At 49.3% G+C, this 272735-nt stretch overlaps 6 protein-coding genes and 2 non-coding genes across 20 annotated transcripts; 3 read left to right on the top strand and 5 right to left on the bottom strand.

The window, feature by feature from the left end:
• The first annotated feature begins 475 nt into the window (after positions 1–475).
• On the top strand, positions 476–666 carry LOC133354010 (U2 spliceosomal RNA). Its single transcript, XR_009756517.1, has one exon. It is a non-coding gene; the product is annotated as a U2 spliceosomal RNA (small nuclear RNA).
• Positions 667–10899: 10233 nt separating this feature from the next.
• Positions 10900–11090, top strand: LOC133354009 (U2 spliceosomal RNA). The gene has a single exon (XR_009756516.1). It is a non-coding gene; the product is annotated as a U2 spliceosomal RNA (small nuclear RNA).
• Positions 11091–39101: 28011 nt separating this feature from the next.
• Positions 39102–52766, bottom strand: LOC133353976 (profilin-2-like). Its single transcript, XM_061570530.1, has 3 exons — positions 52173–52766; positions 44559–44751; positions 39102–42695 (listed from the first exon to the last, which is right to left on the bottom strand). The coding sequence occupies exons 1-3, from the start codon at positions 52296–52298 to the stop codon at positions 42598–42600; spliced, it is 417 nt and encodes a 138-aa protein (XP_061426514.1). The 5' UTR covers positions 52299–52766; the 3' UTR covers positions 39102–42597.
• Positions 52767–59175: 6409 nt separating this feature from the next.
• LOC133353788 (mitogen-activated protein kinase kinase kinase kinase 4-like) lies at positions 59176–186954 on the bottom strand. 8 transcript variants are annotated; one of them, XM_061570193.1, is made up of 34 exons: positions 186684–186954; positions 184886–184951; positions 139416–139472; positions 127415–127540; positions 125421–125531; positions 123075–123165; positions 121150–121280; positions 119487–119541; positions 116667–116745; positions 115662–115837; positions 112962–113034; positions 112468–112687; positions 111446–111622; positions 110685–110771; positions 107114–107386; positions 106667–106702; positions 103098–103250; positions 102238–102498; positions 101690–101787; positions 100498–100697; positions 99844–99938; positions 95983–96155; positions 77535–77634; positions 76773–76940; positions 75972–76094; positions 74202–74328; positions 72470–72628; positions 71698–71841; positions 69909–70043; positions 68714–68814; positions 67567–67716; positions 66765–66924; positions 65739–65878; positions 59176–64918 (listed from the first exon to the last, which is right to left on the bottom strand). In XM_061570193.1, exons 1-34 carry the CDS (start codon positions 186738–186740, stop codon positions 64835–64837), a joined length of 4386 nt encoding a protein of 1461 aa, XP_061426177.1. In that variant the 5' UTR covers positions 186741–186954; the 3' UTR covers positions 59176–64834. The 8 variants fall into 8 exon arrangements, with proteins under 8 accessions (XP_061426177.1, XP_061426180.1, XP_061426181.1 ...); XM_061570196.1 differs by having other exon boundaries at positions 107114–107269; XM_061570197.1 differs by lacking the exon at positions 75972–76094.
• A 3840-nt stretch (positions 186955–190794) lies between these two features.
• LOC133353783 (pseudouridine-5'-phosphatase-like) lies at positions 190795–202998 on the bottom strand. 2 transcript variants are annotated; one of them, XM_061570182.1, is made up of 4 exons: positions 202856–202998; positions 199949–200167; positions 193529–193758; positions 190795–191379 (listed from the first exon to the last, which is right to left on the bottom strand). In XM_061570182.1, the coding sequence occupies exons 1-4, from the start codon at positions 202902–202904 to the stop codon at positions 191200–191202; spliced, it is 678 nt and encodes a 225-aa protein (XP_061426166.1). In that variant the 5' UTR covers positions 202905–202998; the 3' UTR covers positions 190795–191199. The 2 variants fall into 2 exon arrangements, with proteins under 2 accessions (XP_061426166.1, XP_061426167.1); XM_061570183.1 differs by lacking the exon at positions 202856–202998 and adding an exon at positions 202577–202822.
• Positions 202999–206522: 3524 nt separating this feature from the next.
• LOC133353793 (pseudouridine-5'-phosphatase-like) lies at positions 206523–216952 on the bottom strand. 2 transcript variants are annotated; one of them, XM_061570204.1, is made up of 4 exons: positions 216774–216952; positions 210389–210607; positions 208703–208932; positions 206523–207761 (listed from the first exon to the last, which is right to left on the bottom strand). In XM_061570204.1, the coding sequence occupies exons 1-4, from the start codon at positions 216832–216834 to the stop codon at positions 207573–207575; spliced, it is 699 nt and encodes a 232-aa protein (XP_061426188.1). In that variant the 5' UTR covers positions 216835–216952; the 3' UTR covers positions 206523–207572. The 2 variants fall into 2 exon arrangements, with proteins under 2 accessions (XP_061426188.1, XP_061426189.1); XM_061570205.1 differs by lacking the exon at positions 216774–216952 and adding an exon at positions 211218–212350 and having other exon boundaries at positions 210389–210564.
• A 2287-nt stretch (positions 216953–219239) lies between these two features.
• CEP295 (centrosomal protein 295) lies at positions 219240–250202 on the bottom strand. The gene is made up of 30 exons (XM_061570228.1): positions 250095–250202; positions 249674–249904; positions 248010–248107; positions 246842–246935; positions 245210–245323; positions 244426–244566; positions 243978–244065; positions 242567–242662; positions 241652–241725; positions 240086–240248; positions 239039–239205; positions 238603–238762; positions 237925–238052; positions 237319–237419; positions 235845–236898; positions 234505–234703; positions 233377–233592; positions 232615–232884; positions 231551–231648; positions 229678–229879; positions 228257–228526; positions 227228–227397; positions 226679–226832; positions 225548–226341; positions 224893–225012; positions 223690–223801; positions 222982–223203; positions 222318–222426; positions 221048–221147; positions 219240–220127 (listed from the first exon to the last, which is right to left on the bottom strand). Exons 1-30 carry the CDS (start codon positions 250200–250202, stop codon positions 220092–220094), a joined length of 5889 nt encoding a protein of 1962 aa, XP_061426212.1. The 3' UTR covers positions 219240–220091.
• Positions 250203–253779: 3577 nt separating this feature from the next.
• On the top strand, positions 253780–266931 carry CCDC152 (coiled-coil domain containing 152). 4 transcript variants are annotated; one of them, XM_061570222.1, is made up of 8 exons: positions 253780–253878; positions 256230–256335; positions 257633–257701; positions 258053–258117; positions 259910–260012; positions 261623–261750; positions 262431–262520; positions 263825–266931. In XM_061570222.1, exons 1-8 carry the CDS (start codon positions 253840–253842, stop codon positions 263945–263947), a joined length of 723 nt encoding a protein of 240 aa, XP_061426206.1. In that variant the 5' UTR covers positions 253780–253839; the 3' UTR covers positions 263948–266931. The 4 variants fall into 4 exon arrangements, with proteins under 4 accessions (XP_061426206.1, XP_061426208.1, XP_061426207.1 ...); XM_061570223.1 differs by lacking the exon at positions 253780–253878 and adding an exon at positions 254122–255127; XM_061570221.1 differs by lacking the exon at positions 253780–253878 and adding an exon at positions 255152–256079.
• The last annotated feature ends 5804 nt before the right edge of the window (positions 266932–272735 follow it).

Below are 272735 nucleotides of genomic sequence, written 5' to 3'. Positions count from 1 at the left end.
CACGTCGGGACGTTTAGTGACAATATCTATTTAGTAATTTCGCGTGATTCTAACAATATGATATACTCGCTATAAAACACGAGTGGAGTAAATAGGCTATCTCATGAAAATATAGGACGCTTTGATGAATTATCCTGAACATGAGAATCGATATCAAACATTACACACAGTCCATTCACGCACGCAACGCGGACAGCGCGCCGCCACGTGGCGCAAGGCGACATGGCCGGAATAACATCATTCCCATAAGCCATTGCGCGGGATTGTCATCATATGCTATGCGTCTACTTTTTGGATTATAACATCATATTTTCAACTCTAAAATAAGTGTTAAGCTATTTATAATGTTTCCATGTTCTGCGTATAGCTGTGTTGCATGTGTTTATAATCTGTTTTGTGATATTCATGGTTTGACCCCATAGCGTAGAGAGAGACTCTGTGGGTATGTGTACCCCAGCGTCGGCAGTGGTTAGGCATCGCTTCTCGGCCTTTTGGCTAAGATCAAGTGTAGTATCTGTTCTTATCAGTTTAATATCTGATACGTACCACATTGTGGTACCTTATATTAAATTGATTTTTGGGACAGGGAGATGGAATAGGGGCTTGCTCCGTCCACTCCGCGCATCAACCCGGTATTGCAGTACCTCCGGGAATGGTGCACCTCCCCGCTTGGGGAGGAAAATGTTAAACAAAGAGAGAGTGGAGCTGAGCATGTGATGCGCCACGTCAGGCGGTTGGCAAACTTGGTCAGGTTGAACCGACAGCAGGATATTTTGACCCCAAAGTTCACGGAATTTTGTCAGCGTTTGCGTGACGCATCCTTTTCTAGGCCTTTTGCGTGAAATCGTTCACTGTGGGGCCGATCCATCAACACAGCAGTGGTTCCACCCTGCCTGCTTGGGGAAAGCCACTTGGTTTGTGAAGTTGTGTTTTTCGTTTGGTTGTGTGCTCACAACAATACACCGTCTAGGATGAGTTCGTATTGCGTCTGAATGAGGCGTCTCATCTGTACCGCCGGTTTGGTCTCCTCCCTCACCCAACGAATTGTCCTCGTGTGTACTGTCTGGCTCCACTGACCTTTCGGATGTCGTGTTCGCCTGTGGAATGTGCATCGGCGATTCACATCCCAGAGTGTCCGTCAGTATACGCCTCGAGTTTCATGTAGAAATCGCGATGCGCTTACACAGCGGACAGCGAAACTTTTAAATGTGACCGCATCTCAAGATGTTTTACTTGACCGAGGGAGATGTGTCGTGTAAATCGGATAATTTATAAAAAGGTAAAATATCGATTCAATCCATAGTGCAGCACTTTACATCGTATCATCACGCAGACGTGGTGCAAGGCGGTACGAATGCTGTTTGCTAATACTCTACTTTATTTACATATTTTCGGTATAAAAGTAAACTGTCAGAATTTCAATATAAAGTATAATTTAAAGCTGTATGCAATGTTTTCAAACCACGATTAAGATTGTGTTACATGGAATATATCCGTTTTGTATTCCTCGGGGTACAATTGTAGTGGGCTGAATAACGAGAAGAGAGTTTCTATGAGGCAACGGTGGGGGGGGGGGGGGGGTAGCGGCCCCTCACACCCAACACCCTGAGGAGGGAGCCCCTCCGGACTAATACTCCTCTCACTGGCTAAGCTACAAGTCCTCCTCGCTTGGGTCTTCACTGGTTATAGCTGGAGCCAGGTCTAGCCAGGAGGCTTCTTGTCTTCAGCTGGACGACGACTGCCGGGACCCTTCAGAGGCGCGGCTTCTACTACCCAGGGCCGTGGCTCGCTCCGCCCGGCCCCGCCTTCCTTCCAGAAGCTTCTGGCAGGACCTGGAGGGGATGTCATTCCCCAGCCCCCTCCTGGGCTCTGGGCTCTGTGTCCCGTTCCATCGGGGTTACCGTTGAGCCCCGTGGGCCATCGTCCTTCAGAACTGGGGCTCAGCCCCTCTTCTGCCCCCTACTGGCACATGAGCAGTACTACTGGCACATCAGCGGTACTACTGGCACATCAGCAGTACTACTGGCACATCAGCGGTACTACTGGCACATGAGCAGTACTACTGGCACATCAGCAGTACTACTGGCACATCAGCAGTACTACTGGCACATGAGCGGTACTACTGGCACATGAGCGGTACTGCTGGCACATCAGCAGTACTACTGGCACATCAGCGGTACTACTGGCACATCAGCAGTACTACTGGCACATCAGCGGTACTACTGGCACATGAGCAGTACTACTGGCACATCAGCAGTACTACTGGCACATGAGCGGTACTACTGGCACATGAGCAGTACTACTGGCACATGAGCGGTACTACTGGCACATGAGCAGTACTACTGGCACATCAGCGGTACTACTGGCACATCAGCGGTACTACTGGCACATCAGCAGTACTACTGGCACATCAGTGGTACTACTGGCACATCAGCGGTAGTACTGGCACATGAGCAGTACTACTGGCACATCAGTGGTACTACTGGCACATCAGCAGTACTACTGGCACATCAGCGGTACTACTGGCACATCAGCAGTACTACTGGCACATCAGCAGTACTACTGGCACATCAGCAGTACTACTGGCACATGAGCGGTACTACTGGCACATGAGCAGTACTACTGGCACATGAGCAGTACTACTGGCACATGAGCAGTACTACTGGCACATCAGCGGTACTACTGGCACATCAGCGGTACTACTGGCACATCAGCGGTACTACTGGCACATGAGCAGTACTACTGGCACATCAGCAGTACTACTGGCACATCAGCAGTACTACTGGCACATGAGCGGTACTACTGGCACATGAGCGGTACTGCTGGCACATCAGCAGTACTACTGGCACATCAGCGGTACTACTGGCACATCAGCAGTACTACTGGCACATCAGCGGTACTACTGGCACATGAGCAGTACTACTGGCACATCAGCAGTACTACTGGCACATGAGCGGTACTACTGGCACATGAGCAGTACTACTGGCACATGAGCGGTACTACTGGCACATGAGCAGTACTACTGGCACATCAGCGGTACTACTGGCACATCAGCGGTACTACTGGCACATCAGCAGTACTACTGGCACATCAGTGGTACTACTGGCACATCAGCGGTAGTACTGGCACATGAGCAGTACTACTGGCACATCAGTGGTACTACTGGCACATCAGCAGTACTACTGGCACATCAGCGGTACTACTGGCACATGAGCGGTACTACTGGCACATCAGCAGTACTACTGGCACATCAGCAGTACTACTGGCACATCAGCAGTACTACTGCACTGAGCGACTACTGGCACATGAGCGTACTACTGGCACATTCGCGTACTACTGGCACATGAGCAGTACTACTGGCACATGAGCAGTACTACTGGCACATGAGCGGTACTACTGGCACATCAGCGGTACTACTGGCACATGAGCAGTACTACTGGCACATCAGCAGTACTACTGGCACATGAGCAGTACTACTGGCACAATCAGCAGTACTACTGGCACATCAGCAGTACTACTGGCACATGAGCGGTACTACTGGCACATGAGCGGTACTACGGCACATGAGCAGTACTACTGGCACATCAGCAGTACTACTGGCACATGAGCAGTACTACTGGCACATCAGCAGTACTACTGGAACATCAGCGGTACTACTGGCACATGAGCGGTACTACTGGCACATGAGCAGTACTACTGGCACATGAGCGGTACTACTGGCACATGAGCAGTACTACTGGCACATCAGCGGTACTACTGGCACATGAGCAGTACTACTGGCACATCAGCGGTACTACTGGCCACATGAGCAGTACTACTGGCCAATCAGCGTACTACTGGCACATCAGCGGTACTACTGGCACATCAGCAGTACTACTGGCACATCAGCAGTACTACTGGCACATCAGCGGTACTACTGGCACATGAGCAGTACTACTGGCACATGAGCGGTACTACTGGCACATCAGCAGTACTACTGGCACATCAGCGGTACTACTGGCACTGAGCGGTACTACTGGCACATGAGCAGTACTACTGGCACATCAGCGGTACTACTGGCACATGAGCAGTACTACTGGCACATCAGCGGTACTACTGGCACATCAGCGGTACTACTGGCACATCAGCAGTACTACTGGCACATGAGCGGTACTACTGGCACATGAGCAGTACTACTGGCACATCAGCGGTACTACTGGCACATCAGCGGTACTACTGGCACATCAGCGGTACTACTGGCACATCAGCATACTACTGGCACATCAGCAGTACTACTGGCACATCAGCAGTACTACTGGCACATGAGCGGTACTACTGGCACATGAGCGGTACTACCTGGCACATCAGCAGTACTACTGGCACATCAGCAGTACTACTGGCACATCAGCAGTACTACGGCACATCAGCGGTACTACTGGCACATGAGCAGTACTACTGGCACATCAGCAGTACTACTGGCACATGAGCGGTACTACTGGCACATGAGCAGTACTACTGGCACATGAGCGGTACTACTGGCACATGAGCAGTACTACTGGCACATCAGCGGTACTACTGGCACATCAGCGGTACTACTGGCACATCAGCAGTACTACTGGCACATCAGTGGTACTACTGGCACATCAGCGGTAGTACTGGCACATGAGCAGTACTACTGGCACATCAGTGGTACTACTGGCACATCAGCAGTACTTCTGGCACATCAGCGGTACTACTGGCACATGAGCGGTACTACTGGCACATCAGCAGTACTACTGGCACATCAGCAGTACTATTGGCACATCAGCAGTACTACTGGCACATGAGCGGTACTACTGGCACATCAGCAGTGCTATTGGCACATGAGCGGTACTACTGGCACATCAGCAGTACTACTGGCACATCAGCGGTACTACTGGCACATCAGCAGTACTACTGGCACATCAGTGGTACTACTGGCACATCAGCGGTAGTACTGGCACATGAGCAGTACTACTGGCACATCAGTGGTACTACTGGCACATCAGCAGTACTACTGGCACATCAGCGGTACTACTGGCACATGAGCGGTACTACTGGCACATCAGCAGTACTACTGGCACATCAGCAGTACTATTGGCACATGAGCGGTACTACTGGCACATCAGCAGTACTACTGGCACATCAGCGGTACTACTGGCACATCAGCAGTACTACTGACACATCAGCAGTACTACTGGCACATGAGCGGTACTACTGGCACATGAGCGGTACTACTGGCACATCAGCAGTACTACTGGCACATGAGCAGTACTACTGGCACATGAGCGGTACTACTGGCACATCAGCAGTACTACTGGCACATGAGCAGTACTACTGGCACATGAGCGGTACTACTGGCACATGAGCAGTACTACTGGCACATGAGCAGTACTACTGGCACATGAGCGGTACTACTGGCACATCAGCAGTACTACTGGCACATCAGCGGTACTACTGGCACATCAGCAGTACTACTGGCACATGAGCAGTACTATTGGCACATGAGCGGTACTACTGGCACATCAGCAGTACTACTGGCACATCAGCGGTACTACTGGCACATCAGCAGTACTACTGGCACATCAGCAGTACTACTGGCACATGAGCGGTACTACTGGCACATGAGCGGTACTACTGGCACATGAGCGGTACTACTGGCACATGAGCGGTACTACTGGCACATGAGCAGTACTACTGGCACATGAGCAGTACTACTGGCACATGAGCAGTACTACTGGCACATGAGCGGTACTACTGGCACATCAGCAGTACTACTGGCACATGAGCAGTACTACTGGCACATGAGCAGTACTACTGGCACATGAGCGGTACTACTGGCACATGAGCGGTACTATGAGCGGTACTACTGGCACATGACAGTACTACTGGCACATGAGCAGTACTACTGGCACATCAGCGGTACTACTGGCACATGAGCAGTACTACTGGCACATCAGCAGTACTACTGGCACATCAGGGTACTACTGGCACATGAGCAGTACTACTGGCACATGAGCGGTACTACTGGCACATGAGCAGTACTACTGGCACATGCGCGGTACTACTGGCACATGAGCAGTACTACTGGCACTCAGCGGTACTACTGGCACATGAGCAGTACTACTGGCACATGAGCAGTACTACTGGCACATCAGCGTACTACTGGCACATGAGCATACTACTGGCACATGAGCAGTACTACTGGCACATGAGCGGTACTACTGGCACATGAGCAGTACTACTGGCACATGAGCGGTACTACTGGCACATGAGCGGTACTACTGGCACATAGCATACTACTGGCACATCAGCGGTACTACTGGCACATGAGCAGTACTACTGGCACATCAGCGGTACTACTGGCACTGAGCGGTACTACTGGCACATGAGCAGTACTACTGGCACATCAGCGGTACTACTGGCACATGAGGCAGTACTACTGGCACATGAGCAGACTACTGGCACATGAGCGGATACTACTGGCACATGAGCAGTACTACTGGCACATGAGCGGTACTACTGGCACATGAGCGGTACTACTGGCACATGAGCGGTACTACTGGCACATGAGCAGTACTACTGGCACATCAGCAGTACTACTGGCACATGAGCGGTACTACTGCACATGAGCGGTACTACTGGCACATGAGCGGTACTACTGGCACATCAGCGGTACTACTGGCACATGAGCGGTACTACTGGCACATCAGCAGTACTACTGGCACATGAGCGGTACTACTGGCACATCAGCGGTACTACTGGCACATCAGCGGTACTACTGGCACATCAGCAGTACTACTGGCACATGAGCGTACTACTGGCACATCAGCGAGTACTACGGCACATGAGCGGTACTACTGGCACATGAGCGGTACTACTGGCACATCAGCGGTACTACTGGTACATCAGCAGTACTACTGGCACATGAGCGGTACTACTGGCACATGAGCGGTACTACTGGCACATCAGCGGTACTACTGGCACATCAGCGGTACTACTGGCACATGAGCGGTACTACTGGCACATCAGCGGTACTACTGGCACATGAGCAGTACTACTGGCACATCAGCGGTACTACTGGCATATCAGCAGTACTACTGGCACATGAGCGGTACTACTGGCACATGAGCGGTACTACTGGCACATGAGCGGTACTACTGGCACATCAGCGGTACTACTGGCACATGAGCGGTACTACTGGCACATCAGCGGTACTACTGGCACATGAGCGGTACTACTGGCACATGAGCAGTACTACTGGCACATGAGCGGTACTACTGGCACATGAGCAGTACTACTGGCACATGAGCGGTACTACTGGCACATGAGCGGTGCTACTGGCACATGAGCGGTACTACTGGCACATGAGCAGTACTACTGGCACATGAGCAGTACTACTGGCACATGAGCGGTACTACTGGCACATGAGCGGTACTACTGGCACATGAGCAGTACTACTGGCACATGAGCGGTACTACTGGCACATCAGCAGTACTACTGGCACATGAGCAGTACTACTGGCACATGAGCAGTACTACTGGCACATGAGCGGTACTACTGGCACATGAGCAGTACTACTGGCACATGAGCAGTACTACTGGCACATGAGCGGTACTACTGGCACATGAGCGGTACTACTGGCACATCAGCGGTACTACTGGCACATCAGCGGTACTACTGGCACATCAGCAGTACTACTGGCACATCAGCAGTACTACTGGCACATCAGCAGTACTACTGGCACATGAGCGGTACTACTGGCACATGAGCGGTACTATTGGCACATCAGCAGTACTATTGGCTAACTGCATGAAGATCGCGCGTCTACGTCTTGTAACAATGCCTCTACACAACCATGCCGTAGAGAAGTTGATATCTTCGCGGAAGTAATTGCGCGGTATGCGAACAATATGCTGTACTATACTCGCTATAAAACACGAGTCGTGTAAATAGGACAACTCGTGAAAATATAGGGCGCTTGGATTCATTATTTCGAACATAATAGAGAGATATGAGAATCAAATTGAAACATCACAATGTATTCACGCACGTGCGTAAACACGCCACTACGTCATTACGTGGCCGTAATTACATCATTCACATAAGCCATTGCACGGGATTACCATTATGTGCTTTGCTTATACTTTTTAATACTAGACTATCAGATTTACAACTTCAAAATGAGTGCCAAGCTATTTGCAATGTTTCCATGTTCCGTGTATAGCTGTGTTACGTGTAATTATTGCTATTTTGTGATAATCATGGTATGACCGCATAGCGTAGAGAAAGGATCTCTGGGTACAACCCCGCGGAGGACTTGTTTCCTGGCCAAATTAGAAACAGTGAAAAGGCACCGCGGGTGGCAACGTAAAATGTTTCAACGCTCACTGCAGGAACTGGGCCGCGACCACCTGGATTTCTGTGGTATTTAGAAGGTCTGGTGGACTGGCTCCGGAAGTGGCAGGAGACTGAATAAAGTAATGAAGAGGCGTGTGGAAGCGTGACGGTGGGGCCCCAGGCTACTGTGGCATCGCCTTCCCATCAACCAGAGGTGAGGAGTGGTGGGATCCAGGCAAGGCTGATGTTGGCCCTCTAGGATCGACTCATCTTGTTGGGTGACTTTAATGCCCGAGTTGGTTATGATGCTGGCACCTGGTCTGGAGTGATTGGGAGGCATTGGCCAGGTCAGCTCAATAACAACGGTAGGAAGCTGCTATATTTTTGAGCAGCCCATGGGCTTGCAATTACCAACACGCTGTCGCCCTCCAACAACAACGCTCACAACAACGAGTGGAGCGCAGGGCGGCAATAACACAGCAAGTTGGCACAGTAGGGGGCACAGGTGGTGCATCGGCCAGGCATCTCAGGCAGTCGACCCGTGGCACCTGGGTCTGCCCCGTGACCTCCTGCACATGGCCTGGCACAAGCGCCGTGGTCACGTCACCGCCACTTAGTGGTGAATGGCGGTGGTTGTTGTTGTACCCCACCACCGACAGTGTTCAGGTTATCGCTTTCGGTAAAGTCACGTGTGTAGAAGTAAAAGTAAAATTATATAATTCCTGCAGTCACGAAAGCTTCAATCCTAGATTAATCCACCTCTACGGGGAGGGTGTCCTTACAATTCTGTCCAAAACATCTTGCCTCTATTCTTGGTTCTTTCGGTAAAGTCACGTAGAAGGGAAACAATAAAATAATACAAATATAAAACAATAACAATGGTTTATAATTGAGGGAAACAATAAAATAATAAAAATATAAAACAATAACAATTTTTATATTTTTATTATTTTATTGTTTCCCTTCTACGTGGCTTTACCGAAATAACCAAGAATATGAATCTCTGCAGTCACGAAAGCGTTAAATCAAAATCTTTCCCTGTGTTGTCTTCTTGGTGTATGTATCTCTATTTGTTGTATTTTGCTCCGTTTTCGTTTGTTTCCCATGTGCTTTCTCCGTTTTCGTTTTCCCATGTGTTCCCCCCCGATGTGTTGCCTGCATTGGTATTTGCATGTCCATGCACGGCTACCCTTCCCTTCCCCCACCTCTACAGCCTATATAAGTCCTTGTGCGTTGTTCCCTCCGGGCGTCGTTATGTGTGTGCCCCTCCATGTGTCTGTCTCTTGCTGTGGTGTTGCTCGTTGTATCCCTCTGTACTGTCCAAAACACCTTTCCCTGTGTGTCTTCTCTGTGTATGTATCTCTGCTACCTTGTACCCCGTGTCTGTACACGAGTCCTTATCCTCTGTTCACGTCGGTGTGTTCAACCTGGAAGATGAACACAAAATTTATCAGTTTTTTTTTTAATACATGGTCAACCAGGTTGAGTGTCTAACTGTGTTGTTGGGCGACTGGGTTCCATCGCATGATGTTTCTCAGGATTGCTGAGTTCGCATCTCCCATCTTCTTGCTGTATTTGCCTCCGTGCAGTTTTGCCGTTCTCGGTGTGCTCTGTGTGTGATGTCCCTCTGTGTGTTCCCTCGCTCTGTGGTTGTGTACCTCCCCGCAACCATCACACACAACACACCCCGGTAGTTTATGTATTTCGAACTTCTTTCGCACCGTACGGAGGCAACCGTGCTATTCGGAGGTGCGGGGATTGTACTGCCGCCACTGAAATGCTTGGTTCAAGTCTCTAATTGCTGTTGTTTGCCTCCTCTGTTCCATAATCTGTGTTATTTGTATCAAGAACTCCGCGACAAGTTGACACGAGTTTAAGACTCGAGGTTGAATAGACAAATCGCTGCACGTCTACACAGAGTACAGCGACTATTACAAACAAAAACAAAGATCCCCCGTATAGCCTTAACAGCCTGCTGAGGCAAGTGCTGTTCGCGAGCACCTATGAAAGCCGGCACGGCACACGAGGGGGTGAGTGGTCAGCACCACGCCGAGCCGCCTTTGTCTCCCTCGTGACGATGTTGGGGAGGCCCAGGACCGCGAAGCGGGAATCGAACTCGGGTGGCCGGGTTCGTAGCGCAGCGCGCTAACCGATACACCACCGCTCCCCATGCCGAGATGCTGTGCAGTGTAAATGGGACAATTCATGAACAAATGTCGTGATGAGATGTTTCATGTTGAACATGCGAATCGCGTTGTCTATTCACGAGCACGAGTGAACAGCAGCACGCCACCACGTGGCGCAGGGCGTGATGACCGTAATAACATCATTCCCATAAGCCATTGCGCGGGATTCTAATAATGTGCTAAGCTGATACTTTATAATTCAAACATCAGATTTCCCATTCTAAAATGAGTTTCACGCTATTTACAAAGTTTCCATGTTTCGCGTATATCTGTGTAACATGTGATTATAGCTGTTTCGTGATATTCATGGTATGACCCCATAACGTAAAGAGTAGTTCTGTGAGTATGTGTACCCCAGCGCTGGCAGTGTATAGGTATCGCTTCTCGGCCTTTTGGCTAAGATCAAGTGTAGTATCTGTTCTTATCAGTTTAATATCTGATACGTACCACATTGTGGTACCTTATATTAAATTGATTTTTGGGACAGGGAGATGGAATAGGGGCTTGCTCCGTCCACTCCGCGCATCAACCCGGTATTGCAGTACCTCCGGGAATGGTGCACCTCCCCGCTTGGGGAGGGAAAATGTGAAACAAAGAGAGAGTTGTTGGGTAGAGAATCTCCACTGCCATGCCGCCATGTCAATGAAAGGATTGGCGAGCCGACATTTAACAAAATTCGTTTATGGGCATCTTCTCTTCTTTTTGGCTAAAATCAGCTGTGGGGCCGATCCATCTTTTCAGAATATAACTTCTTCATATGTATTAAAATATTTAATACATATCAATCATAATATAAATTGCAATCGTGACCGCCGAAAAAACCTAAGAGTATGAATCAGTGCAGTCACGAAAGCTTAAAATCTAGAAAAGATAATTATGTATTTATCCGTCGGCTGAACGAACCGAATTCAATGCGGTAGGCATGACTCGTCTTAGAGCAAACACACCGCAGCGATGTGCTGAACCGTTCTTAACCAGAGGTCACACAACGTGGCACGGGAGAGGATTCTCTGTTTGTGGGATGTTTGTGACGGAAGTGACAGGAACGAAACAAGGAGAGAGTTTATTGGCGACTAAGGAGGCCGCTGTTGGGGGGTTCAGGGGGAGGGGGAGATATGCGGAACGGGAAACATCACAACCACAATATTCATCCGACAGAAATCCGATGAGCGATGCCGCTCTCTGCCACAGATGTCCTCAGAGTTAAGTGGCGATATTCAATGACGAGAACCGAAGTCAATAGTCGATCGGTGCCGCATTGGCGGTGATCCATACTGAACTGGGGCTTGCTGCGTCCACTCCCCGCATCAATGGGAACGGGGGGCACCCTGCCACACTTTTGCGAGGGAACCTCTCAAACAGAATGACGGAATGAAGGCGTTACTTGGTTTCACGTGCAGTGTTTTTGAACGGCATTGCAAATCCGCACGGTCTGCTGTAATATTTGGAGTTTGCGTGTCTCTCTCCCCGTGGTCGCGTGGATTTTTCTCCGGGTCCTCCGTTTTTTTCCTCCACATTCGAAGCATGCCTTTAGAGTATTTGGCTGCTATGCATTTCGACACGATTAGGCTATAATTTGTGGTCAAGGCGCTTATGAAAAAGCGCTGTATAGCTCAGTGGGCCTTACCTGGCAAAATAAGAAAAAAAAAACGTGTCGTTTATCACATCTCACGATGGGAGCGTTTCCTTCCTGCTGCTGTTGAGCGTCTCTCCTCGAATCCATCCATTGCTCTACTGCCACCTCCAGGTGAAGCCACAAACAGCATTCGCGTCTAGCAAGCCACTTGATGATAATGATCACACGGCCTCGCAATGCCGGCGTTGGTCATTTTTTTTGTAACGAGAACTCACTCGCCATAACGATCGATTTGAATGTAACCCACTCTCTTCGCAAAACGAGCAAATGTTTGCGTCACGAGCGGAGACGTTTCGATGGAAGCGCGTCACGTGGCGGCAGGGGGCGCACCACGGCCCCGCAGCGCTCTGTGAGCCGCTGGGCCGTGAACCGCGTGAACCACGTGGTGTGGGTGGGGGCGGGGGTCTGGTGGTGGGGGCGAGGGAGGGGGAGTCTGGTGGTGGGGGCGGGGCCTGGTGGGGGGGGCGGGGGGAGGGGTGGTCTGGTGGTGGGGGCGAGGGAGGGGGAGTCTGGTGGTGGGGGCGGGGCCTGGTGGGGGGGGCGGGGGGAGGGGTGGTCTAGTGGTGGGGGCGAGGGAGGGGGGGTCTGGTGGTGGGGGCGGGGCCTGGTGGGGGGGGCGGGGGGAGGGGTGGTCTGGTGGTGGGGGCGAGGGAGGGGGGGTCTGGTGGTGGGGGCGGGGGGAGGGGGGGTCTGGTGGGGGGGCGGGGGGAGGGGGGGTCTGGTGGGGGGGCGGGGGGGTCTGGTGGGGGGAGCGGGGGGGTCTGGTGGGGGGAGCGGGGGTCTGGTGGTGGGGGCGGGGGGAGGGGGTCTGGTGGTGGGGGCGGGGGGAGGGGGGGTCTGGTGGTGGGGGCGGGGGGAGGGGGGGTCTGGTGGTGGGGGCGGGGGGAGGGGGGGTCTGGTGGTGGGGGCGGGGGGAGGGGGGGTCTGGTGGGGGGGCGGGGGGAGGGGGGGGCTGGTGGTGGCCGGTGGCCCTTGGACCACGTGGATGGGTGTGGGGAGTCGAGGCGCAAAGGTTGACACGCGCGGTGACTAAGAACCGGCGACCCGCGTTCGATTCCAGCTCACGGGCAACACCGTCACGATCATCTCCACCGGCGCTGGGCCTCCCAGAGGAGGCTCAGACTCACTCGACTCCCTTGCTGAGGTGTTTATTGAGCGTTCACTTGCCGTGCACTTTTCGCGGAACGTATCTCGCTCGTTAAGCGAGGCATGCCTCTGTGTAGTACTGTTCACAAATATCAAGACATCACAAAACAATAAGTAGCGTCATTGTGGAGCATTTAAGTTCCAAAATAGGTAATCCCAAAATACATCTCCAAATATATGTCCCCTTCACAAAGCACGGGGTCGTCCAGATAGCTTGTGACGCCCATTTAAGTCTCTAAAACCGAATATTGTTTGAGGTAAGGTTTATTTAAAACAGAAATAAATATGCAAAGGGCGAAAAATGTTAGGGGTCAATTAATTCGGGCGGGGGGGGGGGTCACAAAACATGTGGACCACCCTGTACATGAAAGCGCCTGTAATAATAATTTTTCGCATCCCATCAGCAACACGGCCCTCTGGGAGTGCATCAATTCTAGCAAACAAAACTCGTGATCAGTGACTTTAACTGTTTCCATTTGCTGCTCAGATGGATAAAATTAACTGGATTGGGTGGGCGAGCAGGAAAGTATACAACCACATAAACACGCACTGTCCTGCACACATTAACAACTCGCCAGATACTTAGACAATAGCCTCACACTGAAACATAACCAAAGCGAAATTGACGTACATCGTGATTCCAGCAGTTGTAAATAATAGCAATTTACATATTCGTGTTTATTAAAATAAATGTAATAACTTAATAAACCACCAAACATCAACATAAACACTAATTAACATGTAATTGGCCAAACATCCCAACATAAAGAATGTTGAGTGAGACTTTTCTGGCATTACGATCGTTCTTGGGCAGAGCAGGGCGCTATGGTGGCGAGGAGATGTTAACTACCTCGCCTGGTGTACAGGAGGTCGTGGGAGATGTTAACTACCTCGCCTGGTGTACAGGAGGTCGTGGGTTCGATCCCGACACAACCCAAACTCGCAACAATGACACCGTGCCCCTTAGCTAAGAGATTGGGAAGGGAAAGCGTTGGACGGAAGTTTTCAACTTTTGCACCACGTGCTTGGTCTCCGGTGGTCCTATGGGTGGCAGTGGCAAGATGTTAACTCCCTCGCCTGCTATGAATCGGTGCAACAGAGGACCATGAAATGAAGTGCGCCCGCCGGGAATGGTAGCCACATCCAAACCTGTCAGATGTTTAAAACAAAAATCATCACGGACCTCACAATTGCACCCTTGGCACGGCGAGTCCAAGGGACGACCAATTGAGTTGATGTTCCATTCTCCCTCCACTCATGTCTCCTTTTCCCATCGGCACGTCTGAGGACAGCCGCTGGCTACTTGGCATGCTGCGCTGGAACCAAACGGTGCTCATTCCTGCCCCTCTCAAGGCATCGCGCGTGACGTCAGTGCAGGTCACCGCGTCTCGTCCCCGCGTCTCGACTTTGGCCACTGCGTGCGAGCCGACCCACTTCGCCCTCCGGCTTCGCTTCCCCAACCAACCAGCCCAACGCGGGCCCTCCTGAGCCGTGCCGGGGCTGGCTCGGCACGGCCCCAAAGCACAGCGGCTCACAAAATGTTCGACAGAAAAGGGGATGTACATCCGGAGCCACACCACCGATGTAATCGGCCTTCCGGCTAAGCCCTTGGCCACGCCGGTCTACAACTTGCAGGAAACGAAGGGAGGGAATTAAAAGTATTTGTTTGTGATGATTTGGCTTTCCTGGAAGCACAGCTTCCTGATGCGCGGCTCCGATTAGCGGCCGCTCGGGGCCTCCGGGGCTGACGGTGGAAGAGGCTCCGCGCGCCCTGCGGCTGCACGCGCCGGGCGCGAGGTCACCGGCGCGAGGTCACCGGCGCGAGGTCACTGGCGCGAGGTCACCGGCGCGAGGCGCTGCGGGGAATCGACCGCCGTGACAAACGCGAACACGGAGTGAGAGCGGTAGCGGCGGGTCAGGGGTCACAGACACAGCGACCCGGCACCACTGAGCTTACGGGTGGGCATCCAGGCGTCGCAGAATGCAGAGCGTTGATGGGCTGAGCCCCTCGGAGAGGGGTCGTGCTGATTGGCCAAGGTTCGGTTTGCGAGCTGGTTTTTATGAATATGTTCAATGCGAGTTGCTGGTCTGCGAGCTGGTCAGGGTCAATGCGAGCTTGGTCAGGGCTCGGGGTCAGGTTTCCTCCGTTTACAAAGACCAACTCTGGACTTATTCCTCAGTCAGCCGATGTCACGGGGTCGGAGCCGCATGCGGTGGCTGCTCCAGGGCTGCTCCGTGACGTGGTGTGCGTGTGTCGTCACACGCATTGCGGCTCTTGAAAGTTTTGAATTTTGTACGGAATTCGCAAAAAAAGTCCCTTCTTGTTATTTTGGCTGCCGACCATGGTCCCTAGGTCGATCAACAACTCTATGGTGCAGCGTACTGTCACAAGGTTCAACACAAAACCAGCAGATCTTGGGTCAAATAAATTCCTGCCACCCCAGCGCGCAGAGATGCCGCTTCTCGGCCTGTGAGGGGCGACAGGCGAGTTGGGGATGAGGCTCTCAACTCGGGCGAGTGCGGCTTGGCTGGTTGGCTCGTTAGCCTCGGGTTGTTAGACGTGAGAGGTCGTGTTCGGTGTTGAGTCCCCGGGCTCTGAACAGGGGAAGCGGCAGGAGGGGAGTTTCACGCAGTGAGGGCAGCAGCAGCAGCGGAGAAGGAGCAATGGTCGACTGCGGGGTGATTTGACCGAAGGCCTTCAACAGTTTGTGAAGGGCAGTGGAGCGAGATGAGAGGGGAGATGAATACCTAATAGCGAATAAACAAACCCTTACATAGATAAGCGACATCCAACTTTTTTGTGAGCTGATTAATTTTTTTAAAACGGTCACGGTACCGTGATTAATCCCAACTGACCAGCTGCAGATTTCCTTCCAAAACCCGAGCACATTTTATATTTTTTATTTTTGGGAAGGCAGCCGAGATCGGTGATTATTTTTAAGAGGGGCGCGCGGGGGGGGGGGGGGGAGGAGGTCTTCAAACACACACGGGAAGATTTCTCCCTTAGAAGGCGCTCTCGCCAGCTCTTCGGAGGTGGGGTGGGTGGGTGGAAATCCTCGCGCAAATCGAGACACACGTGAGAAACGCGCGGTTCGCCGCAGCGGACAAAGTTCTCCAAACACTGCTGCGCTTGGCAGAAGCCACACCGATAAAAGGGCACGAAGCGACGCGCAGCGTCATCGTCGTCATCGTCAGTTCGGAGTCGATTCTCGAGCTCGTGATGCAAGCGTGGAAGCGTTGGGCGTCCGTCACTGGGCAGCCCCCCCCCCCCCAGTTTCATCATTAGCACCGAGCGGCGGCTTGCTTACTCTACGTGGCTCCACTTAGCTGGGTCGACATCAATACTGAATGTAATATAATAATAATAATGATGATGTTGCTGCTGCTGCTGCATTGTGGTTAGGTCTGGCGAGTATCACGTTTCGAGTTGGGCCGACGAAGGGAACTCAAGCGACTAAACATTGTCACTGGTCACTTTTGCCGCGGTTGATTGCTCGAGCAGCCCCGAAGGCAGGCAACCCCCGAAGGCAGGCAACCCCCGCAGACGCCACGCCCCAGTCGGACGCGGCTGACGATGCCGACGACGCCACTAAAGCCCCCGCCCATCACCTCCCGTCCAGCGGCACACGCGGGAACGTTGAGGTGAGCCTTTCTTTCCCCTCCACTTTTTTCCCCCCAATGCTCTCCAATTCGTCATATAATCTAACCGAATGATCGATAGAGTAACAATTATAAAGAATATAATCGGATATCGCAGCCTGTAGGTAGTCGAGGCGCACAACCTTGACCAGCGCCGAACCTGCCGGCGGTGCGTTGCCGGCAGGACGAGGGGACCCCGCGCAGCGCGGTTCTCCCCTTGCTCCGGGCTCAGGGGAGCTCTGGGCCGGTGTCGGAGGAAAATGGGAACGTCGCTCAAACGAGCCGTGCCGATTTTACACTGTGAGCTTTTACATCGAGACATCTACTTGGGGGGGGAGGGGGGAGAAAGACCACACTAACACAAATGCAGTTTTGGGATTATTATTTTTTTCTGTTGCACATTGGAGACAACTCTGGGCTAGCAGCGACGCGCCACGCATTTGACAATGGATCGAACACTGGACCAAAGTGGTGCCGACTTTATCTCAAAGATCAACGGAGAACGGAACTTCCTCGAATCCGCGTGGCCCACGCCGCCGCCGGTGGCTCTGGCCACCCAGCACCCTCGTGAGTGAGCGCCGCAGATGAACCACGGCACCTCGCTGATCTCGTCTATTTCTCCCCTGCACGTCGAGACTCAACACCGCCGCCTTTGCAGAATGTGGGTGCTGTGAACGCACACGCGATACGCTCAATGGGTCTCACCTAGTAAAATAAAAAGTTAAACTATTTTAGTTGAAGTTTTACAATACGGAAATGGATTTTGCTGCGCTGGCCACCAAACAGCCTCTCATCTGATAAGAACAGTCCGCTGTGCGAGGCGGTTGCCCATCCAAGTGTAGCAGGTTCAACACCTCTACACAAGCACTCTCCGGGCTCACGCACTGCTCAGCTTTCGAGATGGGGGGGGGGGGGCGCATTCCGGTTGGATTGGCATCGGGCTATCCGGTAAACAAGGCGGGTAGTAGACGACTGTCACCACTGGCTGGTAAGTCCTGTTATCCGCATTGAAACGTGGGTGACGGCAGGAATGGATTCGCGGATAATGGAATCGATTGGGGGGTGTGAGTGGTGTTCGTAAGATCTGTGACAAGGAGGCGTTCCACTGCATACACAATTAGCCCCACGTGGTATAGTCTCAAACTACACACAGATCGCCTTTGGCAGATGTTGGGGGAAGTGCTGTAAACGGGCCAGATCATCGCCCTGGCCGCCAAAGCACTAGTTTAAAGCTAAGTCGATCTAGGGGAGGCCCAGCACCGGCTGAAATATTCGTCACCACTTGCGGACTGCGAGCTGGAGCCGAACTCGGGCCGCCACTCCCCACCATAGCCCCCACCATCACCCACTCCCCACCACTCCCCACCATCACCATCACCTACTTCCCACCATCACCTACTCCCCACCACTCCCCACCATCACCCACTCCCCACCATCACCATCACCTACTCCCCACCATCACCCACTCCGCACCATCACCCACTCCGCACCATCACCCACTCCCCACCATCACCCACTCCCCACTCTCCACCATCACCCACTCCCCACTCCCCACCATCACCCACTCCCCACTCTTCACCATCACCCACTCCCCACCATCACCCACTCCCCACCATTCCCACTCACTCCCCACCATCACCCACTCCGCACCATCACCTACTCCCCACCACTCCCCACCACTCCCCACCATCACCCACTCCCCACGCCGCACCATCACCCACTCCCCACCATCACCCACTCCCCACTCCCCACCATCACCCACTCCGCACCATCACCCACTCCCCACCATCACCCACTCCGCACCATCACCCACTCCCCACTCCCCACCATCACCCACTCCGCATCATCACCCACTCCCCACCATCACCCACTCCCCACTCCCCACCATCACCCACTCCGCACCATCACCCACTCACTCCCCACCATCACCCACTCCGCACCATCACCCACTCACTCTCCACCATCACCCACTCCCCACCATCACCCACTCCCCACTCCCCACCATCACCCACTCCGCACCATCACCCACTCACTCCCCACCATCACCCACTCCGCACCATCACCCACTCACTCTCCACCATCACCCACTCCCCACTCCCACCATCACCCACTCCGCACCATCACCCACTCCGCACCATCACCCACTCTCCACCATCACCCACTCCCCACTCCGCACCATCACCCACTCCCCACCATCACCCACTCCCCATTCCCCACCATCACCCACTCCGCACCATCACCCACTCACTCCGCACCATCACCCACTCCCCACCATCACCCACTCCCCACCATCACCCACTCCCCACTCCGCACCATCACCCACTCCCCACCATCACCCACTCCTCACCATCACCCACTCCGCACCATTACCCACTCACTCCCCACCATCACCCACTCCGCACCATCACCCACTTACTCTCCACCATCACCAACTCCGCACCATCACCCACTCACTCCCCACCATCACCTACTTCCCACCATCACCCACTCCCCACCATCACCCACCCCCCACTCCCCACCATCACCCACTCCGCACCATCACCCACTCACTCCCCACCATCACCCACTCCGCACCATCACCCACTCACTCTCCACCATCACCCACTCCCCACTCCCCACCATCACCCACTCCGCACCATCACCCACTCTCCACCATCACCCACTCCCCACTCCGCACCATCACCCACTCCCCACCATCACCCACTCCCCACTCCCCACCATTCCCTACCATCACCCACTCCCCACCATCACCCACTCTCCACCATCACCCACTCCCCACCATCACCCACTCCCCACTCCGCACCATCACCCACTCCCCACCATCACCCACTCCCCACTCCCCACCATTCCCTACCATCACCCACTCCCCACCATCACCCACTCTCCACCATCACCCACTCCCCACCATCACCCACTCCCCACTCCGCACCATCACCCACTCCGCACCATCACTCACGCCCGAGTCGTCGTCCAACAATCGAGGGGATGAGCCACGGCCACATTCTTCACTTTCCCGTTTTTTCATAAAGTGTCGACGTAACCCGCCCCCCCCCCCCCGTTTCTGGATATTTTTCTCCCAAAGCAGCGCCTTATATAGAGAGGCCACACGACCGTCTGCCGGCGAGTAGAAACCTCTGGAATGAGAAAATCCCGGTGCCGGGTCTCATCGTGCCCAGCAGTAGCCTGCGTTTTTTCACTCTTTTCCGTTTTCTCTCTCTCTCTCTGGCAACGGGTGATTTAGTGGCGGTGGGGGGCGGGGTGATTTGTTTTTTGGGGTCCGCGCAGCCAAGAGCCGCGGCGTTTCACGCTGGGCCTGCAGATGAATGTCCACATTTGGGGAGCTTGCAGTACACGCCACGAGATCTCGTTTTGTTCACAAACTTTTCACGGTCCCTGTTTATGGGGAAAAAAAACGCTGCGGAGTTGTTGCTGTTGTTGTCCCGGCCGTAGAAATGTCCCAGCTGACCGCCTAAAATATTCCACATGAGGCTTTCAAACCCAAAATGCAACTTTCTTCGTCTCTCGTTTAAAAAGAAAAATCTACGCGTCGGATAACAACAGCAACAACAACGTGCGGCACAACCCAAACACGCAAGGGCAGTAGAGCGACACGGCACAGCCCCGGGCAGTAGCAGCTGCTGCCCTGGGCTGTGCCGTGCCGCTCTGTAGCCCTGGGCTGTGCCGTGCCGCTCTGTAGCCCTGGGCTGTGCCGTGCCGCTGGGCTGTGCCGTGCCGCTCTGTAGCCCTGGGCTGTGCCGTGCCGCTCTGCTCACATCGGCGAAGTGTCGTGACGGGCCTCGTGTGCCCCACGTCTCCTTCTTCTTCCTCTTCTTCAGGGGTGCTTTCAAGGCTCCGCCGTGTCGACAGAGGGTCTCTACCTTCGGGTTCGTCAATCTCTCCGCGCTGGCGAAGGGCCCTTGCCCGCAACATGGACCACACACACGTGTGTGCCATAAGCCACTTTGGTGACGACCATCACAATGTGCAGCAATCTCTGCTTCTCCCGCTTGATGCCAACAGGCGGCGGCCCTGGTAGGGGCGGGGCTGTGGAGGCGCCCCGCTCCGGGTGCGTGGGGGTGGGGGCCGCGAGAGGGGGGTGGGGGGAGGGCGAGGAGGCTCCCTTGGGAGGCCCGAACTGCTTACAACTCATCAGCCATTCGGAAATTGCTGTTTTGTACTCCCCCAACCCACCCCCACAAAGTGCTCAGTTTGTTTTTGGTACTTTGGGCGCCATTGTTGTACGATCACGTGCCCTCTGGAACTCGTGCATGCCGGGTCAGTGGGAGTAGATATCACAGAGCTACTTCGGAGAGAGCCCTTCAAGTTCACGTTTCCATCCACACGCTCGAAGGGCACATTTCCCACATGCCCTGATATCGATGAATGTTTGTTGCATGACGAGTCAACCTGATATGTATTTTTTTAAGTCCTTTATATTAAGTTCACTTGCTTGCGCGCTTACGACCGTGCAAATCTTTCGGTCGTTTTTTAACCCACTTCCCGTGATCCAATCGAGCTGACATTTTGCACACAGACTCGTTGTGCGTAACAATTTATTTTCGTGAAAATTTTTTTCCTAAATTTTACACTTTTTAGGAATTTTTTAAAATATTTAATTACCAATTGCTTAATGGTGGCAGGCAATCATCTGACCCATAGGTGGCAGCCATCTCAAGCCAGAGGACGAGAGGACTCTAGCCGCCCGTTTCAAAGACCAATGTGGGCTGGGTTATGGCCCATTGAACACGCATATAAAGGATATATAGTGAAAAACTTTGTTTTTACGGGTTAATGTTTTAATCTCAGAGCTGGAATTTAACCAACGTAGGTGAAAAAAACTAGTTGAAACTATTAGTTATTTTGTCCAGTCATTGGTGACTTAGCTTGAACCATCAGCTTGCTACACTTGAGCACGCCGTTTAAGCGTGCCTCTGGAGGCTGACACTTGGATTTGAACCCAGAATCTCAGCGCTCCCCCCGGCCACCTCTATCCGTTGTGATCCTCAGCTTCCGATAGGGATATGTGCTGACAGCACAGAGCGAAGAATCCACCAAGCCAGAGTGCAGGTTTGTGAAGCCGACGAGCGGAGTGGCGTGGGGACATTCCGCGGTGCATCGGAACGATGTCGACGTGAGGCGGTTGGGCCCAGCAGCAGTCAATGGGGGGGGGGGGGCAACTACCCCCACCCCCTCTGCTTCCTGCGAACACTGCCACCAAGCACGCGTGCAGTATTCCTTTATTTCATGGAACATCATCATGAGCCATGATCAGTCCGCCACTGGATGAAGGAATCCCCAAGCCGTCGCTGTTACCAATCTATAACCATCTCCACGCTGCCCCCCCCCCCCCCCCCCCCTTGTGTCGTGCCCACTCCGCCTCTCGTGACCACCACCCCGTCTCGCTGTTCCAGTGGACGCGATGTCTCTAAACTGGCTACGATCTCGGCGCATTCCTCTCCCGTCATCGCCCTTCCTTGAGGCGACATCATCGGCGTCGTCGTCAGTAGCAGCGGCCATCATCAAGCCACTGCTGGATGCTCGCCGAAAAGCGACGTCTACAGGGTGGTCCACATGTCTCGTGACCCCCCCCCCCCCCCATTTAATTCTCTGGCCTGACCACCTGAACGTGAGTTGCTGCTGTGCATCGACGTGAGACATGTGAAAGAAGAATTCTCTAAAACGCAATATTTTTTTCAAGTGACGTTTATTTTAAACAAAAATGTATATGCAAAGTAAAACAATGTTCAGGGTCACTAATTATAATTGAGGGGGGGGGGTCACAAGACATCTGGACCACCCCGTGGCGTGTACAACAACCCGAGACTCGGCTGCGCGCGCCAGGAGGAGGCGACTCTTCAACTTGCCGATTCGTTCTCAGCTGTTTCGTTTTGGAGAGAAGCTGCGAGTTGGGAATTTCCGGATTCCTTGTTGGGAGAGATTAAGCCGGATAAAGAATGAAAAAAAACTCCCACCAACCTCTCTCTGGGACCTGAAATGGCCGACCGCCGTCGAGAATCGGAATTCTCCGGGTCACAAGGCGGTCACGAAACAAGAAAAAACCCTAAAAGGCACCCAATAAACATGTGCCGGGGGGTCAGTAAAGTTGTACAAAGCTGTCCACCGCGTACACGTGCACAGCTGGGCGGTTACACAATGCACCACTAACTTTTGCTTAACAAAAAAAAGAGACAGCGTCTTATAAGCCTGAGATGATGGTCAAGGCTCAACGTTAGAGGCATCTGTTGACCCCACTGGAGTCAGTGAAGGCAGCACCACTTGGTACAGCCGGGGGGGCGGGGCGGTTCATTGTGTTCGCCTTAGGGGCCGTCCATAAATGACGTCACGCGATTTAGGACGATTTTTGACCCCCCCCCCCCCCCCATCGTCACACGGCGTCACAAAAAGTCAGACCCCCTCTCAAATATGACGTCACAAAGCTCTGCCCCCCTCCCCCCAAAAAATGAAACATGCTTCAAATCGCTTTAAACTATTGTCATTGTAGTGCGTATTTAATGTGCCGCTGCACTCTGATGTTGTAGGAGAAAACATTTATTAAAACGTCTATTTAATTAAGTAGAACGTTTTGTCTATATTTAAAGTTGCGCATTTTGATGTGACGTCACAGTTCTCACCCCCCCCCCCCCTCGTCACACATCGTCACAAATGTCTGACCCCCCCCCCCAATAGGTGCGTGACGTCATTTATGGACGGCCCCTTACCAGTGTACTACTGTATACGATTCCTGACATAGGAATGTGGAATTTCTGCCACTCTCTGAACCGCCAGAGATGTGAGAACAATAATGGCGACTCTCTTCACTTTCAGGAAGAGCCAATCTTGTGTCACGCTGTGGTTAATTCCCAAACTAATAAACTATAGTTTATTACTTTGTTGCCATAATTTTTTTAAGTAACAATGTGTCACATTTTTTACAGTGTACGCTATGTTTTTTTACCAGGATGGGCCCACTGAGCTGTATTTCTCTTTTTGAGACGCGACTTGGCCGGAGAGAACAGCTCAACGAAGTGGCTTCTAACGTGGGAATTTATAGCAGCCAAACACTCGAAACGCGTGTTTCTCAATGTGCAGGGAAAAACCGGAGTACATTTCTTAATCGGCCCTTCTGTCAAATCACTGCAACACGAAAATCCAAAAGCATCGGTCAGCAACAAACAGCACTATCAACATTATAACTATATAATATATAAGTGTAAAACAAGTATCTTTATTGAAGCAAAGTTATTTATGATACGAGCTTTGGGAAAAGAGATGATGATGATGATGGCAGGGAATCCCAAAATGTGAGCGGTGCGAGGGGAGCGAGTGTCTGAGTGTTGTTGTGCGACCTGCGGCCTGCAGGGCAATCACAGTGGGGATGAGACGAAGCAGTCGACTTGCTAGACCAAGTTCTCAACGTGGGTTTTATTTTGTTGATGTTGTCGTTATACAATGAAGTTTAACAGAATGCGCTCCGGTAAATCTTTGTGCCGAGTATCTCCGTCACTTAAGAAGAATCCAGCAAGTGGCCACAGCTGTCGTCAAGGCCGTGGCACAAGTCCAGAGCTCGCATCGCCAGTGCGGGGCACGAGGGAGACTTGAGAAAGGAGTACAAAGGGGCCTCCCTCTTAACCCCGAGGAGGTGCTGGGGCGAGTGCTGTTAGCGAGCACCTATAGCTGAGTGAGTTTCAGGCCGCGATAGGAGCGTGGGTGGTTGTGGCGGGCGGGGGGGGGGGCTCCTCCCATTGTGTGGTCCGCTCGCTTCTCAAGGAGGTGGGCTTTGTCTGGTCAAATAAAATAGAATTGGATTTATTTTAGTGATTTGCCTACCGATCCTATATTTTGCCCCCCAATCATGTTTCTTGTGTAGTTTGTTGTTGTGGTATTCTTCACCCGCCACCACCGGACATTCTAGATTTGAAGCTTTCGTGACTGCAAGGATTCATATTCTTAGGTTTTTTCGGTGACTTTACCGAAAAAACCTAAGAATACCACTGGACATCCTTATTAAAGAGCTTTATAGCTCATCGGATTCCCCCAGTATAAATGACGACTCAGATAGGCACGCGTCTCACTCAGCCCGTTGTGTTAGAATTCGTGCTAACCAGTCCACTGCTGGTTTAAGGCCTCCCCGAGCCGAGAAAACCCATCTCATTGACCTCCAGTGCAATAATGACCAAGACCCCCCGTTGAGCCTGAACAGACTGCGCATGGCACACACGAGGAAGGGGTGGGTGGCCAGCATCATGTCGGGGCGTCTTCTGTGTCCCTCGTTAGAGGCTGAGACCGCACGAGAGGAGGGGGCCCAGGACCGGTTGGGATATTCGTCACTGGTGTTGGTGGCCGTGAGCTGGAATCGAACTCGGGCGGCTGCACTACCGCTCCTCGCCCGTCTAGTTTTACACGTATTAGCAGTCGGCTTCCGCGACCAATGTTATCCATAATAGAGGTGTTTGGATTAGCGTCAATATATAAATGTGTCGTTAAACCCGCCACCACCCGACATAGCCAATTAGGTTTGTCACGGAAACAGAACGTGTCAATTAGTTACTAGTACAGCACACCCGTGTGTCGGAGAGTAAACCCATAACATTTACAATTCGAGTACGACGTTTCACTAGGAATTACAACCAGCCTCATTAGGCGACAGCCATAACTCTACGTGACGAACCTTATTAGTTGGCTGTGTCGGGTGGTGGCGGGTTTAACGACACATTTACATATTTACGCGATCTAACCCAAAAAAAACATCGATTGAGTGACCCATCTCGCTCTTGCACAGCAGCTGATTGCATTGCTCTGTTGACCAAGTTGGGAGTGGAGCCTTCATCGCAAAGCCCGCGGGCCACTGGCGGTCCCTGGTGGCCTTTAGTGCGGCCCCGACAATACACACCACGTGACAACACCCCCCGCCATCACCATCATTGTGCTGCTGTCAAACACCCAATGGTTTCAAATGTGCGGCGGCCCTCACACTGATGATGTCTTGTTGGCGAAAGTGGCCCTCGCCCCTCTGGAGATTCGTGAAGAACACCGCTCTCGAGTAAAATACACAACACGTGTCGAGTATATCGATGTCTGTACTGTCGTCACTCTACACGCCCGCCCGCCCGCCCTGGTAGCCCCCTGAAACCACGAGGTTTCAGGAGGCTGACCCTCAAGGAAGCTGCGAGAGAGAAGCAGGGGGTGGTGCATCTTTGTGTCCAGCAGCGCCGCGCGGCCGCGTTGAGACGCATCTTCCGAGCGCGCTCAGCGCCGTGCCCAGCCCGTGCCCAGCCCGTGCCCAGCCCGGGCTGCGGGGTTGGCAGCCTCCTCGGAGCGCATCGCTCGCTCAGCGCCAGGGCGGTCGTCAAATCTGTGCGGGGGGGGTGAGCCACCTGCGGCTGGCGAGCCGAGTGCGTCTCTCCGGAGGGACTGCTTCGTGACCTTCCTCTATTCAGGACCGGCACCGGCTCGTATTTTACAGACGCATTGCTGCTCTTGACATATTGAGACTTTTGTTTGACCGAATTCGTGTACGACGACTCCCGTGCTGCCTGCTGTGGGTTCGTCGACACAAGCACAAGGCTGGACCGGGCGCGCGGGTCGGTCATGAAACGTGTAAAAACACAGTTAAATAGAGTCCAGTAATTAACTATGGATTGTTCTACCGTGTTTGAATTGCCAAATATCAATAAAATACCAATTGTCGGGGTCTCCCGTGCTCAAGGGGGGGCTATCGTCCCCCTCAAGGGGGTAGGAGGGCTAGCGCCCCCACCGCCACAGCGCTCTCCCTGACCCGCCACTTGCTGCCACATGCCAACCACATGCCAACCACATGCCAACCACATGCCAACCACATGCCAACCAACTCCCCCGACTATTCGGCGTTGGGCCCCGACAGGTGGCAAGGGGCCGTCTATAAATGACGTCACGCACCTAGGGGGGGGGGGGGGGTCAGACATTTGTGACGATGTGTGACGAGGGGGGGGGGAGAAATGTGACGTCGCATAACAATGCGCAACTTTAAATAAATATAGAATTGTCATAACAAACTATTTTTTTTTATTTTCATTATTAACTATTTGATTATTAAAATTGACTAAGGTCACCGTTTATTTATTCCACGAACGAGCATTTTGCTTCTCCATGCAGCGTGGCTCTGGGGGTGTCGCCTGAGTTCTTGACTTTGCTCCCGCACGAAGCCAAAGGCTCAATGATGCCATTCGGACCAATCGCTCGAAGGAATGGCAGGACCCTCCTGGAGAAAAGCCTCGCGACTCCGATGAGCCTTCGCGGTAGAAATAACGGGCATAGCAGAACGCTCGACTACATTGTTTGGCGATGCTGCTGCATTGACAGTTGCGCACAAGCACGATTAACACAAAAATAACGAGCGCGTTCGATACCACCGTGACCTTGAAATAAACTGGCAGATAATAGGTGACATAAATTTCGAGCGAAGGCCATTCTTCATAGCACTTTATTCATTTACGTGGCGTATATTCCCCCCCCCCCCCCCCGTCTTCTTTCAAGGCAGCCTGATTGACGAATGTGTTGCGTTTCGTCCGACGAGCGGTGGCGCGTGCGCTTTGTCGCGAGCATTCGCAACGATGTTAAACCCGGACCGCGAATTCTTTGAAAAATAATAATCCGGTGGACCATCGAAACGAGGGTGCATTTTTGTGGCAATAATTCGGCTGGGGGGAGCGAGCAACCGGGCTGATGAGCCAGACTGCCCACGCCCAGACAGGGGCCTCACAGGACTTGTCTGCTCGGGACACATCCACGACTTGCCAAGGGAGAGTGAAACGGCGATGCTAAACTATTAAACTACAAACTTTGTTTTAGTAAACAATTTTTTGTATTTTAGCAAGTAAGGCCCACTGAGATGTACAGCTGTTTTACAGAAGCGACTGGCCAAACATGACAGCTTAACGAAGTGGCTTATGATCATTACGTGGAAATGTATAGCAGCAAAATTCTCTAAACGCGTGACGTTGATTCTGAATGTGGAGGGAAAACCGGAGGATCTTGAGAAAAATCCACGCGGCCACGGAGAGAGAGAGACACCACAAACTCCAATTATACAGCAACAGGCGTCAGGGTCGGGATCGAACCCACGACCTCCTGCATACCAGGCGAGATAGTCAACATCTCACCACAGGGAGAGAGAGAGAGAGACACGCAAACTCCAAATATACAGCAGCAGGCATCAGGGTCGGGATCGAACCCACGACCTCCTGCATACCAGGCGAGGTAGTCAACATCTCCTAGCCACCGTGATACCTCCTGGCTAGGGTGGTAGAGTCTACTACGGGGTTGGTTATTCCCAAGATGTGAAGTACTCGTCGAGTGTCTGTGGCCATCTCGGACCACAGGGCAAGGCCAGCCTTGTTCAACTCAACGGGGCAAGAAGCGCTTAGGGGGAATGAAAATTGAAATGGCAAAATATTCGCACAACAAAACAAAATTGAATGTTGGGCCCAGACACTAAGAGGATGGCGTGGCGGTGCGGTGGATGAGCGAGGGTCAAAGCGAGACGAGGGAGAGAGGCGATTGCGCGCCGCTCCAAATGCTGCGCGCGTTCTAACATCGTCCGCAGGGCCTCGGAGAATATCAAGTGGCGCCGATAATGACCCCCCCCCCCCCCAGGCCCAAACCGCGCGCGTCACACTCGAGACAACCGCGCGCCCACCCCGAGTGGCATCGCGTAATGTCCGCGCCTGGTGACAATGCAGCGTTTGGATAGCACCGCTTCACGAGGGGTGGGCTGTTCAGGTTCGAGACGTGGCCAAGAGGAAATGCCAAGGAGGGGTGCGGAGCGCACCAAGTGGGAGCTGCTCGGTGACACGAGCCACCAGCTCGCCCCGCGCCTCCGGGGCGAGCATTGGGACGGCATCAAGCCAGGGGACTCTTGTGCACGACCTTGGCACGACCTTGGCGCGACCTTGGCGCGGCTGTGTCCGCAGGGCGGAGGAAGATGTCGCTCTGCTCTGCCAGTCGTGGATTCGTCTTCGTCTTCTTCTTCTGCTGCTGCTGCTGCAGGGGGAAAGAGGTTTGCTCACAGCGGTGGTTGTCAAACTTTTGTCGGCGACGACTGCGCCCACCTTCTTGAGTTTAGTTTCAACCCAGTTACCCCCTTGCCCGACTCAACACGCCTCTCGGGAGTAGAAGCATGAATCATGAACGTCAACATTTGAACCGATTGCCTATTTTGTGAGGTATCCAGACTAGCTGCTAGAAACTGCAAGCGAATGAAAACGACGTTCAAGGGACGGCACTGCGCATGCGTGACGTTCTCTTGTTTGTGCTCGCTGGTTACTCCTGGCTACATTGTTTAAGATCATTGTTTAAAATCAGCTGCTGTATATTTAGAGTTTGCGTGTCTCTCTCCCCATGGTCGCTTGGATTTTTCTCCGGGTCCTCCGGTTTTTCCCTCCACGTGATCAGCCACTTTGTTGGGCTATCATTTGTGGCCAGGTCGCTTTTGAAAAAAGCTGTATATCTCAATAAGCCTTAACTGGTAGAAATAAAAATGTGTGGACATCGCCACTAGGGAGACAAAAGCAGCCGGGCGTGGTGCTTGGCCACCCACCACCTCGTGTGCCGTGCCGGCCTTCATCTGTGCTCGCTAACGGCGCTTGCCCCACAAGTCTGTTAAGACAACACGGGGCATCTTTGTCGTTCTATGTGGAAATTCGTGATCGCAACGCTTCGAGATTTCCTGCCCATCTCATGGCCTTGCGCCGCAGAGCAGATGTTATGTTTTGCAACCCAGGGTGGCTTTGTTGGTCACGGTCGTCGTCGTCCTCATCGATGGCTTGTATCCGACTTGTGAAGCGGCTATCGCACCGCGCCAGCGCGCTAATGGATGATGAATGGATTGCAATCTCCACTCTCTCTCTCTCTTCGCCTTGTCCAAATGCGCCACTTGCACACACTGCCCGGTGTTCGCTCCGACATCTGCTCTTCTGCGTCTCGCGGATGGCAATGAGGCAGTGGCTTAATTATTTAAAAGTAAAAACGTGAATGCATTCCGACGCAACGCCACGTGGACAGACGCAGTCCGCCGTCTGTTTCCGTCTCATTTGCACCTCGACGGAGCCGTGACGAGACAGAGTCAAACCAACCAACCACAAACACCCAGAGGCACACAAGTCAGAGTATTTGGCGGGCTGCTATAAATATCCACATGACAAACCACTTCGTTGAGCAATCGTTTGTGGCCAGGTCGCTTCTGCAAAATAGCTTTACAGCTTAGTGAGCCTTGCCTGGTAAAATAAAAGTTTAGTTTCGTTAGATACATGTTCATTCATTTCAAGGGTCGATTGGCTAATGGCAGTGGCGGATGATCCTCATAGCAAAAGTAGCTTCACATGTAGTAGCTACGAGGCCTACACATGTAGTAGCTACACAAGTAGTAGCTACACAAGTAGTAGCTACACAAGTAGTAGCTACACATGTAGTAGCTACACATGTAGTAGCTACACATGCAGTAGCTACACAAGTAGTAGCTACACATGTAGTAGCTACACATGCAGTAGCTACACATGTAGTAGCTACACATGTAGTAGCTACACATGCAGTAACTACACATGCAGTAGCTACACATGTAGTAGCTACACATGCAGTAGCTACACAAGTAGTAGCTACACAAGTAGTAGCTACACATGCAGTAACTACACATGTAGCAGCTACACAAGTAGTAGCTACACAAGTAGTAGCTACGGGCCCCGTACTTTCAAGGGCCCGCGCTAAATGCTTTCAAGCTATCAATTCCGGTTCAGTGATTCTGCACTTGCTCTATTACTATAGTACTATACCACCTTCAACTTTTATGAACGACTGAGTGTTTAAGTCTTCTTGGTTCTTTCGGTAAAGTCACGTAGAAGGGAAGTAATAAAATAATAAAAATAAAACATAATAAAACAATTCTCACGACGTTTCGGCCACAACGCAAGCAGCCGTCCTCAGGTGAAAACCAGGTCCGTCGAGGCGACAGAGTCTGAATGAACATTCAACATTCATTCAGACTCTGTCGCCTCGACGGACCTGGTTTTCACCTGAGGACGGCTGCTTGCGTTGTGGCCGAAACGTCGTGAGAATTGTTTTATTATGTTTTATTTTATTATTTTATTACTTCCCTTCTACGTGACTTTACCGAAAGAACCAAGAAGATGAATCCCTGCAGTCACGAAAGCTTTAAATTGAGTGTTTAAGGTTAACAATTTGTCGTATTATCTGGCTGTATAACAAATTTAAAAATACTATTAATTTACAATGCAAGTTAAACATTTGTGTTTTAATATTTATGTTTTTTTTTTATTTAAGGCCCCTTTATAACAAATGTTACAGACCCCGCACTAGTTTAATCTGGCACTGGCTAATGGCCACGCACAAATGAAACGTGCATTACCTTAGAACATTCACACATCTCGATCAAGTGGACAAGTCACTGCCGCCGTCTGTGTGGATATTAAGGCATCTATCGGTAGACTTGCTTAGTAAAATAATGATGGGCAATAAACGACGGCATTGAACGCGAAGTTGCTTTCCGTGGTGATGTGGCGGTGGAGGGCGGTGGAAGTTGCCCCTGGCTGCTTCACCTGGATTTGAGACGAGGGCAGATGTCTGAGGCCCACGCTGTCAAGCTCGGGGAGTCCGGGGTTGGCGGGCTTGGCCGCAGTCCAGTCGCGACGTTTCTGCTGCGGCTTGGCGTGACGACACTTCTCCCAAAGCGGGTTAAACGATGATTGCTCTGCACCGCGAGGCGGCCCCTTTAAAGGCAATAAACAGCCGCACGGCACCGAGAGCCTGTGGTGCTCAGAGCAGCAGCAGCAGGGCTTGGGGCGCTTCCAGGTGTCCCTTGCAAGTGGAGTTGTCATCTCCGAGGCACAACAAGGACCCATGACATGATAGACTGCGTTTGGAACATCCCACAGACTCACAATACCGGAGGTAGGGTCAACTCCATGTGAATGCATTGCCTTGAGCCGTTAATTGCTACGCAACTGACAATAATCCTATTCCTATTTAAATGACAGTTGGGCCCAGGAAAGTATCATTAAGTGGATGATGATAATTATATTTTGGTTTATCTCATGGAAACAGTCTACCCATAATGCCATGTGTCAGCAACCTTTAATACCAATTACTGCATTTGGTATTGTATTGACTATTGGAATGTATTATCTGTTTCTCAGTAGCCACTAATTGGAAAACTATTTATATGCCCATTATAAAACTGTTCACCGGGAAACATTGATAAAACATAATTTTTAACAAACCCCACGACTGTAAAGTGTGGTGTGCGACTCTTCTCTCGGTGGCCTCGCTAGTTTATTGTCGTGCTATTTGTGCTCGTTGCGGGAGGTTTGTTATCTCATTGACACCTCATCTGGTCATAAACAACTGCAACCAGAATAATCAAACGACTTATAAACATGATCTTAGCCTCCTCCTGGCTGGCTGCTGGCTGGGTTCCTCTGCATCCCAACAATAACTTTGGGGGTGCCACGGTGCCTCGGAGATGTTAACTACCTCACCTGGTATGGAGAAGGTCGTGGGTTCGAACCCGAACCTGACGCCTGCTGTGTATCTGGAGTTTGCATGTCTCTCTCTCATCATCATCACCACGGTGGCTAGGAGATGTTAACTCTCTCGCCTGGTATACAGGAGGTCGTCGGTTTGAGCCCGACCCTGACGCCTTCTGCTGTATATCTGGAGTTTGTGTGCTTCTCTCTTCCCGCGGTCACGTGGATTTTCTCCGGGTCTCCAGTTTCCCCCTCCCCATTTAGAATCAACATCACGTGTTTAGTATTTGGCTACTTTATATTTACACGTGATAAGCCCACATCGTTGAGCTATCATTTGTGGCCAAGTCCCTTCTGAAAAAGAGCTATATAGCTCAGTGGGCCTTAGCTGGTAAAATAAAGTAGCAACGATGTTGTTAGTGGCTGTGGGTCGTTGCCAAGGACACTAGCTGGGGCACTGGCTAAATTGTAATTTCCGTGCGACAAATAAGCATTGTTTTCCACGAGGCTGAAACGACGGAAAGAAGTTCGGTAGACGCATAATAAGATAGCGACGCTTAAAAGGTGGGAGTTGTGAAAAGAGAAGACAGACATGACTAATTTAAAATTGGTCTAACTTTTCACGATTATTTTTGCGACTATTCTTTCAATCCTAAGGAATATTTTTTTAACTTCACAACACATATCATCTCGGCATGTTCTTACGTAAAATCAGAGTGTGCTCCGAGTAGAGGAGGGTTGTGAGAAAAGCATGAAACAGACAGCGGTCTCATTTTCCGCTGCAGAGCTACGCATTGTCTACTTGTACTAAAATAATCATACTCAAACCCATTATCTTCAAAATCAGTTGTATATCTTGTACAATTCATCCTGATCAAAGCGTGTGGAATTTTTGAATTCGTTCTTTACAAAGGTTGCTTTGTGAAAGATGTTCTGCCCTGGACCGGTCTTTTTAATTCCAGCTAAAACAATGACAACGATGCTTTCTTGGGTCGAGAATCAGATATGACAATTTTTTCAGTTTTCAACAGAATGCAATTAAGCATAGGAAATGTTAAGCGTGAGAATTCAACAGTTTGTCTGTATCATAGTCCACCTTTGTTCGGCTGCGAGCGTTCATAGTCGCCCACTTTCCACCCACGCGGCCTCCGTCGACCACGAAGGCAATCCCACAGGATGCGATGAGTAACTGTACGCACAGCATGGTGAACTTCTTTCGCACCCTACATAGCCAACCGTGCTATTCGGAGGTGCGGGAGGGAGGGAGGGAGGGAGGGAGGGGAGACAACAACTACATCTGCTGGGAACATTCACGGCCATCCTGTTATCATTATATTCGTGGTTCTTTCGGTAAAGTCCACCACCTACACATTCCACAAGTCGTGACTAATCCCATATCTGCATTTGTCATCAATATGCTAAATTCCTCTGATTGTAAACTCCTTTGTCGAGGCGCTCTCCTCCTCCGACCCAGCATAAAAATACGCTGCCAAGCTTAGCAGTGTTCATTAGGACGCTGTCTTCCCGACAGCCCTGTTCTTCACCTGAAGACGGCTGCTTGCGTTGTGGCCGAAACGTCGTGAGAATTGTATCTGATTATGTTTTATTTTTATTATTTCTCTTCTACGTGACTTTACCGAAAGAACCAAGAATATGAATCCATGCAGTCACGAAAGCTTTAAATCGAAATGTACCATTCTGTTAACATTCACACTCCAAAGCCGCGTGCGTTTGCCCTGTAGAGGTCTGGAGGCAGAGCGGCTGCCAATGAGTGCGACGCGGGGCGAATGAGTCCCGCACCGAGTCGGTGTCGCGCTCTGCGAGGCCGCTCTCCCCGGGGGTAGCCGCGGCGAGCGCTGCTGATGCTGCTGCTGCTGCTGCTCCCTTGGCTCCGTCGCGACGTTTCGCCTCCCACGTTGGAGGCATCTCCAGGCAAGTGTGGGGTGCAGCCAATGCCTGTGACAGTCCTGGTGACTCGCAAGATTGTGTGATGTAGTGAGAATAACTATCATTTACACACAGCTCAAACTCGGAACAACCGCACTGTGCCACCACATTCCTGAGCTAAGAGATCGCGAGAGGGAAGCGACTCGTTTACAACGTTAGCACCGCCTGCTTCGCCTCTGCTGGTGCCAGGGCTCGATGTTAACTACCTCGCCAGGTATACAGGAGGTCGTGGTAGATGTTAACTCCTTCGCCTGGTATACAGGAGGTCGTGGTAGATGTTGACTACCTCGCCTGGTATACAGGAGGTCGTGCTAGATGTTGACTACCTCGCCTGGTATACAGGAGGTAGTGGTAGATGTTAACTCCCTCGCCTGGTATACAGGAGGTCGTGGTAGATGTTGACTACCTCGCCTGGTATACAGGAGGTAGTGGTAGATGTTAACTCCCTCGCCTGGTATACAGGAGGTCGTGGTAGATGTTGACTACCTCGCCTGGTATATCGGAGGTCGTGGATTCGATTCCGAACCTGACGATGCCTGCTGCTGTATATTTGGAGTTTGCGTGTCTCTCTCTCTCCCCGTGGCCGCGTGGGTTTGTGTCGGGGTCCTCCGGGTTTCCCCCTCCCCGTTTAGAGTATTTATTTGGCTACTATAAATGTCCACATGATGATAAGGCACTTCGTTAAGCTATAATATGTGGCCAGGTCGCTTCTGAAAAATAGCTGTACAGGTCAGTGGGCCTTACCCAAACGAGTTTATAGTTTAGTTGTAGCAGAGTGGCGACCACGCTCGCCATGAAACACGCCGAGCAAGAAGCTTCAGCCCCCAAGTACAGTACAGTACACTATACAGAACACACGAATCCACCACGCCGTCTCAAAATTAAATCCTAATTAGCATAACACCCCAATTACAGAAATAGAAAGTGTATCTTCCATCTTCTGTTGTTTTTATCTCGCACAGGCGGGGTACTGTGGCCCAGCGGGAGGGCGTTCGCCGGCCTCACAATTCGAATCCAACGGGCCGCGCTGGTTACTACTGCGGTGGTGCAGTGGCCACGGTAAACACGAGGTGCCGTCTGCTGCACGGTAGATGTTAGAGAGGCCCTGGCGTCATTCGCAAGAGCTCGGCCAGGGTCCAAAATTGGCAACTTTGAAACTGAAACTCAGTTGACTCCATTGGGATTATACACAAAGCGCCCCAGGTCACTCCTGCAAACGAGGCCATCCTGGTCTCTTGAGATCTCACCTAGTTAAATGAAATAAACTCCAATATCTCGCGACGTGATTCCTCTTGTCTACATCGCTGTCATTTCACAACATTTGTGTCTCAAGTTTCCCTCATTTCTCATCTTACTTCCTCTCTATCCTTGATCTCAACTTCCACCTCATCTCCAAAAAAAACTTATTTTATTGGCACTGAACTGCGAAGACATCATAGGGAGGCACATTTTACGTGCATAAATTGTTACTTATATTCGCCACAATGACGATGATTTCGTGCCATGTATTGCAGTTTATAGTTTTACAATTAGCAACCGCATACCACAGAGAAGGTCCTTGCCTAGCAACGACTCTGACAGTTCGCCATTGCTTGTTCGAGGCAGCTCACGAGACCGTGAACGTCAACTCCGACACAGGCTGCTTGTGTTGAACCAATGCAGCCGGCGTAGACATCAGTCACTCCCGGAGGGCCGTGCAGTCAATGGGACGCGCGGAACACACGCGGACACAGGTATGGGGAGTGTCGTGCGTCTTGCGCGTTGCTTATTATTCCCCTGGCTGAAGTACGGGGACCTCATCATCATCATCACCGCCGCCGAGTCGTCGTCGCCTGTGGCCACGTGTGTGGCCACGCTCGTCACAGCCACTGTGACGAGTCACAGCCACTGTGACGAGCGTGGGGGTCCCGTGGCTCCTCGCCGGGGACCCCCCCCCCCGTGTCACCACCACCCCGCAGAGCTCTCGCGAGACGCGTCAAGCGGCAGCTGTGGATGGCAGAGCAGCTGGGCGGCAACCCAAATCTCCCTCGGCCTGGCGACAAGGCGCATTGTCTGCGTGTGTCTGTGTGTGTGCGTGTGCGTCTGTCTGTGTCTGTGTGTGTATGTGTGTGTGCGTGTCTGTGTGTGTGTGCGTGTGTCTGTGTGTCTGCGTGTGTCTGTGTTTGTGCGTGTGTGTGCGTGTGTGTGTGTGTCTGTGTGTGTCTGTGTGTGTGCGTGTGTGCTTGTGTCTGCGTGTGTCTGTGTGTGTGCGTGTCTGTGTGTGTGCGTGTGTCTGTGCACATCGCAACGGAGCGGGCGACCTGAGTTCGCGATTCCCGCTCACGGCCACCGACACCGGTGACGATTGTCTGAACCGGTCCTGGGCCTCCCCTAGGTCGACTCCGCCTCAAATGAGCACCTGGTGGGGTGTATCTCTACTGGGGAGACAAAGGGCAGCCTTTGTCTCAGTTCTCTTCACAACCCCCCTCTCCTCTTCCCCACCAATGTGCGTGCTGCTGTTGGGGTTCCTTCTCCCCCCGCCCCGACCCCCCCTACCGCTCTCTCCACGCCAGCGGCCCCCTTCTTGGACGCTTCCTCTGGGCGTCGCCTCTCGTCCTCTGTGTGACCCACACACCCAGCCCTGACCGTGTCCCCGCACGAACTCGAGACACTTGCAAGGCATCGTTATTACGTCACCTCATCTCTGCATGCACCACCTTTTGTTGACATACTGTGTGGAAAAATAAATCATTGAATCCAATCGCGTCTCCCAAAAACAAGACAATTCACGAAATCGCCACGGAGGGTGGCAATTGTGAAAGAGTGCTAACATTGGCAATGTTCAGCATTTTCACTTTGAATGTCCACCACTGAGTGTGCGGGGGGGGGGGGGGCACGCTAGCATGTTCCTTGTGCGACCGCCGTACGCGCCGTGTTTGAGCGCAACGCGTCAAGGTGACGTCACACGCCATCGGTCTCTCTTTCAGCGACGTGAAATCATAAGCGGCCAGAACGATGATGATGGTGGTGGTGGCGATGCCGCGTTCACACATTCAGCACGAAATGCCGCGCACTTCATTCCTCGTGGGCACGCTACCACCGCAGCCAGCCCATAAACAATGGACTCATGAGACCGTGCATCAACGCTTCTGCCAATTGAATGATTCCGCTGCCTTGCAATGGTGGTGGTGCTGCGATCACGTCTGGCCGTGCAACTTTACATTTTTTTTAGCGAATTACTTTTTGTGCAGAGTTTCTTTTTGAAATCATCATTATTTTGCAATAGGCACGTGCGGTAACGAATCTGTCGACGCGTCGGGGCAACCTGGCAAGGGCTTCAGCATGAAAGATCGACTGCGGACAAAGGCAGACGAGGTCAGGGCACTGCGCTCGCACTGCCGAGATCGCGGCTTGGAAAGCGGCCTGCGATGAGCATCCAACTCAAGCGCAACATCGATCGCACGCGCACAAAAGCATCGTCACGATTCGAGACAAGTTTTTTCTTCTTCTAATTTCTGTTTTCCTCGTTTGTAGTCTCGTTCGTCACTTTTTCTGCCTTCTACTCCAGTAGCCTGATGGGTATTCTAGTAATTTAGTCGATTGTTGCATTTTATATATACACAAAAAACAAAGCTCCACCGTATAGCCTGGACAGACTGGTGGGGCAAGTGCTGTTAGCGAGCCTCTATCAAGGCCGGCACGGTATACGAGGGGGTGGGCGGCCAGAACCATGCCCGGCCGCCTTTGTCTCCCCAGTGGTAATGTTTTTACATACCACACCAGGTACTCATTTGAGGCAAGTCGACCTAGGGGAGGCCCAGGACCGGTTCAGATAATCGTCACCGGCGTCGGCTGTGAGCGGAAATCGAACCCGGATCGCCGGGTTTGTAGCGCAGCGCTCACCGCGACACGACCGCTCCCCACACGCACGCACCACCCACACAACCCACACACACCACCCACACAGGTATACCATAGGCCGGTTGGAGCAGGGGCAATTCAGACAGCCAAGAAACCACGAATGTCCCACACCAGCATCACAGGGAGCCATCTTTGACGTAGCTGCAGGCAAGAGGCTATGGGGGTGGAGGGGGGTGGTGGTGCAGTGAATAGTGCAATGCACTTTAACGCTCCAAAGTCCGCAAACAGTGCGACTATCGACCATCGGAAACGTTTGTAGCGAATGGTATCTGGGCGTTGCCCATTCACCATCCTGCACTGACCAAGTCGGTGAAGTATGGTCAAAGCCCCTCCCCCCTCCATCACCGAAATGTCACAGGGCTTCAACCAGCAAAGGGTCTGAAAAGTGTCCATGAAAGGTGCCGTCCAATAGAAAATGATTAAGTCGACAGCAGTTTGAACTGGGATTTAAAATTCGGCACCATTTTGATTATAGACTCTTTTGTAAACCGAAAAAGTAACCTTGAGCAGCACGGAAGAAAATAATTCTAAACTCGCACACACGAGAAGTTGGAGAAAATCTAGAATTCTCCGAAATCTCAGTGCCACCATGTGTCGCCAAAGCCACGGTGGGCATGCGAAGGAGATTAGAGAGGAACGTCAGATAAAATCTTCATCCTCCCAAGTGTCTAGTTTGAGCTGACTCAAACTGTTATGTTTAATAATGGAATACATCTTCATGGACACACTGTATTAGAGATTGTAGCCGTAATACGCGAGCGCAAATTCCTACAAGCGATCACGAGTCTGCACAGCGCGTGAGATAACAGCGTTTATTTTCTTCCTTGTCTGTCTTCATATCGGTACAACAAGTATGACAAATATGGCAACCACTACAGCTGTATGGCTTGTTGGTACAGAACACATGAAGCACATTTTGGGAATACAAAAACGTCCTTCATTACACGTTTCGGTAAGTGCCGCAAAGAGAACAGAAACAAAACTTCACGGAAAAAACCCAAGTCAAAGGTCGACTAGAGCGAGCATGCTACTTCAAAGCACTGCCGTAGATTAGTGTCTTACCAAAAATGTAGTGGCTTTGAAAAAAAGATAAAGAGTCCAAGTACCATTCTTGCGGTGTACTGAGCAACATACAGCTGACTGGTTTCAGGTTTGAGCAATTATCCGAATGTCAGAAATGTTAAGAGCCTGTTTCACACTTGGGTGACGTGCGATGCGCCGTGCCGCCATAAACCGTGAACCGGACGTCGGTGCATGTTCTTTTAATCACTCGTCACGTCGTAAGAACGGATCGCGAGCACGGGTAAAACCCAAGGAAGCGGACGCGATCAGAAACGTATTGCCGTGGCGATTTGCGACATGCGCTATGGGCCAGCATTAGCTGTTCATTAAGGGAGCAGCAGTTCCATCCTTTGGCCAACGGACTACGACGTTCGGTTTCACGCGAGCATTCGGCCGCGTTCACAGGTGGCGATGACCAAGCGACTGCCAGGCATTCCTAAAATGTCATCGTCAAGGGCCATCTCCGTCACGTTTTACCCAAGTGTGAGCCAGGCGTAACAAGATCATCGCAGCGTTACAATGCCAGTCACAGAAGCGTCACACCGAGGGGATTTCTTGCCAAGCGACCGTTGACGGACGGCAGCGTTTCAAACCACAACCAGGATGACGTCCTTTTATTCCAAGCCAGAGTTTGAGTTTTTGTTTAGATTCCAGTAAACTAACAAGGAAGCGAGGTTCTGCTGGCCGTCTTTAACTTGATGGGGGTGGGGGATTCTAAACAAATCCTTCACGTCAAAAGCCCTTGCAAGTCCCTGCACTACATCACCTGCGCGGAGGAGCAACGTTGAAAGGTAAAATCTGACCATCTAGCACCGTCAAAGGGTTATAAATGTGTACAGATAGTGTTTTGTTTCGTTCAAGCTCAAAGAGAAAACTTTCCAAATCCTAGCAGCGTTCGGACAAAATTTCAAACCAAAAGAAAATCAATCACGTGGCCAAACACAACAGCCGTCCAATTGCATCGCCCTGGATGCGAGCTTTCCTCCGCGCTTGGAATGTCAACTCTGGCTTAGGCAAAAGTGGCTTCTCCCCTGCTCCCCTAAAACTAAAAAGTCAATTGTACTTACTGCTCTGTGCACGATTACTGCAAGAAAATACAACGGTGTGCATGCAAACTAAAAAAGGAAAATACTCGTAGTGTACTCAATGTTTACGTTCGTGACGCTAAGTGTTGCTTCCTTCATTTGCGGGTACGTAACTCTCCGACAGTGTAATCATTTCGCTATGTAGTCTGCACCAAGAATTCATGTCATTCACATTTCTGCGGCATTGATGCGCGGGGAGAAAAGCCTTTTAGAGTAATGGGGGGTGGGGGGGGGGGCATGGCGATACCTCAACTGTTGCCTGCATTATTTATGAGGACTTTTTTTTAAGTACATCAGAAGCAAACGGGGACTTACAAGGAGGGGCAGGGCAGTGTAGGGCTTAAGTTGTACGTCAAGGATACTGCACCAAAGACAGACTTGGCTGGATGGGAATTACAATTTAAAAGTCCTCCTGCAACGAAGTTGCCACCTGGGTGAAGCTACGCATGTGGGGGGGGGGCAGGGGTTTGTTTGGGAGAAGGGGATTGTGGGTCGGATGGGGGTAGGCGATGGGGGGGGGCGCTGTGAAAATGCCTTAAGGGCTGTGCCCACGAAGAACAAAACCGCGTGAATGCATGGCACACGCCAACACACCCCGACAGATTATTCTAGCAAAGGTTTCTGAGCAACGCTGCATTGCGCGACGCACGCGTTTCTTTCCTCCCTCCCTCTCTCTCTCCATGAACTGAAAAGCTAAGGGTTCAACCACACAAGCCAATCTGTGTAACACCAACAACTGTTGCCATAGCAGCAACTGTTAAGTCATTTTAAATCTATGTTATAAAACACTGCCCTAAATCAGCATTTGCAATCAGTATGATAAGTGTGGTGGGCGTGATAGCTTATGCTCGACTGTCGCTACAAATCATGTTAGATATGCTGTTCTTTGGAGGGTGATCGTTTCAACTACAGAATCAATAACACTAAGTAGGGTGTTGCAGGGAAGGGGGGGGGGGGGTAGATGAGTTGGGAGGGATGAATTAGGTTAGCAGTTTGTAGGCAAAAAGAGAAATCTATGAAAAACAAGATGTCCCATCTCTAAAGCTATCACTGATCGGAACAAAAAACCTTATTAGCCATGCAAGTAAATTATTAACTACAGTACAGAGTTTCTGAAACCCACAATAGCTTATCAGGGGTCTTACCCACTGGACTTGCCTTTAGAAAGGAGTCGGCTTAGTTTAAAAAAGGATGGAGAGGCAAAACAAATGCCAAATTGTGTGCATAGTTGTACAACTATTCATGCTTTTTTTTTAATTGGACTGCTTTAGAATCTGTGCGGACTATGACCCAGGTGGTTATGAACGGGGCACGAGATGCGAGACACGAGCTGGGGCGCACCTCCTCCTCGCGCCGCCAAGTCATCGCCAAAGTCGACCCATGAAAACGCACTCATCTCTACGCCGGCGAGCGACGCAAGCCAACAGCGCACGGCCTCCCACGAAGGCACCAAGGGATCAAGGCCTGCCTCCTAGGCCACCGCAGACGTCGCTCAGCACGTCGACGCGTCCCCCAAGCTGGGGCGGGGGGGCTGGTGTGCAGCCGTGGGCAACAGGTGGTGACTTGGCTCAACTCGGATCGAGCGTCGCGTTTTAAACCAGTAAATGGAGCGAGGATGGGCGCAGAGGAGAAAACAAATAAAATCACTGTTATGCATCAACTCTGGAGACCAAGTTTCTGAATTTATATCCGAAACCGGATCCGGCAGGAAACTACGGGGGCCCTAAAGCGATCGCGGCACCACGAGGGTGCGCTAGGGGGATAGGCGGAGGGTGGGGGGGGGGGACGCGGTTGATGCAAACTGCCCGCCAGTGTGTGGAGCAGCAGCTGCTCGGGAACCAAACACGCCGCTACCTGCGACCGCTCGCAAGGGCGTTTTCGTTTCCGAGGGAACGTGATGACGGTTACCACGACGACCAGAAGAGATGAGCAAGGAGGTCCACGTGGCGGGGGTGGAGGAGGGGAGGAAGCGAGCGGAGTGCGGAGGGAGGGAGCGGAGTGCGGGGTCGGCAGAGAGAAAGAACGGTGCCGTGAGGGGGGGGAAGGCAGCGGGGAAAAAGCAGGAATGACGTGCGCGCTTGCGTTATTGTGGTGGTGCTGGTTTGGGGGTCGTGGGCGTCGGGCAGGAGGGCTGGGGTCTCTAGCAATCAGTAGCCGCTTTTTCTCAGGTAATCCCCCATCTCGAACACCTTCTTGTTGATGACGCCGCCGTGGACGCCCTCTTTGGCCTCCACGATCACCAACGCTGCGGGCGATACACAAACGGTGGCGGGGGTTCAGAGGACACCGAGGAGGAGGAATATGGCTCGCCGCTTTAAAACGAGCTGGGCAAGCGGTTCTCGAGACCGCGACAACGTCCCAAAGGCAACGTTTTATGCGGTGGCTGGACGGCTCCGAACGCCGATTTCGGAGACTCTCAGAGCGGGGTTTTAAGCGTCATGAACACAGGTTCTCAATCGTAGTTAGTCAAGAGTCTCGGCCATAGTCACCAATGATTTCTATAAAATCCATAATTCAGGTTTTCACTCACAATGGAAACATTCCAGATCGAAAGAATTCAAACTTTTGGTTTGACTGTCATGTAATAAACATCTCTCCATCGCAGACCGTTTAAGGAGAGTGCAGCGCACCCAGCGTGGACAAGGAGGTCAACGGGAGGTCATCTCAGAAGTAGTTCTGGGGTATATCATGCCGCAGGCAACATGCATGGTGGTATGGGCTGGTCTGCAAGTGGTCAAAATTAACGAGTTGTCTCATGACAAGACACTGAAGGCACAGTTGGAATAAAACTGAGAAAAATAACAAAAGCAAAAATAATTCTTGCAAAATATCACTTAGCCAAAAGTTATAAACTATAAAATACCATTTTTTATTTTACCAGCTAAGAACCACCGAACTGCGTAGCTCTTTTTTAGCAGCGTCATGGCCACAGTATAGCGCGACAAAGTGGCTTACCACGTGGAAACTTATATTCGTGAAATAATCTAAAACGCACGTCGATTCTAAATGTGGAGGGAAAAAACGGAGGACCCGGGAGAAAAACCCATGCGACCATGGGGAAAACACGCAAACTCCAAATATACAGGCGTCGGGATCGGGATCAAACCCACGTCCTCCTGTATACCTGGCAGTGAACGTCTCGACACCGCGCCACCCCTTGTACAAAGGCGCGCAAGCCCCTTATCTTGCTTTCAAAGGTCACCTGTGGACGCTAATGTAACCGTGCATGCATCTGGTGAATTGGTTCTCACAGGAGGCGTTGTTGGCATGCGTTAGGATTAACGGCTAGGATTCTTTTTTAGATGCCTTCAGAAATCAATAGCCACTGCCCATGGAGCGTCGGCAGACCCGTTCCTTAAAATGTTCTGATAGTTTTAGCGCACGAGTGTGTGGTTCTTTTTATGGGTTTGGCAGCAAGGCAAGTCAAACATGCCACTTCTAAAAACGACGATTTATTTCAGAGGTTGTAGCACTGTACTGCAAATACATTGATTAAAAGCATGCAGAAAAAAATGTACACTTGCTATGCAAGACCCTATGAAACATGACTCCTAGTGGTGGGCAGCAGAGGGCAGTCCAACAAAATACATTGTTGTACAGTACTTCCATGCGCACATTATTTACCACCACTTTTATCAACCCACACTTAAGCATTGTGATGTAGGGTCAAATAACAGCCTACAACCCACAGGGGCATGGGGGAGGCCCACATCCAGCAGTGGGTTGACAAGCTCGCCGTACGTGTTACACAATATTAAAAACTAAACCCGCTCAATAAAACTTACACAGGCCAATTAGGCGAGCGGCACGTTATACAAACATACTAGCCAATTATACCCTCAGACTCAAGACTCGCGGGGTCTGGTGGACCTGTGGGGAGGGGGGTGTCAAGGCAGCAGCAGCAGTCAACTTCTCTGCAAACCAAAAAAAACAAAAGAGTCTCTTTTTTTTCCTGCAAAAAAAAAAATCCAATTTAAAGCGGATTCTGCCACACAAACCACCCCCCCCCCCACCTGCCACACAGCAGCCTTCAGGAAACCGATCGCGCCCATCCCACGGGAGGCGTGATGGACGGTGCGGCGGAGAGAAACCTGCTGTGGGCACTCACTTTGGTTGGACTTTGAGACGGCGATGTTGTAAGTGGGACCACCGGACTGGTTCTTGGTCCGGATGTCCATCGTCCACTCGGTTTCCACAAAGAGGTTATCTCGAATCACCGAGCACTTCTGTCCCGCCAGCGTGATGCCGTTGGTGAAGAGCGAGGAACGGTCCTTGGTCAGCAACATGTCAATTTCGGCCGGCTGCAAGCGACACCACCCCACCAGTGTCAGGATTTAAATGGAACAGGATGAAAACACATGTCATCATTTCCAATTACATTTGGAAGGGAATTCGATCGGAAAGTAAGCGATCATCTCTCACTTGCCATGGTAAACTAAGACTTTTCTGAAGTTCACATTGAAAGGCTTTACGCCGAATTGTATCCCGATTGTTCATCTCGTGGTGTAACCTGCGATAGCACAATCAACGTTGTTCTTTCACAGAGCAAGGCACTGCTCTGTGTGCGAGCAGCCCATCCACGGAAGAGATATCAGAGCAGCTTCGGAGACACTCACGCGGCAATCTTGATACGTGCGCTAGGGGCGCACTTTCCCACACGTGCTGTTGCAGGCATGGCGGTCAATGGTTTTTTTCATTTTTAAAAGCTGGAATTAACCAAATTCAGTCAAGGAAACAAATTAAGTGAGGTTTTTTGCGCAGTCACTGACGACCGGGCTGAGATGATCAACCTTGCCAAGACCGATTGGAACCCAGCATTGTCGTAGCGCTGGCTCAGTGGTGACCCCTCCCCCTCCAAGCCATTGAGCCACCGCTACAACATAAAGCCTTCACAAGGGGCAGGGGGCCACTCTAAAGAGTGAACATGAGAGACAGCAAAAATATCCCCCCCCCCCCCCCCCCAACTACAAATAAATTAATTGTTACAAATGAGGGTTAAGATTATATCTTTTCCTGTCCTTATTGTGCAACACGAGGCACACACAACGGTAAATTATCTACAGAATCTTGATTTGATTCAAGTATATTTTGTGCAAGTCTATTTTAATTGAGGAAATAATGACATCCTCGTAAGCACGCAACCAATCACAAAGCAGGTCGTCCTTACTGAACACGTCTTCTCTCTCTCTCGTGATGCACGAAACACATTTCAGGGCCCGGTGGTGGAGGTCTATCATCCACCAACTTGGATGGAAGCGAAGGTGGTGGGGATCACACAGAAGTTAAGCAATCATTCTCAACCAACTAATTAGAGCATGGCAAATGAGGTGCCTGGAGGAGGAAGTCTATCGAGGAGGTTGTTTTAAAATGTGCAGTGTTTAGTTTGCGTGGTTTTTGATGGTTGACATTGGTTACTTCACACACACAAAATGCTCACTAAAAGATGTTCTGCAGGAAGACATCATTACCACCGTTCCACTATATACCTGCAAAAAGAAATATCACGGACTAACAGGGTAAGCGGCTTCAAAGTGTAGAATTAGTCGTGGTAGGACAGCATTGTAGATGTTATCAGGAAGAGGCAGTTGGGAAGGGTGGGGACTGTGTGCAGGGTAGAGGGCAGGTTACAGAGACAGGCATCCGAGTGGCACCCAGAGGTTGGTGACCAAAAGGAAGAACCCAAAGGTCTCCTCTTACAATCTTATCACGATAACGACTAAGTGCAGACCTTGGGGGGTCAGGTATCAAGCTTGTAACTGCTGTGGAATCTAGCAGAAAGAATCCATTTGCGAGGTGTGGTAACAAGAACATCGGCCACAATCACCTCTCGATTCGACGCGACTATAAAACACAGTCGGGTTTCTGCGGTGGCGCATTTCACGAGGCGCGTGACGGACGACAATGTCAGGCGTCAGCTGTCGAGGTCAGGCGGCAGGTCAGGTTTGTCGCAGGGCTGACAAAATCATTCTACGTGGGGAGGCCACCGGTACGATGAGTGCGCACCTGCTAAATCGCCGTAGCCGCTGCACGAGAAGCCGGCGGTCGCTCCCTTACGTGGACACCTATAAGAGCATGCCGCGCTACGCTGCGGGCCACGTGGGGTTGACAGCTGTGGGTCCCTGGCCAGGAGGGCTTGCCGAGGTATCGTGTCACGGGAGGATATCGATTTTCAACGAAAGACGATTAGTGCGATATCAGTTTTGCATAACTTCGTAACGGTATCAGTTTATCATATCATATTCATGCTTCGGCTGTACTACCAGGAGATGAAGATTACCAAAAAGTTATTGGATTGAAATTCACCCAACATAGCCCAAAGTCTTTTAATCATTCTAACTGTACAAGCTTGGTGCACATTGCCAGTTACATGATATAAAATAATCTAATAAATTATGAAAATGATGGTTAATAAATTTCAGGCATTAATTACTCAAGGAAACATTTTGCAAAGCACCGATTTAATAGATAATAGCTACATAGAGCTATCATTATCTAAAAACTATTGTCAGATATTTTTTATATGGGAGTCATGATATACATAACAGCAATATTTAGCAAAGCAGTTAATATGATCGTGGACTTCAAATCTCAGATATACATCTCTGTGTGGCCGTATTCGCAGCACATCGACTGCCCAGTGAATACAATTAATCTGAGGCACGTTTGACGATGCATTGATTAAATTAAGATTTTTACAGCAACGTAACAAGCATAATTATAATTTTAAACGTATGCAAATCACAAGCAAAATGGTAGGCCAATGTTCTATTTACATTAAGGCTCAAAACTCTACAAATTAACCAGAAAAAAATACTATACAAAAATAATGTAATCTTGAATAGAACCACAACTGCCTACCATAATCATGCTGTTGTTCAAGTTATTTTACTACAGTCCGTTTTCACATCCAGACTCCAGTGGACATCTCGTGCAGAAAATTCTGTGGAAGCGGTGGGAGCGTCGCATTCTCGTCGTAGTCCTCAGTTGACCCACGCAACGGACAGGTACGGCCCAACTTCAGGATGAGGGTCTCCCCACGCAGTGCGGATCATGGTGGGGGGGCTCATTGACGAGTGTGGGTTGGTCAAAGTGGAGAGGCGGGGACGCGAGTCCGTAGTACAGCACAAAAGACTTCACTGCATCACTGCAATCTCGTAGCCTACTATAGCAACCTGTTGTGCATTGTGGTCACCCAGAACAAGCACGAGCCAGGCTCGAGTGTGCTCAACATGCAACATCTTAAATGGGATTTGGTGCATTTCTGGTGATTTGGTCATAGGCTATCCACAAATAATGTGACTAAGATGAATTTGTCCCCACTTTAGAGTGAATCATCTTGTTATCCGTGTTAAAATGCACACTTTTTTCAGTCATACCCAGAGCAGTTATGCATAAATAATATAACCAACAATCGCCAGGAAAAACGTCTGACTCATCGTTAGTAACTCGCTCGTCAGGATTAAAAAAAACCTCCCCCCTCTTTCTCTCCCTCGCTCGCTTTCCCCACTCTCCCTCCCCAGCCCAAGGGCATCCTTACACGTGGGCCGCGTCGCTCTTTACCCAGCGATGACCCCTCGGCTCCCAGGCACCAGGAGCACGCGTGGCAGGCGCGGCCATGGCACGGAGGACGAGTGGGTTGGGGTAGGCGACGGGAGAAAGGGATGGAGGTTGGGAGGGCCGGGAGATGAAGCCACAACGCGATGTCGCGCACACACCTCGAGCGTTCAAACTCGCTCCCAGCCCCCCCCCACCCCAATCTCAGTACACTCGGCACATCTCCACAACCACAGCATTACAAAAGACAAGGAACCCCTCCTAATGGCGATGTTTACACATCGCCCCAGGTATCCATGAGGCCAAGTCGACCTAGGAGAGGCACAGGACCAGTTCAGATAATCGTCACTGGTGTTGGCGCTACAACTACCGCTCCCCACTATAAATAACCAACGCCACCTCCAACAAAGACATCACTACCACGAAGACATCCTCCCCACCACCCCCCATCAGCATCACGAGTTTTCTATATACTACACGTGGACGATAGTGCAAACGCCTCGCACATACAAATCGGTGTCGCTGTGTACTGTACAGTGAAAGGTACGACCAGTCGACTAGTGAATGGGGCGGTGTTCAAGATTTCTTTCATTAATGAAATGCACGTGTCGAGAGCCCGTTGTCAAGCCTCAGCTGTGTCATCATACTTCACCCCGCCGGTCAATGCGGGTTGACGGCTCAGGGTGCATGTCAGTACAGTACAACTATGGACACTTTCTTTGGAGTGCCCATACTTAACCCTCGCAGCGATTAAAATGCATCATAGTACTGTTATACAGCACTCAACCTTGAATGGTTATGGGTGGTAAAATACAAGTGTACGTTTTACCATGTAAAGATACAGCAGTTAAGGGTCATCAGCCTTTTGGCCTTTGGCCCAATGTTTTCAGCAGATAAACTGGATGGCTTTCGACTTGAGTGAGCCTCAGCAGTCGTGTGGCCTGCTGTGTACTCATTTAGACAGTGGTGACAGCTATTTGGCCCATGGCTATGGCTCAGATGCTAAGCAGCGTCACGCCTGGACAGTGCTTCAATGGGTGACCACCATGTCCCACAACACGCTTGCTACTGGCCATGAGAACACGAGTTGAGCAGCAGAGCAGTACTGAAAGATCCCTCGCTGCAGTCTACCCCTATGATGCCGTCTGCCACAACCACGGTGGCGAGGATGTTAACTCCCTCCACTGTGGGTTCGACCCCGACCCCGACGCCTGCTGCTCTATGTTTGGAGTTTGCGTGTCGCTCTCCCCGTGGTCGGGAGGATTTTTCTTCGGGTCCTCCTCCGGGTTTTCCCTCCACATTTAGAATGAACGTCACGCGTTTAGCCGCGATACATTTCCACAAGACACTACACGTCGAGCTATCATGTGTGGCCAGGTCGCTTCTGAACGAGCGACATAGCCAAGTCAAATAAAAAATAATTTAAAGTTGAAAAAATAGCTGAGAGTTTTAGTTTACAACCAACCCGTACTGACCAGCGCGGTAGAGCACGGCTAAAACCCCCAGGGCACAGGACGGCCTGGCAACATGGGCTATCCCATGCACATAGATACACCATTCTAAGACATCGTATACAATGACATGAATAATAATGCAAGTACAGTGCACGCCTTGTCATCAACCCGCCACAAGTCGTCGCGCATTGTCACAGCGGTGGCAGCAGCACGCCGAGACCGACTGCACCACTGCATTCATGGAGGGTGGCGTGGAGGGGGGTTCACGACGGGCATTGCTACATTCAGCCACGTGTCTTGGTTACATACTGTATATACACTGTATGTACTCTATACATACTGTATATATACTGTATACACGCAGCGTCGAGACGGGTACGGCCGATGTAAACCCCCCGCGTCGGATGACTTGACCATACTTCACCGCGCTGGTCAGAGCGAGTTGAAGCTGGTCAGAGCGAGTTGAAGCTGGGCAACACAGGGCGCTGGACCGTAGCGGTACGGTACAACAACGTACGATTGTGCTTCACGGCTCTCTGCCGACAACGTAGCCCAGCAGTCGGCTAAAAGGCATCTTTTATGCATGGGGGGGGGGGGGTCGCCTGCCTATTGAAGCGCCTTCCAGGCCAAGCCACGCTTTGCATCACAGGATTGGCGCGAGCCGGGCGACTTTAGTCACAGGAATTAGTCGAGTGTCTTTAAGAGTTTTCTTGCAAAATCATCCCCGTGCATTGTTACATTGTTTAAAAACACGTCGTTTTAAAAATAACCCTATCACTAGCAAATTAAAAAAAATAACGACAAACGTCTCGTGCGATTAGAAGCTCACAAACCCTACTTACTTAAACACCTCGTGTGTACTGTGCGCGAAGAAGTGTATGGCCATGCGGTTCAGGATACGCTATGTAACCGTACAGTGCATTCCAATCAATCCTGCCATTGTGGCTCTCTTTCAAACGGGGTTTAAAGAAAACCGGGCTCCCCTGGTCAATTCTGCACACTCACGCAGTTCCGTTACAGGCCACACTATCATCATCATCAGCAGCAGCATCATCAGCATCATCATGAGCAACAGCGGACACAGAATAAGCGAGCAAGGCATGTTAAAGTAAAATGTGAATGTGTCATCGACTCGATGGATTAAACGTCTTTGTTGCAATGCACAAGGCGGACAAGCAAGCGGATGCCTGGGCCCCATCCCGGTGGGCTAAATTAAAGACCCTTGCTCGCTCGCTCTTACGATTTAACTATCGATTATGACCAAGTATTACCGATGTAGTAACATGAAGAATACGTTTCAATAAAATAAAAACCACTTTACGTTGTATTATCCTTGAAATGCAAGCGTTGTCAAATGTCCAATGCAGTGTTGTGTAGCCGTACACATCGTATGAATGCATGACATTGTAAAACCACGAGGTGGAAATTAAGAAAACGGAGAGATTAGTGTCGATGAAATATGATATTCAAATATTGGACCAGAGCGAGGCAATTGCAGGTGATAGAGTGAATGGGACGCATGACCAAAATAAAATGTACTGTAAAATTGATAAAATTATAGATAACTCAATGGAATTTACAATTGGAAACACACTTCAAAGTCTAAATGCTGTATGGACAAGTAACCATTTCTAGCCATTACAGCATTTAAAATGCGCAGATGGACAACGGAGCTCAAGTAATAAGAGTGCCTAGAAGCACACACACACTTGTTAAAATGAAACGAAGTGAAATAAGCCAAGGATATTATAAAAAGCCAACATCATATCAGAAGGTGAAGCTGTTAAACGCCACTACGAGTCTGCACGCCCCGTGCAGTGATCGGCGATGGGAGGTGAAGGATTGGGGGGTGGAGGATGGGAGGGTGGAGGATGGGGGGGGAGGTGGAGGATGGGGGGAGGTGGAGGATGAGGGAGGGGGGGTCGCAACGTCTTGGACACCCGAGATGGAGGGGAAGAATGAGGCCGAATCGGAGGGAACCAGAGCAAAGGTCCAAGATTGACGTTCGAGATGAGGTGGAAGGGGAATAGTTGATGTGGAAAGTCGAAGAGACGCACATAGGGCGACCCCCCCCTCCCAACACACGAACGCAGCTCATTCCTTGCACCGATTGTAATGAGGCGAGGGGGAAGATTCCAAATCGGAAACTGAAAAGGTGGAGCCGAGATGGAAGATGGGATGACGAAAAGAGAAAAAGTTGAACATACAGGACAAATGTGGTAGAGAGGAGATACATAATCAAGGTAAGAATGGATGATTGAGAAGAATCAAAGACTCTTGCTGATGATGCTGGCGAAGTAGGAGATGCCCCTGATGATGATGATGAAGACGAATGGATTAAGATGCTGGTACTGACGACGAGAGGCCGTGACGGTGATGAGATGGAGACGTAGATGATCGATGTTTCTACTGCCACTGCCGACGATCATCACGCTCCAGGCCGTGGTCTCCCCCTCGCACCGTGATCAGGGTGGAGAGGAGGGCGATTTTTCCCGGCTGCCGATGGCGTTAGTGAAGCTACGTTTGCTGATGATTCTACTCCGAATGCTGATCGTCATTAACATAACCACACGACCCCCCCCCCACCACCGTCATCGCACCGAGATGCATGACGAGTAAAAAGAAAGACTTCACTACGGCTAACATCGAGCATCAATCATCATCACGACGCCCACAATCATGGACCCCCCAGTCTCCCCCCGCGTTGTCCGCACCGAGATGCTGGCGAAGGGTCCCGGCGTGGAGGCCCAGACGCTCCGGGTCTGACACCCCACGATGGTCGCGTTCTGGCACGTCTTGTCGGCCATCAGGTTGTCGATGTAGGGCTGCCACGCCGACATTCTTGTGCCGCCTCGCCCGCCGCCGCCTTCTCGCTCGCTCTGCGGGGCTCAAGGAGCTCGCTACACCAAAATCCCCGATCCGCCGACCTGCCCGATACCCTCAGCGTTACAATGTATCTCTCGCTCTCCCCCCGCCACACGCACCTCGCTCGCTCTCTCGCTCAAACAAGACAATTATTTTCACGAATGAAGCTCTCGCTTTGCCCGCCACCACCACCACCAGCAGCCGCAGCAGCAGCAGCAGCGCGCTCGACTCCGCCGCCGTCAAAGCGAGCAGGGCAAGTCGCCAACACCGGCGGGCGCAGCTTCCCTTAGCGCGTTAACGAGCGGGCGGCTGCGAGTTAAAGGAAGCGAAGCGGCGTCACGAACAGAGTCGCGAACAGAGTCGCTGACGAAGGCGGCGCCGTCCGCAGCGAACACAAAAACCGCGATGGTGCCGCTGGGCCCGAGTCCGCGGCTTTTATGATGACCGGAAGCGGCGCCAGCAAGACGCGCGCCCGTTGGTGGAGAGCGCGCGAAGCGGCTCGGCCAATCGGTGGCGGCCTTACTGCCCCCCCCCCCACCACCGCCTATTTCCGGTCTCTTGTGTCGGCCACGGAAGCCAAGCGGGTCCCAGCCTGGCCAAGCGGGTCCCAGCCTGGCCAAGCGGGTCCCAGCCTGGCCAAGCGGAACCCAGCCTGGCCAAGCGGGACCCAGCCTGGCCAAGCGGGTCTCAGCCTGGCCAAGCGGGTCCCAGCCTGGCCAAGCGGGTCTCAGCCTGGCCAAGCGGGTCTCAGCCTGGCCAAGCGGGTCCCAGCCTGGCCAAGCGGGTCCCAGCCTGGCCAAGCGGGTCCCAGCCTGGCCAAGCGGGTCTCAGCCTGGCCAAGCGGGTCTCAGCCTGGCCAAGCGGGTCCCAGCCTGGCCAAGCGGGTCCCAGCCTGGCCAAGCGGGTCCCAGCCTGGCCAAGCGGGACCCAGCCTGGCCAAGCGGGTCTCAGCCTGGCCAAGCGGGTCCCAGCCTGGCCAAGCGGGTCTCAGCCTGGCCACGCGGGTCCCAGCCTGGCCAAGCGGGTCCCAGCCTGGCCAAGCGGGTCCCAGCCTGGCCACGCGGGTCCCAGCCTGGCCAAGCGGGTCTCAGCCTGGCCAAGCGGGTCCCAGCCTGGCCAAGCGGGTCTCAGCCTGGCCAAGCGGGTCCCAGCCTGGCCAAGCGGGACCCAGCCTGGCCACGCGGGTCCCAGCCTGGCCAAGCGGGTCCCAGCCTGGCCAAGCGGGTCTCAGCCTGGCCACGCGGGTCCCAGCCTGGCCAAGCGGGTCCCAGCCTGGCCAAGCGGGTCCCAGCCTGGCCAAGCGGGTCCCAGCCTGGCCAAGCGGGTCCCAGCCTGGCCAAGCGGGTCCCAGCCTGGCCACGCGGGTCTCAGCCTGGCCAAGCGGGTCCCAGCCTGGCCACGCGGGTCCCAGCCTGGCCAAGCGGGTCCCAGCCTGGCCAAGCGGGTCCCAGCCTGGCCAAGCGGGTCCCAGCCTGGCCAAGCGGGTCCCAGCCTGGCCACGCGGGTCCCAGCCTGGCCAAGCGGGTCCCAGCCTGGCCACGCGGGTCCCAGCCTGGCCAAGCGGGTCCCAGCCTGGCCAAGCGGGTCCCAGCCTGGCCAAGCGGGTCTCAGCCTGGCCACGCGGGTCCCAGCCTGGCCAAGCGGGTCCCAGCCTGGCCAAGCGGGTCCCAGCCTGGCCAAGCGGGTCCCAGCCTGGCCACGCGTGTCTCAGCCTGGCCACGCGTGTCTCTCTGTGTGTGGGCCCGGCCCCGACGGCGCACGTGGAACTTCTTTCGCGCCCTACGTAGGCAGCCGTGCTGCTAATTGTAGGAGGAGGAAGAACAAACTAAAACGGCAGTTCTAAAGAGATGAATTTTCAATGTAGTATAGTGGTGTAGTGTATAGTGTAGTGTATGTGCATCGTAGTGCGTGTATATCGTGTATATCGTGTATAGTAGTATGTTGAACTTCCTTCGCACCGTATGTGCTAATCGGAGGATGTGCGGGGGAAGGATAAACTAAAACAGCAGTTCTAAAGAGACGAGTTTTCAATCTTATATTTAAAAGTGCACAGTTCCCAGTAGCTTCCTAATATCTGTACTGTGCTGTGAAAGTGAGAGAAACAGCATCGAGGTTTCGAGACTGCTGTCATGTCCGCTCGTCCAGTGATCACAAGCGATAAACTAAATTAGTTTGTATTATACCAGGTAAGACCCACTGAGCCATGTAGCTCTTTTTCAGAAGCGACCTTTCCTATCACAAATGATAGCTCAACAAAGTGGCTTATGTGGAAATGTATAGCAGCCATATACTCTTTAATGTAGGAACCCGGGTATAAGTCTAAGCAACAGGTGACTACTTTGTGCTATAGAGTCGATAAATACTGCTATAGAGACAGCATGTACTACTGTAGTGATAGCAGGTACCACCACAGTCGGTATGCACTGCTGTAATCATAGCAGGTACCACCACAGTCGGTATGCACTGCTGTAATCATAGCAGGTACCACCACAGTCGGTATGCACTGCTGTTAGATTTTTCAGAGTAGGTTTGAAATATTATTTTGACCCGGGCAACGCCGGGTACTTCCCGCTAGTGTGTTATATAATTATTCGGTCGGATAGAAACCTGCATGGCTGAATTGCTATTTAATTTATTATTGCAGAAGCTTGGCCGTTTTAGACCTGGTTATTTTATCTGGATGAGGCACTTTTGAATTAATATTTTAAATAAGCGAAGTTCAGTCTGGTCACTACATGAAATGTATACGGCACCGAGTGTTGAAGGCATTAATTAAGCAGGGTTCCGTATAATTCATCATCAGCCATGGTTACTCTACTGCTGGATGACTGCTTCCCCACGCCGCCATCTCACGAGTCTGACTCACAAAGGGCCCATCACGAGCCGATTTAACCGCTCCATCTCAACGAACCTCTTACATTTCATTACATTCTCTGGCTGCCACTTCCATCATCATTATTCTTCTTCAGCACGATTAGTGCCTCAACTCGTGTAGTTTTGTAAAAGTTAAGCAAAATCCACCCTGCTCAGTACTTGGGATGGTTAAAAGTGCAATTGCAGAACAGTTGAGGATTCAGTCCGGCTAGTACTTGCTGAGATTGCTGCTTTAAGACTGGGCCCATGTAATAGTGCACACACAGCGTGTAGCATCCACCCGGCCATCGGTGTAGCAATCAGCGATGGCCACACACAGCCACCATGCATATGAAGCCTCCTTCCAGCGAGACGATGGAGAGAGAGAGAGACTGTGTGTGTGTAAGCCGAGGCGAGTGTGGCCGGAAGCAATAAAACAAGATGGGCGGGGGGGGGGTTAGGAAGAAGGTCGTCCTTCATGTGGAGTCGGGCTGGACCCACAGACACCGACAAGGCCCCCCCCCCCCCGTGTCAACACACGCGGGGGGACACGGCAGAGGTCTCGCGTTTACTCGGACGCTGCACTCACCGATGGCGAGTTGTGGATAAAACAAGAATTAGCCCCGGAACGACCGGGCAAGCCGTCGTTTTAACGTCTTCTGCCCACCGACACCAGGGCGTGCTGAGATGGCCCCTTCCGCAGACCATCTGCTCAGCACGGGGAATGTACCGAGTCGATTCTGGGACCGGAGTGGTCATGATGATAATAAGCAGGGAATACCCCCCCCCCCCCCCCCCCCCAGATTGTGGTCTCTCTGTGAAGAACAATATATTGACAAATGTTGCGAATCCCATTGAAATGGCGTTCAGCAATGGTGCTCAGCTAAGCAAATATATGAGCCCGGAAAATGTATTTGTATTGGCGGTCGCTATGCATAACATGTACTATAGGCTGCAGAGCCATCGTGTAGGCAGCAATTAAAGGCAGTGCAGCAAAAGATATCGCATTGCAATTCGAATCGCACCACCTCCAATCTGCAATGACCAACGTGGTTCAGTATGGGTGGTGAGCCCATCACCACCCAGCAACTTTGGGGCTCACATTCAATTACGATCTTAAGCTGTGTAGGAGATTGTTGGGTGCTCGTTGTTGAAGCCTGCGGCGATGCAAACCGCAGGATTGCTTGCACAGCTACGATACAAAACAAAGACGGAAGATTGATCTCGCAACGTTCGCAATGAACTTATTTTTAAGGCGCGAAATTAGAGGCGGACATGAAACTGCCACGCGTGTAAAATGGTCATCAAGAGGCGTCGGCGGGAAATGATTATCGAGAGCGCGGACAAAGTTCAAGCTCCGATCTTGTTTATGGTCTCAACGGTGGCTCGAGTCTTGCTGCCTCTGCCGCCTCCTTCCATCGGGGCCTTTCAGCTGAAGCCACGCCACGTGTGTGGAGCCGTACAGTGCTGCCCCCCGTATCGCCACCACCATCACTCCCGACTGAGTCACTGCCGCGTGTGTTTATAGCTCACGGGGGGGGGGGGGAGACACGCAGGGCAGGGGCGCCGTGGTGGCGAGGAGATGTCAACGCCCTCGCCTGGTACGCAGGAGGTCGTGGGTTCCATCCCGACCCTGAAGCCTGCTGCTGTATATTTGGAGTTTGCGTCTCTCTCTCTGTGGTGAGATGTTAACTCCCTCGCCTGGTGTACAGGAGGTGGTCGTGGGTTTCATCCCGACCCTGAAGCCTGCTGCTGTATATTTTGAGTTTGCGTGTCTCTCCTCCCGTGGTCGCGTGGATTATTTTTCTCCGGACCCTTCGGGTTTTCCTCCACATTTAGAAACGCGCGTGTAGAGTATTTGGCTGCTATAAATGTCCACACGATGATCAGCCACTTCGTTGAGCTATCATTTGTGGCCAGGTCACTTCTGAAAAAGAGCTGTACAGCTCATTGGCCCTCACCTGGTAAAATAAAGTAAAGTTTATAGTTTGTCATCACTGGACGAGTGAACTTGACGGGAAAGACAGCAGGTCTCCGCATGCCCCGAAGCCTCGATACGACCTCTCTACTCAAGTCTCGGCCACGGACGCTCAAGACACGCTGCAATTACAATCTCAGAGTGCGGGAGGGAACGCGAAGCTGTCGAGGGTGCAGGCGGTGGAACTGCACCAGGGACCCACGTTCATGGGGCCCTGGTCCGAGTTACATCGGGATGGGGAGATGCATTGGACATTCGTCACATTCCGTGTGTTGCATTCAGGGCCCATGCGGACCGCGTGCCACGCGAACTGGCCAGGATGGTGCTGGGATCAGGTGACCCCCATGACCCCCAGAGGTCGCCAGGTCGGGTGCGACTCTGCCCCCGTGGTGGACAGGAGCACTGAGCTTGTGCCGACTTTGCTGCCCCACCTTCACCCCACGCACGACCACGCGGTGATGGTCAAATCACTCGCACGTGCCACATTCATCCCGCAGTGAATTAAGACGCACAGGAAATTGAATAGTTTCTAGTACCTGTGCAATATAGCATATGGATGTAACCGTATCCCTACACCAAAAACATTACAGGTTAAGCCCGTAATTGTTGCAAAGCGTAGCCAGAGCATTAGTTCGCTTATTTCACCCTTGCGTGAGTGAGCAAGGTTCATCAATCTGCCTTCCCCGTTTGGTTGAGGACTCGGCGTGTCATCCTGCCTGGGCTTGACCGGGAAAGTCCAGGAATTGGCACGTGTGCTCAGGAGGTAGGAATTGATTTGTACCGATATCTGGTGGTATTGTATTGAACTTGATTACAGTACACAGTATTGATAACAGACCGAGACCGACTTCCAAATGTCCGGGTTTGGTCTGCAGTGGAAACAATAGCAACACCACTCACCGCTTTCGTGCAAAAGTGGTGAGGCCTGGCCTAATGGACGAGAAAAATCACGTGGACCAAAGAGAAGAACTACATCACAACACGGATTCAGGCGCAAAGAGAAGGGATTTCTACCCCTCCCCAAATAAGTCCCCAATCCCGATGTAAAAGTCACTCTGCATTAATAGGGAGGGAGGTTATCGTCGAAAACAGCTCCCACAACGAAATGGCGGTGCAAGCGAAGTTGCCAAAGAACTCTGGTAACGGATTTTTCTTTTTTCAAATTTCAGTTTGCTTTCGTCCCTATGTGAGCAAATCCAATGTCAGACATGTTGAGGTGTATATACATTTAAAAAGAGACTGGTAAGGTTTAATAACCACTGCTAGGTTGTGTACTCAATCTCAAAAGAGAAACCGCCTGGCATGGACGATGCTTTTGTCGGCGTCAGCACACGGACTGCACATTGCAGTGGCCATTCAAAACTTACCACTTTACCCGTTCGTATAAAAATCCAAAAGCCTTCACCTTTTCACAATTTTTTTTAATTATCGTCATTTTTTCTTACTGCAGCCTGCCGGTTTGCGACGTTCACCAGTTTTACTCGAACATGAAAACAAATCCCGTGGCGAGAAACCCAAAGGGCGACAAACAACACGGAGCAGTCTCTGGGACGGTGCAGCAAGCAGAGGGCATTCCGTGCTTGGCCGTGGGAAATAATAACTCGATGGCCAAAATGAGAAGTCTGGGACTGTTTTTGCTGCCTTGCCCAAGCTGATGCAATTTGAATCTAAATACTTTATTTTATTTATGATCTGCCTACCTTTCCTACACTTTGCACTCGAATCGTCTTTCGTAGTTGTTGCGACTTTGACCCACCCCCCACTGGACGTCTGTGAACAGAGCTTCATAGCTTATTGGATTTCTCCAGGATGCGAATCGCGACAGCCTGCGATTCGAAGCGTGGAAAACAGCCAAGTGCAGCACCAACCGCGGGGTGAAAGCTTGTGGTGTTATCAAGTTATCCAGTCGTGGATAACGATAAAGTTATAGGAACCTCTGGATTATGACGTTAAGATTTGAGAACCAGATAGCAACTAGAGGCACACGCACACATACACGTCACGAAATCAGCACAATGCACTAATGAGCGAACCATCTTAAATTTACTGATAACCAATTATGAACAGAATGAAGCATCGACTATGTCAAGTGTTGTGAAAAGCAATCATACGCTTGTAAAAAAGTACCGATTAATCTAGTAGTACTTTAAAGTCCTCAGCAAGATCCTGGACAGTGTTTTAAATGTCTGCAATTTGGATACCATGTTAACTACCTCGCCTGGTATACAGGAGGTTGTGGGTTTGATCCGACCCTCACCATACCTGCTGTATATTTGGAGCTTGCGCGTCTCTCTACTCGTGGTCGCGGGGATTTTTCTCCGGGTCCTCCGGTTTTCCCCTCATTTAGAAACGTGCGTTCAGAGTTTTTGGCTGCTATATATTTCCACGTGATAAGCCACTTCTCGTTGGGCTATCATTCGTGGCCAGGTCGCTTCTGAAAAACTGTGCTTTAGCTCAGTGGGCCTTACTTGGTAAAATATTTAAAAAATAGTTTAACATAGTTAGATTTGAGATATATATACAGTATATATAAAAAGAACGCGGGTGAGATATTGCAAGGTTTTTTTTTACTTCCAAGACAACGTGTGGAACTTTGTGGCATTTTACAGGTTTTAATGCAGGACTTTATTACACAAGTTTCAATGTTTATTCTTAATTCGACTTTTTGAAAGGGATAAAAGTTCCTTATCAAGTTCTGAAATATAGGGATATCTTATGGTACGTTAGTAGTATCAACTTAAAAGTAATGCATGATTATTAAAATTATATATGCTTTACAACATAAATACCAACATTTAAACTATTACAACAAAACAAACCTACACAGCTGTAAACACATTCCTACAATTTGTTTTGATAAATTGTATGCATAAAAAATAACTTAACTTGATTACAGCCACCTACCTACTCTTGAAACTCAGTCGAAATGGAAAGGTGTAAAACAAAAAAATGAAGCATCGCAAATTAACTTAACCTTATTCTATAGGTCTTTCGGTAAAGCCACGTAGATAGAAAAATAATACAAATATCACGACCGCAACACGTCTTCAAGACGATTGCTTGTGTTGCGATTGAAACGTCGTGATATTTGTATTATTTTTCTATCTACGTGGCTTTACCGAAAGACACATAGAATGTATTCCTGCAGTCACGAAAGCTTTAAGTCAGAATTTAACTTAACTTTAACTGAATTCATAAATACCTCAAGAATGAAAATATGTGCAGAAATATGCTTAAACACGTTACGCCAAGGTAGACGAGACGGCGAGAGTCGGGGTGGGAGAGACCACACGTAGGCAGTGCGACGGCTCGGGTGCAACGACTCGAGTCCGGTACAGGACTGGCAGCTGTGCAAGGCACCCGTGTGGAGGAGTGGCGGTGAACGCAGCTGTTCGGTGCAGCTTGCGGCCGGTGGACATTGACATCGAGGTCCAGCACCGGCTGTAGCCCGAAAGAGAAATCAATGGCAGGATATCGCTATCACCAAGGGCAGCTCACCATCTACAGTCGGGGAGTGGGTGGGGAGGTGATAAGGGCTAGAATTGACAACTACATTTTGCCCTCGGAAACAATGAAGTGCCGCTTCGCTTGTATGCATGTTTAAAACACATTTTTCTCTCTTTATTCATATGGTCTGCAGCCAGTGGAGCTGTCGTGGGAACCTGTCGTACGGCAATAATGGCTTGGCGCAGCCGTGTGAGGAGAGCGCGAGTGACGCCGCTCCGTCGTACCGGGTGGCAAAAGTGCAACCTTTGAGGGGGGCATTTTAAAAACGTTCCTCCCTTCCGTGCCGTTCCCGTCGCCGCGACCCGATCCGTGTGTCGTTTGGCGGTGGAGCCGGTGCCAAAAGCAGCAGCAGCAATGTGGTGTAGCGAGCAACTGTGCAGCAACCTTCCGCCTTGGGCTTCGCGACACATGCACACGCGAGCCAAAGAGGACAGCTGCAAAAACGAAGTTTATACGCAAACGCTGCCCCCCCTGCCACCGCCCCCACTCGAGTTCACATGCTGGAGGAAGCCCACACTCTCTTATGGCATTATCTACAACTCGTCAAAACATTATTTAATCTGGGGAGGAGAGCGGGGAAAAAATGCATTTGCACAACGGGAAATGAATTACAAGAGCCATCATTTCGAGGATGCTGCACAGGTTAAGCCAACGTTGGCTTTTTGCAGCTCGTTGACGGCTCTCCCAAGCGGCCGCGAGTTTTCAGTTTGTTTTCAGTGCCGCAGTGCCGAGCTCATTGGCCAGGTTTCACCGGGAACATGCACAACAGACACCACGATGAGTTGCGCGAAGCACACGCAAGCAGGTAAAAGCATCACGTACAAGCACACACCTGGGATTTTAAATGAACTCTTAACATGAGCCCCACCTCATGTGGGTTTGAACTGTTTTATTCTATATTTTTAATGAATGCACATTAGTGCTGCAATGTAAAATAAGTAACAAAATCATTGTTATGAGTGCTTCACTTTGCATTGTAGAGACACACTAAAAGCATGTTATGTTATGGCTTCTGACGGTGCGAAATACTTCTCTACCAAATCAACGGCTTTTGGACTTGACAAGGAGCGTGATCTCAAACAGTAGCAAGGCCCTGATCCCTCGACTACCGACAATGACGAGGAACAATGCAGCCACGTGGACATCTCCAATGGATTACACTAAGGCCATAAAAAACATAAGTCGAGGTCCTCAGGCACTGGTGATTTTCATCTCCTAATTTTAGATGTATATATAGTGTGCGTTTTATTTTAATTGACAATAAAAAATATTGATATTCATTATGGGACCTCCTTTGCCAGTACCAAAATATGAGAATAGGGTTTTCCCATTTTTTCTGGCAACAAAACAGGTGTTAAGATGTTAAAACACCAAACTGAAACCTTGTGGACCAATCAGCTTCAAGGACAATGCATATATTATCAGAGTATGTTTTTTGGTTTGCATTCTGACCACAATAATTAATGCAGACATGATTCCTTGTTAAAACACCAAACTGAAACCTTTTACATCTTAACACCTGTTTTGTAGCCAGAAAAAAAGGGGAAAACCCTATTATCAATTTGATATTCCTGTCCCTTTCACTTATAATTTGTTACAGTTTATATAAAAATGTGCTCCATGATTTATTAGAACCAAAAATGCAAGTATATTTTTTATGGCCCTAATCTATCTGTGTGTGTGAACCACTTACAATGTTGCTATGAGGGTTGGCAAGAACAGTAAAGCAGACAAGCAAACGCCTCTCACGTTTCCTCAGCTTTCGTATGTCCGAAATAAGTTTTAAATAATTGCAAAATACATCCGCTAATATAGGCACAGCCTATACACAAATAAGATTGCTTTCAAGTTAAACCTAGCGTCACTTAACTTAAGCGTTAAGTGCAAGAGACAGTGTGATTGATATAATGGGGACTTAATATTGTCCTTATAGGTAAAGCAAAACTAAGCTACAAACCAGGCAATGTTTTGGCCGACAGCTCTGCGTAAAGTCAATGAAAAACTTATGATTTAAATCGGTCGCGCAAAATACATCGCTACTCTACTTGGGGATGGCTACAAAATCTGCAGGAAAAAAGGCACGTACTTAACATCTCCATTACAACAGTCGATACGTTATTTAACGTATTCAGTTTTTGCATTAACGTGATTGTTAATGGCCGATCAAAGTAGGGTGTAAAACTTACTTCAATGCTATTATTTTTAAACGTTAACAGAATGGTACACTACATTATCCAACCAAATGTAAAATGAAGCCCTCCCCACTAAATTGTTTACCCAGAAGAGAGGAAGCCATTAAGCTCAGTGTTGTTGTTATAAAGGGGCTAACTGGGGTCTGCAAAGCAGCAGAGCAATATGTTTCACAGTAGGAAGTGCATGTTCCAGTTTGTAAAATAAGGTAACAAACCGGAGCCAGGCAATGGTTCTTTAAGCACAGAAATCATCGGTCCATTAAGTAGGCGGAGTGAAACGTTACCACTTGCGCTCATGGGGTTTTGCCGAGTACACTAGGATTACTGAGCGCTCGTAATAAAATCGCAACTGTAACAATCGTAAATATCCCTCGTGTGCCAAGCCCGTCACAATAGCCAGTAAACCGTCGCGGCAAGAAGGCAATGGAATTGTCGCCATTGCGAGCGAATATCAGTCTGTCTCCCTGCCCTGGACGGGCAATGCAGCGGTGTGCACTGGCGGCGGACCTGAGCAAAGGATGGAAATTCTACATTCCCATGGCAGAGGCCAGTCTGAAGCATTATTACAGTCTAGGGATATTCATTTCATCCTCACAATGACAAGATCCTACAATCGCTTACGACCAGCTTTTGCTTTGCAATCGATCCGTAGACACCTTCGGTGAAGTCCTGCTCGTGCGCTGCGATCAATCGTGGCTGGATAAGAGCGTGCGGTGGGGGGTGCGTATCAAACGAGTGTCCTCCAGAAGGGATGTCCAGCCGCAGAAGGTACGTTCATCCAATTGGCGCAGTCACTCAACAAAGACTTGGTCTGAGAATTCGCCGATTCTTTCCCTTCACTTGTCCCAGCAAAGAGGGCGTTGAGACTTTGTGAATGAGGTCAAGGATATGCGATTTGATTTTCAAAAATATTATTGGAAATGTCCGATGCCTCGGCTGCTTTCTAGACTATTTTGCTGCAATACATTTTTCTATGATCGAAAAACCTTTATATCAATGTCCAATAAATGCAACTATTACTGGCTGAGATTGTGTCTTTTATAAATGTGTTAATATTTATATACTAGGGCCAGGGCTTTTTGAATGCAAGGTGTGGATTTGAAATATAATTAATGGATTGAGTTCCAACAACATTGTTGCATTAGCCACTCCCAGTCCACACCATTGTTAGTCATTACCATTTCACACAAATATAACATCTCTTATTGCCACATGTGCAAAAAATAAGCAAAATATTACTTCTGTTGAATACAAAACATCCCTAATTATAGCTACACTTGCAAAACCCTATGGCAGAAGCACGAAGCTTCAGCCTTCTAAAACCTGTCATGGACCAATTCCTTCGTTTTATCAGGAAGTGAGCGCATACATTAAAAATAAAGTAATCTGCTACGGTGTTAACGGCGCTTCTACAATCACACTGTGACGGCCGAAATTCCCACTCGCTCCGAAGACAAGATTTAGAGGGATGGGGGGGGGAGGGGAAAAAGAATCCATAAAATAAATGGCGTAGGCTATATGATTAGAAAACAATTACTTTAAAAAAAAAACCCCTGCTAAGACATCTGGGCGCATCAGAGCCATTGGGGTTCGTGTGCAAAGCGTGGCCGAGCACATCGATTCGTAAAAACTCACAATCCCGACTCTTAAAAGTTACCGCAGCCGCGGGTTTGTCGCGCTCCGTGCACGCATGCACACAGGTTAATTCCCGCATTCTATCGCGGGGAGATAAGCGCGATAGCGGCGACGCCACGCCACCGAAGTGTCTTTACCGCCTGCGTCCAACCGTCGTTGATTAAACCGTTCTCACTCCCCTCTTCGTGACCGGATGATCATAAGAGGGATTGGTTTGGGGGGGGGGGGGTGCATGGATCAAAAGTGCCGCTGCACTTTTTATCTAATTCTCGGAGAGAAAAAAAAAATCCTCGCTGATATATCACCCCCTCGACACATCCAGCAAAACCTGGCGAGTGTCCCAGGGCTACCAATTCATTACGGAGCTCCGGTTGAGGGTCATGAAGTAGACCTGGCTGGACCCGCCAGATCGCACCGACGCGAAGAACACCTGCAAGACGAGAAGATGCCACACATCAATACGTTCCCTTGCACACCGACAAAGATCCCTCCTCCAATAGCCTTAGCGGCTGTTCAGCAGGTGCTGTTAGCACACACCTCTTGAGGCCGGCGACAGCACACGAAGGGGTGGTATGGCCAGCACCACGCTCGGCCACCTTCGTCTCCCCAGTGCTGATGTTCACACACCATACTCGGACCACATTTAAAGCCGAGTTGACTTGGAGAAGGTCCAGTAGCAATTCAGATATTCGTCACCAATGTTGGCCGTCAGCGGGAATCGAAGTTGGGTTTCTGGGTTAATAGTGCAAGGTGATAACCACTGCATTACCGTTCCCCACACACACACATACAAACAAAGACCCCCCCCCCCCGTATAGCCTTAACAGACTGTACGAGCAAGTACTGTTTTGCAAGCAACAATGAAGGCCGGCACGGCACATGAGGTGGTGGGGTGGCCAGCACCACGCCTTCACGGCGATGTTTACACACTGCACCAGGTACTCATTTGAAGCGAAGTCGACCTAGGAGAGGCCCAGGAGCAGTTAAGGCATAACGCCTGCACGGGACCGTGGGATTACAAAGCCAATCGCGGGCTTCTGTAGGCACGTGGCTGCACAAGGTCAAGCGGCTTACGGCAGCTGGGATCGCGGCCAGGTATTTTTGACGCGGCAGCAAGGTGACAATTGTTTGGATCGTTCGACCTGTGCACGCCATCGCGATGCCGCGGCGCGAGCTCGCCATGGCGTGGGGGGGTAGCGGGGGGTGGTGGTTGGGCGCGGGAGAACTGGCCGCGAGATCGCACGACGAACCTTGTCGTTCCTCTCGCACAGGAACTTGAGTCTCTGCGCACGCTTGTGCATGAAGACGCCGTCAAGGTGGCCCGTCTCCACCGCGCGGATCTCGATGGCCTTCTCGCCCCAGCCCATGATCTGGTTCGACCGAATGTAGGCTACGGGGGAGGGATCGTGGGGGGGAGAAGAGGGGCAAAACTTTTTAAATGCCCAACGAACAAATAAACGACAGCAACTTTCACTTACGATGCGATAAATCGTGCCGGCACGGCTGGACGAGTACGCGAGTAAGGTACGGGCAAGACTTGGGGAGGGTGCAAAGCAGACGTCGTGCTAATTAAGTTAATTTACTTTCATTTATTTTACCACATTAAACCTGCGCATATGCGTGTCCACAGCCCTTTTGTTAATCCCCTGCTGGGCGAGGGCCACCACATGCCTGTGCGGGTCGTGGGGGTTATTTGACCATAGCTGTTATGTACACATCACACGTATGCAGAGTCCGATATCCACAAACAAAGATCCGCTGTATAGCCCTAACAGACTGATGGTGCAAGTGCTGTTAGCGAGCACCTACGAAAGCCGCCACGACACACGAGAGGGGTGGGTGGCGAACGCCACGCCTGGCACCCCTTTGTATCCCCAGTGCTGATGTACACACACCGCACCAGGCTTAGTCGACCTGGGGAAGGCCTAGGACCGGTTCACAATCGTCACCGGCGTTGGCCATGAGCGGGAATCGAACTCGGGCCGCCGGGTTCGTAGGGCAGCGCGCTAACAGCTACACCACAGCTCCACACGATCATTACCACCTCCATCACAAACATAATCTCCACCATCACACCCATCAAATCCACTTCATCACCTCATTACTTCCTGTGGCATACAACAAGACAAAGATCCGCCCCGTAACCTTAACAGACTCTTGGAGCAAGTGCTGTTAGCGGATAGCACCACACCCCAGCTGCCTTTGTCTCCCTCGAGGCAATGTTGACACACTGCACCAGGTACTCTCATTTGAGACCTAGTCAAATACACACGCACCGACGGAGGTGGGCATCTCTCCCCACTGCAGCACCACGTCCTTGGTGATGCGCCCGTAGGTGTTCACGTAGACGCCCTCGTCCTCGTAGCACAGCAGCAGCTCCATGCCGTCAGTGTTGGGCAGCACGATGACGGAGTACGGAATCACGTTCCCCTGGATCTGCACGCGCAAAGGAACGCAGGTCCCCTGTGTAGCCGACGCGCTGACAGCGAGTCCCTACGAAGGCTGGCACGACACGCAGGCGAAGATGGTGTGGCCAAAACCTCGCCCGGCCAGCCTTTGTCTCTCCGCAGCAATGATATTTATCCACTACACCAGGTACTCAATTAATGCCGAGTTGACCTAGTGGACGACCAGGTCCTGTTCAGATACTTGTCACGGATGCTGGCAATGGCTGGGAATCAGACTCGGGTCGCTGGGTTTGAAGCAACGTCCGCTAACCACTGCGCCACGGAAGATCCACGCACCGTGGCGTGGTATCGGCTGGCCCACGAACCTCAAGAGTTACGCGAATGCTCGGAGAAGAACTTGGGAGGGCTTTATCCCGCTAATCGGCTACCACGTCGCCAGTTGTTATTTAATGCGACACTGCCACTCTCACTAACGTGACGCCACGTTCTCAAGTTCCTACCGGACCCTGCGGACGTGCGGGGGGGAGAGCCAGGAGATTCCCTAGCGCAGCTCACGATTTAAACCAAAATAATTGCACGCAACCCCTGCAGTCATAAGGGAAACCAGCGCAGCCGAACCACCCCGAGACACCAACTACCACCGGCGTCGTCCAGGGGAGAGAAAACGTACGTGCGTGGGGAGGTAGACGTTGTAGAAGTTGCCCGTGTCGACGTCGATGGCGTGGAAGCCGGCGCTGGAGCCGTAGATCACCTTGAGCCGCTGCGACTCCTCGACGGTGAGGTCCACCAGCTGTGGCTTGTGTGCCAGATCGCAGAACGACTGTGCGCACACCCGCGTCGCACAACCAGCAGCGGAGTTAGGGGTGTAACATTCGCCGAATAGCCACTCGCCTATTCCCTGCGATTTGATGAATTGCAGCGATCTGGAATCACGATTATGTTCGACTCCCGTGTGCAACGTATTCTTTGTATTTGTTCTGTATCATTCACATTTGGTCTGGCTTGTTAATTCCATTAGCCTCTTGCTTGAGTTGTTGATTACGTCTCCTGTATTGCATTTTGTATTGCATATTGCCTGTCTCGTACACATACGAGTCTCGATTTTTTTGTCCATATAATTTCTATGTCTGGAAGCTACGTAATGTCTGTCTCCTTTGTATCAATGATCTAAAGCGGAATGGGAAGGTAGTTTAGTCATGTGTTAAACAACATAAAACTAGCAGGGTAAAAATGTTTGGTTACATTGAAATGTATGTTACAAGGTTGTACATAACCAACAACACCATAAGTCTTTATAGTCCCTTCTAGTCAGAAAGAGCCCTTGCCGACACTACGGAAATTCATAAAGTGCCGTTGTTACTGATCGACTGGCAGACGGACAAATTAAGTTCCTTATTGAAAGTGGGTGACTGCATTGGGCGCTACCACGGTAAGTTGAATGCTAAACTTCTTTTGCACCGTACGTAGCCAACCGTGCTCATTGGGGGTGTGGTGGAGAGACAATGAACACTAAAAAGCAGTTCTAAAGATACGAGTTTTCGATTTAGATTTAAAAGTGCACATCTCCAGTGGCTTCCTAAAATCGGAACAGCGTTCCAGAAGGCCGTAGAAGCGCATCTGAAAGCGCGTAATTGCCGTGACAGTCATTGTTCGACGGCCAGCCAAAAGCCGCTGCTGCGAGGATGACCGGAGTTCAAGAGACGGGTTATGCCCCTTGACGAGATCAGCAAGGTGCTGTGGTTCGTTCGTGACAAGCACTCTGTGTGTACCGAGCGCGACCTCAATAACAGTGCACAGAGCGGTGCACCGACACCGACCTTGAATGCCATGAACTTGTGGTAGGGCTTGGGGGCCCAGGCGTACACCTCCACCGAGGTCTTGAGCGCAATCACGAGGAAGCGGATTCGCTCGTACTTCACTGCGCAGGGACAGAGCGCACACGGACGCCTCCGTGTTAAGGCTGGCCACAGCCTAGACGTGTAACCGGACGCACGCACCCGGCACACACTGCACGCATATAAGCCTCTGGTGGTTTACACCTGCCGTTAAAAACTGACAGGGGGTACGTCACGCACAAAACATTGCAATGTTACGACAAGTCATCATTTGTCATTACTGCCAGAGAGATGAAGGCCTCAACCACGCCGTTTCGGTCGTTGCGGTGGTTCGACCATACTTCACCACGCTGGTCAATGTGGGTTTGTTGAGTTGAGAAAAAAAAGGGGGGGGGCACCCAGTAGCTCTTCAAACATCACCCTGCACTGTCATGTTTGGTTAAAGTCCAGCGCTAAGATTTAGAAATATCGGTTTGACTCATGCCACAAACATTGCTGCCAGTTAGAGTGGGTTGAGAAAGTGCTGCCCCCCCACCCCCTACTTTGTGGAAGGGATGTCTGCTTACTTTGGCTGTTCTCCAACACGAAGGGGTGCCACTGCTCATCGAGAGATCCGAATGACTACTTCGTTTTCTGGCATGAAACCAATAATATAATCCCAATGAAGGTGTATACAAAACACGTGCATGAGAATTCATTATATACAATTTAAAAACAATATTTATGGCACATGCCGATGGGGAAAGTGACAGTCCTAGAGCTGGGCTCTGATTATTTATTATTTGACCAATTGGACATCACGAAAAAAGTTGGAAAAATAAAATCTCAACTCTGTTCTCACACGTGGCGACAGACAGAACGTGGCGTCACCGGCATCGTCCTCATCAGCCGTGTCACACTCGACGTGGCTTGTAGGGGGTTTCCTGCCTTCGGGAGGCAGGATGTGGGAGTGGCCACCACGTTTAAAGAACGTTTGGCCGCGATAAATGTCCACGTGATAAGCCACCTCCATTGGGCTATCGTTTGTGGCCAGGTCGCTTCTGAAAAAGAGCTACATAGCTCAGGGGCCTTACCCGCTGAAACAATTAAAATAGTCCATAGTTTGAAGGAGCTCGAGTAATAAGACTGAAAGTGGCCGATGACGGGAGATCAGGGCCCACTGCGCGACCATCTTTACCGACTTTGTAGTGCACACAGCTCTCCAGGTCACCGACGGTGGTCCAGCCCTGCTTCTTCTCCACCTCGGGGTCGTTGTGCAGGATCTTGTTACGCAGCCACGACAGATAGTAGACTCGCAGCTTGTTCTTCTTGCCTGCTCACATCACCAACATCGCCACCATCGCCAACATCACTACCCTGACTATCATCATCAACCACGACAGATAGTAGACTCGCAGCTTGTTCTTCTTGCCTGCTCACATCACCAACATCGCCACCATCGCCAACATCACTACCCTGACTATCATCATCAACCACGACAGATAGTAGACTCGCAGCTTGTTCTTCTTGCCTGCTCACATCACCAACATCGCCACCATCGCCAACATCACTACCCTGACTATCATCATCAACCACGACAGATAGTAGACTCGCAGCTTGTTCTTCTTGCCTGCTCACATCACCAACATCGCCACCATCGCCAACATCACTACCCTGACTATCATCATCAACCACGACAGATAGTAGACTCGCAGCTTGTTCTTCTTGCCTGCTCACATCACCAACATCGCCACCATCGCCAACATCACTACCCTGACTATCATCATCAACCACGACAGATAGTAGACTCGCAGCTTGTTCTTCTTGCCTGCTCACATCACCAACATCGCCACCATCGCCAACATCACTACCCTGACTATCATCATCAACCACGACAGATAGTAGACTCGCAGCTTGTTCTTCTTGCCTGCTCACATCACCAACATCGCCACCATCGCCAACATCACTACCCTGACTATCATCATCAACCACGACAGATAGTAGACTCGCAGCTTGTTCTTCTTGCCTGCTCACATCACCAACATCACCACCGTGACTATCATCACCAACCACGACAGGAAGTAACAATCTCAGATTGTTCTTCTTGCCCAACTCCATCGTTGTGATCACCGTCAACAACATCGCTCACAGGACCACCACCACGGCAGAATAGTCAAATCTCAAGAGTCCAGTAGCATACAACTAAGGAAAATGTTTCCCTGAAGCTCCCCCACTGGACAAGGCGGTGGCACTGGTTGGTGCACTGCTCACTGCTCTAGTAACCTGGCAACCAGAGTTTTATTCCCGGTCAGGGCTAACATTAGTAATCGGAGAACCTTTCCCGAGTGATGTCTAATCCGGTCATAGGTCTCTATTTCACATAATTCAAACTAACCACTGTGGTTAAGTATGGTCAAATAACCACCCATGGCCTATGAGGCATGGAGAGGCCTTCATCCAGAAGTTGTGTGACACAGGGTTGTACAAAGTACAACCTTAGTATAACCCTAGTAACAACCCGGTGGTGAGATGTTAACTACCTCGCCTGGTATACAGGAGGTCGTGGGTTCGATCCCAACCCTTACGCCTCTATATTTGGGGTTTGCATGTTCTCCCCGTAGTCGCGTACATTTTACTCTGGGTCCTCCGGTTATTCCCTCTACATTTAGCTGCTACAAATTTCGACATTATAAGCCACTTCGTGGAGCTATCATTTGTGGCAAGGACGCTTCTGAAAAATAGCTACATAGCTCAGTGAGCCTTACCTGACAAAATAAAAATAGTTTCTAGTTTACATTATTACTATTATTATTTAATCTTGCATTGCTTTCATTGACAAATTACAAGAAAGTTGCACTTCACGCCTTTTTAGGAACGAGCCACGGAGGATCTCTCCAGACACCAAACATCGTCGCTGACGACGAGACGATCACACGCACACAGTCCCATCCCCTCGTCGCCGGCAGGCAGGGGCACGCCGCACCCACCGGAGATGGTGACGAGGATGTTGAGTCCCTCTAGCACGTCCATCTGGTGGAAGCGGCGGCGGCTGATGAGCGGGTAGACCTTGCCCTGCCCGCTGCGGTCCAGCAGCAGCAGTCCGTTCTCCGTGCCCACCAGCAGGTTCACGCCTAATGCACGCGAGTGGCATCCACGGGGAAATGGAGCGATTTATCTACTGCTGGATGAAGGCTACCCCCCCTCCCACCTGTCCCCTCACAAAAGGCCTTGCCATCTCTCTCAGTCCCCACAATGCGACTATTCGTCTCGCTCCTGCATATGAGCCACTTTCATCATTCCTTAGGTGCGACGGACGCAGTCGCAGGCGTGTTCCGTCCTTTGGCTGCCACTCCGTCTTGACCACCGTTCTCCTGGACATGTCTTGCCCTAGTCTACTTACTTTACCCCAATTCTACGTAGGTAAACAATGTTTGTTTTTTATAGCCAAATGTGCAAGCGCTTCCTCTTAACCGTATTATTTTATCCCCTCCCTCCCATTACGCCAGATAAATCGAGAATTGACCGCATTTTAATTATCCAATGCAGTGGGCTTTATGGTGCAGCTCACTATCAGAAACGCACAAGTTCAAATCTCGGTCAGGGTTGGGGGGGGTGTAAACTCAGCCCTTCGTTCCGACTGGGTCCGATCTCCGAGTTACCAACTTAGTGGGAGAAGTCAACAGCAGCCGTTTGAGCAGAGACGGAAAAAGCGAGGGGAGAATTCGCGGAGACCCCGACGCGCCGACCCGGAGCACTCACCCCAGAGCGCGGCGCACAGGATCTCCGAGTTGAAGCGCTTCTTGTACTTGCGGATCTCGGGCGCGTCGCTGTGCGGCCGCGTGTTGGTCGGGTTCACGTTCACCATGGAGCCCTTACGCCGCTCTCTCTGAGCCGCGTTCATCTGCGACGCCTGGGATGCTGTGTGGTCACACCGCGCCGCGCGTGGTTAGCGTCGCGCACGGAAATGGGGCGATGCCGCTCCCGCTGCATTAATAAACGCCACCGTCCCCAAACAGCCACTTTCTTTGGAGGTTTAACACCAATATTTTAACTTAATTATAAATGACCTGCTTTTTGTGGTCCTTCCCCGCACCTCCAATTAGCACGGTTGGCTACGTATATTGCGAAAGAAGTTGTACATACATATGTATGTGTCTACAATGACAACAGCAATGATGCGTCAACTCTCAAAGTTTACGGTATAATTTTGATATCGTCCATGTAAGACTCGATTATCTTTTATCTGCATGTACTTGGTTCGATAACCCCTGCAGCTATTTGAGGCACTATATTCAAATACAAAATACATTAGCAGATTTTTTAAAATAGAATTAAGACTCCAGATTATGATAATTCATCTGATAGCGATAGAGATGAACCATTAAATGCTGATTATAAAGCTGATGACGATGATAATGATGAGCAGGGATGGAAATCCAATTCAGTTAAAACCAATGCAAGACCTGGCACTCAAATGACAAACCTGAGAATAGGTAACACAATATTATTGTAATAATAATTTCACTGCTAATTTCCTTTTACAGAAATCCCTGCTGCAGGTGCAAATAGGGGCAGCTACCAAATTTCTGGCAGTCTCGACCAGGACACCTGGAGGACTGCCCACTCGTATCTCGACGTGCCCCCCCCACCCCCATTCACTTTCCCCGCGCGCGAGTGGCAGCACTGATTTTGGCCGTGCCTCATACCACCACTCCCACCACCTCCCGAAGCCAATCCCACCCAGTCGTCAGGTAGCCCTGCCGCCCTTTGTTAATATCGAGCCTTGAGCAGGAGGTCAAAAGAATGTCAACTGGCACATAATACCGATTTCGGCAAAGCTGTGATGTGGGGACCGTGCCAGCCTCATCGGGACCGTTTTTTTTCTTTTTCGCATTAGGGTCCATACCCAAGCTGCATTGGCTTTCGGTTGGCTGAATGAATACATGATAAGGTCGCACTCATCATATACAACGTGCTTGCCACAAATTAACCACAATACCTTGCTGATCTCGTCAAGGAGCATAAACCATCATCACGCGAACTCCGGTCATTATCGCAGTGGCTTTTCGCTAGCCCATCATACAAAGACGGTCACCGCATCGTGCGCTGTCAGATGCGCTTCTGCGGCCGTCTGGAACGCTCTTCCTTCCAATACAAGTAAGCCACTTGAGCTATGCACTTTTAAAATCTAGATTGAAAACTCATTTCTTGAGAACTGTTTTTTGTATTTAGTTTGTCCTTCCTGCACACCTACGATGATCATGGTTTGCTATGTACAGTGCGAAAGAAGTTCAACATACGCACTGTGTATACCGTGCTAGCGCCCACTGCCGTCAAACCCACTTTGAATAAGAAACAGAATTTGTCCCTCCGCGAGTCGGTCAGTCACAGCACTTCACTTGTTTTCCGTACAATCGGGTGAGGGGTCATTCTGACCGGAAGGGACTAACGACCTATGGCGTTGCTCGACATACGTGCACGAGGGACGTACCGGCGGAGATGGAGGAGAGGTTTGAGGGCGAGGGCTGAAAGGCGCCGTTGCTGGGCAGCACGTACGACGTGAACGACGAGGTGGAGATGTTCTTCTGCGGCATGCGGGAGACGCCCACCTGCAGGAACTGCGGCGGCGAGGCAACGCGGCAACACGAAAGGCGACACGACGCTCGGTGTCAAACAAAGCACGGCCACTGATCAAATATGCGACCGGCAAGAAAAAATATCCATCATCGCAACAGAATAACACCGCAGGCAAAGAAAACCGTAAGTTTCAAACAACATGCAGAAATGTGTAAAAAAAAGCACACAGCCTCTGCACAAATGCAACAACCATCAGCATTTCTTTGGACAAGAGGACCACAATGCACTTGTTCAGGAAATGCTCACGGGTTTTTGCATACAAAGAGTCCCGTGTGCTCTTCACACGCGTTTCTGTGTCGTCTGAAGCAGAGGCGCAGACTCGACGATGCCTTCGTTTTGTTAGTTGCATTTCTCACTCTTTGCGTGCGATCACAAGCGCTGGAAACTACAAATGATCGCACTCCGTGATGGGGACAAGTGGAACGCGCTGCCGACAGGAAACGTATTAATCCCAGGCTGTAGCGCTAGGTCCAATAGATGGTGTCGTCTTTGGTATTACACAGCACAAGCAATTGCATCGCCACGTACAAGACGTTGAATATATTATTAGTTCATTAAGGGTTCTTCAATAAGTTCTCCTTTGTGAGCAAATATAGATCATATCTTACACAGCTCTTAAAGAGAGCCAAATAAATAGTTCAGGTCTGCATTTTAGTGTTCATGTCATTACTGTTAAATGTAGATTTGGAGCTTCACAAAAACGGAGAAATTTAGAGATTTCAATATAAAACTGATCGCGAGGACACCGCACGAGCGTGCACTAGGAAGTGACAATTTTTTTAAAATGCAAGAAAAAAAGCAACACAAATGCCAAAGACTGCCACAGTGTTCTCCGCAAACACAAAAGCGCCCGCCACTTACTTGCTATCATTTACATTTACGAGTTGTATTTGGTATTTCCGTGCGATGAAAGAATTCCACGAGTACAAATCAATTATTTGGCTCAAGACGCGTGAACGGAAACCGTGCATGTACAAATCGCTTGTCGACGACGTTTTACGCGATTTGTGGTTCAAGGAAACTTAGGATCTTGTGCGTATAGCGGTCGCGAAAAGGACAAATCAATTTGTGACGTAAAACAGGTCACTATATTGTGCCAATTAATTGGATTGTAGGAAGGGCTTGCTAATAATGACACCCAAATTGATAAGCGTGTTCCATTAGAAATTAGTTTTAACCATCCTACTTAAAAATATATCAAAGGATAAATTTTGTTTGCTGACCAAATGTTTTAAGTCGACAGATTGACAGAAGACGCAACCTAAACCAAGCAGATCTTTACATTTGAGGATAGGACCCTTGGCTGCGTGTCCTGTCACGATGGGGTGCAGTTCACAGCCGATACATTGCGAGTTCATATCCTGGTCGGCCAGAGTTCAAGCCAGCCCGTGAAGTGAAATTAGCCTGGAGAATTCTGTCCGCCAACTGCATGGCAACCGAAGACTCGAACTTAACTTCAGCGGCTCACGAGACACGCGGTCTTACCATAGCTACTAAATAAACGCTCGTTTAGGGCTGCGTCTTCCCGTAACCGTCCGACTGCGAGGGCGCTGCCAGAGAACACCGTGATGGTCTTTCGCGCTGGCCCAGCGCGAGCGGGCGACGCGTCGCGGACGGGACGGACCTTGCTGAGGCGGGAGGCATCTAGGATGGGCGAATTAGACCCCGCGCGGAGCTTACGCAGCAGCGAGGGGGTGAAAGCGAGAGCGGGGAGAGAGGGCAGCGCGGGCGGAGCAGCGCGTCTGGGCTTGGCGGCACCGGTGGGGGGGTGGGGGGGGGGGAAGCAGGCGAGCGGCAGGGTTGAGAAACGGACGCCGGAGGAGGGCAGACACAGGGCCGTGTGGGCAGACAGAATGTGGTGGGTAGAGAGAGACGAAGGCAAAACACTCTTTATGCGTCATTGCTCGTTGGAAAGGACACGACGCAGACACCCGTTCTCAGAGCAGAAATATCCCCAGTGATTTAGCAGAATTCAACACAGACCTGGAGTAGAAGATCTCAGAAGGTGCAGCATTATCCACCTGCCATAAAATAGCTATCGTAAAGCCTACAATTTGTAAATGTCGCTTGAATAGTACTTGGAAAACTTACCAATAACTATGGGAAAGCTTACGAGTACCAAACATGCCTAAAGTAACCAATCGAAAGGCAAACAATATTAACACTCCTCAATAGCCTTCAAAAGCCTACCATTATTATTAGCTTCCATGCAATGATCCAATAAAAATCCTACCAGTCTTCCACAGCACGTAAATTAGCATTAAGAGTACAGACGAAAGTAAAAAAGCAACGAAATGAAAGAAAAGTACGAGACAGGCAGAGCGAGTAGCGGCGCGCCAAACGGCGGGGGGTTGGGGGGGGGGGAGCAAGCGACCCGCCTCGTCCAGCGCGGGAGCCACGTGGCCGCGAGCGAGCGCACAGCTACCTCTTCCTCCTCCTCCGAGCCGGGGGGGTAGGGCACGGCCTTGAACGCCGCCGAGTGGGGGCCGTGGGGGCCCTGAGCGCTGGGGTTCTGCGGGAGGAGGTCCGGCAGGGCCCCGCTGCGGCCGGCCATGCCGTTGCTGTCGGCGTGCACCACGCGCTTCTTCTCGTTCTGTCGCAAGGACACGAGGGTGAGCACACGGCGAGACCTGCACGTGGTACGACGCGTGTGCACGTGCGTACGGGTGTCTGCGTGGGGAGCGGGAGCGTAGCGGTTAGCACGCCAAGTGTGTGTGTGTACATGTGTCTGCACGGGGAGCGAAAGCCAAGCTGGGGATCCCGAAAGCCAAGCTGGATTGATGATGGATAGCGGTCAGATGGGCACACACCATGCATAACAGGTGTTATAGACTGCAGGGCTATGCTGCGGGCGGCAGAGGGCAGCGCAGCAAAAATCCATAATTGTGTAATCTGCACTCACAAGCGTGCTGCGACGTTATAATGCACTCAAACCGAGCTCGATTCCTGGCCGTAGCTAAAACGAACGCCGTCTGACCCAGTCTTGGATATCCCCCCCAACACCTTCAATCAACCCGCACCTGGCAAGCGCGGTGAAATACGGTCAAACACCTCCCAGTACTCGCACGGCATGGGGTGGGGGGGGGGCTTCTTTCAGCGAGCAGCGCGCACGGCACCGATCGCGAGCAACGCGGCGGTCGCGAGAGAGAGGGGGGGTAGAGAGCCCCGTAGCAACGGCGGGAGCCACCTCGTGAACGATCAGAGTGCCGTCGCCGGAGGGGTCCTGCGAGGAGGGGAGCCCCGTGTCGTCGTGCACCACCAAGGTGTCCGTGTCGTTCGCGGGGCGCCTGCGGACAACGCGGCGGTGTGGGGGGGGGGGGGGCACCGGGGGTTATTTTGTTCAGTGCATGTGACGTCAAGACAAAGTGAGTTTTTAGTTTAGGTACCGGAGGCCATTTATGAGTGGGCAACAAGCAAACGCGATGACAGCCACCACGACCCAAAACATCACCGACGATGACGAGGAGAGACGAACGAGTCCGAAGGAAGATGCAGAGCACCATCATTTTGTCAAGCACCGCATCAAGACCCAAAACGGTAATTGGCTATTGGTTAGCCAATCGGTTTGGGCAAAAATTGCACGCACCCTCAATAATAATTAACATCCAACCATGGACTAAATGATGGACTGCTTAAGTTGAATAGTCGAAGAGAATAACTAAAGAAATCCACAAAGACAGCTTTGTTGATGTCGACTCGACCTATGACCGATGAAATTAACACCGCGGGGCACAGCGGGCCCGTGGACATCAATCGCGTCGCGTGGTCGTCATGCATCCCCAGTGTCGGGATTAAATGCCCCCCCCCCCCCCAAGGAAAATGCCATTTAATTTACTGTACTTTCCTTAATTAAACATGTCCTTAAATGTGACTGAAATTCTCTTTATTTAGTGTATTGTGTTCATTGGTTAACTTTAGTGAACATGATTTCATAGGTTCACTCGCAACCTTGGTCCCCCAAATCCTATTCTCACCACAAGGTCATCAGTTTACCAACCGCGAATTTACCAACTGTGGAGGTTTTCAAGAACCTACTGTTGTATACTAACCCTTCTTCCAAAATTGAGATTAATAATATTTGATGATTTTTATATATTATCTTTTTACTTGTTTTTTTAATGAATGAAACACACCAAAAGCGCAGCAAACTGCAAAACACCAGGTGTTGTTAAGTAATGAACTGGAGGAGGGCTAGGATGGCAGAATTTGCAACCTTGCTTCAAGGAAAGATAAGGCCTGATGAACGGGCACATGTCACCCGTGCAGGCGGCAGAGACAGTGGGAGTGTCAGCCAGACATAGTTAAGGCAAAAAGCCCAACCATCCTGCATGGTTTTAAAGTAACGTCAAAATTCGAAATTCAACAACAGAGTAGGCTAAATTATCGATCCTCGCGCTCGCTCAAATTGGAGACCAGGCTGCGAGCTACATCAATGAACCATTGCCCATTTGCTGATCCAATACTGAATGTTAATATTACTGAAGTCAAAACGAATTCTATGACCTCAGCACATGGGCAAATAATAGGGCAGTGTCGACTCAAAGGCAATGGAAGAAACAGAGGCGCCTTTGTCTAAATCACAACCACAGAAAGCCAGGAATCATCACTGATTGTGTGTTCAGGGATTCCGAGCTAGTTAGAACACGTGCACAGGGGGGGAGCTGATGTAAACAACCCTGCACGTCTGAACGTGAGGGGGCCTTTGACCTGAAAGTAAGAATAACACTCCCAGAGCAGAAGGTTGGATGACCACAGTGAGACGAGAATAAGAGTGGTGTATATCTCTCAAGGAGGCAGACCCAGCTGAACAACAAGGCTGCGGGGGTCACCAGAAGTTCGCATTCGCCTAGTTAAGACAAAAAGCTCAATTATTCTGTATTGCTATTAAAGTAACGTTAAAGTCGGAATTTAACAACAGGGTAGGCTAAAGTTATCGATATTCACACCCACTCCAATTAAACCAGGCCACAAGTTACGCCTACTGAACCATCACCATTATTAAGTCAATATGAAATGTTATTTCCATACTTCAATACTTTCTATACAATTCGACCCGAAGCATATGACAATCAGAACCTTCCTAAGTCAAAATTGAATCGCACCCAGACAGGAGCGAATAGTCAATATAAGGTTGAAGAGGGAAGGAAATCAAGAGCACGGCGAACTGCAAACGTAAGCAAAAGCCGGGAACAACACCAGCCCAGCAACAGCGAGTGGGGCTTCGACAGGCCATAAAGTAGAATAATAACTCCCGGGGTCAGGGGACACAAGAAGAAGCAGGCAGACAAAAACCAGAACTGACTCCAAGGTTCAACCGCCCTCACCTACTCAGGAGTGACGGAAATTAATGAGGCCTTGAATTAACGGCAGGCAACAACAACGGCGAGCAGAGATAGGGTGGGGCAAAGACTGCGGGCTATGGAATGCAACTTCGTGTCAGTAAAGCCCTGACAAACAAGTTAAGTTAAAGACATCACAATACATAATATCGCACATAACATCAATGTTAACGCTATTCACCGTAAGCTATATTCCGCTTATATAACCATGCAGGCACCAAGGAATACGAATTCCTAGGATCAAGAAACTTACCCCTTAACCTAAGATATCGGGAATAAATTTATAGTAATAAGTATATGCATAAAAAGACAAAAGTAAAACTTATGGAAAAGCCAGGATAACGGGATGAATCACCACCAGGTGGAATATAAATACATAAAAAAAACAATGTTAAACCCAGGGTCGGAGAGAAAGGGAGATCCCGGCCGTCTTTGTATCCCCGCAGCGCGGGATAGGAGTGTGTATACGCTCGGGGAAACACCTCCACTGGAGTCAAACATCACGATGAAACGACAGACCTTAGGTTACATACAGAATCATAACTGTGAAATAGTAAGGGACAAATGTTAACTTAAAACTTTTAACCATTTCTTTGTGCGCCGGGTCGGAGAGAGTGTTGCCCCTCCCTCCAGGTTGTGCAACACGAACAAAGACGCCTATGAGACGATTTGTAACGTCTGTGTTTTGGGTCATGAAGAAGGCCAGACAAGAGATAATATTGCACCCAGACAGAGAGACGACTTCGAGGCAATTTGTAACATCTGATTGTTTGCTCGTGGGTTTTATGGAGGGAGTGTGACAACGAATATACCGTCAGTGATGCACACAAGGACACACGGACATACGGACAGACACATGGACACACCTGCCTACGGACAGATCCTGACACAGCAAAAATCGGAAGAAGCCCCGCCTTGTGGGCGGGATCCAGGGGGAATTTTCGGCATAAAGTAAAGGATCCTGAGCATTGGAAACCAGTGCGACGGGAGGGTCCACTCAGAAGCTCGACCGGGAGGGTCGACTCAGGAACGAGTGCGACCAGAGCGGGTCCACTCAGGAGTGCGACCAGAGAGTCGACTCAGGAGCGAGGGCGACCAGCGGGTCGACCCAGGAGCGAGCTCGACCGGGAGGGTCGACTCAGGAGCGAGCTGCGACCAGCGGGTCGGCTCGACTCATCTTCAGCTCGTCAATCTCTGCTGCCGCCGGAGATCTCCGCTGCCGCCGGTGGTGAGCGTCGCGACTTGGCGACGATCCAGCGCTGCACGCTACGAGCGAGTTGTGGGCGCCACCTACCGACCGGGTTCCGAACTGCGACAGCGTATCAACAGCCATCCGACAGGGGAGCGATGGATACGTATGACGCGCACCGCCCCCTCACCACACGACCACCAGGCGTCTGTTTGACCTAAAGAATCGACTCCGAACACTGACTATTCAAGACAACTCTTACCACTCAAACACACTCGAACCCATAAGCCATCCGTGGCTGGAAAGCATCACAACGAGACCGAGTGGTGGCCATCCGTCGTTTATAAGAGTATTCTTAATTTTTATCTTTAATATTTAGTGGGCTGTACTCTTAATCGCATAAATTCCCAACAGATCCATCAATACGAACTGATTCTTGGCACCTCCTTCCGCCGAGCCACGCTCACGTGGGGAGTGGTGGCCCACCGGATCCTTATCAGGTGATCTGGTCCCCAATTAGTAAACTTGGTATAAGATAACAATCTTCGGAAAAGGAGCACCGTCGCAGGCCCTTACTCCGAGCCGTTCTGCTGTCAGATAACCTGCCGATGTATCTGTTGAGATTGGTGCCTTTAAGAATAGTAACTGTTTTGATTGTGTTTTTTTTTTTCCTCGCCGTATAATCTTTCAAGTATCCTTCAGTCATAATCGCCGCACGTACTCGCATCCTCTACAGAATATTCAACTGTCCCGTGACCCAAGGTGTTAACAACGTGATAAGGGTTGCGTATGATCAATAAGGAGTGCGGTACTGCGTGAACAATATTGAGTATAATCATTCATTAACGTTAAGGTTTTCTTAGCATAGTATTTGCATGTTTTAACGACTCTCTCTCTCACTAACAACCATCGCGTTATGCGGGATCCATGTGCAGTTGTCAAAGTGAAATCAGACAATCGTTGATGATACTGTATTGATGCCGTATTGACGTTCCGGGATTGAGAGTTCGCATACTATATCATAGTTAAGGTTGAATTAGTAATAAATTGATCAATACAGAAGTGGTTGTGTGATTCTTTCCTGAAATCTATGCATAAGATCTGCTTCTGCGTTGAGATTTGAACTTGGTGACCTTAATAAACACACTAATACATACTCAGTAAATGTTAAAGCGATAACGGGGTGAACCGGGGTCTGGTTATCATAACGACTTGCGTTATCATAATTACACCCACTCGCATAATTAATACGATTACCTCTCGAATTGGCATAATTAAAATGTGCGTAATTACATAATTAACATATTTCCGGATAATTACACATTTGGCCAAATTTCATTAATTATTATTATTTCCACTGAATATTCATAACCCACACATACAACATAATAATTCACCCACGCACGCATACAACATAACAAATTTTCATAACCAACATATACAACATAATGGGGGCTCGTCTTCCGGGATCTCTCGCAGACAGTTTATGCATGAATTCAGGAACGAATCACTGATGTGTTAATCAAAGTGTTGTGAACTAACGTTGCCTTGTGATTGTAAACGGGGGTATACAAACAAAACGCGCTCTGAAAGGAAATACCAGAGTAGCAGAGTATAACAAAGACAGCTGGGCTGAGATTATTTGCTCGAGTTGAACTGACGCATCCTGTGATATAATTGTTTATATGTGCTCTGAAGGGGAATTCTTGAGTAACTCACGACGCACATGAGATGTTAGAATTAAGATACACTCTTAAGTCTATTAACCACACTACATAATAGAGATGGCACAGGATCCACAACATTCTGAGTTTGACACACCAACGCATAACACTGATACAGAGTGGACCTCTGAGGAGGAGATGGAATCTATGGAAAAACAATATCGGGAATTTGTGTTAAAACGTACTGGACGGACTGCTAGCCAGCAGACGGAGCAGAGAGATATATGGGAGGGGAGCCATACAGAAGATGTTAAGGCCCATAGAAGGAAACTACTTAAGGACGTGATGAAATGTGGCAAAGCCAAACGTGACGTAAACATTGCAGAAATAGCGAGGGTAGACTCGTATCTCATCGCACAGACAGACAGAGAAAGATTATGGAATGAGGAAAAATTTGAAAGGGAGAGACAAGAGAAACTGTCCTTAATGGTGCAGGTAGAGCGTCTGCACGCCCTCGTGAGAGAGAAAGAATCCGCACTAAATGCACCAGTGAAACACCCAGACGTTGATACACAGAACACATACGGGAGTAACAATTTACCACACTCCGAGCCACGGGGACGTAGCCCAGGGCCAGATCCCACAATGAGTGTGGCTACTATGCAAAGCAATTTTGATAAAGTAACACCCTCGCAAATCGAGGAGAGAGAAGAGGAAATAATAATACAAACGGGAAAACATGAGGCCGACCACCCCAACGTTAGAGAGAGACAAATAATTAACCCTAAGTCATCAGGATACACTGTAATGATAGAGCGGGAAAGGGCGGAGCTGGTGCAAGACGGGAAACATGACATAAACAGAACACCAGGCAGACGCACGCTACGCAAGTATGACCGACATGATGCAGATGACAGAGACAGCTCACCAGAGAAACGCACCTCGCACAAACACGACCAACACGACACACGTAACAAGAGCTCACCAGAGAGACGCACATCACACAAGCATGAGCCATGGGATAAGCAGAAATCACCGAGCCAAATTGACCCACGTAACAGGTGCAAAAGGCACTACAAAAGTGATGTTAAGCAGAGTCATCGTGATGGTGACGGCTCATCTGACAATGACCAACACGACACGGATAACAGGAGCTCACCAGAGAGACGCACATCACACAAGCATGAGCCATGGGATAAGCAGAAATCACCGAGCCAAGTTGACCCACGTAACAGGTGCAAAAGGCACTACAAAAGTTATGTTAAGCAGAGCCACCGTGATGGTGACGGCTCATCTGACACTGACTCCTCTGACAATGACCAACACGACATGGGTACCAGAGAGAGCTCACCAGAGGGACGCATGACATGTAAAAATCACCCACGCAAAACCACCCGCACCAAAAATCACAGAGACAGGAATCCCGATAACCATGAAGCACGAGACAAACATAAATTCAACACCTCACCTAGCAGGCACCACTCACGTAGTAGGCAGCATGAAGGTCGAGGACAAAAACACTCACCACATAGACACCGCTCAAGGAGATCACGCACACCAACCCACAAGCACGAATCACAAGACCCACATAAGGAAAACAAGAGACACAAGCAACGGGACAGATACGAATCCTCGGACAGAGGGAGATCACGACACAGACACGGGACACATGACAACAGTGATAGTGGAGACAAGGGTAGCTCAAGGGAGCACTCCTCAGGAACCGACACCACTGATGACGAACAACACACTTTTAACAGTAAGACACTAAAACTAATGGACAAAGCACTCGTGAGAATTCCCTATTTCGATCCACATAACAAGAACAGGGATATCCACACTCACATAGCTACAGTAGAACAGGAGGCTAAGATCCGGGGTTTGGGTAAATCAACAGAAAAGGCATGTCTATTATCAAGGAGCCTACATGAACCCGCCAGACCATGGGTAGCCTCCCTGCCAAATAGGGTGAAGAGTGACTTTAAACAATTGAGCCGAGCAGTAGTTAAGAGATTTGGGGAATACTCCACACTATCCGAAGGATTGAACGCGGCAAAGTTGATGACCCAGCGTGTAGACGAAGACCCACGAGATTATCTCCTACGCCTTAAGAAAGCATATTACGCAGGGGACGTGGACAATGCCCAGGGAGATAAGACAGTCTTAAAAGTGATGTTCTTCCAATCATTGAGACCTGAAATAGTGAGAATAGTAGGAATGATGTTGGACCCCGAGACTGCCTCCCTACGCCAGATTGAAAGCAAGGCCCACACGGCCTGGGTGAACGGACGGAAAACCACTGGCATAGCCAAAACCCACATCGTCACCAGAGATAAAGAATGCCTCGATCTGGAGGGAAGCGAATCTCCAAGGAATAATATTAGCGCCACACGGGGTAGACATGAATTCCCCCAGGAGAGGGCGCCTAACCCAATAGAATCGACACCCGTCCACAACACGCTGAATAACGTTCCACGTGGGGGGAGGAACGAGGCCAGAGGAACTTGGCACCCACAGCCGCCACCACCATGGAATTCAGAAGAGGGCGGAGGCTGGAATTATGGACGAGGAAGAGAGAGTGACGGGCCACACCTACCCCGCGGAGGCCGACGCCCACCAAACCAGTCACCATATCGTCCCCTACTGCCGCCTCCACCAGCAATAGAGCATAGACCACCGTTAGCTAACAGGAATCGATATGCTCACCACATTAGGATGGAAAAAGAGCTCCTAGGGAGTATGAAGACTTCCATGCAAGTAGCGAAGGGAAGAATACCAACTATACCCACACAGGAGGAGGACACACCCAGAGCAAAGGTAGCCCAAGTGAACGTAGAGAAGACAAGAAGCCTCGAAGCAATCACCGAAGTGGTACCAGAGGGAAAAGGGTACCATCTGGGGGAATTGATTCCCGTAGGACCAGTCGGACGAGTCCACGTGGAAGTAATACTGCAAGACACCCTGACCAGCCAAGGCCTTTGTGATACTGGAGCAGAAATATCCATGATATCCAGAGAATTATTTGACGAACTCCAGACTGCCCTCCAGAGGAAGAATGAAACACTACAAGTGATGCCAAGTAAACTTACCTACTCAGGATGTGAAGGGACCCACATACGACCATTGGGCAAAGTTATGACGAAGTTGACGTTCAACAAAATCAACATGAACCATCCCCTATATGTCGTACAATACCCAGGAAAAGAACTGATTATTGGGATCGAACTACTGAATCGCCTGAAACCCATTATGAACCTTGAATCCCGACAAATTTGGGCACAGTCAATGCCGGAGCAACAAAGGGACTCAGAAGATGAAGACGTTATGAGAGACTCCACGGGAATCCAAGTGATAACACAAGAGCTCGACGACCTATCAACGACAATCAGGAACGAAGACGAGCTCCCAGCAGGAATTCGAATCACTCAGCTAATGACTAACAGACTGAGAGAAGACCGAAAGGAAGCCGACTTAGAGTCAGTATCACCAAATGACCGTCCCCTCATGGAGTATACACCGCCCCCTGGAGGCCAAACCGACGAACTGCAAACTGATGAAGGAGAATACAAGGGCAAGAGCGTATTACCCTCGGATGAAGCCAAGGCAACTCAACCAATAGTAACGCAAAAGGAACTTTCAACCGAGCCGCCCGAAACCACGAAGGCCCTAGATCCAAACCAAGAGAAAGGAGTCCTTACAATAGAAGAACAAATAGAACAACAAATTGAAGCAGCAGACGCCCTAGAGAGCGACACTCAACGAGACGAGCTACGACAACTGCTCCAAAAATACAACTCCCTGTTCTCCAAAGACTCCTATGATTGTGGCAAAACCGACCTACATGTGGTATCCATTCCCACACTGGAGGGAGCACCAGCGGTATACGTGAAGCAATACAAGATTCCACTGGCCGCCTATGAATCGATCCAAGAAACCCTAGAGAACCTACTCAAAAAGAACATAATCCGGGAATGCAACTCGACCTACAACTCACCCATTTGGCCAGTACTAAAACCCACGGGAAAATGGAGACTCACGATCGACTACCGACAACTCAATAAAACAGTTCCCCTATCTCGATGGCCAATGGCAGAAATCGACCACGGTCTCAACCAAATAAAAGGCGCAAAGGTACTCACCACAATGGACCTAGCAAATGGCTTCTGGACCATGCCAGTAAAAGAAACCGATCAATACAAGTTGGCCTTCACCTTCGACGGAATACAGTATACCTGGAATCGCTGCCCGTTCGGATACTCGAACTCACCTGCAGACTTCAACATATTCCTCCACAAGGCGATGGGCGACGCAAAAGAGCGAGGCACCATCATCTACGTCGACGACATACTAGTCAAGGACTCCTCATGGGAAGAACACCTCGAGAGCCTCCAGCATACCCTCGAGCAGTTAAAGGAAGCAGGCGCAAAGATTTCAATACAAAAAGGACAGTGGGCACGCAAAAGGGTGGACTACCTCGGGCTCCAGGTCGGCACTGAGGGAATGTTACCCCAAACCAAAAGACTTGAAGCCCTCCTCGCACTCAAATCGCCCACCACAGTCACGACCCTTCGGAGCTTCTTAGGGATTTGCAACTACCTTCGACAGTTCGTGGACGACTACGCAGGAATCGTTCGACCCTTAGTTAAACTACTGCAAAAAGACGAACCATGGGAGTGGGGACAGGAACAGGAAGCCGCAGAAAAAGAATTAAAACGACAGATCACAGAGGCATCCTGCCTAGCATACCCAGAGAAAGGGAAAGAATACTACCTGGAGACCGCATACTCGGATCATAGTATCAGCTCGGTACTGTACCAGAGACAGGAAGCAGAGAAACGAGTTATTGCCTATGCCAGCAAAGCCCTCCGGGGAGTGGAGATGAAGTTCTCCGAGTGTGAGAAGGCGATATTTGGAAACATCTGGGCCATACAACATTTTCGGAACTTGTTGAACGGAGAGAGGATCATCCTGGAAACGAATCATGAATCCTTGGCATACCTCAACAGTAAGAAGATTCGAGAGGGCCGCGTAACCAGCAGCCGAATAGCCAGCTGGGCACTGACACTCCAAGGCCTACCAATCACAGTGAAATACGCAAAGAACAAGAAAAGTCCAATGGCCCAAGGTCTTGCCGATTTACATGATTGTACCTTTGACAGCATGGAAGCAGAGGACGAAAAGATACCTCCGGAGGACAACAGGTACCTGCCCTTCAGGAAGGAGACATGTGCCGACCTACCAGTGGTATACATCGATGGATGCTCCAAGATGAAGGAGAACAAGCTTCACGCTGGGTCAGGAGTCATTTGGGAAAATGGCCCACTCGCAGGGATTCAAGAGGGATTTCAGCTGGGACCAAAGTCAAACCAGTATGCAGAGTTGGTCGGGGTACACATCGCTGTCCAGATGGCATCCGATAACCAAATACGGACCATGGTGGTGTGCACTGATTCCAACTACGTACAGCACAGCTTCCTGCACCACCTACCCATATGGAAAAAAAACGAGATGAAGAACCATAGGAATAAACCAATTCGCCATCGAGAACTATTCGAGGCCATAGATAAGATGGTTCAAAACAAGGATATGAAGATATTTTGGAAGAAAGTCAAAGGACACTCCAAGATACCTGGTCAAGAGAAAACTGGGAACGACCAAGCAGATGCTATAGCAAAAGTGGGAAGCCTGGAAGGCACCCCGTGGAAGCTAGAAGACCAAACCGACAGAGACGGACAACAAGAGTCGACGAACCAAGACATCGCCGTGATAGGACTGGTCACAAGAAGTGGGAAGAACCCGGCAGAAGCTGGAACCAGAGCCCAATTGAACAGTGCCCAGCCTTCCGAAGACCTGATCAGAATGCAACAAGAGGACGAAACACTAAAGACACTCGCCGATCATATCCAAGATCCAGCAGGAAAACCAATCACTACTGACAACTTGAATGACAACAAAGAGCTCGAGATCATGCATAGCCAAATCAAAAGGTTCTCAATGCGAAAAGGGCTACTGGTATACACAAACGAAAAAGACGGTCGACCTAGATGGGTAGTCCCCTCTCAATATCGAGAAATAATGTTACAACACGCCCACAATGAACCGTGTAGCGGCCACCGATGCGAGGTGAATACGGGACAGATGCTGCGACAGGTGGCCTACTGGCCAAAAATGGGGGAAGACATACACAAACATGTGTCCAACTGTCTCGTGTGTTGTAAGTACCAGCCAACGACCTCACAGCATAGGGCACCCCTACAGAGGAGGGGAGCAGATTATCCCTGGTCCAACCTACAGATCGACTGGATAGGACCTGTCAACCGATCAACCAAAGGGAACAAGTACATGCTAACTGTGACCTGTGCATTCTCTAAATGGACAGAGTGTTTACCTGCACCCAACAACACCGCGGAAACAACCGCTATACTACTGATTAACCAAATATTCAGTAGATGGGGCCTACCGTCAACGATCGATTCAGACAAAGGAAGCCACTTCACAGCCGAGGTCATCACAGAAGTGTGGAAGATGTTGGGAGTAAAAAGACAATTACATGTCGCATACCATCCACAATCCTCAGGACAGGTGGAAAGAGCCAACAGGACCATCGTGAGCCTCCTAAAGAAATATGTGTCTACCACGGGCCGCGACTGGGATACGAAACTACCCCTAGTCTTGATGGCCATGCGAGCCACACCCAACCGAGCTACAGGCAGGACACCCTTCGAGATCATGACAGGGAGGCTAATGACCCTCCCAGTACACCTGTTATATGTCCCAGCGGAGGACGAGACCCCGACGGCAATGACGCCAACTGAATACCTGACGGGACTGAATAGTCACCTACAGAGCACATTCGCTATGGTCAGGGACCAGTTGCAGGTAGAGGCTCAGGGGAGCAAAGCATACTATGACCAAAAAGCCAGCCACGCAGAATACCAGCTAGGAGACCAGGTGTGGTACCTCAATTATGAGAAAAGGAAACAGAAGTGCAGGAAATTCCTGCCTTCCTGGACAGGACCACACGAGGTTGTTGACAAAATGTCCCCAGTCGTATATCAGCTAAAAATCACAAAGACAGGAAGAGAGCAGCAATACAAGTGGGTGCACATCAACCAAATCAAACCGTACCCTGTGCTGGTGGAGCGAGATGAGGAATAAAGGTGGAAAAGGGGGGGGACTAAACTAATGGGCTTATCACACTACAATAATATGTAACATGTTTTCCAGGGAATGGCAGCCCTCCTGCTCACGCTCCTGCTAACGTACCTTGTCAAGCTAGAAGGGAGCCAAGAGCTGATCAAGCCAGGACCAGAATCCGGGGTGATGCTGAGAGACTCCTCCAGCTTCCTAGTAACCGAAACGAAAATAGTAACCCAACAAGTCTATGTCTCCTTGGAACCTGCCTTGGTGGTAAAGAAGCACTTCGGGAAGTTACCACCCCAAGCCACCCAAGCAACCCGAATATGGTATTATGACTTCCTAAGATATAGTGAACAGAATATCGGAACGATCCTGAAGCAATTACAAAGAACCATGATACTTCCCCCCACCACGGGCAACCTAACACGTTCCAAGAGGTCTATCGGCCTGGGAGGGGTCTTTGGAATACTATCCGGTTTTAGCTCCTTAATCACACTAGGAGTATCCATATCCAACGCCGTAAAGATTGGACACCTCACGCAAGGTATCGAGAATTTACAGCTCGATATGCATCAGATCCATCAGCAAATACAACACCAACAAAAGAATCTGGTCGAAATGGGATCCACCCTCCGAGACACCGTGGTTCTCGTAAACCTACATTCTATCATGATTAACTTAACATTCCAAGAATTGAGTTCTGCAATCCGAGGTCTATACGAAGAAGAGAGTATTCGAGAGCCAATTCAGTGGGTGATCCAAGACTTGTTGCGGAGCATCAGCGGCAGCGTCAGTGATCTTATACAAGGACAAATTCCGTCATATCTGGTAACTCCAACACTGATAAAAGATGTGCTACAAGCAGCATCCCCGGAAACAATCAGTCCAACTCAAGTACAAATTGCCTTCAACATGGGTACAGCCACACCCATACATGTGGACCCCCAAACTAGACAGCTGGCGTTTTTGCTAAATTTACCCCTGGTTAAACCCGGAAATGTATTCCGATTGCGGACAGTATTGAACGTGGGTACATGGAATAACGACATTTACTCCAAGATGGAAACTCCCTTAGTGGTGGCCTACCAGGAAGAAGGCCCCCTTAAGTACCTGGTGCCTGACCTAAACCTGTGTCAAATAATGAAAGAGGTTCATTGGCTCTGCCCAGGGGAACCATTTCTGACCAATACAGCAGAACTAATGTGTGGTCTGTCAAACCTAAGCTCCAAGGAAACTTGCAAGTTTAAGCTAAGTAAACCCAAAGAAAGAACCGGAACAGTGGCCATGATAGCTAATGCCCAGTGGTTGATTAGCACCCCTCTAGACACGGCAATTGTTTCCACCGATCAACACTCCATAACCATGGAAGTTCCGATTCCAAGCCACGTCGCACTGGTCACAATACCAAGAGGAACATTCGTACGCATAGGGGACAAGGTATTATATAACCTAGACAAAAGCCTACACCAAGCGGAGGTAGAAATCGTAGACACATTCCGAGGCCACAAGTTTGAGATAAGCAGCACTCTGTCCAACTTGTTGAACAGTAAAGAATTCCATATGGTGAGATTATCCCTCAGCGAATCAGAGATTAACATAACAGATCTTACTTGGGCGACCGAAGTGGCTGGATATCAGCGAAATCAACAGATGGGGATGGGAATCACAGGGGCAACAGGGATGATCATACTAGTCCTGGCTATTCTAACCTTAACATACCGTGTGGCCAAAATGAATGCCGAACTTAAAAGACTAATCGCAGGCACAAGCCACATACCATTCGAGCCCAGGAACAGGGATAGAGCCAAGGCCTGATGATGCCACCCAAGAGTAACCGTAGAAACTATCTTTTTAACGATATCTCCTATAACATGTAGTCAATAGAATAACTTTCCCTCCCTTATCGTTTTACCTTCCTTTAGAATTTTTCCTCTCTCTTGTCACATATAACCTGTTAAGTTGTGACACGTACGCGCGCGTTGTAAGGAATAGCAGCAAAACTTGAGGACAATCGATGGTTCATGATGGAAGAAGGGTATACATATTTTTAAAAATAACCCGTGGCCATTTGACCACTGGTCATTTTTAAAAGGGCGGAATGTTGTATACTAACCCTTCTTCCAAAATTGAGATTAATAATATTTGATGATTTTTATATATTATCTTTTTACTTGTTTTTTTAATGAATGAAACACACCAAAAGCGCAGCAAACTGCAAAACACCAGGTGTTGTTAAGTAATGAACTGGAGGAGGGCTAGGATGGCAGAATTTGCAACCTTGCTTCAAGGAAAGATAAGGCCTGATGAACGGGCACATGTCACCCGTGCAGGCGGCAGAGACAGTGGGAGTGTCAGCCAGACATAGTTAAGGCAAAAAGCCCAACCATCCTGCATGGTTTTAAAGTAACGTCAAAATTCGAAATTCAACAACAGAGTAGGCTAAATTATCGATCCTCGCGCTCGCTCAAATTGGAGACCAGGCTGCGAGCTACATCAATGAACCATTGCCCATTTGCTGATCCAATACTGAATGTTAATATTACTGAAGTCAAAACGAATTCTATGACCTCAGCACATGGGCAAATAATAGGGCAGTGTCGACTCAAAGGCAATGGAAGAAACAGAGGCGCCTTTGTCTAAATCACAACCACAGAAAGCCAGGAATCATCACTGATTGTGTGTTCAGGGATTCCGAGCTAGTTAGAACACGTGCACAGGGGGGGAGCTGATGTAAACAACCCTGCACGTCTGAACGTGAGGGGGCCTTTGACCTGAAAGTAAGAATAACACTCCCAGAGCAGAAGGTTGGATGACCACAGTGAGACGAGAATAAGAGTGGTGTATATCTCTCAAGGAGGCAGACCCAGCTGAACAACAAGGCTGCGGGGGTCACCAGAAGTTCGCATTCGCCTAGTTAAGACAAAAAGCCCAATTATTCTGTATTGCTATTAAAGTAACGTTAAAGTCGGAATTTAACAACAGGGTAGGCTAAAGTTATCGATATTCACACCCACTCCAATTAAACCAGGCCACAAGTTACGCCTACTGAACCATCACCATTATTAAGTCAATATGAAATGTTATTTCCATACTTCAATACTTTCTATACAATTCGACCCGAAGCATATGACAATCAGAACCTTCCTAAGTCAAAATTGAATCGCACCCAGACAGGAGCGAATAGTCAATATAAGGTTGAAGAGGGAAGGAAATCAAGAGCACGGCGAACTGCAAACGTAAGCAAAAGCCGGGAACAACACCAGCCCAGCAACAGCGAGTGGGGCTTCGACAGGCCATAAAGTAGAATAATAACTCCCGGGGTCAGGGGACACAAGAAGAAGCAGGCAGACAAAAACCAGAACTGACTCCAAGGTTCAACCGCCCTCACCTACTCAGGAGTGACGGAAATTAATGAGGCCTTGAATTAACGGCAGGCAACAACAACGGCGAGCAGAGATAGGGTGGGGCAAAGACTGCGGGCTATGGAATGCAACTTCGTGTCAGTAAAGCCCTGACAAACAAGTTAAGTTAAAGACATCACAATACATAATATCGCACATAACATCAATGTTAACGCTATTCACCGTAAGCTATATTCCGCTTATATAACCATGCAGGCACCAAGGAATACGAATTCCTAGGATCAAGAAACTTACCCCTTAACCTAAGATATCGGGAATAAATTTATAGTAATAAGTATATGCATAAAAAGACAAAAGTAAAACTTATGGAAAAGCCAGGATAACGGGATGAATCACCACCAGGTGGAATATAAATACATAAAAAAAAAACAATGTTAAACCCAGGGTCGGAGAGAAAGGGAGATCCCGGCCGTCTTTGTATCCCCGCAGCGCGGGATAGGAGTGTGTATACGCTCGGGGAAACACCTCCACTGGAGTCAAACATCACGATGAAACGACAGACCTTAGGTTACATACAGAATCATAACTGTGAAATAGTAAGGGACAAATGTTAACTTAAAACTTTTAACCATTTCTTTGTGCGCCGGGTCGGAGAGAGTGTTGCCCCTCCCTCCAGGTTGTGCAACACGAACAAAGACGCCTATGAGACGATTTGTAACGTCTGTGTTTTGGGTCATGAAGAAGGCCAGACAAGAGATAATATTGCACCCAGACAGAGAGACGACTTCGAGGCAATTTGTAACATCTGATTGTTTGCTCGTGGGTTTTATGGAGGGAGTGTGACAACGAATATACCGTCAGTGATGCACACAAGGACACACGGACATACGGACAGACACATGGACACACCTGCCTACGGACAGATCCTGACACAGCAAAAATCGGAAGAAGCCCCGCCTTGTGGGCGGGATCCAGGGGGAATTTTCGGCATAAAGTAAAGGATCCTGAGCATTGGAAACCAGTGCGACGGGAGGGTCCACTCAGAAGCTCGACCGGGAGGGTCGACTCAGGAACGAGTGCGACCAGAGCGGGTCCACTCAGGAGTGCGACCAGAGAGTCGACTCAGGAGCGAGGGCGACCAGCGGGTCGACCCAGGAGCGAGCTCGACCGGGAGGGTCGACTCAGGAGCGAGCTGCGACCAGCGGGTCGGCTCGACTCATCTTCAGCTCGTCAATCTCTGCTGCCGCCGGAGATCTCCGCTGCCGCCGGTGGTGAGCGTCGCGACTTGGCGACGATCCAGCGCTGCACGCTACGAGCGAGTTGTGGGCGCCACCTACCGACCGGGTTCCGAACTGCGACAGCGTATCAACAGCCATCCGACAGGGGAGCGATGGATACGTATGACGCGCACCGCCCCCTCACCACACGACCACCAGGCGTCTGTTTGACCTAAAGAATCGACTCCGAACACTGACTATTCAAGACAACTCTTACCACTCAAACACACTCGAACCCATAAGCCATCCGTGGCTGGAAAGCATCACAACGAGACCGAGTGGTGGCCATCCGTCGTTTATAAGAGTATTCTTAATTTTTATCTTTAATATTTAGTGGGCTGTACTCTTAATCGCATAAATTCCCAACAGATCCATCAATACGAACTGATTCTTGGCACCTCCTTCCGCCGAGCCACGCTCACGTGGGGAGTGGTGGCCCACCGGATCCTTATCAGGTGATCTGGTCCCCAATTAGTAAACTTGGTATAAGATAACAATCTTCGGAAAAGGAGCACCGTCGCAGGCCCTTACTCCGAGCCGTTCTGCTGTCAGATAACCTGCCGATGTATCTGTTGAGATTGGTGCCTTTAAGAATAGTAACTGTTTTGATTGTGTTTTTTTTTTTCCCCGCCGTATAATCTTTCAAGTATCCTTCAGTCATAATCGCCGCACGTACTCGCATCCTCTACAGAATATTCAACTGTCCCGTGACCCAAGGTGTTAACAACGTGATAAGGGTTGCGTATGATCAATAAGGAGTGCGGTACTGCGTGAACAATATTGAGTATAATCATTCATTAACGTTAAGGTTTTCTTAGCATAGTATTTGCATGTTTTAACGACTCTCTCTCTCACTAACAACCATCGCGTTATGCGGGATCCATGTGCAATTGTCAAAGTGAAATCAGACAATCGTTGATGATACTGTATTGATGCCGTATTGACGTTCCGGGATTGAGAGTTCGCATACTATATCATAGTTAAGGTTGAATTAGTAATAAATTGATCAATACAGAAGTGGTTGTGTGATTCTTTCCTGAAATCTATGCATAAGATCTGCTTCTGCGTTGAGATTTGAACTTGGTGACCTTAATAAACACACTAATACATACTCAGTAAATGTTAAAGCGATAACGGGGTGAACCGGGGTCTGGTTATCATAACGACTTGCGTTATCATAATTACACCCACTCGCATAATTAATACGATTACCTCTCGAATTGGCATAATTAAAATGTGCGTAATTACATAATTAACATATTTCCGGATAATTACACATTTGGCCAAATTTCATTAATTATTATTATTTCCACTGAATATTCATAACCCACACATACAACATAATAATTCACCCACGCACGCATACAACATAACAAATTTTCATAACCAACATATACAACACTACCCTCGTCGTTGGCAAGGGATTACTACTGTATTTGGCTGCTATCAATTTCCACGTGAGAAGCCACTTCCTTGAGCTATCGTTTGAAGTCAGGTGGTTTCTGAAAAAGAGCCACACAGCTCAGTGGGCTCGACCTGGTGAAATAAAAGACAGCTTAATGTAGTTTCACTTTTTAAGTTTAGCAATTCCACTGCCTGCACGCCGCTCCGATCGACCTCGCCACCGCCCGGCCCCACCGATGGCTCACGCGGCGGGGGCGTACATTTGTCTCGACATGCCGTGCACCGGGATGGTGCCATCGCGCCGCCGGCCCTCCGCCTCCTCCTCCGCGTCCTCCTCCTCCTCGTCGTCCTCCTGGTCCGAGTCGGCGGACTCGTCGCTCGACGAGGAGTACTCCGTCGACTTCTGCGCCACCCGCCCGGTGTCCGACAGGACCTGCGGGCGGCAGGGGGTGGCAGCAATCGTCACGTGCGGTCGGGTTCGTGGCGATAGAGCGGGGTGGCAACGGTGACCAGCACGGGGCCCGAATTGGCGCAGGGCTCGGGTTGCCGCGATGTGCCGATACTACGATATATCGCGAGATGCAAGGTTTGCGATAATCGTATCGTGACAAATGATTTTTGGGAACTCTACACAGTGCAAAGCTACAGGTGGTGTAACACAGCGAAGCATGGGCAGTAGAGTTTAGAGTCGGTAGATTCATAATGTATTCATCTAACAACCAGAATCTTGGTTGGTGTGTACATTTTCCATTTTTATTTTTTTATTATCTATTATCTATTGAGTCCCAGGCCCTGTCCTTTTAAAACAATGATTCAGTTGCATGCATGATTTTAATTCTATTTTCTTTGTCTTTTTCCCCAAATGTTACCCCAACTGTGCTATCGGCATCATGCCGCGTCACAAGACAAAGAATCCATTCGCAACTCTCCTTAGAGAAGTGTAACACCTCATTATGTTCCATTCGCGGCATGCACCGACACTTGTTTCTTTTGTATCGTGACCTATGTAACGACGTTTGTGGAACTAAGATCTGTACCCGTCGCAGGACGCCCATGAAATAGCGCCGAGCATCTCATTGGGCCCTTCTTGCTGAAATAAGTACAATCCATCAAGATAGAGAATGGGCCGTAACTACATTGTAATCCTTGGTCACGCGACAGTCAAACTAATATTATTTTTTTTATTCTCAGAGCTGGAATTTTGTCACGTTAAGTGCGGTACTGATGCGCTTTTTTCCGTAGTCATTGGTGATTGGGCTGAGACCATAGACTCACTGTACTTGAACACCCAGTTTCAGCATGGGGTGCTACCTAGATTCAAAACTCGTGCCAGCTTCTGATATTCGGAAGCCACTGAAGCTGTGCACTTTCAAATCTAACTTGAAAACTAATTTCTTTCGACCTGCTTTGTGTTTAGTTTGTTGTCCTTCCCCCGCACCTCCTATCAGCACGGTTGGCTACGTATCGTGCAAAAGAAGTTCAACATACACATGTAATTCTGACCTGAGCTACCTGGCTACCTCAACGTTTTAGGATTATAAATTTGTGGAGTAATCAGTTGCTTGTGGCTCCCTGCACATCTGCGCAATGATGTCACCGGCAATGCCACAGCGATGGGTTCTTGCGTCGTGCCGACGTCAAGCCACCTCAGCTCCCACCAAGCGAGGTGGGGGTGGGACACTATTAAGGATGTGCGAGCTGCGAGGGTATCACTACAGTTATGTTGTCCTTCAGCAGAGCTGACCTTGTGAAATTACAAATCATGGACTCATTTTAGGATTAAATTAACTCGTAAAAAACCAACAACCGACGCAACAATAGCAATTGGTTACAAATCACAGCACGTGCATACTATGAATTGATCAGGCAAATACATAATTTTAACCTGCATTTTTTGACTTTAGTTTTAGCGCGTGCAAACGACTCCATTGGAGTCAGTTGCGTGAAGCATGCACGGTGGAACTTCACTGCGGTGCTCCAGCCCAGCGTTTTTACATACTCCGGACCACGCAAGTCCCATGGTTCCACATTTTTGTGAATAGCAATATTTTCTATTCATGTTGCAAAGTTAGTTTCACTGCACATTGCATGCAGCATTGAGAGGAAGCTTTACCGTGGGGGGAGGGGGGGTGCAAGGACTGGAGTTGAGAAACTCTAATTTAGCAAATGAGCTTCTTAACTCCGGCATCCAGGGCCGAAATCCAGGGCCTTTGACGATCACCGTTTTTTCCCCAGTCCAAGTGCCTGCCAGTCTTTCAAAGAGGCATTAGCACCCAATGTGAAAACTAGCTTGGATAGGCCACCGTCAACGCGCTCCGTTCACTACTGCTTCTGCGGTGCCGAGGTGGGGGGTGGGGGGCACTCTCTCGAATCTGACAGTGAGGAAAGGAGCTTGCTGACATGGCCACCTCAAGGTAACCAGGTGGGCACAGGACGAGCTGGGACTGGGAGAACATCCTGGGCACAGGAGTTTGTGGCATCGGAGCTCATGCTGAATTGACAAAACGGTGCCATCCTTCAATGCTGTGCAAGGTGCAGTTTCAGCTCATTCGTGAGTGGTAGAGGTGGTGGTAATTTCAGTGCAGGCGAAAAGCACGACCCAAACAGTGACTGTGCAGCATTTGACTTCAACACTTTCTGCAGGCTGGTTGCCTGGTGTAGGAAACCACATTCTGGCTTTGCCAGCACAAAAGCGACTCCCTCTTACCAACGTGGGAATGGAGTGACCAGTTTCATTCAAAGATCTATTATTTTCAACCTGTTATCGTCTCTCAATTTTCTGGCCTCGTTCATAATGTCTTGTTCACTCCACTGGTGTACATCTAATGTTCAAATTAACTGCAAATCATCCGATTCACAACCGCACACGAGTTGACACGTGTATCGGGAATACACAAATCTATTCTAAATCAAGACATAAATCATTGAATGCCTAAAAAACTACACACTATATTTACAGCTATTGTATGCTGATCGTGCATGATAAGACGATACATATACAGGTTATATATGCATCTTGAAAACACGCTGCATATACACAAACACATCAGCGGAGAAGTCACATTCCATTTACCATCAGATGACTCTTCAAGATGTCTCACTAACCTTTTCGCTGGTTAATCACGATTTTTAAAGAAGCAAAACCATTTACTCATTTAGATACGGCCAAATTGAGTTTTTTTTTTGGGGGGGGGGGGAGGGGGGATTTGAAATGTGACCGCTGACATGCTTCAGACGGTCAGACCGAAAATAAAACTGGAATGACGCAAGCAGCGGCCTGCGATGGAAGCAGGCGCAAGAGGGCCGCAGCAGCAGCGGGGAGGGCGCTTACCACCATCATCTCGCCCTACGCGTGTGCCCGTGGCGCCGTCAGGAGGAGAGCAATAACACAGCCGCTGTTACCGCCTCCGTGCCGACGCAAATAGACAGCGGCGGGGTGTAAAATCGCGACCGCGGCAACAACAACAACAATAATCCTCCGAACGCAATCGCGGCGTGCGTCTTAAAAAGGTGTGCAAACCAAGTGCGGGAAACGCGATAGAACTGACCTCGGAGATAGCTTTTGTATAGCTCTTATGGTTAAGCGTGGAGTCGGGAAAAGTGAGAGAAATCGTTAAAAAAAACGGACACAAAAACGAGGCAAAAAAATATCGACGCAAACCGTTGAGACAAGTTGCGTTCCGTTTAGCGATCACCCGTGAAAGCTGGCATGGCGCACAGGGGGATAAGTGTGGGCAATGTCAAGTCCAAGCTAACGTGTACTCGTGTTTACATTGCACAAAGCACTCATTTTAAAACTGAGTCGACCTAGGTCAGAGTGCAGAATCAGAAAATTTTATTTATCCTGGAGAAATCAGATGAGCAACGAAGCTTTTTTCACAGCTCTCCAGCAGGGGCAGGTCAGAAAGTTACAAACAAACAATGCAAACTATAGGAAAGTTAAGCAGATCACTAAAAAATTAACTAAAACTAAACTTGTATTTTACTTGGTAAAGCCCACTGAGCTATTAAGCTAAGATTACAGCACTCTTCTTTACAATGCATACAGGCTAGAATGATGATAGAGGAGCGAAGTATTCTTATTAGTACGACAAATGGCGGTGCTGTCGGTGCAGGCTTACCGGCGGTCTCATCGGTCGCGTAAACTCGGGTCGCTCCACTTGCGTAACCGGTAACGGTTCAGGGTTGCTCGACGCTTCAACCTGAAGGGCAGCACCTGCAAAGTGGAGCGAGAATGTCATTAAAGACCGCAAAATAATGAACATCACAGAGCTTGCCTTCTTTCTTACAACGTTTTGTCAATCCTACTGCTGGACTCCATCTCTCAGAGGGGTTGGTGAAGGGTCAGTTCGGATGCAAATGGTCACCGACGTCATAAGCGTCATTGACCACTGCGGCACCACTCCACAGAGCTGGCATCATCCTCAATAATAACAAGAACATATTTGCGTTGTTTACCCAGAATATGCTCGACAAGCACCTGTTGCAAAAACCACATTGATCAGTGGAGGCAAGCGAGGTCAAAATAACCTCCATGACCAACGTGGTGTGGGAAGGCCATCATCACCCAACAGCAGATTAAGGAGGACTGCAAATTAAAGAATCCATTGAGACAAAACGTCTCCTTCAAGGGCAACTCCGAGGACCCAGCTGCACAGCATGAATCAGATGCGTGTGTGGATTCATTAATCAGCTGTCACACACAGCCAGGGAAGATTGGTGCCAGGAGGTGAGTATGAGGTTGGGGGAGGGGTGGTAGTCGTTGGGGCAATGACCTCTGCTCTGGTTGCGCTCACGAGACCCGGGCTGCGAGCCGGGCTGAGACCCGGGCTGCGACCCCGGTCGGGATCCCGGCGTGCTGGATCCGGAGTGCGATCCGGATCCGGAGCTGGACGAGCCACCGCTGCTGAACTTGCGCGGCGGCTGCTGGTGCTGCACGATCCCTGCCGCTCTCGCCTCCAAGGCACTGCCGGCACTGAAACGAAAGAGCCGGCGGGAATTGAAATTAAAACGCGCAGGAGGCGCAGTTCTAAGCACACGCGTAACAGATTCGCACACGCGCAGTGGCATAGCATAGTTGGCACACATACGTACGTGTGCGCGTGGCTTAGATGGGTGCAGTAATGATTAACTTGGAAACAGAGGTGATCAAGTTCGGAGAGGTCTTTGGTAGGTATACAATCATTTGCCTCCCAGCAATTGAATGAACCATTACAATTCTATGGAATAAATTTGTATTTACAAACTGTGAATGAAGTACATCGAGTGGCTGCAGAGGTCACGTGAAACCATTATATACCAACTAAAAAATCGATTCCCAAGAGACACGATTCGATGCAGTATGAACAGGTAAACCAGAGTCAATTGGCAAGTTAGCGTGATGTGGAGTAAAGTGTGCGCTACACCACCTCTTCCAAAATGTCTGTCCAGCCTGAAACAATTGGCCAAAAATGCTCTAGAGCTACAGAGCTCCCTTCTAAGCCCTTTTGCCAGCCATGGCACCGTGATGGCAAGATGTTAACCACCTCGCCTGGTATAGACGAGGTCTTGCATTCGCTCCTGACCCTGCTGCATAGCCATCTAGAGGTTACGTGTTGTCCCTGTGGTCGTGTGGCTTTTTCTCCAGGTCCTCCGGTTTTCCGCTCCACATTTAGAAATATGCGTTGGGAGTATTTGGCCGCTATAAATGTCCACGTAAGTCACTTTGTTCGGCTATCATTTGTGGCCAGGTTGCTTCTGAAAAAGAGCTATGCAGCATAGTGGGCCTTACCTGGTACGATAGTTTTAGTTTAAGTGCAGGGCTGCAAGTTTACCCTTTACCTATTTAGCCCTCAGTAAAGTAAAAGTTCTGCTCTCCTGATGTACACAAAACACACGGATGTGTACATTCTGGACTCTCCTGCTCACAAGACAAATCCTCATCCCCTCCGTGTGTTGCCGGCCTGGTGGCAAGCATGGCGGCCACACCTGGCCTGGCGAGCGTGGCGCGGCGTAAGCCCCGGGAGGTGGCTGGGCGAGTTTCTGCGGCCCAGCTTGGGCGAGACGAGTCCGGCTCGCACCGGCACCTGTTGAGGGTCGTGTTGAAAGCCAGAAGCACGAGACGCAGGCACAAGAGACACAAGGGCCAAACGATCAAACAAAGAAAAAAAATATAACACAAACGCGTCCTCGAATTAATGCGGGTACGTGAAGGGCCCCCAGAAGTCAATGTCGCAAACTACGTTTGGTGGTCAATCCAGCAGGCCTCTTATTCACACCAATTCTCAGAATTGGAATATAGTCAATTAAAAGGAATCAATCGAAATTTGCGCAAAAGTAGTTTTTTGTGTGTGCAGTTACTGGTGACCAGACCGCGGCAATCAACTTGCTACAGTTGAGAAGCCAGTGTGAAATAATGGTTGCCAAAACTCAAGGATTAATCTCAGCGGCGCTGGGCACGCGGTGCCTCGGGACCTCGAGAGCCAGCTCTCGGGATGTCCCCCGCCGCCTTTTCAAAACCACAACGTCGACCTCACCTTGGCCGTCAGATCCTCCCACTCGGTTCTGCTCCGTGCCAGCAACTGTTCCGGGCCTCCGGGGCCCACGGGAGCGGCGGGATGCCGGGGGCTGGCCACGGCGGGGGCGGCGCCGTTGCCGAGTGAGGCCACGGGGGGAGCGCTCGGGGCGGCCGCGGCGGCCGGCAGCAGGTCCTGCTCAGGCACCGACTGCGAGCGTGCCATGGGGCCAGAGCCCTGCTGCCGCAGCGGCACGCGGTGCGCGACCTGCACCTGCTGGTGCTGCGTGCGCACATCGGCAAGCCCAGTCACACGCGTGTGCGCAATATTAATTCATTCGTTTGCTTTTGTATGTAGAACTTCTATTTCACCGTACGTAGCCAACCATGGGAATCGGAGGTGCAGGGGTAGGACAACTACAACACAAAAAACATTTTTTTTTTTTACCAAACCACCGACCTAGAATGTGCCTGATCCTGTCAAATCTCAGACGTTTAGCTAGGTTGAGCCTTCATATTTTGAGTAGCTTCCAAATATATATTATATATACTGCTTTATGTTGGTTGAAATGTAATACTGTAGCACTATTGATACATTTCCAAGGTAACGTGGCAATGCAAACCTTAACATCATCATGTGGATTACTACCAGTCGTATAACGAAATAATACGTTTTTACACATTTAAAAACTCTAACTGAATAAAACCAAGGTGAATAACAATAAAGTGTCTGGCTTTGGGCATGGGTGGTGGCAAAACAGGAAGGCCCACTGAGCGATAAAGCCCTTTCTCAGAAGGGACCCGGCCACAAATGCGTTCACACGGCCCTGTCCGCCGCCACCTGTGCGGCAACCTTGGGGCAACCCCCAGCGGCAGACTTGCCTGCGACTCGGGGCCCCCCCTGTGGAAGGCGGACGGCGCCGCTGGTCCCTGCGGTGCCGCCACGGCGAACACGTCCGGCTGTGACGCTCGCTGTCCCCCGGCGGCGGCCGCCGCCACGGGCATCTTGCGGTTCTGCTTCGAGCGATCCTCCACCTGCGGAGCAGCGCACGCGCCCGTCAGCTTCGCCCGAGCGGCACGTGTATCGTAGCCGCAAGGCCCGGTGCACTGCCGCAGTAACAGCGGCTACTGGTTTCGCAATGCTTTTAAGTTGGGACTCGATAACTCGGCATGTAATGGATTCAACCCCAAGGAGATTCGAGAATTGTCACAATTCGGGGGTTACGATTAAATTCTCCCCTTTGTTCTGCCTAGTGTTGTATTGTCCATCTCAAATGTTGTCCCATACGTTTGTGTGCTTGTATTGATATATTTTTTACTTAGCTGTGGCTAAAACCCTGTCTGCAGCTCGCTCTGAGATGCAGAGAAAACAGCGATCCTCAGAGGTTTTGGGCAGGGGAAGTGCGGTGGCAGGGGGTGGCAGAGAGAGCCTTGGTGCTGGCATTATGTGCACTCGTGTCTTCCCTCATTATTCACCAGCTGGCTGTCCGCGATTTTGGCTATCCGCAATTTTGTCTTTCTGCGAATCGCATCTGGGACTCGACGCGACTGCATCGCGAGAGCAAGTGATGACAGAGAATTTCTCGAATCTTTAGAAGCATCTGCAGACGTTGCACACATGATATTTGTAGGCCATTGTCATTTTCCGCGGAAATTTTCTATTCACGAGCATCTCCAGAACGCATCTCTCGCGAATAACGAGGGAATAACTGCATCTGCAGCACAGTCCACGACCTCAACGGGAATTGCTGCGATTAGTTAAGATGAACTAAATGCTAATTGTTAAGAGGAGCTAAGCGACCCGTTGGTGGCAGCATGGACAATTCGATTCTCTTGTTTGTTCTCCCTTTGTTGGTATTGTCCCTGTCAAATGTTTTGTTCAGTGTGTTTGTACTGCTAGACTGCTAGGCAAGCAAGGTGTTGTTTGTATTGCTCATCTCATACGTTTGTCTTGTGTGTAATTGGAGTGTTCGTCTTGTTTGTCATTTCTCATTGGTAATGGAGGTGTTACTCGTTTGTTTTTAATCATTCTGTCCGTCTCATTGGCAATATCTCTCATGAGAGTAGTTTGCTCCGTCTCGTTCATTCCATTCACTCAAACGTAACGTATTCATGTAACATGCAAAACCCACAAGAGACCAATTCTGAAGAGTATGCACTGTGAGTACAAATTCGACTTGAATCACTGGATCGTTAAATATGCCGATCGGTGGCCTCCTCCACCTACGAAGCGTTTCTCATTATCAAATGTACAAATTTTGGATCGTATCTTACAACATGATGGTCAGTGTTTGACCATACTTCACCATGCAGTTCAGTGTGGGTTGGTTAAAGAAAGCACATTTTATAGAGCATACCAATGTGTCGAATGAAGAAAGTTAATTGGTACGTACTGCCGGCTATGTCGTACGGGTCAAGACGCATAGACCCTGATACATTAAATGGAACGAAAGTTGAAAAGCACTAAAGAATTCACAGAAAGGTGAGTGCTTAGCAATGCACTGAGAGAGAGAGAGCTTAAATAACACGAACAACGCACTAAATCGGAGACACCACACGGACAGTTTGGTCAATGGGATCTTGGGGGGCAGGAGGGGTCACCAGACGGGACCCCGATGTCTGAAGAACGAGACTGGTGACGGCATAGAAGCCCAAGGAGCGGTCGCACAGGAGGACGACCGCCACCACAGGGGAGCGACGAGACGAGTTCACGTGCCAGGAGAGACGGTGAGGGAGCCACGGTGGCTAGGAGATGTTAACTACCTCGCCTGGTGTACAGGAGGTCATGGGTTCGATCCCAACCCTGACGATGGCTTTTGTATATTCGGAGTTTGCGGTGTCTCTCTCCCCGTGTGTTTAGAGTATTTGCCTGCTATAAATGTACACGTGATAAGCCAATTCGTTGAGCTGTCATTTGCGATAGCCAGGTGGCTTCTGAAAAACAGCTACATTGCAGAGTGGGGCCATATCTGGTAAAATAAAACGTTTAGTTTTGATAGTTAGCGGCTGTAAGAGGTGGCATGGGCAGAGGGCCTTCAAAGTTGCAGCGCATAAACGATAGCCGACGAAATACAACTTTAATTGTAAATCTTGTTAAATGCCAAATAATGAGTTACATCATCACACACAATAAAATGAGTATTGCATGCTGTATTATTTCCCTAATACGCGTAATACAAAACGTATATATGTGGTGTGCATATGTACAGAAACCCACCACAGAAGACTAGAGACATAAGTAGATTTTAAGAACCTGTTGTTACTAACATGCTGTTTAAAGGAAGACATCACTGAAAACAAACAAACAGCTCTTGACAGTGTGAGTTTCTACCTAGGCTGCGTGTCCTGGGCTGACAAGCGCTCGAAGCTTCATTAGTTACAGTCAAGCGTGCCGTCACGACACTCTGACATCAATGGAACTTTATAAAAACACTTCTTCGATGCAGTGACATGACAAGGCTATTGTTGAAGTCTTTATTCTCAGTAGAGGAAGCGTAAAAACCTCGTGTCGGACAGCCTGGGACACATGCAGGCCAGCTACGCATTTGTAAGAGCCGTTTGTCTTTCGGTTGCATCTTCCTTTCAAAATCTACAGACTAAACCTACGAGCCATTCCCACCAAGACTGCAGTGCATCTCAACTCCAGCCCTCGCGATACTGAAGTAGAGATATCCTGCTCGACCGCACAGAACGCTCGTAAACCGTGACACTAGGGTAGGTTTATGGCAATCGTCGCTGAGAAGCACCGCCATACCATTTCCTATTGCGAAAAATAAAAAGAAGTTGCTGAAAACCTGAACAAATCTAACTCATGCCTCCCCCCAAATGGTCAGCTAGGATGATTACTTCCAATAAAACAGCAGAGGTCACATGACTACCTAAAGTTGTGTGCTCTGCAGATCAGGCACTACTGAAAACTATTTCGCAACAAATTGGGTTTTCAGTGGCGAGCGAGAACTTCTGTCACGAATTGGCATTCAGTTTAACACGAAGGTTTTCGAGACGAAGAGCATCCATAATATAGAATTTTCGGGTTCGATCGCGTAAATAATTGTCATTGCTGTACCCAGGTTGCCTAAGCTGATCTCTATGAATGCATTGGCAGTGGTGAAGAATGCAACTGCCGTAAAACTGCCCCAGTGCATCACGGGCCTTAACACACACACACAAGCAAGTATACCGTTGCGCATGCTTTAACGCGGACACACGCACAGACACACGGTGCAGACAAATTGCACGTGCGCGTCAATCGAGCCCTCCGGCGTGCATGGGGGGGGGGGGGGGGGGAGTGGGGGGGCTGTTGTATGTGACCGTTAAAGCTGCAGCAGTGCGCGTGAGGCCGTCCGTTAAGGGCGTCATGTGACTGTTGTGGCCATTAGTGCATGCCGGACAGTTAAGGGGGTTAAAGATCTGAGTGCTGCGCGTTTGCCCGTCCTTTGTTTCGGTGATACCTGACTTGGCCTTGCCTGCGGCGGCACGTCTGGACTCTGAGCGGAAACACAAATGACGACAGAGGGGCGACGGTTTAAGCAGGGGGGGTGGCGGGGAAAGGGCACGGCGGGGGGCGGGGGGGAGACGGGCACAGAAACTAGCCCACGGGTGGCGTTAAGGGCTGAGGTTTCCAAACTAGCCGTGTCGCAACTCATCGATTCTTACGCTCGCGACGCACGAATCGCAATGTGAGAATCGATTAATTATGACATGCCAATTTTGCTCGGTTGTACTTGGGTTAATAGAGCAGACAACATAGTACCAATCGGACGTAAACAAAAAATAATTATTGAACCGAATTGTGACGCGGAAACAGGATAATTCATTCAAAATCTCTGGGGGGGGGGGGGGAAGGGCAGAAGTGAAATGTGACATGCACAGTGTAACCGCGCGTGCGCTCTGCCGACCTGCTTGGCCCATGCCGGCTTGTCAGGGCAGCTCTTCCCCTCCAGGTAGTGGTACTGCACCGCCGCCGCCGCCGCCTGCTGCCTCTGCCTGTCGGGCCCGGGGGCAGCGGCAACGCGCTGCTGCTGCTGCTGCTGCTGCTCTGCTTGCTGCTGCTTCTGCAGGGACAGTAGATAGCGCTGTTCCTGTTTGAGTTGCTGCTGCAGCAACTGGGCCTGGCGCTCCTCCTGCTCAAGCTCGGGGGGCTCGTCCGTCTGCTTGCGCTTGTGCTCCCGCTGCCGGTGCAGCCAAGACAAACACAGAGGGGGCGGGGGACAAACAGCCCTCGGCGCCGTTACTCGGTGGAAGCGGCCGGCGTAAGGCTCGCCGTTGGAAAGCGCAAGCGAGCGGCGATTGCTATCGGGGGCAAGAAGTGGCTCACAGCTGCCACCTCTCAAAAACAAACCGCAGGGTTGGTGCCCTGGTGAACAGGTCGCGTGGCCGGTGACAAGATTTCAGTTGCCTCCTGTCTGTCCAGCCATCGTCACTTCTGCACGAAAGGGAGGTTTTGTACCTCGGTAAGAAACGTTTTGGGAGTCGTTGCCAGTATCCACAGATGTCTTCTTAACTGTTACATTAGAACGATCCTGCAGGATCAGAATGGAGAGAAATCTTGTGGGGAGTGCCCGCACTAAGTCCCTGCACCAAGTACCCGCGGCCTGACACCTGACTCGCCCCGCCCACTACCCACAATCCCTCAATACTTTCTAGCACAGCCAGATCACAATGGTAATGCAAGTTCTCAACAGAACCAGACCTCTCTATGAAGCACGAAATATTTAAGTGGAGAGAGGGAGGGAGGTGAAAAAGGGGGACTGGTACCTGGGAACAGGCCTGAAAGGAGAAGTAACTCGACACAGACAACCGCCTGGTGCGATTGCAAGAAGCAGAGAAGCACAAAAACACCTTGGCACAACGAGCACGGTGGTGTCACGTCAGACGAGTGCGGCAGAAAGACCCCGGCTATACAACAACCAGACGTGCGCATGCTCGAGGGCGTAAGCATTGAGGCGCCCTGTTCATGCGGTTGATCCAGCTGGATGGCTCGGCCCATTTGCTCGTGATCCGACTAAGGAATGACTCCAGGAGGGGAAGTGAGGAGTACTGGAGAGGGACCTGTCCCTTTAGTGGTGAAGGTCGCTCTATGGAACCACCAGTGGCTCCCGCTCTGGGAACGCGAGCCAGGGGTAGAATGTCCCGGGGGAAGCTCCCAGCGTCTTGCTCGGACTTCTCCCGAGGACACCTCCGAGCCCAGGGGACGAATCAAGACGACGAACCCCAAGGTTGTGCCCTGCATCTCTTGCGACCCGGGCACGCAAACCTGGTGCAGCTCCTACTGTACACAGCCCGGTCCATCAACGCGCGTAGCTGCGCCCCGCCGAACCATATCCAATGGCCACGGGTCACCACGCTCGTCACGGACGACGAACCCTCGGAAGGTGGAAACTTCAAGTAGCGCGGGCGCTTGGCCGTTCCCGTTGGGAGACTTCTTCTGCGCTTGCGAGCGCCGTGATGGACAAGGCGGACCCGGGAAGGTCACTTCGGGAGGCGCGCACGTGGAGGAGTGGATGGCACGGCCCGAAGGGCACCGGCGTCCCTTGGGGGAGCGTCAGCACGGTTGCGGGAGGAGATCGGCTGGTGAGGTGGGAAGGCCCCGTCATCATCGCTGCGAGGAGCTCGCAAACTGCACGGTGCTCCGGTGACAGACTGCATGCGCCCGAACGCACGCCCGTTGGTGTTTGGGTGGTGGCTGGGCGAGCAACAGCAGGCGCTCTTCTGGTACGGGCCGGCCCGTGTGGGCGCATCTCTGACTGCGGCCGGGCGAGGCTGGCGTTACCAACATTCAAAACTGCGGGCCGCACGACGAGAGGATACATCCGCTCCGAGTTCCGCGTGCTTACAAGCAGACGGAGCGGCAGTGTCCTTTCGCTGCTGCTACGACTGCAGCCACAACCCCGCCGGCCACAAGTTCGCGGACTGGCAGACGTTGCCTGCCGTACTGCAGGAGGGCGCCAGGACCCGGGTCTTGCGCTTTCAATGGGCTCTTCCAAGACGGGCCGTGTCTTGCCGCCGGTCACTTCTGCGCCTCTAACGATGGCGGAAGCAGAAGCGGCTTCGCATCGTTGCCAGGTGAACGTAGTCTGGTTCACCTCTCGCTCCGTGAAACACGGCGGAGGCAATGAGGACAAGCGTCCATTTCGTGGCCGGTCCCCAGGCAGTTACGGCAGTGAATGGGTGTCCCACCCCTGCAGGTCAGTGCCACAAGAGCAGCGGCGCCTGCGTGCACGCTTGGGCCCCATCGCCGCTGTTATTTATTTAGTAAAGGATGCCGCATGTTCATGGTGCTGGTTGACGTTGCGTTCAAGTGGAGTGCATTGTGAACACCACCCGATAAGAAAGGCGTTGCCATTTTTTAAATGAGGTTAAATGTGTATTTTATAATCTCGTTATATATTTTGAAGTGTACACATTTACTCTCGTGCATCCTGAATGGTTATGATGTAATTCCACGTTTGCTTGTCAGTAAAGTTGATTAAGAAGAAAAATAAAAAAATGGCCATGAAAGAGAGGGAAAGGAGAGATCAAGGTTACCATACAACTCCAGATGAATGTTTGTCAACAACATTCTCCAACTTTTTCCAAGTTTATAAATTTAATTTGCCCGAGCTGCGATGGTGGCTCAAGCCTCTGCTGCACCACGCTCGATGCGGAGATGACCGCCGAGGGATTGTGGGTAGTGGGCGGGGTGAAGTTAGGCGGCTGGCGCAGACATTTAGTGCCCACTCCCTAAAGACTTCTCTCCATCACACGTTCGTGTAACTTTCTGACCTGCCCCTACTAGACATCTGTGAAAAAGAGCTCCATAGTTCATCGTATTCCTCTGGTATACATAAAAGAGTAGGATTCTTTTTCGAATTCTGACTCTGCTTGATAAACGCTAACGTAGCGGTTAAGAGGACATCCGTGGATGCTGGCAACGACGACCAAAAACAAAGATGGGTCCCCATGCTCTTTTTCTTATTGACATTTCCACCCCCTGCGATGATTTATGCTCACACACCAAGAGGACGGTGGTGGGGGGGAAATGCCAATATCACAAAGATGCGCCCCAAGGCTGGGTTTGTAAGGGCATGAGATGCGCAAGTTAATATCAGACGTTTATAATTGTGAATAAAAGAAAACCATACAAACGAGCTAATGGGCAGGCGAGGTGTGGAGAAGAATGGAAAGTTAATTGGAGTTACATGGAAAAAAGGAGCAACGTATATGCTTTAAAAATGCCAATAAAATATTTTTTTTTACGATTCAGAGCTTGCCAATTGCAAATGGTCACAAAAAAGGAGAAAATATAGGAGCCTTCTGAACAGCACTTGGGTATTGTGATGCTGCCATAAACATAATTTTGCACACAGCACTTGGCCATTTCAACAAAAAATATTTTATGGACTTTTTGTTTGCGGAAGTCAGGAAGAAATTGAAGGAAAGCAGTGAAGTGGTAGGTAGGAGGCGCTGGATAGATCCGACCACCGTTACCAAAAGCAAAGCCTGTTCCTGGAGCAGCTGCTGCTGTAGCATCTCTAACTGCCTGTGCTCCTCCTCTAACTGCTGTCGGATGTGATCCTGAGGGTCGACACAGAGGCGATCACAGCAGCGACACACGGTCAACGGCTCACTCACTCGCCGACTCACTCGATTCAACGCTACAGGCCTCACAGCCCACCTGAGATCACTTTACTTTACACACGTTTTCATTTTTTTTTATACCGAGGATGACCGAAGTGGCGTGGTGGCTCTGCGGTGGCGAGGAGATGTTAATTGCCTCTCCTGGTATGCAGGAGGTCGTGGGTTTGATCCCGACCCTGAAGCCTGGAAATTTGGAGTTTGCGTGTCTCTCACCCCGTAGTCACTGGATTTGTCTCCGGGTCCTCCGGTTTTTCCCTCCACATTTAGAAACATGCATTTAGAGTATTTGGCTGCTATAAATTTCCACGTGATAAGCCACTTTGTGTTGAGCTATCATTTGTGATAGCCAGGTCACTTCTGAAAAAGAGCTATAAAAGCTCAGGGGACCTCACCTGGTAAAATAAAACATTGATTTACTTTTTACTTTTAAATAGTTACAATGCTGCTCGGTTTAATATCATCATTATTCGTAGGCCATGTTCAAGACAAGTATACACACAAACCCACCCACATTCACAAATACCAAAGATCCTCTGGGAAACGACAAACAAGGGAGCCTTCCGAGGTGGCTCGCCCGTCGAGACTCGCGCACATGGCCAAGGGGCGGGCACCTGCTGCTCGCGCTCCGCCTGCCGCCGCCGCTCCTCCTCCGCATCCGCGCGCAACCGCTGCTGCTGCTGCTGCTCCTGCTGCTGCTGCTGCTGGCCGTGTTCCAAACCCGGTTCCGGGTTCCGTCTCCGCAGCTCCTTCTCCTGCAGCCGGGACTGCTCGCGTGACCGCTTCTGCTTCTGCGAGGGACACGGCGACGGCGGCAGCGGCGTGATCAGCGGAGCGGTCAAGCTGGGGCACATTGCCGAGGTAATTTAAAAACTCAGCCGATGCTAGGACCCCGTCTCCATCACGGAGCAGTGGTTGGCATTGGCTTTGTATATGGCGAGCTGCTGATCAGATCCACGCTCCCCACACGCACGCTTTCGAGTGGGAGGGTCTTCCTTGTTGAACTTTTTTTTTTATCTTGGTCATTACCGATATCTTACCAAGCAATTCTACTCTGGAGGACAGAGTCTTAAACAGTAGACGAGGCCTACTAATAGAGGCAGATCCTGCACCTCGACTAGTTTGCCTACCGAGTTGACTGCCTCCGACCTGGCCAAACGTACGTGAACCAGTGGGGGTCAGGGGTCATGGATTGTATTTTTTTGTAAACACAGACATCCTGAACTATCACTAGATAAAAACATGACCTGGATTCCAATATTGACATCTTAATCACTGTCGCACACCTCGAGGCGAGATACAATGTAACAATTTCCTTTTTCCACTTTTATTTTACCAGGTATGGTCCACTGAGCTATACAGCTCTTTTTCAGAAGCGACCTGGCCACAAATGAAACCTGAAAATAGTGGCTTATTATGATGGAATTTAAAGCAGGCAAATTATCTAAACGTGTGACATCGATTCTAAATGGAGGGAAAAACCGGTGGAACCAGAGAAAAATCCACGCGACTACGGGGAGAAGAGACACGTAAACTCCAAACATACAGCAGGCGTCAGGGTCGGGATCGAACCCACGACCTCCTCCTGAATACCCACGCGAGGAGAGTCAACATCTTCGAGCCACCACGACCTCACCTCCTCCATCTGCCGCCGCTGCTGCCGCTGGTACTCGATGCGCTTCTGGCGCTCGGCCAGCAGGTGCTGCTTGCGGCCGTCGTTCTCGCTTTGCTGCTGCCGCGCCAGCATCTCCAGCTGCCGGCGCTGCACCTCGGCTGCCTCTCGCCCGTCGCCGCGCTGCTGCAGGCGCAGGAAGTCGCGCCGCAGCGTCGACTCGCCGGCGACGTTCACGATCGAGCTGGCACAACGCGCGCAATGACAAGTTAACGAGCACACGTTCACTAAACACATTTCTGCTGTGCAGATCTTTTTCAGAGGAGACCTGGCAATCACAAATGATAGCTCAACGAAGTGGCTAATTACGTGGACATTTATAGCAGCCAAATACTCGAAACCCACGATTCTAAATGTGGAGGGAAAAAACGGAAGATTCGGAGAAAAATCAACGTGACCACGGGGAGAGAGACACGCAAACTCCGAATATCCAGCAGCAGGCGTCGCGGACCACTCACCTCGGCTCTCCTTCCTGATTCTGCGCCTCCTCGTCCTCCTCCTCGCTCCCACTGTACTCGTACTCCGTCTCGTCTGTCGAGACACCACGACAACAAAAAAGCAGAGACGTGCACTCAATTATTGTTTTGGTCATGCCAGTCTGGAGTTGAAGTTTCATGGCTGAGAACACAAAACATTCACGACAACAATTTTGTGGTATACAGCGGCACGTGTTTTTATAAACACAAGGGTAAAGGGTATAAGTCTTCATCAACCTAAATGTGTAATATTTGACCTATCGGTGTTACGCATCAAGGAGCATATACCAAAACGTGTACTCCGGTCATCCTCATTTGGCTGGCCATCGAACAAAGACTGTCACTGCATTGCGCACTTTCGGATGCGCTTCTGTGACTGTCTGGAACGCTCTTCCATCCAATATTAGGAAGCCACTACTAGACCTATGCACTTTTACATCACCTAGATTGAAAACTAATTTCTTTCGAACTGCTTTGTGTTTAGTTTGTTGTCCTTCCCTCGCATCTCCGATTAGCATGCATGGTTGGCTACGTATGGTGCGAAATACGTTCAACGTACAAAAGTACGATTTAAAGCTTTCGTGACTGCAGGGATTCATCTTCTTGTTTCTTTCGGTAAAGTCACGTAGAAATTTTGACGTTTCGGCTACAACGCAAGCAGCCGTCTTCAGGTGAAGAATGAGACACTACCAAACTAGGAGCTTATATATAAGCTGCATTGGGGGTTGAAGAGCGCCTTAACAAAAAGAATGTGCATGTGAAGAGGAATTTAGCATATTCATGGAAAATGCGTAGGCGTTGGGCGGGGGGGTGTCAAAGTCATATTATGCCCATGCATTATGCAGGATCAGCAGCAACCAAGGGGGGTGCAGGGATTAGCAGTAACAAAGGGAAGGAATGTTAATGATATGTAGCTGCAGTTACTCAACAACCACGTAGAAAACTAAAGTATAAACTACATAAAAAACTAAAGTATAAACTGCATCGCACCATCAGTATACTTACTATACTCTATAATAAGCTGAGTTACTAACAGCAAGTAATACATTACCATTCTACCTCGTAAAAATTCTATAATATGCTTCCATCTAGACCTTATTCTCTTACATCACACGAGCATATACCGTACTATATACTGCCATAGATAAACCCAACATTAAATTATATACTGTATTGCTGTAAACCAACCTATATCTTATACATTTAATATAACACTATGTATTATTCTACACACCCTAATGTGTGTCGAAATGGTTTATTACGTCCTTCCAATGATTGCTGAGCCAGAATCCATCTTCTCGGTTAAAATTGTCTCTGTGTTTGTATATGTGGATCGCCTCATGAACGAATCTCTCATGATAGCCAGATGGCTTGCAGAGAACCTCTGTCTTGGAGAAGTCAATATCATGTGAGCCCACTGAGTTGTAACAGTGATCTGCCACGGCTGAGGTGTTTGTCCTACCGTGTTTCAGGTCAGCTTTATGTTCACGGATGCGGTCCGAGACATGTCGTTTGGTTTCCCCAATGTAACTGCTACCACAGAGGCAACTTAGTTTGTAGACGCCAGGGTACTGTATGTCTGGAACCACATCTTTTACAGACGGTACCAGATCACGGATTTTATGTACTGTGTTGAATCGGACCTGGATCTTGTGTTTAATCAGGATTTTGGAGATCTTTTTTGTGACCCCAGCAATGTAGGGTAAGGTGATGGTCTTGAAAGGCTCCTCAACAGGATCCTTCTTGATGGTTGGAGTGATGGCTTTGCGGATTGTATAGTCGGAGTAACCATTTGCCTTAAGAGCTTGGCGTACGTGTTTGAGTTCACTGGAAATGTGTTCATGGTCGGAGATGCATTGGGCTCTATGATATAGAGTCTTGATGAGGGAATTCTTCTGGGATGGATGGTGGTGGGAATCCGGTTTTAGATAAGCATCCGTGTGGGTGGCTTTCCTGTAGACAGAGTGGCTCATTGAACCATCAGGTCTCCTTTTGATTAGGACATCCAAAAAAGGGTAGCTTGCCATCATTTTCGACTTCCATGGTGAATCTGATGGCTGGGTGTATGGAATTGATGTGGTCGAGAAATTGGTCTAGAGCAGGCCGGCCATGTGGCCAGATGACAAAAGTGTCGTCTACGTACCTCTTCCATAAGGTCGGGCGTGACTTTACCGAAAGAAACAAGAAGGTACAAAAGTACATATGCTATACGATAAAGAATCCATTCGTATCTCCCGCAGAGCAGTGCCAATCCTTCGTGTGAGAGAACAACCCACGGAAGCGGATGCCAGTTTCCTAAGAGACCTCATCAAGCGACCTCTGGTCTACACAATAGGGGGCAGCACTTTCCCGTCCATTCCACCAAATGACAATAATGTTCGTCACTTTATAGCTAAACCCACATTTAATTTTTGGAGCTGGAATTTATCCAAAACGCACCCAAATTATTCGAGCTGGAATTCATCCAAATCAACTGGTGGTTTATTTGTGAAGTTAGCGGTGGCCGGGCTGAGATCATCTACACAGAGTATCCGGTTCAATCACAGGCGGCTGCTGCCTGTATTAAAATACAGGATCTCAACCCCCAGGATTCCAGCTCGGCGCTTTGACCTCCGAGCTACCAGTCGCGTGCATCTGCGCGTGTTGCTTTGTGCGACTGGCTCACGCCGCCGTGGGACGCACCTTTCTCCCCGCGCTTCTTGCGCGTGCGGTCGATGTGGTCCTTGAGCTGGATGCGGACCTGCCGCTCGTTGGGCTGCTCGCGGATGAAGGGGTGCTTTAGCAGCTGCTCGGTTGGCAGGCGCTGCAGGTAGTTCTTCACCAGGCAGCTCTCCGCAAAACTCAAGAAGCGCTTGGACCTGCGCGAGTCGGGGCGGAGCCCAGGTTCAGCACGAAGGACCGAGGCAGAGAAGCAACCCGAGCCAACCCAAGTTAGCTCGACAAGAACCCGAGCTAAGCCAACCAATGGCCTCAACCACCAACTGGACCAGACCCAACTCCAGACAATGAATGCAACACACTGCAAGGTGCAATTCAACCAGCCCAGCTCAACCAATAGCTTTAACATGCCGGCACAAACAGAGCAGCTCCACCAAAAGCTACAAAAAAAACAACCCAACTGGTCAAGAAACCACCCCAGCTAAATCAACTCCACCCAACCATCAGTGTCAAACCAACGTAACCTGACGAGGGGGCCACGGTAGCGAGGTGTTAACTACCTCGCCTAGTATGCAAAAGCTCGTGGGTTCAATCCAGACCCCTGACGCCTGTACATTTGGAGATTGAATGCTCTTCCGGTGGCCGCGTAGATTTTTCATGAGGTTCTCTGGGTTTTCCCTCCACATTTAGAAACATTCGTTTAGAACCTTTGGCTGCTATAAATTTCAACATAAGGCACTTCATTGGGTTATCGCTTGTTATAGCCAGGTCGCTTCTGAAAAATAGCTATATAGCTCAGTGGGCCTTGCCTGGTAAAATAAAAAAATGTATTTAATCGTTTATAGTAAAAACATTATTTTTTCTAGTTTTATAGACAAATGAAACCACCCCCCATAAAATGTCCTTAGAATTGTGAAGGGAGAACAATCGATTCCTGGCTGACGAGACATTCCGCACATTAAGGAAGCATTCGGCCGCTTTGCAATTGTCAATATTTTCTCCATCAGCGGCAGCATCGGCAGCACTCACCACTTCTTGGATTTGAGCCTGGGCGGCGGGTTCCGTGGGATCAGGAAGAGAGCCCTCATTGGGTGCATGTCGCACAAGGCTGCAGCACACAACGCACGGCGCGCACACCGATGAACCATGAGAGGCGCGCTCACCTCGCACCATTGCTGTGTGGGAGTAGGTCAGGGTGTGTGTGCAATTTTATTGAGAGACTGTGCATTGTCTTGGTGTTGTCTGGGACTGTTGTTGTTGTTTTGCTGCCTTGCTCAATCTTGCAGTTAGTACTGAAAAATCGGCAGTAATGAATGTACTTGTGTAATTTTGTACTTAGATAATTTAGCGACTGGATTACCTTCTCTATTTTGCACCATCATTTTTTGTATTGTGGACATCTGTGAAAAAGAGTTTCACAGCTCATCGGATTCCTCCAGGACAAATACAAATTCTCATTATGATGTGTGTCAAGATCTGCCTCTGTGGAGGAGGAGGCTCGTGAAGGACGCTACTGGGCAGTTTGAGGCTGTCATCCTCCAGAGGAGTGACGCTCACAACAACAAGCCGAGCGCCACTCAGCTAAAATAGACCAAGTTGGCACAATAGGAGGCACAGGTAGTGGTACATCTGCCAGTCATTTCAGTCAGGAAACCCACGGCACCTGGTTCGGTCCCGTCACCTCCTGCCAGCAAGTCTTAAAAACTTAATGTAGCCTCAAAGTGCACCTAGCCTGGCACAAACGCCATGGGGACGTTCCCGCCAATTAGTGGTGAATGGTGGCCGTTGTTGTTGGACGTGTGTGGGTCTTTTTACTGGTTGTCTGGGTGTGTCTGTGGGTGCAGTGTCAGTTTTAGTAATTGCTCGCTTGCCCCACGGTTCAGAAGGATAAACGTGGGAATCTTTGTGCGTTATGCAAGCCGTATCATATCCTCTTATTTTCAAGAGCAGACCACACTGTGCCTATTCTGGCCCTGTGTAGAGATTTATTCACGGTCAATAAGGATGTGCCTTCCAGAACGCTTGAAGATTTCTGCTGTGCATTACTCCACTCTATAAAACATGCACGCATAAGCGGTGTGTGGTGTATTTAACAGCTCGCCTGGCGCTGGAAACAATGACACGACACACATGGCTGATATTATCGGATTAGAGACGTCATTGTAACGAGGCCGAAAAAAATACGTCGTCGGTCAAACAGCTGGGCCCTTCCTGCAGTTGACCCTGGACACAGGTCCCACGACGTCAACCCAGGTCGGCCGGTTACTTCAAGTCCGTTGGACAACATCACACGTAGCCAGGTGGCTCAAATTCATTCCAGCCACGTGAAGGTTTTTTTTCTTTCTCTCGAATTACTGTTTTCTAACATAACCCAAAGCGCAACTCTACTCGAAAAGCAATCTCAGAGGGTCGACGGTTCCCCCCCCCCCCCCAAACAAAACGACGACACAAAGAGGGCAATTATATTATTGGTGTTTCTGGCCGAGTTTTCATCATTTAGCGTCGCTCTCTGCGCCCTTGCGTCTCGCTGCTGACCATGTCACGAGGCAGTCCACGAGAACAATGCACAATCGACTTCCATTGAAAGCTGCAGTCACGAAAGCTTCAAATCAAGATTCAAGTCCTAAATTATCACTAGCTTCTTGCAAAACAATGCCATGTAACAAAAAACAACTATTACCGTTTAGTTGTTGCTTGGTCTGTTAATAAGTCTATTTTGTGTTTTGACAAAGTGCACTTTAGCTTGGCTACATTTGTACGAGCAATGACTAAAGCTTAAACATGTGAGCGCCAGCTGTGTCTGGTTGAGTGACATCTAAATTACAGACATGTGCACGGACACGGCCACATGAAAAGAAAATCACTGGACACGTGGGAATAAAGAGCCTTCACATCGCAGCACTGACACGCACACAGTAGGACCGACGCCGTGTCGAACCGCGTGGGAAATACCAGCGACTAAAACACAAGGCTGGAACGCCAGTTGCGTCGGGTGCATTCTTTGCGAGCAGTGTGGCTGGGCCAGGGCTTGAGTGAAGAGATAAACGTGCCACAGACAGCCCAGAAAAGGCATACTTTCAGCACGGAATGGCACGGACTTATGGTGGTAGGCGGCTGCAAGGCAGAATGGAAACCGAGACAAAGCTATGCTTAAGGTATGTGACAGGCCAGTATTATGGCCTATGAAGCCACTCATAGAGAAGGGACAACCAGTTGTGGGCAGTGGAGAGTGTGCAGCATGAACCTGAACCGACTTGGCACAAATGGTTTATCACAGAGGTCACACCGTGACACTTAGTGCAAGAAAAGCAAGGTATCAACTTGGTCTCAGCTGTCAATTGCTCTACTCAAGGGCATCAACCTCTTCCCTTCTGCTGGTGTTTGAGGTCAGAGTGCAGAGCTGGCACCACCAAGATCCTAGGTTCGAATCTGGGTTTCAGTGCTCGGTGCATATCCAGGTTTCTAAAGTGTATGGAGGATTTGATGGTCACAACCTGACCATACATTACTTCACCAAATAACCATCAGGTGACAATTTGGTTCTGCACTTAGGTCCAACTGTTCAGTTTGCCTGTCATTTGATGAAAACTGCTCTTTGCTAGAGCAGACAAAAAAACGCTGCCCCCCTCATTGTCTGCAGCAGAGGTCACTTGATGGGAATTCAGAGGTAGCTCTGTTAAAACACACTTTTGTGGTCCGTTCCCCAAAAACAAAGGGTTGCACTGCTCTGCCAGAGATCCAATGGACACTCTCTCTTGGCATGACACCAATAGAACATTAGGGATAAAATTGGTTGTAAATCACAACTTTTTTTTACGGGAGGTGTTCAGATGTTGGCGATTTACTCACGTGGGGCGCCTTCTGCCATCTCTATCGCGGTGACTCCGAGGGACCACAAATCGCTCTGCGGCAGAGACATCGGCACGAGGAGATTAATCGGCGATGCGAAACCGAGACGCGAACACAGACACCACCGCACGCTCGTTAATTATGCGCAATGCAAACTCGGCAATCTTGTGAAAGAACATATCCGAGTGCTCCAGTTCACATGCGCCAAAAGCCGAGTGTGCTGTAGCGAACAGTATATTAAAGATGTGGAACGGACTTCCAATGAGGATCACGTCAAAGAAAAGGGCACTGACAACCGCCGGTCGCCAATGTAATCGATTGGCAATTCACAATATTAGATTTTAATATACATTAAACCATCACTGAAGACAGGCGGTTTACGACGATCCACATTTACGACGATTATTTAACGTCACCATGGATAGATTTACGATGCGGAAACTTGATTTACGACGCGTCTTCCGACACGACTCAGAACACATTTGAATAGTCAGTCTGGTTTCCGACGTGACTTGGCGTGGAGCTTTTGTTATTCTCAAGTGTTGCTGAGGATGTTTACCTCTTAAACTCTGTTAGACACGGCCGATAAAAATAAAAACAAATCGGCAAGTGATGTTTCTACTGCCTATGGGAAAACAGTGGTCCGATTTACAATGATTTATGACGGGGTTTTCAGGAACGCGTTCTAACGTCGTAAAGGTGGGGACTGCCTGTGTTAGGATTCTTTTGAAACAAGTGTCCAACACTGTGATATTTGGCCAATTCCATCGATGAGTGTTTGGCACGGGGAAAGAAACTTGAGAAGCTGGAGAAAACCCATACTGATACAAGAGAATAACAAAGCAATGATTGGTAAGTATACTGATGGTGCTATGCTATTTATACTTTAGTTTTTTATGTAGTTTATACTTTAGTTTTCTACGTGGTGGTTGAGTAACTGCAGCTACATATCATTAACATTCCTTTCCTTTGTTACTGCTAATCCCTGCACCCCCCCCTTGGTGCTGTTGATCCTGCATAATGCATGGGCATAATATGACTTTGAAACCCCCCCGCCCACCTCCTACGCATTTTCCATGAATATGCTAAATTCCTCTTCACATGCACATTCTTTTGTTAAGGCGCTCTTTCCTCCACCTCCAACGCAGCTTATATATAAGCTCCTAGCTTGGCATTGTCTCATTCTTCACCTGAAGACGGCTGCTTGCGTTGTAGCCGAAACGTCGTGAGAATTGTTTTATTATGTTTTATTTTTATTATTTTATTACTTCCCTTCTACGTGACTTTACCGAAAGAACCAAGAAGATGAATCCCTGCAGTCACGAAAGCTTTAAATCGAAACTTTAAATCGAAATGTATGTAGAACTTAGTTTGCAGCGTACGTAGTCAACCGTGCTAATCGGAAGTGCGGGGGAAGGACAAAAAACTAAACACAAAAATAACCAGAGTTCAAGAATCCATTACTGATACGCATTTGTTAAAGCAAAGGACACGGACCACTACCGATCAGCACGTGTTAAAGGACGTTGAGTGCCATGTGTTAAGGGATAGATAGGTGTAAACACAGACCATCGATTACCCCCCCACCACCACCAGCCAGGTGAATATCCCACCACCAAACAAAACACCACGGGGACATCGTTCAGTTGGTTGCACGACGTACTCTGTAGTCGTAGGTGGCGTCCGGGTTCTCGTCGCAGGCGATCACCTCGGGCGCCATCCAGTAGGGCGTCCCGATGAACGTGTTCCTGCGGCCGACCGTGCGGTCCAGCTGAGCGCTCACGCCAAAATCGACTGAGCGAGGAAGAGGGATACAAGGGGGGTGGCGGAGGTGGCGGCGTGGGGGAAGAGGCCGAGAGAGGGAGAGAGAGGGGGTGGAGATGAAGGCGAGGGTAAAGTCAGTTTAACATGTCGTAGTAGGCTTTCGCAACCAATATTATCCACAAAAGGTTCTTATTGGGTTTGATCGCATAAATGTCGTTAAACTCGTCACCACCCGACACAGCCAATTAGTAAGGTTTGTCACGTAAATAAAACGTGGCAATTAGTTACTAGTTCAGCTACCAGTGTGTTGGAGAGTAAACTCACAACGTTTACAATTCAAGTCCTGCGACGTTTCGCCGGTAAATTATGGGTGGAGCGCAGGCAGCGTTGGTGGTCACAGCTGTTCAGGCTCTCGGGCGAGTTAATTCTCGGGGACTCTGCGACTTCTGCGTGGCGCAGGCGGGATGCATGTATTAAAGAAGACACGACCGGCTGTGTCAGCAATCCCCTGGCAGACGCTCGCTCACTCACTCACTCGCTCACTCACTCATTAATTTTCAAGTGCGGGGCGTTATTTGCTGGGATGGCAAAATGTCACATCCCTCGAGCGGACTAAGTGCCACTCGGTGTAAAAATACAACACGGAAAAAACCAGGCCGCACAGGCCTAAACGTACGTGGTGGTGACCTTCTGAGTTTGCGTCCTCGTGTGGGTGCACCCGCAGCGTAAATTGTGCACGAGTTGGTGTGCGCTCACCAACTGCTATGCCTCACCAGCCCTGACAAGTGCTTGTTCAGCATGCAGACCCAGTAAATTGTCTTTGTTGTGCATTATTGTACGAGAAGTGGTGGTTCGCAGTGGTTTGCGCACGGACACCACAATTCCAGTCACATGGGTTCAATTTCTAACAATGTAAAATATCAGTGGCGAGTGATCACTTTCACGCATTGTAATGCTCACGCGAGGCTTTCAAGGCCGATTCAATGACGCTGCTCATCCTAAGTTCGTGTAAGGGAACAAGTTCACATGTGCATGTCAATGGGGATGTGTGTGTGTGTGGGGAGTGGTCGTGCAGTGGTTAGCACGCTGCGCTATCAATCCAACACGCCGGGTTAGATTCCCGCTCACGACCAACACCGGTGACGATTAACTGAATGGGTCCTGTGCCTCCACCAGGTCGACTCAGCTTCAAATGAGTACCTGGTGTGGAATGTAAATATCGCCACTGGGGAGACAAAGGCAGCTGGGAGTAGTGTTGGCCACCCACCCTCCTCGTGCGCCGTGTTGGCCTTCATTAGGCACTCGCGAACAGCACTAGACACAACAGTCTGGTAAGTCTATATGGGGGATGTTTGTCTTTGTGTGGCAATAGCGAAATGGTGTTTGTGAACGCCCACCATGTGGTTATACTGTCATCCTGTTTGTATGCGCGTGTACGCTTGCATTTGTTCCCATTGCTCATCAATTTTTTCCTCGGATGAAATAATGGGCCCGCCAGGAATCAATACGTTGCTAAAAACACACCTAGTACTCTGCGGCAATGTTCAATAAAGTGCACTTAAAGAGCGCCGCACGGAAATGTAACAAACAAGCCAAGGTTTATGGTTCATTATTTAATAATGTTAATCAACAACTCCAGATATCAATCCGCCTTGGGAAAATTCGAAGCGACTGGAATGTTATACCGACCGCCCTCGACGGCAAACTTCAACGGCAGCGAACGTTGAACGCGACGGGCAAATAGCGACAGCAAATCCCGCCAGAAGCAAGCCACAGCTACGGGCCAGGGGTGGCGAGCGAGCGGGTAGTGGGGGGGGGGCTCACCCAGTTTGACTTCGGCGTTCTCGGTGAGCAGCACGTTCTGTCCCTTGATGTCGCGGTGGATGACCCGGTGGGCGTGCAGGTGGGACAGGCCCTGCGTGGTCGAGACGCACGCACACACAGCCACGCCGCCGGTGAACTGGCGAGGTCGGGGAGCGCGGTCGAACGTTGCGAAAATTCGTCACGTGCGGTGCGAGTGGATTTGTGATTTGTGCGGAAAGAAAGCGGTAGCTTTTACATTTTTTTTAGTGATTTGATAATTAGTCTTGATCGTCAAGAGGTCGTGAATATTAAAACAATTTTTTCATTTTACCAGGTAAGGTCCACCGAGCTGTATAGCTCTTTTTTAGAAGCGACCTGGCCACAAACTTCAGCTCAAGAAGTGGCTAATCATGTGGACATTTATTTCAGCCTAATATTCTAAAACGCATGTTTTTAAATGTGGAGGGAAGTAATGAGTAGAATAACTAACTGTAAGGTTGACATATTTATACAGGACGGTCCATGCTCCACTGAAACAATAATCCAATGATAATGCAATTACCTGTTCGGATGAAAGAAGATCATTATATATTAGTGGGGTATCTGTAAATGGATTACCCTGCCGACAAAAGTATTTGTCAGAGCATAAAATGTATTTTAATTACAAAATAAACTTTAATCTGGCTTTAAATAAAGTCTTTGTAAATATGTATGGTCAACATAACAGGCTGCTGGAAGGAGAGGGCTCATCATGACGACTGTTGTCTACGGTTTGGGGAGAGGCCGATATAGGGGCCATGAGGGATGATTGAGAACCCGGAGCACCACAGCGCAGCGGTCAATTATCCCGAGCGCTGCTCGGAGTGCGGAGAATTGCCAAAACGGGGCTGTGTAATATTGCCAATGTGCTAACACACCCAACTTGTTATTAACATGGGTAGGACATGTGTGCAGGATGGAGGAGGGCAGGTTACGGAGACAGGCACTGGAGTGGCACCCAGAGGTTTGTGACCAAAGGGAAGACCCAAAGCCAGATGGTGTCCGTGAGGGATTGCGAGAGTGGTGCTTGAAAGACATGTCAAGTGCATAACAAGGACAAAACCTAAAAGCAGATGGTGGTGATGTACATTGAACTTCTTTTGGACCATACGTAGCCAACGGTGTTAATCAGGTTACGGGGGAAGGACAACAAACTAATCGCCGATGATGACAAGACGAAGCAACGGTCCTTGAAAGACGCATTAAGTTTGTACCAAGGGGCGTTCAGTTTTTAACGCGGTCAAGCGGAAAGCGTTGGCGGTGCGTGCTGGATTTCCGTGACGACCTCTCGAGAGACAACAGAGGGAAGTGAGGTTCAGTGAGAACTTGGTCTCAAACCCGGCGGAGAGGCGCATATTGGACACGAAGGTCCATCTTCTATTTTATTATTATTATTGTTGTGGTAAGAACACGAGTCCGGGACAGAAAAACCGCGAGGTGTGGGTCTATCAGCGTTTCATAGACATATTTAAGTTGGTCTGGTAGGCTCGATGCGCCAACCTATGGGGACAAGGGCCCATATTCTTAGTCACGGCTTGGCTCTGAAAGTAACTTGCGGACCCTCCCCTGTTGGACATCTGTAAAAAAGAGCTTCATAGATCGGATTCTTCCAAGATTTCAATTAAAGATTCTTATTCGGTATTCTGAAGCGAGCCGGCTCAAAGTTGTGCTTAACTTGAGTCGACACTCCACAAAGTCCCAGCCACGCTCAGAATTTCCGTGAGCCGAGCCTAAGCCACCCCATGGCCGAGTTGATCGTGCGTGTTTGAAACCAACATGAGCGGCCCAAGACCGAGCCAAGTCACGTGAGAGGACGAGCTGTAGCAGAGTCGTGACGAACATCGCCCGATATACAGGAGGTCAGGGGTTCCATGACGAACCTGACGTTTGTATATATGGAATTTGCATGTTCACCACGTGGTCTCGTGAATTTTTTTTCCTCCGGGTCCTCCGGTTTTTACCTCAAGATTTAGAATTTCCACACGATAATCCACTTTGTTGAGCTATCATTTATGGCCAGATCACTTCTGAAATGTAAGTTAATGCCTCAGTGGGCTTTACCGGGTAAGAGGAGTAATTTCGTTTTACTTGTATATATTTTTTTATTTGTTTACCTTTCCTATACTTTGCACTCCTGTCGTGTTTGTTTATTGTTGTAACGTTCTGACCCCGTGCCCCTACTGGACATCTGTGAAAAAGAGCTTTATAGATTCCTCCTCCTGCAGTAGAAACAAATATTCTGATTCTGAACAATATGGCACTAAGAGTTCCATCTCTGGGGACGGGGGGGGGAACTTCAGTGGGTGGCACCGTGCTTGCTGCTGTTACCCGCAGGATCTCTCTGCAGATGTAGGCGATCCAGTCCTCCTTGAGCGAGTTGCCCTTTGTGTTCTTCACCAGGTCGGTCACAGAGCCCGCGCCGCAGAACTCCATCACCAGCTAAGGGCCGCCGAAAATCGGCAGAAGACAAGAGTGAGCCTCACGCACGCACGCGCTCCGTGCGGGCTCCGCACGCGCTCCGTGCGGGCTCCGCACGCGCTCCGTGCGGGCTCCGCACGCGCTCCGTGCGGGCTCCGTGCGGGCTCCGTGCGGGCTCCGTGCGGGCTCCGTGTCGGGCGGTTAGAAACGGGTTACAGGCAGGCGGCGGAAGGCCCCGAGACAACCCTCTCCGCATCCACGTTCCGCGACTCCCCAAACGGGAGTTGCTCATCGTTAAGATTGACTCGGCGATCGGTGGCATTGGGAGGCCGGAGAAAGCCGAGGCTCCACGTGACCGAGGGCAGCCCCCATCTGAACCAGGAGCGAATTAAAGCAAAAAAGAATAAACTACGATACCTCAATATCAACCCCCGCAGTATCCTAGAACATTAACTTGTCGTGCATAATTAAAAACAGCTCTCCACCTTTTGTCAAACACACTGTGTTATGTGAAACGGTTACATCGTAGGAATGATGTTTTGTGAAATTGCCAATTTAATAGAGTTTATGATTTTTTAAAATATAATATATATACATACACACATGCTAATGCTTTGGGCAGTGGCCTTTCTTCTTGGCCTATCCAAATGGCTATTGCACAACTTGATATGGCAAGCGAGACCATTGTGCCAAGATGGTGTTCGTGGCGAGTGTTTTGCATTTGTGCACGACAACGTAACGTTTATGGGACATCAATCACAACCGCTCGCTTGGCCAGCAGTGTGTGCATACAACATACTTTACTATGAGCATTATTATATCTTTAAGCGAAATGCAACCCAAAACAAACACTTCTTGTGCAGCAACACCGATTGCATGTTGCGGGCTACCCTACACTATTTCGATTTAAAGCTTTCGTGACTGCAGGGATTCATCTTCTTGGTTTTTTCAGTAAAGTCACGTAGAAGGGAAGTAATAAAATAATAAAAATAAAACATAATAAAATAATTCTCACGACGTTTCGGCTACAACGCAAGCAGCCGTCTTCAGGTGAAGAATGAGACACTGCCAAGCTAGGAGCTAGGAGCTTGGCAGTGACGGCTGCTTGCGTTGTAGCCGAAACGTCGTGAGAATTATTTTATTATGTTTTATTTTTATTATTTTATTACTACCCTACACCAGTCTAAAGCTTTGTCAAAGCACCGTGGTGGCGAGACGTTAAATACCTCGCCTGGTATACAGCAGGTAGTAGGTTTGATCCCCACCCTAGACGCCTGTATATTTGAAGTTTGCATGTTCTCCCAGTGGTCGCGTGGATTTTACCTCTGGTTTTTCCCTCCACATTTTGAATCAACATACTTTTAGAGTATTTGGCTGCTGTACATTTCCACGTGATAAGCCACTTCGCTGGGCTATGACTTGTGGCCAGGACGCTTCTGAAAATGAGCTATTTAGCTCAGTGGGCCTTACCTGGTAAAAAAAAAGATAATTTTAGTTTATTAAGGAGTAATAAGATACTTTGGTGGTTTCACGGTTAATACACTGGACCTGCAATAGTAACCAGTTTAATACCCCATCGAAGCAGCCGATACAAGGGGAAAGTGTTAAATACCTCCCCCTGTCTGTCCACTCGGCAGTATGAATAAGGTGTTTTTTACCTTGGCTAAACATCTTGGAAGACGTGGGTGTACCCACACTACTCCACCACACCGACTGTTGACGCATAAACAAAGCTCCAAACTGTTGTAGAACGACAGATCGAGACACAGGCGAGGTCTGTGTCTACAAGATGAAAACTGTTTTCTGGGAAAGGTCTCCCCCACCCCTCACCACCCTCCTCAATGCTTTGGACCTCGGCGTTCCCCGCCAGCGCTAAACAGGCGCCAGGCTGCACACCACCTCACCCAGAGCTGGTCATCGTGCCCCGGAGGGCTCTTCTTGATGAAGGCCCCGTAGTAGGTGGCGATGTTGCGGTGGTGCGAGTACTTCTTCAGCATGTTGATCTCCAGCTTGATCTCCTCCTCCTCGTCCTGCCGCGAGCAGCAACACAAATCACACGACGAGGTGAGAGGCGAGAGGGGCGTCACGGCGGCACAGCACGGCATCGCGACAACCGACGGCCCGGTTTGCAGTTACTCTGCGTGATATTAAAAAACCGCAGGTCTCAGCGTCTTATTCAAAATTTATTATGCAATGATGCTATTGTAATCGCAACGTGAGAAGACGTGTACATTCAAAACTCTGAGAGCATTGCATAACCCGTCGGGTAAGAAAATGGCCCGTGGAAGGTGATATAGCAGAACTACTCCTGACATCCCCTGCAAGTGACCGCTTATCCACACTGGAGGTGTTGCACTTCGCATGGCAGTAAAAAAATATTTCTTTATTTTGTAATGCTCAGTGCTAAGACTTTTGCGGAATTAATTAAAAATTCCAATTGAATCCCACACGTCCTCTTTTAACGCGGGAGATGCATTCCTCAAAAGTGTCACGGAATGCAAAAACTATTTCCCCATAGAAATCTAACGATAAAATTTGGCGCGATACGATGTGCGCACACACACACGCAGCAAGACGGCGGGACACACGACGGAGGTGACGCCGCCACGTCCCTGCTTCATTGCGTGCACTTGATCACCGTGTCGCCCAGCCGCTCAGCCCAAGTAGCTCGTCGACGACCGCTCAGAAATCGCGTTTTGACGGTTGCGTCACGTGGAGTAGCGGTGCGTGTTCCGCGTTACGACAAGCGTTCGCAAATGGAAGAACGTTATAGTGAAAGTGTTGTGTATGTAGAACTTCTTTCGCACTGTACATAGCCAACCATGCTAATCAGGTGTCTGAACACGAGTTAAGCGAGGACTCACCGCATTGTATATATTGTTTATGCAGTCTTTGGTGACCAAGTGTGCGTACCGTAAACTTGCTACACTTAAAGTGCCCAGTTTCATCCCAGGCAGCCTAAAGGTTTGCTACAATACATTAATATGGACCACAACTGTGGATGCTGGCAACAAAAACCAGAAAAAACAAAGTTGATTTATACCCAGGATCTCAGCAGTGCTGACTCGGCATCTCCGAGCCCTTAAGGCACCCGTCCACCTCCCTGCTTTTGTTCGATTTTAATGTCACTACATGGGGTAGAAACGTGCATTTAATAAACCCAATTTTCCAGATCGTGTAGGTCACTCGTCAGATAATTTTTTTTTACCAAACACGCCACCACGGCCCGACAGGCTGGGCCTTTCCTGTTTAGGGGGGACAATAATAGTGCGAACACTGGCAGCGGTCTTTTGGTTGTTTCCATTTGGATCTTTTTAACGCCAACAGATTCCATCGCGTCAGTACAAACACTCAAGGGGAAATAAATCTTGCTCGTGTGCTGTGGTTACCACCGGCGGATTTTGATTTGGTGTGGTGGTGCTGGGGAGGGTTCACTAATTAGAGAGAACTTTCATGAGGTGGTTAAAAAAAATACTAATTCGACATTTTTTGCAAACACAACAATTAGAAAAAACCCACAGCACATTTATTGGCAAAATGACCATACCAAGCCACGTGCAGGAAGCCCGTCACATAAACAGATATAAAACAAGACATACATCTCCTGAAGATAAAAGCCCTAATCATGCAGCAACGACAGACAGCCATCAAATATAATCAAGTTGATGTTACTTATTCACTTGTGTGTCTGTTGCATTGGCAGCTCTGCCACACAGGGACCGGTCATCTCTCTCTTGAACCTCAACTCAAATCACCGTCTCGGTCGTCGGGATTGAAATAATAGTCTCCTCCAGAGGCAGGAATGAGAGCACACGACGCCCGCTCTCGGCCTGCCGACTCTTTTCGCTAGTGTAGCAGTTGCTTTCTGCACGCTGCGTGTTTCGATTGTCAGCCACGGCTAACGTCAGTCAGTGAAGAGGGACGTACAAATTATTCCGGATGCGGCTTCCCCGGGTTCGGGGCTGTGACAAACACCTCTACCTCGTCTAAAGAGCCACGACACCACTCAACCAGAATATGTCGTTTGATCGCCAAGTGCAAAACGTGGTCAGGTCCTGCAATTTCCATATCAGGGCTCTACGACACAGACCACGAATGAGGCGTGACATGGCCAACACGGTGGTGCGGCAATAATATTAACAAGGCTCAATATTGTTTGGCACGTGTCGTGACGGGTGCTGCAGGATCCGACCATATCCATCCAGCGCTTGCCGAGCTGCATTGGCTTCCGGATGCCCAACGAATGCGTTGTAAGGTCGCACTCGTCACACACAAAGTGCTTGCCACAAATAAACAACAACACCTCGCTGCTGTTCTCGTCAAGAAGCTTAAACCATCATCACAAAAACTCCGGTCATCCTCACAGCAGGAGCTTTTGGCTGACCATCGAACAAAGACGGTCACCGCATTGTGCGCTTTCAGATGTGCTTCTGCGGCCGTCTGGAACGCTCTTCCTTTTGATATGAAGAAGCCACTGGAGCTGTGTGTTTGTTAATCTCGATTGAAACTCATTTCTTCGGGACTGCTTTTAATGTTTAGTTTGTTGCCCTTCCTCCGCATCTCCGATGAGCACCGTATGCCGATGTATGGTGCGAGTGATATCCGATCCAGCCTGGCACCGTGCCCTTCAGCAACGTGCACCGACAAGCATGGTGAATGATAAAAAAAAACCATGACGGACCGAGAATTGGGAGGCTTTACCCAGCAGTGGATTGACAAAGGGATGGAAATTATTATTATTTTATTATCCGTGTGTTTTTACAATGTTGGTAATGGCACAACAAAACATAAACCGTTAACGGTGAGGATCCAGAGCCTGCACATCTGTACTGCATTACCACTTGACGGACTAGCGAGATGTTTTCAGAGAAACTCGAATATGCATTACCCAACTCCCATTCTGAACCGCTCGTGTCATCGCTACCAATCACCTCGGTTTACATTTTATTTTGCGCCCTGAGGCTCTAAAATGCTGCATAACAGGATCAAACAAAACCAGGGGTGAGAATTCAACAATTATTTAAATATCCGGAACGACCGCACCGATTGCAAGGTGGTCGATTCCTCCACCGGGCCGAGTCTTGCGACTTGTCGCTGCCGTAGAGCGTCGCTCTCGTTCACGCGATAGGATTTTAATCCTGTATCCAGCCCGACCTTCACGACCGGCATCGCGTCAGCAGCAAGGCACTGCTCTACTCCATTCCAGGAAGCACTCCCTTGCTTCCCGGAAGCACAGCCACGAGGAGAGACAACGCAGAACTAATCTTGCTGTATGTGAAGAAATCCCTCTTGCCTGTCCAAGGCACTATTCAGTTGCTGAGGCAAGCATTTATTTTCATCCCTTTTCTGACACGCATTTCTGCTCGTCGGCGTTTGCCAAAATCAAACGCACATGCTGTAGCAATTTCAGTTTTGCCCTTTTAGGCAATCGTTTTGTGTGGTGGCTTTGTCCCCGACACAATGGAACTCGCTAAACGCAGGCAACTTGTTTTTTGACATATGGGGGTCAAACCTGGACTTGATCAAGAGCAGATCCTCGGAGGTGACGAGGCGAAGCGCGAGCTTTGCGAGCCAGACCTCCCTCGTGCGATATCAGAGCAGGACTCGTTCAAGGCCCTATGTGCTTAGTCGTTGAAAAATTGGGTAGCATTCCCAAATTTTCATACCGCTTCTCATTTCATCTACATTCCAATCAGCCCCACACCCCAACCAATCAACCCTTTCCTCATTCCGAGACGTCTGCAAGCTGCAGGGTGCGTGTCCCGTTCACCGCTGAAAACACGGAACGCGCAAGCGGTTAACGTTTAATTTTATTCAGAGGCATAGCGCCATTGTTTTCAAAACACACATTGTACTGTACTCACTGCAGAGAACCGGAGCGACACGACCGCACTATGATAGTTGGCGCCAAACTGTGCCACACGCCCTCTCGCATGGCCTTGTGGGAGCCTCGGTACGTCTTCCGACTTCATTTTAGTTTCACACGGTGCGTCATTGGAATGGGAAAGGGTCAACAATCATTACGGTACATCCCTCTTCGGTGCAAGGGTCGCCATGCTTTAGGTGGCTTGTGGATGGTGTGCTGCTCTGCTACTCATATTCTTAGGTTTTTTCGGTAAAGTCACGTAGGTAAAAAATTAAAATTAATAAAAGTAAAATAAAATAAAAATCACGACGTTTCGGAGGCAACACAAGCTTCCGTCTTCAGGTGCAACCGTCACAGCCCAAATCGTGTTTTTGTTCCGATTTCCTTTCAATACGGTTGCCTTGCCCAACTCGGCAATTGGCAACGTCTCTCTGGCAAACCGACCCTCGGCGTCGGCGCACGCCCGTGACAGACCGGTGAAGGATATCGCGAGAATTTCCGTCGCGTCTCCAGGAGGGGGCAGTTTGCACGCGGCAACGCCACAAGGCGTCAATGCCCTGGGGTCAAGTAGACTGCGTGGCTGCTGCTCGTGCAAAATGCCGCCTTGCAGTCCCACTCCTCGTCAAACCCCGCCAAAGCCACCGTGGCATCCCAACATCAACGAACGACGCCGTGAAGATTGTGAGCGCACCGCTGAACTCCTGGGTTCGAATGAGAGCGTTGGTCACCCGAGATTAAAACAGAAATCTCGAATTTATCGAGTTGATGGTTTGTCCAACCAACAATGACTGCACAAAAACACCCATAGTATTACTCGATCCAATTCATTTTCCCCCAAAGAAAGTCACACCCGAGTCTCAACTCGTTTCCAGGATTGTCCTCATCAGAATATTTGTCCAGTTCCAAATTAAGGAGTGTTTTGCTTGCTGTGGAAAACAAATAAGCAGAACAAACCATGTGCCACTCAATAGTCTGCACAGATGGGTTCATGCCCCCCACTCTCCAGGCATTAACCCTGTAACAATTTGTCCCCCCCCCCCTTGTGATTCAATAACTTTCCACATTTCAGGGTCACGGTTCAAGTCACGCGGTCTTTTTTGTTTTCCACCACATTGCAGGGCACTGCAGCACTCCAGGCGGCTGCATGGGTCATGCAAAATGCACCGAACATACGAATTCCATCGTTGATTTTTCACACGCACGATACGATGCATGTATAGCAAGCACAGAAAATAAGGCTTCGATGCCGTGTGTGTCTAACATTATTGCAGTGAAATCAACTTTAAACAAAGGAAAGCGATGCGTCGTTACACCCTTAATGATGACAACGTCCACCCCCCCACACTCGCAGCCCAGCGGCTTTTTGGAGTCTCACAAATCCACGCAATCCACCAGCCGTTGCCCCCACACCCCGGACCCCGAGGGCCTTCACACCACCATGGGGCTTGTGGTTTACACGGAGGCACCGCCGCCGCTGCTGCTGCAGTGCGACAGCGCAAGCAATCAGCCGGTTGTCCCCCCCCCCCCTCCTCAACAGCTGCCCACCACAGCGCCACAAATCTATTGCTTTAGTAGCCGCGGGGGAGCGGTCAGAAGCGACGCACATCTGCCTCGGAGAAATAAATCTGTTCCTCATCAGAGGCGCGAAAACCTGTGCGTGCCCACGTGTGCTACATACCGAGGCTATGAGCGAGCGACAAACGGTAAGGGTAAACACCTCTCGGCTTTTATAGTTTCCAACGGTCAGAGACATCAACCGAACAAATCTACGTTCAAAACGTCGTTAATAATAGCGAGATAAAATAATAATAAATGTGAAACTGACAGTCCTTTGTCATGCGACTGCTGGATGGATGGCCTCAAACCGTTTTGGTCTTGATGGTTGTTTGGGCAAACTCCACCACGCCGGTCAATGTGGGTTGGGGAACAGAGGGGAAGTCCAGGACTGGTTCCAAAATCACTTAATCACCGATGTGATTTAAATCCAGGAATAAAACTCTGGTCACCGAGTTCAGAGCACGTGTTAACCACTCTGCTACTGTTCAACCCCACATTTGTATATAAATATATGACGAGATAAACATTTGTAGCGGTGGCAGTAACAGACTACGCGACTAACAAGGTTCGTAAAAGTTTACGGCCAGCCTGAACATTTTTTTTAACCTCCTTCCTAAACGTGTCTTAACAGTGAATTATGTCGTCGTACAACAGATGATCCTTGGTGGGGCTCCAATTCTGGGTAAATTGGCAAAAAAACGTCCAGCGTATTTCACAACCCTTAAGCCTCCACCGCACCATCCGATTGGCACAGTTGGCTCCGTACTGTGCGAAAGAAGTTCCATATACAGTATGCACACATATGCCACGGAGAGTGCACTGCTCGGATGAGAAGGTCCGCAGCAATTCATGTCGTCTCTCACGGATAACGAGTGACGCTCGCTCCCGTCCGTTTTAACGACGACGGCATAAAAACTGGATGGGCATGGTGCGAAGGAAGGCACCGCACCCCCCTGCTCACATTCACGCATATTTATACTCGCGCCATTGCAATCCATGAAATAGCAACGTTTTAACTTTCACATCGAATTTAAAAATACATTTTTCATAATAAAAATCTATCTTTATATAAACGACTTTTGCGTGTCAAAATAATAACTTTCCACGCACACGAATTTGGCTTTCGAAGAATTTTGCAATGAAGATTCATCGCCTGTGACATTTATGCAATTTAAGCCACCTTGAAAGAGTTCTGTATTTTTTTGTATATTTCCAAGAAACTACCCAGAAACACCGAGAGCGATCTTTCGCAGTGGGCCCAAGTCCGAATTTCTCGCACGAGCGAATGGGGGGGGGGGAAGGCGGGGTTGCGCAGGGCAGCCAAGCGGGGGATGCACGCAAATCGGCTGTAACCAGCAAGCACGTTCAGCAACCAAGTACCTTGGGAGGACAACACTTGAGTACCCAGAAGAATGCTCGCGGACGAGAGGCTGCTTGTAATTACCAGAGAAATGCCACGGTACTCGAATTGTAAATTGTGTGGGCTTACTCTCCAGCCCAACCGGTTAGTGCTGAACTAGGAACTAATTTTGACTTAAAGCTTTCATGACTGCAGGAATTCAAATTCTTTGGGTCTTTCGGTAAAGTGAAGAAGTCGATAGGTTCAAAGAAAAAAACAAAAAACTAGGACGTTTTGATCGCAACACAAGCGTTCATTGCTTGTGTTGCGATCAAAACGTCCTAGTTTTTTGTTCTTTTCTTTGAACCTATCTACGTGACTTTACCGAAAGACCCAAAGAATAGTAACCAATTGCCACGTTTTGTTTACCTGACAAACCTTAATTGGCTGTGTCAGGTGGTGGTGGTGGCGGGTTGAATGACGTATTTATATTAACGCGATCAAACTCAAAAAAACTCTATTATGGAGAGGATAACACTCGGACAGGAATATGTATAAGCAGCAGGTAGCCAGATTGCTCTGTGAACAGAGCATCAAGCCATCACCACCAAGGTCCTGTGTTCGAATGTGGGTTTTAGCCACCCATCAATAAACCAGGTTCTCAAGTGTAGTAAGATGATAGTCTCATTCCGGTCACAAAATAAATTTCTCATGAAATTTGGTTTTCACCGTAATATGGCTAAATTCCTAACTGCCATTATTGGTAGCATGAAGTTCCAAATGGATAATTTTTCCTGTGAATAAGACACTAATAACACAATTATAACATTATTTTAATTACTCTTTGACATAGTATATATGTTGTTTGTCTCTTAACTGATTATTAAATACGTTATTGTTAGTTGTAATGTTAGGTTAGAAACACTTCGCCTGTGCTCTCCAGTTATCTGGGTGGAAAGTGGGGCTAAGTTTTGCCAAATACTGGCCAGCTGGCTCAAAAACGTAAGGATAAAATACACAGATGTGTAATGACAGTGTGACACCTGCTGGCCTGGAAGGGGAATCACGGGTACAGGCACGGTTAAGTAACAACTAATCAGAGAAGGAGATGTATCTGGGGTAAAGGTAACAGGTGGGGTTAACCGAGATACTCCGGGAACCTGCTGGAAGGTTCCACGAGAGGACGTGGCCAGAGGCGGGGCCTAGCCACGCCTGGGGGGTATAAGGGGGAGCGGACCCGGCGCTCGTGTGTGGGGTCTTGGGTCCTGGCTGCGTCGCTGCTCGCCGACATCTCTCTCCGTCGTCTGGCCACGTGGAAGATCTCCTGCGGGGCTTCCATCGCCGTCATCGTCACGCCGCCAACCAGCGGCGTGGCGGAGTGAGGGCGGTGGGACCACGCCGAGTGATCGGTTTTGTGTAGCCAGTAGGGCCGTTAATACCTCGTATTGTACTCAGTGTGAGGAAGAAGTGTTGGCCTGTCTTGTGCCCAGTTTGAGTAATAAAGAAGTACCCTCTACACGACGTGTCGCGGAAGTCGCTCATTACACATATAAACAATGGGCTACATGTCATTAATTATATTATTATTGTTCATATAATGCTGTCCCATATGCTTTGAGGTTCAATCGATGAAGAGGAGAGTCTTCTCAATCCTCACCACAATACAGATAAGCGCTCGATACACACAAGCACAATGCAATTCCGATTTGTTTGCATGCATCAGAAGCGACGCTAACTGCTGTGGCTCTCCTTCCCCAGGACGGGAAACGATTCTTAAACAGATTGTGTTTTGCACAACTACCAGGAGGGGGGGGGGGGGGTGTTGGCCGCCAAACAAAGCGAGAACTTCCCACGAGATTCCTCTTTGGGACGCAGCGGACGACGACATTCGATTTTCGGTGGAGAACCTCCAGAGGCGCTGGCTCAGCAGCCTGGCGTGGTGATTAGAAATCAAAGCCAGCTGCAAGCTTCTGCAGATTTCTAAAAAAGCCCTCCCCACCCTACCCACCATCCCTGCTGGACGTGCACTTGATTCGGCAGCGTAGAGGCGTTAAAAAAATGTACTGCTTTGTCTGGTAATAGATGACGTGCACCGGTTAGCGCACTGCACTTTGTAGCTGCAAACCCGGGTTTGATCACGGCTCACATCAGCGGTGAGTGATGTGTAAGCCAAACCTCTCCTTCACAAACCTGCATCAACACCGGTATGGTGAAGTATGGCAAACTACGCCCATGCGACAAAGCATTAGGACTTCATCAAGCAGTTGACTAAGAAAGAGCTTTACAATATCATTATATAAAAAAAACTAAAGCTACTTTTATTTTACCAGGTAAGCCCCACCGACCTATCTAGCTCTTTTTCAAAAGCAACCTGGCCACAAATGGTAGCTCAACGAAGTGGCTTATCACCACGTGGGAAATTTATAGGAGCGAAGAAATGCCTCTGGAAAGTCCTACCTTGTCCCTCAAGTGGAGAGAAGTTGGAAATCAGTATAAATCAGCAGCTGAGAAAGTGTACTATATAAAAGCTGCTATAGCAGCGTGCAAACATCTGCACATTCCTCATATGTTCACACGTCTTGTTTATATTGAAATAAAAAAAACATAAACATGGCAGTGTGTACATAAGGGTAGCTATACATACTTTACACCAACATTCCGGTATGTCCAGGAAGTTCCCATTTGGGTTGTATTTTTACTCGAGACGAATTGAGTTTACACAACTCCAATTATTTGTTTAGTAAATTGTTAGGAATCACATGACAAATTAAAAACCAACACGTGATTACTTCACAAGCTTCCAGGCATTCACGCACACCACCTCGTAAATGTGAATAATTCACAAGCGGCCACAGGGACAGAAGTGTACAGTCAGGTTCAGAAGCTACTTTCCACCTTCATTTCACAATGCCAGCGTGTTCCAAATGGCCAGCGTGATTTAGAGCTGACAGAGTTAAAGGAGCTATGGATTAAATCAGAGCCAGACGCACACAGAGGGGAAAGAGAAAAAAAAAATGCACGCACCAACTAGACAAAAGTGGGACTGAAGTTGCACAATTCTTTTTCAAATTGAGTCTCCCACATAGGGTGCGCTAAGACATCCAATTTCCCTGCTGCACAATAGGCACGGACATGGCAAAGGGCTTTATCAAAAGCTTCCAAATGCCGCCCCCCCCAACCACTGACCCCCCCCCCCCCCCACCGCGTGCGGTCAAACCATTCTGCAAGGCGCGAGCTGACTGCTGCTGCGGGGGGGGGGGGGGTTTGGCTACAAGGAAACGCGATACTTTGCGCCTATTCTAAGAACAGCGTTGCCCCGCGCTGTCTGTAGGAGGGTACGAGAGACGGCTGCGAAGAACACTAGGGCAGGAAAAAAGGCACGCGCGGGGGCAGGCGCAACGTGGATAGACAAAAATAATTTACGTGAAAAGTTCAATGAAGCATTCACTACTCGAAGCAATCAATCCACTCAAGTGCAACACGGCGTGGTAAAGAAAATTCGCGCAACATCGATCTTGTTGTAGCATTTAATGTTTTTACTTTTAAACTGCAACGTCAAATGGGAGGTGTGTTATTGCAGTGGGGAAAAACATGACCCGACTAATGCGGACCTCAGTGCATCGTGGGTGCTAGGACAAAGACGATAAACACGGATGTAGACGAGAAATCGGGAACAGAAGCTGATGAGTGTGCCCAGAAGCATGGAGAGGATGCATGCTTGAATTTGTACTGAGCAACAGAAAGAAGACATCAATTTCGGGAACATACCAAAGTAAAAAAAAACATTCGACAAGAAAATTCCACAGGCTTCAGCAAGACATCACTCTAAAGTAAGGCACGGGGTGGTCATTAGCTAAGACTAAAGACAGAGTGGCAGCAAAAGGAGCGAACGCGTCCGAGAGTTCATCCATGACAGAGGTGGTGGAGCTTTGAAATCAGCTCAGGTGGGGGTAAATTGTTACACTGCTTGCCAACTGCAATTGCCCCAACAGTCTGTTAAGGAGTCTATCAAGGCTATAAGGGGGTTCTTTGTCTCTGCGAGATTGCATGACCCATGACTTGGACGGGCCTTCTTCATCCAACAGTGGATCGATCATGGATGACAATGACGACCCACGTTACAGTAGAATTCGCATTGCGTTATGGTTACTCGTACGAGATGGTCACGCGAGTCCGAGAGTCAGAACGAAGGAAACGCACGACACTGAACAACACTCGCTATGGAGGAAGGTCACCAGTCCTATTTATTTAACTTAAAAATGTCGCTGCAGAATTCGCCTTGGTGGGGATCATGAGAAGCATCTGTGAGCCGAAGGGAAATGGAAAGAGGGAGACGAGGGGCTCCTGTTCCAATCCCCTCCTTCTCTACGACTCCCTCTGCCCCCACACCCACACATCCACTTGTCCTCCTGTTTCCCCTTCTTTAGCGAAACGGTATGCGGGATTTGAGACGACGTCACAAGCGATGGAAGCAAACGGATTGTCGACGCGGTACGGCGAGCAGCGATAAAACACGCGGCTTCGGCGCTACCGTTGGAAGCCGAAGAAATCCAAAAAAGTTTCGTGAGAAATTGACACACCTTGGCTTTGTGTGCAGAGCCTCATGAGGGCCCGACTTCCCACCTTCAGAGCAATGCAAAAGCTCCAAAAGGTAAGAAGTTCAAATGAATTTTTAAAAAGGGCTATGTGCACGGCCGCAGATTTCCAACCCCCTCTTAATCGCGAACCTACTCTCGAGGGAGAATGCGCGATCGGAAGGAGCCCATTACTTGGACAGGAAGCCACTCTGCGAGAAGCACAAAATAGGTTGGGCAAAATGCAGAGCGCAAGGGAGTGTTTGGGCACTGCAGCCAAAGTGAATGGGGAAAGAAAAAAAACAGAACACTGTCTGGCAATTCAACCCTTCCATAGCCTAATCGGTCCACGTGAAGTGACCCGTTAAGTGAACAGGGGACTCAAACTTTACCCACAGGATGAGCCTGCCTAGAAAGAAAGTTAACAAACACATTAGCACTGCTTCCTGGAGAAACGTTTGACATTCATTATTTCATTAATGGGCAAATGAATGAACGGATGGCAAAACAGACGAAAGACAACAATGCCGAGTCACAAGCATGGGCACACGCGGCTGGGCAGGACTCACCTCCGTGACATCCATGACCTTGATGGCTGCCAGCTGTCCCGTCTTCACATGACGCCCCTGGGAACGGGCAGAAGAGCAGCACAAGATTAGACGATCACTCAAATCTCATGCAGTCAGAAACCTCTGAATAAAACATTTAATTATTTACATTTTTGGCCTGCCACACTGGACTACTCTTAACAATACTCAAATCGTTGGCACAAGACATCTTTACTCACCGCAAGCGCCGAGGATTAACGAGAGCACGATATCACGCACTGGCAGGATAGAGGCGTCTTTACCATTAAACGTCACCAGCAAAACTCACATTGACTTGCTGCGCACCTGGGCACCTCGATTAACGATGCACAATACCGCGTTCGAGCAAAGGGTGTCCGCTGCTTTACCTCGGGAGGGATTGCCCGTGCTTCGTAACAAAAACAGCGGCACTTGCACAATTTATACAACCCCAAAGGCAGATGGAATGTTGGGAATTGACACCAAAAGCAAACGGGCAGCAACTGCTTAAATAAATAAATGTGTTCTCGTGGTACCTGGCTTATGTTAACGTGTGCCCGTAAAGATTCAAGCAAACGGCTGTTTAGAGTCAAGGGACAGCCATGGATTGGCTTTGTGACCCCTCCGTGGACCCCTGGGGATAAGTCACGAGGGTGTCACGTGCTGGAGGCGACCCCCGCAGCATCAGATGTCGCCGCACTACTCGGCCAAGAGGCACGGGGGTGTCAAGCGCTCGTTCGGATGCCACGCTGCCGCCCCCCACGCCGGGGCAGTCTTCACCGCGCGCCGCAAAGTCGCACAAACTCGATTATCTCTTTGAGTGTCGTCCGTGAAAGGTTTTAATAACGAGGAAGCGTCGCGTGCCTCCGGTGCACATCGCCGTAACGACCTAGACTGCCGCCCCCCCTCACATTTGAATTCGGCCATTTGTGCAAATGTCTGCAGCTGAACGTCGCATGCGGTTGTTCCTCGACTCAATTTAAAAAATGCATGCCCCACTCTATCCCCCCCCCCACGCAAAAAACCAGAGCGAAATTCAAGACACGTCAATTTCACTTTGCCAACGTGCGGTTATTCATGTTAGCGATGGCGCGCTACGCGTTACCTTTTTTGTTCAAGAACACGTTCGTTTAAGCAGACGACGTTGCTCGTTAAACAGATTAATTCGTTCATTTCGTGTCCATCATACCAACTTAGTCAGATTACTGACGACCATGTGGGCACGGGCCCCCATGCGCACGGTCAGTAATGGTGCTTAAATCATCTGCTGTGCATGGCTCCTCGATTAAAGAGATAATAATAAAAACAATTACCATCAGTGCTGTTGCAAAAATGTGTGGAAAGATGTTAAAACAAACAATTTGCCCTGCTGGAGTGGGGGGGACAGAACTCTTCTTTAGGCAACAGTGCAAACTCAACAAGTGACTTCTATCACAGCATCCTCTCCTGATTTACGTGGGCCCAATTTTGTACGCTGATCTGTCTCGCTCCCTAGGGACGGGGGGGGGGGGGGGTTAGGAAGTGGCTGTCTGCCCAGCCTGTGAAATGTTTTGGCGGTGATCCGTAAAAGCCCCCAAAAAATATCTCTTTTTCGCGTTCCCAGTATTAAGTGACACATCGCTGCTTTGCAACTTGATGCTTCTGTTCATCGTTTGGATTTGTCATGCGATCAAGGCGAAGAGCAAAGGTGCATGTCAGCAAATCCCAGCGGTAGACAAAACTGCCACACGTCACAATGAACGAGACATTTTCTTCAAACATCCTCATCCATTGTCCACCACCAACAACCACACAAAATTGTATAATTTAAAATATATTATATTTGGCTGGGAATCAAACTGAGGTCGCCAGGCTCAAAGCACAGTGCAGCTAACCAATTGCGTCTGCATTCCACACGACGGTTAAATTGTACACGACCAATTGAAATCGAGATGTACAAATGCCACGTGGCTTAAGGGCAATGAGGGCCCAAGCTAACGTATTCAGCCAGACACACCAAACAGAAAGCGGAGTACTGCAGTGAGTGTGACCATTTCATTGAGCCAGGGTCAATCCACTGCTGGATGAAGGCATCCTCCCCCCCCAAGCCATCGCAATCTCTCACGATCGTAATAATCCACCGGGCAGCTGCATACGCGAGCCCATTCCGCTGCTCCGCCTGCCCGGTGGATGACCTCGCAGGCGAGTTTTCCGTCCATGAAGTATATCTCAGCTGCTTACAATTGGCCGCAAATATTTATCAACTGCTAAAATAAACACTTGTGTAAATCCCAAATGCAAAACAAAAAACACAATAAAACAGGATATACAAGCATGATGTGGGTATGTTATTATTAATTGCTAAAAAGCACGTGCAAAAACATCCAAGGACACTGCCGAGGATATTAACGTGCATCCAAAAATAGACCCAAATCTGTCGCACTTCTCAAAACCTTGCCCCGCACTCCCAAGTGCCCAAATTTAACTCTGGCGGCTTCATCTTTTATGTACGCTGCCAAAGTGAGTGCAGAGCCATTAGGCTACTTCGTTACCACCCCCACCACTGCCACCCGCAGTTCCTTTTACCCAGCATTCCCTGCTAAGGAGAGGTCGATGCGGGGTCACAGCCGCCACGATCCTGCGTCTTCCCGGCACTCAGACCCGACAAAGCACAAACAAAGATCCACCCCTCCTGTAGCCTTGACAGGCTGTTAGCGAGCACCTATGAAGTTTGGCACAATGCATGACGAGGGGGAGGTGTAGCGTGGACCACATTCTACTGCGTTCGTCCCCCCAGTGCGTGCGTTTACATTCCACGCACAGGTAATAGTTTCAAAGCAGAGTCGACCCACTGGAGGCCCAAGACCAGTTTTGATAATCACCACTGATACGCTTAAGCCTTGGCCTACAAGCGAAAGTCGGGGCGCTGTGTTCGAAGAGCAGTGCGCCAACCACTGTACCACCACTCCATCCATACCCACGTGTCTAGGACCCAATTCTCCTTCACAAGCACGACTTTGTCACATTTCAGAAGCTACGCAGGATGTGGGCCTGGATAGTGCTTGGACTGCCTCACATCAGACATTGCATATTTGGGCTGCGATTTGGCCAGAAGGCGGCACAGCAATTGGGCGTCGCCTCCTTGGTGCGCAGCGAGTTCTCTCTGGGGGCTGCAGTTTCCTTGCACGCCAAACATCACACGTAGCAGGACCCTCCCCCCCACATCAAAAGATTAAACAGGAAATGCAAAATGCTCCGCTTTTCGAACGTAAAACTTAAGGTAAAACCTATTCGTTAGCCTTCATAACAACTTCTACTCTCATTTCTTTATACATCCATTCACGCTCCCTCCGATCTCAAGATTCCCTTTTCCTCACTCTGCTACTTCACCTCCTTGCGCCCAGCCTCGCTTTCAATTCTTTCTCTCTTCTTGCCCCGTTGCACTGGGACAAACTCCCTCTCCACATTAGACTCTCCCCCTCAGGTCCTTGGTCTTCTCTATTGCTTTTTCTCTTCCACTGCCTTCCCCTCTAACGGTTCCTTCCTCCGCCTCTAACCCACTCCCAGTCCCCCGGTCCTCTTCCTCCTACGACCCTAATTCCTGACCCGGCTCCCACGTCGCTCCCCCAGACCTCCGCTGTGCTCCTCAATCAGCTCAACTATCCAGCCACCAGACCGCTGCCCCTACCACCCTTCACCTACCCTCATCCATGCCCAGTCATAGCACTCTATATCTATCTTACCACTCTACGTGCATGCCCCACACCCCGCTGCCTCTCATCCACGTCGCACCCATCTGTCACCCTCATTCACCATCACACTCCACCTTATTCCTCCTTCCCTACCCCTGCAACATCACGTGGCTCCATTCCCAGGCCCTGGCCCTCCATCCCTTCTGTCACCTCTCTCGCTGACAGCTGCTTCACCCCACCTGTGCTCCCCTTTTGCCCCTTGGGTACCGCCGCCAGCTTGTGTTGTAAAGTGCCATAGAAAGAGCGGCAGAAAAATCCTAAATAATTGAATACAACTTGTAAACTGGATTTTTTTGTCCAGGGATTTGTTTGATATTCAATGTCTACTAAAATAAACGGCGGCTATTAAATATAAACGGCGATTAACACTCTGCTCAGCAAAAGGGGCTGAAAAGTCACCCTGCTGCATACTTCTGTGATTAGGCAGTGTTAATAATTAATGTGACAAAAAGTTGCCTTTGTTGTGATCATTGTTGAACCTTCAAGCTGGGAACAATATTTACATGAAATAACCCTGTTGCCAGATTCAGCAGATGCTGCTGAATGGGTAACCATGGTGATTATTTAACCAGATCAGAGGATGCTGGACAAAGTTAATTGGTTTTTGATATTTTACAATTTTCAAGTCTTTGCAGCAAGTCTTCAACCCCCAGGTTATTTGTGTACCAGGCTAAATTTGCCATTTGCGCGCGTGCCAATCACATTTAGCACCACTGCAGTCACCGGAGCTAACTACGAGCAACTTTCCTCATGATCACCTTTGCTCACATGCAAGCTTAATGAAAACATTGTAACAGGATTAGTAGTCACAACCTCTCAACCTCTGAATCATCTCCCAAACTGTCGCCATCCACTCTCACCGTCTTGTGATGCGACAATCCATCTAGCACCTGCACATGAGCCGATTTTATTAATTGTTCCATCTCCAGAGTAGAAGTCCTATCAGGCAAGTCCCCTCCATTGGATGTCACTTCTTGTCAGCGTCTATGCTTTTAAATAAGGCTTAGTACCTTTCTGAGATGTTAACTCCCTCGCCTAATAGACAGGAGGTCGTGGGTTCAATCTCGAACCTGATGCCCGTAAATTTGGCGTTTTCATGTTCTCCCCGTGGTTCGAGTGCATTTTTCTCCAGGTCCTCCGGATTTCCCCTCCATATTTAGAAACATGCGTTTAGCGTATTTGGCTGCTATAAATCTCCACGTGAAAAGCCACTTCGTTGAGCTATCACTTGTGACGGCCAGGTCGCTTCTGAAAAAAGAGCTACACAGCTCAGTGGGCCTTACCTGGTCAAATTAAAATATAGTTTATATAAAACTTTAGCAATTCCCACCGGGCTCAAAAATCACGGTGCAGAGGGTTCTGAGATGGGCACGCGGTGCCCCACACCCTACCATCTCACTTGCCTTGCAAGCTACTCATACTTCTTAGCAAAGCCAAATTAAGGTAGCAGGATAAATCGCAGAAACTGCATTACACCATCTCCATGAACCCAAGATAAACCATGATAAACGTGACATCTAGCACACTTAGAATAGAATACAGTGTACATCTTGAGGTAGGCGTAACAATTACTTGAAAGGAAGCAAGGACATGGAACAAACAACTAATGAATCTTATTACGAGTTGGTCAACGAATCTTACCTGGTTATCAAACCCTCCGAACAATTAAAATGGAGCAGCCTGTTGACGAGGATGTGGTCAGGTCGCTTACGGAAAAAGAGCCATGCAGCTCAGTGGGCTTTACCTGGTAAAATAAAAAAGATAGTTTATTGGTAGCTTTGAGCAGGATTCGCAGTCGCCGAGTTGCGCTGGGTTCGAGGGGGGGAGAGGGATATCTCCCGCCGTGGCACGCTGCAGAGCAGACAAGTCCGTGACGGGAGCTCTCGCTGCTGCGGTGCTGACCGAGGTGCTGACCGAGGCCTCGCAGCCATTTATCAGCTGGCGCCAATCTCAAGACAGCAGAGATCTTTACAATGTTGACATGATTCCATGTTATGTGCCAAGCATATAAACAGTTTATGTGGGAGTCATCAATTCAAACCGCACCAGCAGTGCTGAAAAAGTGATTGCTGCTTTGGTGGCATGCGGGATAAAAAAAAAATTTTCAGCTTAGTGATAATATACAAAGTTAATATTAAATCTAAGATAACTAAAAAGCGGGACAGAATAGAGCAGGAGAAGCAAAGATGCAGATGTTTACATACGACGTTTGGTTGTCTGATACTCTAACATGCCCTCAAATTGCAATTTTGTTAGTTTAATTAGCTGGGGCCAAAGATCTCCCTTCAGCTGGCTCCATGGCGAGGCTTATGGGTTGTGGGGTCTGGAGTGGTGAGGTGGCTGGGGTGGTGGGGTGGTGAGGTGGCTGGGGTGGTGGGGGTGGCAGGGGTGGGCACCCAGTGCCCATCTCAAAGCTCTCTCTCTGCACCACTTTCCGTGGCCCGGGCGGGAATTGGATTAAGTTACGAATAACTCAGCTCCAGTGGATGGCGAGACCTTGATGACGAAAAATGTAAAAAAAATATATATGCTTAAGGTGCACTTTATTCCATCTGTGACCAAACAGAGATGGGGTAACATTACACACAATGTTGTTTCGGCTTTTAATTTTCATTATAACATTACATTTTCCAAAGGCACCCCCAACCTGCCTTCGCTCACCGTTACTCCACATTGTTTTATCTAATTGCCCTTCATTGTCCGTTTTAAGTAGACCTGCTGTGACGTGCGTTCCGTTTGACGATAGATGTGAAATCGCTGTGTACTGCAAAGAGGAGTGGGACAAAATCCCTCCTGAGATGTGTGCAAACCTGGTGGCCAACTAAAAGAAACGGCTGACCTCTGTGATTACCAACAAGGGTTTTGCCACCAAGTACCAAGTCATGTTTTGAAGAGAGGTCAAATATTGATTTCCTTCATTAAAATACAAATCAATTTATAACATTTTTGACATGTGTTTTTCTGGATTTTGTTGTTGTTATTATGTCTCTCACTGTTCAAATAAACCTACCATTAAAATTATTAACTGTTCATTTCTTTGTCAGTGGGCAAACGTACAAAATCAGCAAGGGATCAAATACCTTTTTCCCTCACTGTACGTAGATTGTTGGGGCGAGTGCTGTTATCAAGCACCACGGTGGCGAGATGTTAACTCCCTCGCTTGCTATGCCGGTCATGGGTTCGATCCCGAAGCTGACGCTTGTATATTTAGAGCTTGCAATGCTCTCCCCGTGGTCGCGTGGATTTTTCTCTGGGTCGTCTGGTTTTTCCCTCCACATTTAGAAACATGCTTTAAAGCATTTGGCCGTTATAAATTTCCACGTGATAAGCTACTTCATTGAGCTGTTATTTGTGGCCAGATCACTTCTGAAAAAAGAGCTACTTAGCTCAGTGGGCCTTATCTGGTAAAATAACAAGTTTAGCTTAAGGCACACAGGGTACAAAAGAGCGAGGGAGAAGTCCAATTCTGACATCACAAATCACTGAAGAGTCGTGGCCTGGAATTTAACTCGCAAGGTCCGTAGAGCAGTGCACCAACCACTGCAACAACGCTCCCCAAAATAGAGTCATCCCTTGTTATACGGCAACTCAATATACGGAATTTCGCTATGACCCAACGTATAAATTATGGAAAAAATTCAATAGACGTTATGTTTAATTCACATTTACTGAATTTTTAATCTGTAAATTATACATTTTCGGCGGGGGGAGCAATAAAATTATGCATGCTCTGTCGTTTGTCATCGCATGTATTTCATGCCACTCCAGGTCGTGTGGGCGCCAGTGGCAAGATGTTAACTACCTCGCCTGGTATGCAAGAGGTTGTGGGTTTTATCCCAACCCTGACACCTGTATATTTGGAGTTTGCATGTCTCTCTCCCTGTGGTCGTGTGGATTTTTCTCCAGGTCCTCTGGTTTTTCCCTCCACACTTAGAAACAATGTCATGCATTTAGAGTATTTGACTGCTATAAATTTCCACACAAGCCACTTCGTTGAGATATCATATGCGGTCAGGTAGCTTTTGAAAAAGAGCTACATAGCTGAGTGGGGTCTTAAAACCGGGGGGGCCCCTAGAAAAATCCACACGACCACGGGGAGAACAGGCAAACTCCTAACTATACACACAGCAGGCATCAGGGTCGGGATCGAACCCATGACCTCTCGCCACCACATCCCTCGTATATCCAGGGATGCCTGTACATGCAAATGTGTGTTTCTTTTACATTGGCTATACTTGGTCACCACAAAGACTATAGACATGTGCCAACACCCCAGGCCAGATAAACACATCTGGAGAAAAAATAGTAACACCTTTCCTACAGCCTTGACAAAAAATATATTCATTTTCTAAAATGTAAACCTACCATAGTGATTGTTTTATTTAACATTGTTCCCCTCCTCTTCAAAGCTGGCTTGCTGATCCCACCTCTATTTGGCCACAGAGGTAATACAGAAGGTTTACTTTTTCCCAAAATGCAGTGTATTAGCAGGGATTTAACCAAGATGGGGAATCATCCAGCCTCAAACACTCTGTTTACAAGGGAGTCTCTCAGCACCCACCGAGCCCTCTCTCATTGCCCAACATCACTCCGCTATCACTCCGACACATTCAGTCTCAAAACAAACACCCCAAGGTGGCCCCGAATGCAACCACCAAGGCGGCACTGCTCGAGATACTGGGTACAAAACCGGGTTCCAGCCGTCTGTTATTATACCAGATTGTCACCCTACTGTCTTGTGATGCAGAAATTTATTTCTGTTTTCACCTAAATCAGCTTGTTTTGCCTCTTAATAATTAAACGTTTGGTTTTATGGAGGGTATAATACAAAAGGTGTACCACCGTGTGTGAACAGAGGGTTATTGGACTTCAGAAGTGGTTTTCAACAAATGCCATTCACGGAGTGATGAAATGCGAGCTTGATGGGAGTTCCAAATGAAAATGTTTTCACTTCCTTACGTGACAAACCTCCATGCACAAAGCCGTTAACCATGATGTATGTCCACCTACAATAGGATCCCAGATCGCCCCGGAGGACATCCAGTCTGGCTCACATCTTCACACGGCACATTTGATTTATGTGCCAAAACATCTCACAAACCATTTGGAATTGGCCACCAGTCACGTTGAGTCTCTTTCAGGTTGGACTGCCAAGTTGCAAATCCGATCGCGAACGAAAAGGCCGACACAAAACTCGAGAGAGAAGAGAAGAAACAGTCACACATGCCAGCCCTGGTCCGGCGACGCGGGTGGCACACACGAGCGAAAATGTGCCGACACGTCCGAACCCAACCAGGCCAGCCCAGAGCTGGGCAGGTCCGGCGAGGCGACAGCACGCGGATCAGCATTTTACCGGGAGATGCGGTTGGACCCCGTGTGCCACCACATGCGCTCGCGGCACCACAATAGCCCCTGTGCAAATGGCACGGGTGAAACGATGCTTGCTGAAGTCGGGGGACAGCGGGGCGGTGAACTTCAGTGCCAATCAAATAATATAAATGTCGTGACGTATAGAGTCACTTGTGGTGTTAGCACTAGCCACTGTGAGAAGAATGTAACTGTGCGTCTTAGAGCCTCTCTCTGTCACCAGAGTACGTATAGCATACGGGACAGGCGAGGTGAACCCGAGACGGCACGTGACCAGGAGAGGATAAGGACGGGGAACAGAAGAGGACCGAGGGGGACATGTGATGTGAGGTCGCAGAACCTCTGGGGAGCTCCCGAAGGGGGTGTGGAAGAGGGCGGAGCGGGGCCACGCTCGGGGGATAAGAAGGGGTCCTGCGAGCCGAGCGGCGCCGTTCTCTGGGATCAACCCGTCGGGCTACGCTCTTCGATCTTCGCGCACGACATCGTGGACCAGGCAGCGTGTTAGCTGACATGGCCCGATTATATCGTTATCCCGTCGGTGTGTATGTAGTTACGTCGTTACCCTGTTGGGGTGTATAATACACGTGTTGCCTCCAAGTTAGAAGTGTCTGCCTCCGTGGAACCCACTACACAAACATAACATGCACATTTTAAGACAGTAATACAATATTAGTAGATAGGCATACAAATTCAATTGTAAATGCAAAAAAATAAACATGTTAGTGTAACCAAATTTGCGTATCCATTTAAAGGGTTTAAGTCAATTGTATTCAAAGAGCCACTGCACAACATGTTTTCCAAATGCGACGGTGCTTGCGAGACAACAACAACAACAACCGCCATTCGCCACTAAGTGGCGGTGACGTCCCCACGGCGCTTGTGCCAGGCCATGTGCACGTTAAGGCCAACGACCACCACCAACACCCTTTAACTTCAAAAAAAACATTTCATCAAAATCTTTCCATGCTGGGACCGAATCATTTGATGAGATAGCCTTTGTTAAAAGGTTGCCGGTCGGGGCAGTGGGTAAACGACAGAAAAAAACACCCAAGATCACAAACACAGGTGGTTTTCCTTGCCCGAGCGTTGCGCGATTACGCCATCGCTTCCACACGCAGACCTCGGACTGCGTTAGTGCCACTTGGCCGAGCAGACGGCACCGCCGGTGGCGGCAGACTGGAGGTTTTTTTGTGAGCAGGGTGGACCACATGTGCCGTACGACGACCAGATAACGGGGCCACACTACCCACCACTGTCAAAGCCAACCGCCGGCTCAGCCAATGACCTATCACGAGAGCGATCGCCTGGGGGAGTGGGGGTCGACACCAGACTTAAATAAAAACAATATAAAAAAATTGTATTTAATTAATTAAACGGACAAAGAGAGGTCAGTACTGCATTTGCACGGGGGGGGGGGGGGGGGATCGTGACCATCTCACGCGATGATGTCGCATCTCGTGCACGGTGCCCGGCGGCAGGGGGCGGTGGCAACAGCCGGCGACGGAAAGCGTTGCAAACGAATGGCACAACGACGCGTTCCCCCCCCCCGCGTCACGCCAACAAACAGGGGGGCAGCCTCAAAGCAGAGGCCTTGGCCCCATCGCGGGCTCAGGATGACGACAAACAAAACCCCATTCACCGCCAGTGCGAGGCGGTAAAAGTGGGCTCGGGCTCGCCAGACCGTCACCATAAATTATTGGCGCCCCTCCAACGACATGAAAATTGCGCATGGCAATAAAGGAGCGTGCGAGCCTGCGTCTGTGTGCGCGGAGCAGAGTCGGGCGGCCGCAATGTGGAAAACTGACACTGTATGCGGGCGGACTGCGGTAGGTATCCTTAGCAGCAGCCCCACCACTCCAATGGGCCACAAGAATTGGGTCGGTCCTGTGACCTCCCATCAGCGAGAATTTAGCCTTCTCCATCACATGGGCAACATGGGATGGATGAGGTTTGAGGGAATCTCACACGAAACTCCACCCGAAACTTTACTCTTTTAAATTATGGTAATGGCAGCGATCCGAAAATGTTTACCAAAACAGACTGCAAAAAAACAGGGGGGGGGGGGGGGGTAACCTCGAGGTCTCCTCACGCACGACGAGTGTTTGACAACATAATTTGCTATGCAATACAACTCAAACGCATGACAACACAGCCAATCCAGATTGTAATTCATGCCATAACGTCATTTAAAAAGGGCACCCACAGGCAGGGCCAACAGAAACCTGCAGAAGTGCCAAGATTTTATTAGCAACATTCCGCTTATTTCGTGAACAAAGTAAGGGCCTGTCCGGCTGTTTTTAATCAACGGCATAAAAAAGGCTACGTGCTCTTCCTCGTGTCCAATTTCCATTGCAATGACTGCAGACGAAGCGTTTTTCGGGACAAATGATGCTCCTCGTTGCGAAGGGGAAGTCCGCTGGCGGCGGGAGAATGCCCGCAGCGGCCAGGATGGGATCGGCGTTCACGGGCGGGGCGCGTGTGCGATCTCCAAAGACGCGACTTGTTCCGTGAAAGAGAAAATCCCCCAAGCTTGTGCGAGTCATCGAGAGCGCGAGCACGCATGTGACCATGCACAGAGGCCAGAAACGAGGCACTTGCTTTTTTTTCTCCCCCCAGTCTCACTCCCACCCCACAACCCCGCCAACTCTTAACTAAAAGAACACGGGTTTCAGCAACTTTGGCGGATCGCAATAAATTTAATAATTTCTGACAAAGTGCCATGCGGCCGCTCCTAAACCGAGTGCTTTGTTGTAATTTTCCATCTTTCGGCGTGGCTGTGTCTGGATGGTGGATCCTCGTTAAGAACTCACTCAAACCACTGCCAAGCCCATTCAGAGGGCTTCCTGGTGGCAATGGTTTAAGTTGAAAACGTAAAACGCATGCCTCACGGTTGTATTGAAAATAAGTAATATCAAAGCTGCCTTCCATATAATAACGTTCCTTATTGTAATACAGAAGTGCAATTAATGTATCCTGGGCAGCCTCACGTATACAAGGGGAGATAATACAGATGAGTCTATAAACCCACTTTCTGTCCCTGCTATCAACAGACCACATTGCAGCACAGCGGGTGTGAGAGTTTAACAAGTCTCCACGTGACCCACGGATGCTTGCCACCAAAGGGCTGGGGGTGACCGGTGTGCGTCGTTACGCCCTGCTGGGAACAAGCACTCGGCAAGTGGAACAAGCCCAAGCGAGCGCCTCAACATTGTCGGCTAGAATGGATTTTCACAACTACATTTAACGATCACTTCCAGAGCTCAGGTGAATGCGCGACAGTGGTATCATGTAATGAAACATTGTAATAGAATGACATTAATTATGTGGAAAACAAGTTCCGCTAAAAGGTCTTTGAGACGACTGTATTTGCACGATTCATTTATAGATTGATATTGTTGAACTTGACTTCTCACGAAATTCGTACACAATGTTAAGGTTTCATTAATGTGCGTTGTGCTTTCCCCGCAGCTGTTAAAACTTTGGTTAAAAAAATAAGTCTTTCTGCTCCACGTTTATGGAATACCCTTGCCACTCGTGTGTGGTATGGTTTGCCTCCTTCAAGCGCCCTCCTTGCTTCCCCATTAAACCAAAACTCACAACATACTTGCACCTGTGCCTCACTTTTTTCTGGCGTCTCTTGCTCCCACGTTTGCATTGTATGTTTCGACCTGCGTGTGTAAGTTAGATTAAATATAAGAGTTGACTTTAAAACTTGGACCTGTATCTGTCTGGTGCCTCTTGCGGTCATATTTGCACGCGTTTCATTTCCCAACGTCATACCTCTTTTGTTATTTGTGCATTATTCCTTAAGATCCTGTACTGTTTCTCAGCAACGTTGACGTTTGTCTTTTGCTTCTATCGCTGTTGCTTGTACTAACGCACCACCGATCTCCATTGTAAAATCGTCGGGCAAACAGCTGTGATAGTCTGTGTAACAAATCAAAAAATGCACTCAAACCCCAGATCTCCCTTTCAAATTCAACTACGATTCTTTGAACTATCTTACCAGGTAAGGCCCACTGAGCTTGTTCTCATTTTCAGAAGCGACCTGGCCACAAATTCTAGCTCAACGAAGTGGCTTATTGTGTGGAAATTTATAGCAACTTAAAACGCACGTTTCTAAAATATGGAGGGAGAAACGAGAAGACCTGGAGACAAATCCACACGACCATGGGGATAACATGCAAATTTCAAATATACAGGCGTCAGGGTCGGGATCAAACCCACGACCTCATGTATACCAGCTGAGGTAGATAACATCTCGCCACCACTATGCCCCATCAGACAGAGCAAAGTCTGAGCCAAATGAGAGGGCAGGAGACATGGTGTAGAGGGTGCTTAATTTCGCTTCCTCACGAGAACAAAAACGACCAAGGCAGGGACACCACTCCGCCCGCACCCCCCCCCCGCACCTCTAATCCCTCTTTGCCTTTTAATCCCTGGCACCTCTTAACCTCACCCAGGTGCCACTGCATGCCTCCCGCCGACCCCCCTCCTCCACTTCCGAGCTGAGCCAAGGCTGGCAGGCGTTAACTACCGATGGAGATTAGCCCTTCCAGCCGGGCAACACTTGGTCCAAAAGGAAAGAAATATATAATAATACTACGAGGCCAAAAAATGTGCTCCACTGTTTACACGGCAGGCGCGACTTCAGACTGTTTACACGAGGAGTATTGTGCAGACTCTAAAGCGTCTCCTGCGGTGCAGACCACGCGTGTGAAATCTCCCATTGTTTTATTTCATGTACCCCCCCCCCCCACCAGCTCATTTCCTGCTCACACCTGTTGAGTCCCAGCCGCGAAAACCAACACGGTGCCCTGCCGGAGCCTGCACGGGTGAGTCGCAGTGGCGGAGGTGCCACTTTCATGCCCCATGCTGCGTGAAGGTTGGCAGGGGGGGGGGGGGTCACGCGAGAGCAGAATGGGAACTGTGAACGCTTTTTCAGTGTGGCTCATTCACTGCGTGCGCGTCTATAGGAGAGTGCAAGTGTAGCCATTAAACGCATCGCACGAGGAACCCGGCCAACCGAGTTAGACTCCTGCTCATGGCTAACACCAGTGACGATTATCTGTACCAGACCTGGTCCTCCCATAGGTCGACTCAGCCTCAAGGAGGACCTGGTGCGGTGCATAAACATCGTCACTAGGGAGACAAAGGCGGCTGGGGGTGATGCTGGCCACCCACCCCCTTTGTATGCAGTTCTGGCCTTCATAGGCGCTCACTAACTGAACTTGCCCCAAACGCCTATTCAGGGTATATGTCGGATCTGTCTTTGTGTATCTATCCCAGTGTTATAAAGACCTTCACATCCACAATGACGATTGATTACTGTATTTACCCAAGAATGTCAGTGTGTAACACGCGTGACGTCACACCACGTCGACCAGCCCCCTCATTAATGATCATGACCAGGTGACGTCCTCCAAATGGCCAACCCGCCTCATTAATAATCATTATCGGGTGACGTCACTCCACATGGGGGACGACGACGAGGCGCCTCCTCCCCCCTTCCTCAGCGTCACGCGATCTCCGTAACGCTATTGAGACGTAGAAGTAAAAAGGACGTCACGATGAACAAGAGATTATAACCTTTAAATTAAATAAGTCTGTGTCACCGCTGCCTTACAAACTGCACACGAATGGATGCAATGAATATCATGTCGCGGTCTGCTTTTCGCTTGAAAGTTTCAGATTAACTGCAATTCACCAGTCCTTGGATGGGCAAAAGGCTAGTTAGGCATATAAAGACGCATTGATTCGTCAATTAATAATCGATTGTCATTCTCATGATAGATGCATCAAATCACGCGGGATAGAGTTCATTATGTATTACTTATGACAGATGTGCGGATGTCGATGTCGGCTAATGGAGCAAATACATCTGTGGAGAGAAATACGAGAGAGGAAAGCAAAACATTTAAAAAAATTCGACGGAAAAAAACTGATTCGAGAAATTCACTGGCAACTCCAGCACAGTGACGATTCACAGAATTGCTGGGAGGGAGAAACGTTAAATTGCCTGTCAACTACGGGCGACTGTGCGCATCAAGCCGACGCCGGAGACGATTCATCATGAAGCGTGAATGCATTGCCAGCGTGCGGTGGGGGGGGGGGTGTGAAATGCCAAGATGACGAAACGACGGATACCCGAATCGCGTTGAATCGTTCCCCAAGCTCCGAGCGACCGATGTAGAATTCTGACAAAACCTCACGCACACAAGTGAAGCCCTTTGCCGAATGTGGGAAACCCAGCTGGGCCATGCGGTGACCGAAACATTACCTGGCCATCCAATTTCCTGTTGTTACATTGCCCGCATGGAATTTCCTCATTGATTGAGCACACGTTTTTCCTTGCGATTTAATAAACACAAACGGGCTTTAATACTACTTGCGAATGGGTACACCAAACTTATTTTAAAAGGCAGTGTGCAATGAATGCTACACAGGGTTATTCTGTTTCATGTTGGTGCTTATATAAAAAAAAGCCCAAAATGGCATGCTGTTAGCATAGAAGCCGAATTCGCCTATTAATATAAACGGGCATAATCCCTAATCTACTCTAAAATACTTTAAACGTTTATTATATCTATCGATTTCAATCTTGTGTTATGGTTTTGTAAATTGTGACAAATGTTTGAACTGCTCGATGAAATATTTGTTGTGTGCTTGCTCTGATGTGTTGACCCAGGATTCACTTGGACATTTTATTTTTGGTATCAATGGGCTCTCACCCTGCATTTAAATAAGGGTCAATAAGAAACACAATACATGTGTACAAAACAGACAAAGATCCCCGTTTAGCCTAAACATAATGCTGGGGCAAGTGCTGTTAGCGAGCACCTATTGAGGCTGGCACAGCACACGAGTGGGTGGCCAGAACGACACCCATGGCCCCCTGTCTCCCTCGTGGTGATGCTTACACATCACACCAGGTCCGCATTTGAGTCGTCCTAGGGGAGGCCCAAGACTGGTTCAGATAAGTGTTAGCCGTGAGCAGGAGTCGAATCCGGGTGTCGGGGTTAGTAGCACAATGCGGTCATCACTACACTACCGTTCCCCACTGTGTGAGAAGTGTACACACTACACAGATTACCCAAAACACATGCAAAAATAACAGCCGGAATATGCCCAATATTGATACTAGGAAGCCAAGCCGGATTGATTCCAGACAGTGCTTGGGTGGGCAACTACCACACACAGCAGGTAATTATAGGCTACTGCGGGGATACGTGGTGAGCAGCAGAACGTAGTGCAGCAAAATCGATTGTTGCACTGCGATTCTATGCTCTCTACCTCCACTAAAAAGAGACGGATAAGCAGTTAAACAACCCTCAAGAGCTGTATGGTGACAAGAGGGGTGCTCATCCAGCAGTGGATTGACAACAGGGCTGTATATATATACGGAATGCAATGGCAGCCGGAAGTGATACACCCCCTCCCCCCACCTCCCCCGAGGGGGGGGGGACCACGTGGACCATTAAAGTGACAAGCAATGACTGAAGCAATAACGACCGGGTGAATCAATGGGCCAATTAACTGGTTCACTGCCCAAGGGAAGCGACATTTGCGTATCAGCCAGGCCAGTCTGGTCGGCTAAAAAAGCATTTTGCTTGATTGAGGGCAGACAGATTTACAAGACAAAGAAGATTAGGAAGATCATTGCTTTCAGAGCACTGTACTGGAGAGAGATACCTTTTAAGGAGAACTTTACATACAGTATATTCAATCTGGGCACATTTCCCTTCGGGCAAAATTCAATGGAAGCCAAGAGTAAACAAGAGGACAGATTAGTCTCTATCACCTTGTGGCCCCAGGAAATTTAGCTCTGCGATGAAAGATCAAGGATGTTGGAGCCGACATTTGCCAATGACTAAGACACAGGGAGTGGCGTCAGTGCAGACAGTCGGCTTAAACAGGCAGACAGCTGACGAACGTTCACCACCTGCGTGGCGCTTTCAAAAGAAGAGCCTCTTACCACCGAAGAGTCCAGCTTCAAACATCACTGATGGGTCACGTGAACAGATTCAAGTGAATGTGCCACGTAGGATTTTGCAACCCACATTACGATTCACAATTGATGCTTGCGCGTTAGGCCACGGAATGATCTGGGCCAAATGTGTCGTGAAGAACCCTCCACCGCTTCAAGCCGAACAAATCCTGGCTTGATTAAATTCTGGATTGTTATTTGCAATTTCTGTACCTCGTGCCCATGGCATTGGACGTATTTCGGATTAAACGTCAAATATAATTGCCACATTTGGTTGAGAACATTGTTCTTCAACTTACCCACGGTGTGCTAAAAAATAATTGGTGCAAACTCTTGAATACATGACAAATCGTTAGGTTGGCAGGTGGTGGAGGGTTCGTGATGGCACAAATCTGATCAGATGGTAACGTTGCCCAACTTAAACATTCATTATGAACCAGGGCCCTCGTACGGGCATGCAAATGCAAGCATGCAGGGCTGTCGTGCAAGTGCCATTCATCTTCCATTTGTTGGGTTGCACCTGGACGCATCAAACAGATGTGTATCACCTCGCCACTATGGGCACCACGGTGGCAAGATGTCATCTCCCTCGCCTGGTACGCAGGAGGTCGTGGGTTACATCCCGACCCTGACGCCTGCTGCTGTATATTTGGAGTTTGCGCGTCCCCGTGGTCGCGTGGATTTTTCTCCGGATCCTCCGGTTTTTCTCTCCACTATTAGAAACGTGGGTTTAGAGTATTTGGCTGCTATAATTGTCCACGTGATAGGCCACTTCGTTGAGCTGTCATTTATGGTCAGGTTCCTTCTGAAAAAAAGCTACATAGCTCAGTGGGCCTTAACTAGTAAAATAAAAAAGGTTAGTTCAGATCGTGCAGATTTCGTTATGCGATCCTCACTGGAGGAGAACTTCAAGTAGATAAACAAGCGGACTCTTAAACAAACACGAGTACGGATTAAAAATGCCCACTACCTAACAACTCGCATAACCTCACCTCCTCTGCCCGTCTAAATGCATGTGAAAAGGACTTTACAATACAGGAATGTATTGTCAAACGCAACATTTGTGGAACTTATAAGATCAGTGTAACGTAAACAGTGTGCAATACACAAACAATGCACAGCAGAGCCACAACGATTCATTACTCAGCAATCAATTGTCAGAACTCCAGGTTGCGATTCGATAAAAAAATCTACTCGTTTTGTTTTAACATTGCAGTGAACGCAGCAGCCAGTTTTGGCTGCAGGGATCACGTCAACCCATACATACCACACAAGCTAAATCGAATAACAGGCTTTCTTATAAGTGCGATAAATTTGATGTGTGTATCGCTAGTATAAGAGTCGATATGTTATAAATAAATGCATCATTCCATCTTTACAACGCACGCAATGCACGGCGCGCAACAAAGACAATAGGCAGCTAACGAGGCATACAGGGCAATGCAAGGCTGAATAGGAAGGGGTTAAAATGTAGCGTTTTAATTAGCGGGGATGTAACATCCACAAGATTACCCGCAGTTAGGGTCAAAAATAGCATTGCAGAGAAATGCAGCAGTCAGCTGCACCATTAAATACATCACTGCCACATCTACATTCCCTGTTATTAGGATACCGGGTTCTTTAACTTGGGCTCCTACCAGAAATTAAGCCGGATGTGGTGACTCATGCGTGTCATCCAGCACTTTGGAAGAAAAGGGTCGTACAGATCTGTGGGACTCCAAAACACGCCATGCTGCAAAGGAGGCCAGCCGATGGCAGTACAACAAGTAGGCAAGTGAAATCCTCTGTCGTGTGTGTGGGTTTTCACTGGATACTCTGGTTTCCAAACATATGCAATAATACCATCAAGTGAAAGGCCAAACAACCCAATGCAGAACCCTCTTCAAGAAGTGAGACCCAAGGAAACCTTTCTGGATAACAGATTTACACAAATAAGTCACGCTACAAGTCAGACATTCTAAAAATCAAACTCGCATTAAAAAAAGATGCAATTTTTATCGCTTTATGCTAAATTATGTCTTAACAACCATGTTAAATGTGGTGACGTGTATATGTAACTAACGGGAAGTACCCGGCGTTGCCTGGGGGAAAATATTTTTTTCAAAGCTTCTCTTAAAAACACAACATATACATACACAAATACTAAGCTGTTGTGACAGCCCAGCGTGCTGTTTTGCCCATTTGTCAGTCAACAAAATTATACGAGGCTTGCAGAAGTCCAAAAATTAATAGAAAGTGGGGGGTAAATAGTTGATCTCAAAAGTTTCCGAAAATTGTCAACCCCCCCCTAAAAAAATATGCGTAGGCATATATACCTACACACCCTACATACAATAGAGTAGTATCTACCGACTCTACAGTAGTATCTACCGACTCTACAGAGAGAGAATGTCGATGCGTGTTCTCTCTCTATGTATCTTTGTGATATCTGTCTGCTTATATGTCTGTCTATAGTTTTCTGGTTAGATTTTTGTTGCTATTTCTTTTATACCTGATGATGATTGCTTGTGTTGCAATGGAAACGTCGTATGCTATTATTGAATTAATTATTTTATCTTTATATGTGACTTTACCGAAAGAACCAAAGAGCAAGTCCTGCAGTCATGAAAGCTCCAAATTAAGATTCCTTTGTATTGTCGAACTTGTCTTCTGCATGGTTTGTTCTATTCTCATTCCTTCAATGAGCTTCAAGAAGACATCTGCATGTAATTTCCACGAATAGCAATATTACCGATTATTTCTCGCACGATTCCATGTAATTATCCCAAGCAAAATAATTTCCTTTAACTTGACAAACCACTAGAAATTTTCCTTTCCACACGTGTAGGTAGCAGCATACATGAGCACGCGATACTTTAGCAGTGATCACACCTGGTGCTACCAGGACAATAGTCTGCGCATTGCTCTCGGTCATGGGACAAACCAGTAGCTCACTGGGAGGGTACACGGCGGCACTCCTCGAGTTACGGCTTTGGCACGGGACCACAAACTATCGACGACTCTGCAGAGCTTACTTGCAACTGCAGTTTTACATTAAGAACTTTGTACCATTCTTGATTTTTTTTTGCACCTTGTTTAACCGTTCAATTGTCTGCAACTCTGGCTGTATGTTATACTTGTATTTCTTCCAAGGTCTAGCTCGAAAGTGATTTGTTGTATCAATGGTTTACCATCTCATTTAAATATAGGATACTAGCGGGAAGTACCCCGGCGTTGCCCGGGGGAAAAATATATTTAAAAAATGTCTTTAAAACATAACATATACGTACACAAGTACTAAGCTATTGTGAAAGCACGGCATGCCGTTTGTCCGTTAACAAAATTATAAGAGGCTTGCAGAAGTCCAAAAAGTTATAAAAAAGTATGTGGGTAAACAGTTGATCTCAAAGGTTTTCGAAAATTGTCGACCTCCCCCTTCAAAAAATATTTTTATCCCCGCGTAGGCATATATACCTAAACACCCCACATACAATAGTGTGAGTAGTATCTGCTGACTCTGTAGTTGTATCTGACTGTACAGTAGTATCTACTGAGCCTAGTAGTAGAAACTGACTGTAGTAATAACTACTCACCGTAGTAGTACCTACGGACCCTAAAGTAGCATCTACCGACTCTATAGCAGTAACTACCGACTCTGCAGTAGTATCTAATGACTATAGTAGTACCTACAAAAAGACTGTGGCATTGACGAGAGGGAATGGCGCGGTGAATGTTGTAAATATGAGGACGATGATGATGATGCGTAAGTGAAAGGGAGGTGAAGATGATGAGATGAACGATTTGATGGAGGATGCCTATGGAGACGGGGAGGGTATCGGTGATGACGCGGGGGAGGGGAAAACGAGGAAGGGCAGACGAGTGAGACTAGATGGGTCTTTTGAGGAGTGGGTGACCATTTGATGTGCAGAGTCCATTCCAGTGCAGAGGGCGCAAAGAACGAGAATGAACTAAACAAATGCTGAAGAGCACACAAAGCAGCATGCAGAAGCTCGGGCAGGACCCGCCGCCACAAGGGATGATGGCCCATGGTCGAGATTCACGACGGATTGGCAGCCAAGGGAACACTCAAGAGGAGACATTAATGGAAATCGGTGTGCTGAATAGATTGTTGCATCGCCAAGACCACGAGCAGGCATCGACGTCTCAAGGAGGATTCATCTAGATGTGGAGAGACCATGGTTGCCGATGAAAATATACATCCAAGTGAAGGGCATAATTATTATATATATTCAATGTGATGTCTGCGTAAGAATATCAAAACATTTACCATTGCAAATTTTTCTTTCCTTTCCCCACAATCGGTCTTCACATAAAAAAAGCAAACTCCACGGCAGAGATGCTTTTCTGGACATTTCAACCCCAAAGCAAATACTCGAGCAATATTTCCAAAGTAACACGAGCTGCTTAAGAAAATACCATTTGCTGTAAACTACGTGGCACCAACTGTCCCCAAACACAATACCTAAGGATTCCCTGCTCACATTCGAATTTTCAGTAAACGCAGATTTCATTTGTCCAGACGATCGTCAAAACACTTTGTCGATCAAACATCCAAGGTTGAATTTTTTTGTAACTCTACAGCCCTTTGTAAAAAAAAAACTGCTGGATAAAGGCCTCCCCACGCAGTGTCAGTCAAGTTGGTTGTTTATCCGTACTTCACCATGCTGGCTATTGCGAGTTGGTCAAGTGGGGTGGGGGCAGGGCCGGTTTTAGATACTCGCCACGGACGCTTAGCCATGGCTGGGAATTGCTGCGCCGCCAAGATGAATGGCAAAAAACTAAATATTTTTTCTTGAAGCAAAGACGACGTCGCTGCTGTTCCAATTCATGTGAGCTGCAACAGAGTAAAGCTGCGTGTGGCTCTGCAACACAAACTCTCGAAATGTGTTCTTGTTGCGTGTGCAAAACCATTACTTTGTGGAACTTTTTATGTTTTAATATCCGTATTTTTGAGTACAAATATAAACACACACTCTAAGATTTACACAAAGAGAGAAAAAAGACCAAAAAAAGACGGTGTAAGCCTTCCACGCTCACTTCCCGGGGAGAATGTGCAAGCTTAGAGAGAACAAGCCTGGACCTGCATAGCCCGCCGGTTAAATATAGCACTGATAAACCTGTCCAGCCTCTCTCAAATTCCTCTGGGCTGCAGGGGCACAAAGCAGCAGCAAGCGTTGGTTCGGCCTCAGGAAGGAAGAAGTCACTTGACATTCTTGGTGGTGACATCAACCACCCATTGCACTCCACAACCTCCAATGGGTCGGTCTGGCTTTCAAGCACAACTGCTCACCACGAGATGTGCGATGTAACAATTACCTGCCCCCCCCCCCGCCCCCCCCCACAGCAATTCCTACTCGCAATCATCACTCCTTACACCCCCCTCCGCCCCTGAACTCAACATGCTGCCCCCCCCCTCCCTCCGGAAGCCTCAACAAACAAGCTGATCGGGAGGAAGAACAACAACAGCGGCAATTAGGGGGCAATTATACCGCTGTTATTATTAAACAGTGGGAGTTGCAAATGGGAATGCGGGAACCAGAGTTCCCCGTTTCACTTCCCCACCGTGGCGGGCGATTGGAGAAACAAACACGGCGGGTGGAGGATTTTTGCCTTTGAATTAATCACTCCCTGACTGCACCCAATGTCATCAGATCTTTTGAGTCTAGTAGGTCCGAGCCTCAGTAAGTACTTGAAGAGTGCTCCTGAAAAATCTATCTAAAAGATAAGTTATTCTTTTGCCAAATAAAATAATGGTTATCTCTGAACGTTAACTCATTTTCAAAGTTCCTATTATACAGAATTTGTCTTTTCTATGTATATACAAATTATGTATCGTTGTAAACACAGTACTGAAGTGCAATTATACATGTATAATATTATTTTGCTATAAAGTAAACAAACACTACAAAGGGTTATTTTTCATGTGAAACACGGAACATTTTACTCAACTTCTTTGACTTGCCGATACAAACAACTGCATGGTACACCCGCCGCTGTATACATTGCAGGTCTGCCTCGGACAAGAGATGTTTGGTCTAAAAAAGATTCTCACCCGGCTATGAATCGCTCAAACTTTATACTTCACACTATCCACCTCTCAATGTTCGCCAATTTCTGCACTCAAATGGAAATTAAATCATTGCATGCGTCGAATAGCTGCTAAAAATGTAATCCTGCCATGTAGTCTACTTCATCATGAATACGCTTCTCAACCCATCTTGTGCAACTTGACAAAACGCACAGCGACTTATCGCTCAAGAGTAATGGCTCTACAAATGCCATCCTCGCTGGCTGAACACCCCTGTCATCACACACCACCAATCAATTTGTCTTTCCGTGTTATGAAAAGCAGATTGGCCCATTTGCTCTCTTAACTGTAATGCTGCCCTGCCTTCCGTATTGACGTCTGCACATTACGAACTGCCCAAGCGAACTCCGCATTTTGCGTTCGGCTGCGGGGGTGGTCAGGTGTTATTTTTCTGCGCTGACCAAAATGTAGTCGATCTCAGGAGCTCAAATGCGAAAAACAAAAAAACCGATTCCAAGCCCGTTGTGGCACCACCAACTCCGCCACTTTGTCCCCACTTCCTGCAAGCTGTTGGAGCAGTTTGATGGATACTTTGATCGAGCGATCGGCATTGTTCAAGGGTTTTTGTTCACGAGAAAACTTTAAAAGTCATAATGACGCCACTATAATTACAGTAGGTCATTCAAATGTATGGGAACGATGTTGCATGAGTGGCTGACCCTAACTTTCAAACTTGTTTTTCTTCCTCTCATTCACAACGGTTCATTATTAATGTGACGGGCAGGATATACAGGCCTTGGTACACATCGACAAGTTAAGAGGCATGTGTGTTTGGGTTCTGTCTCCCTTTATAGGAACTGTACGGAATCTCTTTCTGCGAGATCTCCTCAATGCACTCTCCATCTGTTTAGGAGTCAAGAAACTCGGCTATGAAATGAGCAATACACAATTTCATCGCTGCTACTCAGCTCAACAATAAATTAACCCAAGCCGTGTTTTGCATAACTATGATGCACCGCAGCTTTTATGGCAGAATTTTTGCATAACGGTTTCATTTAAAACAATACAAACCAAACTGGTGAACCGTTAACGAGCGTAAAAGCAGACTTCGGAATTTTAACAGCACGCTTGCCTCACAAGGTGGGCTGAAGATAAATTAATGTAAACATTTCAGTTTCATTTATTAGGTATAGCCCTGCGAGCCATGCGGCTCTCGACTCGTGAAACGTTGCATAAAACCAGCGGCGACAGAGCTGTGACACGCCACCGAGACGATAAAAAGAGCACACAACAAAATCGTTCAATTTCAGCAGCGTTCTTCACTTCTTGCCACGAGAGACGCGAGCAAAACAGCGGCTCGCGCTCAACGAGCCGTGGCAGCATTGGTGGTGGCCAAGAACGCCCTCAGCACGCACCGGCGCTCGCCTCGCGATGCGTGCGACAAACTTGGCACGCGCGCGTCAACGTGCCACCGCACCGCCCCGGGCGCAGGGGGGGGATGTCACCGTGCCATCGCACCGCCCCGAGGCGCAGGGAGGGATGTCACCGTGCCACCGCCCCCCGCCCCGAGGCGCAGGGGGGGATGTCACCGTGCCACCGCCCCCCGCCCCGAGGCGCAGGGGGGGATGTCACCGTGCCACCGCCCCCCGCCCCGAGGCGCAGGGGGGGATGTCACCGTGCCACCGCCCCCCGCCCCGAGGCGCAGGGGGGGATGTCACCGTGCCACCGCCCCCCGCCCCGAGGCGCAGGGGGGGGATGTCACCGTGCCATCGCACCGCCCCGGGGCGCACCGGTGGATGTCACCGTGCCACCGCCCCCCGCCCCGAGGCGCAGGGGGGGATGTCACCGTGCCACCGCCCCCCGCCCCGAGGCGCAGGGGGGGGGATGTCACCGTGCCATCACACCGCCCCGGGGCGCACAGGTGGATGTCACCGTGCCACCGCCCCCCGCCCCGAGGCGCAGGGGGGGATGTCACCGTGCCATCGCACTGCCCCGGGGCGCAGGGGGGGATGTCACCGTGCCAGCCACTGCGCCAGGGCACACCGGTGGATGTCAAGGTGCAACAGCAAAGCCCCGGGGGGCATGGGTGGATGTTGAGGACGGCCGTGCGGCATCTCCACCCCGCTCCGCAAACACAGACGGTGATACAAGACATCGGAAACGCACGCACATTGCATTATTAGTGCACCGCGCTCATAAAGTGTGCACCTCCGATTTGCACGGTTGGCTCCATACGGTGCAAAAGAAGTTCAACATACGTACCAGCTCACCTGTTAATGCTGTAGTGTGATTTTGTACAAAGTAGAGAACGCCTCTAAGCCAAGGAACTAATATCCGGAACCAAACCGAGCGGTGAAAAATCTTATTGTCCGTGGGTGGAGCCTTCATAAGATCCACCAATGTCTTCAGATAACGAGTGACCCCGGATGTGAAGCAAAAGCATCCTACTATTATTATTATTCAAGCTTATCAGCCGATTATTACAGCTACCAGAAAGTGGCATCCTGAAAGCACTGCATTCACCTTGTTAAAATCACTATCACATTTTCACAAATAAGGCGAGTTACTCAGAAATAGTGGATAATTCATCCTATTATGGTGTAGATCCATGTATGGAAAAACCCAGACTTACGTATGAGCCAACGGCACTCCCACATGAAAGATAGAATTGAGAACTTTTACTGTATTATTGCATACAAAACATATCTTGAACTTGAGTTAGTTGAATTGTTAAGTTAAGTAGTTTAAATAATAATAATACAGTAACGAATTGGCATGTTCAGTTTAAAAAAAGCCTTTATTACGAATAATACAGAGGGAATAACAGAAGTCTAATCATCAAAGTTTACGCGTCAAGAAATATTACACTTTCTTAACGAGGCAAATGTTTCTTCACGCAGTGCTCCGCACAAAAAAAAACCCAAATAAAGTTTACGCGTGTTTTTAAAGGCGGCCTCGTTCGACCACTTCATTGCGACGTGCGAAGAAAACAAACCAGCTTCTCTCGGTCGGTGCGCAGACGTGGGGCAAAGGGAGAGGAGGAGGGGGGGGTCAGCATACACACGGGGCAGTATTAATTGGTGACCTCGCCATACAGCACACGGCTTTGTGTGGCCTTGAACACATGCGATGCTGTTTGCCGTTAGCAAGGCCCCGAAGAACTAATGGCAAATTAAGTAAAGGCGGACCCGGGAACACGTTTAGTCTGGGCGGTAGCAGGTGGACGGGAAACGCCGGGTCACTGGGGCGTTGTCGGGTGGGGGTGGGTGGGGGATCCAAGAAAGGATGCCGCCGGTTATAGATTTTCCAGGGGTCCCAAGTTCCAAACCAATACGTCCTCAGATTTCGAAAAGATAAGCAGAATTGGGCCTAAATAGTGCTTCGATGGGTCCACGCGTTGTCACGTGTTTGTCGGTGGCAGGGCTACGTGGTGGGTCAGAGCCGCAGTGCAAGAAAGATTAATTGTTGTACCGTACTCGGCGACCAGAGTTCAATTCCCCACCAACATTGGTTGCAAGTAATATCAGAGACAGTTTTGGACCACCACCATCACAACACCACACTGACCAGCGTGGTGAAGTATGGTCAATAATCCTCAATCCACACAGATAACAGGAAAACTCGTCCAGCACTGAACTGACAAATGGGCCGTCCATGTGGGGAAAAAACAAATCTTTGCTGAAACCATTGGCTTTTAAAGTCTGTGAACGGAAAGATGCGACTCCCTACTCACGGCCACGTCAGAAGTGCCGGCGCCATGAAGAGGGCGCCGCTGGTGGAGATGCCGGCCACGTGGCAGCCGTCGCTCGCGGCTACCGACCGTCGGCAGCTCTCCCAATTGGCTTCGAAGTGGGTCACAGGCCTGTGCCAGTCGCGATTCGGCGAGCCGCGACCGCGCATTGGTTGCCACCATCGTTGTTGTTATTATTATGATACCTCGCTGCATGACAAGACATGCATCATTCTGCTACAAATCATAAAAGTTTCACAATTTTCTAAACCAGAGCCAAACACAGTGTGCATATTGCACATTACGTAATGCAAGCAAGAAATTTTCGAGGTAATGATTTTAGCTTCTCCCGAACGTTGACGGCAAATAATTGCAAAGCAACAATTCTTTATTGGCCTTGTGTCTTGAAGCACACGACACAGATTGGCTCATTACACAGAATTGCGATTCATACAAGACACGTCACAATGTACACAACCCAGTGCCGGTTGATTCAAAAGATATGTTCAAATGTTACCGTGTCGTTTATATTGTCGTTTGCATAGTTATGTCCATGTTATTCATTCTAAACGCAACACCGGCATGTCAATTGCATAAATGGTACATCACCCATTCTTGAAGCTTACAAATCTACGAAGAATCGTTTTTAAAAATCAACATTACACAATTACTATACTTTCTTCATACACGCTGCAGACCCTGCACCACACGTCAACAAAAAATGACACGAGGTACACATTGCATCGTTCACCCCCATACCAGGCAACGAAAATAAAGGAGACCAAAATGCTTGCGCTCGGATGCCAACGGCGTAAGATAAAAATATATTTTTAAACGCGTTGTTTTCCTAAAGGACACATTTATAGCGAGCGGTGGCTGTGGGCCGTCGCCGGTGTTCGGTTTCAACGTAAAGTGCACAAGGAATGCCGGGAAGGTTGGCGCCACACGTAAGATGGGCCCGCATTCTCCTACCCGAGCCTGGACGCCACGCAACTCCAAAACCGGGACACAAAACTAAAAAACCCAAAAAATCTCAAACGCCCAGCAATGCTGCTTTGTACTGTAGATGGGACCCCCTTTCGTCAATCCACTGCTGGATCAGGGGTTCTCCACACGCCGTGTAGGCTGTCGTGGGGGTTGTTTGACCGTACTGCAGCACCGCTTGGGTCGCTGTGGGTTTGGCGAAGAAGGCTGGGAGCGTAGACGTGGGAGCATGAACACGCGGTACAACAATTGCATTTATTGCACCGTGCCCTGCCTACCATTCCGTTGCGCAGACCCGCTTGCTGCTTATTACAACCTGGTGTGCATCCAAAGCATTCCAAAGTGATTTGATCATAAGCCAATTTTTGTATTACCCAAAATATTTTTTATTTATATACACGTAAAAATTCACCCTAGCTCACCATGATTTTATGAATTGTCACAAATGTGGGTCATGATTTAAATGTAGACTAAATATTTTCTTGTCTCATTGTACCAACTGCTTTCTATCACCTTGTACTAGCCCAGGTCAGCAGCCAAAATGACAAGAGCCGACATTTTTTCAAATTTGGTAAAAACCTCGATATTTCAAGAACCGCAATGCACTGTGGTGAATACGAGACAGTGGGTCCTTAATAAAGAACGTCACCGAGCAGTCCTTAAAAAGAGCCGCACGCGGCCACGGAGCCCCAGGTTGCCGACCCCTGCGTTAGCCTGACAATGACATTTGCTCACGGGTTTCACGAATTGTAAATAAATCGCTCCTTACGTGTGCGATGCGACGCACGCATCTGCGAGTGTGGCAATACATTTCCATCGAAGAATTTGACGATACGTGCGAAAGCGTTTCACCCGAACTGCCGATCACAGGACAGACAAAGCACGCCGCTCTGAGCAAAACACTCCCCAGGCGTAAAAACTCCCGGGACAGCTGGGTGCTCTCTGCCCAACATCGTTGCCTCCCATGCACCTTTCAAAGCGCCTGCTGGCTCCTTTGTTTAGAGCCAACTCAAGCTACGGGGTTGACTTCATGGGAAAGACGTAACACAATACATTACGCTACCCTATTAGGTATTTGCAAATACATTTTGTGGTTTAAGATGAGAAGACGCACACGTACGCGAGTAATAAAGCACCTCCTGGCAGCCGCCAAGAGCCCTCAACTCTGAAGGAGGCGCACTGCCTGAAACCTCCGATGAGTGTACAGTACATGGTTTGTGTATGTTAAAAGAAGATGGGGGTGGTAGAGTGAGCCAATGCTTATTGCACTGCACCAAGAACCTGGCCATCTGAGTTTGATTCCAAGCCATGACAAACATCAATTGCGAGTTTTAGATCCGAACCGGTCCTGGGCATCCCTGTCATCAACTGCACTGAGCAGACTGGTGGAGTATGGTCAAACTAGTAAACTATATAGAGACTCAACCCTAAAAACAAACGGCTGTCTCTTATCGGCAATCACCGAGGATGTGTGCCTAGGGCTGTCCAAAGCTTCACTCATGAGAAACAAAAATGACTTTAAAGTTACGGTCATTATGGCACTCCTGATTTCACTCCCATACATTTAAATGCAGTAATGCAGTGATGTCAATAAATAATTATTATTTAACAAATTTCTGCAATTAAGTAAATATTTTTTTATAATTTAACTTAAACCATGTGTCCAACAGATCAAGACAAACGGATGAGGTCAACATCGCCCACGGCTATTACTGCTACCGCTGGATTAAGACATCCCCATGCCATCACCATCTCTTACGGTCTCCAACACAACAATCCCTCTCGATGTCGCACACAATCCGATTCCATCGCTCCCACCATCTCTGCAGTGGATGTCCCTCTGGGGCACACTGCTCCGTCATCGGTCGAGGACCACCGGTAATAATCCCTTCTAGTATCCCACCTAAGTAATTGTTGACACAATGTCCGACTGTTTGTCTTCCCGTCTCCGTTTAATTCCCCTATACACATGTACAGCCCATGTACAGCCCTGTTTTGCCAATAGGTTGATGGAATTATCTGACCATATCATACCACACCAGTTAGTGTGGAATGAAGGTGAGGGAGCCTTGAAGTACATTATAACAATGATTTTGCTACACTGCCCTGTTGTGCATCATCTGTTGCCCACAATTTCGCTTTAGTGACTTTAAATACACAACCATCAAAAACCATAAATACTACTACCACCACCCCTGCCTGCCAGGTGGCTTGGCAGTACAGAGAGCGGCTCGCAAATCATAAGGGTGCAAGTTCAAATCCTGGTTAGAGGTTGACTCAACACATCATCCCTCCAGGGTCAATACAATGAGTATCACTGTGTAGAAGTCAACAGTGATGGATGGATGGACTCACCCCCGCCATAGGAATGTGGCATTTCCTCCACTGGCTCAGGGCTGTAAACAGGCAATGAGCACCGCAATAATATTCATTTGAGCAGGAAATCACTTTGACGTTGACGTTTGACCACCACCACCACCAACAACAATAAATTTATGTCACTTTGTATCCGGTGTCGTAATGTTTACAGCACCCGCCAATACCCCGTGTCTCCATTGACCCGGACTTGGAAATCATCAGCCCTTGCCCCCAGCAAGGGCCTCTTAGCACACAGGCAAGTCAGTTGAACCAGCATGAAATGATATGGGCACACTAAGCCGCCCTATCATGGGAATGAAATGCAGCTGGGTGTGGTGGTGACCACCGACCGCCACGCAAGACCCAGAAGTACACTTTTTTTTAATGGTCTCGAATTCCCCCCCCCCCCCCCATTTCATTCAAAGTGTTATCAGGGTCATGCTACGACACAAAGCATCCAAGGATAGCTTATTGTTTCATGTCTGATGGGTATGAAATTGATTAAGATTTCTTAAATATTGCAATGTCAAACCTGTACGAATACAAGATAGACTTAAAAAAAACCGGAATTACCAACGTCTTGAAAAAAAATTGTCTGCATTTTAGTCAAATTGTGGTAGTTGATGAAGTTTCCATGCACAATTTGGGCACATGGCAATACTATGTTATAGAATGACCTGCAGAAGGAGACTTCATAGAACCGCTGCCAAAATCAGTTCAAGTGGCCTTGTGGTGCATCAAACCGTGCCATACTGCAGACAAATGTTCACCAAATGGCACTCAATCTAATATTATTTTCATCCTCACACAGATGGAATTTCACCAAATTAAGACAAAAGTCAAAATGAATGTTTTTGTACACCCATTAGTCAATGGACTGTGACAGTAAACTCACTCCACTAGAGAACCGAGTGTCATTGTAGGTGGCTCAGCGGTTTCAAACCCAGATTGTCAGTGCTGCCGATTGATTGCTCCGATGCATAAGCCACCTGGTCACCACCACACCCCGAGGCCCTTTAAACACAGACCACAATGGTACATTACACCAAGAGCCTTTATCCAAACAGCCCTGTGGCAAACAACAATGCAGGTGATTCAAACCATGAGCATTCCTGTATAAACGATGTCTCTCCTCTGATTAGCCCCAGGTCTACCATGCAAAAAGATCATTTATCTCAACGTGCTCCTACCTGTTTATATATACTGTAGGGCAAAGGAGAAAAAGCGGTGCGTGGTAGACGCCTATGCAGAAACTTGTCCACTGTTGTACTATATTTCTGTGCACCCCACATTCAACAACCAGCACTGACCAGCATGGTAAAGCGTGGTCATACACTCCTCGTGACCTGCAGGCTGCGGGGAAGCCCTCATCCAAAAGTGGAGCTGTACGTGTCGGTGATCGGAAGGAAATCGGAAAAAAATTATTGGTATGTCTTCAGGTCTAAAGACATACCAAGGCTCCCACAAAGCCACGCGGGAGGGCATGTGGTACAGTTTGGCGTCAGCTATCGTAGAGTGCGGTCGTGTCGCTACAGTTCTCTGCGGCGAGTTACAATGTCTCTAAAACCAACGGCACTACGCCTCTCTAAGTAAAAATAACGCCGAGCCGCGTGAGCATTCCGAGAATCGGCGGTGAAAGGGACCCCCACCCTGGAACTTGCAGACGTCTCGAAATGGGAAAGGGTTAACAAACACGGCTTGCATTCACCACCACATGTGAAGGCAACGTATATTGAACTGAAGCACTTTTGGAGACGCATTTTAAAAACCGTGAGACGAAAGAAAAAGGTCAGCTCTTAAAGCACGGACAATTATCCGGCAGCATGTGGTTTGGAGCCAGTGTAATCCGACAAAACCAGTTTTGGGAAGAGGGAAAAAATTTAATAATGAACTCCACCATGTCCAGACAATGTGCACGTGTTGTGTGCAGGCGCCTCGCATTAAACGCAGCAACAAGCAAACCCAGAACATCACTGGAAAACTTGACAGCCCATGACTCAAAGACTCTTCATGATAACAAGGTAATGTTCACAATCTGCAAACGTTCTACGAGAGCTCCTCTCACGGAGTGTATCTGCGCAATCTGTTGGGCGGTTTTTAATCTTTGCCAAAACCGTAGACTTCGAATCTTCCTTATTGCTAGCATGGCGATTAAACTTTTTCTGAATGTGTAACTCGACCCCATTAACCTTTACGTGCCAAATTTGGCAAGGAGGTAATTTTTTTTAAATTTCGTGGATTCTCTTCTGATCTCCCGATGAGTGGCGGTTTGGTGGCGAGCGGCACTCTACGTGTTGCCGTTCACACGATAGCAATAACAAATTTTGGCTTGGCGTGGCCCGAGAGGGTGAAAAACCAAGAAAATAAAACCAAAATATGAAATACCATAATAATGTGATATTGGATTGAGTAGCGGGGATGTGCGCTTACATTGAAAGACAATGCTACAGCATTAACCTGGAGCAATAACATATTCGTATATGCAATAATCACGGAGCATTTAATTACAATTATTTTAGACCGCTCTCAGGAGCTGCCTCGCAAAAAAGACAAGTCAGGTTTTCCAAACCCCACATGAACGACCTTTGCCTTCGCAAAACATTTCACGCCTCCAAGTGACATCGGCGAGAACGCCGAACGTGTTGTTTTCCGAATTATTGTCAGTTCCAGAGCTCCCATCTTTCGCCTTATCGACAAGATCGTCGTGCGTCAGAGAGGTTAATATGAAGCCCTATATTAAAACCAGAGTTCTCTCTCTCCCGCTCTGGGGACGTGTGGCTAAGCCAGCACGGTGTTCCAAGCGCTCATCGTCAAGCCTGCGACAAAGCTAAAATGAAGAATCCTTATAATGGAATAAATTGCTTTTCATCAAGAGCCACACAGCGTGAAAATGTGATCTCACGATCTTTAATTTTCGGCGCTCCCAAGGCTGGCTCGCCCATCTGGAATTATTGCTTCCACGTGCAGCAGTTGCGACTGAATGCCCACAATGCAACTATCAAGGCGCCCGATAAAGGTTCATAGAAATCCGAGCGTTTACTGCGCAATCATTCATATTTACCTGCGTCTAAAAAGAGCAACCATGCAATACACTTACTGGCTCGCTTGATGAAGAAAATATATTGGAGGTGGTTGCATAAGGGCTGAAATTTACAGCATTCCGGTCGAACTTTGGTTCGGCACCGGCCGGTAACGGAGTGGTTTGAATAGCAGCTCAAACGTTTATGGACCTGGTTTATGACAAAACTATCTGCACTGTATCACCCCCCCCCCCCCCCAATGCTGTGACACCACACCAGCACAGGAATGCAGTTTAAAAGCGTCAATTTTTACACCCTTAGTATCCACGATGATTAACGCTTACTTGAGAACTCACGCAAAATCCCGGTGTTGTAATACACCTTAAAATTGCGTGCGCTTGCCTATAGGTTGGAAGCACTGGCTGAATATCTATCTAAGCATTTAGGTACAGAAATCCCCCAGCCATCATCCATGCAGTGAAAACCTTCCCTTTCCCCCCCTACGCCTATGAGCAACCGTCTGCTTTGTCTACAAATTAAATACACCCACCCTATCTCTCCAGCGTCTTGAGATGCGGTCGCAATGAGGCGCCACGGACATTCTAACCGTCATCGTATTGTAGACGGTGAAAGAGGCGAACGTGTCGTTGCTCCCACTGGCCAACAAAATCCACCAGCAAATAGAACCAAACTTGTCAACAAAAACGAATGAAGGTACTTTTTAAACACGCAAGCAGAGTTTACCGGTTCCAAAAAAAATCCCCTACTTCTACATTTCATCAGGGTAAACGACCACCCCCCTCCCACTGCCGATTTAAAAACATGGGGGGGACACAGGAGGGCGACATTTCAGGGGGCTGACGTCAGACAAAAATGGAGAGGGATGGGAGGTGAGAGTTCACCGCTGCGAGATCGTCTCCATCGCCGGTGGCACGCGTGCTGCTGCTGCGCAAAAGCCTGCGCGACCGTGCCTTAATGACAAGCTTTTATATTTACGAGATCTAACTAAAAAAAACATTTATTATTATGGAACGTGGGTGCAATCCCGCACAAGTCCACCAGGGATGCACTGTACGGCAAGCGCTCAGGACTCTGCGAGAGAGAAATGCCACCGGCCCCGTGTCCCACCCAAGGTGCCGGCCAGAAACACGCAGAGGCGGGGGCTGCATCGTCGTCATATGAACGCTTCTCCTCTCTGGCCGTATCAGCGACCGTATCGCACCTCCGATTAGCATGGTTGGCTACGTGCGGCGTGAAAAGAAGTTCAACGCACGTACGTATCGGCAGCCGCATCGCGGTGGGCCATTCGGATGAATGGACTCGAGTGCCTATCTCTCGCGCTGCGGTGTGCTGCCAACTATGGGAGATGCAGAAATTATGAGGTTAGGAAATGAAAGGGAAGGTATGGAGTGATGGAATGAATAAATAAAGCGAGACACTTGATACACGGTAACAAAGACCAACAGACATTGGTCAACTACGGTAACATTGTAGGATTTTGGGCAGTGTTTTTAAAGTTGCATGTACGTACGAATGTTGAACTTCTTTCGCACCGTACGTAGCCAACCATGCTAATCGGAGGTGCGAAACACATGTACAATTAAACACCAAGATCTGAGAAAAAAAACAGCACATTCATTATCACTATCGCCAATCATGATCTTGCGAATAAATCCACCTATAGCTCCTGCTGAACATTAGCAAAGTCTATCGCTGCCCCTCCACGGTGGACGGCCCTTTCATGCACAATCCCTCCGTTCACTGCCACCCTCATTAATCTCGACCATTAAGTGCCTGGCGATTACTCAGCCACGGGGGTTGGCATCTGAACTCTCTACCAATGTGGCACAAGTCCTGCAGTATGTATGGGGAACCTCTGCCCACTGCAGCCATCATAAAAGCCAATATTGCTGTTAACATGTTATGATATTATGTGTCATCATCACTGGCACGACTGCCCATTTACTTGGTCCCTGATCACCACTGCTGCAATTAATATTTTTAGCAAGTGTTAAAAATACCCCTCTTTGACAGTAACAGCAATAACAGCTTTTTTAAATATTAATTAAGCTGCACCTGTTAATCCTTTATAGAGGCTCCACTAACAAACTACTGGATAGACCTACGGCAATTATACACACGTGTACATTGTAATATTCCATTCTCTGTAATTTGGAAAAACGAAATAGATTACAGTTAAAGCTGACTCCATACATCCTCCGCATGTCTCTGGAGACCAAGAAGCGTTGACACGTGGAGCCTAAGACCAGGGATCAAATTAAACGCTCGTGCCCTGCCACCAAGTGAGATGAGGGGGAGAGGCCGAGAGAAACGTACTCGAGCCTTGACGACTCGCGCATTCGTGTTGTTGTTTTACGGCATGCGAGTGCTGGCAGCCTACAGAATGCAACCATCGTCATCACCGTGGCCTCGTACACACAGGGCGTTGACAACAAAAACCTTTAGTAAAACACCGGGGTAGGTTGAGCAAATAAAGACGACCACGTGGTCACTTTGGGTGATGGTGGAGAAGAGAAAGGAACCACTTTATTTCGAGATCAGCACATCTTATGTATTAAATCCGTCATTGGCATATGCTCCCTACCTACACCAACACGCACTTACCAGCGTGGTCAAGCTCGGTGAAGTGACGCCACCATGAGGCACACGGCGTGGGGGGGGGGGGCCATCGCCCATCAGGAGATGAAGACAAATGGGCTGTATCCGTGCGCACACACATCTCTGATGGGGTAACTGTGACCTTGAAATCCGAGTGTCAGGCGTACAATGAGGGCTCAAGCTAAACTCCACAATTTGTGGCGCAATGGACCATCGACAGTTGTCCAGACGCCCATGTCCGGTGTGTTAAATGTGTCACATGGGGCGACCGATTTCTGTCTCGCTCTCACCTCTTTCAGGCCAGGCCATTGTTATCACCCAACACCGCAGGCTTTGCCAATCCGGCTCCATTTGCGCCAACGTATGCAAAAGTTTCAAATTAAATCTACCTCGACAACACGCTTGTTTTGTGTGTCACCTGAGACAATCCTGGTCCAAGCCTCGCCAATCGTGATGCCATTAGCATCGCGGCAATAATTCTACACTCCGGCTTGTATCCACAAAATGACACCGGGGGTCAAAAAATGTCATAATTTATCTCGCTTGCAATACCACACCCTGGTGAATCACAGGAAACTCAAAAATGTAACCTCAGCAAAACAGGCCCCAATTCAACTGCAACCAAATGGAACGAGAACTGCAATATCAGCTCGCCGCGGTACGGGTGAACGAGCTGCGCCAGTTGCGAAAAATCCGACGCTTTGACACAGCTCCGGCACCCCGAGCGTACGACGACCAACGAGTTACGACAACGGCGCTCCCAACACGAGTTGCCTAGTGGAGAAAGCAGTGCCAAGCAATTGTCGAATCAAGTGGACAGATTCCAAAAGTACAAACTTGCACAAGATTGATCGGTGAACAGAAAACACCATGGCTCACAAAAGCACCTCGGCTCGAGAGAGGGTAACTCTTGAGGGTATTTGGTGTATTCTCCCACGTTGATTGCACGTGTTGGAAGAGGTTGGAGTACTCACACTTTACACCACCAATACTAAACAGTGCATTGTGTCTAAATGGAATCACATCTCAGGATGCTTTGCACGAATGAAAAACGACATTCTGTTAAAACGATGCTGCACATTAGGAAGGACGTACGGTTAACCGTGTAAGTCTGCTTAGCGGTCAAGTCACTTTTGAAAGGTCGGTCACGACGCAAACACGGCTACCGCCGAGTGTGCCCGCGCTCCGCACGCCGAGAGGGTACACGGCAAAGAGACGGCGCGTCTTGTTTACTGGAGGTACCCCTGATTGGTGCGCGCGAGAAGAATGGAGGGGTAGCAGACAGGAAGGGAGGTGACCCCCTTCCCATTCCTGCACCACGTTCGGGAAACCGAAGACCGCGGTGCGCAACGAAAACACGGCCCGCCGACACTCATCCCCCGCCCGCGGTGCGCAGCAGCAGCAGCCGCCGTTTGCTCCGGTAGGTGGGCCGTGAGGTTAACAAGGTCGCCCTGGGTCAAAGAGACAATGTTTCACGCGTCTCAATGGGTTTATTTTAACTCAATGGGATTTCTTTCATTTCATAAATACCATGAAAAATTGTGCATATGGATGGATACCGGAACGCTTTCCCACGTGTTTGTCCTCGTAAGTAGATAACTGGCTATAAACCTTCCGAGTCGCGTGAGATTATATGACGTATCGAATTACGTGTGAATACGCCATGTTGGCCAATAGGCTTATATCTATTCAGTGCTGGCTTTTATAAGACACGTTTTGGCCAAAACATTGAATTAATTTGACGACTTTTGTTCATAGCAAGTCCCTAACAGCAACGTGATGTTATGCTAGAAACGTCGGTTTGCTCATTTTTACAAGGGTTATCGTGACTCCATCCGTCTGACCCAATGTCGGCCAGAACGCTTTCAACTTTAAGTTGGACAACAATAAAAAAAGGAACAAAATGCACTGTACTGCACAGTGCACAGGTGCTCAGAGAATAATCCACCACCCCCCTTTTGAAAACAATCGCCCGAAGCCAACAGTGCCCCAGCAGCCACAGGTGTTGAATTAACTCTGACCACATCGACCACCAGCTGCAGACGTGGGGCAGCATACCGCACCTGCAGCTGTCAACGCGAACGTTTTTTTATGGCGGTGTCGAACTCCGGCACGTTGCGGCAACACCAGCAGGGCCAACCCTGTGCCCGCTAATCGCAGGCCTGATCCAAACGTTCGCACAGCCTGGGCATGAACAGCTCAGACGGGGTCACATTTCTGGCCTTCGGTGTACGTTCAACATAAGGCCGACTCGAGGCACGCTTTGATAGAAACAACGTTTTTAAATAGATTACTCTTTTGGACATTTTCTACGTCAATAGAACCGTGTCGAGACTCACCGCTAATTGGACTGCGTAGATGGGAATGGGCCATCCAATCGTCGCAACTTGTCCAATTGGTTTATAATGAGCAATGATTTCGACAGAAATGAAGCGAGCGCGTAACGCCAGTCAAGCGTGCTTAAACCATCTGTAGGTGACATTGACGCAAGTTAACACAATTCATATAAAAAGTATACCAGAATACTATTGCGGTGCTCTAAATACACACGTGTGACTTATACGGTTTTAATGAGTGCACATTAAAATCAGGTCGTCCTGTATAATGCTACACTAATTACATTCAATTAGGCGGCTAGATTGTACTAAGCAATTTTTTCGAGTCTGCATGAACCTTTTATAACAGCTGGCAAAGACGACAATATAAAAACTCATGGGAGGAAACTGGCAAGACAGGTAATACTATCTAGAAAGCACTTCATTTCTGCAGGAGAGGCGTAATATCAAACACAGCGGGTTTGATCGTGCGGCATTTCTTGGGTCGTGCTGTTAAAATAGTTTTTTGGCATTTGTACGTTCGTGCGTGCCATTCGGCGCATTCTTTACAAACGTTTCACTGGAAAAACATTAGCGATTCCTGTTTTTCGTAAGCCGGTAATTGATTGTGAATACGGTTACCAGTTCACCGGTTATTTTGTTTAACAACTCTATTCCGGAGGAGGTATTCTAACCCGATGCGTACGTTTAAATTGGCAATATACTGCCGCGCAAAATAGCCTGCCCTTGGTATCGTTAACACCCCCGCCGCATGCTTCGTGGAGAAGATTCTCCGCAAAATATTTTGGCCGCAGAGACGGAGGAGCCAGGGGGTGGCCGAATGGCCAGTGGTCACGGTGCTCGCCAGAGCTCAGTTTCAATTCCCAGTGCCACCCAATAAATCCGTTTGTTGTCCAAGGATTTACTGCGGCACGCCACTGTTAGCTGAACATCACATTTAAAATAGCCACTTAAGCAAATCTCAAGACTGTCACGGCCTAAATATATGTTGAAGTTGTTAATAACTAAATTAATAAACTTTTTTTAAATATTAGATTTTAAGCCCTTTGTCACTGCACTGCTGAAAGAAGGGCTCCACACAACACGTCGGTCAGGTTTTGTAAAGATTTATATAAAAGACTTAACTATGCTGGTCAGTGCAGGACGTTGGCAGTGGGGCAAGACTGATCGAGATATCACGAACCATTGATGTTTGCCGTGGTGTCCAGGTCCCCCTTGCAAAATGTACTAAGACTGTATGTGCTTCACTTTGGTATAAAAGAGCAATGCAATTGCATAAAGGTGACGTGTTTCTCACCCATTTGTCACTCGGCAAAAGCCCATTAGACAAATTGTTGACGATCCTGAACGTTGGTCCTCTCCCTCTGCTACGGTGGTGTTAATTTTGTTCGATTTCACGTTTTACCAGGTAATGTAATTGGTTGGCAAACAAACTTGGCCACACTGCAATATAAATCATTGAGCTCATAAATCTCAAAACGTCCTATCTCAACATTGGACCTTGACATCCACCACATACCGCTGCATTATTAATGAACAAAGTAAGCAATGATGGTAGTTTACAAAGTGCATGTAAACACGCTTCCTGTTGAATAACATCTTTGTGATGCATTACTACTGCTGCACCACTATGTTCCCCCCCCCCCCCCCCTGAAAGTAAAGAGCACTGGTCTGAGTCGTGACACTGCGCTAACATTGCAGCTAACATTGCGGCGTTCGTTTCTCAACCCACCTCAGGCTATTTTAATTAAGATTCTGGAACCAATTAAAGAACAGGCTGAAAGTGAAACTTGGCAGACGTCTTAAAAAAAAGAGGAAAGCCCATAAATGCGTGCTTACAATCCACAAGAGCGAATGCGACGCAACAGTGGGCCAGACTACAAGCGGCGCCCTCTTCTAACAAGCAAAAAAACGTGTCATGTGCTGTCGGCGGGCGAACGCGCCTATCTGGCCATGTGCAGTTGGAATGAAATTGCCTGCGCTTGGCACGAGGCGGATAATCATTCTGTAACCCAAAGCTATGAGGTAGGGGAGTGTTAACGATTCACCCCTGTGGAGATTTGATGAACTGCTGCAGTTCAGGTTTGTGATTCGAACAAATAACCAATTCTATGTTCGAGTCCAAGGACCAGAGTGGAATAAATTGTTATCACCTAATTTTAATCAAACCGATTTATTGACATGGCTAACAATAGTGAATTACAGTATTTGATAATCCGCTCAAAACCTGCCCCAATACACATTTATTGTCTTAGTTTATGAATGCGCTTCTATTTTTCCTCCCCGTGGACGATGACATTTCTTGGTAAAGTATAGGGCCTTGTGTACCAAGTAGAAAGGTGCTTTAGAAAAGTCATTTATGTTTCAATGGTTCACATAATTCATTGGTATTGGTCACGCAAAGAAGTTGGAACAACTAAAGTTATGCCACTCCAAGTTGGTACAGACAAGTGAACCATCTGGTCTGATGTCATGGACTTTTTTGACAATGTTGATTGTCACACGGCATTTGATGCAGAGAGATTTAAAAAATAAATTAATATTAATCCATGATTCGACTTGTTATTAATCCCCTAATATTCATCAGCACTCCGACAAAACATTTCTAAGACCATTTGTCAAGCCACTGCTGCATGAGGACTCTCCACGCACCATGTGGGTGGTCATCATCATCATGGCTTGGCTTCGCGAACGAAGATCTAGGAAGGACATCCACGTCTTCTGCAGGCACGCTGGTGGCTGAAGAGGCCTATGCGGGACAAGCAGGTCCTGCCACAACAGCTGCAAGTATAGGTCTCATCTGGGATGGGTGCTGAGGGATCATGGTTCTTCCTCCTTCTCCTTTTGTCCTCCATACGGGCCCTGCGGGTATCTTCGAAGAAGGAGGTGGCCTGGTGGACTGTGTGCCGCCAGGAGTTGCGATCAGCTGCTTGTGTTGCCCACTGACGGTGATCGATGCAGCAAGCAGTGAGGGACTTCTTCAGGGAGTCTTTGTATCGCTTTCGTGGTGCCCCTATGTCGCGATGGCCAGAGGACAGTTCCCCATACAGCACGATCTTAGGCAAGCGGTGGTTCTCCATCCTGGCGATGTGCCCTGCCCAACGAAGCTGTGTCTTGAGGACCATGGCCTCGATGCTGATGACCTTCGCTGACTTGAGGACTTCAGTGTTGGCGACGAAGTCACTCCAGTGAATATTGAAGATTGTGCGGAGGCAGCGCTGATGGAAACGCTCGAGGAGACTCAGGTGACGACGGTACGTGACCCAGGACTCAGCGCCATACAGGAGAGTGGTCAGCACAACAGCTTTGTAGACGTTGACCTTTGTGGCTCTTTTAAGGTTTCTGTTGTTCCAGACACGTTTGTATAGTCTGCCAAATGCACTGTTTGCCTTGGCCAGCCTGTTGTCGACTTCGTTGTCGATCTTGGCGTCAGACGAGATGACGCACCCCAAGTAGCTGAACTGGTGGACAGCTTTCAGTTCTGTTTGTTCAATGAAGATGCTTGGTGGATGGTGCTCCTCATGGGGTGCGGACTGATGAAGAACTTCAGTCTTCCTCAGGCTGACTTCAAGGCCGAAGATCTGAGCTGTTTTCGCGAAACAGGACGTAATTCGCTGCATAGCTGCCTCTGTATGAGCAAGGAGGGCGGCATCGTCAGCAAAAAGCAGCTCCCTGATCAGTTGCTCCATGGTCTTTGTGTGGGCCTGCAAACGCCTCAGGTTGAACACGCTCCCGTCGAGACGAAAACGGATGTATACGCCATCAGCGTCGTCGAGGTCCTCTGTGACCTGCTGGAGCATCATGCTGAACAAAATGGTGAACAGCGTGGGAGCAAGAACACAGCCCTGTTTCACGCCGTTTGCAATAGGGAAGGGCTGCGAGAGATTGTTGCTATTTCTGACTTGTCCAAGCTGATCTTCATGAAGCTGGACGATCATGGTGAGGAACTTCGGTGGGCAGCCTAGCTTGTCCAGGATTTTCCAAAGTCCCTGCCTGCTCACGGTGTCAAACGCTTTTGTCAGGTCCACAAAGGTGACGTACAGTGCTTTGTTTTGCTCCCGGCACTTTTCCTGAATCTGCCTCAGGACAAACACCATGTCTGTGGTTCCCCGGTTGGCTCTAAAGCCACACTGGGTCTCTGGGAGGTGATCTTCAGCTATTGCGGGTACCAGTCTATTCAGCAGTACTCTTGCGAGGATTTTGCCGGCGACGGACAGAAGTGTTATGCCACGATAATTGGAACAGTCTGATTTCTCCCCTTTGTTCTTGTACAGGGTGATGATGACTGCATCTTTGAGATCTTGAGGGAGTTTACCCTGCTCCCAGCAGCAGACGAAGAATTCATGGAGTTTGGTGTGCAGTGCTGGGCCTCCGTTCTTCCATACTTCAGGAGGGATGCCATCGACTCCTGCAGCTTTACCACTCTTCAGCTGTTTAATGGCTTCCTCAGTCTCTTGTAATGTTGGTGCCACATCCAGTTCGGTTTTCACTGGTTGTTGTGGGATGCGGTCAATCGCTGGTTCTTGGACTGAGCGGCTAGCATTGAAGAGCGTGTAGAAGTGCTCAGACCAGCGGTTCAGGATTGAGTCCTTTTCAGTGAGCAGTTTTTTCCCGTCTGCACTCCGCAGGGGGCTCAGGATTTGGTACGAGGGGCCATATACCGCTTTTAGGGCTTCGTAGAATCCCCTGTAGTCGCCAGTATCAGCGCAAACCTGTGTTTTTACTGCGAGGTTGGTCCACCACTCGTTCTGAATCTCTCGAAGCTTGCGCTGGATGGTGCTGCATTCCAGGCGGAAGGCTGCTTTTTTGTGCGGGCAGGATGGTCGGGCCAGGTGGGCCTGGTGGCTATTTAACCATGCAGGTCAGTGCGGGTTGGTGAATGTAGAGAGCATAGATGTGGAAATAAAAAAGTGCAGCAACGGCCACACATTTTGCTGAACTGCATTCTACTGTCCACCATGAGCCCCCCACAGCCTCTAACCTGTTCACCTTGGGTCCCCTATCCAACCTATCCAATCGTTATCCAGACAATCACTGCGAAGCTTTAACGCAATCGGCCGCTTTCCGGGCGATTTGGCCCTAGCACCCATACGGACGCCCTGCATCGAAACAAATCGGCCTGCGCAAAATAACCTGTTGCTCGATGCCGACGGCTGGGCGTGGTGGCAGAGAGAACTCGGGGCCCATCGTCACACGCCGAGCCAAAATAAACTCGAGCGGATCTGACACACGCTGCCCTCAAGCCCCGCGGCCTCCGGTTCCTCCAGCGATGGCAGGAAACACCAACGCGTACCGATACATCCCCTTTGCCATGTTCAAATCGTTGTTACGCTGCAACCGTTTTTCCTACTCAATGACTCAAATCCCCCCCAGGTTTGTGCCATTCATCGAGATTTTGAATTGCGGTTTGGAATCCACGTTATCCGTTTCATGAATAAAGACACCCATCTCAATGCCATTATGTCATGTGTTACGTACTCACTCAACACTCCACCTCCCACGCAAAGTGTACATGCTGCTTTTTAAAACGTCGATATTTAGAGGCCATCTAAAAACTGCATACAAACTGAAGAGTACATTGTGTGCACATTAAATACATTGTGCAAGTGTTTATATGTTAATCCTAGAGTAGCAGTTCATAGCATTTATGGACCCACGGACCACCATCAACTCTCAAACATTTTTCACGCACCACCATGCAGCAAAAACACATGGCGTTTGGTCACAAAAATTACATCTGCAACTGTTCCATGGCCTTGTAGACTGGTGGTATGTTGGACCACAGGTTGAGAACCACATACCAGAGTATATATGATAATTTATTGTTCCAAAAGAAATGTATGCCTTTTTAACATATGACAACCACTCAGATTACAGATGTGTATTGATGCATCCATCGAAGTGGGTTCTTATGCACAATACAAAGGCATTAATTCTTGCATGTGAGAATCAATTATTGTTTTACGACTTTTGATGGTCAGTGGTCTAGACAAATGTCAGAGGGGCAGCCAAAGAAGAAAATACAGCCGAGAGGATGTCCATGACAGAGGCAGAGCGATAAACTAAGCGCGTGCACAGGAGACTGAGAATTGGCGATGGTTTGGGGAGCCCTTCATTCAGCGGAGGATAGATCATGGCTGACGATGTTTTTCATGCAAAACCCTGCAGAAGCTATTGATTCTACTTGCACCACAACAGCAAAAGTAAATAGAAAATCGCAACTGCCGAATCACGACGATTCATCAAATCACAGTGCACGATTGACAGTTTCACACCTCTGCCCTCGCTGCCATTCATCACCGTATCTGCAATGAACCATCAAATTCACACAGCACACAGAGGAATGCACCACTCACGGCATGCCTATTTTCCTTTCGTGATCAACTGCATTGAACTGGTCCGGTCTGTTGCCGTTCGTCTTAAGTAAGATGCAACGCTACGCCGCCCGGAGATAAAGGGGGCCCTGTCAGCTGTCGCAAACAAAGGACGTTAAGGGGTACACCTTGTTTCCACTAAGCCAGTCGATCCACTCGCCACACACGCGTCTGTGGTTCTTACCCAATACAGCTTGTCAGCCAATACAGGGTAGAGGCTTATGTTTTTACAGAATACTCAAGAGGCAAATCAAAGGGTCTCCCGTGTGAATACCAGGGCTGGGCGTCGTTCAACTCGAGCAAGTTGTACTAAGCAGATGGTGGGAATTTCACATCCCTATGGCAGGGTTCAGTTTATATACGTGATAATTATATATATATTACAAACTTCTCTCTGCACACATCCACGTGGTGCAGCCTCCTATGGTAGTACTAATTTTACAAACCCAGAAAGAATGATGGGCCGAGACAATCTTGGACAGAATGTGAACTTAAGATTTAATATTTAAAGCCGTGATGCGTTGGTAACTCTGCTCAAATCAGGCCATCTCGCCTTGTATGCAGGAGGTCGTGGGTTTGATCCAGACCCTGATGCCCGTAAATTTGGCGTTTGAGAAAAGAAGCGAAGGGAGGAAATTCCAAAGTGGGCCCGTGCACGTGAAGAAGCACAACGAGAGAAGTGGTGTGACCTGCAGTGCAGTGGCTGAGCACAACATTGGGCTCGCCAAAGGAATCTAAAGTTATATTCTGGACAAACCTCATGAAAAGAAAAGGCTTCCCACCACCCTGCTTTCAATTGTTAACAATTAATTATCACAAACGAGTTGGTGAGCGTAATAATCGATGTGAAATCGTACATTGTTTACTCGCCTAAAAAGCGCCAGCACATCTGTGTCAGCAAGGAGAGGGTATACGGTACATTTTATGGCTAGAAAATACCTTGTACACTTGCCCGTACGTTCCATTCCCCACGACTTCCACCAACTCAAATATCCCGGCAGGTTCCTGGCGAGACGCGGCAACATTGGACAAGCGAGGGAAGGGAGGGCAGATGGAAAATGCGTTATAAAACTGGTCTCGGGCCCCAATACAAACCACATTTTTATACCAACAGAAGCAATAACAAACGGACTGCAACCAAGTTAAACTTTCAAGCTTCCTTATTAACAACAGTTATACTTTTATGTGAAAAAATACACCTTTTGTGGAAGTGGCCACGGTTCCTTTAAATGGTCACATGCCTCAACTTTAAAAGAGCGTTAAAAGTTTGTAATTTGTACTTAACGGGGGGGGGGGGGGGGGGGGGGAGGACATACGCTCTAAACCCAGCTACTGGCCACGCCAGTGACATCTGTGGCATGTCACATGTATGAAGTTGTTTTACCAGGTCATGCCCACTGTGCTATGCAACTCTCTTTTCAGAAGCAACCTGGCTCTCACAAATGATAGCTCAACGAGGAGTGGCTTATCACGTGGGAATTCATTGCAGCCAAATACTCTAAAAACAGCACGTCCATCATAAATGTGGAGGGGGAAAAAATCCACGCGACCACGGGGAGAGAGAGAAGCAGACGCCAAATATACAGGCGTCAGGGTCGGGAGTGAGCCCACGACCTGCTGCATACCAGGCGGGAGAGGCAGGTCACACATCTCGCCATCTGGACAAGTCCCTTGACAGAGTTCCCCTTCACCAACCTCCCACTGCTATCGTGCAGAATCCTCCTCCAGCAGTAGATCGAGCAAGAGGGCTGTGCTTTCGCTACGTTTCAGTGACGAGGCGAGTCCAGACATGCACGTGGCCACATGACTACTTATTATATGAACCTTGTGGCGGTACCCCGGGGTTCCGTAGCACCCCGGCTCTCGCATGATATCCGTGATGCAGTCATTCTTAGTCTGTCGATGGTGGGCGATGGACTCGTCTGGACGAGCTGTACTCACGACGCACCACCACCACGGCGGCGGTGGTGGTGGTGCGTACCGCGAGCGTTGGGGATTTCGGCGCAATCGACAGCGCGGAGTGGCACCGATGTCGGAGTGAAGTTACACCCCTGGGAAAAATTGTGTCCCAGAAGTAACACATTTAATTGCCTCGGCCAGTTCGTATTGTTTGGCACCGCGGGGTACCGCCATAAGGGTCACACATACAGATTATTTTGCGACCACGTCGCTCTCAATACATCTCTCCACTTTGTGCAGCAGCTGGTCACTCCTGTTGATCAACAGTCGCTGCCACTCCTAAGAACACACAAGCTGCCCCCCCCCCCGTCATTAGAGCAACTGGTCGCTTGTTTTTTTTACAAAATCGCTTTCATTACAGAGCAACAAGCGGTCGCCGCCGATGAGCAACAAAGTCGCCCGCGGTCGCCCTGGAGTTGCCACTTACAGCTTCACTGGGGGGCAACCAAAGTCGCTCTGCGCCCGTCTCGCCCAGTCTACGAGTCGCCTCTCTCGCCGTGAGAAGTGGCCACCAAGTGACGCGGCTCAGTCGCTCAGTCGCTCGCCTCACAGCGGGCAACCCACGCCGCCTCAAGGTCTCTTCTTACCCAAGTTAGAAGTTGTTAGAGACCGTGGCCACACTTCACACACCGCACGGTGCCCACGTACGGAACCAAGTAGGGAAACAACATCACCGCAGCGGCACCAACAACAACACACGTGGATAACGAGACTGGTGTTGCCAAGTGCTCTCAACAATAACCGACGGCGGAGCAAGGAGGACGTCGGTGGAAGTTACCCGCAGAGCCGCCAGGTCAATGTCGTCCAGACTCCTCGCCGGAGAATCGCTCGCCATCCTCGCCGCAGGGCTCGCTCGTGTCGGCGACAATAGTCGCCGCGGTCGCGGCGGAGCGCGGCCGATTTTCCCAACTTTATATTGTGTTTGTGAGCGGGGTCGTCGCGCCCATGAGGCGGGATTGCGATCGCAGCGAGCGGGCGATGGTGGCGGTGGCGGCGGAGCCGGGGGGGAGTGAGGCGGCCCTTAGCGACGACAGCTCCACGCGTCGCAAGGCATCTCGGGAACAACAACACGGCGGCCCCGCCCGATATATATAGCGCGCTCGCTCAGCGCCGCCCCTCCTTTGCATTTCCCACTCGCGATAAGCTGCTTCCGCGCGCTGCCATTGGATGCCGGCTGTCCAGGGGCGGGGCTTGAGCCGATGCTTAAACGTGGTAGTATTTGTAATCGCGTGTTGGGGCGGGGCTAGTGACAAGGGGGGGGGGGAGAGATCAGCTGATCGGTGGGCGGGGCTAGTGACAGGGGGGGGGGGGGCAGTGTTTATTCACGTGGCCGGGCTGCACTGATGGATGGATGGGGGTGAAGGGGGTCTCCGCTGCAGTTTTCTTTGGGTCTTTCGGTGAAGTCACGTACCGAAACACCCAAATAATATGAATTCCTGCAGTCACGAAAGCTTTGAGTCAAGATTTTTTCGTTGCATTCTTAAAGCTGTTTAGTCGATTTTTTCAGATTCGTGTTCGTTTGTGGCTGCTACACGTTGTCGTGTATTGGTCGCCAGACTTTTCAGTTGATTCGTGCCACTGGATAGAATCTACACACACACACCACTCTGGATTCCAAATATTCACGACCACGATAGTAACGAATATGAAAAGGAATGCTCGTTTATACTCGCGTCAGTACCCATTGCGATTACAAGCGTTTGTTTTTCAAAGGAGGCGTAGGTCTCTCCAGATGTACACGACTTTTTGTTTTATTTTATTTTCATTCATTTTGATGTTTTACCTACGTGACTTTACCGAAAAAAACCTAAGAATATGTACACGACTGTAGCCTAAATATTCACACACCGCTGTTCATAACATAGATTCACACCGCGGTAGATGACAAACTTATACCCCCAATAGACTCCGGTGGTTAATGCTACTGTATACTATCTTTAGATTCACGCCATTATTAATTTTACATATTCACATCACCGTAGAATTCAGATTCACAGCACTGTTAGATTCTTACAGGCCCCGCAAGGGACGACAGACGATCGATCTGTGGCTTGAATAGTGACGGATCATCCAAACAAACATCGTGAGTGGGGAGGGTCTCGCAGAGACGGCGCACCTCCCAGCTGAAGCATCCTCATCTGCGGACGTCGTGATTGGCATGGTACTGAATTCTCACGGTCGGCAAGAAACCTCCTCACGGTTGACTGTCAGAACGTCCGGAGATTCAAGTAGTACGGTTGGTAGGTGCGTCGTCATCTTAGTGATAGATTCCCCGACACATAATTGTGTAGATATTACGTCTAAATTACAACCGCCACAATCAATGCGGATGTCCCTCCAGCCCTGCCCGAAGCGCAGCAATTCCCGGGAATGTACAAGGCTCGTTATACGCCAAATGTTTAATGTGTTGACTCTGGGGACTAATGGAAAGTATTGGCCTAAAGTATCGTACTTTGCCACGGTCGCCACTAACATTACCTTTAGCCCGAGGAATGTGACGCTTCCGTAGAAATGAAACACACAGCCTTTCAGAGTTAACACAGCGGCGTTTGTTCATCGTGATGATGGGTGGCGGTGGTGAAATACCCGAATATTTCAGGCCGATTCTACGCAGTTGCTGTTAACATGTTTTGCGTGAGCAAAAACACAACAACAAACGCTAAACGTGGGGGTGGCGACGGCAGGCGGAGGCTCCCATCCAGCAGTGGAGCGATCATTACCGATTGTCGACGATTGTCAAAAAGAGAAAACAAGTTTAGTTCCTGACCAAACAATGACGCGGTTAAATAAACAACATGTAAATACAGTGCGGCATACGCTGCTGCGTGTACGTTGTACGCGTATTTGGTTTACATCTTAAGTGTGTCTCATGACACCATGACCTCATTGTTTGTGTTCACGTGCGCACTGCAACAGATGCCGCTGCCTCCACCTGCTGGCACCAGACGGGGTCACCGCACGAACGCGACGGCTGCTGCTGCTGGGAGCCCTGGCAAGGCTGGCAGTTCCAGTTCCCACACCCCTCCTTCCTGCAAGACGGAAGGAGGGATTTGTACGACCGATGTAAAGACGTCCAAGGTGCCCAGTCTCTGCTTATACTTCACTTACATAGAACGCTAGATGTGCACCGTGATAGCGTACGCAACCGTCAATTTCATGCGCTCTGACCTATCCACTGCTGGATGAAGGCCTCCCCAAAGGTGTTGCACGCCTGCTGCCGTATATTTGGAGTTTGCGTCTCTCTCTCCGTGGTCGCGTGGATTTTTCTCGGGGTCTTCTGGGTTTTCCTTACACATTCACAAACGTGCGCTTACCGAGTATTGTATTTGACCGCTGTAAATGTCCACACACACAAGCCGCTTCGTCGAGCTCTCATTCGCAGCCAGGTCGCTTCTCAAAATGAGCTATAGAGCTCAGTGGGGCCTGACCTGGTAAAATAATCAACTAAGTTTAGCTTAAGTTGCCATCCCTCGTGGCCTTGTGATACAACAATTAACGTGTTTTACAAAGGCTCCAGCCCTTACACGGGAGCCGACCTCATCCCTCCATCTCCGCTGTGGATGTCCTCCGAGGGGTGTTTTCTCCATTGGCCACCACTCTTATGTCGTTCGTCTCCATTCGGGTTGCCAAACCCGGTTTTATTTGCATTGCCTATGAACGAGTGGGAAAAAAGCGGTCAAATAAAACGTCTTTCCAGCTTCCCCCACGTGTAGAAATGTCAAGTACAATGAACACAACATTTTACATTTTTAACCGAGAAATGGAACTGCTGTGCTGTAATGGTTAGCACGCTAAACTTGCAATCCAGAGGGCGCCAGTTAGACCCAGTTCCCTGGCGCAGCAGTTTAAACAAGGTAACACTTAAATCAACTGGCAGGTTATCCACGCGGTGGGGGTAACACGCGGTGGTGGTAACACGCAGTGGGTATGCCCTCGTCTTACATCTTCTGGTCAGTCTAGCGGAGGCTTTTTCCACCACCGGTGGAATGAGCAAGCAATTACAGGGCTGCACATTTAGCTGAAACACGTACAGTCAATTCTGCTACAACGCCGCGTGTTGTTTTCATAACACGAATTGGATAAAACACGGCGAATGTATTTAGGAAAACTTTTTGATAACGCGGATGCGACTTGGATATAACGCGATCGAGCGGACGGAACTCGGTCGCGCGAGTAGGAATAAGCGGTCGTACGGCTGCCTCTGGCGTAGCGCCACGCACGGCAGCGGGATGCTGCTGGATGCTTCCAGGTGCTACCCACGCGCCTCAGTCTTTGTTCGGCCTGCGTCCACATTTCACGTGTTATCGAGGACTGTTCTTTACCCTATAACACAATATTTCCATAAAGCGGTGTTCTTCAGGAACACAACTACCGTGTTACAGCACAGGCTGGACCACACGGAGACTTCACTAGACTGGAGTAGGTGCCGGCAGGTGCCTGCCACTGGCCAGCAGCACCATGCAGCGTGCGGTTTGTATGTTCATGCGTGCCAATTGGTGCATTCATTCCACATTTTCTCTAGAAAAAAGTTGCCGGTTCCTGACTTGTGGAATCGGTCATGTATATTACGAACATTTAGCGGATTACCGTTTGCAGTGTCAACTACCGGCCAGGAACTGCGTAGAATCTTTTATACGTAGCATGCACTTCACGAAACGAGAAATATGATCCCGTTGCCAATCCGCAACTGGATGGGAGGCCTCCCCCACACCGTGCCGATCATGGGGGTTGTTTGACCATATTTCACCAGTGTGGATTTGTGAAGGATGCACCCAAGACTGGTTCAGATATCACTTGCCATTGATGTAAGCCGTGGGTCGGTATTAATTCCAGATTTTTTTATTTATTCTGGGAAACGTAAATAATAATAAAAACTTAGTACGACGAAAAACTGTATAGTATATATATTTTTATTTATCTGCAAGTTCTAGAATCCTTTGGAAAATTACAGCCACCGACTGTAGTATGGTTTGTAAACTTTAGAGTGTTAATCTCAACATAGGGAGAACGCACAAATTCCTTTCTCCCAGGGGGCCCACATGACCTCCACAATCACCACACACCGCTCGCTTCGTTCATTCGCCAGCCGCGATTCAGACATTCACCAGGTCACTCCTGAAGCCACCCACTTGCTCACTCGCCAACCTCGACACGAACATTTAAGCACATTCCTGATCAACCCCACAACATAAGTAAGAAGAAGACTCCGTAAGCCAGTCAAACCATCGCCATCACCCAGCATTATTCGAACGGCCGCTCTCTATTTCTCCAGCCCTTCCCACGCGATCGTTCGCTCAGTCGCTGTACGCCGGCAGCCCGAACGACTCGGGCACAAAGTCCTGCAGGGAGCGCAGCACCAGCGTGGCGCCGGCCGTGAGCTTCGAGTCCAGGTTCTCGTCCGGGACCATCACCACCTGCATCCCGGCCGCCAGCCCCGCCTGTACCCCCAGCGGGGCGTCCTCGAACACCAGGCACTGTCGGACAGAAACGCAAGTGCAGGGACGATTTAGCTCGCGTCGGTGTGGTGAGAAAAGATGGCACATTGTATGCAGCCGGTCGCGAGTAATAACAGTGGCAGCTAAAGGACAGAACACAAGCAATCAAACAAGGGCGAGCTCTTAATTAAAATGCGGAATACGATAAAGCTTATGCAACGGTGTTTCTAGACTATGTGATGCTACTAAATGCACTGCCTAACAGGGGAATATAGCGACATTAATAAGTGTCCTGACACCTAAAGTATGAATACAAGCAAGACTATTTATAATTGATCCAAATTCTTTAAAATTAATCACTCGTAATGCAAATTAAGGGGAGCGGAGGGTGCAGTGGTTAGTGCACTATAACCACAATAGCACGTGTCCATCTGCTTCACTGTGGATGTCAAAGATCCCCCGCTGCCATTGGCAAGAGTAGGCCGTTGTGTGCCGGCATCAGAGTCAACATTTTCCAAATTAAAAAATAATACTTCATATTCTTTAATTGGGATTATATCATAGCAATCTTCGCCACCTTCAGACATACCAATTCCCCAGGTCATGCTTGCAAATTAGACTATCTTTGTTTCTTGCGATCTCACCTGGTTAAACAAAATCAACTTCACCCTCAGGCCAAAAGCAAAAAGTGATGGTGTGAAATTCGTCTGCGTGTCCCATAACAATTTGTGCTTGAATAGCAACACATTACAATGACATTCAATCACATGAACCTATTTATAAGGTGTAACGGGACTTTGTTGACATTGTGAACAACTTTCAGCATCTCTCGATGCCGGAGAGTCATGTGCATCTATATACAATAGGTCGAGGACAAGAGGTGGTTCTTGAACCTGGGAGCCTGGACTTGAACAGGTACTAGAAGCACTCTGGACAAGTTATCTATTATGCCTTTTACACGTAAAAATATATCTAAATTACGCATTATAAGTATTGCCACTTGGGAAGGAACCCTGCTCATAAAGATTGCCCGTTCATAACGAACGTGGTTTGTCGGAACGTATTATCTTGTGTGGATCCCGACCTCAGGACAGCGATCGCATTATGTCAGCAACCCCACGTACAACGATCATACGCGGTGTCAACGATCATACGTGGAATGGAATTGGAAGAAAACTTAAATAAAATAACTTTATCGGAAGACGTACCAAGGCATATTTTGACGTCTGCTATCATAGAGTGCGGCCGTGTCACTACAGTTCTCTGCGGTGAATGCAATGTATTTAAAAACAACGTCGCAACGTCTCTCTAAATAAAATCAACGCGAACCGCTTGCGTCTTCCGAGATTCAGCGGTGAACAGGACCCACCCTGCAACTTGCAGACGTCATCGGAATGGATTAATTTAACGTGAAATGATGCGAGTAGCGACTCTGCTGCGCAGCCTGAGTGTGTATGGCAGCTGACGCGGCCCACGCGAAGGAGTGGTCATTTTATCTTCGGGGCCCTTGAGGGGGCGTTTGGTCACGTGCCCCACACCTTTGATTAGCACGGTTGGCTATGTACAATGCGAAAGAAGTTCACCATACATACACATATATACACCCCGCTAATATATATTGTGTTCGTGGATTTAAATTATTTTGGAATTTAAAAAAATGTGAAAGATCTCATTGAGAAATATTTTTTCTTCCATTCGTTTTTATACAATAGTAACATTGCGGTAACAATGTAAGGCTCCAAGTTAATTCATACTCCATGTATGTTAGCATTAAATATTGTAGAGTATTCAAGTTGATGTATTTTACCCTCTCTAAAATACAATTTACTCACAAAGCATCAATATTATGGAGTAAACATCTTATCTGCTAGTTGCAGTCAGGCCGTGTAGCATGCATTGTTCACTCCCTTCGCTAAGAACACGCGGTACAAGCCGAAGACACATCGCAGAGCGCAAATTAGTCTTTGTCGCCGTTCTCTCTCCACCTCCGACATTCAGAGGCCTGTCTCTTTGCCATGCAACCGTGCAAGGGCTGGGAGCTTGGAGCCTGCTGAGCACACGGCCGGACACCGTGCAAGGGCTGGGAGCCTGCAGAGCAGACGGCCAGCAGGAAGGAGGAAGCTCTAGACTATGGGGTCAGCACAGGAGAGGGGGGCGCGCCGGCGGGGGTCACATCCTGGGCGCTCACCTGCGAGGGCCGGGCGGGCGGCTGGAAGCGGCGGGCGGCCACCAGGAAGGCGTCCGGCGCCGGCTTGCCGCTGCGCACCTCGGGGTCGTCGCCCAGCACCGTGTGGCGGAAGAGCGAGAAGAGGCCGCCGTGGTTGGTGGTCTTCATCTGGAAGGTGGCCCGCGCCGAGCTGGTGGCCACGGCCATGGGCACGCCGTGCCCGTGCAGGTGCCCGATCAGCCGCTCCACGCCTGCGCTCGTCACGGGGCGGCACGCCGTCGTTAGTTGGACGTCGTGCACGGTCCGTCTTATACCATAGCTCACATGCTGGACGGTGCGGGCTGGTCAAGGGGTCGAGTGTATGTATGTTGAACTTCTATCGCACTGTACGTAGCCAACCGTGCTGATTGGGAGATGCTGGGAGAGGGACAACAAACTTAACACAAAAGGAGTTCCAAAAAAAATCCATTTTCAATCTAAATGATTTAAAAGTGCATAGCTCTAGTGGCCTCCTAATACCAGAAGGAAGAGTGTTCCAGATGGCCGCAGAAGCGCATCTGAAAGCGCGGTACGGTGACCATCTTTGTTCGATGGCTAGCCAAAATCCACTGCTGTGAGGATGACCGGAGGTCGTGGATGGGCGCAGTGCAGAACTGGTTCAGATATCACTTGCTACCGACTTGGTTTGTGGCCGGGGATCAAACCCAGGCAGTTAGGCTTCAGAGTAAAGTTGCTTACCAAAGATTCACTGCTCCAGCAATCTTTAATGAAGCATCTAAAACAAGAGATATGTGTTTTGGGGCTCATCTTTGGATCCTTTACTCGCAATGTTTTTTGTATGCATTGTCCAAAACACTGCCTGAATTAAATTGCATATGTACATAGTTACCGTGTCAAGAGTAATCAGATACAATCAAATTACGCGTGCACTAAACTATCAACAACATATTTCATAACAACACATTTCATGACCGCATAGGTCAATAAATAGTACAGTCCGTTCAAAGGGCAAGTCTTATCGCCTGGAATTTTCAGTACAAAATACACCAACTACAGTGCCATTCACATTCTTACACATTTACCCACACACACGGTAATGCTATGACTTAAATCACTCAGAATATTTTGCTTTTTAATCAGACCTCAGGAGCTGTGCATGAATGAGCCTACATAGCATTTGGATGGCCAGCGACCACACGTAAAATAGGTGTCATAGGGAGCTACGTGTTAAATAGCAGTGCAGCAATATCTCCCATTGTACCATACCATGCTCCCTGCCTTCACCGACCCCGCGCCGACTGGAGTGGTGAATTACGCTCAATAACCCCCCACATCCAAAGTGGCAATGTGGCGGCACTTTCTCCCGAGAGGGCTGCACGCGTACGCTACACGGTCAAATATCGGTGACCCGATCTCACAAGCAGTGGCATCATCCCTGGGTACTGCGCATTACCCAGCATTATATTACTAATGCACGACGTGGAAGTGATAAATCCCTTTTGACGTAATTCAACTAAAATCTGGGTTTTTGCTCGGGGCGGGAAAGGAGGGCGGGAGGAGGAAAGCACTCCCAGCTTCACCCCGGCACGCGTCTCTCCTGGCGCACTTGCAGCTCCAGTCGCCGACATCCATGGGAGCAACCGAGGTCACACGGCAATCGGTCGCACGCTGCATTCCCAAGTTTTTATTTTGTTGAACCAAGGGAAGAAGGTCGAAATGATGAGGATATTCTCAGTTGTATATTTACGTAAAAAAGGGTACAACAACGAAGCGACTATAAATCAGAGCGCAAAAAAAACTAATTGAAATTATAGCCAACACAACCGTGTAATAGATACAATGATAGCCAACACAACAACAAGACAACAATCGTGTAAAAGATGGAAACAGTGCACAAGCATAAATGATATTAAATAAAATATATTTCCTGTCACAAATTTGGCTCGGACAAATTACTATTAGAAATCATTGATCATAAAATTAAGTTACAGAAAATATTAAATTATAATTAGGGTGTATGTTGCACGAGTATCATAAACAGACAGCCATATGTGTCAATTATAAATTGTAAGTGACGTTATCACAGAGTCGACAGCTAAGCATCACATTGTGATTTAGAAGGGAGGGTAGCTAGGGACATTTTTGAGGCAAAGGAATTCCAGGTGTTTCGGGCATTAACAAAGAATGCGCTACAGCCCGGATTTCCACTGCGGTTTAAGCCGTTCCCCATCACGAGTTACGATACATCGTGGGCCAAGTGGTGGCCAGCAAAGCTGCACCATGAACCCTGGTGACCCGAGTTCGATTCCTGACCACAGACAACGACGAGTGGCGTGTCATATCTGAACTGGTCCTGGGGGTGCCCCTCCAACAACCCGCACCGAGCAGAGTGGTCAATTACGGTCAATCAACCCCTGTGACCAACAGTGTGGGGTAGGCCTACGTCCAGCAGCAGATTAACAAAGGGCATGTACGTTGTGAGCTTAAGAATCAAAGTGAACCGATGCATCGTTACACTTCCGTTGCGCTAAGCTGGCGGCTTGTTTTCCTCGGTGCGATCAGGGCTGTTCTTACAACAGTGCTGATATAAGACGAGCGCAATATTAACTCGGCAACAGACTGCACTTTAAAGCGCATTCATCTAACTCTACACGGTGAGGGAACGCAGAGCCAGCTACGGCTTGTAAGTGATAATAATAACAAGGGGCAGTTGCAGCCCACAGAAACACCTAATGTGTTTATCAGCAGTATTTTAATGGCCGATATTACATTTCTTGCAAGGGAAGTGTGCGCCCTTCTTCACTGCATCCGGGCAGTAAAAGGAAGCCCATTTAAACGCCATCACATGTCACATGGCTTTCACATCACGGAGAACCCAATTGTCCCGCACGATTGCCACGTTATGTTCGTTTCTGCGAGACCATTTGTGCGCAATTTATTGTTTTGTTTAGGATGTGCTACTGTTCTCAGTGGGGAGGGAACACACAACACTGTTTGAAATTAAGAAATGCTTGAGTTTGTGACTGGAAAGAGTGGCTGTATGAGATGAAGCTATCCTTGAGGTGGCCAGGTCGCTCAGAGGTCAGATCTGTGAGCTGGCAGAGCTGAGATCCTGGGCTGGAATCCAGGCGGACGCCTGTGGTTAACCGGGTTCTCAGGTGTAGAGAGCGTTGGTGGTTTTAGGGTGGTCACCAATGACTGCACAACAACAACAAAAACCCCATCACTCAATTCGGTTCTGCATTTAATTATCCCGAATTCGAGCTCTGAGAATCACGTATGTCAGTTTGACCATCATGCAAAAAGTCTTACTCTCACTGTCAGAGGCAGGTGGTAAGGTGCTGCCCTTACACTGTGTGAGCCAGAGGTCACCTGAAGAGAACTCAGCAGTAGCCCTGTGATATCCACTTTTATGGGCCATTCTCCAACATGCACGGTTGCACTACTCTCTAAAATAATTGAATGTGTTTCATCTCATGACGTGATACACACTCATTTATTGGATAAAAACGTCTTGATATAGAGAGGACTGCAGAACACTGGGCAATCATTGTCTCCAGCTCTCAGCCTGGCTGCCTTCCAGCTCGTCTGTGGTTCCTCAGCGATTGTGAGATGCAGGTTGCACGACCTACGCTGCATAAAACTAAACATAATGCCGACAAGCACAATTTTGGAGGGAAATAAATGAACAAAATCCTTATCTATTCTCATTCGGGCTAAGCATTTTAACACACAAACACGCGTACGACTTAAAGGACCACAACATCCATAGCTAAAATTACCAGTGCATCATTTTCACATTTACAGTATGAAGGAGCAGCAGCAGCAACAAAACAATGGTTGCTTTGAGTCACAGTCTCCACAGAGTTAAGTGGCTCTCTATGCTCGAGTTAGACCTGCGTTGATAGCGGTTGTCTCAGATGCCCCTGCACTCAGCACAGACGTAACATCACGCGGTGGAGCATCGGGCCGCAGATTATTGGTTTCCTGGAATGCGGCGTGGAGGGCAATGCAAAAAATGGCTCTTAAGATGCGGTGAATCAGAGTGTGGGTAATGCAGGGTAGCAGTGTTCATTATTTCTCCTTGTGTCTCCTTGTGTCTCCTTGTGAGAAGACAGCTTCTTTATTCACATTACCCTCAGGCAAACTCGTCGCAGAAAACATCCCATTCCTGTCCTCTGCTGTGAAAAAAAAACGTGATTTTACACGAGTATAGAGAATAATCAACTCGTCCACTCAAAATAGACGCTTATGCTTAAGATATGCGCGTTAAATGGAGTACATTTAAGAAAGGATTATTTACACTTTGTAAAAAATGTTTGCAAATTATTTGGACAAAATACACGAGAAAAAAGCATATATTTGTTCATATAATGATGACCTCCAATGATGAAAGTTCATAAAATTGCGTGGTGATGCGGGAAGTGAATCGTTCCTGACCTATCACCTGATATTTACTTGCAAACTGCGTAAAATACAGTGGCTCATTAGGAGTGGAACGATGCACCGATTAATTATCGTTTATAAAAAACAATACTTGCATCAAATTGCGGGGTGTAAGATTTGACGTTTTTTCAATTGTTCCCTGCACCTCCCCTGTAATCCGTGGAGTTTTTGGGGATGAACGGAGTGGCACGGCTACTTCCCTTCCTGTAACACGCGGCACACAGCGTCGCCGCAAAATCTGTCTCGCAAATGACGAGAAAAGCCTCCACGGTGTGCCTCGAATTAACGGGATCCGCGACACGCCACCGCTCCCACCACCGTATCACCACGGATTACTGCAGTCTTGATTGTCTATTGTATGTATGTACGTTGAACTTCTTTCGCGCCATACGTAGCCAACCGTGCTAATCAGACACAAAAAGCAGTTCTACAGAAATTAGTTTTCAATTTTGTATGGAATGGGTTGATATCACCCCTGCAGCTTCTAGAGATGCTACCACTAACAGCAATGTTGAAAGAACAAAAAAATCTTGCATTCTGTCGGGTTTTGTGAAACGTGTTTGTCCTCGAACGTGTTTAATTACCGTTGACAATATCACGTTCTCAGTCGCACAATGGGATATCGTACGACGCATCACATGGGATGTCACAAGATGATGTCACACTCAATTATCTCATTAGTAAGGGCTGTTACGGTGTCAGCATCAAGGCGAATGTTTTGTTGCGCTGGATTTCGTGTCCGCGTTTGTCGCAACCCTTTTCTCTGGGGTAGGTCCCCAATGGCAACTTAACTTTATCCTACAATTTTGTTCATATTAGATCATCTTTGCACGAGTTACCATGAACCCCTGTTACCGATGGACGGACAGAGCTAATGCATTAATGCTTTCAACCTGAGTTATATAGTATTGAAAAATAAATTCATATTGAAGCATATAAGGACCCTGAATCCTTACAAATCACAGAGCCGCCATGGAAGGTGAATCGTTCCACTGCTACTCATTCGACAATCCATCACATAACCAGAATAATCATCCCCATCATTGCCCGTGTCGTTGTATATATTTATTTATTAATCGCTCCAGGAAGCCATGAATTCGTTGAGGCCCCCAGGCTCTTTGGCGATCTGTCTGGCGTGTCGAAAAGCAGTGCGCCGCACACAGGCAAGTTCTTTGAGCGTACAGACGGACACCGGTTCGGCAGCATCTTCTCTGCCTCTTCGTAGTGTCCTGCGCGGAAACGCTTGGCGCTTGCCCCAAACCTGCAGCTGTGCAAGGTGGCAGGGATGGTGACCTCTCGTGATTTTTCACCAACTCAAGAGAGTCGATGGATCCACCCCAAATTTGATCAGAAAATTTTGATGCTTTTCATACTTTTCTGCGAGAAATTCTATTCCAGAAGCTTTGGAAGCAATACCAAGATGTTTGCATTTGTGTATAGCTTTCTTGTATTTGTCAGCAAGCCCATTTTTTTTGACATGTGTTTTTGTAATCGTGTGATGTTAACATGAGTCGATTTTATGAACACAGTGTGTGCTGCAGGAAAAGTAATTTAATATTGGAAAAAAATAGTATATAGCAACACTCTAAGTTTGCAAAAACTACACTTGCTGCATTTACAAAAAGGTAAACTTGAAATTCTACTCGGGTAAAAAGTAAACATGACCCGAGCAAGAGAATGCACGTCATTAAAACAATCACTCAAAGCACTTCAAAGCACACGAGACGGACGCTCCTCCACACACGCTAACCAAACGCTGCGCATAACCGAATGGCGAAGTGCACACATACGTATGTTGGACTTCTTTCGCAGCCTACGTAGCCGACACAAAAATAAGTTCTAAAGAAATTAGTTTTGAATCGAGATTTAAAAGTGGACCGCTCCAGCGGATTCCTCAAATTGGAACAGCATTCCAGACGGCCGCCGAAGCGCGTCTGAACGCGCAAGATGCAACAAAGCCAGCTCAAACTGGGCCGACATCACGCAAGCAGGTACCCGGTAGGAGCCGTGCGCTGGGAAAGACCTTCTCCTGGCGAGCGATGCTTTCTGCCAGCAGCTCCTCGGGCGTCATCGGCAGCTCTAGCGCATCGCGGATGACGCGCGCCGCGTCAAGCGACTTCTTGCCCATCACCTGCGACTTGAGCTCCCAGGTGTACCGCTTGCCGTGAGGCCTGCAGATGTCCTCGAACACCTCCGTGTACAGGCGCTCCGTGTCTGCAATAACAATAATCGTCATCATCGTAACAATGCCGTGCATACTCTTTGGTTCTTTCGGTAAAGCCACGTAGGTATAAAAATAAATAATAAATCACGGCGTTTCGACCGCAACACAAGCAATCGTCATCAGGTAGAAAGACACAGCAGTAGAACTGCTGAACAAGAAGGGGCTGCTGCAACAAGAGGTTATCTTTAGGTTTGAGGTGTGTGTCACCCAAGGGTACGCACGCACGCACAGCAGCTGCGTTAAAGGGAGAGATTGGCATGTTCATGTCAACGAGTACAATGGGAGATCAGCCCCGTCGTCGCACACGAGCAAAGTCGCCACACGCACGCACAGCAGCAGCAGTAGCTGCTGCGTTACTTACAAGGGAAGGCCCGAGTCTCAGCACTCCTTTCTGTGAACTTTGGCCAATTCCGTGCAATATTGTTTGGTGAACACTGGAGTATCCAGAGAAAACCAACCCATGCATCGGCGGGGTTGACAGTCAAAGCTCTGAAGTTTCAAGAGTACAACGTCTCCTCCCAAGCCTACCTGGCCCCCCAAACCTACCTGGCCCCCCAAGCCTACCTGGTCTTCCAAGCCTACCTGGTCTTCCAAGCCTACCTGGTCTTCCAAGCCTACCTGGCCTCCCAAGCCTACCTGGCCCCCCAAGCCTACCTGGTCTTCCAAGCCTACCTGGCCCCCCAAGCCTACCTGGCCCCCCAAGCCTACCTGGTCTTCCAAGCCTACCTGGTCTTCCAAGCCTACCTGGCCCCCCAAGCCTACCTGGCCCCCCAAGCCTACCTGGTCTTCCAAGCCTACCTGGTCTTCCAAGCCTACCTGGCCCCCCAAGCCTACCTGGCCCCCCAAGCCTACCTGGTCTTCCAAGCCTACCTGGCCCCCCAAGTCTACCTGGCCCCCCAAGCCTACCTGGTCTTCCAAGCCTACCTGGCCCCCCAAGCCTACCTGGCCTCCCAAGCCTACCTACCTGGTCTTCCAAGGGTGTTTCCCATTTAAATACTAACCAAGCTCAACTCGGCTTCGCGACGAGATACATTGAGGGCGATTCGGAGAGGTAAGTAAAATCGCTGCTTAGAGTATAACGGATAACGTGTCAGTTCAGAGCAGTCGATGGTTCGTGTCGTGGTGGACACAACGGCTGATGTAACAATGAAAAGATACGTCGGTGGTTGAGACTAACGACAGTGGCAGCAAAATAAAATACTCCCGTGGAGATGGAGTGGGCTTGAGTTGTACCATCTTATTTGACAGGTACTGTTCTACTTTACCGAGTGTTGACATCCCCAGCGTTCAACAGTACTGCTTTTTTGTATTTCGATTCTCAACCAACACCGGCTTAGGTCGAGGTACACCGATTGTTCTCTTGCACACATTGACGACTGTTGGACCAATTTCTCTTGTAGCCCCGCCCACCACCCCCACGTCCCATTCATTGGCTACCACATTCAGATAAGCCCCTCCCCCCCTTAACTTGTATTTAAGGGCTGGTCTCTTGGAATTTTGCCTCACTTGATGCAGTAATTTTAGCTGTGACGGTCCCACCTGATGACAGAGACTTGTGTTGCCTCCGAAACGTCGTGATTTACTATTTTATTTCTATTAATTTTATTTTATGTTTACCTACGTGACTTTACCGAAAAAGCGTAAGAGTATGGAGTGGGCTGAAGTAGTAACTATTTGACGTTTTGTGTACGTGACAAATGAGCACAATTGTCCACGCGGCTTTATTAAGTGTGATTGTACAACGTTTATCTTAAGCTTAAGCAAAGCTTTTAGTTGCTGCTAAATCTTTAAGTGTCTGTGGCCAAATCACTCAGGAGATCTCTGAAGCGTTTCAGCCTGGACAGCGGCCGGGGTAGCGAAGCATCTTGCACGGGCAGGTCTCCATCGGGCAATGCGGAACAATCCATTATTGTACGGTACTTCTACGCTCCCACAATCTATATCTGCAGCCCGCCTTTACCAATCTACATTTAGGGGCCGTCCATAAATGACGTCACGCACCTGGGGGGGGGGGGGGGGTCAGACATTTGTGACGATGTGTGACGAGGGGGGAGGTGAGAAATGTGACGTCACATCAAAATGCGCAACTTTAAATAAATATAGACAACACGTTCTACTTAATTAAATAGACTTTTTAATGTTTTCTCCTACAACATCAGAGTACGGCGCCACATTAAATACGCACTACAATAACAATAGTTTAAAGCGATTTGAAGCATGTTTCATATTTTTGGGGGACAGAGCTTTGTGACGTCATATTTGAGGGGGGGGGGGTCTGACTTTTTGTGACGCCGTGTGACGAGGGGGGGGGGGTCCAAATCGTCCAAAATCGCGTGACGTCATTTATGGACGGCCCCTTACCGGCAGTGGTGGAGTTGGTCAAACCAGCCAACACTTACTCGGGCGGCGTGTGTGAAGGGCCCTCATCCAGCAGTGGAGTTGACCATAGGAGGCCGTTACTATCCTTGTACACACATCAATCAACGCCTCCGCCTGCCAGAGAAGACTCAGCACACACAAGGAGACCGACCAGCGGCCTACGTCGCGGGCTGCGTCCGCCCGAGTGATAGATCACGAAGCGGCACAGAGACGCAAAGCGGCACGGCGCCTGCGAGCGGCCAGCGCTGCCGGAGCGTGCAAGCTGCAGCGCCCTGCGGCGCAGGAAGAAACGAACTGACCCAGGAGGAGTCCATCCATGTCAAAGATGACATGGCTCACGGAAGACATGTCCCAGACCCTGCCGGCAGAGGGAAGATTGTTGCCAAGTTGGTAGAAGTCTTCCGGAAGATGTTGGCAAGTTGGTAGACGTCTTCCGGAAGATTGTTGTCAAGTTGGTAGAGATCTTCCGGAAGATTGTTGTCAAGTTGGTAGAGATCTTCCGGAAGATGTTGACAAGTTGGTAGAATTCTTCCGGAAGATTGTTGCCAAGTTGGTAGAGATCTTCCGGAAGATTGTTGTCAAGTTGGTAGAGATCTTCCGGAAGATTGTTGCTAAGTTGGTAGAATTCTTCCGGAAGATTGTTGCCAAGTTGGTAGAGATCTTCCGGAAGATGTTGACAAGTTGGTAGAGATCTTCCGGAAGATTGTTGCTAAGTTGGTAGACTTCTTCCGGAAGATGTTGCCAAGTTGGTAGAGATCTTCCGGAAGATGTTGGCAAGTTGGTAGAGATCTTCCGGAAGATGTTGACAAGTTGGTAGAGTCATCTTCTTGGTTCTTTCGGTAAAGTCACGTAGAAGGGAAGTAATAAAATAATAAAAATAAAACATAATAAAACAATTCTCACGACGTTTCGGCCACAACGCAAGCAGCCGTCCTCAGGTGAAAACCAGGTCCGTCGAGGCGGAGGTCTTCCGGAAGATTGTTGTCAAGTTGGTAGAGATCTTCCGGAAGATTGTTGTCAAGTTGGTAGAGATCTTCCGGAAGATGTTGACAAGTTGGTAGAGATCTTCCGGAAGATTGTTGCTAAGTTGGTAGAATTCTTCCGGAAGATTGTTGCCAAGTTGGTAGAGATCTTCCGGAAGATGTTGGCAAGTTGGTAGAAATCTTCCGGAAGATGTTGACAAGTTGGTAGAGGTCTTCCGGAAGATGTTGGCAAGTTGGTAGAATTCTTCCGGAAGATGTTGGCAAGTTGTGCACCTGTAGTGTGCATTATATTTGCACTGATTAAAAAAAAACTTGCATGTTTCCTTTACGCCCATCAAACACAGTACAACCTCGTTTGCGATCTACGCAACATACCGCAGAGACCGAGCACCCCTTCTCTGCCATGTTGACGTTTCTCTTGTATTGCTGTCCTGCTCACGCACCGCGGATATTTACACGAAGATGATAGTCACACGAAGATGATATTCACAATAAGATGATATTCACAATATGATGATATTCACTATAAGATGATATTCACAATAATATATTGACACTAAGATGATATTCACAATAAGATGATATTCACTATAAGATGATATTCACTATAAGATGATATTCACAATAATATATTGACACTAAGATGATATTTACAATAAGATGATATTCACAATAAGATGATATTCACTATAAGATGATATTCACAATAATATATTGACATTAAGATGATATTTACAATAAGATGATATTCACAATAAGATGATATTCACTATAAGATGATATTCACAATAATATATTGACACTAAGATGATATTAACATAAATGTCAAAAGAGGGCACTCGTGGGTTGAGAAGTTTTCTACAATTTCAAGCTGGGACCGTGAAGATGGCATCACGTTGTGAGATTCCAGTACCGCACGTAGAAAATGTAAACACATCCCCCCACCCCCCACGTAACGTGAAACCACATTAAGTGTATGGAATGTTTTTCATTAAATCTGTAGAAAATATATGTAATACCATGTGACCCGTGACAATGGGCAAATGTGTTCTTCCGGACAGCAATGAACTTTGCTCACCACCACCACCCCCATCATCGTCGTCATCTTTGTGTGGACCAAGGAAGACAGAGGCATACGCCTGTTTATGCTTTTTTTTATTTTAATGAATCCGCATTGCTAACATTTTGCACCACCGACGTTCCATCAAATCAACAACGACCGGCCCCACCGGCCGTTACATTCAAAAGTCATCTTGCATAGAAAAAACTACAAATTATAATAATGATTTACACTAAAAGTTTTAAAAACACGTATACAAGCGGCTATTTAATCGTCGTAGCAACAGCCCATATTGGGAATTAGCCACAAGTATTAACCACAAGTATTAATCAGCATTGGTATGGTACTCAAGAGGAGAGTACAGTAGTGGAATTGAATTAACAATAGCACACATTTTTTTTTACTTTTTGCCCAGCAAGACAAATATAAGTAACAAAAAAACCCATAAGTTGTTCTGAGATAAAAAAAAAAATACTCAGCATTTGCACGGCCTCAATGTGTTGTCGGGTTAGATTTAAACAAACACATTTCAAGTGGTCCAGCATCCTTTAAAAATACAACTGGTATCGATAAAAATGACATTATTTAAACCAGGCACGACCCCGCCGAGACAAAATGTCCCTTTTGCAAAGGGAGACCTGGAGATTCATTCCCCACACAATCACGACATCAATCATCACTGTAAATCTTCCAGCCGATGAACAACTACCATTTAACGGCAAATACTGGTCGTGCAAACTCCAGCAGCAAACGGGGCAGCCACATCGGCGTCTTGACAGCGAGGGCCCAGGCTCGTGACCTCGGGGCCAGGCTCGTGACCTCGGGGCCGACTTGCCGCCAGTGTCGGCGAAGGAGGCACACAAGGTCACACAACGTCACACAAGGTCACGTGTTCACTGTGAATCGGACGAAGAGGAAACACTTTGTCCACCCAAGAAACGAGCCCATCAAAGTTGTCGTAACTGCGAAGTGGCAATGCACGCGGCAAAGACGCAGCCCCTGCAATCGCTCTCTCACGCCCCTGCTGGCGGAAGGGGCCCCCCCCCCCACTGGAGGGAAGTTTCGAGAGCCCCCCTCCAGTCGGGTGTACTTGGCCGACTCTTCCATGCCGACGGGTTGCCTGAGCAGAGGCGGGGGGGGGGGGGGTACCCACGCTTTACCCCACCAGACGCCACCTGCCAATCGATGCACTTCCGTGGAACCAATTACTGCCGGTTGGACACGGGCAGATGGGGGTGCTGGGGATTGAAAACACTCTCCCATTGTTTAAACTGCCGCACCGGGAGATTGCAACGAGCCAGCAACTTCGGGATTTACAAGTGCAGTGCGCTCACCATTACAGCACGGTAGTATCCTCCGCTTATATATAGCACAGGTTATAAAAATCCTGTTTTAGTTTCACAACATTGAGGATAATAACCGTTTTGCAAGACATCAGGACGTGATCAGTGTTGCAAATTGTGAATCTGTCGTCATTTCATAGCTGGACTGTGCTTCATCACGGCGATTGTTTGACAGAACATCGGTCATCTTAAAATCATGAGCAATACAAACAATCATTTATGCAAATAATATATTTCTTACCACAAGAAGGCAAGCAACATTCACAACAAATCGACTTTCCGATTCTCATTTTATAAAAAAAAGTTTGAATTCAGTGCACACGTCCGTGTTATATTAACATAATCAACCGTGATCTCAAACACACATTAATTGAATAAAACTTTTTTTTTATGTCAGCAGCATTAATTTCTCTGGCCTGGTTTCGACCTTTTAGGTCTCATCAGCAGCCTGGCAAAATTAAATACCGCCGGCAGAAGAGAGGATATTGGTAAAAGCACTCCCTCGAAATAACGGTGTCCTGTCAGCACACAACAATAAGTGAGGCCGAGAGCCGAATAACAATGGCAGATAGAGAAGTCAAACTGTTGACTTCACTCGAATGCATCGTGAAGTCTGAACAACAGTTTAGAAATTGCATATTGTACTCACATGGCAGCAACAAAAGGCAGTGCACACACACTAAGCGTGGAGCCAACCCACAACTTGAGATGCAAAAGGTGGATTGTGTGGATTGGCCAAGTCCCGCTGTAGTCTTTGAAGCCTTATTCACATTCCTGTGTTGTTGAGGAATGTGTGCGCTCCAGTTCCTGAGTGTCCACAGAGCAAGGCGCACAGCCACACTATTTATGTACCAACAGGTTTTTGACACACATACCGAGACGCACGTGTTTGTACAAAGACAAAGATCCTCCATGTAGCCTTAACAGGCTGTTGGGGAAAGTGCTGTTAGCGAGCACCTAATGAAGGCCGGCACGGCACACGACAGGGTGGGTGGCCAGCACCACGCCCGGCCGCCTTTGTCTCTGATGGCGATATTTTCACACTGTACCAGGTACTCATTTGAGGCTGAGTTGACCTACGGGAGACCCAGAACCGGTTCAGATAATTACCGTCACTGGGTTCGTTATGCAGCATGCTAACCGCTCCCCATACGAGCGCACGCACAAAATAGTTCTAAAAAACTTTGGCTCAGAAAAACAGAGGATAGGTCTCAAACGTACAAGGGAAGGTTTCACAAACCAAGTGAGTTCGCCACACACACAGAAATCTACATGAACGTGACACCACCACACGCAGCCCTAAAGCAGCAGTCAAACTCAACGGAGACGCTAAGAGCCCCCCCGCTTCCCCTGCCAACATACGGCCAATACCTCTTCGGATGAGAACCAAGATCGTAATAATAACACTGCCGTGAGAGATGGAAGAAGAAGAAAAAGCCACAGGGTTCCTGCCGACTGAGAGAGGAGGACCCGACCGGCAATACGAGGAGTCGCGTAAACTCCGCCGCCGTGGCGATCGTTCCGTGGGACAGCTGCCGCATGCACAATCGGCGCCACGCGTCTGTCGCGCTTGCGCCGATCGGAGGTGGGAGGGGAGGTGGGGGGAAGCGTCGAGCCCTCCCGCGCGTAGTCAGGGTCGCCGGTCAGCGTACGCGGGGAGGCCGAACGCCTCGGGCACAAACTCCTCGAGCGAGCGCAGCACGAGCGACGCGCCGCGCGTGTCCTCGGGGCCGAAGTTCTCGTCGGGGATGATGACCACCTGCATTCCGGCCGCCAGCGCCGCCCGCATGCCATTGGGCGCGTCCTCGAACACCAGGCACTGGCGCAGACAACGGCAGAAGAAGGGGGTGTCAAGGGGGCGGGCAAGCGCCGGCCACGGCGTCGCTCTGTGGCTAATTGGGAGCGTGATGCTGGCATCCGTGGCCTAGTTTACTTGGTTTTTCTCAATGAATGCAACCGCTTTTTTTTTGTCGCTAATGTTCTCATTGCAAATCTACGCGAGTCCGGTACAATACGGTACAACACTCTACAATACTTTACAACGCGGTACAATATGGTACAGTACGGCACAGTGCCATACGGTACGGTACAATGCGATATAAAACGCCAATCACCGAATGTGGTGGGGGTGGGGGAACAGAAACTCCGTGAACAACGATGCCATGTCGGTGCGACAGGACCCTGTGACCCTGTGACCCCGTGACCCCGTGTGAAGGGGGACGAAGAATGTGCTCCCTGCCTCACCCAGGGAGGGGGGGGAAGGGAACGGGAGAGGGTCACAGGCAGGGGGAGTCTACGAGCTGCCCAGTGAACTTTACCGTCAGCTCAAGTACCGCCCAAATAAGTGGCTAATCACGTGGACATTTCTAGCAGCCAAATACTCGAAACGTGTGACGTTGATTCAAAATGTGGAGGGAAAAACCGTAGGATCCGGAGAAGAGTCCACGCGACCACGGGGAGATAGAGAGAGAGACACACAACCTCCAAATATAGAGAAGTCAGGCATTGAACCCACGACCTCCTGCACACGAGGCGGGGTTAGTTAACATCTCGCCACCATGGCGCCCAACTCCTGTCCATCCCCCGAGGCGGAGAGGGGGGCGTGCTGGCGGGGGTCACATCCCTGGGAGCTCTAGACCATGGGGTCAGCACAGGAGAGGGGGGCGTGCTGGCGGGGGTCACATCCCTGGGAGCTCTAGACCATGGGGTCAGCACAGGAGAGGGGGGCGCACCGGCGGGGGTCACATCCTGGGCGCTCACCTGCGAGGGCCGGGCGGGCGGCTGGAAGCGGCGAGCGGCCACCAGGAAGGCGTCCGGCGCCGGCTTGCCGCTGCGCACCTCGGGGTCGTCGCCCAGCACCGTGTGGCGGAAGAGCGAGAAGAGGCCGCCGTGGTTGGTGGTCTTCATCTGGAAGGTGGCCCGCGCCGAGCTGGTGGCCACGGCCATGGGCACGCCGTGCCCGTGCAGGTGCCCGATCAGCCGCTCCACGCCTGCGCTCGTCACGGGGCGGCACGCCGTCGTTAGTTGGACGTCGTGCACGGTCCGTCTTATGCCATAGCTCACATGCTGGATGGTGCGGGCTGGTCAAGGGGTCGAGTGAATGGTCGGGGGGTGGGAGGGGTGCAGAGCCAAGCCCAGGGGCACGGCGGTGGCTAGGAGATGTTAACTACCTCGCCCTGTATACAGGAGGTCGTGATAGATGTTAACTACCTCGCCCGGTATACAGGAGGTCGTGATAAATGTTAACTACCTCGCCTGGTATACAGGAGGTCGTGGGTTTGATCCCGACCCTGACGCCCGTAACGTGGCCACGTGGACTTTTCTCCGGGTCCTTCGGTTATTCCCTCCAGATTTGGAAACATGCGTTTAGAGTATGTGGCTGCTAGAAATGTCCACGTGATGATGATGCACCACTTGGTTGAGCTGTCATTGTGACGGCCAGGTCGCTACAGAACAAGAGCTACATAGCTCAGTGGGCCTTCCCTGGTAAAATAACGTAGTTTAGTTTTAGTTTAAGAAATCACTTGCAACAGATTTTCACTGTGGCCGGGTATCGAACCGAGGCAGGACGTGAGAACAACGACAATTTCATCGATTACGCTCGATCCGTGCGATCACAATATGTGCAGCAGAACATCCCCTTCGTTCTTCCGTCTTAGATCAAACAGCGACATCGCGTGCCCGCATCTCACGCGTGCTCTGCGTCCGTGTGTGCGTCCGTCTGTGTGTGTGCATCTGTGTGTGTGTGTGCTCCCGTGTGTGTGTGCGTCTGTGTGTGTGTGCGTCCGTCTGCGTGTGTGCGTCTGTGTGTGTGCGTCTGTGTGTGTGTGCGCCCATGTGCATGCGCCCGTGCTGATCTATCTGCTGCACCGTTACGTTCAACTCCCGATTGTCCGTGTTGCAGATTCACTGTTGCTACCTCACATTATTTACGAGATATATTTATCAACAAGAGCACGCTGCTTCCATTTATCATTATTGTTCTAAGCTGCCCTTCACTGATCGATAGTCAGCGACTCATTACCCATACGACTGCGCACATGTCGGTAAGAAAACCGATTGCTTGAAGCAGTCAACAGGTTCTGTACCTTCGTCCCCACTTCTACGGAGGTAAACAATAACGACGTTGTCACGACTTTGAATGGCTCTCTGGACCCCCCCGTCGCTCCACGTGACGGGAGCTACCCTTCTGGAGCCGAATTCAGTCCCTTGAGAAGCCCCCAAGCAGGCGGCAACCAAACGTGTGGGGCAACAACGCCGAGGAGAACGCGTGGCACAATCGGCGAACATCACACCAACTACGCAGCACAACGCATCATACGGCGAACTTCTTCCGCACCGTACATAGCCGACCGCGCTAAACGGGCCGCCCCCCCCCCCACGGACAATCGGGAAGCGACTTATCGACGGCGGCGTAGCGGCGCCTGAGAACTCTCGGCACGGTACCCGGCAGGAGCTCCGCGGCGGGAAATATCTTTGCCTGGCGCTCGCGGCACTCGGCGATCAGCTGCTCGGGCGTGAGCGGCAGCTCCAGCGCGTCCTGGATGATGCGCGCCACGTCCAGGGCCTTCTTGCCCATCACCTGGGCCTTCACGTCCCACGAGTAGTGCTTGCCGTACTGCCTGCACACATCCTCGTACACGCCCGCGTACAACCGCTCCGTGTCTGGCGGAAGGAGAGAGAGAGAGAATGAAAGTCGAGACAAATAAGGCGCACGCAGCGTGCCGGCGGCGGTCTTCGGAAGGATTTAACTGACGGTATGGGCGGCTGTCAAGAGCACAAGACGCATTATTCACATCTGCAAATTGTTCGAATAATAATTAATTGAAACTATGAACAATGTTTTTTTGTTATTTGACCAGGTAAGGCCCCACTGAGCTACGTAGCTCTTTTTCAGAAGCGACCTGGCCACAAACGATAGCTCAACGAAGTGGCTTATCATCACGTGGAAATGTATCGCAGCCAAATGATCTAAACACTCTAAACGCATGTTTGTAAATGTGGAGGGGAAAAAACAGGAGGACCCGGACATGGCGGCAGCGTGGCGAGGCCTTCAGCCAGCAGTGGACAGAACATTGCTGATGTTGATGATGATGATCGTGATGACCTCAAAACCCAAATCACGAGTGCCTTTCACGGAGGCAGACAGGCACACAGTACGGTGTGCTGTACTAGTAATGTATTGGCACGTTCTGTTTACGTGACAAACCTTACTAATTGGCCGTGTCGGGTGGTGGCGGGTTTAACGAGACATTTATATTTACGCGAATCTCACCTAAAAAAACTTGTTTCACGGGGAAGAGTGATGCAACAACAAAGGGGGAATTCCGCGACTCGGAACATAACGAGTCAATTTCGGTCGGGACCCCGCGACCCATCGGCGAGCGGTGGGGCCTGGGCCTCCGGTCAATGTGGATGTCAATGTGGATGTCAATGTGGATGTCAATGTGGATGTCGATGTGGATGTCGATGTGGATGTCGATGTGGATGTCGATGTGGATGTCAATGTGGATGTCGATGTGGATGTCGATGTGGATGTCGATGTGGATGTCAATGTGGATGTCAATGTGGATGTCAATGTGGATGCCAAGAAAAAGGGGAAAAACCCTATTATTAAAAAAAATATTGTGTTTAAATAAATTCTGTTCAAATGTTACACAATCGCGTGTGCTGGTTTGGCCCACATCTCCCTCGCGCGAGCTTCGTGCTCTCAAGGGGCTCTCACGCTGCTCACAAAGAGAATCGCTGCCGTTGTTGACGCCGCGTGCACCAATTGCGTTGCCCGACTGAGACAGCGCCCCTTTGATCACTGACGTCACACCCCGCCACGCGTCACCAATTGTTCATATCACACAGCGGGGACGTGCGGGCAGGGGAGGCAGAGCCTCGCCTGCCATACTCCAATGAAAATAGCTGTTACTTAAAGTAGAAAAAAGAATAATCAAATAAAATAAATATTAAACATTTTCCACTGATCTGTGTTATAAATGTCATTCTGTACGATTCCAATATTTTTTATAGTCAAAATCGCCGAATTTGCGGAGCTCCGCTGCAGATACAGGAAGAGACGAGAGGTGAGGCAGCGACGCGCTCAGCCTCCCCTCTGATTGCGCAACCCCTTAGTAACTGGATGGAGCGCGGGCAATAAGCGCGTGCCTGTTACTATGTTTGTGTGTGTCACACCGCTTCACACACACACACACCACGTGTGTGTCGCTGTGTCACACTGCTACAGACACGTGACGCAATGCAATCGCTTGCATGAGACAGGCAGCTGAGTCAGTCTCCCTGATTTTGTCCGATTACGACAATTCACCACGAGTCTTCATTTTCAGCATTTGGCTTGCCGCTACGATGTTTCCATATTTAGCACGACAGACAGTTAGCCCTGTGTTTATGTAAACCTAAGTTTATTTAAACCCAGGTATCCCCCATTACTTTGTAATCCTCCCCGCCCCCCCACCCCCCATTTGCATCCCAACTGAACTATCGCCATCACCATGGGGAGTGACCCCTTCGGATCTCCCGCACAGCAGCGGGCGACCCTTGGTTTGAGAGAAGGGCCCAAGGAAGCGGATGTCACAGAGCTGCGTCTGAGGCCCATCCTTCCAGCGACTTCTGCTTCACAAAGTAGAGAGGGCAGCATTCCCCCCCTCCCCCCCGTTTTTAATGGGACAGTGCGATGGGTTGCATCACATCCGAACCCACATTTGAAATTCTCAGAGCTGGAATTTAGAGAGAGAGAAAGAACGAATTATAATAAAAAAAAGCCATTACAGACGGCTGAGGCCCACGGTTCAAGTCCAGACAAGCTGCCCGTGATGCAGCCGGGTTCTTGAGTGCAGCGCGTTGCTGGTCTCAGCCCTTGTCACCAAATGATTGCACCGCAAACAAAAAGCCATCACAGATAATAATGATTAATTATAAAACCAGCAAAAAGCTGCATTCGAGAACCCGGCGTCATCACAGCAGGCAGCTCGCCTGGACCTGAACCGTGGGGGCCTCAGTGGCTCTGCGCTCTGACCACGGAGTCGCCTCAAACCCTTCGTGAATACGAGGCGCGTGGTCTCGACGGCCTCTTCTTCTTCTTAACAAAGTAACTCTGTATTTCACCTCTTTCGTGATATCGCCCACTCTCCGAACCCTCAGCAACTTTTGACACTTCATAAATAAAATGCATTATTAGTATTTATCGAGGTGTTTGCGCGCGCAAGCGCCCCGCCACGTGGTAGCATGCAAAGCAAGTGCGTGACCGGGTCTCTGCCATAGGAATGTGGAAGTTCCACAAGTCGCCTAGAATGCGCGACAGAGAAAATAACCTGACGTGGCCAGTTTGCCCACAGCTGACTCACGCAAGAAGACAATGGCGATTGCTCCACTCCCGTGTGCGTTTTATGGCCACCCCATCGACGTGTGTTGCACTTCTATCGCATCGAACGCAGCCAACCGTGCTGATCAGCGGTGCGGCGAGAGAGGGCTTTATCGCTTTATCAGCTCAGAACATATTGTGCCGCAGTAAAGAGCACACAAGACTCTGAATCACACCACCAGAAGATAAACACCTAGGCACCGAGTGAGAGCCGCCTTATTTGGTGACTGATTAATTGAGTCCTTTACTGGTTCCTGGGGCCAAAGACATAAAAAAAACACAGAGCAACACCCAGTGCAGACAAAATTAGCAATGTACGCCAAGGCACAGAGGCAAGTGCTGTAAGGGTGACGTCGTAGGCTGTTGTTTTTCTCTCAATGTACACGTGCAGTTCATGTAGTAGTAATAATTATGCTGTAGTAGATTATGATGTATGTTGAACTTCTTTCGCACCATACGCAACGTCTCAAGACGCCACGCTTGAAAGGGACAAAGGTAATGGAGCATGAACTGAGAGGTAAAAATAGTTCCACAAGCGGAGGGGGCACCAGAGTGCCGTGCGATCACCCCACAGATGCGAGAGAGAGAGATGTATATCAAGAGCACGACCAATATTATTCATAATAAAGGTTTCTGGGTTAGATCGCGTAAGTATAAACGGATCACGTAAGTATAAATGGATCGCGTAAGTATGAAGTAGTAACGAGTTGGCGTTTTGTTGACGTGACAAATCCCTTACTAATTGGCTGTGTCGGGTGGTGGAGGGTTTCGACACATTTATACTCTTAGGCGCTCTAAACCAAACACCTTTTTTATGAGATCAAGAGGTTTGTAGGCAGAAGGGCACCATTGGCAGATCTTAAAGGCCTTGAAGCGTCACGAGATCGAATTAGCTCCTGAATGTGAAGTGAAGCGAGCCAACGTGAGGCATTCGATGCGCGCAGCACGATCTTCAATCCCAGTCGTCTGCAGACGGAGGCAACGTCACGAGCCCCCAGGCTGCTGCGGTCAGCAGCCCGACACGGAGGATCGCCACCTGTCTGGGTTTGACCCGGACAGGAAACCTGGACGTGTCTTCAACTTCTTTCGCACCGTACGGGAGGTGCGCGTGAAGGACAACAAACTTAAGACACAGAAAGCGGTTCGCAAAAAATGAGTTATCAATCTCGCTGTAAAACCTGTGCTCTCGGGTGACAGCAGGCGTTGATTTTCACCGAGATCTGGTGCCGGTATTGCTGAGTGACACTTGACTGCAGGACACTGCACAAGCTCTGATAGCAGAGCTCGTGCTGACCGAGACGCGTGTCCGGGCTTGGTCCAAAGTGGGGGGGGGGAAGGTGGCGATCCCAATGTGAAGCCATTTCCTCAATCGTGGGGAAGAGGCATTGCTCCACCTTCAACCATTCTGAAGAGCGCAGCTGCCCAATCAGCACAAGAGCCGGACAGGCGTGAGAGCCGGACGATGTTTTTACTTCGCAACGGTGAACGCGGCTCGCTTTGAAGAAAATAAACAAACAGGCGGTCAGTTGTGTTTCATTATCTCGAATAAGCGAACGATCGTTAATCATTAGCGACTCCCCTCTTCCTTTGTTAAATGCACCGCTGGCTGAAGGCCTCTCTCCCTATGCATGGGGGGGGGGGGGGGATTCAGACGTCATTGGCCACTGATGGTGGCAGCCCGAGGCCGGAATAAAACTCATAGTTGACCACCAGCGGCACTAACCGATTGCGCACAACGCTCTCCCACCACCACTGCAGCAGCTGCTGCTGCTCACGCGGCCACGAAAGAAAGTGCCGCCTCATTTGGCGTTGGCAGCCAATGAACTTTTGGCAGCTGCTCGCGGTGATCGCGCCCTCGTGGTCCCGTCGAGGTGGACTTGTCAGCTCGTGGCAATGTGGGGTGGACCCGCACCCAGTGCCGGATTATTCTCGAAGCAAAGTAGCTACATATGATGCTACGGGTCCCGCACTTTCAAGGGCCCCGCGCTAAACGCTTTCAAGCTATCAACTCCGGTTCAGTGATTCTGCACTTGCTCTATTACTATAGTAGTATACCGCCTTCAACTTTTATGAACGACTGGGTGTTTAAGGTTAGCGATTTGTCGTATTATCTGGCTGTATAGCAAATGAAAAAACAAGAGTTACTTTACTATGCAAATTAAACATTTGCGTTTTAATATTTGTGTTTATTTATTTATTTCGGGCCCCTTTACAACATCACGCCACAGGCCCCGCACGAGCTCCATCCGCCACTGGGTGGACCGCAGTTTAATTGAGGAACGGACTTGCCCTCTGTGCTCCTAATATTGCCGCAACATGGTTTACATATAGATGCAACAACATGGTTTAAATATAGATGCAACATTGTTTAAATATAGATGCAACATGATCGTATTCTGCAGATTATAAGACGCAGTGGTGGAGCGGTGAACCCGCTGCGCTACGAACCTAGGTCGCCGAGTTGGATTCCCGCTCCCGGCCAACAACAACAACAAAACAACAACAACAACAAAACAACAACAACGGCGGAGGCGGCAATTCTCTGAACCGGTCGTGGGTTTCTCGGAGGTGGAATCAGCCTCAATTGAGTACCTGGTGCGGTGTGTAAACATCGTCACTGGGGATACAAAGGCGGTCGGGCGTGGTGCTGGCCACAACCCCCTCTGATGAACGCTCAGAAACAGCACTTGCCCCACAGTCTGTCCAGGCTATGCAGGGGACCTTTGTCTCTCTACGCTGCTCAGTAGGTGGAGACAGCTTCGTGCGCCCCGTGCCCGGGTCGACGTCACTCGCCACTGACGTGAGCCGCGAGTGGCGGCATTCAGTCCGGCCTGGCTCAGAGCCAAGTGCGTGTGCCACTGGCACCACAACAAGTGGCGGTGACGTCCCCACGGTGCCGGTGCCGGTGCCAGGCTAGGTGCACTCCGAGACAACGTGGAGTGTCGAAGTCTCGCTGGTAACAAGGGGCGCAGCGCCTTTGGCACCCGCATGGTTGGCTGCGTACGGCGCGAAAGAAGTTCAACGCAGTCCAGACCCCCCAGCAGGTGCCACAGGGTCGGCCGACTTGCCGTGCCCCCCCCCCCCCTCCTGCTGTGCCAACCTTGCCGCACTTTATCCTCCCGGCGCTCCGCTCGTTGTTGTGAGCGCCGTGGTCGCCCCTCTGCCCCTCCGTTGGAGGCGGCGGTTTGGGTCTCTGCGCTCCGCACCCCACGGGGAGGAGTTCGATCCCAGGTCACGACCGAAACGCCGTGGCGCGAATACCAGGAGGCAGCGCCAACCCGCAACTCCACCACCACCTCGCCACCACCACCACGGACAATAACCCCCCTCGCCCCACCTATCCCCCTCCACGATCGACCGGCGTGGGTGGTGGGGGGTGGAGGCCTCCATCGAGCAGTGGCTGTGCCAGGCGGGCCTGGCCGTGTGCGAGTGCAGGCGGGAGGGGGGGCAGGGGAGACTCACCCAGCAGCAGGCCGTCCATGTCGAATATGACGTGGGTCGCGTGGTTGAAGCAAGGCGACATCGCGGCGGCGAGAGGCGGTGCACGTAACGCGCACGGGTCGCGCCGATTGCTGCCCGACCCCCGTGCCGCCGCTGCCGCTGCTGCTGCTGGAGCCGCCGGCCCAGAGCTCCGCCTCCGCGGCAGCGCGGGGGGACAGCGCGCCCCCTGTCGGTCGCGCAGAGTCCCCGCACAGCAGCGCCGCGGTGGGGGGGGGGTGAGGTGGTGGTGGTGAGGGTGGTGGTTGGGGTGGGGTGGTGGTTGGGGTGGGGTGGTGGTGGTGGGGGTGAGGTGGTGGTGGGGGGGGTGGGGTGGTGGTGGGGGGGTGGGGTGGTGGTGGTGAGGGTGGTTGGGGTGGGGTGGTGGTGGGGGGTGGTGGTGAGGACGGGGTCACGACCCTCCCTGCCGAGGGAGTGTGCCATGGTCAATAGCTCTCGGCAAGGGAAGGGAATTTACCCTTTTTACCGGGTAAAAGGGGTAAAGGTGTCGACATGCCAAGGGGTAAGGTAAAGGGTAGGGTAAAGGTAGCTCGCAAGAATTACCCGGTAGGGTAAAGGTAGCGCGAAGTGTTACCCGGTAAATACGGTGCCTTGTTTACCGCTAGAAGCTCCGTGGCGCAGTCCGGTGGCCTCCATTTAATAAGTAACATTAAAACAAACTTTATTAAAAACAGACCCAACACGACGAGCTGAAGAAGCGATGCGAGACAGTGGTCATCAACGAACCCCATTGCGTAGCAACACAACTTCGCCCCCTAACTTCACAGGCGGGGGGCTCGGAGGAGAGAGATGCTCCACGATGGGACTGCGGGAACAACTGGGACGCGTCACAGAACACCTCCCGGTGGGTCAAATAAACCACCCGAAGACGTTTCCGTCGTCGTCGTTCACGAATCCGAGACATTCAAGTTTCGCCCTTCGCGCAGAAGCTCGGCAGATGCCCCAAAATAATGCGATTTATTTTTAGAATACTGGTTTCGTAATTGCGTTTACACTTTAGAATTGGCATCGATTTTGCTCTTCCTATTTAAAGCCAAGTCTCCCTTAAAAATCATTTTGGTCTCAATGGACTTTTAAAGTAACAACCTTACCTGGTTTTAAAGGTCTTCAGTCTGCTGCGCGTTGACATGTTTTAAATGCATGTTGGGACGTGTTTGTGCTTCATCAAATGCGATGCCCGTCTGATGCATGCGTATTGTAAAATACAGAATTTTGGTTCACCAACCGATGGGGAAAGTTTTGTTTTCCGTCGGTTTTTAAGCAACAAACTCACAACCAGTTTGGACTTGCCAAGACGCACCGGCAGAGCCCGCCTCATTGTTCCACAAAGCCCAGAGGCCGATGGATAATTGTAATCTCATTTTTAAATAGTGAAACAAAGATTGTCGATTACTACATACAAATATCCCCCGTATAGCCTTAACACACAGTTGGAGCAAGTGCTGTTAGCGAGCACCTATTAAGGTCGGAACGGCACGAGGGAGTGGGTGGCCAGGGCCACCCCCAGCCGCCTTTGTCTCGCTAGTGACGATGTTTACACATCGCATCAGGTACTCATTTGTGGCTGATTTGACCTCGGGGAAGCCCATTACCGGTTCAGATGATCGTCACTGGTGTTGGCCGTGACCGGGAATTGAACTCGGGTAGCTGGGTTTGTAGCGCAGCGCGCTAACCACTACACCACCGCTCCCCACTGACACACACACAGGTGGACTTGCTAATTTGATCAATTATAGCAAGTGCCAAAGTGAGAGGATAGACAACGCAGGTGTAGTTAATTGTACAGTACAAATACTGTATTGCAACACTAAGCCCTCGGTGGGGCCGTTTCAAATGTGACCTACATGTATGTTACCAGGTAAGGCCCACTAAGCTTTGTAGCTCTTTGTCAGAATAGACCTGGCCACAAATGATAGCTCAACCAAGTGGCTTACCTCTTTGAAATGTATAGCAGCAAAATACTCTTAAACGCATGTTTCTAAAAGTGGAGGGAAAAACCGGAGGACCCGGAGAAAAGTCCACGTGACCGTGGGGAGAACACGAAAACTCCAAATATACAGCAGCAGGCGTCAGTGTCGTGCTCGAACGCACGATCTGCTGCATACCAGGCGAGGTAGTTAACATCTCGCCACCCCGGCGCCCCCCACGTGTGTAAATATTGCTCGGTGTCGCCCCGAGCCAGGCGTCCTCCTGCTGGATAGGCATGGTTCCGCGTCATCAATCCGCGAGCAGCATCAGGTTCAGTGTGGCCGTCTCCTTGGGCAGTGAATCCACGCACGCTCAGGGGTTTTGTTCCACATCGATGTTTCTGATACTCGACCGCAGGGCGCGCTGGAACATCTGGTTGAAGATAGCTGAAGACGAGCTACACACTCGACTTGGAACAGATTGCACGCAGTATATGCAGAACCGACAGCCCATCAAATGAAACATTTTTGAACAAAGATTTATTCCCATTTTATTGCAAACTGTTATCACCGGCGCACATCAAACCACAGGACTGTAGAACGGAATGTGTTGTTGAAGGAATGCTTATAGATTATGCTAATGCTGGTGTGGAAACAATGCGGTGGAGCGGTGGCGCAGAGGTTAGTGCACTGCATTCTGAAACTGGCGACTTGAGTTCGATTCTTCGCCATGGCGAGTGATATCTGAACTGGTACCGACTCCTAACCTTAACAAACCCACACTGACCATCGTGGTAAAGTATGGTCAAACAGCACCCCCGTCGCCAAAGCGTTAAGCGGGAGCATTTATCCAGCAGCAAATTGACAGATCTGTAAATTATTATTATTGAAGAAGTAAATGTTCTCCTGTTCACAGCGTATATGGATATGCATGAGTAGGTTTAAGATGAAGCATGATAATCATCGGTACTGCAGTCTGTTGACATTATTTAAGGAGCACAGTAATCTCATTACCTTCAATCACGAATCACCGGCTTCCACAAGAGACTGGTACTGCACAGCCGAATTAGCCCATAGGTACGCAGTATCAACATGAGAACTACACCCGGTGTGGAACACTTCAAGCAGGGGGGGAGGGGGGGGAGGTTTGTGTAAAGTAATTTTCGTGAATAACTATTTCACAAGTAAAACATCCCGCCGGCGTTCATTGGACGGGATGTGTGTAGGCCACATCCAAAGGCCCACGACTACTTTGTAAACAGGGAATTTTTCCACACAAACACGAATCATTACAGTACATTTAAGTGAACACGTCAATAAATAGTTCAAGATTAAAAACACACGCACGCACGATTTCAATCGATACCCGTCCCTGCTACATCTTCTTGCTCCTCAATTTTTCCAGCGTTTTCTAGAGAAATCAGAAACAAACGAGCGCACATTAGTTATGCGAAGCACGGTTTGCGAATGCCAACTTCAAAGTTACTCCGAGCGGAAAAGATTGCAGAAAGACTACCACTGGCTTTTTAATTTTTACATTTTATTTAAAAGGTGCGTTATAAATATTAGCCTGACATCCATAATATACAGAGGACTCTACTTATAGATTCGTGAAAACTCTTTGGAAATGTGCCCCTTAAGTCTATTATTCCACATCCGATGGCACACATCACAAACTGCTCACATGATGGAGCGCCGCTCACTCTCAGCTGGGGCTCTGAATGGACCAATGGGGAGTTGGTTTGCACGACATGTGCAATGATTCAGCTCCCATCATTCGATGATTCATCACGATTTAGGGGTCACGATTCAATACGATAATTGATTCCAATGTTTGTCTCATTTGTAGTCAGTCTAATTTCAGTGTTAAAAAAAAAACTCAACTAATTGGTTAATGACACTGCGGCCTTAAAATACAAATATAAGAGGCGACATTTTGAGCACAAATAGAGGCCAGCGAGGACGTTAATATGGATTGGATACTGAATTTAACATAATTTTTTCGTACATTTTAATGAGTTTCATTTGCACTTTTAATTTCTACTGTCTGTACAGCCTTTTCTGTCCATACGCTCTCCTGCCGTTGGTCCACTGTGCAGTTGAATTTGTCCCGTCTCATTTTGCCGACTCATTTGTAGTAAATAGTATTTTGGTTGTTTCATTTGTTTTCATCGTTATCTCCAATATAATATATTTAAAAAGTGTTGCGATTCGCAGGTGCAACATTCTTCGATGCACGATTATAAAACACGTACCACCAGGGAGATTCAATTTTAATCGATAAGGAGTTTAAGAATCGTCGCATGCGGTAGTTTGTGCCGTAATTCTCACCTGGTGGAATGCCTTTGCCTTCTCGCGATTCCTGGTAGAAACGTCCTTCCTCTGCTCCGCCTCCCTCTTGCTCTTCACCTCCTCTAGCCGCTCGTACAACCTGCAGTGGCATTCACTCGAAGTGAGAAATGCCCAAGGTGGCCGAGAGGCTTGGAGGTTAGAGCCCTGCTGAGCTGGCACACCCGGTGAGATCCTTGGATTTGAATCCGGGAATGTCTTAAGACCAAGAATCCCTTCAGAATTGTAAACTAAAAACTATTTTTATTTTACCAGGTAAGGCCCATTGAGCTGTGTAGCTCTTTTTGCAGAAGCAAGCTGCCTATCACAAATGACAGCCCAATGAAGTGGCTTGTCATGTGGAAATGTATATCAGCCAAATACTCTGAACGCGTGGTGCTTCTAAATGTAGAGGGAAAAACCCGGGGAAAAATCCACGCAACCAGGAGCGGAGAGAGAGACATGCAAACTCAAAATATAAAGGTGTCAGGGTTGGGATCGAACCCACAACCTCCTCCATACCAGGCAAGGAATTTAACATCTCGCCACCTGGCAACCTCCCCATTAAGAATAAATGTAATCAAAGAATCTTTACATCCCTGGTGAATTGCACATTTACGTGACAGCATATACGTCGTGAAATCTACTGTCGGCCCTGCTCATCATTGTACACCAAGCACTGATACATTTCACCAATGACAGACAGCAGTGCTTTTGAAGACAAGCCTGTGCTGCTCATGCTACTGTCACAGAGAAGAGCTCTCAGTCCTAGTGAGCAGCCAGGCCTCCCTCGGGCCAGTTGTGAGCCAGCCCAAGAGCTCAGAGTCTGTGGTCTACTATGTCAAATGGGGGGGGGGGAGATGAGTGGGAGTACAGTTCAGTTATACCTGCTTTCCTCCTATAGCCGCAGCACAGAGAAAACGCAAACTGTAACTGGAATTGGCCAAACATCTCACTGCTGAGGAGTTGCCTGCAGGTTACTCAGTTGGGAATGCACGTGGCAACATTAGCCCCTACTCCGAAAACCTGGCAGGACCCATCATCAAATAGAGTCTTGAGACTGAGCGAGGCTTTCCTGGGTAAAACAAGCACAACAATAATAATAGTAGCGTAGCATTTGTTTGCGTTTGGGTGCGCACACTTAAATGCTGCCCGTTTTATGCATAGCGCAATGAAGCGCGGTCTTCGCCGGGCCATGTAAACACAGCCGGTGTGTCGCTGACAGCGAGGTCACAGACAGAACAACGGGAGCGCACACGACGGGCCCAGGTACCTGGCCGTCCTCTTGACAGCCTCTTCCTCCGCGCTCTTCCTGTCGGCGGACGTGACCACCTTTACCTCCCCGACCTTCTTCAGGGAGCACTTCTGGGCGGACACGGGAACTACACGCGCACACACAAACACGCACACGTGACATTCGTTCAATCGAAGAAATGTCATATTGACCGTTGAGTAAAGCAAGTGGGTTTGGGTAGTGCACGTCGCTAAAAGGGGTTTATAGCCGATGGTCAAGAAAAACGACAGTGGCAGCCAAAAAGAGGGAACATGGCCAAGAGTACGTCTGCTGCAGAAATGGAGCAATGAAAGCAGCTCATAAGTAGGTAATAGCTGGATTGTTGTATAGCGTGACCAGGAGAGAGGGTGACGGCTCACGGAGAGCTACTACCAGCCGTAGATAGATCATAGCCACTCCCGCTGACAATGTGGCCAGAAAAAAACTCGTTATATAATGGAACCCATGGAAACAAAGCAGAACATTTTCTTTCTGACACGGATGGTTGTTTGAGCGCAAAGGTACAACAACGGTCAATAGATGGGTCTGGGAAAACAGAGATATGGTGATGGTTTGCGGAGGCCTTCATCCAGCGGTGAACAGATCATAGCCAACGATGACGACGTTAATGAGTCGTGCAGACCTGGCGGATGAGCCGACTCACCGTCGACCAGCTTAGCGGGGGCAGCGCCGCCCGCGCGCTCCCTGCCGCTGCGCTCCCTGGCGCTGCGCTCCCTGGCGCGCTGGGCGGTGGCGCTGGGCACGGCCTGCTCTCTCCTCCTCGCCTCTCGCACGCGTTTCTCCGACTGCACGATAAAGTCCCGCTTCCTCCGCTGGAACGCCTCCTGCAAGCTGGACGCAGAGTGTCCGCAGCCCGACACGACCACTGGCAGGCAGACACGTTGCCACTTTAATTAATGTTCGCGTCTGTACGTTTAAAAAAATAACTTCCCCAGTTCATCCCGGTGACGGCTATCGGCGTAATGTCAAGAAAGGAAGTATTCACTTGGATCTCTCGCAGAGCAGTGCAACCCCTCGTGTTTGATAACTGCTCGAGGAAGCGGATATCACAGAGCTACCTCGGATATTATTTTAAGTGACTACGCATTTCCCTCCTGCTCTGATAAATATGAGAGTAAATGTTCATCTGATGACAGTGAAACTGATGTTCATTTCCCAGAACAGAAATTAAGTAAATTGAGAACAGAACCAAATTTGCTGCGATGGATTTTTGTACAGTAATAGCTTTTTACCCTTTCAACTGGTACAAAAATTGACACCTTTATACAAGGCATCATGTTTGCAATAACCACAACACAAGCCGTCAAAATGCAAACAAAAAGAAACAACACCGTCCAGCGGAGACGCGCACCTTCGCTTGTCGACTGAAGCGACGCGCTCGGGCCCGGCTGCTGCTGTCCCGGCGAATCCGTAGCACGGCCTGGCGTCCGCCCCGTTACTTCATCGTCCTCAGCAGGCGGTCGCTGCAACGAGATGACAGCATCGTCAATCTGGGAGAAGATTTACGTGCAAAGTTCGATCCGATATAGCAGGGGTGAGGAACCTTTTCCTGACAAACCGAGGGCCGAATAGGAATCGTAAATACTTTTGGCGTACCCACTTCAGTCACTGCAAGAAGAACTTTGCAGCGACCAAAAGTGATTGCGTGAAAATTCTGCACGCAGCGTTAACAGGTCGAAGATATTCCCCTCTATTACCCGAGTCATGCGGCTGGGATGCTGACAAATATTGTTTGCAGGCCGTGTCTAAGTAGTAGTCCTCACGTGGCTGTGAACCGGATGCAATATAGTCGCGGACCGTATCCATCCTATAGGTCGTAGGTTTTCTATTCTGGCTATCGGGCCTTATACAATGTTAGGATAATAGCTGTTGGAGAACACCTGTTAAGGTTGGGGCAGTTACACAAGGGGGTGGAATGTGATCAGCACCATAACTGGCCACCTTTGTCTCCCCAGTGATGATACCATGGTATGTGTGTTAAAACTTCTTTCGCACCGGATGTAGCCAACGGTGATAATCAGGGGTGCGAAAAAAAACACAAACTTAAGCAAAACACGAGGATATTTTATTTTTTAAGGCCAAGTCAACATATAGGTGAGGCTCAGATAAGCCCTCTCGATGCATGAATCACACTTGTCAATCCACTGCTGGATAAGGGCCTCCCAAAGTCTGCCGGTTCGTTGGAGGATATTTCCCCACTCTTCACCACGCTGGCCAGTTCGGGGTGGTTGAAGGCGGGGGAGCAAAGACGTTACAGAGTGATACAGTACAATATATATTTGTTTATGTAACACCCCTTTTGCCACTTGTTCAATCCACATAATTCCCTCCCATTGTCTTTGTACCCAAGTTTTTATAACCTTGCTCAATAAAAAAGATAAAACATGAACTCTTATCTATTACACCTTCAAAGGTGCTGTTTGTTGCTGAACAATTGACATTTAGGGGGTTTTGGGCTTGTGCTCAGCAACCATCATAAAAAACAAACTTCACGTCGGAGACAAAGACACGGAGCGATCGGGAGGAATATCGCCGGTCACGTGCGTCCGCTTACCGTGTCGCCCTCGAGCGTCACGTCCAGCGACAGCTCATGCTGCACGCTCGACTCCGTGTCCGTCAGGGTCACCAGGGTCAACTCGGGCTCCTCCAGGATCCCCATCTCCTGGCCCGAGTCCTGGACGCCCGCGTGGGGGAGAAGCAAGAGGGGAGGGCAGCATTTAGCCTCCCACGCTTGCCGAGGGACCGCACCCCCGTCACACACCCCTCCTCCCCACCCCAGCTGCTTATTCGTACACTGCCCCCACCGCCAGCAATGAAGGTTCCCGGCAGTGCCAAGTCGGTCTGTATGAAATCCTACGTGTGTAACGTTGCATCAATTCATATATTACAATTAATGTTTATGCTCATGTGTAAAAATGTAATTTTTTTTTTTTGAAAACTATAAGCTAATGTCCACACGGTACTTTTAGGTTACATCTGGTAAAAATGTAAGCACAAGACAAAAAAGTACGAACAATACACACAACACAAAGAAGGTAAAAACTAAATATAAAATGTTTAAGAATTGAATCGTGAATCCGCATTATGACAATGCAGTTACATAGGGTGATATGTTACGAAGCTTTGTAGTCGATTATCCAACATGCACTATGACGCTCACATCGTATTTAAAACGCGCGCACGATCGGCTGCACGCAGCTCGTACCCACCCACACATGCGTGCCGGGGAAGGCGAGCAGCCGTGAGAGATCCTGGCTCCACGAAGCCGAGCAGGAATCCATCCGACGGAATTCCTCTTGCCGTCCCAGCTCCCCCGACGATAGCACGTCCCACCCGGCCCCCGCGCCTCCCTCCCGCCTGCTCGCCAGCTCACACCACACGCGCTCGTCGGCCCGGCCGCTCCCGCCCACTGCCGCTGCCGGGACTCCGCTGCCGCCGCAGTCCGAACTCAAACTCAAAAAGCTGCTGCCGTAGTCGCTGAAAGCGGCGCACGCCCGGAAGTCGGCGCGGTTGAGCTCGGGATCCGACCGCGCGGTGGCGCTGCTGTAGTGTTCCGCCAGCGTGTACTCGCTCAAGGGCGAGTCGACCGTCGCGAGGAGCGCTTGCTCGGGGAGCGACGACGCGTCCGGGCTCGGTCGGTCGGAGGCTCCGGTGGTGTCCGTGTTGCGAGCCGACACGCTGTCGTCGTCGCCACGGGGCGGCTGCTGCGTCTGTCTGGATGCTGCGAGCGTACAGCTTCGCTGCAGGCTTCCCGTGGCCAGCGGCAAAGGCCGACTCGGTACGGACACAAGCGTGGCCGCGCTCCCGCCGGAGGACTCCTCGTCGGGCCCCGGCGCCACGTGTGACGTGTCGGAGGTGCCGCCCTCGGCCAACCCCGCGGGGCTGCTGACCGAGCACGAGGCACCGGAAGGGGAGTTGGATGAGGTGTCTTGTGTGACCAGGCTGCAATCGCCCAGCGTCACTTCCGGCAGGAGCGCCCGGAAGGAAGGGTCGTCGTCCTCGTCTGTCATGCGACGAGCAAAACGTCAAAATCCCGCGCGCGTGGTCACGAAGTTAAATTCCTAAAAACAGTGCCACAATACATTTAGTGTTAGCCTTTTGTCAATGGGGGGTTGTTAATCATACTGGACCAAACTGGTCAGCGTGGGTTGGCGCCAGTACCAATGCAGACATATCGCTCGCCACTGATGTTAGCCATGGCTGGGAATCAAACTCTGGTTGCTGGCTTCCCAGTGCAGTGTGTGAACCACAACACACATTCTTTTGTCTAGCTTCGTGAGCATTTACCGTAGTTTAAAACACTTCAGGTGAAACCGACTGTGATACCCAGCGGGTCTTACCTGGCTCCCTGGACTGGGGCTGGGACTCGCGATGTCCAGGGTGGCTAGACTCAACACTCAGCGCGGATGAGAGGGATGCGCTCGGGCAAGACGAGTCGGACAACGTACCCGAGATCCGACTGAGCCCTGAGCCGGTGCCAGACAGTGCCAGACTCTGGGAGAGGAGACGGTGGAGGCACAATCGTCAATACATCGGTGACAGTTCCACAAATTAGGTGACTTCACAGTCAAAAAGTTAATCAATCTTCCTCATCGTACATCAGGAGCGTAGCGAGTTGAAGGTCTCAATTCCAGCTATGAGAATACAAATATCAGTTTGAATGCGACGCAATGAACATTGCCCTCGGTGGAAGAGAGGGAAAGTACTGCCCTCTACTGTCCAGACGAGAGGTCACTTGCAGTTCGATGGTATCCGCTTCAGCGGGCCGTTCTCGAACGCACAGGTTTGCACACAAGCCTGCGAGAGGCACTCGTGATTTCTTCGTCTAATGCTAAGATGTCCAGATATCGTTTGATAAATCAAAGTAAAAGCGACAAATAAGAGTGAACCTGCGAGGGGCGCGCGTCGCCGGCGAGCGAGGATGTGTCGAGGGTGTCGTCGGGCCCTGCGGCCAGAGGCTCAAACTCCAGGGCCCCGGCGTCCACGCGGCTCAGGTCCGGCCCTGCGTCGAAACTGGGGTCCCACGTGTCGGTAGATTCCGCCTGCCCCGCCGGAGGCTCTGCCGGCCGTGGTGGAGGTGCGGCCGAGAGGGCGACGAACAACATCTCGTCTCGTACACGTGTCATGATGCCCAGGTAGGTCCCGTGATGTCATTATGCATCACGGGACCTACACTGCTAGGATGAAAGCCTCCAAGCACCGTGCAGGTTGCGAGGGTTATTTGACCATACTCACTACAGTGGTGAGTGCGGGATGCCGGGTTTAAAGGCACACTGCTGCACAACAACTTTATATCTACTCCGCAATACAAGCCGGCACATGTAATTTTAGAAGATACGCCTGGAACTAAAACTAAACTTTTTTTTATTTTACCAGGTAAGGCCCGCTGAGCGAAATATCTATTTTTCAGAAGAGACCTGGCCACAAATAATAGCTCAACAAAGTGGCGTATCACATGGAAATTTATAGGAGCCAATTACTCTAAACGCAAGTTGATTCTCAATGTGGAGGGGAAAACCAGAGGACCCGGAGACAAATCCACACGACTACAGGGAGAGAGACATGCGAACTCCAAATATACAGACATCTTCTTTGGGTTTTTCGGTAAAGTCACGTAGATAGGTTCAAAGAAAATAACAAAAAACTACGACGTTTCGATCACAACACAAGCGTTCGTCATCTTCCTCGTAACGAACGCTTGTGTTGCAATCGAAACGTCCTAGTTTTTTATTATTTTCTTTGAACCTATCTACGTGACTTCACAGAAAAACCCAAAGAATATGAATTCCTGCAGTCATGAAAGCTTTAAGTCAAGATTTATACAGACATCTTCAAGGTTGGGATGGAACCCATGACCTCTTGTATACCACCAGGCAAGGTAGTTACCATCGGTGAGCAGGGCCACAGCAAGGACTCACCATGCGAGAGGGCGACGCGCGGCTCCGTCGACGGCTGGGCACCCTGCTGCTGCTGCTGCTGCTGCTGCTTTGGCTGCGTGTACTTGGCTATGATCTCGTAGATGGAGCTGTGCTCAGACGGGGCGGCACAGTGCGGGCCGTGTGGCAAGAGCATCCAGTCAGGGTCTCCCTGTTGGCCGCCGCCTGGTGGGGCCGGAGGGCCACGCAGACCGCCCACAGCGGCAGCCGGCCTCGCCCAGACCTCCCGCGCCCCGTCCTCCCCAAGCGTTTCTATCAATTGACATGCAGCATCCGTTCAAATAAAATCAATGAAAATAAATTCTAACATGGTAACGGTGCAGCCCTGCAATTGCCTACTCACGCCACTGCTGGCAGAAAGGCCTACAAACTACAGTAAGCGGCCTACTTGTGGCTTCCTGGTGGTGGAACTTCTACTGGTGGCCTCCAGGTTGTGGAACTCCCGACTGGTGCCCCCCCCTCCCCGAATGTGGCTCTCCCGACCATTGGAGATCAGGCTCTCCGACAGTGTTGATATTTCCCAACTGAAAACACGTCTCCTTTAAAACAACCTTCTTATAATTGGCTTTGCTCCTCTCTGGCTCTTCTGTTGCCAACCGGTTCCTTATTTATTTTCGTTGTCCTTTTGATGCACGATACCTTGAGACATTGTGAAAGACACCTAATAAGTGTCAATTATCATAATTATATGGCCTACTCTTCTACGCTGGCCAAACGTCTTGGATGATGTGGGAGTACCCAAACTCGGAACGCACGCAACCTCTGAATTCTGTGTGCGCCTACATCTGGGAGGACAGCAACAGGGGGGGTGGACCAAGAGGCACATTTCCCATTGTTTCAACTGCAACAAAGGGAGATCGAAGCAGCAACCTTGAGACTGCAGGTCTACCGTGTAAACAAGTATTTGAAAGGTCTATTGGGCCCTCAGCCAGGGAAAGGTTCATTACCCCTGCTCTTTGGCAAACCATGAGATTGCAGCACCACATAGCCTAAATCCTTAGCAACCCCAACAAGGATCACCCCCTAATAGCCACCCTACCAATGATCACCCTTATAGCCTCAGCAAATGGCAGGTACGAGCGCTGTTAGCGAATAGCACCGACTAAGGCCAGCACGGCACACGAGGGGGTGGGTGGCCAGCACCACGCCCCAACGGCTCGTCTCCCTAGTGGCAGTGTTTACACACGGCACCAGATACTTATTTGAGGCCAAATCGACCTAGGAGAGCCCCAGTACCGGTTCAGATAACCGTCACCGGTGTTGTCCGTGAGGGGGAATCGAACCCGGGCCACCGGGTCCTAAGCGCAGCACGCTAACCACTACGCCACTGCTTCCAGCACGTAGTCACACCACCGCCGTACGCAACCTTCACTGCCAGGTACTCGCGGCAGCGTGCCACTCACCCTGGCTCAGCCGGCCGCTGGAGAGCGAGACGAGGCTGCCGCTGGAGATGGCGCCCGAGGCTGGGGAGGTGGTGGCCAGAGACTCGCTGCTTGCGGGAGACTCGGCCGAGGGAGAAGAGGCCGAGAGAGAAGCGGCTGCGTGTTTCCCCAGGGAGGCCCGGGCCTCTGCGGGGGTCTGCCATTCCACGTAGCTGGGAGATGCCTTAAGACGTGGACAGCCATGGTGACAGAAATGCAACAGCAATGCCATTAATACATAATAACAATACCCTTTATTCACCCGGCAGCGTGCTTGTGTACTGCTGTCCAATACAGTTATTTTTTTATTTGACTAAAAAAGTAAAATGTGGTATAACGAGATAATTGAGTGAGCTCATAAGCATTTATAAGATTTGCAAACATTGTCCTTGAAGCAAGACCAAGGTTTTTGTAGTCCTCTTACCTTACAATCGCACCTCCCATTTGCACGGTTGGCTACGTATGGGTGCAAAAGCAGTTCAACATACATACATTCAGAATAAATATTTTGCCTTATGATGTTGGTGAATAAGCCATGTTGTGAAATGAAAGGTCCACCGTATCAATGAGTGACAATGGATAATAACACAGTGGCCTGCATCTGAGCTCAGTTCAAGTGTAGAGAACTTCACGGGGGAGTCTGCACGTTGGCAGTCTCTTGTCAGGAACAGTTTATGGTCATCATTGCTCAGATGCAAAACAAAAACACTTCCGTGTTACACAGCGCACAGACACGCCGACAATACACAGCGAGAAAAACAAAAAAGCGCAACTATACACAACAACACGCGACACAACACCAACCATCACAAAGTGAAAACAAATACACACAAATACGCGGACACACACACACGCACGCAAATATGCACACAAATACGCGGACACGCACACACACACAGACGAACTCAGGCTCAGAGGTAATGCTTTTCTCGGGAATGAGCAATCAGCCCCACTCTCCTCTGGGCGCGGGGCCCAGAAGCAGGGTCAGATTTGGCTAAGTTTTCATCATCGGCCTGCGATGCTGCAGCCATCACCAGCCTCCGAGGGGACAAAGCACTGTAGGTCCACAAATCGTCTGGCAACATCCCAAATCCACACAAGCGTCAACGGACAGACGCCAACTTTGAAAATAAAAACACATGCAAACAGTGAGTTCTCGACAGCAAAAGGTCCGATTGTGAGCGTAAGTCTTCCCATCATGCCTTGCACGCGACGTGAAATCACAGCACAGCCATATTTGAGCATATACGGAAATTTCAACCCAAAAAACAAATACTTCTTGCAGGCGCACAGGTTGTGTTCTGGGCTTTCCAACAAGTTTAAAACGTTATGAATGAGAACAGACAAAAACACTTCAAAATCATGGTCAGGTGCTCAGTTATTGTGTCCTCAATACATTACGGTACTGAGGAATTAAAACCAGGGATGTCAGTAGGGTGCCACCGTGACTCACTTGACTTGCATTGATTCTTATCATCGTTTGATAAAATAGGCTCTTTATGAGATTGAAAAATAATTTATTTATAACTGATTTTTGTGTTTAGTTCGTTGTCCTTCCCCCGCACGGCCGATTAGAAAGGTTGGCTACGTACTGTGCGAAAGAAGTTCAACATACATACATGACATTATAGTTCAGAGAGGAACCTGAACCTGTTCAACCTTCTTTACACGTTTACTTCTGCTGCTTCTATTCTACTTTCACCGTGAAACCAACGACGCTGAAGGAGCAGAGTTGGCGCTTGCGGTAGACATCCCGCAGCACCGACCACGTTGAAACGATGCGTATCATCGCGACGCGGACATTACCGCAGTGCACAACCATAACAACAACATGCATGAGGAAGAGCGTGGAAACCTCGCTGTGTGGGAGACGGCTTCCGTCGAAGAAAGATGGCATTCCCAGGCTCACGTCGGCGGAAATGCCAAGCGGCACTGCAGGTGACCGAGTTGAACCTGGAAAATGGAACAGGACGAGGTTACAGACGGGATATCCAAATATATAACCCTTACCCATTCCGATAACGTACATGGGAGCCTCGGTACCGAAAAAGTTATTAAATAACTTCACCGATAAAGTTATAAAATACAAGGCCATACGGAAGGGTGTGTGGCACAGTTTGGCACCAGCTAACGTAGAGTGCGGTCATGTCCCTACACTTCTCTGTAGGGAGTAATGTCTTGAAAAACAACGGCGCTAGACCTCTCCAAATAAAATTAACGCTAACCGCTTGCACGTTCCGAGATTAAGCTATGAACGGGACCCACCCTGCAACCAGCAGGCGCCTACAAGTTGCAGGAACGATGGGATCAGTTCATGTGCATAAGCGAGACAGATTGTGGCCTTGCAGATATGAGCAATCGCGACATCTGTGTTTCACCCAGCAGTCGAGAGGCAATCGCTGATACTGATGACGATGCTAATAATGATGATTCTGATGACAATGGGAGTGACGACAATGCTGATGATGGTAATGATGACTATGATAATGATGCCGAGGATAACGCTCATGACGCAGACAATGATGATGCTGAACTCAATAACGACCATGACCTTATTCGACCAGAGGCACCAGGCCGCCAAGATTTGAACTGACTCACCAGGTATACAGGAGGTTATGGGTTTGATCCCGACCCTGACACCTGCTGTATGTTTGGAGTTTGTGTGTCTCTCCCCGTGTTCGCATGGATTTTTCTCGGGGTCCTCCGGTTTTTCCCTCTACATTTAGAATCAATATCACACGCTTAGAGAATGTGGCCGTTATAAATATCCTTGTGATAAGCCACTTTGTTGAGCTAAGATTTGTGGCGAGGTCGCTTCTGAAAGAGAGCTATATAGCTCAGTTAGCCTTACCCGGTAAAATAAATAAGTTTAGTTTAAGTTTACTCAACGTGGGTAGCGAGAAGTGAGGCGGGACCTACTGTCCCGCGTGCTGCTGGACGGAGCGAGCAGTACGTCCCTCCAGTTGCGACCGCCGCCACCACCGACAAAGTCGCCCGGGGAGTATGAGCGCGGACGTCCCTCGGCCGAGACGCGAGACGACGCCTCCAGTCGCCCGTCCCTGTACGAGTCGTCCTCGCCCAGCTCCTCACGCTCATCCTCACCCAGGGCGCCGGAGAAACGCAGTCGCTCCCGGCACGAGGCCCCAAACTCGCTGCCCGCGGCCGCTTCCAGCAGCGAGCCGCCCAGGCCTGCGAGTAAATGAAACGGCAGTGGCGCCATGGCGAGGGCGTTTGCTATGCCCAGTCGCACAGATGCAGTCAAGGTGCAGCTCTGCTGTGACTTGCTCACGGCATTGCTGGTAGCTCTGGAGAGCTCACTTCTCCAACAGTGGTTACCCATCCTTTCTAGATCCGCATGGGACTGTTAACGCCCAAGGGTTTTTCATGAAACACCATGCAACAATAGCAATTTTTTTAAATCCCAAAAGCATTATAAAATGCCAATGAAAATGTACAGAAATTCTAAATTATCTTTTTGTTGACGAATCTAAATAGCTGTGCAATGGGGAGTAATATCTGGTTTTGTGAAAGAAGAAAATAGTAGCGTCTGTGCAACAGTTGTATCGACCACTTTGCAAGACCAGACGAGTGGACGTATCAGTGGAGTGTGGACTAGAGAAGCCGGTGGATGTGACGATGATGGACGTGTCAGTGGAGTGTGGGTGCACGGTGGGTGCTGACCGAGGGCAGAGCGCTGCTTGTCGCTGTGTGGCGTGTCCACCTCCTGGATGGCACTCAGCTCGTGTTGCTCGATGAGTCCCAGAAGGCCGAGGCGTGAGCGGGCCACGGGGGGCCGTTCGCGGACGGGCCGCCCCAGGTGAAAGACGGAATCCACGCCCACCGCGAGCCCACCAGCTCCGGATAGAAGCGGTCCGGCGACCGGCAGCGGTTCGCCCTCTGAGACACAGGCACGACACCAACACAACCAACTAATTTTTTTTTCTTTAACCAAGTAAGACCCACTGAGCTATACAGCTCTTTTTCAGAAGCGACTTGGCCATAAACGATAGCTCAAAGAAGTGGCTTATCATATGAACTGATTTTTGTGCTTAGTTTGTTGTTCTTCTCCCACACCTACGATTACCACGGCTGGCTCCGTACAATGCAAAAGAAGTTCAACATGCGTAACGCAAACATGTATTTTATTTCACCAAGGTTACTGTATTGTGATACATTTTTCATAAACTAGAATGACTGTATTTTAGAGTGTTTCGCAAATTGAACTGCCTTTTTATTTTACACTTATCGGAATGAGACTGTGATATTACAACAGGAAGACACTCAGATCCATTACCTCGTCAAACCATAATGTTTACATTTCAATAACAACAACAATCCAGGAGCAAAACATGCCTGGGGCAATACCAAAAGACTGCTTCTCATGTCTTGCCACCACAGTTAAAGGTTTTTCCAGAATCAGGCACAAGATGACGATGCTGTGGCGCAGTCTGTAGCCCTGGGGAGGTCCTCAACAGTGCAAGGCTTCTCCAGAAGGGCTGGCAGGCCAATAGAGACACCATGGTCCATGTCTCACCGCAGTCGCGTGGCTGTCAGGATCGCTCGAGTAACCCCATTTCTGCACATTGACTTTTGATCTGCCGACTCCAGTGCAAAGGCTACGTGGACATTTGCCAAAGGTAAACGCTTGCAAACCTAACACCTCCTAAACATAGTATAAATAACAACCCGACAATCTTCATCCAAACTACAATTCAAAAAATCTCACTCAAACCGATAGGCAGACTTCTGACAGGGACAAAGATTGGATTTTAAATGTTGGGTCATGACCATGGACGTCCCCACGCTCACCAGACAACAAGTTGAAGGCACCGCGCTCCGTTGCCTCCTCACCAATGTGGTCCAGCTCCTGTGCGTGGCTCCGCTCCGGGGTTGTGGCACTGCCGGGCCCCTCCAGGGCTCGGAACAGGGAAGACATCAGGTGGTACCGCTGAGCCAGCTCCGAGTTCTCCCACGCGCCCGCCGGCCTCTCACCGCCCCCGACGCCAATCTGCGATGACCAAACGCACGCATGTTACCTCTCTGTGTGCGTCGGAGCACCGGTGAGCGCGCAATGTAGGCAGGGAGACAAACCCGGGCTGTTAAAACCGACGATGGCAGACTAATAATAATAATTACTTATTTACCAGGAAAGACACATCGAGTCCAATTACTCTATTTAGGAGGGTTCTGCATTCGGTTATTACATTTTATTTCGAGATGTTTTCAGCCAATTTAAGCACGTGTGGGAGGAAACTGGAGGATGCGAAAGGGGGTTCCACTAATTTCCCCGTACAGAAAACAGATGGAGATTAGGCCACTTGCTGTACCATCGTCTTCTAGCGAACCAGGGCATGGCACATTCACGCTCACAGGAAGGCCGCTTCACAACATTTGTGGGATTCAACAACATCGCTTCCACAGTGGTGGATTGCAGGCATGCCATAGCCACCACCGCCCAGGCATACAGACCATGAAGCAGTATAACAGTGCAGACTACCGACGTTAAATCATTAAATCAAGATCTTATCCAATGGCTCTGGAAAATTGCAGATTCATTTATGAACATCAATCCTTAAGCTCATGACACGTGTAGTTGTACATGATTGCACGTGCAGCCCTTGGTGAATTTACCGACGAGCGAGCGATTCCCAATGCCGTGCTGCGGGCCACAGAAGTTATGTGACCAGATTTAACCATGTTGGTTGCTGCGGGTTGCGAGGATAGCAGTAGTCACATGATTATGATGCAGTGCACCTCTGCTGCCCACCACGTAGCCTTGAAAACTATAACAACCATTTGCATAGTGGGCATGCAAGCATTTACCAGCCGTAAAAATATGCTTAGCTTTCGGGATCTGAAGATAAAAAGGCACATTACAGGTGATTTTGTCATGAGCTCTTGACACACCCAACAATTTACTTCAGTAAGATCTTTTTTTTTAAAGCATACATTGGCACAAACTATTCCAAGACTGATTAGGCAACTTATCTTGCATCACAAGAACTTAACAAACATAATAAGAAAGCATAACACTTGCTGCAGGTATATAATATCATAAATAGTGAAAGCACTTTATATATTACAAAGGCTGTACAATGCTGCTGCAAGCACACTACGACAAATGACACTACAGAATGTGGCTACCGCACCTCCTCTGTGGAGCGGGATAGGTCACGCTGCTGCTGCTGCACCCCCTCATCGCTGCTCCACACTCCTCCTTCCTCGTCTTGCCGAGCACCCTGCGTCCACCTCTGCACTTCGCCCTCGCCCTCCCACCCGCACGTCGGCATCGCTGGCAATTCCCGGGCATCCCACGGCCGAGGTGCAGATTCCGCCGGCCACGGGGGATCGGAGTCCGCCGGCGACGGCGCCTCGAGCTCGGCTGGCAACGCCGCTCGTCCGGCGAGGGAACCCCGGTGCCCGGCGAGCCACGAGGGAACTGCTGGGCCCCGTGGTCCCACGCCGGGGGCGGCCGCCCCTCCCTCGTCCAGGTCAGAGTCGAACATTCCTCGTGACGTAGGTTCCGGCACCGTCGAGCCCTTTCCCTCGAACGGGACAAGTTGTTTGGGGTCTGTCAATTCCACTGCGGTGGGGGGTTCCGGGAGTCTCCACCAGAAGGCCGCGGCGCCACGTGCTACCCGCGCTCGAGCGTCAGACTGCGTTTGCCGTCGCGGCGGTTCGGCACCGGGGACCGTCACCCTGCTCTGCTGCCGCGGTTTGCCCAGCGGGAACGCAGCGGGCACGAAGGACGCAAGTTGGGCTTGTCGCGGCCGAGATGGCGAGGCCGGGACGCGGCCTTCGAACGCGAGCTCCGCCGGCGAGGCCGCCGTGCTCAGCGGAAGCGAAGGAGCGGCCGGCCGTGGGGACGGCAGGAGCGAGGTGTCCACGCACGGGAGGTCGGCTCCCGTCAACCGCCGATCCGAAAACATCGCAGCTCGCGACGCCTCCCCGCCCGAGGGCGACGCGCCAACGGTTCTGTCGGGCGCAAGCGGTGAGGCGCCGGAAGGAGGTGCTGTCACCCCGTGCGGGCCGCTGACAGGAAGTGATGGCGGGGCCGCAGCTGCAGTGACCGCGGATGAAGGAATGGCCACGGATTGAGCAGTGGGTGGCGCGGAGCTGAAGATGGCGGAGTACCTCTTCTTGAGCACCTCCTGGTATTCCTTGAGCCTCTCACGGGCATCCTCCACGGACTGCTGATGCATCCTGCGAGGAGGCAAACGAGCTACTGTGTATGATGGTCAAAGTGCACTGGTCAGCCTGTCCATTCAAACTAAAAAATATAGGGAAATTAAACAAAAGCAACAATCTCACTTTAAAAGCAAGTACCCAGCATTTGACGCAAATCGCTAGAATACATTGAAAATGTGCACAGATTCATGATTTCAGAAATAACACTTCGAACTCATAGCTGGATGGGTTGATCATTTCTTATTTGTTTGCCCTTTCCCTCAACATTATCCCGACTGTGCTCTCAGAGTCATTCGAATCTCTCGCAGTGCAACCCTTTGTGTTGAAGAACAGCCCACAGAAGCAGATACCACCCAAGTAGCTCCGAAACCCAGGGGCTTCAGAGCTACTTGGGTGGCAGGGGCCTCTGCTGTGATCTGCGAGCGTGGGAATCACCTGTTCTGTTGCAAGAGCCACTGCTGGTGGAGCCGAACAGCGAGAGTGTGCTCATCTGGCCTGGACAGCGCAGGCTCCAATGCCCCCCGTGGTGTCGTGTCCTGGGGGAGGGATAGTCCAAAGCAAAACTTTACATCACAGAGCTTATTAATTTCTTTTTTATCAAGTTCAGCATCAGCAGCATCAACATGATCGTAATCAACAACGAGGCGATGAGATGCGAGTAGTGATGCAACCTGCGGCTCCGGAGCCGCGTGTGGCTCTTCAAGGACTACTTTGTGACGTAATTTAGTAAGGACCGCTGTTTCGCATATTCACACGAATTGCAGCTCTTGTAATATTTTTTTTACCGAATTCGAGAAAAATGGCTCTTCTTGTTATTTTGGTTGCCGACTCACGAGTTAGACCATGCCACCGGGCAAGCGGGTGTTCGAGTGGTTCCTACAATTGGGCCCTAATAAACTCAATCCAAATTAATTCTCTACTTCAATCGGCAAACACATTTTATTTAAGTGGGACCAAGTGGCTCTTCAACCAGCAAACGCCTGGTTGAAGAGACGGCTCGGTCCAACTGTGACAGCAGGTGTCCCCCCGTTCTCCAGTCACCAGGGAGTGAAGTGCACGAGGAAGAGTCGCCGATCGCTCTCCCTGCTCCTTCTGCGCCACATCATCCATGCCCCGTGCTTCTCTGTCCAGCTGACTAGGCTCGGGTGCCTTGACTTCCACCCTGGAGGCTGTAAAGCCCCACACACACACACACACGTCCCTTCAACTTATTGTCGAATGTGTAACAGAGATCCGCTCTGAGCATCCCAGCACAGCTCAGGAGGCGCTTGGCTGTTTTTCCACTGGAGAATCCGAACCGTACCGCTGACGTTACACACATACCTCTTCTGTCCCTGGCCCTGCTTGGCCCTAAGCCAGATTAAAATGTCATGCGAGGCTAGCGTAACACGGTTTGGTGGAAAACCACATATACAGCGAGAGAACCTGCGCTGGCATGGCACGGATGTACCAGTGGAAACGTTTGTGTTTAGTTTGTTGTCCTTCCCCACAACTCCGATTAGCATAGTTTATTACGTATGGTGCTAAAGAAGTTCAACATACATAAATACGAAAAGGGGTATTAGCGATCCATCGTATTTGCTTCCGAGACCAAACGAGGTCGGACGCGGTCCAGGTTATTTGATCATAGCCACTGCCCTCATAATTGCTATTTCAAGTGCTGGAGGCCACGGGCATGAAGATATTGGCAGAGACACACGTACACAGAGGCCGAGTTACCGGGCGGGATGCGACCAGAAAGCCACGTGTGTGCGCACACTCCCGGGGCCTCCAGCTCACTGCGCTCCTGCTCAAGCTGAGCCTCCAGCTCTCTCTTCTGCTGCTCCAGCTGCTCGAGCAGCAGCAGCTGTTGCCTCTTCTGCTCCTCCAGCAACGACGCCTGAAAACCAGCACCATCCGACAACCGAATCGAGGGGGCGAGAGAGTACATCGTTATGCATCTACCGCTTATTGCGGCGATTCAGCCGCAATAAGCGGTAGATGCAAGCCAAGAATACAAATGGACACGTCGCCACACCGAGCGCGCATCACCACGCTCTCCCGAACCTGCTGGTGGCGCTGCGTGGCGGGCGTCTGCCTAGCGTCGAGCCGCTCACGTGGGCGGACGATGGAGGCCGCCCCGGCCACAACGCTCTCGTCCTCTGCTTCTATCCACTGAGGGCCCCTTCGGCGGATCCACGGGCCGCGTGGGCCCTGCCTGGGCCCGAGAGGGCCCTGCCTGGGCCCGAGAGAGCCACTGCTCACGCTGGCTGTTGATGCGGCCCAGCAGGCGGCTCAGGGCCTTCTGAGTAGGCCGACGGGGGCCTTCGAAGCCCTCTCCTCCTGCATGCGGACCCAACAAGGGCGATTACCTCATGGGTGTTCAAAGTGATTTCCTGCTAAAACGAGCTAGTGGTGGAAATTCCACATTTCTATGGCAGGGGCAAGTCTACGTAGAACAACCGCGGTTCACTTCCTCATGTAGTGGTACCTATTTTAACGACCTCCAAAGGGTGATGGGCCGAGTAAACCCCTAAGCATGATTTTAACTCGTAACCTTCCGATTGCAATCCACTCGCTCTCACAACGGAGCCACTTGGCTGGGCCGTGCTCTTCCTAACCTAGTGGCGTGAAGCCACAAAGCGACAGAGCAACATCACCCATTACGACGACTGCTGTGAAACTACTGCAGGCGACGCTCGTCTGTGAAGCATAGCAACTTCTTGATGGCCTTGCACCGCGGCACGAATGAGTACGAATGTACTCATCATTTGATATTATCACAGCTCAATGGAGGAGCTCAGAAGATTCGGTTAACTAACGATTACCCGTGGGTGAAAAATTTGGGTCGCAGATAAACCGCACTTGCCAGAAAAATACGTCTTCCTGCGGACTGGTTTAATCGTGCACTGCTCCTCACTTATCCAGGATCAGCGACTTAATTGCCCATGTGACCGAAAACACGTCAGAAAGTAAACTGGTTACCTACATAGGCAACAATAAAAACAGAGGACACCTTCTACATCTTCATCCCCATGCTACGTAGGTAACCAGTACCTTGTAGAGCCTAAATTAATCATCATTTAATTACACCATGTTTTTGTTTCATCTTGGCCACCCTCCCTGCTATTACCTTACCCAGGATAACCGAGTTGACAGTAGTTACTGACAATGGCACTGGTGATACAGTGCTGGCTGCACCCGCTCGTGCAGAAATGGGTACCTGCAGCCTTGTTGGTCTCAGGATGAGCAGTAGAGGGCCCGGCCGTGGGTTCCCCCTCTTCCTCTGCCTCCCCTGCTAGCGCCACCTCCGATTCTAGCTCCGTTTCACGTATGAGCAGCCCGCCGCGATCCGGGTGTCCTGCAATCTCAACCTTCTCGGCCTCCTATCAGGGGCAAGGGGTGATCACGGTCAATGTTGTTGAAGCTATCGCACATTTCCATCTGAATGTTTCTAAATGTGGAGGGAAAAAACAAAGGACCCATCACCGGTGTTGGCCGTGACCGGGAATTGAACTCGGGTAGTTGGGTTTGTAGCGCAGCGTGCTAACCGCTACACCACCGCTCCCCACTGACACACACACAGGTGGACTTGCTAATTTGATCAATTATAGCAAGTGCCAAAGTGAGATGATAGACAATGCAGGTGTAGTTAATTGTACAGTACAAATACTGTATTGCAACACTAAGCCCTCGGTGGTGCCGTTTCAAATGTTACCGACTTGTATTTGACCAGGTAAGGCCCAATAAGCTTGTAGCTCTTTTTCAGAATGAACCCTGGCCACAAATGATAGCTCAACCAAGTGGCTTACCTCTTTGAAATGTATAGCAGCAAAATACTCTTAAATACATGTTTCTAAACGTGGAGGGAAAAATCGGAGGACCCGGAGAAAAGTCCACGCGACCGCGGGGAGAACACGCAAACTCCAAATATACAGGCGTCAAGGTCAGGATCGAGCCCACGACCTACTGTATACCAGGTGAGGTAGTGAACATTTCGCCACCGTGGCTCCATGAAATCGTTAGCCTCAACCATTGTCCATCGACCCCGGCAACGACGTGTCCAGGCCAAACCCACTTTTTTTGAAACTCAATGTGATGTCTTTCACCTGCGTATGTTTTCCTATCCATTTGTTTCTCATTCTCCATCTCAGTGTAATTCCAAACATACACTTAAAGCAGGACTAAAACAATTAACCACCTGTCGATTAAATGAATTGTCACAATCCGTGGTCACAGGTCAATTCAAGAATCGATACTTTTTTAATATTGGGGTGACCAGAGCACCGCAGGGGTCACAAGAACCCATAACAGGGGAATGTACACAAATTGAAAACGAATGGATTTTTATCCGAACAATTTGATGCATCGTGAGCATAAGAATCTACTTTAATCGAAGAGTCAATGCGTTGTTACATGGCCGATGTTACGACGTCACCTTCACCATTGTCTGGCTTTAGATGTTGCCCTTAGTTGCTGTCCCGATAACTTTCCCTCCACCATCCTGAATGTAAACCTCACGCATCACAAGCTCCTCTCGCTAACTGCCTCTACAATTGCATTCCTACAGCATTCTTAGAAACAAAATGTACATACTAATAAAGTAAATGTCAATGACAAAGTGGACGCTAATAACAGTTTGCGCTGATGGTGGCAAAGTGTCGTGTGTCTGTGCCAACACAAACGAATTTGTTAAGAACAAGGCAATAAAAAAACACATTCTGAAGCAATGCACATTCATTTCTCCATGCCAATCAAACCGCAAGCGATTATGGACATTGCGACTTGCCTCGTCCTGGCTGCAAACCGACGGTGCGGGTAGAGGGTCTGGGTCTGGGCGCAGGCTCGGATCGGCACGCAACCCTGCAACACAAAACAAATCCTGCGGTCACACAACTGCAGTTATTCTCAAACGTTTTCATTCCAAGGGACTCACTTTTGAGATTGCTCGACCGTTGTTGCACACTGTCGGCCTGGGTGGGTGGGTGGTCACAACCAAGCGGGTGGGCTGGATCAGCCACTGAACAGCACGGAGAGTTTGTCTTTCTTAGCTTCTCCAAAACTACCGTGGCACACCGGGGACTTTGCCGTGGCACACTGCTTGTGAATCACTAACATACTGGGTTGCCAGTTCCCCTTTAGTTTGAATCAGTGCTGTTTATTCCATTGAAATTGTTTGGAAAATTACAGCCCCCACCACCCCTAGTCCAAAGATGCATGTGCTGTTGACTCCCTGCTCCTGGTCACATCCAGGCACAAGATGTGATGATATAATTTACACTGCTGGATGAAGGCCTCCCAACACCGTGTCAGTTGTTGAGGCTGTTTGTCTCTAACTCACTGCTGTACAAATATAAAGAGCAATATGAATGGTAAAAAAAACATCGCCTAAACCGCTGAAAATCGCAAGCCTAATCTGGAACGATCAATCCAATGTTACAGACGTTGTTGCACGGTTCCGGTACTAAACCGGGAATGCCTGATGTGTGACGCGTCTGCGCGGCGTGGAGACACCGCTAACAACATATCAGTATCGATTGTACACTGTAACATTTTTTTGAGCCTTGGGAATGCGATTTTCATGTTTTATTTTATGGGCCCTTTTTATTCATTCAGGCCACGGTATATCAATCCACATAATTTCGAGGACATGTTGCACGATGAGGTTCCGTGGTATGTGCAATCACAGGACGTTCTCTCTCACTCGCGCCGCCGGCATAGAGGTCCTCGAAGGCTTCCTCCATGTCCCTCTGCTGCTCCTGGCGGATCTCAATGCGCCGGTGGGGTGGGTCAAACAGGCCTGCAGGACAACGCGCCCGCAGACTCTCGGTCAGTCGGGCGGGGTGGCGCACGCCTGCGACCCAGCGCTCCGGAGGAGAGGGTTAGTGGATCACGAAGACACCTGTCCAAATCCAAAACCTGCTGGGCTGGTCTGCAATGCGGCCAAGAGATGGCAGTACAGCAAATGGGTTTGTGAATCTGATTGTGCAGACACATTGGAGTTTCATCCCTTCGTATGCGTGGTGCGTTTTCCCCGTTAAATTATAAACTTTGTTTTATTTTAAAAGGTAAGGCCCGCTGAGCTAAGTAGCTCTTTTCCAGAAGCGACGGTGCCATAAATGAAAGCCCAATTAAGTGGCTTATCACGTAGAAATGTATATCAGACAAATACTCTAAACGCATGTTACTACATTTTGCCGCCCACATGCAAATGCAATACACTCGTCAACGGAATTGTAAAAAAATATCCTGAAAAGCTGTTTTGAGACTCAGGGAGTCTTTCATGGATTAAAAATGTTTAGTGCTTTGTCAATCAATTTCTAGATAAAAGACTGCCCATAAATTGTTGGTCATGGGTAAAGAAATTGAATTATTATTTGAGCAAAAAAACACTTTAAAGGAAGACCTTGACATTTTATCTGCAACTTTCCATATTGGTCCAAGCAGGCACAACTAAACTGAATTAAGACAAAATGTGTATTGTCCAAACATTACCATGCAGGACCCTCATAAAAAAATATAAGGGTCCTATGTAATTAAATAAGACATGGCCTTTCCTATAAAATGATCTCATCACTTCAATACAGCAGAATGAACCTGCATTTCCTATTCTTGGGTCTTTCAGTAAAGTCACGTAGATAGGTTCAAAGAAAATAACGAAAAATTACAAAAAACTGACGTTTCAATCGCAACACAAGCGGTCGTCTTCAGAAAGAATGTTATTTTCTTTCAACCTATCTACGTGACCTTACCGAAAGACCCAAGAATATGAATTCCTGCAGTCACGAAAGCTTTAAGTCAAGATTGAACCTGCATTTCATGCCTCATTCATGCGAGGGTAACTCCCACGAGCCTAACGACCTCAACTTCAGACTACAAGCAGTGGTTTACCCGTGGGTTAAAGAGGACATCTGAAGATAACGATCAACGCCACTTCCTACAAAATTTTAACTGAGCTTCCCCTATTGATGCCCATCATGAGCACTGCATGGACCAAGCCCAAACGGTACCAGGGAAACAAAAAAATCTTCAAGTAAATAATTACGCAGAATCGTGGCAATGAATCAAGATCGTTTCGTGCTTAACAATCGCTAGGAGCAGAATGCGCTGCCCACCTTTGGGCAGCTGGGACACGGTTTGCCTCCTGCGCCTCCAGTCTCCCTGCTGCTTCACCTCCAGCTCCTGCATCAGCCGGTCTCGGTCCTGCAGGTGAGCAATTAGACGCCCGGGTCTTACCACAGTGTGAAGCTACAAACGCACGAATACACGCAGACACTTGCACGTGCTAAAACAAAAGACAAAGATCCCCTTCCATATAGCTTTAACAGACTGTTGGGGCAAGTGCTGTTAGCGAGTACCTATGAAGGCCGGCACGGCACAAGAATGGGTGGGTGGCCAGCATCACGCCTGGCCGCCTTCGTCTCCCCAGTGGTGATGTTTACATACTGCACCAGGTACTAATTTGAGGCAGAGTCGACCTAGGGGAGGCCCAGGACCGGTTCAGATAATCATCGATGGTGTGTGTATACACAGCGTGTGTGCACACAGACGACACACACACACCTGCTGCAGCAGCACCATGCGCAGGGCATGCGACCCGCGCAACCTCGCCTTCTCCGACTTCTCCTTGGCCTCCCGCTCCGTCTGCTCCTGCAGCGTCTGCAGCCTCTGCTCCTCCTCGGCGGCAGCCGCTCGCGCGTTCACCTGCCACGCGGGATGGGCAACGTGAGCAGGGGGGACTTCGCCAAATGGGGCAATGCGGGGCGAGCCAATGGTTAACCTATAAACTAAAATAAATCACGCCGTTTCCAGCAGTGGAACTGCTGGATTAGAGTTTTTCCGCCTGAGGACGACCGCTTGTGTTGCGATCGAAACGGCGTGATTAATTTTATTTTATACCTACGTGACTTTACCGAAAGAACCAAATAGTATGGATTCCTGCAGTTACGAAAGCTTCAAACCAAGATTATAAACTAAAACTTTTTTTATTTTACCAGGTAAGGCCCACTGAGCTATAGATATATAGTTATTTTTCAGAAGTGACCTGGGGATTACAAATGATAGCTCAATGAAGTGGCTTATCAACATTTGGAAATTTACAGCAGCCAAATGTAGAGGGGGAAAAACCCGAAGACCCTCGAAAAAAATCCATGCGACCACGAGAAGAACACACAAGTTCCAAATATACACGCGTCAGGGTCGGGATCGAACCTACCAACTCCTGCATACCAGGTGAGGTAGTTAACATCTCGCCACCATAGTTATTGTGAACCCCCCGCCACCCCCTGTTACTGAGAGAGATGGCCAGAGCTGATGCATGCAAACAAGTGGGAATTGCGGGGCGTACCTGCTGAGTGTCAATCTCGCGGTCAGCGCAAGGCTCCAGCAGGTGGTAGTGGGTCTGGGAAAAGCACTCCACGTCGTACATCTTCACCAGCGTGCTGCGCTTCTTCGCAAGCCTCTGCAATGACATCGTGCGCGACCAACTTCACGTCCCGTTGACACGCAATGTTTTGAACAGTCAATATCATGAACTAGTGAAGTTGTCTGTCACATTATCAATTACACATTTTATTGAATTTATTTAATAAAAAATGTGTCAATGATACGTAGTTTTTCAGACAATATTATGAATTATAGTTTACATATTAATGGATTGTTATAGTTATGTCTTAATAATAATTGCGTAATCCTCAAACAGGAGGCGCATATAGAATAAGAGTTTTAGCAATTAATGAGTGCCTATATTTGTTGGGGGAATCAGAGCACAAGGAGAAAACCCACACATGTGAGGGCAAATAGATGGGACAGATGGACGCTCGCTGTACATTCTCTTGGCGAATCAGGGTACGACACCTTGATGCGCACGGGAAGAGAGCTTCACAACAATTCTGGATTACAGATGGATGCCAAGAGTGCCTGGCAAAACCTAATTAAGATAACATTTCAGAATGTTTATTCTGACTTGCATTTTATCCCAATGATATCTGACGTCGTTTCAAATGATACGTCGTATTTAATTGCTGTATTTGGTCGTCAGAATTATTATTCACCAACTGGTGATCTGAAAAAATAATTGGCACATTAAAGATGACAACTTGTTTGACTGTGTAGGTGGTTGGTGAGCCTTTTAAATGATACAAGCTTTGGCTAGATTATTACATGGACATAACCAAAAATTCAATAATGAATTTTAAGTTCTATTTCGTGAGTCCAAGATTCCTTAAAATTTACGTTTCGTGGTTTCCTTTCCATTACACGAATGGGGCTGCTGGTGTTGCGTCGTGAGAAGTTCACATTTCTCTCCGAAATCCAAACATTACCCTGTCAAGGGACAGATCCGAGAATAGGACCTCATGGGAATACTTCTAAAGTTTATTCAACGCCCCTCTTTAATTACCCATAACAGAGGCACAACGAATGCTTTGTGACCAAAACTGAAACCCTCGACTCTCTATATTTGAGAACCCATTTAATCACGGGTGGCTGAATCTTGGGATTCAAACCCAGGACCACTACGGTGCCAGCTCTGTGCTCCTTGACGTGATTAGCCATCCAATTCATGCAAGCACCTCTCGATTTTTACGACGAGGCAAAAAGTGTAACCTTGCACGTATTCATCTCTTTGAAACAAGGAAAGAGGCAGGCCTGAAATTGCCTTGCTCATGCCACTGCCGGCAGAAAGGCCTCTGGCTAGAGGGTAATTTGGTCTCCTCTTCCATGCTGACCAGGCATCTTGGAAAAGGTTGGAAGTACCCACACTTAAAGCCACCACACAAACCTCAACCAATCATTTATACAGCTGGGTGAACACAGAAGGCACGGGAGATTGAAGAAACCTGCCCATCGTTTCAACTGCCGCAGCAGAGGATCAAACGGTGAAATCTGGATAGCAAGTCCAGTGCGCTCGCTATTATTACACCACAATAACGTCGACATGGGAAGCAAAGGGAAAGAAAGAATTGAGGCTCATAAAAACCTCCAGGGGCTCGGGCTGCGGAGGAGGCAGCTTGGCGACAACCGCTGCCCTCTCCCTCTCCACCCCCAGCACCTCTCTCCGCACCCGCAGCAACCTGCACAGCAACATGGACATCAGCCTCTTGAGACTCACAAGCAAGCCGAAACGGAAACGTCATCATTCGGGGCCATGATTTGATTTTAATTGATATATTGGTGCATTATTACATGCCTACAAAATACCCTCATGGTCATGAAGAGCTGTCAATTGTGTAATGGGGATAGATTGACTTCACCATGCTGGTCAGAGCAACGTTGGTGACGTGGTGCCTTGCACCTATTCAGATATCACTCGCCAACAATGTTATTCATAGCTGCAAATAAAACTCAGGTTGCTGGGTACAGAGCGCACTGCGTAAACGAGAAATATAATCCTAAATTGAATGATGACGTTAAACCATTGTCGATCCACTGTTGGACGACAGCCTTACCACGCTGTGCGTGTCGTGGTGGTTATTTAACCACACTTCACCACGCCGGTCAGTGTTGGTTGAAAGCATAGGACAGTACAACAATGGTTTTGGTACAGTGCCCTCTGCTGACAACATAGTCCCACAGCAGCCTACAGCACCTGCTTTATACACATGGTTGCTGCTCATGCAAGCTCTATCTGGGCTCAACCCGACTTAGCTTCCAATATCTGATGATGAATCGGGTTCATTCTGTGTGATTTCATCAGAGGCCCTGAATCACAACATATCGTCAAAACACAGCGGTGGTAGGCGAATCATAACACCATATCAGCTACAGCCCATGGAGGTGAGGGATGGAGGGGGGTGAGCGGTAGTGTAGTGGTTAGCGCGCTGTGCTACGAACCTGACGACCCGAGTTCGATTCCCGCTCACAGCCAACACCAGTGAGCATTATCTGAACCGTTATTGGGCCTCCCCTAGGTAGACTCAGCCTCAAATTAGTATCTGGTATAGTGTGTGTAAACATCACCACTGGGGAGACAAAAGCGGCCGGCCGTGGTGTTGGCCACCCACCCCCTCGTGTGCCGTGCCGGCCTTCATAGGCGCTACTCGCTAACAGAACTTGCCCCAACAGTCTGTTCAGGCTATAGGGAAGATATTTGTCTTTGGGGGGGGGGGGTGAGGGGGGGTGAAGGGGGGCGAGGGGGGGTGCCGCACCTGTTGCTCTCGTCGTTCTGCCGCTCTCTCTGCACTCTGAGCTCTCGCAGGGCCCCGCGGTGCCGCTCCACCGCACGGCCCTGCTGCTCCGCCACCGCCTGACGCCATCGCCGCCAGGTCCGGCTCCTAGCGACAACGCGGCGCCGCTCGATAAAATATATAAACAACTTTTACCGTATTCTCCAGAGTAATAGACGCACCGGAAAGTAAAATGCACCCCTCCCTGAATTAACAACATTTATGCGGGTAAATACGATGCAGGTACAAGTGCATTGACATTACAGAGACCATGAGAACTTCGGTCATAGGTACAATTTTTTTTTATAATTAGACAATGCGTGTCAATTGTGAAAAAAAACTGGCCATGTAATATAAAATATTGTTAGACTGCAGGACCATGAGATTTGCGCTGCCTAAGAGATGCCTTAATTCGGCAGTGGATGGACTAAACAAATGTTTTCAAGTCTATGTGGATACCCAGAACGGAGTTCTTCTCATATATGCTGTGCATCACCCTCGCCTCCGATTAGCATGGTTGGTTACGTACGGTGCGGTGTAAGTTCAACATACATGTGTACAACCCAGCGGTGTAAGTTCAACATACATGCGGACAACCCAGTGGTGTAAGTTCAACATACATGCAGACAACCCAGCGCTGTAAGTTCAACATACATGCAGACAACCCAGCGATACAAGTTCAACATACATGCAGACAACCCAGCGGTGTAAGTTCAACATACATGCGGACAACCCAGCGGTGTAAGTTCAACATACATGCGGACAACCCAGCGGTGTGAGTTCAACATACATGCGGACAACCCAGCGGTGTAAGTTCAACATACATGCGGACAACCCAGCGGTGTAAGTTCAACATACATGAAGACAACCCAGCGGTGTAAGTTCAACATACATGCAGACAACCCAGCGGTGTAAGTTCAACATACATGCGAACAACCCAGCGGTGTAAGTTCAACATACATGCGGAAAACCCAGCGGTATGAGTTCAACATACATGCGGACAACCCAGCGATACAAGTTCAACATACATGCGGACAACCCAGCGGTGGCTAATAAACCAAGCACTGTGATCTATGTTGGTGGACCTCAACGGGCTCCGCAATCCACCAGAGAGCTATGACCAACATTTACCCAAATTTAACCCTGCAATATTTTATGGACATACAGTACTACTGCCCTCTATTGGTAGATTTTTTAATGTATTAATTCTTAGGGATTTGTATTTGCCGTTAACAAAAACTATAAGATGCTTATGCTATTCTGTTTTTTGTATTTATCCTAAATTCCACCGGAAATAATGTTCAATTCCCACGTGGACGGCTATCCACGTATTGGTCATTGCTGCTGCTTTGCCGTCTGGAATGATCTTCCTTCCGATATTAGGAAGCCACTGGAGCTGTGCACTTTTAGATCATCGAGATTGAAAACTCATTTCTTTAGAACTGCTTTTTGTGTTTAGTGTTGTTGTCCTTCCACCGCATCTCCGGTTAGCACGGTTGGCTGCGTATGATGCGAAAGAAGTTCAACGTATGTACATAACCCATATTGCTCCAAAGCAACGTGCAAGAATTAGCGACGACTATTCTGTGACCAAGTAACATTTCGGTCCACACCAATAACAACATTCCTTCCAGCAAACCCCTCACGTGAGAGCGAGTGCAGAGGGCACAATTTACATTCTCTTTGGCGTGGCGGTGGCCCTCCCCGATGGCGTCGACGTTGGCCGCGTAAATCCGCTCCAGCACCCGGGCCCTCTCCCTCTGCGCACGGTGCCACTCGACGCACAGCTCCTCAGTGAGCTGCTGCACCTGCTGCTCATGGCTCTGCTTCACATCCTCGCGCACCTGGCTCGCGATCCTCCGCTCTTGCTCCCGGACCTGCAACGCCAAGCGGAAGAGCCGCATTCTCACGAGTGGAAGTGCGCTCCCGTGTTCACTACAAATTGCGTGGCCACTAGAACGTTTTTTTTAGAAGTTCTCAGGAAGGAAAAGGTCCCCCCCCCCGCGCCCCAGCTCGGTGCACTGTGGGGCAAAGCGAGAGTTGCCGTGCAGCATAAGGAAGGCTCACCTGCTGCAGCCTCAGCTTCCTGCGTCTCTCGAACTCGGCCTTCATCAGCAGCGCCTCCTCGTTTGGGCTCAATCGGAGCTTCCGCGACCGCGCCACTTTACGCTTCATTTCTGTAATGAGCGCATTGTCCCGAATTGATAAGTGCAACAATGCTCATGTGTGAATTAACATGCTGTTACGTTCATGTTTAGTACAATAACAAAAATGTTATTAGTGTGTACTATCTGCTATGACATATCATCCACAAACGTGGACTGCAACAGCAAAACACTTAATAAAGACTGACAAGTGTGCAAGATGCATGCTTGAAATTACATCGTGAGACACGGAAAGAAGCCCACATGGATTGAGAACATATGCAGGTGAATGACGTCGTTTACCCTGAAGGGATGATAGCAGATGGTAAAACAAATGATGGTGTGGCAATCAAAGGATTAAACGCGTCCAACTACACTGGAGAAATGAAGTGATGGCATCAGCTGTGTGCAGGTGCGAGGTGAATTATTATATTGCAGAGACAGGAGAAATGGTGACAGCCGAGAGGAGCACTGATCCAGCAGTAGATTGATCATGGTTGATGATGATGATAAACACTTCGTTTTAGTACAGATACCATAAGTACAACAATGGGCGTTTTCCCTGTGCTTGTTAACCACAGGTGTCGGTTATTGTGGTGAATTTATTTAATCGTTAAATCAAAAGACAAACTGCTGTGATTTATTATACACATACCCCGGCTGTTTACAGATAAAACAGCCTTTAAAAATCAGTTAGGAGCAAGAGCCCTCTTGTGCCATCCCTGCACCGCTGTTACAGTAACACGATACAGTACATCGTCGTTACGAATGAGTTTTAAACCCGCGTACAAAGCCCAGGCCATGCGCGCGTGAACAAAAGCGATTTGTATTTAATATGGTACATGTTCAGTGCCTTTGTCAATCCACTGCTGCTTGAGGGCATCCCTACACAGTGAAGGTCATGGGGGGGGGGGGGTGACCTGACTATACTTCACCACTGTGGTCGATTCACGTTTACAAAGGCGAGGAGATCCACAGACGTTGGAGCATAGAACCACACAACGCAATGGAATTGTCCGCAAGTCCCTCTGCTGACAACGTACTGTAAACTTAATACAGTTTAAAGGTTCACGACTGCTAGCGGAAGGGTCTCCGTCAGAAGGAGCTCTAAGAAAGCCCCTCTAGGGGGTATTTGGCCTACTCTTCCATGCTGGTCACAAGTATATAAGAGGTGGGAATCGCCCACAATTTACGCCCAGAAACTCACGCAAAAGCGGCCGATTGACCGTCTATTATTACTTGGGTATCGTGACATGCCAGACTTTCCCCCATTATTGACCTGCCTCCCGAACCTGTCAGATATCGAACATTGAGGCTGGTTCCCAGCGTCAGCAGGAAATTGGCACGGTAATGATTGACGCATCTGCTGCCGATTGCACCGTTTGACCATCGTGGCCCGCTGCTGAAGTTGGCCAAAACCATGAGACGCCAAACTTCCAGGGTACATCTCACTGGTAAACACGGCTGAAAGAGAATTATGAACTATGGACTGACTCTCTCAAGGCATGGTACTAGTGTCATCATTATTTAACATACACAGTATGAGTTATCTGCCATGAATATGATCTCGGACGTTCATATATGCAGATGACATAGTTTTTGCTTCACAGGGCACAAATATCGCAAACATTGCCCATCTCCTAACAGCTGATCTCATTTGATCGGAGGCATATTTACGTCGCTGGAAACTCGGATCAAATGCTTCAAAACCACAGCAGACGCTTCCCCTCTGAGCAATCATGCAGAAGACGCCACCGTTGATGTGTCGTTATGTGGTAGCCCAGTGCGCTATGACACCACCCCATTACATTTAGTGGTTATTATGGACAGAAGCCCGACCTTCAAGAGCTTTAAAAGACCAAATCACAAATCGCCCTGCTCGAGACGCTTGCAAGGAACAACCTGGGGGCCCCCTCAGCTGATGCGATCGACTCAGTGGCAGTCACTTGAGCTCCAGCCGAGTCCAAGCAGCTGGGACAGAGAGCTGATAGATGCACAATTATATAACGCGATGCGCATCACACACGGGACGCTGAAACGACACCCAACACCCTGGGCTCGCTGTTCTGGCGCACATTCTGCCATCCAATATCCGCAGAGACGCGCAAACCACACGCGAGTTTACGACATTTTCTTGCCAACGAAACCATCTACAACCACCAACTGCCGCGCCGGGAGGTCGCAGGTCCACAGCGGCACAGCAGCAGCCTGAGCCGAGTGGTCAATGTCTGTGAAGAGATTCCTCACGAACCGCGTGAGGACCATGTGCAGCAGCAGCAGCAGCGGCAGCGGCAGCAGCGGCGCGGGCTCCGGCCTAGGCGAGAGGCCTCTGGCACCGCGGACTCTCCGGTGCTCTGTCAGCAGCCGCCCCCCGCAGTCAGCCCGCTGAAGCTCGCCTCCCCCACATTTGATGGTTTGACGACAACAGAAATCCGAAAGTCGAAACAAAAAACTAGAGAATTGTTTTGTAAGTTTGAAGAGAATCGTGAAGGGAGCGCAGTTTGAAATAACCGCGAGTGACGGCGGGAACGGGCTCTTTAGAATTGCCACCACGCATTGGCTCGGGCTATCGGATTCCGCCGCCTGATTGGCTCCGACTCGACTCTCTCCCGACCTTTCAGCCAATCGGGAACGATAAGCTCAGGCACGGCGGCGCATCCTGACTATGTAATCCAAACTAGGATGGAGGGAGGCGTGGGATGGGCGGTTGGTGTGGAGTTCCGCCTCCTCAATGCGGGTTGACGTTCTCATCCAGCAGTGGATTTTAATTATTACACAAAAACAGTCTATATTTGAGTCACGGCACGAAAATTTATAAACAAAAACCATAATTCTCACGACGTTTCGGCCACAACGCAAGCTCACGACGGCTGCTTGCGTTGTGGCCGAAACGTCGTGAGAATGATTTTGTAAAATTTTTATAATTTTATTATTTCCCTTCTACGTGACTTTACCGAAAGAACCAAGAAGATGAATCCCTGCAGTCACGAAAGCTTTAAATCGAAATTTAATGGTTGACTTGTCCGTTGTCACAGTGGCTGTGGGTGAGGGGGGGGGTGGAAGTAGTGGACTGGTCCATTATCACAGTGGCTGTGGGTGAGGGGGGGTGGAAGTAGTGGACTCGTCCATTGTCACAGTGGCTGTGGGTGAGGGGGGGTGGAAGTAGTGGACTCGTCCATTGTCACAGTGGCTGTGGGTGAGGGGGGGTGGAAGTAGTGGACTCGTCCATTGTCACAGTGGCTGTGGGTGAGGGGGGGTGGAAGTAGTGGACTCGTCCATTGTCACAGTGGCTGTGGGTGAGGGGGGGTGGAAGTAGTGGACTCGTGCATTGTGACAGTGGCTGTGGGTGAGAGGGGTGTGGAAGTAGTGGACTCGTCCATTGTCACAGTGGCTGTGGGTGAGGGGGGGTGGAAGTAGTGGACTCGTGCATTGTGACAGTGGCTGTGGGTGAGGGGGGTGTGGACGTAGTGGACTCGTGCATTGTGACAGTGGCTGTGGGTGAGGGGGGGGAGGGGTGTGTAAGTAGTGGACTCGTCCATTGTCACAGTGGCTGTGGGTGAGAGGGGGAGGGGTGTGTAAGTAGTGGACTCGTCCATTGTCACAGTGGCTGTGGGTGAGAGGGGGGGGTGTGGACGTAGTGGACTCGTCCGTTGGGCAGTCGGGGCGACATGGCGCGGCTGCTGGAGGAATTCGAGGCTTGGGAAGAGGCGAGAGAATTCTGTAATTTAAGAAGATTATTATTGAATGTGTAGCTCGTTATTTCAAGTTTAGATTAATAGTCATTCTGTCGTGCATTATTTAAAGTGTGGAATCTGGCTTGATCATTTACCTGTCATGCAAGCAGCCTCGACATTTAAAAGTAAATAATTACAATTCTGTGGAAATTCAGTTTGTATTATTACACAAAATAACTTGCTACAATAATTAACCTTACACAATTGTTTGCCTTCAAAGTGTTTTATAAGTTGTTTTGTTAGAGGTGTACGTAACGATAGTTACATATCGTTTGCTCGTAAGGCTTTAATGTTGCTTTGTGTAATAAAACTATAAAGTTAGTACATTAGCTTTATGTAAAGCATAGCATGCAATAGCTAATGTGCGTATAATTTAGTATTATGAGGGACATTTTAAACAAATTGTATTTGCATGAGGGCATTGTAAGAACCACAATCTTACAGTGCAAGTCACATACAGTATATTAAATCTCAGTGTGGTTATACTGGTAGTACATCAGCGGGCTGCTTGCCCGCTAATGTACTAAAGTGTACTTTGTGCATTTAGCGTACTAAAGTGTACTTTGTGCATTTAGCGTGGATACCACTTGAGGGTTGATGTTTCAACTGCACCACTGTATGACTACGATACCACAGCGCCCCCCCACCGCCACTGTGTGTTGATGCGTGGCTCTGACCGCCAATATCGATATTTCAAGTCTTTGTTTTATTGAGAGTTGTTTGGGGTTCGCTCACAATTGCCAACAACCCAACCACCACGAGTGGTCGCAGTCGTGCCGAGTGTGACTTGGGATGTTCGGTAAAATCAGACGACGACGAGGAGGAGGAGGCGGGAACTTTGAGAGAAGAGCTGGCAACATGTTGACCGTGTTTGTTCGACGTTTCGCTGGAGGGCACATGAAGCGGCGTCTGGCAAAAGCACGGCTCTCGCTTGACGTTCAATGTTTGATGGAAAAACCCCAAATCAGTCGGCATTTTACCATGAGGCGCCTCAATTTAATTTCCCTTTGTCAGGTGGCGGTGTGTTGTAGTGAAACAACCGGGGTGTGTGTACGTGCACGTGTCGCGTGAGGTATTGCCACGCGGGTTCAGGAAAGGGCGGTCCTGCACAGATTCCATATTTTCTGTCCGTCTGCTTGGAAAGGAAGATCTCGACGTTTCAGCTGACTGACCATCCACAGGAAATGTTTGCGGTTTATAGAGAATGTCTTTAAAAATATTGGTAGGTAATGTTCAGTGATGATGGTTTGTTGAGTGATGATTGGGTGGTGTCAGATCAACGAATCACTGGGGTGCAGTGCGTCATCAGTGTTTGAAAATGTATTTTGAATGAACGCCGAAAGTAAATATGTGGATTGTATAACTGAAGTTTGACAAGTTTTCCCATTGTGTGGTCAGTCGTTCCCAAGCTTTTGCTGGTGTTGTTTATTAATGGGCCTCCCCTAGGTCGACTCAGCCTCAAACGAGTAACTGGTGTGGTGTGTGAACATCGCCACTGGGGAGACAAAGGCGGCCGGGCGTGGTGAATCCAAGTCCCGGGCGAAGCCGGGTAGTAAAGCTAGTGACATAATAATGCAAAGTGACATTTGCTACTTGTGTAATGTTATTAAAAAATACCAAAATTTTAAGATTGTATTCATTTTTTAATCGAATCAACATTTTGATGTTGATTGTATTTTTGCATCTTGACAAAGCAACGTAAAGGTCGTCCATGGGGACAAACATAGTTTCGTTGAGATAAAGTCAAACGTACTTGAGCGTTAGCCCTTGCCACTTATTGTCAGTGATAGCAAATTCCAGGATGATTGGAAACCGTCTTCGCTTCAAAATAAATGGTAAATGCACATCAGACGGCGCTAGATCAATTCTGGGAATGAAAACAATATCTCCACGATTGGATTCTGAAATGATTTCAGCCACAACAAAATGACGGTGCATTTCACGAGTCACCAGACCGTGTGCCATGCGTCATCCTTGTTTGGGGTTGAGATTTAGAATCGACATTACAATGGTTCCTCTTTTCAAAACCAATTTATGAGGTGGAATTCCAGATGTTGTTAGCAGCGTGTGTACAGACATCCGACTGGATGATGTGTGACGTCACTCGGATCCATGTAGCCTACCCCGCGTTACACACAGCGTCGTGTAATGATTCTTTAGACTGGCATGGTATAGTAAGTAGTGTGTTCTTTCTCCACATGCGATAACGTGATGTAACATGTTGTAAGCTTGTGCTCGCAGCATGTTAGACTTGCATGGTGTAGCGTGTTGTCATCCACGTACAATAACACCGAGTGATGTGTCGTGCTGCTGCGTGCTCTCAGTATGTTTGTGCGGCAGAGCGAAGCAACTCGACTCTGAAGCGGAGGCTGCAAGAGGCCGAATGGCGTTTGTCCGCGAGTCAGGCGACCGAGTCTCAGCTGCGGGAAGGTGCCACCACCCAAGCTTGTAGCCGCTCTACCATCACAACATCTTCACATCACATCATCATCACATCATCATCACGACATCACATCATCATCACATGTCACACTCGTCACTAGGCATGGGAGGACTCCCCCCCCCACCTCCACAGTGATTTCATGACTGGTCACGATTCAGTGGTCACGATTCGATTTACAAATTATTTTAAACTTCTCTTGTTTACTGTCTCGTTTATATTGTCTCTCGCTATTTTAATATCTCGTTTGTACAGTCGTACCTTCTCCGTTAGCCTTGATTCAGCATTTGCATACGTAGACTGTACAAATACAGCACTTTGTCAATCCACTGCTGGATGAAGGTCTCCTCGCGCCATGCAGGTCATGGGTGTTGTCTGATTTTAACTCATCATGCTGATCGGGACCAGTTGATGGGGGCGGAAGCATAGACATGGGAGCATTGAAGTAGATTACGAGAAAACATGTTTCTCCGCTACGCCTTGCTGCCTTTCAAGTATCCCAGAGCGTGTTTCTGTCCATGGTGGTCGTCCATCCAGCCCGAGTCCCGCTGACCTTCTGAGGTTGGGACGAGATGGGCGTATTCTGGGTGGTTTTGTCTGAGGCCGCGTGCATAGTTAACATTAACAACAAAAAATACTTTCGGGAATCGATGTATCATGTGCATGATAATGCATCATTACATGCCTCCTATTCACTGACAATTATCGCATCCGGTGACATTACGAAGGTTGGAGATCCAGTGAGAAGCTTTCATGTCAAGAACTATCTGAATGTCAAGAGCTCTGTAACACTTAAGCCTCCTGATGTTTGGTATTTTCAAGGTGTACAGGTATGTTCATGGTGACCAGTGGCGACTCTATAAGGATGCCACGAAGGAGGGCATGGTGTAATGCTAATGAATAGCAGTTGCCCCCCTCATGCAATGCCCTATGTGAGCCACTGGAGTTTAAGCTCAAGAAGTCATCACGGCCAGTGCTGTTGACGCCACTGCATTTCGACATCCCTTCCTCTTCTTCTGCTGCTGCTGGATCTCTCAGCAGTTGTCCATTTCATTCCTCACCTCCCTAAGCCTCCTACAATCCCGAGGTTATGGAGTTTTACTTTGGGCGCTTGAATAGGGGTGCCCCCCCCCCTCCACGTTAGGTTGTACCCACCGTTTGTTGCCACGCGTTTCCTGCGTCCTTTGATTTACGGTACCACAGCTGGTGGCCTCACCTCAGCGACGGTCGCCCATTGGTGTCTGTAATCGCAGCTGCGCACTGTTTAACACCCTTGGTTTGTGACAGAGTGCGCGAGGGTGCAGGGCGTTGTGCACAGCCTGCAGAAGTCACTGCACCGCTCCCTGGATGTTGGAGGTCGGTTAAGCGGCACCTGTTTGACCACCAATGGTCCACATATGGTCACCCACAGTCACATTTACATTGCACCTTTAAAGTTGAATGTGTCTCAGTATCCTCACTAACCTAACCTGCATTAGCAGTTCAGCCAACCGGCATCGTGGGCATGCAGAACGTTTACGCTTTGCTAATCGCAGCTAGTTTACAATGTTGACCCTTTTCTCATGCACTTGTAGTGTCACGGCACCGATTGACCTTGTGTTGACATATTGAGTATTTCGACTTGGTTCACATTGAGTGGTGCTCTGCGTTAGCAGGGATCAGACGCTGGAGAGTCAACTGTGGCTCAATGTGGTCTGACGTGCGCAGAAGAAAACGAGGCCCTGAAGCAGAGAGGGAGGGAGATGGACCTGGGTTTGGTAGAACTGCAGACGGTGATTACGTTATAACTCTTGCAGAAAACTGCGTGACGTCACCCCACTGCTTTATGTTTCATTTTTGAAAATGTTCTCTTGAAGGTGCTTTCACAGAACTACTACTGAGCTACTCTCAGTTGCCTCCTATCCACACTAGGTGGTGGTGGTGGTGCACTCTTGCATGCCCTGCTACAGAGGTATTTGTCACAAGCAATCGAACCAAGCACTGTTGAGTCCTTGGAGTTGCACCGTGCCAAATTAATTGGAAACATTGTTTATTGTGATGGGTCATCGTTGACCATGTGGACACCATAAATTCTCTACATTTGAGAACTCAGGATGTCATCTAGGAGTAAAAAAAACTAAACACACGAATTAGGACCAATCAGGTGGTTGGCAGCTCTGCCAGTGCTGTTAGTAGATACGTTGAACTCGTTAATGGATACAGAGCAGTGCAGCACATTACTACTCGCTTGATTAAAGCTTGGCCTCCATTCTAAGTTAATAAACTGAGCATTCAGTTTCATCTCTGAAATAAAGTAAGATTTACAACTGGGCCTCCACATCACTTTTTCCCTCGATGCGTTGTTTAATCTCAACGAGCTGCTTAAGTTTTATATTCCTCTGTGAAAGCTTATATCTGATGATTCTGGTCCACTATTCAATATGATTACAAAGACCAGTTTTTGTTCTAACGGAGACGGAACTTTTGCAGTCAGGCTCCACGATGTTGGAATTCCCTTCCTCGGTCCTTTAGGGAATGTGAGTCTGGATGTCTTTTTTACATTACGTCTTAAAACGCCCATGTTTTATTATTATTTTATCTAGACCAGGGGTCGGCAACCTACGGCTCCGGAGCCGCATGCGGCTCTTTACGGGCTGCTTCTTGACGATATGTACGTATGTACAGTATGTACTCAGATGCATTGCGGCTCTTGAAATACTGAATTTTGTACCGAATTGGAAAGAAATGGCTCTTCTTGTTATTTTGGTTGCCGACCCCTGATCTAGACTATGTCAAAGAAATGTAATAATTCTCAGTATTTTGTTGCGTCTCTTTACTCAGCGGCAATAGTCATGAAGCAGCAAATCGATTAAATATAAATGCGTCCTTAAACCCCCATCACATTGTGAATGTTGTGGGTTTACTCTCCAACACACCGGTGTTCGGAACTTGTCACGAATTGGCATGTTCTGTTTACGTGGCAAACCTTACTAATTGGCTGTGTCGGGTGGTGGCGGATTTAATGACACATTTATATTTATGCAATCTAACCCAAAATAACTCTTATGGAAAATATTGGTCGCGAAAGCCTATGTGTTAAACAGCAAGTCGATTGATGGCTAAATTTCAGTGGCTATTCTATGGGGAGAGAGAGTGGGGGGGAGAGGGGAACCATGCCCCCATAATGACCAGCAGTGCCTCCCCCAAACGTGGCCCTCATTCAGAGACAGATCCTCCGGGTGGCTGGCGAGGGAGGCGTTCGAGGTAAAGTGACAGTGGCCATCGTCACTACCGACATCACCACACCTCTGCCTGGTCATGTGGCGGTGGCGCGGTCAGCTTGTGACCTCCGAGTCTGCTCTGACAGTCTCTCACTTAGGGAGTTTCACAATGAGGGGGTGAAATTGGTATCCCCCCCCCCCGCCTCAATAATAGGTGGTGCCCCCATTCTCATCCCCTGTTGACTGTCCTAGAATCGCCACCGATTGTTCTGTAACTTGCTTCATTTCACACGGCGTTAGGGGCATCCCCTTGCGAGTGCTCGATGTTGATTGTTCTGTGTTTTACACATCCGCGCCGCGCCAGTGTCATGATGAGGAGTTGCGGAGGCTGGATACGGAGCGGCTGGTGAGGCAGGAGAAGCACTCGCTGCTCCTCGCCTCCACGCAGCAGGAGGCGGAGCGCAGGGGTAAGTCCGTGCCCCGGGTCGTCAGCGGCTGCTGGCTAAACCACGGACGATTGGGACGACTATGTGACGGGGATGTCAGACGAGTGGCCCAAGCGCCACTGGTGCACAGCGGGTGACTTCGTCTGGCCTGACGCACGTGTTATCGACATGCACGTAAACTGCAATTGCTGATTTTTTGTTTATATCACAAACTTAAGAAGGTATTCCCCTATAGCTTTGTCAATGCAGTAATAGATGGATATTGTATGGTCAAGTGTGCCATTATGGCCTTCGGGTGGCATCACTTTGACACGGCTTACATTTTAACGCGTCAATGTCGTGACGTCATTCGAGTGCTGTGATGGGAGTAACTGACCACGACTTTTAAAATGTTGTCTTCTCATGAGCGAAGTTTCAAACTGTATCACACAGCTTGGGACACAGTATGGCTATATATAGTTAGTAGAAAGCAGTTTATTTTCTTTGGGGCTTCATCTTCCTTTAACCTTTGCCACCAGTCTGAATCGATGCGTGCTCCTGTCCACCAAGTGCAGGCAGGGCCGGATTCAGGCACGTGGGGGCTTGATGGGCTGTAGCCCAGGGGCCTCCGCCAGCTGGAGGGGGCCTCCAGAGATGAAGTGAAAAGTTATTTCATTTGTGAATGCTGAATTCTATTTGTTGTTAGCCTTGTAAAAGTAAATTTAAATTTTCATCAAATTTGTTTTCCTTTTGATAATATTACTGGGGGCCTCACAGTACCTGGAGCCCAGGGGCCTACGCAATCTTAATCCTGCCCTGAGTGCAGGGGTCGGCAACCTACAGTTCTGGAGCCGCATGCTCCTCTTCTAAAGACTACACTGCGGCTTTTGAAATATTGAGGTTTTTACCGAATTCGAAATAAATGGCTCCTGTTATTTTGGTTGCCGACCCCTGATCTGGTGGCAGCGCAGAGCAAAATCACTTTGTGATTTTGCTCAGTTTTGTCATTCCCTGATCATGCCAAGCAAGCATTTGGAAACTCCTTGTGTGTGACACACTCAGTCGAGCATCTGTGCATCGAAGCCAGTTGTTGGGGATGTGGCCAGGATGGTTCAGGGGTTGAGGGCACTCAGCTGGTGTTGCTGGGAGTCAGGAATCGAATCTGGGTTTTGGCATCTGTCATTAAACGGATCTCAAGTGCAGTGATTCCAGCCCAGTCACCAGTGACTGCAAGAAAAATACGATACATTTGGTTTTCCAATTCGCAAAAATTCCATACAATGAATTATTCTCTGTGTCGGGCGTGTGAGAAAGGGCATCTCGTGTGACTAATATAGATTATTGATGGAATCTCAAAAGTAGTTATGTAATATCACCTTCTGTGGCCTGTTCTCTTACACACAGGATGATGCACTGCTCTGAAAAAACAAACTCCAAATACTTAAACCTCAGTATAATGCCAATTGCTTAATTTTAATAACATGTGTTAAGACAGGAAATAACACCAAAGCCACTGGCCCTGTGGGAGTGCAAAATGCGGAACACCGTGGGCACCCTTCACCCGACACGCGAACACACCGCGAAAGCTGTGGTGTAGGCGAGCGTGTGAGAGGCAGCGGCTGAGCAGAGGCCCTGTGCGTGTGGTCGCTCAGTGGCGGAGGAGGCAGGGCGGCTGCAGGAGGTCATCGGTCAGGGGCAGCAGGAGGTGGAGACGCTCGCAAGGCGGCTGAGCGACGTTGAGAAACAGAAGGGAGCCAAGCTTCTCAAGCTTCAAGTGGAGGCATGGCACCCCGCACTGCGCTTCCTGTTTGCGTTTATTCACAAAAAAACTACCGCACGGAGGACAGTCGTGATTTACCATGGAGAACTGGATCCACCAATAGAACCCCCCTGCCCGCATCACTACGGATGTGAATTGTGTCACTATAAATACAAAACCTGAAGCGTAAATGAAGGTTGTTTTCTTTACAAGACTCTTGAAATAGTAAGATTAGAATGTTTTATTACAAATTTAATTGACGACATGCAGAAATTCAAAACGTCATTAAAAAACAGATTCGTGCGGTCCGAGTAGGAACATGTGGGGTACAAACTGCACGGCATTGCACAGCCACACGGTACGCCAAGCACACTGCCGTGCACTCCGCGCATGCAATGATTCGCCAGCTGCCCAGGGATTTCATGAATTGTCACGATCCGTGGTCGCTGTTCAGGCTTTGCAGTAGTCAGTAATCAGGCCACTCTACTACCTCTCCGGCTTCTCAAATGCTGTGAAGGAGGAGGGCCATTTCCCGAAACATCGCCTGTTTACTTTTTCCTTTTAAGGACACGGTGTTGTTGACGAACTCGCCGATATTTTATGTTGTCGATGCATCGCCACGTGTGGATATACCGGCCTCGCGCCCGCCCAGCGACCATTACCGTGCGCCGCTCTGCCGTGCGCTCTCTCCCCTCCGGCAGTACGACACCAAGATCGTGAAGCTGCAAAGCGTCGCTCTGCTCAGCAAGCAGAGGAGCAGCGGAGCCTCCGACCACGACATCTTCAGACAGGTGCTCTGCCCGGAGCAAGAATGCTTTACTGCTACGAAAGCTCCGTTTGTCCATCATTTGGTCGGAGCACTTGAGTGGTTTTTCATCGCACAGTCAAGTAATCGGTCATTTTTTTGCGAGAAGGAACTAGTGACCTATGGTATTGAATATGAGCTATAGATACGCCCTATGACCTTTTGACTTTTAAAAGTTCATGCTAATTGCAATGAGTGACTGCTCCCTGGTCAACAAAGCGTGGTGTCCCAGCTAACGTAAGAAGTGGCCGGGTGGTGGAGGATGAGGTCACTCGCGTCATGCATTTGTGTTCATGATTGTAACTTAGTTTTTGTTTGCCACTGTGCAAATGTGCCCATGCAACTCAACCGATGGACGATGGGGTAGACCGCTGTAATCCACGCTCCTTCAAAGGAGGAGGAAGAGCACAACCCTCTCGTCGTGGCCAGCAAACCTTGACGTTGGCATTCAGCTCTTGAACACATTGCTGCGCGCAATCATATCATTTAGATCTTGACTTAAAAGCTCTCGTGACTGCAGGAATTCAGATTCTTGGGTCTTTCGGTAAAGTCACGCAGATAGGTTCATCGAAAACAAAAAACTACGACGTTTTGATCGCAACACAAGCGCTCGACCGCTTGTGTTGCGATCCAAGAATATAAGAAATTTTGGTTTAAAAAAATCACGGTGACCCGAAAACGGTGTGTCAATGGCTTGTAAATATTCATATTAAATGAACATCTCAGGGACAGTGTGTTACCACTATCATAGCACAATCTTAAACCACTATCATCGCTGACGACACCGATTCCTTAAAAACTATAGACAAGCTGATTTTTCGGGGAACTCAGAGGACATGCTAGAGAGCGTAATGGCTCTTGGCTCTGAAGATGGGTTACTGCCTTAAATAGTGGCTGGGTATTTTTAGGTTCATGTTTCATTATTAACGATGTCGTTGATCAGGTATTATAGCAGGTTCCTTATTTCAAGAAAACAGCGTCTGTCACCAACACGTGCTATGCTAATAACACGAGCTATGGTAATAACATGAAATAATAATGACAATATTACGATTATTTTGAAACATTCTTTCTGCTGAGAGTCTTGGCCTAATTGCATACTAAAGAAAGAAAATCACTTTCCATACCATTGTATAAAAAAATTCATAGTTATTTTATTATTTAAAAGTGTACAAATAGGCCCTGCAATTGCTGCCACCTTTCGCCCGTGGCAGAGCCCTTCCCCCTCCTGTCCCCCGCGCGGCTCTCACTTCCCCCTCTCCCGTCCCGCGCCCGCTTGTCCCGCTACAGAAGCTGCAGCACCTTCAGGCGAGCAAGGACCAGGAGATTGCGGCGCTGCAGAGGCAGGTGAAGCAACTGGAGCACAGGCTGCACATGGAGCAAGACTCGCTGCCAAAGAGACGAAGGCTGTAACCGCCCCGATGGCACAACGTGCTTTTTGCAGCGTGGCATCGTTAGCACGGAACGTAGGACGGAGATACTCGCGCGTACGGGGAGAGGCGTCCAGCAGGTGCTGTTTCTGGGCACGGTTTGTCAATTGGGGAATGGCACAGAAGGGCAGGTGTGTGGTGTTACCCATGGGAAGTGGAGTGCTCTGCCATCTGTGCCTGTAACTGTTTGCTGTTGGTAATCCGGGATGCATCGTACCAGTGTGTTTTTTGCTGTTACGTGCGCTAACGCACACGTTGCAGAGTGACGTCCTTTTCATACGTCGCCTGTTCGTGTCAAGTTAGTCTCTGTCGGAAAGACGCCCGTTGCGATAATGTTATTGTTGTCTTCACTTCGGGTGATTTGAGCTGGCATTCTTGCAGACTGTTCAGTGCCGACTGCAGGAATGAGTTGGCGGGTGGTTAAAGGCGGAGGAGTAATGATTAATCCCTCCCACCCTAATGGATTTTGCATCTCTGCATTGCTATTTAAAATAGCTTTTTTCCCTTCACATTGTGGTGGATGTAGCAGTCACCAACGGCTGCAGAGGTCTCGTGAAGATATCTCGTACAACACAAACGAATCGGATAAGCTTCGAGTCCTACACGCGATTGGATGTGTGCGTTGGCGAGCTTCAGAATCCAAATCAATCGACGCATCGTTGCGACTCCAGTAAAAGAGCCGAGGCAATTTCGCGAAGGAACTTTGAGGGTGCAGACAAAGAGAAAGTCACGCAGCGCCACTTGCGTCCCAACAGGGCCGAGCCTTGCAGCAGCCAACCTCAGCCAGTGATTGTCATTCTTTCAGCACGTAGACATGAACTTTTTGCCGTTTCTAATCAATAGTGCGGTACATTCTTGCCTCATGTCTGAAAAACAAGTAAATCAATCACAAAGGCTCCAGGTTTGGGCCGTGAAAAAAAAGATAGCAAGTGAATTTGTCTTCCATATGAATGACTTGCCCTCTTGTATCCCGTACCTACGAGAAACAAGCCCAGTGCATCGATTGGAAAATAATCACATCGTATATTTTGACTCAAAAAGTGGTTCCTTGACGTTTACATCTGGCAGATCGCCAGCATTGATTCAAGCAACACGTGACTGCTGGTGAACACACATCTCGGAACCGGTACACACGTTGCTTGTGTCAGGTCAGAGGGGCTGGTGGGTTGTGTAAAAAACAATACTTGTATATTTTATGTGGGGAGAGATTTATGAAGGAGATGGATTTCCTGCTTATCCCATTTGTTTCATGTAGAGTACGGGGCCTTACGCTGATTAATTCCGCGAGTGTGAGAATGGCGATGTAGCAAGCTCACTACCTCCCCTCTCCGGTTCCCTGCGCACGTTATGCTGAGCCAAGCACCTCATTAAGTTATCCGGCGATGCTGCGTTGGCAGCGGTGCGCAAGCACAATTAACAAAAACACACTCGTCGATTACACTGCCTTAAATGGGAAAGTACATAATAGGCGACCTTTCACCTTCATAGCAAATTCATCTTAAGGCAATAATTTATGTGCAATGAAGAATGGCCGTTGCCCGAAACGTCGCTTTATTTTTTACTTTAAGACAATGCTATTGATGAATGTGATTTTTTTTCCGTTCCTCATCCATCAGGAGGCACTAGTTCATCGGTCCCTGTGGTGCAGTGTAGGAGTTGGAAATGCAAGGTTTCAGTGCGGGGAGATTTACTCCGTGGTTTCCCATTGTCGAGAACATCTTATTCACACACGGGCACGCACACGCACGTGAACGCAAAGACAAAGGTCCCCCGTGAAGCTTGGACACACTGTTGGGGAAAGTGCTGTTGGTAAGCGCCTATGAAGGCAAACTCGAAACACAAGTGAGTGGGTGGGTGGTATAGCCAGCTCCACGCTCAACTGCCTTTGTATCGCCAATGCTGATATTTACGCATCGCACCAGCTACTTATCTTAAGGCCGAGTCGATGTAGGGGTGGCCCATGCCCAGTTAAAATAACTGTCGCTTATGTTGGCTGCAATCGAGCTTTGGGCTCGTAGCGCAGTGCGCTAACCATGACGCTCGTGCTCACCATGCAGGAGCGCACACATCTGTGCCTTATGTGTGCGTTTGCACATACGGTACAATAAACATTTGGGCTAAGCGAGAAAGGCTACAAAAATAGATAGAAAAATATATCCAAGTGAAACTCTATCTAATTAACCTACGTGGAGCAGGACACTGCGTCCTGCAGTCGATACGCGCATGTTGTATATAACATGTACACATCACTATTTCACTCTTTACTAATACACTTAGCATCAAATTCCTGAACCTCATGGTCGCACCGTGTCTCGTTCCCACACACACACCTATCACACGTCTCCCACCTGCGTGTGTGTGCATGTTGAACTTCGCACCTTACGTAACCAACCGTGCTAATAGGAGGTGCGATTCGTGCGTCTGCTACTTCACCAACCCCCTGTTTTATACCCCAACCTGATCCTGGCTTCTAGAAGTTTATAGAACCGACTCGATCCTACCCCTTGGGGCTTTAAGCCCTCAATTATGACCACACCACCCGGTCATCACAAACGCGCGTATCGGCCGACCACGCGCTCACGTTGTATGCCAATGTGCGGGGAGCGGATTCTCGATGCCTTTGTCAACACTAGGAAATGCCGTCTCCAAAAATGGTGAAATCAATACAATGTGTAAGCTTGCGTACAATTGCAAATATAATGCTCTGTACTTTTCTGATGTATGAAATTCGGTAATCCCGTTTCCTGTGTGGATGATACCCCTGATTGTTTTCGGTGCTCTGCTTGGGCTGTTTGAAGACAAACAGCGAGACGTCTGTGCCCAATTGTTGCACGTTGCGTAAGGCTTTCCAAACACGCCGGTGTGCAGGAGCGGCAATGAATTGGCACATTCGTTCACGTGCCAACTTTGCCGTATTTATTTTACAAAAACAAAATGAATAAACTTTCAAAGCCCGTGAGAATATCTCTCCAGACTTCCGTCTGTGTTTTTTTTTATGATAGACGACTCGGATTAAACCGTACGCTTGCCATCGTTTCAGTGTTAATATACATTGTGCGTATTACATTGTACATATTTAGGTATCGTTATTCACGATTTATGTGTGCGAGGTGTCCAATACATGTACATGTAACTATACATTGTTATGCAGAAGATCCCTGGGTTTGATATTCCACGAAGCTCATGGTCCACCCTAAATTGCATCCCCACAAACCATGGCAGCAGTAGATTCGGATACCTGATGATGCACAAATGGAACATTTAAAACTCTCCAGTCGTGTGCGACTGCGGTCATCCAGAACTAGAGCGGACAACGTATGCCCGATCCACAAAGACGAAGAAGGCATCAGAGCGATACACTCCTCTCCCACTCCTGACTGCGGCTTGACCACCTGCATGTGACATTGCAGTTGGTGCTCTGCATCTACATCAGCAGCCATACGAAAGAAGACGCTTGTGCATTGGTCATGTGCAGTATGCTGCCCCCCCCCACCCCAATCGCCAGAAAGGCTCTTCCAGCAATTAGTCCGGCAGCTTCGAGGGGTTTCTTTGACTAAAAATCACGAATCCACACGCGCACACGGGGATGAACGCGACACAGACGAGACAGGCACAACGAGACACGGGAAATCACACAACGGGATGAGAGATGCGAAGGGCGAGAGACCATCAGGGATACGAGGAATAAGGAACAGAGACGTGGAGAGAGACCCACGTGGTAGAGGCATAGAAAAGAGCGCAAATAAATATCCAGGGTATCTTTATCCATTACAATGCTGAAAATTTGCAATATTTTAGTTAAAACTTCACGATAATTATTGTGTATGTTACCTAGCATCATTTGCCTACGACCGAATCACCCTCATTCCCTATCGGGGGAGGCCGTGGCGTTGCGTTCCCCTGACCTCATGGTCTGCTCTTCTTGCCTAATATTCCACCCTAAGCCTCTCCCGATGCCGTGAATGACTCATTGCGGCTGGCCCAGTGAACCTTTTTGCGCCCATACAATTTTAGGCCAACTCAGGGGCACCGCAGTGTGACCTGTCCCGCGAGGGGCGGCCAATCTCCTGGCACCGGGAAACCGTGGGATTTTCCTCCTAGGGACCCTTCGGATTAAAATCCGTCGTGCCAGGCAATCCCCCGCCAGGACACTCCGTGTGTGCGCTGCGTGTGCGTAGTGCGTGTGCTGCGTGTGTATGTCAGTGTGTGTGTCAGTGTGTGTGCTCAGTGTGTGCGCTCCGTGTGTGAGCTGCGTGTGCGTAGTGTGTGTGCTCAGTGTGCTCAGTGTGTGTGTGTGTCAGTGTGTGTGTGTCAGTGTGTGTGCTCAGTGTGTGCTCAGTGTGGGGGCCAGGGGGGAGTTGCGACGCTTGCAGATTTGCTCCGAGGCTGTGGCACCACACTCACGTGTTCAATTAAGACTGAACTTGCACACCGATGCATAAAACATTGACAAATTTTGCTCACATTAATGCAACGCCGAAGCATGGCTTATGAATAGTTAAAATATTCCTATGCACGCCAACAAACTTTATGTGTCCACTGCTCGAGTCGATATGGTTGTCACAAAACGTAGCAAAAACGTCCCTTTTAAAGCTGAAATAATAGTGCGTTCCAGCGGTGTTGTCAAATAGTTTATGGAATGTACCATTGCATAAAAGGGGTGTTTCCGTGTATTTTCCCCAGTTTTATTAAATGCACCAATTAGCATTTCAGCAAGAGTGTGGGGAGGTTATTTAATATAAATCCATTGAAAGCCCGGCCGGCTGCTGCTTGATTGATATTCCTTACCCCAAGCGCAAGTCGCGGCGTTAAACAAGCCTACGGCTTCAGCCGTCTCAATATCTCAATATTTTATTTTCTCAGCAAGTGACCTTTTCTGAAATTGACTCCATGTCCCTGCATTGGACTGGGGATTTATAATATTATTGTTATATTACTCTATATTTAATAAATATATATTGTATGTTTAGTTTAACACGTACGCTTTCGCCACCAAAATCACCCATAATATAGGGTTTTTTTTGTTAGATCGCGTAAATATATAAATGTGTCCTTAAACCCGCCACCACCCGACACAGACAATAAGTAAGGTTTGTCACGTACACAGAACATGCCAATTCGTTACTAGTACAGCAGAACAGTGTGTTTGAGAGCAAATCCCCCCCAAAAACCTGTATTATATATATTATTATATTATTCCGAGTTGCAAAATTATATTTGGCTTTTAAACGTAATTTTTCTATGACTCGAGGAAGCTCGATTTAAAATAATATCTACATACATTTAAATCTACGTAGGATTTCACGACCAATATTATGGTCCATAATTAATTTATCTTAAGTTTGATCTATAATTCCAATTGTATAACGATCACCCTCCACCACCCTACGAGAGAGGCAATCGATTCAATTTGTCACGTCACGGGGAAACGCGCGGATTGATTTGGTTGACCAGCACAGCTCCTGGAATGTCGAAAAGCCAGCAAATTGTAACACCTGATGATGCCCGTTGTAATCTCCAGCGGAACGTCAGACAATACTGTCATATGGCAATGCCCAGGCGTGTGATGACGAGTCATCGATTCATGGGGTTTAAACCGATCCTTAGCATATCACAGTGTGTTGTATCCAGTGTGAGAATAAATCATTTACGATTTAAGAAAATTACGTGTAATATGTATGTACGGACGATACATTTAGGTTAAGATGAGAGCAAAGATTGTGCAAGACAAACGCAAACTATACAAAGAGACGATATACAAATGCAAAAAAGGTTAACATATTCCTCAATAACACTGTGGCCTTAAAACAAAAACCAAATAACGGGTAACATTTCAGGCAATGGACCTTATTCAGAGCACATAATGTCAGATTAAGGCATCAACAAAACAAAGGTATCGATTCTTGAATCAAACGTGACGCTCAAAATCGTGAGAATTTACCGATTGGCTTGTGGGTCGAATCATCACTGCCTATTGGCTCATAAATTATAATTATTATTTGATAAATTACCTTTGCGTAGCAGTGACAGTTCTTTTCGCTCCACTGCATCGCTCCAAACATTAATCATACACAGCGGCGAGGCGTCTCGTCGGTGGGTAACTATGTGCAGTCTGTGCATTTGCATCACTGCTGACCGCAGATTCATGAAATACAATTTGCATTTTATTACTCGCGGCCCCTGCAGTCCAGTCGTCTTGCCTTGCGAGGCAGCCCAATGCTAATGGGCAGGCTCCCTACGGCGACAGCAATGGTGTAAGAGATGTTCAATTAAGTCAACAGTTGCCGCCTATCAGTTCATGAAAATTAATTCTACCAGGTCGGGATCTGTGCAGAGGGGACCTCGGATAATTTAGCACTTTTTACAAGAACAGCTTTTCGAATGCAATTATCTGTTAAAAACAATAAAACGAGGTCCGTGTTATCGCAGTTGTATAACGATTGCGCCCTCAGTGTTATGCGATGAGATGATGTTGTCCATCCTGACGCGTCACAGAGCGGCATATCACCCCGCGCGAAAGAGCGCCCCGCAGAATGCCTCCTTCTTCTTCGAGAGCGACAGCGATCAGATAACTTCGAGGTGACGTGGCAGGATGACCGCGGCAGGAGTAGCGGTGTGGTGCATCGCGTGATGATGCCTCATCCTTCGCATTCGTGAGTCGGGAATTGAGTTGTTTATGCGCTCTCCATGGTCTGTTCTGGGTGACCGCAGCCGCACACCGGAGAGTTGTAAATACCCCACAGAAAGAGATATCACAGAACTACTGCTGAGGACTCTCAAGGGACCTCTTAGCCACACTACTCTTCCATGTGCCCTGCTATGTGTTTTCACTTTGTAGTTAAGCCACAATTAAATTATTTAATCGTCACTGCTGGATGTTTGCCAATTAAATGAATGAAAAACCAAACTGAATGTGATAGTTTTTTTTGTTTTACCGGTCTGGGACCACAAACTTGTTAACGCTTCAGAACCCAGTTGCATCGCGGGGGCTGAAACCCGGATTCGAACCTAGAGATCTGAGTGGTGCCGGCTCAGTACTCTGACCGCTGAGCCACCCCCACCACCTCTGGGTGCAGACAAAATCTGTCGAGTGAGGCAAATCGTACCATGCGTGATGAGTTCACTATCTTACGCTCGAAGTGACACAATATGCCACGTGAATAGTTGACGACGCGCGGGGCCGTCTCAATCACGGCGGTAAATCTGTTCCGAATTTCTCTTTGTATTTTGTATCGTGTTGACTGGACTCTGTGTGTGGGAGCAGAAACATTTACATTCAACTCCGGAGAGATGAATGTATTGAAAGCATGGGTCGCGCCCCACCAATACGTCACGCTCGTGTCAACACATGGAGTTGTGGTGCGGCATCACCCACCACACCACAGATGTTGTGGCGCCTGTTCACCCCGAAAAGTCTCACCGAGTCTCAAGACCTCTTTGTTTCAGGAGGGTCCTGCCATGTTGTTGAAGAAGGAGGCGATGTTGCTGCTGGAAGCGTCCTATATTAGGAGGCCACTGGGGCTATGTTTGCACTTTTAAATCATCGAGATTGAAAACTCATTTCTTTAGATTTATAAATGAGTTTTGTGTTTAGTTTGTTGTCCTTTCCCCGCACCTCCAATCAGCACGGCTGGATACGTACATGCTGTGCGTAATCTCTTTTGAATAATTAGCAGGTAATTGTTGCAGCATTGGGATGTTTTTGGCCAAGGCCAGTTACACTGCATGTGGGGGGGGGGGGTTAGCGATGGGAGGAAACTGGGGAACCCTGAGAAAACCCATACAGCACAGGGGCAGAGAGAACACACACACACACGCTCCACACAGAAAGGTACCCGAGTCGGGAATCGAATCCAGGTGCTTCTTGCTATGAAACACAAGTGTCACCACTGTGCCACTCTGCCACACAGGGTGGCCTTGCACTTCCTTGCGTCATCCTCATCATCGGCTATTGTCTCAATTTTCAGAAGAGGAAAATGTTCCAAATGTGACATCTAAAGAAGTAGCGACTGCCGTTCGCAACGTAAAAGAAAGGAAATCTCCCAGACCGTGTGGGATAACCGTGGACACCATCGTAGAATAAGGACCGCTTGTTGGAACACAGTTAGCCAACCTATCCACTAAACGTGCTTACAAAAATTGAATACTGTCCCTCAATCATGGGATGATGCCTCAGCCGTTATGTTCACAGTGGGAGACAAAACTAATAATATAGAGAGTCCGGACCCATGTATCCCCCTCTCACAGAGGAGAACCATCCACACGAGCAATGGGATTTAAGAAAGGATTGTCCACCCTTCACCACAGACATAGTATCAGTCGGATCCTACAACAAACCAGTTGGACTCAAATGCCATTATGCTCAGCTTTAATTATGATGTTCCTTTAACATTCGCGTTTCGTTATGGTCTCAAAATCAAACAGCTTAGTATCATCTCAAAAACATCTATGACTTCAATTATTTTTAACAATGCCTGGTCTTCTCAAAATAGCTTTGACATTCAAGCAGGACCTTCACATGACGCGGTTAAAAGTACAGACACATATGTGTGTGTGTGCGTGTGTGTTGCTGACGGCAAATGTCTCCTTGGCCAATTGTAATATCGCGTTCTATTCCAAGGAGGGGACGGCGCGTGGGGGGACGAGGCCACGCGGAGAGTGCCGACACCTCCACGTGGCGATATGCTCAACGGCGACGAGTGCCGAGACACACACACGGGGGGGTCTAACGGTCCAGCTCGACAAGCAAACGCAATTCTCAGATTCTCATG

The sequence above is a fragment of the Lethenteron reissneri genome, chromosome 45 (assembly GCF_015708825.2).
Source record: "Lethenteron reissneri isolate LAM-NWPU_2019-01 chromosome 45, ASM1570882v1, whole genome shotgun sequence".
NCBI lineage: Eukaryota > Metazoa > Chordata > Hyperoartia > Petromyzontiformes > Petromyzontidae > Lethenteron > Lethenteron reissneri.
Note: the sequence above shows the minus strand (reverse complement) of the source record. Positions and strands in the feature narration are given on the sequence as shown.

Bases quoted from the DNA above. Each gene is read 5' to 3' on its own strand.
- LOC133353976 (XM_061570530.1), bottom strand. From the start codon at position 52,298: ATGTCGGCGTGGCAGCCCTACATCGACAACCTGATGGCCGACAAGACG. The intron at 44,752-52,172 runs GTGCGGACAACG...TGTCGCTTGCAG, and splicing joins GACCCTTCGCCAGCATCTCG to CCGGCCGAAATTGACATGTT. The intron at 42,696-44,558 runs GTGAGTGCCCAC...TATCGCCCGCAG, and splicing joins CGTCTCAAAGTCCAACCAAA to CGTTGGTGATCGTGGAGGCC.
- LOC133353788 (XM_061570193.1), bottom strand. From the start codon at position 186,740: ATGGCGAGCGATTCTCCGGCGAGGAGTCTGGACGACATTGACCTGGCG. The intron at 127,541-139,415 runs GTGAGTCCTGCC...TGCTCGCGGCAG, and splicing joins AGGTCATGGATGTCACGGAG to GACGAGGAGGAGGAGATCAA. The intron at 110,772-111,445 runs GTGCCCGCCCCT...GTCGACCCTCAG, and splicing joins AGGCGGAGCGCGAGCAGCAG to GATCACATCCGACAGCAGTT.
- LOC133353783 (XM_061570182.1), bottom strand. From the start codon at position 202,904: ATGTCTTCCGTGAGCCATGTCATCTTTGACATGGATGGACTCCTCCTG. The intron at 200,168-202,855 runs GTCAGTTCGTTT...TTGTTATTGCAG, and splicing joins CATGGATGGACTCCTCCTGG to ACACGGAGCGCCTGTACACG. The intron at 191,380-193,528 runs GTGAGCGCCCAG...TCTGTCCGACAG, and splicing joins CGCCCGCCCGGCCCTCGCAG to TGCCTGGTGTTCGAGGACGC.
- LOC133353793 (XM_061570204.1), bottom strand. From the start codon at position 216,834: ATGTCGCCTTGCTTCAACCACGCGACCCACGTCATATTCGACATGGAC. The intron at 208,933-210,388 runs GTACCGTGCCGA...TGACGAGCGCAG, and splicing joins CGCCGCGGAGCTCCTGCCGG to GCGTGGAGCGGCTGATCGGG. The intron at 207,762-208,702 runs GTGAGCGCCCAG...TGTCTGCGCCAG, and splicing joins CGCCCGCCCGGCCCTCGCAG to TGCCTGGTGTTCGAGGACGC.
- CEP295 (XM_061570228.1), bottom strand. From the start codon at position 250,202: ATGAAGCGTAAAGTGGCGCGGTCGCGGAAGCTCCGATTGAGCCCAAAC. The intron at 246,936-248,009 runs GTGCGGCACCCC...GTTGCTGTGCAG, and splicing joins CAGAACGACGAGAGCAACAG to GTTGCTGCGGGTGCGGAGAG. The intron at 238,053-238,602 runs GTAACTCGGCCT...GGGGCTTTACAG, and splicing joins TTCTGGTCGCATCCCGCCCG to CCTCCAGGGTGGAAGTCAAG.
- CCDC152 (XM_061570221.1), top strand. From the start codon at position 255,957: ATGTTGTTAGCAGCGTGTGTACAGACATCCGACTGGATGATGTGTGAC. The intron at 256,336-257,632 runs GTGCCACCACCC...GGTTTGTGACAG, and splicing joins CGAGTCTCAGCTGCGGGAAG to AGTGCGCGAGGGTGCAGGGC. The intron at 261,751-262,430 runs GCATGGCACCCC...CCCCTCCGGCAG, and splicing joins TTCTCAAGCTTCAAGTGGAG to TACGACACCAAGATCGTGAA.